The sequence below is a fragment of the Xenopus laevis genome, chromosome 1L (assembly GCF_017654675.1).
Source record: "Xenopus laevis strain J_2021 chromosome 1L, Xenopus_laevis_v10.1, whole genome shotgun sequence".
In the NCBI taxonomy this organism is placed as follows: Eukaryota; Metazoa; Chordata; class Amphibia; order Anura; family Pipidae; genus Xenopus; species Xenopus laevis.
This window is the reverse complement of record NC_054371.1, coordinates 67,854,698-68,143,055: the sequence shown is the minus strand read 5'-3', so window position 1 is coordinate 68,143,055 and position 288,358 is coordinate 67,854,698. Positions and strand designations below refer to the sequence as shown.

The following is a 288,358-nucleotide window of genomic DNA, read 5'->3' as shown; positions in this document are numbered from 1 at the left end:
TAGACTATACAGAGTAACAACTGTTATAGTAATTGTAAAGTTAAGGGGCATATTTATCAAGGGTCGAATTTCAAATTGAAATAAAAAATTCAAAAAGACCAACCGAAATGAAGTCAAAGTTTTTTTTTTTGGTCGAATAGGTCAGTTTTCGATCAAATAGTTCCATATTCGGCCGAATTAGAATCCCATGAATCGAAGGAATAGCGAATTCGATCAACTTTGATTCAAAGTTTTTCTCCCAAAAAACTTTTTTCAAAGTCCACCAATTGACCCAAATAAGTTCTAGGAGGTCCCCCATAGGCTAAAACAGCAATTCAGCAGGTTTTAGATGGCGAATGGTCGAAGATGAATTTTTAGAGAGACAATACATGATACATTTCGATATTCAAATTTTTTTCAAAATCGAATCGAATTTGGAATATTCCCTAGTTGAAGTACACAAAAAATAGCTTGAAATTCTAATTTGATAAATCTGCCCCTAAGTGTTCTGCCATTAATATAACTAGCAGAATTGTATAGGAGGTGCAGGTATTTTCATATCTTTTATTGTAATAGTATTCCTATAAACCACAGGGTTTCAGAATGCGTAAGTGAAGGGAGCCTCTGACCAAGCTGGGAATTTAAGGAGGGAAATGATTGGGTGCCCAGAATACTGCGATGTGGGTGCACGATGAGGCAGGAGTTCAAGGGAAATAGGCCTACTACTACTACTACTAATTTCCAGTTGGGCAATGTGGGACTTCTACTTTATTATTATGCATAGGGAGGTGGTAAGGGTACTGCTTCGGCAATCCCCCATATAGTTATAGATTTGCCACCCGGTCGGTATTTTACTGGCCTAGCCGGTAAAACACCTGCCAAGGCCAGAACTGGTATTACAAATTTACCGGCAATGTAGTGGCCCCCACCACTGGCCGGTAAAACCTTTCTAAAAATGTGGCAACCCTAGTCAGTTATAATATATCTCATTACTAATAACAGCTCTGTGAGTGGAAGGGGGAATTCATGCTGTAGTTGTAAGGGACAGGTAATCTCTTGCTCAGTAGTGTGAAGTGATATTCTCAGGAGGTCAAGTTCCAGAGTAGGTGTTAGACCATGGGAGGCGGGCCTACCAGGAAACTTCAGCTAAGGCTGAGGGCTCACTAGAGTTCTCTCCATCTAATGAATATTAATGAGGCGGAGAGAAGAAATCTGTGCTGCATTTAAGGGTGGTGGCACACTTGGCAATTCCGGGGAGATTAGTCAGCCAGCCACAAATCTCCTCTTCTTCGGGTGACTAATCTCTCCCGAAGTTGCCTTGCGAGGAAACTTTGGGCGTCTTTGGAAAACCGAAGCGATCCTGCCGGCGATTCACATTCTCGTCGACGGGAAGGCATATTGGGGAGATTAGTCGCCCGCAGAGGAGATTTGTTTCAAAAGGAGATGGCTGGGCGACTGGTCTCCCTGGAATCGCCACCACCATAAAGGAACATTTTCTGCATATGTTTGGCTACACAAATGTAAGTGGAGAGGAGATCAGCTTGAAAAACAAGAAAGCAAGCAATCTGAATCAATCTCTGCTCTATGTAGCTGCACACAGGCTGAAACTGTACATTTAAATGCAGAGGTGACTCATGAGGTGGAGAGAAGAGAAGGGAATGCTAGTGTACTCTCAGCCTATAGGCCCACTGCATCCAATCGTCATCACTGTCACACTCGCAGTTAATTACCCCAGCAGATTATCACCAATACATTCTGTCCCCTAGCGCTCCAGCACTGCACCACACAGCACTACTGGGTCAGTGGGACCCAACAAGACTGAGACCCCGTCCCGTCCGACCGTGCCAGAGTCAACCTTTAGTTTACAAACTATCTTTAGATCTGTGTATTCTTTGGGGTTTATTACTCGGGTAATTGGGCTTATGATTTCATGATTTTAATTGATATTGCGATGCTCATGATGGGAGAATTCAACTGCGCTTGGGCTGCCCTACAGTCCGGCACAATGTAGCTGAAGCAGAAAAAGACAGCAGAGCAGAGTGAGTGAGACAAGAAGACAAATGATGGTGTGCATTTATAGGCACCCGCTGGAAGGAGCAATGAGAAGAAAACGATTTCTAGTGGAGAAAATACAAGCACTGGGGATTCCAGAGCAGAATCAATCTTCTAACTTAGTATAGTATACCATCAAACTTGCCAAACACTTGTGTAATAAAGCGCACAATTTTCTCTTGTTATGGTCATCTCGTAAAAAAAAAAATGTAGTTCTATGTGGAAAGCTGATTTCTCTGCAGGATTAATTCAGCTACTAGAGGTTTTCCCATTACCTCCACAATATTTCTGCTTTTCCCCTCTCATCAATACAATGATTTCTCTTTTTTTTTCCCCACTGCAATTGTCGGTGGCTGACACAGTTAGGAACTGTTATTGGCGCATGTCTAGATAAATAGCGACACAGGTGCAGAAATTTGACAAATAGAATATTTTAGAAGCATGCCCTAATTCTGTCATTAATGCCAGTATGGGATTGGTATTTAATCGCTATTAAGGTTGATTTTTATGGTGTGACTAATGTGAACATTCTTAACTGGAACATGGAGTGTGAAGTACAATATTTCTGGATTGTGCCTGTTATTATTTCATCCCCTTAAGCATGGAAAAGCTCAGTGGCAGAAAGCTAGCTACATCAAATTCCCATTTTCTTCTGGACAACAGAACATAAACATAAAAAAAAGCATATAAATTGCTTTTCAGTTGTCTTCCGATAATTTCTTTACACTGTCTCCTGTTATTATATTGCTGCTGAGTGTAAAATGGAATGGGCACTAATACGGTGCAATGAAATGTAAGATATTGCGCTACACTTCTTATCGCATTTGATAAAATACTAGAAAATACAACCCATTGGCGTTTATATAGGCTTGTGGTGGCAGGAGGGAGTTGTGAATGTTATTTCTAGTGCAAACAATATCTGTCTGTCCGTTGTTATGCGCTCCACTGCTGGTTCTGACTTTAAACAGAAGTTTGCCCGAGCCAGCTGGTTAGCAGACATGCAAAAGTACTAACATCAGCTACATTGTTTCAAGAGTCAGTCCCAGAAAACAGAAATCTGCGGTGAGCACCTCAATTAAGCACAGTACTGCCATAGACCTTTTTAAATTCATTGTGAGGTGTATTTATTTTAAGGCTCTTGAAAGGTTCTGCAGATATTTTCAATTGCAATTCGATTAATATCAGACTGAACTGTATAATCTGTGAATTTTTGAAACCTAGACCCATTTCAATGGGCTGATCAAGCAATTGTGTTATGGCAACAAATATAATTGGCCAAAATAGCAAACCTGGCAAATAAAAAAAGAGATTGTGGCTGTACATCAGCTCATTATATGACCTGAAAATGAACTGAAATAAACGTTTAAAATGGAGAAAGGGAGAAGGGTAAATCTGGGTTGTATGAGCAGTGCACTGACATGCCAGTTTATCTTATTCAGTACATGAAAACCAGTTTCCAGAGTTTTATTTTGACATTCTTGTTTATTCATATGCAAACGAAGACTTGTTTACTGACTTGTTTACTGTACTGTGCTCACTAACCAGCAGTTACTTTTCAGTCTCTCTTCTCAATGGAAACTTTAGCTTAATAACAGCAACCTACCAGTCCCTACAATTAGGGGGTTGTTTATTAAAGGTCGAGTTATGTTTTGTTTAAAAGTTTTTCGGGGGTAGTTTCACTAAGAAACGGGAATTTTTCTAGATTTATTATGCCCCAAAGCTGCTAAAAGCCTGAATCCGAAAATACATCTAAAACCTGCCGAGGTGTTTTTTACCTTCATTATTTTTGTTTATAATACACTGGAAAAATCAACACATTCTAGATAGTCTATGTTTTTTTAGCATATAAACTAGATAAATTTGAGGTTTTCAAGTTTTTTTCCCAATTGCATTCAAGTTTTTTACATTCAGGTTTTTTCAAAAATAAGCAAACATTCAAGTTTATTCGAGGTAGAAAAAAACTTCACAAACACACAAACTTGACCGTTGATAACCCCCTTAAAGTGGTGTAGCAAATATTGTTTTGTGTATATATAGATAGTTATAGATGATGATAATGATAGATAAATAGATAGATAGATCATAGATAGATAGATAGATAGATAGATAGATAGATAGATAGATAGATCATAGATAGATAGATAGATAGATAGATAGATAGATAGATAGATAGATAGATAGATGAATAGACAGATGATAGATAGATAGATAGATAGATAGATAGATCATAGATAGATAGATAGATAGATAGATAGATAGATAGATAGATAGATAGATGAATAGACAGATGATAGATAGATAGATAGATAGATCATAGATAGATAGATAGATAGATAGATAGATAGACAGATAGTAGAATAGGCAGATGATAGATAGATAGATGATAGATAGTAGAATAGACAGATAATAGATAGATAGTAGAATAGATAGATAGATGATAGATGTATAGATAGTAGGATAGATAGATAGATAGATAGATAGATAGATAGATAGATAGATAGAATAAATATATAGAATAAATATATAGATGATAGATAGTGGAATAGACAGATGATAGACAGTGGAATAGACAGATGATAGACAGAAGATAGATAGAATAGATAGATAGATAGATAGATAGATAGATAGATAGATAGATAGATAGATAGATAGACAGATAGAATAAATAGATAGATGATAGACAGAGGATAGATAGACAGATAGATAGCTAGATAGATAGAATAAATATATAGATGATAGATAGATAGTAGAATAGACAGATGATAGACAGAGGATAGATAGAATCGATAGATAGATAGACAGACAGACAAAAAGACAGACAGACAGATAGAATAAATGGATAGATGATAGATAGATAGATAGATAGATAGATAGATAGATAGATAGATAGATAGATGGTAGAATAGACAGATGATAAACAGAGGATAGATAGAATCGATAGATAGATAGACAGACAGACAAAAAGACAGACAGACAGATAGAATAGATAGATAGATAGATAGATAGATAGATAGATAGATAGATAGATAGATAGATAGTAGAATAGACAGATAATAGATATATAGTAGAATAGATAGATAGTAGATCGACAGACAGAATAGATAGATAGATAGATAGATAGTAGAATAGACAGATAATAGATATATAGTAGAATAGATAGATAGTAGATCGACAGACAGAATAGATAGATAGAATAGATAGATAGATAGATAGATAGATAGATAGATAGATAGATAGATAGTAGAATAGACAGATAATAGATAGATAGTAGAATAGATAGATGATAGATAGATGTATAGATAGTAGAATAGATAGATAGATAGATAGATAGAATAAATATATAGATGATAGATAGATAGTAGAATAGACAGATGATAGACAGAGGATAGATAGAATAAATAGATAGATAGATAGATAGATAGATAGATAGATAGATAGATAGATAGATAGATAGATAGAATAAATAGATAGATAGACAGACAGAGGATAGATAGAATCGATAGATAGATAGACAGACAGACAAAAAAACAGACAGACAGACAGACAGACAGACAGATAGATAGATAGATAGATAGATAGATAGATAGATAGATAGATAGATAGTAGAATAGACAGATGACAGATCTATAGAACAGATAGAATAGACAGATGATAGATAGACAGAGGATAGATAGAATAGATAGATAGATAATAGAATAGACAGATAGTAGATGGATAGTAGAATAGATAGATAGATGTATAGATAGTAGAATAGATAGATAGATAGATGATAGATAGATAGATAGATAGATAGATAGATAGACAAAAAGACAGACAGATAGAATAGATAGAATAGATAGAATAGATAGATAGATAGATAGATAGATAGATAGATAGATAGATAGATAGATAGTAGAATAGACAGATGATAGACAGAGGATAGATAGAATAGATAGATAACTTTTTTTTAAATAGGTTTCTATTTTGCATTTTTACAAAAAACAAAAAAAAACAAAAGCATACAAACAAAAAAGGATAGAGAAACAAAAAACAATGAAGGAAAACAAATTAAATTAACTTTTAGTATGACGTAGAGAGTGATATTCTGACACAATTTGCAATTGGTTTTCATTTTTGTACTGCTTTTGGATTTTGAATTATTTAGCTTTTTATTCAGCAGTTTTCCGGTTTGCCATTTCAGTTATCTGGTTGCTAGGGTCCAAATTACCCTAGCAACCATGCACTGATTTGCATGAGCGACAGGAATATGAATAGGAGACACCTGAATAGAAAGATGCGTGATAAAAAGTAGCAATAACAATAAATTAATAGCCTTACAGAGAATTTATTTTTTAGAAAGCTGGAAAGAGCCAGAAGATGTATAAAAGCACTTGGCCTTCTGCCTCGTGTTTTTATATGGTAGTGGAACTCCTCAGTTACTTTTAATATTCTTCTATTTTACAATAGGAGGTACTTTATTCACTATATATATTTCATTGCAAGTTTATGGTCTCTTACTGTGAAATAGATAGATAGAATAAGCTGCTCAGCAGACACCATGACCTGTGTTTTTTTTTTTTTTACATCTTGCAATCTTTATAGAAGTCAAATATTTACAAAAAACCTTTGGGCATTTCATGCATATGAAGGGAGGGGGGAATATTTATCCCAGTTCTGCCCTGGATTCCCAGACATGCGTAGGTAATTATATCCCAGTTATGGGGAACCGTGAACACTGCCCTTTAACCAGACATTTATAGAGCAAATCTACTCAGTGACTATGTGCATAGAATATAATAGCAGTAAGCAGCTGATTTCCAGCTCCAGACACCAGCAGCACATCTGTTTAGAGGAGATTTTTACTTATTCCTTTCTGATTCTGTAACAATGTTTAGTTAATGCTTATTTTTTTTAGTAAAAAAGGCTATAAACGTGTGCACTGTTTAATCCTTGAAGCAATTGTTGCTTAACTCAGTGGCGTAACATTGTGTTTTCTCGCCAAGAAAAGAATATTGATGATAATAATAATAAAGGAGCCTGATGCATTTCGCTGTTACTATGATTTATTAGTAAGTTGCATTGACTGCTTTCCCAGCAGGGGGCAAGGTGTATTGACTTCCCTTCTCTTGCTATTAGAAATGTTTGCTTTCTTGTCTGGCAGCTGTCCAGGCATCTCCTTGCTCCTGTAGTGATATGGCAGCGTTCACCTGACAGAACATCACTCATGGCAACACAAATGAAGCTGAGTGTCAGAGTAAGCGCCGCTCCAAATCTCCTGTGGTTGTGAACTGTGTCAAAACAGTGTTTCGAGCCAGAGGGTAAATTGCTGTTCTACCTCACGGCTCCATGCTGGAACCTTCCCTGCCAATCACCCACTTCCACTTAGTCACTGTCAGAGATCAGGCGGCTGATAAATTAAATGCGTCAGCCAGAAGTAACAAAGATTTTCCTATTCCCTTTATTTCAGGTTACATCATGTCAAAATGTAATGAATGAGACAAAAGCAAAATATTAACAAGGGGGGAAAAGAATGCCCCGAACTGCAGTCATTTACCATTCTTTGTGAACTCGGGAGTAAATTCTGTAATGACTATAATTATTACAGTAACAGGAGAAGTCTAAATATTATTTAGCAAGTTCCCTCCTGCCATCTATCATTTGTACTGTATGTTGCACAGAGGACCCTAGGAAACTGGCAGGGAATAAACAAAGTTTGTTTTTAGGAACACTAAATCATGCTTAGACTGGCCTGTCACTCTTTAGTTTTACAGAGCTCAAGGTTGTACTTATTTAAGGAACTCCTGGATTCTGATGTGTGAAAAATAAAAAAATACAGTATATATGCAGTTGAAATGCAAAGGGGAGAAGTATTTGCATTTGTGGAGAATGTTGCAGAGGCATGGATGCACAGTTCCACTTGCTAACGGTGCCCTGGGGATTGAATTATTATCAATTTTTATTTATATAGTACCAACATATTCTGCACCAGTTGGGCTTACAATCTAAGGTTTCTATCACATCCACTTATGGCTAATTAACTTTCATTGAAAGAATTTACAAATCCCTTGCAGATAGTGCCCAGGATGGAACTCTGCCATCTGTCAGAATGATGTCCACCTAATCTGTTAATAAGTTTGCCTGGGCTGCAGCAACAGCAAAACGACTCCAACTTTCAACAGTTGTCCGCCATTCCTGTGGTTGAAGAAATTTTCCCTGACATAACTGAATAGATTCAAATGAGTAAGGCTCATTTATTATAGGAGGCATGACAAGCAATGCATCTGCATAGTTGTGTTCTGAAACATTTGCAGGGAAATGACTAATGCATTCAGTCATGCCCAGTTTTGTAACTTGTCTGCAAAGTACATAGATAGCCATTGTGAGTCCTTTAATTTCAGACCGCCTGAAGCCTGCAGTTAATTATGGGGTTTCTGTTGCACTGTGTTGTAGTTCCCATTGACTTTGTCCAAGGAGAAGACATTATGCAAGTGCTTCTAACTTTCCCTCTAATGCAACTTTTCCTGGTAGAGCCCAATATGGAGCATCATACTTCATGACACACCAGTTGTGCAAGCCAGGCATGTGGGTAATATTCGTGGAGCTCTTTAACTATAGAGCCCCTAGCACTTCTATTTTTGCAATAAGGAAAGATGAGAAAATTGCCCCAGGCTGCACTTTGGCAGTGTCAACAAAAAATCTGCCCTGGTAATTGTAAAGGCCAAATTAAAGGGTTGGTCCACCGTTAAGTTAACTTTTAGTATTTTTTATTATTTTAGTATACTCTTATTTAGTATGTTTTAAAATTCCAATTCGGTGCAACTTTTAAATTGGTCTTCATGGTTTTTTTTTTTTTTTTTTTTTATTTGCCTTTTTTCTTCTGACTCTTTCCAGCTTTCAAAAGGGGTCACTGAACATATCTAAAAAACAAATGCTCTGTAAAGCTACAAATTGTTACTTTTAATTACTCATCTTACTATTCAGGCCTTCTCTTATTCAAATCAATGCATGGTTGCTAGAGTAATTTGGACCATACTACTATCTTCTCCCAGGCATCCTGTTCAGTGATTCTTTAGAGCACATGCGCTGCACAGAATCCAGGAAAAGTGCTGACTGCACTTGCTCCTGCTCTAAATAAGGAGGATGTCCAAAGAAATGACTATTGCAATCTCCTATTAACTGGTCTTCCTGACTCCCATCTCTCTTCAACTCTGCTACCAGGATCCTTCTGTTCTCTCTTAAAAGGGAACCTGCTCAACCCCAACTAAAATCCTTAGCGTTGCTGCCTCTTAAGCAAAGGATAGCATAGAAAACCCTTCTACCAACATTCATAGCTCTTCACTCCTCTTCTTCTCACTACATTTCTTCTCTTGTCTCTATACATTCCTGGTCGTCTTCTCCCCTCCTCTCAGAGTCACCTTCTCTTCACACCATCCACATACACTGCCACCTCTCGTCTCAAACCCTTCTTGCTGCTCCTTACCTCTGGAATTCCATCCCTGAATTCCTCTGTAAAGAACCCCTCTCAATCTCTCCAAGAAAAAACTAAGAGTCTACCTTTTGGACCAATAGAACATTAGCCTAGTCCTGTACCTACTGTCTGACTTTTTTATCTCCAATTTGTGCCTGTATGTTAGTCTCCCATCCACTTAGACTGTAAACTCTACAGGGCAGGGACCTCCTTCCCACTGTCTCTTACCACATAGCAATTAAGATTGTTGTCCTCTGTGTATATTTATCATGTGATTTGTCTTCCCTTTGTGTATATATATATATATTCTACTTTTATGCACTGTACAGCAGTGCGGCTCCTTAACAGCACTTTACAAATGAAGTTAGACATACATACATACAAATGAAAAAGATTACAGCTCTGAGCAACAGTCCGGGGTAACAAAGGAATGAATGGAATCACTGTAGGGGGGTGATTGTAGCTTTCCTGCTCCTTTAATTGAAAGCCTCTGTTACTGTAGAGAATGCGTCCTTTGCCTAGACAACGTTTTGGAACTAGCTGTCAGTTAGCTGCCAATCAAATTTTGACTCCTGCATGAAGAGAAAATAAAAAGAGACAGATTGCTTTGAGAAGATAGTAAAGATTAACTTGATTATTTCATAAATAGTACAGAATATTTTATTGAAGTTTCTCATTTCCTTGATATGAAGCTAATATTAGTAAGCTTATGTAGTTCCCTTTTTAAGGACAGCCCAGAATTGCACAGAAAGGCTAATCAATTCTGAGGAACTGCTGAAGCAATGCCAGCTTTTCATCACCCTTATGTTTTTGGCAAGTACAACCATTCAGAAATACTGTATGTAATGTAACAACCCTTTCAGTTCCTTTCATTCATTATATGTGGAACCATAGAGTTTTTACAGAGAACACAAATCCCCCTACAAATGATTTCAGAATAAACTGTTCTTCGTAGGAAGTCTGGCCAAAGATTAAAATCATGTGCAGTTTGGAGGCATAAATATATATACATAAAGATGTAACAATAAAGTGACTTTGCTTATTAGAGACAGGTTTTGGATTTAAATCATCTTGCTGAGTGCAGGCCTTATCTAGGGACATATTCAATCAGGGCCGTCATCAGGGGGGCACAGGGGGTACAAGTGTACCGGACCCAGGCCTGAAGGGGGGCCCGGCAATGCTGCACTTTTTGAAAGAGCCAGGCCCCTCTTGACAGCGCTGAAGCCGTGCCGCCCTTCCAAAGTCACGAAAATAGCCGAAGCCGAAGTCACAAAAACAGCCACAATTGAAGTCCTGAAGCGGAGAAAACACCTGAAGTCCTGAAAACAGCTGAAACGGAAGTCCTGACGCGGCGAAAATACCCAAAGTCACGAAATGGAAGTCACAAAATGGAAGTCACAAAATCGAAGTCCTAGAGGAGGCTAACTTGAAGTCCTGAAGCCATAAGTTCAATCTTATTTAACACCAATATGTGTTTTTTTTTATTTTTTTTAATCCCCTGGCCACCAATGTATAATTTTAATCCTCTATAAACCCCTGCCACCAATGTTTTTTAAAAAATATTCTCTGGGCCCCAATTTTTTTTAACTTGTAAGCGGAGCCCTGGCGCCAATGTTTTTTTTTTAAATATTCTCTGGGTCCCATATTTTTTATTACTTGTGAGGGGAGCCCTGGCACCAAAGTTTTTTTTAAAAAAAATACTTTTATGGGAGGCCCTGGCGCTAATGTTTTTTTTTTTTAATTCATAGGAGGCCCTGGTCACCAATTATTTTTTTTAACTTGCAGGGGGCTCTGACCACCAATGGGTGGCCCTGGCGCTTTTTTTTTTACTTAAAAAACTGTGAAAGGGAACTGCTTTCTTGGAGCTAGGTGTGTGAAAGCTTGTAGAATAAAGCAAAGTATTCCTGTCTGTGGATTTTCTATATAATTTATATCCCAACCCATTGGCTTTTTTTTTGTAAATTTCCAGATCCAAAAATTGTATTTGTTGATGGACAAATTACACTAATCGGATGTTTTGGTATTTGTCATGAGCGAAAGGCAGGTGTACAAAGGTGCAGCATGTTGCACTTCCAGATCAGTTGATGGCACCCTACATACGCAGATGGAAAGCATTTTGCTGGCTGGATATTAAGTACTCCAGTCATAAAGTGACCTGATTTTTACACAACCAGCTTTTAGCGAAACTTAAAAAAAAAAAACATGGTTTGCCCTTTTGTCTTTGTTTTTAAAATGCAGAATGAAATGCATATTCAGCTTGCTCAGAATTATTTATCATTCGCTCCTAATGCATGCTAACAAGAGAGAACAGCATGTACTCAGATAATTGTGACTTGCCTTCGTAATTACAGTAGAGGTCACTGGTCATAAGTTTTATATTATGGGTGCAGTCTGCTTCTGTAGAACATTGATCTGCGTGGGTATTAGACAGGAGAGGAATGGTCAAGATAAATGACCACAAACAGTACTAATGAGCAGAAAATTAAAAGCAGTCAAAACAATAAGCACCGCTATTAGCCACGGAGATTCATAAGCAAGTGTCCATAATAACTCCCCTGACTGCCTTAACATGGTTTTGAACTGTTGAGTGTTTTCTTCCGAGTAACTCTTTTGCTGATTTTATTTGCTAACACAGGCAAACGTTTCTAACCATATGGAGTTGTTCTGCTTGTCAAAGCATTCGGTTAACACTCCAATTTTAGTAAGATGTAAGTCGGCAAGTTGTTAGCATATTTTGTACAAAACAGCTTTCCTACCTGGAAAAAAGAGCTCCGGTTTCTGGCTCCCTAAGCTTGGTTGGAAATAATATTTTATTTACACGGGGACTATCGTGAAAATAAAAATGTAATATGACATTCATCTGGTGAAAGTAAGAAATGTTCTAAAAATAATCATTTAAAAATTCTAACCCGCTTCTGAAATAATCAAGATATTCTTTACTATCCACCTCTCAGCAATCTGTCTCTATTCATTCCCTCTTCATGCAGGAGTTGGGTCAGACTTTGATTGACAGTTAACTGAAAGACAGAGCTTATATATTGTTAGGCTAACAGAGCACACACCAATCATGTATGAGATTGCTGTCAATCTAAGTCTGACTCCGACTCCTGCATGAAGAGAAAATGAAGAGAGACATATGCTGAAAGTGGGTGAAGAGTAGCTTGATAATGTCAGAAGCAGATAAGAGCCATCATAATTATAGAATGTAACATAGCATCCTCAAATTAGGTCTTAAAGCAGAACTAACCCCTAAAAATAAATATGCCATATTTTATATACTGAACTTATTGCACCAGCCTAAAGTTTCAGCTTCTCAATAACAGCAATGATCCAGGACTTCAAACTTGTTACAGATGGTCACCATCTTGGAAAGTGTCTGCGACACTCACATGCTCAGTGGGCTCTGAGCAGCTGTTGAGAAGCTAAACTTAGGGGTAGTAGCAAATTATCCTGCAGAAAATGAGGTTGGTCTGTAATATAAGCTGATGCTACAGGGCTGATTATTAAAATCTGATGCTAATTGTACTGGTTTCTGTGCTACCAAGTAGCAATTATCTGTATTATTTACTAATCAGCCTTATATTGTGACATTTAAAGGCATATTTATCAAAGGTCGAAGTTAAAAAAACCTTCGAACTTCGAATTCAAAAAGACCAATCGAGGTCGAAGGTAGAAGGTTTTTTGGGGTTGAAGTGGGCCGAATTCGGCCTATTTCAAATCGTACGATCGTACTTCGATTCAAAGTTTTTTTAACTTCGACTTTTGATCTCCCAAACTCCCCCCAATTGCCTCCATACAGGTTGTAGGAGGTCCCCCATAGGCTAAAACAGCACCGCGGCAGCTTTTAGGTGGCAAATGGTTGAAGTTTTAAAGAGACAGTACTTCAAAAAAATTCGACCTTCGAATTTCAAAGTTTTTTTTTTCAAATTCGAATCGAATTATGACTATTCCCTAGTCGAAGTACACAAAAAAATAGCTCACTTCGAAACTTCATCTCGACCTTTGATAAATCTGCTCCTTATATTCTATATGTAACTTATATTGTGAGTTGGTCCCTAAGTTCTGTAAGTGGGCGTGTGCAGTGAATCAGCAGAAAAGAAGATGGGGAGTTACTGGAGACACAGATCTTTACCGCTAAATGGCTGTGGTTGCCTTGGGTTGGTACAGAAGCCCAAAACATAATGTACAACATTTCTAGCCTATTTTTTAGTCAGGCTTTAGTTCTCCTTTAAGGGTCTAATGAAAACATATCATCAGATTCCATATCCTTGTAAATATAGACATGTTTTTGCTTATTGTATTCAATCTGTCTTAGTATTATAGTGAATGAATTGTATGGTTCATTCTAAATTCTTCATCTCTAGGACAGGGCTTTCATGAGCTGTCTACTCATCCCAGCAAATACGTTCAAGTAAAGCACTAGAAGAATTTAGACCTCAAGCTGACAGGTACTCAATAGGTGCTGGTGATGCCGTTCTGGAGCCCCAAGCTTTCTGTGGCGACACCTACAAAGAGGTAACTCCACTTAGGCAACCACTATAAATGGAAATGTAAGAAATTAAGTTTCAATATTTTTTATTGAAATTTTTGAAAAATAGAACATACAGTCATAAATATGACATATCTTCTTAATAACAGTAAAATGTTTACATCACAAGATAAAAACAGATAATTTTTTAGGTTTCAATATTTTTTATTGAAATTTTTTAAAAATAGAACATACAGTCATAAATATGACATATCTTATTAATAACAGTAAAATGTTTATTATTAACATTATTAACATGTATTTATATAGCGCCAACATATTGCGTAGCACTGACTACATCACAAGATAAAAACAGATAAAAAATGTAAGAAATTAAAGAGGTGGTCCAGCTTTAAGTTAGCTCTTACTATGTTATAGAATGTCCAAATCTAAGCAACTCTTCATTATTTATGTTTTATACATATTTTTTTTAATTATTTGCCTTCTTTATTATGACTCTTTCCAACTTCCAAATAGAAGTCCCGGACCCCATTTAAATAACAAATACCCTGTAAAGCTACAAATGTATTGTTACTGCTACTTTTTATTTCTCACCTTTCTTTTCCTATTCATATTCCAGTCTCTTATTCAAATGAAGGCATGGTTGCTAGGGTAGTGTGGACCCTACCAACCAGATTGCCAAAACTGGAGAGCTGCCTAAATAAAAAGTTAAATAACTCAAAATCCCTTTAATGAAACAAAGGTGATGATAACATTGATAAATGCAGTTTACTTTGTGGCATCTAACAGTTAAAAAATGTCTATTATTTCTATTATTATTGTGATTTCTTGCACTGTATAGGGCAATGGCTGAATCTGGAATCAGTTTCACTTCTAGCTTCCTGTGGTTCTTCTGAGCAGCTTCTTCTGGGCAGCTGTGTCAGGAGGCAAAAGCAGTTCATAAAAATAACCACAGAGCCATCTCTTTAATGAGTTCCTCCTTGTCTGAAATGTGATACAAGCTATGGCTTGGGGAAGGGAGGGAGTTTGTTTATATAGAGCTCATTACATGGGGAGAGAGGTGTAGGAACTACATGTCAAAATTATACATTTTTAATTTGTGCTTTATAATAGGAAATAATAGACAAACAAGTCCTATCATCCTGTCATGCACACGTTGAACAAATGTGGATACAGATATAGGGACAGATTTAGTAAAGGGCGAAATCCAATCCGCAGGGACATCGCCAATTCCACCAACAGGCGCAGACGTCAATTTGCTAGCGAAAGAGACTGTCGCTAGCATTCGTTCGCACTCTATCGCCGGTCGTTGCTCCACAAATTCACTAAAGTTCGGATTTTACTGAACGTAACCTCTTTCGCCTGTTGTTGACTTCGCCACCTCAGACCAGGCGAACTGCTAAAATTAAGCTAGATCTTCCTTCAATTTTATGTCACTTACATCATATCCTGTCTGCCAAAAATGCATTAACGTTGAAAAAACGCTGATGACTTTTCCTTTTTTTAAGCGGGATTGCCTGCAAAAGTCCTAACAAACTTTTTTGGTTAACATTTTTCCCCAGACATGTGAGGGTCATGGAACATTCATTTTTACAGTGGGATCATGTCTAGGGCATTATATGATCTCTTTTGTCTTTATTAAGGTTCCTTGGACATTTGTAATAAAAAGTGGCCACTTCAAGCATTTGCACCAACATCTCTAATAAAGACCTCCATACAACTTAAATGAACCTGCCCTATTCAAATAGACCTAAGCTTAAGATCACTAGAGACTTTTCGACCGGCATAAACAAAGCGAATCTTCACTATGAAATGCTCGCACAGAATTAGCATCGCTAGGGAAAAGTCGTCAGCGTTCGGCGGTCAGGACGCAACTTCGCATTTTAGTGAATTAGCGTAGTGGTAACGAATTTGCGCCTGCCAAAGCGGTGTGAAGTGGTTGATGATGAAAATTCGCCCTTTAGTAAATCTGCCCCATAGTGTGCATCTTTAAATACAGCCTGTAACAAATACACCACATTACAGATGCCTTTTCAAGCAATGTAGCACTAGAAGTTATAAAACAAAGTCATATAAAAATTCATTTAATTACCACCATGTCCTGTACATTCACGCCAAAAACCTCCTCATCGCTTTCAAATGGCAAACTCACTCACAAGAGCTAAAACCCAAGCACTCAATACATTTATGCATCCGGTTATAGCTCAGAATTAAATTAATTGCTTCAACTTTAACCTTATATCAAAATTTCCTTGATAATTCATCATGTTTCCAGGGCAAAATAGCAACGACTGTGCATACGAAAGAAGTTTAAGGTTATTTAAGACTTTAGGTTAATTCACATAATCACACAATTCTGTGTTCTGTCCTTTAAAGCAAAAGGGAATAACTCCAAGGCTTATTTAAAATGTTCCTGGCCACAGTCCCAAATTATGTCGAGGAGACGTTTCTTTTTTTTCTTCTCATTTTCCAAAGACCTTTTCTGCAGAAACACATTTATTGTAATCATGGAAATTAATTTCAGTTATGAAAGTGTATACCTTAAAGGATCACTTTGCTTTCTGCCAAGAATTAATTAGATATAATTTACACAATGTTGCAGTACTCCATGAGACAATATTTTTGTGCTGCCCTTGTTATTAACAGAAAGGAGTTTCTTAATTTCATTACATTGGCACAGCATGGAACTGGTTTGATATATCAATGGAGGACAATGAAGAGGTGGTAAAGTTCCAGTACTCACACAAGTAAGCAGTGCAACCTCTATAATTTGTTTTACCACTATTCATCCTGTGCCCTATGTATCCTACTGCATTTCTGCCTGGAATATTTGCCTTATGTTACAATCATAATGTTTAATGTTCTAGCTCATTGTTTATTATTGGGGACTGGGAGGTCATTTAACTCTGCATGACTCTCTCCAAATCTGTATTGAAGACATATTCTTTTTTTCATAAAGCTTCTTTTCATTTTCATTGAACAATACCCTCAAATGGCTCCACATTTCTGTTCCTTTCAACATAAAACAGTTTTCAATGCATCAGTTATTACAAAATAAAAAATATATGTTTCTTGGTGTTAGGCATCTTGATTTGATGTAAATGCCTGTTGTACCTGTTGTAATTGTTTTTCTTTGTTTGTGCTTCTGTAAGCTTTAAGTGGGCTGGGCAAAAAACTGTCTGAAGCCTAACAAAATTAAAATCACTAAAACTTTATCTATGCCATTCACTTTACATGCAATTACCGTTTGCATAAAACAAAGACAAATGAGTCCCTTGATAGGATGTAAAACTTAAACCTCTCCTGCCAGTCTAACAGTTGGGCTGGATGTAGAGAGTCTGAATTTGAGAAAAGGACTGAAAATAATTATACATTTCTAACTAATATTAATGGTATTTAACACTATGGGGTGATTTACTAACAATCGAATTTCTATTTTTTTCACAAATTTTTTTTTTCCCTAGAAATGCATGTTTTTTATTTCTCTAAAAATCTAAAATAGAATAGAAATCAATGGGAGCTGAGCTGATCCATTTCAATCTCTTTTTTAGCCATTCCGACTTTTAGGGTTTCTTTGGGGGGTTTTTGCTAGTAATTGTCTGAAAAAGCTAAATTTCTTTATTTCGAATGTTCAGTTTTTTTTTTGTTTTGTGCTTTTTATTTTTGGATCTTTTAATAAGTTACATGGCTTTCATGGTTTCAGAAAAAAATTGCGGTTTCAAAAAGCTCTAAACCCACTGAATCACTAATAATGATAATATTAGTATATGGGCCTCTGCTTAGAAATGTGTTTTGAAATCAATACTCTCCATAGAAGAAGGAAGGCAGAAAAAAGAAAAAAAAACTCAAAATGTGCGATTTTTTAAAGCATAAATATATATTTCTATGTACATACTAAAAGAATATAAGCCAAAAAACCATCATAGTGATGGAACACTGCTCCATACTCTTATACCTTCCTACAAACCTGTTTGTAAAACTAGCTAATAGTGATGGGCGAATTTGTCCCGTTTCGCTTTGCCGAAAAATTTGCGAATTTCCTGTGAAAAATTAGAGAAAAACGAATATTGACGCCTGCGTAAATTTTGACGCTGGATCTAAAGTCAATGGCCGTTTGAATAATGTTGACGTGCAATGGTTTTGAAGTGAGTGACTTTTCCGACTAGCGTCCAAAATATTTTGGCGCTGGCAAATTTTCTCTACAGTTTTGCGAAGAAAAACACAGCCAAACGCGGAAATTCACCGCAAATTAGCGTCTGGTGAATTTATTTGCCCATCACTACTAGGTAATATCTATGTTGTTATAGTTTTATGCCAATGGGAGATAGTAAGAGAAAGTTAAGATCTCTAACCCAAAGTTCCGGAACACAAGCAGATTTGAAGATCTGGCAGGACAACACATCCTGATCACCAAACAAAGAGGTGACCTAGGCAAGGCCAGTATTTCATGGAGGGTGACAGGTACACACAAATATCAGGATACAAGCAGATCAAACAAATATAAAGCACAGGAACTCTAGAAAGACTAAGTAAATACGGCAGTGTTTGACATCGAAATCTTAGCACCAAAGAAACCCAAGTGGTAAGGTAGCATGGCCTCGAGAAGAGTGATCCCAGGGCAAGTAACTTATCCACTGCCTGGATAATTTAACATTTTCACATTATACATTCATTCAAGACATATTTTTTTCTGAAGAGATTCTTTCGTGATAAGCTATCTCATGTAAAGTTACTACTCTGCAAGAACAATAATTGTTGAAGCATACAGCAAAGCAAATCAGCATATAAAATCTGCCTCCCAGCAAATCTAGTGAAAAGCAATACCTCAAGAAATTGCAAGAGACATAGCTATTAATACTAATCTTGCAACTGTAGTAACAGTGTAAGAAATAACAGTATGCTCATTTTAATCAGATGGAATACATCTATACCATATTTATTGTATGAGGTAATATCTTCATTGTCAAGTCAAAAATATATTTGTTATATGTGGTGTACTGTGACTTATAAAGGTCCCTGATGCAGAGCTGTCAACACCACAGTATTATTAAGGAGTTGTAAGAACAAAGCATGGTCTGGGCCTAACACAAGCCAGTCAGTGGCGTAACTAGATGTTACTAGGCCCCACAGCAAATTAATTTTATGGCCCCAATATATCCAGAGATGGTCCTGTTTTTACCAATATATTCTGAAATTGCTCATTAATTAGGGCCTCATGGGGCCCCTATACCTCATTGGGCCCCCCTGCAGCCGCTGGGTCTGCTTCCTCTGTAGCGACGCCCCTGAAGTCAGGTGATTAAAAGACCTAGAGATTAATTGACTCCCAATTATCTTGTTTTCAAGGGGATGTTCACCTTTTGCCCTAAAATATTAGGAGTTTGCTAAAGAACTACTTTTCCAGATACATTCATAGGTACGCAGTAGCGCATAGAGCCTTGGAGTCCAGTATGGAAGATTGTAATCCCCTGTCGATCTCTGTATTTACATAGTGGAGAGGGGATATGCCAAGTGGCAACTTTCATAATATTGTGCAACCATTCTTTTTTTTTCTACAGGAATATATTAGGGAAAGCACTTCTTTTGTGAAGTCCTACCACTTTGGTTGCATGGAAGTGCAGCTTACTCCAACTCTTTTCACTTGGGGGCACATTTACTAAGGGTCAAAGGGAATTCAAAGTGAATTTTCAAAAACTTCGAAGTAATTTTTGGGTACTTCGACCATCTAATAGGCCAAATGCGACTTCGATTCAAATTGGAAAAACTTTGAATATGCGATCATTTTGAAAATCGAAGTACTGTCTCTTTAAAAAACTTCGACACTTTGCCGACTTAAACCTGCCGAATTGCTATGTTAGCCTATGGGGACCTCCTAGAACCCATAGCTAACATTTGGCTACGTTTTTAGAAGTCGAAGTTTTTTTTTGAAAATCGTGCAATCTATTGTTCGATCGATCAAAGGATTTAATCAAACAATTTTACTTCGATCGCATATGGCCATATTCGATTAAAAAAAACCTTTGACTTAGAATATCGTACTACTGCAATCCGATGGTCAAATTTTGAAGTTTTTTCACTTCGAAATTCGACCCTTAGTAAATGTGCCCCCTAATGTAGCAGATGAGCAGTGGGTATAAGTAAACATGGATTAGTAAGAAAGTAAGTGAAAATACTCACCTATAATGCAGCCAGTGCAGTGGTACAAGGGTCCAGAAGAGTTTGGAGGCCCACTTGGCATGAAGGTGTGAGAGCTAATCCTGAGGAAGAAAAGTGGCTTACACAAGTTCCATCGTGTCCCACCACTAAAAAAAACTGTGAAGCAATAGGGAGGGAAAAGTAAAATATATTGATAATCAGGATCTGTGTGTGACAATTACATTTCTAATGTATGAGTATTTGCGTGGATGTTTGTAATCATTTTTAGGTGTGTGATCAAAAACCCTCGTTTCCCCCAAAACTCCTTTTCTGTAGACAGCTGACTGATGCAGATTGAAACAGCTTTTGATTCCAAGAAGAAAAACATTTGGTAATGTATTTTAATTACGTTACACAACCAAGTCCATCGTTTCACTGTACGGCTACATGAATATGTGAAGACAGCTGAGCAGTACTGAGCCGCTCAGAGCACCGGATCAGATGGTCGTTGCATGAATGCACTATGTTCATTCTGTCGTTGATATAATTATCTACTGAGTCAGAAGCTGACATTAGAATTACAAAAATGTTGCTTGGCTTGTTGGTTCGCTACCCTGCCAGGTTTATATCCCTATAAATCCTTCATCCTTCATATAAATATCATTGTTGAATAAGCACTCCTTCCCTGTAATCCTGCCAGTGGAGAGATGAATGGAAATAAAATTTAACACTTTAGTAACAGCCATGAAGCATCCTTGTTAAACTGCAACATGCAGATTTCCGAATGATACTTTGAAAGAATAAGGTTTACGGTCCTAGAGCATTAAAAACATGAGCCCCTGTGATGCGTTTATCAGAAATTTCCCAGTGTCAAGTTTCATTGTGTATTATGGAATCGTATTTTGCATGTGTTTCTTTTGGAGTTTGTATCTAAACATATGCCGATCTCTAGGGATGATCTTATTCCAAAAAAAGATGTTCGCCTTGTTATATAATTAAGATGAAGAACAAATGCCCATGCAATTGATATATCACTTTCTGATAATAAACGCTCTGTTTTGCAAATAGGTCCGTAAAGTTAAAGCCATTCAGCTGATGAAAAAAACATTTGCAGTTTGCACAATACAGAGTTTTAGGTAATGAGGCTTTAGGAGGCTTAGTTGAAGCAATGCACACAGCTACATCGCATGTATAATCAATATAAATATATGAACTCAACTCTCTCTAACATAATGTAAAGTAACACTTTTGTTGTCTACAAATATAATTGTTATTACTGGCATTGGATCTGTTATTTGGAAACCCATTATCCAAAAAGCTCTGAATTATGGGAAGGCCATCTCCCACAGACTCCATTGTAATCAATAATCAATTTTTTTAAAAAAAAAAAAACTGATTTCCTTTTTCTATGTTATAATAAAACAATACCTTGTACTCGATGCTAACAAAGCTGCATGGATCCACACTATTGGCAAAACATTCCTATTGGGTTTATTTAATGGTTAAATGATTTTTTTAGTAGATTTAAAGGAGAAAGAAAAGCTAATATTAAGTTAGCTTTCTTAGAAAAGTCTATATAAATACAACAGTAACCCTCAAAGTACACTGCATTTATTTCCTTCTATTATGTACACATATGCTTCTGTTTCAGACTTCCTGTTTTCAGCAGACACCTCCAGGGCTAGGGCTTGAGCATGCTCAGTTTGTTCCTCTCTCCCACTCCCTGCTGTAATCTGAGCCCAGAGCAGAGCAGCTGCTATCCTAAACAAACAAAGAGAGTTTCTAGAGCTGTTTACTCAGGTACGGTAAAGCATTCTGCACAGTAAATATAGTGTTATAGCTTGCACTATTGTGGCTAATTTATTGGCAGTTAACTGCTTTGGTAGCTTTCCTTCTCCTTTAAGGTATGGTGATCCAAATTACAGAAAACACCAGGTCCCAAGCATTTTGGATAACAAGTCCCATACCTGCAGTATATATCTGATGACATTATGCATTTTATAGATTACTATATTGTCCTTGAAGTTGGTTAAACATCAAAGTGACAGATGCCAACAATTTTAAATATTTTATCCATAATCCCTGCTCTATTTTAGTGTGAAGCATGTATGCCTCCTTACCCCTTGAAAGTGAAACATTTAACATTGAATGGCTAATTAAATACTAATTTGATACATTCTACGAGGCTAGACTTAATCCAGTGAAGTCTGTGTTGCCCATTTTAAGGCAGAAGGAAAGTAAATTCACTGGCGGGGTGCCTAGCAACTTAGCTGACCCCAGTGATTTTACCTTTCCTTTTCTTTAAAATGGGTTTTGCACACTTCATTGGCAATGTGCTCAGCAAACAATAACCCCTGTGTGGTGTATTCTCTGAAGAAGAGGAGCACCAGCCTGATGTAGCAGGTAAGTGTCTAGATTTTACCTTTCCTTCTCCTAATGAGTGCTTCAATATGTAAATTGAAGATCTGACTGAAGAAGGAATGTGACCACCTTAGACAAATTAGTTTTTTCCTATAGACTTTAATCATGTTTTCATGTGATAAACTGTGAGATGTTTTTTTTTAATTGAATTGCATCTCAAATTAAATCTTGTCCATGAGATTTCACGTGATAAACCTTTTTCTCGCTGAACTGAATCTGACCCAATGTATGTTAAATAGGGGCCTTGCCAGTATTCAGAGGAATATGAGGCATGGGCCTTACAGAGGAAAATGCTGGTTCTTAAGAGGGCTGCAGATGTCTTTTAAGCCCTACAAAGAAGAAATGGGTCAAACACATTAGCACTTCTAAAGTGACTTATTATTTTATCATCTGTTATTTATAAAGTGCAGACATTTTAATCATTACTTTAGATTCCATGCCCCAGTGGAGGTTACAGTCTAAGGGCTATGACACATAGTAAATTATGTCGCCCATGCTTAATCCCCTTCAGCAAAAGTGACATCAGAAAATACCTTTGCATTGGTGTCAGTGTAAATTATTGGTAAAATAATGAATAGCGTCAGAAAATGCAGGAGAATGCAGTTTTTGCTGATGATTTAAATGTTTTACCACCAGTGAATCTCACTGATATCAATGCTAATGTATTTTCTGATATTTTGTTACCTATACTGAAGGATGTTAAAGGAGAATTAAACGCCCTCCTAAAGAGACTCTCCATCTACTAGCCCCCATTGGTCCCTCTCCCCACTTTCTCCCTGCCTAGCCCACTACTTAAGAAAGTCACACAGACCTCTCCATGCAGAGTAGTGCAGCAGGCAGCATCTTCGGTATATTCGGATAAGTTCACTAAAGGACTGCCAACACTAAGATGTACCGGAAAGCTCCTTAGATAGTCGAAGGGATGAAGAGGATCAGAAGATAATGAGGATGATGCTCGTGAGCTCTGCTGCACTACTCTGCATAGAAAGGCCTGTGCGACTTTCTATAACACTTTTTTAAGTAGTGGTCTATGCAGGGAGGAGTCAGGGATGGGGCCTAATGGGCCCCAGTTCTGCTTTAAGCATGGGCGACAAAACTTGTCGAAGAATGACCTGGATCATCCCTGAGTTAACGTAGACAGGCCAACAGTTAGAGTTATAAAAGTTAAAGACTGGACGGGTTGAAAGAGCTATATAATTATGCTCCAGAAGGCTTAACATAATTGTGGAGTCAATCTACAATACAGTAAAGTAATAGCTACATTGAGTGAGTCAAATAACAGTGCAAGAGAGTAATGATTACACTAATAATGAACTGTTTTCCTTAAGTCTTAAATGCAGCTTAATTTAATTTAAGGTACTTTTTATGTCAATTTATTGAGGATGCACAAAGCTATTGCTATTTACCGGGCACCATGAACGTTTTGTTCCTTTGTAAAGCACTGGAATGAGATTCCTAGGGGCCGATTTATCATGGATTTCAGAAGGATTCCTAGCACTACAGTCTATTTTATGATTTATCAAAACTGACAGGAAAGCTTTTAACAAATTGACACATTTATCAAAGCTGGCACCTCTGTCAATCTATCACAATAGAAGGTCATTTATGATCTCTGAGGCTTGTGTTTGCTCTTTGCACATGCTTTTGCCTCTTGTAGAATTGGCGCCGTTGATGAGCAAAGGACCTATGGCTGCCCTGCAGAATACAGTGCTAACTATCTGGCTTAATGTTCCCCTTAGTGCTCCCATTAGTACTCAAACACTTGCACTCCAAAGCAAAGCAAATAAGTCCTAATAGGTTGGACCTATTTGACTTGTTGCCTATGGTTACCAAACATCCATCCTACCTCCTTAATGAATGGTGCACACCTATGCATACTGATGGTGGGGAACCATGGGGCTACCTCTACCCTTGACTTAGTGGTAGATACAGGGTTCCCACAGGGGGTTGTATCAATAGGTGCACCAGACACATATGATGTGTTGTGATGCATCAGGTTCAATTACATTGGATGCAACTAAAGGTGACCATACACATGAGATCTGCTCATTTGGCAAGGTCGCAAAGTATTGGATCTTTCCCCGATATGCCCACCATTGACCCTAGGGCCAAACAATCAGATTATAACTATGGCAATGGACGCAGATGAGACAAGGACCACATCAACTAGTCGATGCGGTTCTCAATAGCAGAAAAATTCAAACCTGCCCGATCGATATCTGGTAAATTTTTGGCCAGATATAGATCGGGGAGACCCTTCAGAAGCCCCCATACACAGGTCAGATAAGCTGCTGAATCGGTCTAAAGGACTGATATTGGCAGATTTAATACTTAAGAGTCACCTTAAAGGTCCACCGGTAATTTCCTGGAAATATGTGTAAAATGCTACATTACGGGTAAAAATATGGTGGTCTGTGTCCAAAATTGCACTTCACAATACACTTGTGTTTGTAAATTATCCCTCAATATTTTGCATTGTGAATAGTTAATACTGTAGTATAAAAAAAGGGTAAAAATGAAAGGTTAGTTTGTCCTTTAGTGTTAACTCCTCCTTCCGATTCTTCCACAGTCTCCCCACTGTACATAGAAAGTCACAATCAAAAATGTGGATCAGCGCCTGAGGCAACGGAGAAATCAGAACCAATATATGGTGTAGTATGTTACAGTGACTAATACTGTAGTTTGTTGTCACAAAACTGATTTTATAAATGCTATACAGATATAAAAGATGACCCAAATATTTGTAATTGCATTGCGATATAAAAGTTTTGCAGAATAGTTTGCAGGAAAAATATGTTCTAAGGATTTTGATTTAGGATTTCAACATTTCAACAGGATACATGCAGAAAATAACATTTACATAACATACATTTAACATAACTTAAAATATGTTTTTTTTTACTGAATTCATACAGGAAAGTTGCTTAGAACTGCCAAAATCAAAATTCTTATTAATGGGTGGAGTTCCCCTTTAAGCAGAACAAGCAATCCATATTCAAATAACAGATGATGCATCATCCTTAGTGGTTTTACTTTACAGATCTACAGAGATTCTTTACGAACCTTTGATTCGTTTTTAATGAGTTCACTGTTAACAGATAATACCACTAAAGTTTACTGTCTTTTAGATAAAGCAAGCTGTCCATCCCTTCTTCCAAAAAGCCGTGAATGTGCAGTGCAGCCCTGGCATTGCACTAACACGTCAATGAATCCCGAGACTGTAAAACACTGAACTATGTTTAACAAATGACTCACTGTTTAAAAGCGCAGGAAGAAAAACATATATGGCAGCCACCGGAATGTCTGTTTAGTTTCGCAAGTCTTCATAATAACATCTGAATATTATGACTTTATTGCAAGGCTCTGTAATTAAGAAGAGGGTAAATACAGCATATTTTGTTTATTATCTCTATGGATGTATAATTTTATTTATAAAGCGCTGAAGGATACACAGCACTATGCTCACACATTTACAATACTGATAATTTGCCTTTATAGTTTGTTTGTACTAAGTAAGCTCAACGTGTGTCATCACTTCCCATTTGTTATTTACTTACTGATAGACTGGCCCAGATAACAAATAATTAAGAATAAATTGCATCAAATATTGAGGAAAATCAAGGGTTTTTTCTTTAGGGCATATGGAAAATCCCTCCTGTGGAACTACAGACAGCACTGTTGCTGTACAAACCTATTTTTCTGCTTTTCCCAAAGCACCATGGTTTTTGCAATTTGTACCTTGTTTCCTGAACTTTGTGCTGTCCTCCCACTGTCACAAATTATTTGTGCTTGCAAAATAGAATGCAAATAGTTATGTCTGTGTATGTATGAAGACTGGAAGCATTGTAAATTATAGTGACAGCACATTAACAGGATGTTGGCATCTCTTGGCATGACCATACGAACATGAGTAGTAAAGTGGTGGGGAGAGGGGGGATAGGGAGCAACAGCGGGGGAAGGGAGGGGTGGAATGGTTGTGCACTGACCTTTGGCACCAGTAGAATTTGGCCTGGCTGCTTATTGCACAAAATTATTGCTTAGACAATAGAATTGTGTATTCTATCTAGAATCTTAACCATAACCACTTACTAATTTTCTATATTTTCTATTGTTTTTTGGCTTCTCATCTACTAGTTCTTTAATTCCCATTGTTTGGTTGGTGGTTTGCGACACAGTAGCTTGGGGCTGAGGAACTGCACTTCTAGCACGTGGGCCTTATGTTTTTTTAAGTGGTAGTTGTGACTTTTACCTTATTTAAATTAAAAAGCAAAAACTGTTAACTGGGGTCGCCAATGCTTGCAGAGGGAATGTTGCAAGCATTTGTGTACTAGTCCAAAGTATCTAGTCTAGAGTCGCTGCCGAAATCACTAAAACTCACAAGCTCTTTAGTATATAAAAATAATTCTTGTGGGGGTCTAGAATAAATCTTCTACATGTACATGGTAAAATAAATGATCACTTTCCTTTGAATGAGGCATTAGACTGCAATAATTATGTCATAGTGATAAAAATTTCTCATCAGCGTGATTTCTATGACTTGCTTAGCTTATAATAAGCTTTAACCTCATGTTTTAGTATCTGTTTAGGAAATATAAACATTTGAAAAGGGTATATTTCCTCTTTAATTAGTCTGTTAGGAATCTCACAGTATCACTTAGAAGATAAATAGTCAAAAAACTGAGCTAATAAATCTTTGGTATTGACCCATTTCATATGCCCAAAATGGAAAAGGATATCCGTGTGACCTAAAAAGCGAAGACTTTTACATTAACCTTGTCAAGAAGCAATAATATTCTCAGCAGTCAGTAATTTTCTAGCTGCACAGCAAGATTGCCATACATAAGGTGCAATTAGAAAAGATTTGCATTAGTCTTTTGGGAGTTTGTACTGAATGATTTCCATTCTTATTCAGATCAGATATTTTATATTCTTCACGAGTTCCATTTCCTAAATCTGAAGGCCACTGAAGCTTCAAGAGCAGAAAACACTATTAGAATAATGAACTTCAGTCTAAAAATAACTGTGTATAAGAGCTGCTGAGTGGAATGTCCTACCATATATAATGTAGCCACTAGCAAGAATAAAAGCAGGGCAGAGAGATATGATATAAATATATAATATAAGTGATTGTGAACACATTTCTGCCGTACAAACCATCAAAACACTTAGGAATGAGATGATGTACAGTTAGGTGTTGTGCTATTATTCAGATAACAATATGTTTGGAATCTACAGGATCTAAATAAGCAGAATAAACTATATTTATATACAGTAATAACATACCACTGTGGGTCCTTAATGCAACACTTATAATAAACAGATAAACAGTTAATTCAGTTTGCATAACACAATCCAAGTAGTGGCAACAGAGTTACCTAGAGTATCTTTTACCTTAACACAGGAACTCACTAGCACATGTACCACTTAGGTAAACCCATGTTCCTTCAATACATTAGGGAAATAGCTAGGGACCTACTGTTAAGTGTTTGGATCCTCACCAGAGTCCTCTATCTCAGCAGAGCTCTAATTGCTGAATTAGCTTCCTTCTCTGTATTTGTACTAGAGTACATCATGGGTATCTAGCCATCATACCGTTTCTTATATTTCTCTCCACACATAGGCTTCACTGCTTCCATCATGTATTTGAGAATAGAGCAAAGCCTTCCATCATGTATGTTGAGAATAGAGCAGAGTGATAACCCCCAACACCAGCTATACATGGCACCAAATCTGTCCACCATTTGTAATAAATTGGTAACAAGAAAAAGACAAAAGACACAACAGAAAGCAATACTTAATCTTAGTTAACCCTCAGAGACCTAATTTAACTATGAATGACCAGGTCACAATGCACACAGGTCCTCTGGTCAACAGTGGCCTTGAATTGGCACCAATGTTAGCAAGCTTTTGGGTATCAACTCCATCTTGTATATACCAGCAGGGATTTCCAAGGACAGCTCTCAGTCTGCTGCCAGTTTGCAGGCACTATCCACTTATTTAATCTATATTCCCAGGAAACCTAAAGAGTAGCACTCACTCCCTGAAACCTGGCTGGGCCCAGTGAGCTTTTTTAAACCAGTAGCTTACAAAAGGGAACCAGACAACATAGGGAAACAGCACAACCAGTAAAGCAAAGTTTTAAACATAACCTCCAAAACAAAATAACACTGATTTTCATAGGAGCTGACAACACCCACTATAGCATAATAAAAAGAACTTGGTGGAAGAAACTATTCTTTAATCAAAATCAATATATTAAGGTACTTCAAAGGCCTCAGAGGAAATGCAGTTTCCTGGGTCAGTATTGAAGTCTAGTAATCCAAAAAAGACCTTGCACAACTCCTCCTGGTGTCTTTCTTTGCAAGAACTCATCTAAAGGTGTATTAAGGTATTAAGGACTGCATGAGCTCAGAGGGGGGGCTAAGCTAAATGAATATACAGTTTGGCCCAAGAGTTTATTACCTTCTGTCAGGAGATTAGACCAACCTTGGTGAAGCACATGGCCCTTAAAAGCAAACAGTACATGTTGGCTACCTCTTGGCTGGGAACTGGTAGGGACATTAAAAAACAAACAGGTAATCTAAGGTTTTACTGGGGCTGGGGGAAAGGAGACACAGTGGGGCTCATTTATCAACACTGGGCAAATTACCCCATGGGCAGTTATCTATAACAACCAATCAGTGATAAGCTTTTTAAAGCCAGCTGCAAGTAGAACAATGAATGCAGCAATTTGATTGGATGCCATGGGTTACTGCCCATGGGCAAATTTGTTGATGTTGATGAATGACCCCCACTGTGTAGCAAAAAACAGATACAACACATATATAGCTTTCAGATACCCTCAACAGGTTACTGTAATGCTACATTCTTAGGGAAGTATTTATCAAACTGTGTAAAACAAACTAATAAAATACGCAGCACATTGCTTTCTGGTTGCCAGGCATTGTGTAAAACATAACATATTTATCAGGCTGAGCATTCTTTTCATAACAAATAGTTTCATCTTAAAATACCAGCTTAAAAAGCAGTTTCAATTTGGGCACTTGATAATGCTGCTTAAAAAGAGGGACCATCCATCGCTGCTTTTTTCCCCCAATGTTTTTTACAGCAAGAATTCAGTTGAAAGGCTGACGTTTTCCAATTCGCTTTTATGGGTTGTAAAAATATATAAATATAGTGCCATAAAATATCACTATTGAATATGAAAAGACTGTAGGTGCTGTAAAACAATATAAAAACCTTTGTACATTTTACATTTATTTTATGCCGCTTTTTACACCTTTTTTTTTTTTGGACATAAAATGTAAACAGCATGATTAATAGGCCTGTTAATATGTTTGGCCACAGGTATATAGAATCACACCTTACCCCAGTCTCTTTCATTTGGCAGTTTTCATCAGCTGCAAGGTGACATAACAAGTCAGTGTCTCTGAAGGAAAACTTTTATTTCCTCTTCTCTACAAAGAAACTAGACAAAACAAAAAATACTCTTAATACATTCTGAAGTTGCCATAATGTATTTTCTGTTGTACTTTTATTTTATAACACTGTATTAGCCTTCTTATAAGAGAAGGTATACACATGCCCTGAAATATACAGGCAGCATCTCTTCAAAAACAGTTAAAGATGAACCCTTATTTAAGGGATTATGGCCAATCACATACAGATTGATCCTTGTATATCCCTTGGCTAACCAGACTTGCAGAACAGCTGCTTAAACAGCACAAATACATCCATAAATTCCTAGCCATTTAATTAAACATCCAGACAGTCTGTTCCATTCTTGTTAGATCTCATATGGGCAATGTATTTGGAACATTGCTTCTGAGATGTTGGCCTTGGAAAGCAACTAAACAGAGCAACCAGTAAGGTTATGGCAAGGAAGGCTAAAAGGAACAACACAAAAACTCTTTATATTACATTAAATACAATAAAAGCCACCTTAAAACGTAAGGAATTTGCATGCCTACACAGCAAGACTTTACATTAACAAAGAGAGAGATGCGCACATCATTTTTACATATCTTTTACACCAACTATATGTAGGACCACTGTTCAGTGATACAGATGCAGCTGTAATATTAGACCCCTATATCCAAAGTTATAGACTTGCACCCTAACCTTACCAGTAAGCCACTGCAAAATCTCTCCTCCAGCTTTTATTTATTTAAGTTTTTTTTTTTTTTTTAAATTTCAGGTTCAAGAAAGCAGTTCCGAAAGCAATGCAGAGGCTACAGAAGTCAGAAATCACTGCCCCAAATGGAGCAGGGGGGTATGTTTTGGTGTGGTGTGCAAATGTGGGTAAAAATTCTGGGAGGGTCATGGTACCAACACCTTTAAAAATGTGGAGAGATTATGCAAATAAGCATTACTATTTATAGAAAATTGCTTCTGCCAGTTGAAACTCTCTCAAGAAAAAAACAAAGCATAAAAGTTTACAGACTGACTAATCCACAATTATAAAAGAGATTATTGACAAGAAGTGCGTGTGTCATACTGTGCAGTTTTTTCTATTGATAAGAATGGAGTGAATCACCCTGTTGATGCGGTCACATTCTATTCAGAGAAAACTCTTATTGAGAATACTAAATATCAACAAAGAACAGTTTTATGTCTTAGGAGCAGGGGTAAAGCAGCATAGCATTGAGGGGAAATATATAGGTAAAACTCTTTCTTTATATTTAAAACGAATTAGAAAATTAACTCATATACACACACATATAAATATCTACTGTGTTATGTCCCCAATATGTTCCAAATATACAATCTACTCCTGTCATGTCTGATGGCTTCCCAGTGGCTTCTGTGCGCCTGGTGCCTATCAGGGCTGCTATCAATAAAAAACATCCAGAACAAACCAGCATGAAAATGCAACAGGTCCTAGCATCATTATGCCACAGAAAAGCTGTTGGATACAGCATAATCACACTTATTATTTTTATTAGGATTATTAGGATAATACAGGCACTGAAATCTTTTAGTTGCCTCAGCACTTCCTTTTTATAAACTTCATAGTCTTGAATAACTACCATAACCCGCTTACCCATGGTTTTAATAACCACAGATTTCTGTTTTACTAGTTCTGATAAAGTCCTCAGTTCTTCAAGGGATAATTGAAGAATTTGTTGTTTTATGGAGTAACCAAAAGGCCTCCTCAATCCATCTTGAGCTTCTTTCTACTAGTGGTTGCCTAAAATGCATTGGCTAAAAGCTGCCTTTAGTTTTTAAAACTGCTAGTAACAATGATCCAACCTTTATCTATATAATCCATCTATCATCTATCTGGGTTATTATTATTCTGATTCCAAAAAATATTTATCTAATCCAATTTCCCTCCCTCTCAAAGATATTACATTCTTAGCTTGGTGCAAAATTATAGCCTTTATTTAGGCCTGTAAAAGTACTTTAGAAGAGCAGTTTAATACTTTTCCTGTGGTCTCCTTCACAGGACATATTGGTCCTAGGCCTCTACCATGACAAACGTTTCCTCCGGTTTGCCTCTTGTTCTATAGAGTGCACGGTTTGCTTTCTTGCTCTACATCTTGGACATCTCAGTTAACCTTTGAAGAGAAAGAAGAAGAGGCAGAAAAAAATCATAAAAAATCATATGTACTATAAAAACTGACTTTTTTTTTAGTATTTGTTTGTATTAAATAAGACCTATACAAATACTCTTGTGTCTTTCTACTTTCTCTTCTCATCTGTGTCCACTTCTCCCCTAACTATAATCTATGCTATCACAGTTGTACTTTTCTGTTATATTTTATCATTTTCAAGTTAATGTACTTCTGAAATGCCTCAGGGAAATGCATAAATGAGCCACTTGCAGTATAAGACATAAAAGAAACAAGCCTGATATTATGTCCAATAGTATGTCTTTACTACTATCCAAAAATACAGTAGAACTACCTTCAATTTGGGTGCCTTTTTGTGTAATGTAAAACTTTTCATCTCTTAAAGTACTTTTAGATAAGGATTCTGTAAATTTAAATTAATGTAGTTATACAATATCCATATGCCAGCAGTACTTAGTAGAATGAAACCTTCTTCCAAAAACAAAAAAGAAAAATTGTCACACAGAAAAAAAATTTGACGCCCATCGACTTTATTGTGTTTCACAAATTTTTCACCATTTAGCAATTTTTTTTGCAGTTTCGCAAAACAGGACAGATTCGCTCATCACTACTCACTACATATCTTCTCTGGTGTCTGTAGATTTCTGATAAACTGCCCCTAGTTCTCGCAGAGTCATAACCAGGTCACACTACCAATTTTAACTGCTGTATCCTATGTTAAACCCTTTCTCTAATTTCTTCTGCTCCTTAACTATGAAATTCCATCCCTGAACTCCTCTGGAGAGAATCCACCTTTAGTCTTTTTGGAACTAAACTAAAAGACTACCCCCTGGAGCGCTGCCAACACTGACTCAGTCTTGGAACTTATGCTGCCTCCTTCGGAGAAAAAACTCTGCTCAGGTTTTCTATGATTCGAATCAAATTCGATTTGAGTTTTCGGATCTTTGAAATTTGTCTGAGTATTAAAAATTAGATTTTTATAATAAATCTCTCCCAGTCGAATTTCGAATTCAATTGAATTTAAGAGCGTTTAAAAAAACTCTCATGAATTCGAAATTCGACTCTTGATAAATGTGCCTCTAAATATATTATGGTAAATGTGACCTACATAGGAAATCAAATTAAAATGATTCTGACTTGCAGTATTTCTGTTGTTTTTTTATAGTGATATAGTTCTTGGGTTATGTAAGTTATGTAATATGTGAATTACTTGTTGGTATTTTTATTTTAGCAATATAGTTTATGTTTATTCTATAAATTATAAATGTAATATTAAATTCACTTAATTTCTAGAGCAGTATATTACTTATAACTATAGCCCCTGCTGGTATTCGATGGGAAGCTTGTTTATTGTAGGTGTGTGTACAAATAAGTGATTTGTATTGAATTATAATAACGTTTTCAGACTGTATGTAAGTGGGAGAAACTGTACATGCATAGAAGATGAAATAGAGTTTTGACATGAAAAAAGCAGATCTATTATTTAAAAACAAACTACAGGGATTTTGGTGGGGCAATGCTTCCATCAATAAATATTATGTGGTGGAACAACTAATGAGCATTCAGTACACTTTAGCACAGAGGGAAGCAAAATATAAATGATTTATGAATGAGCAACTCTTAACAACACCAACTCATCTGAAATGAAAAGGTGTTATTAAAACAAACATATAGTCAATCCCACAACCCTGCCGTGATACTAAACAAAAACACGATTGACTCATTCTGCAATGGCCATGAAGAATCCATTGGGGTTCTTTTCTCTAAGCAAATCAGGCTTGAAATGTCGAATTCTTTTAAGCAATAATTGAAAAGAACAAAAAAACTAATTGCTCATATTTGAACAGAAATATATTTTCTAAATTAAATAAATTCCAGTGTGAAGCCATTTGACTGTTGGCAACATAAACTGGAAAAAATCCCTGCTTATTTTCCATGTGTATATGTATACAGACACACAAATATATAATTCGATCAAGATTCACTACTTGCCATAGGTAATCAAATTTGACTTATCCATAAAGAGCGTTGTAAATCTGCCTCAGTGTTAACTAGATACAATTTTCTAGCTATACTATCAGAATTGCCTTGATTAAAAATGAATGAAAGTCCAATTTGATTGGATTTGATATTTGTCATAATAAATCCCAGAATAATAATAAATCAATTGAAATTATCGTTTCACAACAATTCTTTGTAAATCCTCCTCTAAGGGAGTTATCTATGAAAGTCAGAATGCCAGTGTTTTTTTTACTATAAAATCTGAATTTTTAGGGGCACATTTACTTAGCTCGAGTGAAGGATTAGAAGGAAAAATACTTTGAATTTCGAAGTATTTTTTTGGCTACTTCGACCATCGACTTCGAATCGAACGATTCGAACTAAAAATCATTTGACCATTCGATAGTCGAAGTACTGTCTCTTTGATAAAACTTTGACCCCCTACTTCGCCACCTAAAACCTACTGAGCACCAATGTTAGCCTATGGGGAAGGTCCCCATAGGCTTTCTAGGCAATTTGTGACTGAAGGAAAATCGTTCGATCGGTGGATTAACGATTTTTCCTTTGATCGTTAGAACGAACGAATTGCGGTAAATCCTTTGACTTCGATGTCGAAGGATTTTACTTCGACCCATAGTAAATGGCCCCTTAGTGATTTTTTTATACCCCGAGGATGGAAAAAGTCAGAATCTGAAAATCTGGCATCTCAGACCTGCCCAAGTTGTATTTAAGTCAATGGGAGAAGTCCCAAAAGATATCCTGATCTTTGCTGGGTTTTGTGCAATTATCTGAAGATTTCGGGATTTTCAGGTAGAAATCTGAAAAAAAAATAAAAAAAAATTTTGGGCAAGAAATCCGAAAAATTCATATAATTCAAATTTTTCATATGATTTTTACGATTTGTCGAGTTTTTTACCGAACTGGAATTTTTCGGGAAAAATGTTTCAATAAATAAAGGGAAATAACCCATGCAGATTTGGTCAGAGTATATTTCAGAAAATAATAACATAAATTCGGATATTGATAAATAACCCCCTAAGAGTCCCTGAAAAAACAAACACAGACAGGAGTACTTAGTTCTGATATGAATTGCCAAAAGACTTTGCACGAACAGCTGATCCTCCTTTCCACCACTGGAGCCAAGATGTGTCTTCCAACTTCCGACTCAAGAGCTCATCTTGAAGGTATTTTCAGATTATTCCAAACTGTGTTGCAACCTTGCTTTTTATGCATTATGCTTAGAAGGATATGTGCATAACTCTGATGTTTCATACTCTTCAAAATGTATTTCTAAATAGAGATTTTAGAATCTAACCAGCCATCTGTTTCTGTATTTTATTTCCAGTAATTACTGCCTAAAATGATCCTGATTGTTAAAAGAGAAGCAAGAGCATTTACTTTTTCATAGAAGAAAGCACGAATGTTAAGATGCTTTTTCAAATAAAAACGCCTTCGTTTTTGTTGAATTGCATTTTTAGAAAGATGACCAGACAGACATTAATTTAATTTAAATTAAATAGCCTGTAATAACTGTCATTTACTGTTCATTTACTATTGGCAGCAAAGTAGCTTTTTATCAACTGAAAGTATTGTGCCTTAAACGATTTTTACATTTTCAAGCATGAAAACATGTCTTTTTTTGGTGCTCCTGCGTGCATGTTTTTTTCTGAATTCCCTCAACTTTAATAGCAAGTAATATTACTCAATATAACCAGCCAGGCACAAATTCAATTCAGGTAATGGATACACCTTTATAAATGACTGTCCCTGTTCATTCACAAAATGTTGAATTTTTTAGAGGTGTTTATGTTAATTAATATGTATGTTGAATTAATGTAAAGAGAATTTAGTACTCTGCATGACTGGCTCAGAAACCCTTTAATTATAGTGGGGTAGAATTTACTGGTCACCTGTATAAAATGAAACATCTTATTTGTTGCTATGGTTTACTGTTCCGGACTTTGTCCCTTTTATTACATATGGGGGATTGTCTTTTTATTGCTTTTACTAGATCCAGAGGAAATTGGAATATCTACACCAAAGAAGACTTAAGTTTGCTTCATGAAAAGAAAAGCTAAAGGTTAGTTGCTGGATCAGTCTTCTATCATAAAAATGTATACACATTCTTCTATATCATTTAGCTTTACTGTTCACTGTTAAAAAAAAAAAATAGCCAGAACTTTCTAGAATTTATATGCCAATATTACATATTCATGATGTAGATACTACAACTGGTCCCACTATAAATAATCTGACCAGAGCTGCAGATGAAAACTTCTGCATTCAGTGGATGTCCTTATGCCCCATGAAAATACAGGTATGGGACCTGTTATCCAGAATGCTCGAGACCTGGGGCTTTCCGGATAAGGGATATTTCTCCATAAGTCTGACAAAAATCATTTAAAATCCAATTGGATTATTTCCCCACTAAAAAAAAATAATTATATCTTAGTTGGGACCAAGTACAAAGTACTGTTTTGTTATTATAGAGAAAAATGGAATATATCAAAAAAAAATTATTATTTAATTAAAATGGAGTCTATGGGAGATGACCTTCCCTTAAATGGGAGATTTCTGGATAATGGAAACAAATCCAAACTGGTAAAATTAGCCTTCAGGTGTTTTGATCACGGCTATTTAGCAGTGCCAAAAAAAAAATGATGTCAGGAAGCGCCACATTAAAATGTGTCTAAAATTAGGGTCGATAATATCATTTAATGATCACAGATACCCCATTTAGGTCAACACCAGTAATAACTGTTGGTTCCTTTCCACTGGCATGGTGAATAGCATCTCCTAGAAATGGCAGATAACTATTTCAACAGGATATGCTCTAAAACATATTAGGCCTCGTTTACAATGCCCCTGGGTTCAATTGCACAGGAGTGTGTCCCTTCTGCTCATCTAAGTAGCACATGCACCTAGGGATCAGCTGCTCTCTGCAGAGAGTGCCGAATTAAAAAAAAATCCTTGCCACCCCCTTCTGCCCCAGGGTTCTTCTAGCGAGCGATCCTCTTCCTGCTTCTTCTCGTCTCCTCGCGGCTGCACATGCACAGTAGAGTGAAAAGCCGAACAAAAAAGTAGTTTCGCTCTACTGCACATGCGTCTGCCCCAGGAAATTTGAAACCCGAAGAAGCAGGAAGAGGATCGCTCCGTGGTGCGTAGAAGCAGCTGTGTCAATTTTTTTCAGTCCCTGTAAATGTGGCGATATTAATATAATAATATTTTTTCATTTTACTGGCACACAATGTAAAAAGTCTCAACAGAACCCACAGTGACTGAATGCGTGGGTTGGTGTTGGTGTTGTTCTCTCAGAACAACTTTCACATGAAAATTTATTGACAGTGGATGATGAAATAAAATAGAGACAGGCAGAGAGGTCAAGCCTGTTCTATTTATTTTTCTTAAGAAAAGGAAATAACTTCGTATATATGGCAAAGGACAACCAAAATGCTAAACAAGAAAATAAATGGAAGGGCTTATATGTCATACATCGATGCTCTCCAAGGGTGTTTTTTTTTCATACCTGGGTGAACTGAACCAACCTGTAACAGATTTTGGAAGACTGTGCAATTTTGTTGGGCTTTTGGGGGCAAAAACAAAATTTTTTGTGGAAAAAAAACCCCTTTTTTCAAGATTTATTATACCTAGTGATGGGTGAATCTGATCTATTTTGCTTTGCCAATAATTATCAAAATGGCGAAAATTCAATTAAATGCATTAAAGTCTATAGGCGTCAATTTTTTTTGAAGCGCAATGCGGAACGTCAACATTTTTTCACCCACTGAAGTCTATGGCCGGCATTTTTTTTTCTGTGAAACTCGCAAACGATTTTGCTCATCACTAATTATACCCCAATGCTGGAAAAATACGGAATCCGAAAATCTGCCATCTCAGACCTGTAGAGGTCATGTATAAGTCAATGGGAGATGTCCCTATCCCTGTTGGAAGTTCTTGTGGTTTGCATTGGGTTTAGCCCGATAATCCGATATTTCTTTGGTTTTTGGAGAAAAACCCAAAAAATTTAGCGATTTGGGGAAAAAGTCAAAAACCCAAAAAATTTTGCGATTTGGGGAAAAAGTCAGAAAAATTGTACAATTATGGTTTTTGCTCGATTTTATCAGGTGTTTTCCTGATCCGATTTTTTCAATTTATTTTATTAATATAAATTAAATCAAATTATGAGATAAATTTGTATTTTAGTAAATAACCCCCTAAGCCAATTAGAAAACTATAATGTTTAGAGCATAATCTTGAATGGGCTGCACTGCTCATGGGGTCGGCTAGAATTTTCATTTCTGAATTTTAACATGTCCCTGTAGTCCCTAAAAAATGCAGAATTAATGAATATAACCACCCACAGAAGTCTCCTAGCCTATGAGTAAGTGTCTCTGATAGACACGAAACGCATCAGGCCTGTTTTCTTAATTATGGAAAATAAAATGTAAGCTTTTTTAACTCTTTTACAACTTGACTCCGGCTTTACTACTTCGTGGGTCCAGGCTCGTGCCAGCCTCTTTTGAAGTTTTTCTGGTGTTTGACTCTCACTAAAAAAAGAAGCCATAAAACCAATTTAAACGATAACGGCCAAATAGCTTGCTCCCCAGTTTGTAATCAAATTCTGATATCTTTTATCAGGGATCAGTACCCAGAGTGAACCCATGCAAGCAGCAAAAGTAGACTAGAAAATGTACCCAGTTGAGTGGTATTGGCATATTTGGAATCTATGTGATATTTATAATTATTAACGTTGTATATTAACCTGTAAATTAACCCTCGATATTCGACCCTCAAAGTAAAATCCTTCGACTTCGAATATCGAAGTTGAAGGATTTACCGCAAATACTCAGATCAAACGATAAAAGCAAAAATCGTTCGATCGAACGATTAAATCCTTCACATCGTTAGATTCGAAGGATTTTCCTTTGATCAAAAAAAGCTTAGAAACCTTATGGGGAAGGTCCCATTAGGCTAACATTGATGCTCGGTAGGTTTAAAGTGGCGAAGTAGGTAGTCAAAGTTTTTTTTAAAGAGACAGTACTTCGACTATCGAATGGTCGAATAGTCGAACGATTTTTAGTTTGAATCGTTCGAATCAAAGTCGTACCCAAAGAAAACTTCGAAATTTTAAGTTTTTTAACTTCGAATCCTTCACTCGAGCTAAGTAAATGTGCCCCAAAATGTATGTATTATAATTTAAATTATAGTCAGTTTATTAATCATGAATACAGTAACAGTTTTTGGAATATTTTTAGCCGCGTCTTCTGACAAGTTTGTGATAACAGATGTTAATTTGCAATTGTTAAATTACACCATTTGTTACGAAAATATGGCAGATCATATGGATGCACACAATCAATCATCCAGTATCAGATATACTGCGTATCTCAAGTCACTAAAAAAGAAATTTAGAAAGATGTATAAAAATGCATTTTTTTACATTTAGTGATAAATACAATTAACTAGGCCCAACATATTTTATATAATTGTATATCATTTTTATGCACAGTACATCCTGAGTAAATATGTATATTGAGTGCACCTCTAGTGACCTGCATCATAATCTTGAGGTTTCTCATGGTGGAAAAGGTCCTACAGTAAAGTATAGATTCCCATACCTGTAACAGAAACAAACTCTGCTTTTGGAAAATGTATTAAAAATATATTAATGATAACCATATAGGCACAAAAATACTGAATGTTTCCTAATGAGTTATTTCCACTTATTTAAGGTCTGCAGCAACATATTTAGATTTGGGACCATGTGGTCCTCCAAGGAATTTGTATATCCCCAGTCTGCTTAAAGGCTCCATAGACTTTTTTTCTTGGACATCATCATTCAATATAATCTAGCCTTCAAACATGTGTTATAAGGAATTATTAGCTCACTACTTGTAAAAGTTGAACAGCACTGATTTATATGATCCCTCTGGATTTTGTTATCATTTTTATGGTGTTGTTTTTATTTCTAAATGACACTGTTTACATTACAAATAATTTACTCTACCATATGGAATATTATTCCTGAACCAAGTGTATTTTTCTTTTGCTGTAATATTGATGTGTAGGCAGCCATCTCAGGTCATTGTGCCTGATCCTGTTCTTTCAGAAAGAGCCAGAAATTCACAATGGAACTGTTTTCAGATAAGCTATTGTTTCTCCTACTCAATATAACTGGAGGAGTCTGGGACTTGAATTTTTACTATTGAGCACTATTATAATATCTACCAGGGAGCAGTTATCTTGTGTCAGGAAGCTATTTGTTTACATTCCTATTTGTTCTGTTGATAAGTTGCTGGGGAGAAAGCAAGGTGGGTGATATCACTTCAAATTGCAGTAAAGCAGTAAAGAGTGACTGAAGTTTAATAGAGCATAAGTCACATGACTGAGGATACCTGGGGGAACTAACAACATGTCTAGCCCCATGTCAGATCTCAAGATTAAATATATAAAATCTGTTTGTTCTTTTGAAAAATGCAGCAGCATTATTAATGGATGGGTTTTTAAAAAGATTTGTTTTCCTGTGACTGCCCTTCAATTCAAAAGGCAAGTGCAGGAGGAAGATAGAAATGTGTTTGTTAAATGTAGGAATACAAGAAAAATATTTATGTGTGTAATTTCCTTAGGACACGCATACTAAGATGCTTATATTATTATTGACTGCAGTCCAGTTTAGGTAGTCAGTAATCTGCTGCAGTTTGGAAAAAAAATACTTGTGAATGGTTAATGAAAGTGTTTTAAAGTAATAAAAATATAATGCAGTGTTGCCCTGCACTGGTAAAACTGCTGTGTTTGCTTCAGAAACACTACTATTGTTTATTATAAATATGCTGCTTTGTAGCTATGGGGGCAGCCATTCAAATGAGAAAAGGCTCAGGTTACACATCAGATAGAAGATAAGCTCTGTAGAACATAAGGGTGTTATCTATAATCCACTATTTAACCTTTGCCATATACTGTAGACTTTTTTCAATTTCCTCCATTGCTACACAGCAACTTGTTTATATTAGGGATGCTCCGAATCCACTATTTTGGATTCGGCCGAACCCCCGAATCCTTTGTGATAGATTCGACCGAATACCGAACCAAATCCGAACCCTAATTTGCATATGAAAATTAGGGGTTGGAAGGGGAAAACTGTTTTTACTCCCTTGTTTTGTGAAAAAATCACGTGGCTTTCCTCCCCGACCCTAATTTGTATATGCAAATTAGGATTCAGATTAGGTTCGGCCGGCCAGAAGGATTCTGCCGAATCTGCCTTCTGCTGAAAAAGGGTGAATCCTGGCTGAATCCCGAACTGAATCCTGGATTCAGTGCATCCCTAGTTTATATGAACTATAGTAGTGTTTCTGAAGCAAACAGATCAGTTTTACCAGTGCAGGGCAACAGTATATGATATTTTCATCTCTTTAAAACACTTTCATTTTCTGCTGTTAATGATCCTTTAATATACAAGTATTCTGGAATGGCATAACCTTAACACAAAATACTTCATGTTTGGGGCAGCTTGTGTGTAGCATCACACATGAGGATCTCTCTGGGGGCCAGAGAGATAATGGTATCATATTTTCTTAACATATAATCTCAATGGAGCTGACACACCTGCGTTGGCAAGGCAATATCCTACCACAAAATACCCCTGGGGCTGACACTTGCTAAATTAGCATGGCGTTATCTTAACATAGAATCTACATGTGGTCCAAAAAAGCTTTTTTAAAAATACATTATTCACCAATGAGTTAGACTTAAAAACTACTTAATTTTATAATTAAGTCACAGATATGTTTTTGCATTACTATAACCTTATAAAACCAGCAAAATTGACCCAATCCTCTTCAGACCAATATCTATTTTCTTTATGTATGGAAAAATGAGAAAATTCTATGTTAGTTTAAAGATATATAGGGACATATTTATTAAGGTTCAAGTTGTGTTTTCCACAAAAATTAAAATTTCCGAGTAGATTTTTTTGTCAAAAATAAAGGTTTTTTTGGGTTTAAAAAAACTAATTTTTCAAGGTTTTTTTTTTAACTAATTTATTTTCGAGATTTATTATACCCTAACCCTGAAAATGGCTTGAACCTGAAAAGAATCTAAAACCTGTCCATGACATGTAGGAGTCAACGGCAGAGGTCCCTTAAACCATTTGAAGATGTTAATAGCCTTCATGATGTTTGAGTTTTTTTGGAGGGAATTGCCCAAAAACTTGATCAATTCGAGCAATTAGAGTTTTTTCCAGCTAAAAACTTGATCAATTTGAGTTTTTGGGTTGTTAACCTTAAATTAGCTGATTCGAGTTTTTCCCATTCAAATTGTTTTTTAAATTGGAATCCATTTTAGTTCATTCAAGGTATATAAAACTCTAAAATTCTAAAATACCCTCTTATTTATCAAAATCTAAATTTTTCTGAGTATATTAAATTGAAAATTCTGACCAAACTAGAATCCATGATTGGACGTTATTTATTATTAAAAAAGCAAGATTTAATCGGATCTGGTACAAACTAGTTAAAATCAAACGAAAAAACAGAATCGCTCAATTTTTTTCAGGCTTGTTCCCAAAAAAGTCCAAAATAGTTGGTTTTTTGGCTAATTCCAGCACAGACCACAGAAACGTCCAAACAGGATAGGGACCTCTCCCATTGACTTTACAACCTCGGTGGGTCTGAGTTGCCGGATTTTTGAAATCTGACTTTTTGCAGCATCTGGCTGTAATAAATCTGAAAAATTTTGGATTTTAAAGTAAAAAAAACCCTTAGGGGCAGATGTATGAAGGGTCGAATATCGAGGGTTAATTAACCCTCGATATTCGACTAGGAACTAAAATCGTTCGACTTCGAATATCGAAGTCGAACGATTTAGCGCAAATCCTGCGATCGAACGATCAAAGGATTATTCCTTCGATCGAACGATTAAATCCTTCGAATCGAACGATTCGAAGGATTTTAATCCAACGATCGAAGGAATATCCTTCGATCAAAAAATCTCAGGCAAGCCTATGGGGACATTCCCCATAGGCTAACATTGACTTCAGTAGCTTTTAGCTGCCGAAGTAGGGGGTCGAAGTTTTTCTTAAAGAGACAGTACTTCGACTATCGAATGGTCGAATAGTCGAACAATTTTTAGTTCGAATCGTTCGATTCGAAGTCGGAGTAGTAGTCGAAGGTCGAAGTAGCCCATTCGATGGTCGAAGTAGCCCAAAAAACACTTCGAAATTCGAAGTTTTTTTAATTCGAATCCTTCACTCGAGCTTCACGAATCGGCCCCTTAATGTCTGCACAGGCAGTTCCTAATTTATACTTCAGGAAGCCTAGTAAAAACCTGCCAGTTGTGATGTCACTTCTGGAAGGCAAGAATTCACAATAATGTTAAATGTATTTCTAGTTCCGAACAGCCAAATGAAAATATAGGCTGCATATACGGAGTCGTAGAACCCGTGAAAAGTTTGCATTTTTTAAGAAGTTATTTTTTGAGAATTTTTAAAAGAAGTTATTTTTTATTTTTATTTTAGATACAATGAGGAACAATAAATAGTCTATGCAACAACTGCATTGGCAGTATAAAACATAGTGCATAACTATAAATTTAACTATAAATGTAATCACTTAGATACATGAAAGTTAGCAGAGATTGTACAACTATATATGTATATATGTATATGAAGAAATAAAAAAAGTAAAGCAGAGTTAAATAAAAAGGAAAACAGATAAGTAGAAAAAGGAAGGGAAATTGAAAAGACCTGGATCATGAAATTAATCTGATATAGGGAAGGGTAGCCTCTGCATATAATGTTAGACATCATTTTTGTATAAGTTGCCACTTTAAGTAGGTCAGCACATTCTGATTTGTTTTCAAAATGTTTGATATCAATAAATTAGGAAGTGTATTTGGGTTTGTGACAAATTGGTTAAGTGTTTTAATATAAGGTATCCCTTAAGTATCTGATCTTTACTCCAGCTTATTCTAACAATGCTATATGAACAACATTAATATTTTTACATTTTGGAAGCTTCTTGGTTGTTTGGAATTACTTACACATACAAATGACTGTTGTTTGGTACAGTGAAGACCACTGGAATTCTTATAAGATATTTGATATATGAATCATCCAGAATGCAAGGAACCAATTATAATAAAGCCTGGATGTCACTTAGTTACATTTGGCATGCCTGAGGCTTTCTATTGCACCTCCACCTGGATGACACAGTGATATCAATTGTATCTCTCATTGCCTCTTATAATGTCACACATAGTTGTACAGCATGGTATTGAAGCAATATATACATCTACCACTAGTCCCCTTTCTCAATATTACAATATTACTACTGCCATGTTCCTGTAAAAGCCCTTGTGAGATGTTCTGGTTTCTGTGCATGATTAATTTATTATCATTAACTAACTCAAGTAAAATACCCCTATTCAATGAATTTCCCCATTACAGTGCGAAGTAAAGCTTTCCTTAACTTTTGCAGCTAGGAGGATCCTGTCAAACACTGTTCTCATACATTACATAAAATCAAACTTGGCAAAAGGAGGGATAGGGTACAATTTGCTAATGAAGCTGAAGCAAAGCCAAATGTTAACAAGAAGTCACGCAATAATCTCCAAGGGAATAGACAAATCAGCTAATAGAATAAGGATGAGGATTTGTTAAACATTGTCATTTCCCCTTTCTCTTTCTCACTTCCTCTTAAATCTCCTTTATATTGGACTGTACAATAAAGTGTAATAAGATTAGAATGCAGAACAGAAATATTTTACATTAAAAAATAGATCAGAACATTTAGGGGGTTATTTATCAAAGGTCGAATGTTAGCGTTGTTTACACCTCAAATGAACTCGAATGAATTCACAACTCGAATGATATCTTATTTAAGGAAAAACTGGAATGGAAAAAAACTTGATTCTGCAAGTTCGAGTTGTGAAACCCAAAAACTCTATTTAATTGAGTTTTTCCACAGCTTCAAATGGTTCAAGGGAGCTCTGCCATTGACTTCTACATGACCGCAACAGGCTTTAGATGGTGTATTTTCAAATTGGAAAATTAGAATTTTAATTAAAAAAAATTTGAGTGTTGTTTTTTAACCCGAAAATGAGTTTTGACCAAAGAAATCATCTCGAAAACTTGAATTTTCGTGTAAAACACAAATCAAACCTTAATAATAACCCCCTTAACTGCCATAAATTAGCATTTACACTGATTTGTTTTCTGGTACATGCATCAATATGGTTATAACCTATTTTCCCCCTAATACCAGCCTTCAGGTCAGGGGGCGAGCTGTGATATCACTGGAGGGCGGGTTTATTCTGTATAAGGGTGAGGAAATGAGTGTGGGGAAAGGGCGGATGGGTCTGGAAAGTGGGAGGGCATATGGGCAGATTGGGGAAGGGAAGTGGGCGTGGCAGAGGCACATCTGAGGTTAGAAGAGAGATCAGCAAAAGTGGTAAGAGAGGGGAGGAATTTATAGGGTGTTACAGATTTATCGGCAACTACATTGCCAGTATATTTGTAATACCGGTGCCAGGTCTACCAGTTGGGCTGATAAAATACCAGCCAGTTGGCAACAGTATGCATCAATGTCTGCACTAGCACGGGCTCTCTGCTCTGCTCTATGTTAGTGAATACTACACACCACATAAGAATCATAGGACATCAGTCAAATAATCCATGTGAATGTTATGCAGGTGCTATTTGCGCCAAAGCAAAAAGAATGCTAAATCTAAATGTTTTCAAGAGCAAACCACCATAAAAACCTGAAAACCATGAAGGCAAAAAACATCTTCAAACGGTTCAAGGGCCATCTGCCATTGACTTCTACATGACCTCAACAGGTTTTAACTGAAGTGTTTTCGGACTTGAGCTTTTAGCAGCTTCGGGGCATAATAAATCTCGAAAAGTTTTTTTAGTGAAAAAATTTAGTCACAGATTTTTAAAAAATAAATAAAAAAAAGTAAGCTGAGCACTTTTCCCCTGCTTTGCCAGTAAGTTTTACATTAACAATAAATCCATACATTTGTAATTAAATGAAGGAAAATATCTGCTCCCTACAATGGTATATACAGAGCATTATTTATTTCTGTAGGATCTAAATCCTACATGATATGATACCTACACATTGAACAAACCCAGGTATTTCTAAGTACACAGTTATAGTCACCAGAAAGCTCCAAGGGCTCCACTTGTTCAGCTGTAAAGAACTTACACTACTATCAATAGTAGTGGAAAGATCACATGCCACTATAGTACTCTGCTGTACAATGACTGGTTTATTGACAACACATTTAGGGGCACATTTACTAAGTTCGAGTGAAGGAACAGAATAAAAAAAAACTTCGAATTTTGAATGATTTTTTTGGCTACTTCGACCTTCGACTACGACTTCGAAATCGAACGTTTCGAACTAAAAATCGTTCGACTATTCGACCATTCCATAGTCGAAGTACTGTCTCTTTAAAAAAAACTTCGACCCCCTACTTCGCCACCTAAAACCTACCGAGGTGCAATGTTAGCCTATGGGGAAGGTCCCCATAGGCTTCCTAACAATTTTCTGATCGAAGGAAAATCCTTCGATCGATCGATTAAAATCCTTCGAATCGTTCGATTTGAAGGATTTGGGGGCACATTTACAAAGCTCGCGTGACGGATTCGAATTAAAAAAACTTCGAATTTCGAAGTGTTTTTTTGGCTACTTAGACCATCGAATGGGCTACTTCGACCTTCGACTACTACTTCGAATCGAACGATTCGAACTAAAAATCGTTCGACTATTCGACCATTCGATAATCGAAGTACTGTCTCTTTAAGAAAAACTTCGACCCCCTACTTCGGCAGCTAAAAGATACCGAAGTCAATGTTAGCCTATGGGGAAGGTCCCCATAGGCTTGCCTGCGTTTTTTTGATCGAACGATATTCCTTCAATCGTTGTATTAAAATCCTTCGAATCGTTCGATTCGAAGGATTTAATCGTTCGAACGAACGAATAATCCTTTGATTGTTCGATCGTAGGATTAGCGCTAAATCGTTCGACTTCGATATTCGAAGTCGAACGATTTTAGTTCCTAGTCGAATATCGAGGGTTAATTAACCCTCGATATTCGACCCTTAGTAAATCTGCCCCTTAATGTTCGATTGAACGATTTTTCCTTCGATCGTACAATCGTAGGAAATGCATTAAATCCTTCGACTTCGATATTTGAAGTCGAAGGATTTTACTTTGACGGTCGAATATCGAGGGTTAATTAACCCTCGATATTCGACCCTAAGTAAATGTGCCACACAAAGGACCCATTCTTAAGTCTTACTACCTACATATATTTAGATTACTGTTACTATGAGCCTGTGGTTTCTATGATTGGTCCATCTAAATTGTGTGGCTGTGCTCACCCATAATGTTACAACAACAGTGTAAACTAGAGAGGTACATTTCCTGAAGAAAATGTGAGTGGTGCTTGCCGTGGCAAAACTCAGGCCCCCCATATATGTTGGGTGTCTTGCCCAGTCGCCCCTGGTGCCTAGAGAGTACACAAAGTCGGTAGAATCCGGATTAAACCGGTGAAATTTAAAGCCAACCAAATTTTACCATTGAAATCAATCCAAACAAACTGGCTATTTTTGGCTCCGCCCACTTTTAAAAATTTGCAACCCAGTCACCAAATGGACCAAGTTTGAGCACTCTTACATTAACAGTGTAAGAATGACAGGAATTTAAATATTCCCATTGAATAGCGTTAGGTAAAATTTGATTGGCTGTCTTAAGCTCCGCCCATTTTTCTGAATTTTAACCCCAGTTACCTAGTCATGGTCAGTGCCAAGTTTGGGGCCTCCGGTTTTAAAACTGTGAGAACGGCGGTAATCAAAAATTTTACATTGAAGTCAATAGGTGAAAACGGATTGGCTGTTTATGGCTCCACCCACTTTTCCTAAATTTTGACCGCAGTCACCCAGTGAGTAATTGAGCCAAGTTTGGTACACCTAGCATTTAAACCGTGATAATAGCAGCAGTTTATCATTTTTCATTAAGGTCAAAGGCTGAAATCTGATTGGCTGTTGTTGCCCCGCCCCTTTTTTCCTAATTGTGAACCACAGTCACTCAGTGACTAACATACCAAAGTTTGGGAATGCTGTCATTTAATGTGTAAAAATGGCAGCATTTCTATTTTTTTCTATTGAAAATCAATGAATGAAATTTGATTGGTTGTTGGTGGCTCCGCCCACTTTTTCTAAACTTGAAGTGGAAACCCCCCAGCGACCACATTTGTGATATTCAAGGTCCCTGACATCAATACTGAGAGAATGGCAGCCTTCTTAATTTTTCCCATTAAAACCAATCAAAGAAATCTGATTGGTTGGTTTTGGCTCCACCCACTTTTCTTAATTTTAATCCCAGTCCTCCAGTGACCAACTGTGCCAAGTTTGAGGACCCTGCCATTAACCGTCTAAGAGCGGCAGCAGTTTAAAATTTTCCTATTTAATTGAATGGCTGAAATTTGATTGGCTGTTGTAGACTCCGCCCACTTTTTGTAAATTTTGGCCGCAGTCACCCAGTGACCCACGGTGCCAAGTTTGGGAGCTCTGGCTTTATTACTGTGAGAATTACAGCTGTTTACATTTTCTCATTGAAGTCAATAGGGAAAATCTGATTGGTTGTTTGCGGCTCCGCTCACTTTTTTGGGTCCCCAAAATAGGACAGAAAAGTCACAACACCCCATTCCCGAATAAGCTGAACGGTTTGACACCTCATTCATGGGTCTGCGACAAACTAATTATTCGATAAATTCCCCATTATAAGTCAATGGGGCAAATTTGGGGACCTCTCCTGCCCCGGGGGTAAAACTTATACCCTCGTGTGGGGTATCATCTGACACAGGTCGCAAACCTCTTCAAATGTGGTAAATTTAACGTTTCTACAAGATTCCCTCTCTGCGCTAGAATCCGTCAAAAGTTGGCCTCAATGTTAATCTATGGGACTTTTCGGGGTGGTTAATTGCCCCCGCAAGGGGCAATTAACCACCCACCCCTTAGAAAAGTCATACCACCCCATTCCCGATTAAGCCGCAGGATTTGACACCTCATTCATGGGTCTAGGACAAACGGTGCGGGACTAGTTACGCGCCAAACTTTCATACGGAAGAAGAATAAAAATAAGTTTGCAAGATAACAGTAGTGATGCTTTGCTTCGCAAGCACCACTAACAAGATAACAGTAGTGATGCTTTGCTTCGCAAGCACCACTAATAAGTTTGCAAGATAACAGTAGTGATGCTTTGCTTCGCAAGCACCACTAATTACAAATGTTGATGCACAGTAATACTTGCACAGAGCCATTCACCATAGGTAGCATGGTTGCTCATTGGGTAGAACTTCTGCCTTGCAATACTGGGGTGCTAAGTTTGCTTACAGTTTGGGCACTATCTACAAGGAGTTTTAAAATGTTTCCAGAACCTGCTGGGTTTTCTCCAGGTACTCCAATTTTCTTCCACACTCCAAAAACATACAGTCAACTAGCTTCTGATAAAATTGGTGTGACAGGGACCTAATGTGAATGATGTAAATATGTGAAAGTGTTGGTGCTATGTAAATAATAATTGAATCAGTGGTTACTCTTTACTAATATGCAATTTTAAGGGAGGTCATGGTATACCCCATTTTAAAATAGTTCATAATCTATCAAACATACATTATTTGTATTAAGCTGGAACTCTTTTGAAAGTTATATAGCAAATGAGAGCTTTATTCATTTTGCCTTAGTTCTCACTCAAGCCTCAAGACAGGTTTTGTTGTTGAGAGTATTGTATAAGGGTGGCTCCCTGTATATACAAGGAAGGTATTTGCTATGCACATTGAATTGTTGTTTCAGGACACCTGATGAGGCAGTATATGTTTAAAGGAAGATTTGCTTCTCAGTGATTTCCCCTCGAGGAGATCACAGATTCAGCTGTTAGTGCTCATTATTGCATGGCCAATGCAACAAACTGATACAGTGCATGGTTTTATTGTGATGTACTGGGATGTAATGGTTAATCAATAATGCAGTAAGACTTTTTCATATCATCAAAGGAGCACATTTAATGGGATGATCAAGCTGGTGTTTGTTTTTAGGTTAATTTACTGTTGCATTGACATTGAATAAACATATTAGTGACAGGATGCTAAAGTCTTTGTTGATGAGTAAATATAAAAGCTAATGGGACCCAGTAGAAGCAAGAGGCTCCTAATATAAACCAGGGAGTATAAAGGCATTGGTGTAGAAAATAACTATCCAAAAGACAATACAAACTTTAGTGAATACTAAAGGATATTGTCCTGTAAAGCTCTTTTCTCACAATGTTCAATGGTACTGATGCATCAGATCAGCAAAATACTGTATAATCAATAGCCTGTTTTTTAGGAATCAAAATGAATAGCTATATTAATATATATACTGAAATATAAATTGATTTTCCTGTCAAATAGGAGTCCAAAAAAATATTCTTGTGCTGGGGTCCTCCAATGTATTAAGTAGCTCATGTATAAGACTAGGGTTATCTCATCATGAAATAGACATGGAAATAGACATTAATAGCAGTGGCATCTTTTATTACCCAAATTACATAATATTTCATGCTTAAAGGAATAAATATTCTGAAAAGGAGAGATTATCTTCATAATGGCAACATATAAAAAAATTACTGCATATATTTGCAATGGTATAGAATTCGTTTTTTAGCACTTCTGTGGTATTAAGGGCTCGATAACACCATCAATTGACTTTTTTTTCTACAGTTAAAGAAAAATACGCTATTTAATGGCAACATACTGTATATCCCCAATTATATAGATTTGTAGAATGTCATTGGTCCCAATTTATCTTCATGTTTAAATACAAAACCATTGAACTTGAATGGCTTCCCCAGCACTACTATTTATATACACTATATTTGAGTCTCTGAAGAAAATGTTTTACCATTAGAAGATAACAGTACAGTTCTGCATCACTGCTCTCCAAGTCCTACCCACTCAGAAGCAATTGTAACCCTTTCTTGGCACACTCCCATAGAATCCTGTCGGATCTCCTGGACAGTATCTCTCACACTGGTTTTGGCTGGATGCTAAAGCAGGGGCTCCTTTATAGCCTCTGCTGGTCCACCTTGTGGATTTGGCTCCAACCCCTGGGTCTCTCTGGGTCCTTCTCTTTTCCCAGATGTCCTCTGGGGCTCCCAGGCAATAGGATTACTCCCTTTTCTGTAATTGGGCTTGATGATGTAATAGGCAGAACAGAGGGAAGGACTGTCTGATCCCCTACAGCGATGTTCCAATATCTTGCACTGATGAGACCTAACAAGATCAAAACAGGCTGTCTGCAAGTTTAGATTTATGGCTCTGAATTATTAGGCTGTATCTGTTCTAAACCACTAGTTCTGATAGCATAGTTGACCGCAGGGACATTAAGGAGTGATTTGCACACATCCAACCATAATTCCTTATGTAAAAGGTAATTTTTGGTGTAAGGCAGTGCTATGTGTGTGTGAGGCATGTAAATACCTTGGGGCTCATTTACAAACACTGGGCAAATTTGCTCCTGGCCAGTAACATGTGGCAACCAATCAGATGATTGCTTTCAGAGTTCAACCTGCAGCTGGCTGAAAAAACGAATCACTGATTGGTTGTTATGGGTTATTGCCCAGAAGCAAATTTGCCCAGGGTATATAAAGTCCCTTTCTGTTTTCAGAAGGCTTTATTCTGCACGTCTTACATTGTCAATGGCTCTTTCACTTTTTTTAGCTCTGGTCAGGTTTCAGTATCTTGCACTGATAAAATCTGAAAAGATTAAAACAGGCTGTCTGAAAGTTTGCATTTATGGCTCTAAATTGTTAGGCTGTAACTGTGATAGTAGTTCTGGAAGTGTAGTTGGCTAGAGGCACATTAACAAGTGATTTGCTTGTCTCTGCCAAAATATGCAAATATTTTCCATAATATTTGTATCCTTTCTTCACCAGCTTTATGTGAAACCCTAAAAAAAGTTTCCTACTTGCATTGTCTTATCCCTAAACTCAACTCAATGTATTGACATCATAATTCTCCTAAACCTAACTCACATTGACATAGGCAAGGAATACAAGGGGACTTGGGGTTGTTTTGCTAAAAGCTTGGGTCTAGCACTCGTCCAAAACCCTTTGTTAATGGTTTAAGGTTGTTGCACTTAATGTACATTTGTCATGACAGTATGAGGGAATGTCCAAAGATCATAGGGACCATAACCAGAAGTAAATGTTCATACTTAGAAGAGACAACAAATTCAATAAGACACATCAGAGATATTACGCATTCATAGAGGATCCTTTGGTCCTGCTTAAATAATGTCTTGTTACAATGCAAACTCCTGCCCTGATTTCAGTATGTCGTTTCCTGGCATAAGAAGAGTACTGGTAGTACTAGTAGGAATATCTATTTGCCAATAATAACATTACTGTAAACATTACACTAAAGAGCTAGAACTCTCCCTGCCATACCGGCTACCATATCAGAAGGGCTCCTTTACCAAGTGGAAGACAGAATGCAAAGGTGCAATGCATCCAGATACACAACTTAGAAAGCAGTGGATAACCCAGGCTGCAATGGGGCACTATACTTACCATCTACCCGATGGCAGAAGGTAAGTACAGGGCTGGCCTGCGCCAACTGATAATTCCCTCTTTGCCTCGGTACATAGCACCAGTAGACCCTGTGCTCTGTCTATAAGCATTAAAGGGGTGTCTCATTTTTAAGTTAACTTTTAGTATGTCATAGAATGTCTGATTTTAAGCACTTTTTCAATTGGTCTTCCTTATTATTTTGTATAGTTTTTTAATTATTTGCCTTCTTCTTCTGACTTTCCAGCTTTCAAATGGGAGTCACTGACCCCATCTAAATACAAATGCTCTAGGAAAGGTCCTGAATGTGTAGCCTTAAGACAAGGCCAGATGTGGCGTTTTCGCTACGTTTTTACGTTGCGTTTTTAAAAAGAACCGCCATGCGTAAATGCGCCACTGAAACCACATGCGACCATCAACATGTGTTTTCATGCGTTTTTCAGCACGTAGGATTCTTTTCCCAACATGCACTTCTCATTGTTCTCATTGAGAATTTGAACGCCATATTTAATATACGTTGCGTATTTACGCAAGGTGTGGTTTCAAATGTGCAGATCCTATAGAGTCTATTGATTTGGTAGTTTCTTGATGTATTGGCGTTTCTGCTAAAAAACGCCAATACTGACATCCTGTGGCGGATTTCAACTTGCTAGCGCCCTGTGTGAATAGCCATAGTGCGTTTTCCATTAGTTTCAGTGGTAGTGCAGTTTATGCGTATTTACGTCTGGCTGTTCTTTTTTAAAAACGCTGCAAAAATGCCACGTCTGGACTTGCCCTAAGGCTACACATTCAGGACCTTTCCTATCCATATTCCAGTCTCTCATTCAAATCAATGAATGGTTGCTAGGGTAATTTGGACCCTAGCAACCACGATTGCTGAAATTGCAAGCTGGAGAGCTGCTGAATAAAAAGTTAAATAAATCAAAAACCACAAATAATAAAAAAAATGAAAATCAGTTGCAAATTGTTTCAGAATATCTCTCGACATCATACTAAGAGTTAATATAAAGGAAACAACACCTTTAAGGTGTGCACCTCGGTGCTATTCAATCTGCTCTAGAGGAGGACACTTTGGTCAGATAAATATGGTGAAAACAGCAATAATACTTCTGAAAGACAACATTTAAAATATAATGAATCACTTATGAGTACAGACTATTCAATATTGCTCAGCTGACTTTTTCATAAGACTGTTATTATTTTGGCTTTGTAAAAGTTTGTTTGAACAACATTCTGTAACACAACTAAATCCTGCAATTGACTTTCTTGATCATATATAATCATGTTTAAAGCAAACATCTGTTTGCTTGCTGATGGAAAATGAAGAGATTTTCTTTTCATTTGGTTGAATGAATAGAGTTATGCCTCATCGAAATTTAGTCCAGCGTGGGTTAGTTAATTAGCAGAGAAACAATTATATGGCATACAAAATGAATGTAAGAGTCCTCCTGAAAATGAGAGGTAGTCAAACAATCCCTGAATTAAAGAGGCACTATACCACTTCTTGCTGTGCAAATAATCCTTTATTTTGGCCAGTTTTAACACTCCAAGTACAGAATAACGTTTCGGGGGGTTTGCACCTTCTTTCGTCCCAGACGAAGGGAGGTGCAAACCCCCGAAACATTGTGGTAAAACTGGCTAAAATAAAGGATTATTTGCACAGCAAGAAATGGTAAGTGCTTGCCTTTCCTGTGAAATTTTGCTGAATGTTGACATGGCAATACGTCTAAGGAATAGCACCATCATATGCAACAACACCTGAGTGTAAGTAGTACTCCCCATATCTCTTATTTCTTAAAGAGGAACTAACCACAGTTACAACAACAACAGCATGCTGTAATTTTAATGTGAAAAAGAACATTTTTAGCTACTATAATTCAATCAATTGCATGATTCTGAGAAAAGGCACCAATGAAACTAGTAGCCTTTCACTTTATTTAAAGGACCTGTAACACCATTAATGGAAACGGCTATTTTGACCCGATGTAGAATTAAATTTTAGTCTGTGCTTATAAAAATCTTCATATACAAATAAAGTTTTTATTGCAACATGTTACAGCCATGTCCGGACTGAGAATTAAAATAGGCCCTGGCATTTCAGGTACACAGAGGCCCAAACAGCCCCCACCCGCCCACTAAATACTGACTTTCTATGGCACCTTATAGCAGCCCCTCTGGCATTTGCCAGAACCCACAGATTGCCAGTCCGGGCCTGGTTACAGCACCTTTTATTTGTTGTCATCACCTCCTTTCTTTAGTTCAAGGCAACTTGTGATAAAACATATTAATGAACTGCCACTAAAGCCCTACCAGAAAACCTATGGATATTTAAAACATTTTAAATTTAAAAGAAATTTTTTTTCCAGAAATTATGCCAAAATGGCAATTTGCAAACTAAGGGGGGGGGGAGATTTACCAATGTTCAAATTGGAATTTCTGCCTCAAATCAAATGTTTTTGAGCTAAAACTCCTGAAATCGAATGATGCTTTCAAAAACTCACATACAAGTATAGGATCCTTTATCCGGAAACTCGTTTTCCAGAAAGCTCCGAATTATGGAAAGGCTGGCACCCACAGACTCCATTTTATCCAAATAATCCAAATTTTTAAAAATGATTTCCTTTTTCTCTGTAATAATGAAACAGTACCTTGTACTTGATCCAAACTAAGATATAATTAATCCTTATTGGAAGCAAAACCTGCCTGTTGGGTGTATTTAATGTTTTAATGATTTTCTAGTAGACTTTAGGTATGAAGTTCCAAATTAAGGAAAGACCCCTTATCCAAAAAGCCCCAAGTCCTGAGCATTCTGGATAACAGGTCCCATACCTGTATACAATATTAAGCAGAAAATATACATGAAATTGAATGTAAAACATTATTTTTAAATAAATAAGGAAACATTCAAGTTTAATAAAAATGCAAGTTTATTTGAAGTAGAAAAACTCAATAACATTACACAATTATGAATTTTAAAAAATTGTCCTTTAAGTGAATATTATGGGGCAGATTTATCACTAAGATTGTCTAAAGCATCAAACTTTGTTGTGCTTTTTCGCCAGTGTTGAGCAATACTTGAAGATTGTGAATGTACTAGCATCTTTATAGTTCTTGAATAAAGGTTTTACCAGCTAAACAGCTAAAGATGCAGAGAGCCACTCAAACTAATAAGTATAGTAATATAACAAATTAAAAAAAAGACATCTATCAGCAAGAATTAAGAAACTTCAAGAAACTGTACTCAAATTTTATTTAATTTCAATAAATTTGCCCTATTATTAAGGATAAGGGCACACCTGGAGATTCGGGGAGATTTAGTCGCCCGGCGACTAATCGCCTCTTCTTTGGGGCGATTAATCTCCCCGAACTGCTTCCCTGTGCCTTCTGCCTGCTTCGATGAAAAACCCTGCATCAATGCACTCGCGACGCTTCGATTTCCGAAGTCGCCCAAGTTCGAATCGCTGTGAGTGCATTGCCGCAGACGTTTTTTCATTGAAGCAGGCGGAAGACACAGTGAAGCAGTTTGGGGAGATTAGTCGCCCCCAAGAAGAGGCGATTAGTCGCCTAGTGTGCCCTTAAATCTCCTCGAATCTCCAGGTGTGCTCTTAGCCTTAAGGTGGCCATAGACGTGCAGATTTACCTTCATATAGGACGAACAATTGTTCGATGCCATCTCCCGACCTGACACTCCACACACGGCCCGAAAATTGTATGAAACGGAGATTCGCACAATCAAAATTTTTGCGTCTACGGCCAGCTTTAACCTTGTAAAAGTCTGCCTGTCACTATCCTAAAAATATAAAATGATGATACTTACAGCTTGTTACTGCTATCATAAATAGGGACAGTATACACTCCATTTTAACATTAGCTCAATGATTAGGGCTTGTTCTAAATGTACGTTTTGCCAAATGTTTTTTTTAAAGTTTTTATTTAACACTTGGCTATACATCAAATCAGTGCAACATTACAAGTACACAAATAGTCATATATCGTATCATACAGAACCATTCACAGACAGTGGAACCATGTCAGTACACAGAACAAAATCCTGGAAAACCTTACTCAACTGTTGCTATGGGAAACACATCCACCCACTGACCCCAAATCTTAGCAAACTTGTCGGGAAGCCCTCTTGCTTCGTAGGTCAGTTTTATTAATGGAAGCATACAATTCTCCAAATGTTTTAATTAAGATATATCTATGGTTTCTGTTATTTCTGGCACTAAAGACGACAATTAAACCAGTTTTACTTTATCACTTCCTGGTTCTGACGAGCAGAGGAGTAGCTGATACAAACTCAGTCCACTGAGAAGCCCTCTGATAACAAGCAGCTCAGAGGCTGTAAGGAAGGGTGGGGTTGGTTTGTTTGAAGGCAAATAAGGACCTCTGAACAAATGATCTTGTATACTTAAAAGAAGGGGAGAAGATTTGGTGAAAAAAACAATGTATATTTAACTAGCGCTTTATAATAGCAAAAAAGTCAAAAATCAAATATTTTTTTAATTAAAAAAAAAAGGCAGCATGCATTTACATAGTAACATAGTAACATAGTAAGTAAGGTTGAAAAAAGACACAGGTCCATCGAGTTCAACCTTTTTTTTTTTTTTTATTAACTACCTATCTGCTAGTTGATCCAGAGGAAGGCAAAAAACCCATCTGAAGCCTCTCTAATTTGCCTTAGAGGGGGAAAAATTCCTTCCTGACTCCAAAATGGCAATCGGACTAGTCCCTGGATCAACTTGGACTATGAGCTATTTCCCATAACCCTGTATTCCCCTACTTGCTAAAAAGCTATCCAACCCCTTCTTAAAGCTATCTAATGTATCAGCCTGTACAACTGGTTCAGGGAGAGAATTCCACATCTTCACAACTCTCACTGTAAAAAACCCCTTCCGAATATTTAGGCGGAAACTCTTTTCTTCTAATCGGAATGGGTGACCTTGTGTCAGCTGGAAAGACCTACTGGTAAATAAAGCATTAGAGAGATTATTATATGATCCCCTTATATATTTATACAGTACATAGTCATCATATCACCCCTTAAGCGCCTCTTCTCCAGCGTGAACATCCCCAATTTGGCCAGTCTTTCCTCATAGCCAAGATCTTCAATACCATTTACCAGCTTAGTTGCCCTTCTCTGTACCCTCTCTAATACAATAATGTCCTGTTTGAGTGACGGGGACCAAAACTGTATGGCATATTCTAGATGGGGCCTTACAAGTGCTCTATACAGTGGAAGAATGACCCCCTCCTCCCGTGACTCTATGCCCCTTTTAATACAGCTCAAGACCTTATTTGCCCTTGATGCTGCCAACTGGCATTGCTTGCTACAGCCAAGTTTATCATCTACAAGGACTCCAAGGTCCTTTTCCATAATGGATTTGCCTAGTGCAGTCCCATTAAGGGTATAAGTGGCTTGGATATTTTTACATCCCAGGTGCATGACTTTACATTTATCAACATTGAATCTCATTTGCCACTTAGCTGCCCAGATTGCCAGTTTGTCAAGATCATGTTGCAAGGATGCCACATCCTGGATGGAATTAATTGGGCTGGATAATTTTGTGTCATCTGCAAACACTGATACATTACTTACAATGTTGGAACCCAAGTTCTATTTATTGTGCTCCTTTTTAACAATGGTGTGTTTAGGTGTATACTGTTCCTTTTACCCCTTGATAACTACCTTCTGAGTATAAATAAAGTCAGAAAAGATCCCTGCTGCTATTAGAGAGCATGGAGACAATGAGAAGTAACAAGATGTTTTGACATATTTAGTTTTTTATTATAGTACTAAAATGGTCTAATTAAATTCAGTGAGATGAATTAGAAGAATAAGTTTTACTTTAATACATGATCAGCCAAACATTTGTAGCTCGTTCACTGTGTAAAGGCAGCAAACATCTGTTTTTACTTACTTGTTGATGAGCTGGCATTTTTTATTTTGTGTAAACATAGATCAAGATATTATGGAGCTACAGACCAATCTCCTTTAAGATTCAATACAAATTCTCCATGATTCACAAAGAAGTATATGGATTTGCAAAAAGACGGCAGCTTAACATTTCTTACATTAACACAGTAAAGGGAAAATGAACATCCACTTACAAACTACTTTGTGCCTAACATGTTTATGTTAATGATAGGTTTTGAACTAAAACCATTTTAACCTGGCTAATATTTAGAGTGTTCTATTTAACTCTACAGAGCACTTTAAGCAGATCCACAATGGAAATTTTAGGAGCAATGATAGTAGGATTCTTTCCTATTATTATTTTATATGTTTCACATACCAAAAATCACTTGACAAATAATATATATATATATATATATATATATATATATATATATATATATATATATATATATATATATATATATATATAACTGTAAAATGTCAAAAGGATGATGAAATAAAATGAGTTCAACTTTATTAGAATCATTTCTTTAAAATAAGTTATGGCTGAAAGAATATGAGAGCAAAAAGTGGCATTAGCCTTCATTGGTCAACACATATTAGTAATTCACAATAATATTGAAAAAACAAGTGAGGATAAAGAGCAGAATTAGCTGCTGGCAACATATATTTATTTACACACTACGGGGCAGATTTATCAAGGGTCGAATTTCGAAGTACAAAAAACTTCGAAATTCGAATTCGAAGTTTTTTCACCGAATTTGTCAATCCTACGGTCGAATAAAAATCGTTCGATCGAACAATTAAATCATTCGAATCGAACGATTCGAACGATTTTAGCGTACGATCGAAGGATTTTTATTCGATGTGTAAAGACTTCGAAAAAGTTTGTAGAAGGTCCCCATAGGCTAACATAGCAATTCGGCAGGTTTAATTTAGCCAAGTATTGAAGTCGAAGTTTTTTTAAAGAGACAGTACTTCGATTATCGAATGGTCGAATAGTCGAACGATTTTTACTTTGAATCATTCGAATCTAAGTTCCAAGTCGTAGTAGCCTATTCGATGGTCGAAGTATCCAAAAAATTATTTCGAAATTCGATCTTTTTGTACTTCGAAAATTCACCCTTAGTAAATCTGCCCACACATGTTTTGAGCCAAACATGGCTTTTTGTCAAGTCAAAAACGTCCTGTTTGTGTATTTAAAGGCCATGCACTTTTACCTTGATGTTTGTGTGTGAATAAACAGTACTTAATAAATGAGAAAAGCCAAGGGAATATAAAAGGCAATAAAACACAATTCTGAGCCACAAAACCATATCTTATGTTGGAGTGGACATTTGGGAAAAAACATAACATATAGAGATATTTTTTCTTGTACAACACAAGTATTCTTTTTTTTCAAAAACCAGTTATCCAGAGATCTCCTAATTACATGAAGGCCATCTACCATAGAGTCCGTTTTAAGCTAATAAAAAAAAATTACAATTTTTTTAAAAATGATTTCCTTTTCGTCTGTAAAAATAAAACAGTACTTTGTACAAAAATCTTATTTTTATTGTGATCCAAATTATGTAAAGATCCCTTATCTGGAAAATCCTAAATCCCAAGCATTCCGCATAATAAATCCTATACCCAACAAAATGGTTGTGCTTTCTATACAATTTACCTACTGCAGACAGTGTTGTATAGCCCACTAGGAAATCCAGGTGTCTCTGGTCTCTCTTGCTCATTAGGGTTGCCAAATGTCTCGTTGTGAACCAGACCAATTTTCAGAAGGGCTGTCTGGGTCAAAACTGCCTGCCTGGCTTTCCAAATTTTGAATTTCCTAGATTGACATGGCCATCTGCCAATTGCTGATCACCATGTCAAAGCCCTGGCCCATGTCTTCACACACCCCCACCCTGTAAGATCACCAGCCCACCCCCCTGCCTGGACCGTGAGGCAGGAAAGGTGGCAGTCGTACTACTCACCCAACCATGTGTATATTTGTGTATGAGAAATGAGGGGGAGATACAGAGGGAAGGACAGATGAGTGTAAGTAATGTGAGTATAGAAAATAGACGAGAGGAGAAAAATAGTTTGGCAAGTGGGCCTGTGGTCCAAAGCTTCTGGGGGGTGAGGTTGGGAGGCCGGCACTCCAATTCAACACTGACCACAGAATCAAAATAATGCCTGTTGTCTCATTTTCTTTATATATTTATTTTCTTGTATTTAGCTGACTAAGTCATTCCCAGTATTCTGTCTCTCTTTTCCAATCCATTTTCTCTCATCATACATGTTCAACAACCACACCCTTCTAACAAACATTGACACTGCTGACTCCTTGGTTTTACCATTTCTAGGTGTTTACAGAAACATGACAGCTGACCGAGCAATTGCAAAAATTAAAGGAAGTAATAAGACCTGCACATTAAAACAAGGATGTATAGACTGTGGCCCTTCAAATAGAAAGCTCATCTTTTTATTTCCCCCATGGTGTGAACATACTTTTATGTAGGGTTTACTTAGACACGCCTATAAATAGAGGGGACGGATCGGGCTGGGCTGAGGTTGGGAGGGGGCAGGTTAGGGTCAGGTGCGGGTCGAGGGAAACTCGACCAGCACATAACTACTGGAGATCTTACTTTTTCATCTTTACCAGGTTTGGTTGGGTCAAATGTGTGTTTCACATATAACTGTGTACTGAGTTAGGTTGGATGCTAGTGGTCTAAGCGGTTTTTAAACACCAAATTTAAGGCATTAAGGCTGTGGGATTATCACAATTTTGCCAACCACGTGCAACCGTATTGTACAATATACGACAAATAAACCTGCCACCCAGTTGAACGTGCCAAAAGTCATTCCATGTATGGCCTGAAATACACCAATGTACATGTTTTACTTCTTATGTGCCAGAATAGGGAGGACAACTTGTGTTATAGGCCAGCATTTCTTTAGAATTTCTACCAGCAACAGGGCAAATAATACTATCCATTGGCAGATTCCTATAGAACAGTGTGCTCAAAAGGTAAATCAGGATCTACCAGTAGACCTTTAGTTGGCGATCAGTAGACTAGTAATCTGCAGGCTGGCCCAATACCAGTGGGTCAGGCGGTTCGGGACGACCTTGCACACCCTTTTGCAGGTCCAGGTTGAGTTTTTCTTCCTGCTCTCCCCACTCGCCACCTTGCACTGCGGGCTTCCTTTTTTTTATAGACGTGCGCTTGATCGCCCGCCCCTTTTTGTGACATCATCGGCGGTTGCCACGGGTCTATGAATGGAAACCGGAAGTTGGGCTCGGGTGGAGGGAGGGCAGGTTAGGGTTGGGTTTTAACTGACCCGCACATCACTACAGTAGATCTCAAGACAGTGTCAACAAACAGCTTGCCTATATCACCCTCCTTTTCATTCAGATATTTATTATGTTAAGGCTACATAAGAAATAGTTGTTTGTTAAATATAGCAATATAAATTCTCTCACACATAATTATAATGTTTAAGTATTAATTTCCATGGAATAGAACGCTAACGATGCTTTTATGGATGTAGACCATAAAGGGACAACATCACTAAAAGTAGACCCCGCATTAGTAAAGTATGGCCAGTCCTGCTATAGAATGTGTTTTGACATAAAGTTTGACATCAAAATAAGTGAGGGTTGTACAGTGCCTCCATGTATTCGCTGAGGAATATGTGACAGGTTCTAGAACACTTAGGAAACATCTCTTCCCTCCACTGCTCTGTATTTTTTCTTTCTGTTTTGGCAGGAGATCAAAGTGCTCCCCCCTGTGGCAGCAGTGACCCAGAAATGAGTTTGATTCACAGAGTCCTTCCTCCATAACAAGTAAATAACGTCAGTCACAGAGTGCATGTGTGTGAGAGGAGACACAATCTGTCCCCCCCCCTCTTGCCCTCAGTACCACAGCCGCTGGGCTGAACCTTACGAGCACAGGATCACCCATCTGGTTGCGGGGGGGGACACGTTATACGAGCCGGGCGGAGGTGGCCAGGAAAACCCGAGCAGGTAAGAGTCAGGGTGCGGGGAGGGCGGACTCCACGTTAGCAGGCTTGTTGCACGCCTGTATGGGCTTTTCAGCGAGTTGGGGGCGAGCCCGGGCGGTTTGAACACTGCCAAGGTCGCTGCTGCTTAGTGGAAAATAATCGAGTACGTCATTAATATGGCGCCAAAAGATTCGCTTGTTGCTAATGTTAGCGGAGCGCTCGGGGCTTGTTGGGTAGCGACTTGTGTAAGGTTGCTGGGTGGGTGTGCCCGGGGATGGTGGTATAGTTTGTATGGGGAGATAGTGGTAACTTTTGCCAGCTGTATACACATGCCATGCGCACGTACACCATTTGTGTGCCTGAGCGGCCCGATACATTCATTTGAATGCGCGCTGCTGTGTCAGCATCATGATCCGCCTGAGAGGGCGCGTTCCTCCTCTCTTGCGCGCGTGCGTGTGTGTCGCAAGGTGTCCCTGCTCCGAGCAATACTTCTAGGAAACGTGGCCGCCGCGTTGTGGTAGGTCCTGGTTAATGGACTCGGGGTCGGTATTCTGACACCTCGCATTAGGTAGCATCCCCTGTATGTAATCCTTGCGGTTCATTAGCGGATAATAGGAACGCCTGAACGCAGCAAGAAACTTCTGTAACCTCCCTATGCAATACCATGTGTGTGTGCAGGTGTCAGTTCAGTCTTATTGGGGAGACACTTTGTGCAACTGGACTTGCAAGAGAAATGACTTCACAATCACTCGTCTCATGGGCAGGGTTGCCGGGTCTAATTTTCAAAATCAGCTACAAAACTAGCCAAGAGGCTAAAAAAAAGGAGTGCAAAATATGTGCAGTGAAAAAATACATGAATATTTCCCTCTTTCAAATTTTTCCATGAAGCAAAATGGGACAGATTCGGCCGTCACCAGGGGCATCACTACAGAGGGGGGTATAGGGGCCCTAATTCATAGACAATGTCAATCAATATTGGTAAAACTTTTTGGTGGCCAGCAGATTTTTGCCCCCAAAATTGTCTGAAATTGAGGAAAGTCACCGGAAAATGCGAGCATGCTTAAAGGAAAACTATACCCCCAAACAATGTAGGTCTCTATAAAAAGATACTGAGTAAAACAGCTCATCTGTAAAACCCTGCTTCATGTAAATGAACCATTATCATAATAATATACTTTTTTTAGTAGTATGTGCCATTGGGTAATCATAAATAGAAAATTGCCATTTTAAAAAATAAGGGCCGCCCCCTGAGATCGTAAGATTCACTGTGCACACATACAAACCACATGTAAGGTCACATGAGCCAATTAACAGACAGAGTTCTGCCTTTTGCTTCCTCACTTCTTCCTGTTACAGTTAGTGTTGTAGTATTTCTGGTCAGGTGATCTCTGAGGCAGCACAGATAGAGTCACGAAATGGTGGTTCAAGGCAAGAGATGTAAAAGGGCAATATTTATGTAAATATATATTCCAGTTTGGTAAGATTCTTTAATATGTCATTCAATTTGATATAAACTATCTGTTGCTTAAGTATTCATTTTGGGGGTATGGTGACTAGAGACTGGGGTACAGAGCCCAAAATCTGGTAATGACCATCTTCTACACAAGGCAGTCCCATTGCATGCTGGGTATTTTAGTCTTAACATTAAACTCTGCAGTCTGATAATTATTAAACAAAAACTACATTACCCAACATGCATTGGGAGACACAGGCGTAGCACAGAAGTACAGACTAGCCAAAGGCCCGAAAAGTAGCCCAAATCAATACCTTGGCTAGTTTGTACTTTAAAAACCCGTCGGGCCTTTAAATTAGTAGCCCGATTTGGCTGGAAACCTGGCAACTCTGCCCATGAGTCTGTGGGGGGCTGAGGTTGAATGGTCTGACGTTTGTGCACACTCCAGCCTACACTTTCATCATAATTATTGTTTTAATAAACGTGCAACGTTCTGATTAGCTTTAGCCTGGCTTGTGGGTAAATTCATTGGTCCTGGGGTAGAACTTGAATCTGTTTTTGCCCTCAGCGTGTAACAATATCATGATTTTTGAATTAGTGGCCATGTTCGAAGCAATTGTACAGCCAAAAAACTTTGCCCTGGGGCGAGAGGAAATGTATTATACGTTAGGGCAAAGATATTCAACTTGTCGTTATCCATTTATTTGTGAACTACATCTGGCAACTTCCACGATAATGTGACGGAAGCCTGTATGGTTTCTTTTAAAACTGAATCCCGGTTCAGTGTGTGGGATATGGAACCTGGCTGGATTGACAGGGTATGTGGCTTTCACAAGGTATTAGCAAGTATAAGGGTAAGTACATAAAATGCTTATTAGAGGGACAGTAACTCTGTATGGCATCCACTTGCAGGGAAATGAATGAGATTTATTTTGGCACTTACGTGATGCCCTGTAAGTGCAAGTATTACTAATGTATGTGTGCTTGCACAGAAAGGATTAAAGCCTTACCACCAAATAAAACAGGTTCTATCATGCACACTTTTGTATGACTTCAGAGATTTTCTAACTTGCAGAAACGCTAGACAACACAGTTAAAACGACGGGATTTAATGAGTCCTTCCAAATGAAAATGCTAACCCAAGTTGCAGCTTAAAATGCTGACGCAACCCTTGCACAAGTACTTTTCACACGTGTTGGTTTCTCTTCAGTTCTGTGACATGGTTTTGTGCTGTGTAACGGTTTTCACAGAGACCCACCCCCCACGGGTGAGCACTGGGATCTTTTGCAGATCTGGCATCAGTGCGCTAAAAACAGCTGGGGCCTAGACAGGACGATTGCTTAATTGACTAGATTGTGGTTGAAATGATATGGCCCGAGGATATAGCAGCTTATATATGGCCCAGAAAATTGTGGCTTGTCTAACCTGTAATGGGTGCCTGCACATGTGCTACTGTGCAAATTCATAGGCTGAGTTTTGTTATTGTGCTACAATACCAACAAAGCAAAAATACACACCACTTACATGAGGTTGCAAAACTTTCTATAAGTAGGAAGTTCATTCAGGGGAGGAAAAGTTAAATACTAAAAAAAGAACTTAAGAAAATTTCAGCTTTTTTTCTGATACATCGCTGCTGCTGCTGTCTGCATACGTCATGGCTACGACACCATGTCATGCCCAGCTGTCACTTTATATATCCTTTCACAAATAAACGTCACCCATTTTGGACTTCATCCATAAAAAGAAAGCACCTGGTTAGAATGTATGTTACGCACCCTCCTACTGACTCTCTTGCAAAGGATGGACTATGTCATCTGATCCCTTGTACACACAGTTTATGAATGTGTGGTGTGCTTAACTCATTCAATGCCGCTGTTCTGTGGAATCCTTAGGGATGTGGTTTGAACATTCTGGGTGAAATATTTTGGATTCACTGACAAAAATGTTAGTTTGCGAAAGCCCTAACAGGAATTTGTATAGTGCAAACCTTTCATTTCTTTTGTAGTTTATAACTAAAAACTAAAATAAGCAAAAGCAGAAATAAAATCTTTAAAAAAAAAAAAAAAAAACTAAAATAAGCTCATTGTTTTGTAAACTCTGTGTAACATCTTAAAGTTTAATACCCCAAGTTTAGTTATATTAGACTTTGAAACACTGGGACTTCATGCCTTAAGTCTACTAGAAATTCATTTAAACATTAAATAAACCCAATAGGCTGATTTTGCTTCCAATAAGGATTAATTATATCTTAGTTGGGATCAAGTACAAGTTACTGTTTTATTATTACAGAGAAAAAAGGAAATCATTTAAAAATTTGTATTATTTGGATAAAATGGAGTCTATGGGAGACAGCCATTATTAATAATTCTGAGCTTTCTGGATATCGGGTTTCTGGATAAGGGATCCTATACCTGTACTACCCTATATCCAACAACTGCTCTGTTTGTAGTGACAGGCGGATGCCATTTCTGTCATGGCATAGTAGTGGACCATAATGACTTGTGACAAAATACTTTTTTTCTCCATGGACATTATTGTTATTAAATATATTACAATGCCATTTTCAGCAGTGTGTTAGATTATACATCATTCACATAGTCTGCCCTAGTGGAGTTTACAGTTTAAGGTCAGTTTTATCAGGAACCAATTAATCTGTCTGTATATTTATGGATAATGGCAGGAAACTGGGGTACCCAGAGGAAACCCAAACAAGCATGTTGAGAACATACAAATAAATATTTGCCGATAGTGCCCTGGCTGGAATTGAACCCAATACCCCAGCACTGCAAGGCAGCAATGCTAGCCAATGTACTGCCTCATTAGCTTTAGAAACTACACGCATCCCCTTTAAGACATGTTTTCATTGTTGATCACAGTGTTCTTACTAATGATGATGATCTGAATTAAAGTATATAACATAGGTATGGGATCCCTTATCCGGAAGCCTATTGCCTGTAAAACTCCAAATTATGGGAAGGCCATGTACATAGAATCCATTTTAAACAAATATTTTTTTAAAAAATGATTTCCTTTTTCTCTTTAATAAGAAACAGGACCTTGTACTTGATGGTAACTAAGCTACATAAATCCATATTAATGGAAAAATATTCTTGTTAGGTTTATTGTTTACATTTTTTTTTTAGTAGACTTGAGGTATGGTGATCCAAATTACAGAATGATCGCTTATCCGGAAAACCCTAGGTCCCAAGTATTTTTTATTATGGGAAATATTTTATCGATTTAGATACTCTGTCCTGTCTTTCATCACAGAATTCTTTTCAGCAGCCTGTGTTTTTTTTTGTGAATTTCCTCAAAATTGGAGGAAAACCTGCTCACAGTTAGATTTATCACCAAAATCCCCATGTGTATGGGTGCTTATTAGGGATGCACCGAATCCACTATTTTGGATTCGGCGGAACCCCTGAATCCTTTGCAAAAGATTCGGCCGAATACCGAACCGAATCCACCCCTAATTTACATATGCAAATTAGTATTCGGTTCGGCTGGGCAGAAGGATTCGGCTAAATCCTGCTGAAAAAGGCCGAATCCTGGATTCGGTGCATCCCTAGTGCTTATACAGTTGCAGTCACCAAACACCCATAAAGAGGACAATGCTTAAGTAAGAAAATTTATTTCTACCTTCTTTTCACTTCTAAGAGCATTGTATACTTGATACATGAAAAAAGGCTGGTTTGGCAAATGTACAACGTTGTTCTAAACAAAATGCATCATGCGCAATTTCTCTGTGTCTTGGGCAGGTATAGGCAACAGGGTTTTTTGCCACAACAGTGGGGAGCATTAAAACACCTGTTGGGTTTTAGCCTTACTATTGCCTCATTAAAGGAACAGTTCAGCTTGCAAATAAAAACTAGATAAATAGATAGGCTGTGCAAAATAAAAATGTTTCTCATATAGTTAGTAATGTATAAAGGCTGGAGTTACTGGATGTTTAACATAATAGCCAGAGCACTACTTCCTACTTTTCAGCTCGCAAACTCCGAGCTAGTCAGCGACTTGAAGGGGGGCCACATGGGACATAACTGTTCATTGAGTTTGCAATTTATCCATAGCATGAAGCTCAGATTCAAAAGCAACAGATATGACCCATGTGCCCCCCCTCAAGTCTTAGATTGGTTACTGCCTGGTAGCCAGGGTAACCAGTCAGTGGAAACCAAAGGTGGCCATAGATGCAAAGATCCTATCGTACGAATCGAGTATTCGTACGATTTTCAGACCGTGTGTGGAGAGTCCTGACATTTTTCGTCCGGCGGAGATCGGTCGTTTGGTCGATCGGACAGGTTTGATTTTGTCCCGACTGATCCCTCCGGAGCCCATTGTGCTGTCATCATAATCTGATCGTTCGGCCATAGGGCCAAACGTTCAGATTACCCCCAATATAGCCTGTTAGTGGCATATCGGGGATCTTTGCCAAACAATCTTTTTGTCTATGGCCACCTCGAGAGCTGAAAAGCAGGAAGTAGTGTTCTGGCTATTATGTTAGACATCCAGTCACTCCAGCCTTTATACATTACATTTTTGCATAACTAACTATATGAGAAACATTTTTATTTTGCACAGCCTATTTACCCAGTTTTTATTTTTACACTGACAATTCCTTTAAAGAATGCATATAGTTAGACAATAGTAAAGGATTGACAAAAGACATGCAATGTCATTTATGAACATCACCTGGGCAGTAACCTATAGCAACCAAATATTGATGAGCATTTTTCAGCCAGCAGCAGGTAGAAAATTGAAAGCAAACATTTGATTGGTTACCATGGGTTACTACCCTATTGTAAATTTACCTAGTGTTCATAAATGAGCCCCGCAGAGTACATCAGATATAACCTTTTGCCTATCTGAATCCTACATTACATCTAACTGGACCAGTGAATGTGAAAAACCGAAGCTGTCTTCAGTTTGTTTCAGAAGGGGGATCCTGGCTCAAAAAGGGCAATTAACCAATACCTGGGTCAAAATTGTGCTAAGGGTATTAATACACTATATGGCTGAAGTATACACTTACATACTGTCTGTTTGAACACTCTCTTTTGAGTTCCAAACTGTCTCTGGAGGAAACATCATCACAGGGACTATTTTTGGGAGCATGGACTTTTTGGGGTGTCTGCTAGAGTGAAATTTCGCCACTCCATTCATTTCTATGGGATTTTGAAAGGCATATTTATCAAAGGGTGAATTTCACCCATTGATAAATACTCTTGAAAATTCCATATAAATGAATTGAGAGTAGTGGAATTTCACTCTAGCGTAGTGTGACCATCTCTAACTTAACTTTGATAAATATACCCCTTTGTGTGCAAGCAGTGACCTTTGCTTTAGCCTTTGACTTGACCTTTGACTTGGCTTGAGCTAAAACGCATACTACAAACCAGGCCTAATTGTCCAACAACAGTGCCCTACCTCATTAGTACTCTTGTGACTGATTGGAAGCTTTTCAAGCAGCAAAAGAAGAGGCAACCTAATAATAATACAGTACTTTTAGATTTGAACAAGATCTTTCAACAGGCAGCTGTAATAGCATGATTATATTGTATTTTCAATCTTTTAGTTTCTTCTTTGTTTAAAAGGCAACCAATTGTTTCTTGAAATTATCTAATGTATCTAACAGTGAAAACAATTTGGGCAGAAAAATCCATAACTTTAAAACGCTTTGTAAAAGACTTAATTTTATTTTAATCTCAAAGGATACCATTGTTTCCCCTGTAAAGTTCTACTGTGAATGCTAGGCCTCATTTACTTACACATGCAAATGCAGTTTGGAGTATCTGTGAACACATTTATTTAAAAACTCTATACAAAAAAAATGCATTAGAATCATCACATGTATTGTGTAATCTTATGGTTAATAAAATAAAACCTTTTTTAGTCCATCTTTAAAAATCCTTGTCAAATTTAAAATATCCCAGCATTGTGGATCATACTCTTGATGCGTTTCGAGGCTTCTGAGGAAGTGGCGAGAAGCCACGAAACGCGTCGAGTGTATGATCCACAATGTTGGGATATTTTAAATTTGACAAGTATTTTTAAAGATGGGCTAAAAAAGGTGTTATTTTAATAACCATTTTTCTCCCTTGTTTGCTCTGTATTTGGTTGTAAATTACACATACAATATACACCTTTGGGGGTCAGAATAACACGTGAAGCACTGGGAGTAGTTGGGGTATTGGACTCTCATTGTGTAATTTTATACATGCTTTTCTTAATGCAAATGTCAAGCTTGCAACTGCATGGATATGTGTACATAGCCTAAAAAAGCAGGTGTTCAGAATGTGCTCATTCTAAAGCAGACTATGTTCTGTTTTGTCTTGAGTTCTTGATGATTGGAGTTTTTAAAACGTGGATAAGTTCAAGTATGCAAGTAAACTTATACACAAGCAGGAAGACATCTACAATTAGGGAAATGAGTTGTACCCATAGAAAGTAAAATGAGCAGAGTGGTTAAAAAAATTTAACTACAGGTATGGGACCTGTTATCCACAATGCTTCGGACCTGGGTTTTCCGGATAAGGGGTCTTTCTGTAATTTGGATCAGGTTTTGCTTCCAATAAGGATTAATTATATTTTCGATTGAATCAAGTACAAGGTACTGTTTTATTAGATAACAGGTTTCTATATAACGGACCCCATACCTGTACTTGTTAAATTGGGCTGAGCCTTTGAAGTAGGCTCAATCCTAATGCTTTTCATTTTATTGTAGTTATGTCCTACACATTTCTGATCAGCAGTTGGTTTAGCTGAGATCTAAGATTTAAACCATTGGACTACATATAATTAATTACTGAAAGTATTTAGGAGCCACAAATGCCTTTTAGGAAAAACTAGTTGTCTTCCTATGTCTGTTGTATCTTTGTGTTAGGCTGCTTCCTTAACTTGTGTATTGAGTTTAAGCACAAAAGGTATTCAGTGCATTACTGATGTATTGAAAGTAGAAAGTGTGCATGCAATATTATTTTTATTAGCTAATCTGATAGAATATGATCCAAATTTCCAACGAAGTGCAAGCCACAAGTTCACAGATGGGGCGTAAGAGCATGTAGAAGGCACAGTTTAGCACAATAAGATGTTGGTATAGATCTGGGAGCAAAAGATTTTATGATTATTTTATTTGGCAATTCAGGGTCCCACCAAAGATCTGTTGGCAGGGTTGCTGCCTTTGTGTTGAGCATATTATTGTAGCTTTGTGGATTAAAGATGACGAGTCATTAGGAGTTCAACTAAGACAAGCTTTTGAGAGAAATGGAAACTTTGGGGATACTTTTATTAATGCTTACTGTTAAAGATTAGTTTGTTGAGCATATTCACAGTTGGCCTTTATTCAAGAACGATTTGCTGGTCCTGGAAATGGCAAGAGGAAAATATAACAACATTTTCATATTCATATATATTTCATATTTTTCTGGTTTACTATTTAAATCGATAACAGATCTGGGTCATCATAGTTATGATATTGAATTGCAGATAATTCAACGAGAAAAGAGGAAAAAATATTGGCTTTTTAAGTAATCTGAAATAGTTCTATACTAAATGTCGTATAAATGGTCTCCTGTGTAAAGTTAGCCTTACAAGCTTACTAGGCTGCTTCCACTGCTACAAAGGAGCTTTTTTGTATAGTATTATTTTTACAACATTAGTATCCAATATTCTCATCCGAAAAGGTCTGTTCCTAACTTTCAACTTCCCCCTCTGCCTTTCCTGACGTTCCTCCTCTTTCACTGCCCAAGATCTCACCAAGAGAAATTAGGCACTGTTAGGAATCAGATGACAGCACCTTACATCACCTCTGTCACATAAACACTCCCAACAATCCAGATACAATCCACCTGCGTTATACTCTTACATACATCTGCACGAGTACAGGCCCATAAAAAAGAATTTGTTTCATGCTGGGCTCCCCCACAGGTTGATTTCTCCTTTAAGGGGACAAATACTGTTTGTTAGCTCTATGTTGGCCTCTATTGCAATTCTACAATATCCCATCCCTACCCAATAATAAAATTCCGTTACCAATTTCAGAATAGCTCAGATCAGAGCAGATTATGTGAGATCTAGTTGGCTGAAGAGTGAAAGCTGGACCAAGTGGTATCAAAGCTGGCCTGTGCACAAGGTACAATAGGCTCCTGCTGAGCAATCGACCACAGCATTAATATAATGGGGGATATGTTTTTGGTTCCCTGCTCTCAATAAAGAAGGGTGCAAAAGCAATACAAATATATGTCTCTGAGACAGACCAGCAGGAGAAGTTTGCTACCCCCCAAAAACTACCCATATTTTATCCTAATCCTCTTGTGACCATTGTTTTGCAGATGTTATAGTACATTAAAGGAGACATATTATGTAAAAAAAACAAGAATGTTCCAGTGCATTAAACTCTTTTAGATATAGAAGGAAAAGTTGTGTTTCTGGTTACTTTATTGAAAATTTCTGTGAAAAAAACCCTACTAGTCCCGCCCATCTGTTCCACTTTCTTCCCGCTGAATTGTCTGGCTGTGCAGGGGAACCAGCAGCACTCGGCACACTGCATTGTAGGATAGGAACCAATCAGCAGCTAGGCTTACCTGATAGGGAACTGAAGCCTGTCTTTGCTTGAGTGACTGCAGGGCTGTCCACCTCCTACTGTGCTTCTGGCAGGGACCGTTAGGGCATGCTCACCCTTCATTTGAAAAAGGGACCAGAGAACATCTATGGGGAGTTCCAATAAAGGGGCTATTTTTGAAGACAATGTTAATTTACAGCCAAAAGTAAAACCAGCATCATATAGTATACATTATTACCTACACAATCAGGTTTTTTTAGTTTATCCCATATAACTCCTTTAAATAATTTATTTTTACATTTTTTATTTGTAATATGTGAGCTATAAAGCCAAGCTCTTAACTAACTTTCTGATATAAATTTGTATGCAGCATTTGCATGCTCATGCACTACACTAATAATGTAATAGGTTTTTTTTTTTATCTTTTTGGATTTTTTTTCAATTTTAATACACATTTATTTACACATATTGGCTTCCCTTGCAGACTGGCAGCCCTATCCCTAAATAAGCCATGAAACGCACACGCCTCCCGAGCAGCAGTGAAGATTCTGATGACAATGGCAGTAAGTGCTTTTACAAGTTTATTTTCATTTGTAGCTGAAGGAACAGAGTGGGACGGTGTGGATGTGTACGTTGAATTTTTGTAATGAGTAACAGAAGTGAGAGGAATACAGTATAGCTTCTTCTTTATGTAACTCTCAAACAAGTTTCTGCTCACAACCTGGTAATAGTACCTGGTAATATTAAGTGCTTTTTTATTGGAAAATGAAAAAATCTATAAATATTATCCATTTTGTGATGAAAGTATTTTCTCTATCATTAAGCTATACACTTTTCCACAGTTGTTTCAGTCATGTCGTATTGGGGGGCGGCTCAATCCTTTTATAGGCTGAAGTACTGTTTCCATTTGATATAAGCCTATGGAAAGATTGCCCTGCCCCCAGCTCCGCGTGAAAGAAGCACCTGCCATGTTTGAGTATTGCCTTTGGTAAGTATTTCTAGGATGGGGGAGGCTTTGAGGAGGTTTTGGCTGCAAAGATTTTTGCTGAATCTCTTCACTAATATTGGCATGTTACTATGGATATTCAAGATCTCTTTAAAGGTGAAGGAAAGCTACCAAAGCAGTTTATTACCAATAGATTAGACACAATAATGCAAGCTATAAAACGATATTTATTTTGTAGAATGTTTTAATATACCTGAGTAAACCGCTCTAGAAACTGTTTAGCATAGCAGCTGCCATATTAGCTTGGTGTGACATCACTTCATTCCTGAGTCTCTCCCTGCTCACTCATAGCTCTGGGCTCAGATTACATTCGGAGGAGAGGAAGGGGTGAGGAGCAAACTGAGCATGCTCAAGCCCAAGCCTTGGAGGTTTATGCTGAAAACAGGAAGTCTGATACAGAAGCCCATGTGTACACAATAGAAGTAAATAGATGCAGTGTTTCTTTTGATAGAGGACTCAGAGCAGCATTACTTTGAGGGTTTATTGGTGTATTTATATAGACCTTTCTGATAAAGCTCACTTAGTTTTAGCCTTTCCTTCTCCTTTAAAAGTTGTGTCAGTTCCAGAGAAGGACTGGAACTATGTCACTAAGATTTGGTGATGCATTTGAGCACAGAAGATCTAGGCTTAAAATACTTTTTCAGCAACTTTCCCAACTTGGCCTCATCCCCTTGAATTACTAGCCTTCTGTTGGTCACTAAAGTTACCAGTCACATTATGGGCATGATTGAGTGAAATCACACTCAAAGGCAGATGGGACAATGTTTCCCCAATTGGAAATTGCTCCCGGTGAGTTACAAAGAATCCAAAAATCCTTTTGGACTGCACCCTAATTGAATCACCCCTGTTAAAACTGACTTCTCAAATAAATGTGTAAAATTGCTCCCTTTCACATTTTTGCATTATTTGAGGGGTTAAAGGGAGCCAGCAGGGGCAGTTTTGTTTGTTTTCTACTTAATTAAATATGCAATGGTTTTACCAGCATGTGCTATTTGCCTGAAGTAGAGCAGTGGTAGCCACTTAGGGTAGGGACACACTGGGCGATTTGGGGAGATTTAGTCGCCTGGCGACTAATCGCCGCGACTTTCCACGACCAATCTTCCCCGAATGCCTCCCCTCGCTCTGCGCCTGGCTAAAATGAAAAATCGCCTGCGCTAATCACACGCGGCGATTCGTTTTCCGAAGTCGCCCGAAGTTTCCTCGTGAGGCAACTTCGGGCGATTTCGGAAAACGAATCGCCGTGTGTGATTAGCGCCGGCGACTTTTCATTTTATCCAGGCGCAGAGTGAGGGGAGACATTCGGGAAGAAAAGTCGCTGCGATTAGTCGCCAGGCGACTAAATCTCCCCAAATCGCCCAGTGTGTCCCTACCCTTAAAAACATGGAGCTATCAATTCTGGCAGCTGAATCATTTGGAGTGGTGATAAGGAGGGCCATCTTGTAACCTGCATGCTTTTCTGTTGATAGGCTGAGCGGCTTTCCTCTGTTTTCATGGTTTGAGCTGTTGAGTGGGAAGAGGGGTGTTTAGCATCAGTTTGCAACACAGCAATAAAGAGAGACTAAAGCTTATCCGATCACAATTATCAAGGTCGATGGGGCTTTGTAAGTTAAGGAAATGGCTTGCCTCATTTATTTTCCAAACGTAAATATATAAACATATATTTTTATATAAATGCATTAAAAATGCATTTCAATATGGGATTCTGGTTGAGATGCACTAAGATTATGGTGATGGCATTCTTTAATTTCTAAACAAGGAGCTGCTGATTTTAGCGCTATAAGTCTGGAAAAATGTAGTAATAGTTGTTGGAAACCTGTGCAAGCCCTGTAAAGCTGGCCATACATGATTTTATTTGTTGTACGACGAACGATCAGCTATCGATCTCTCATTGTAATGCAACGATCTAAAACGAATATTTAAACTGTAGGATTAAAGTAGAGAGCACTTCATTAAGGAGAAAAATGCTTGGGAACACTAAATTAACCCCGTTTTGCTGTTTCTGGTTCTTGTATAGAACATATTCTCCTTTAATAAATAAAGTGGTTTTATGTACTGTTAATTTGTAAAAGAGCATTTGTAGAAAAGTGATTGGCTACATTTATTGAAACCTGCCAAAAAATACAAAAATAAATAATTGCAACTGCACATCCTGATTCTACTTGAATGAATTTCTGGCTCTGGGCTTTAATAATCTTAGGGGGATATGGTGATATGGTCTGTATTTTTATCTTGAATGTTCTGCCTTAGAAATTAAAGACAAAAAACTATTATTGTATCACTTGCTGCTCCCACAGGATCTGTGTTAACAAAAATCATTATTTCAGCACCATTTTCTATTCCCACTTGAGTTTTCTGGATATCTTGGGGTTTTTATTCTGTCAGTCATAGATGTCATTTCTGGGGATTACAAAAAATAGTTTACAATCAGGTTTTTGTTGCCATTTACAGTGAGTGTTAAAAAAACAGACTGTTAATGTAAAATGCACTTATATTTAATCATTTCAAGGCTAATGTTGAAGTAATATTATAAAAAAAAAGACATTAAAGTGAAAAGTGATAAGGGTGTGACAACTAGATGGCATGTTTGCTATTTTTCTGGCCCAGGACTCTGCTTCAACTATTGTAAGACTTAAAAATTCTTGTAGTCAGTGTAGAATATAATAGTTTATGCTTACGTGCAGATGCAGATCAATTTGGTCATTGAAACTGTTGAATTATAATTTTGTTCTGCTTTGTAAAGTGTTTATAAAAACAATTTTTTTATTATTTACGATTGGCAGAAGATATTTCATTAGCACCATTCTTTGTTTCCCCTTAATCTGTAAACCACCATTCCTTTTTTCTTTTTTTTCTTTTAAAGGTCTCTCTACATCTTGGTCTCAACACTCAAGATCACATTCAAGTTTGAGACATGAAGATAGGAAGCCATCTGAGGTATTGTCATTGATACAATTCAGCATAAAAACTGTTAAAACTAGTATCCATGCTTTTTTAAAGGGGAACTGCGTTTATTACTAAAGCCTTCCAATTTATGTATATTTAATTTTACGTTGCAAACAAGGTCCTCACTCAAAGAGCTTATAAGATTTTAAATGTGCATTATTTGGGAGATTTCACAGTAGTTATATTTGTTACCTTGGCTGCTCCAGTCACCATAAACAAGAATTGATATCCTTGAATACTGGTACTCATGTGTAGAAGAACAAGCAGAGCTTTGGGGCAACCTATTGGTATATGTATTCTATTGTTGCACATAAGGTCTACACTCATAGGGCATATGTGCATTTATTTTTAAATTCATAAGCTTGACAATGTTTGGCTGCAACCAAAACACTTAGCTTGTAAGTCATTAACAGATATCACTTGCTGGATTCCAACATGAGCCAGCAATTTGCAGTGCACTACTGACAAGTAGCAAACTTGAGTTGTTCGTAGTAGGAAAAAATGTTAGGTTGATGCAACCTCACTAAAGAAACATTTATATGTTATGGGGTTGTTCACCTTGGAATTTACTTATAGTATGATTTAGATAATGCTAATCTGCGACAATTTGTAATTGGTTTTCAATTTGTATTATTTGTGGTTTTTGAGTTATTATTTTTGAGTTATTTATTCAGCAGCTCTCCAGTTTGCAAGTTCAGCATTCTCGTTGCTAGGGTCCAAATTACCCTAGCAATCATGCATTGATTTGAATAAGAGACTTCAATATGAATAGGACAGGGGCTGAATAGAAAGATGAGTAATAAAAAGTAGCAATAACACTACATTTGTAGTCTTACAGAGCATTTGGAGTCAGTGATCCCGTTTGGAAGCTGAAAAGATTTAGAAAAGAAGGCAAACAAAAAAAAAACTAAAGAGAAAAATAATGAAGACCAGTTGAAAAGTTGCTTACAACTGGCCATTCTGTAACATACTAAAAAATAACTTAAAGGTGAACTACACCTTTAAAAACCAATAGCAAATGAAAAACATAAACCTATTCTGCAAACAAATTATTAATCACCCACTGCAGTTTGGGTGCATGCTTATATCAATGACCATTCCCCTTTAAATGTTTGTGATCGGAAGCAGGGATCTTTAAGCTGTAGAAGCTAGTTTATCCACTCTACTTATACAGGCTCTGAAGGTTAATTCATTCAGTAACAGATTTGTGCTTCTATTTACTTTTCAGTTGTAATTGATACATTTTCTTTCTCATTTACCCATTTTCTTAGTGTGTATATATATATATATATATATATATATATATATATATATATATATATATATATATATATATATATATATATATATATATATAATTTATAATTGATATAAAAGTATACAAGTAATTATTTGTGTATATCTGTCACTTGGTTACCTTGCTACATTTTTGACCTACACAGAGGTCAAATGAGGTGCGGTTTAGGGGTAGAAATATATTATGCCCCTAATAGGTCAGAATCAAAAAGACCATTTAAAAGTGATGACGTAAGTTGACTTTTTTAATGACGCAGGAATTCATTTTTGTATCAAATATGTGGTAATATTGGATATGAATTTATATTTATGATGATTGTTGCATTTAATAAATATTCTGATACAATAAAACTATTTGGTATTATCATTCTAATGAATTATGCACAAGGCTTGAGTGCTCATTTACAGGCTGTGTCTCTGGGTTTTTCCCTAGAAGATTTTAAAAATATTTTTTTAGCAGGAGCACCACTGGAATGTGCCAGCATTAAGGTGGCTATAGATGTAACAATTGCGACCTTTCCTTGAAAAATTGTTTGTTTCAATATATACCGGTACATGTAGAGATGAATCATACGATATACAGGTAGAAACAATAGAATTTCTACCTGTATCCGACAATTCAGCACTAACAATGGCTGATGTTCGGGTGCCCTCAAAGGTACCCGATCAAAATCAAAACGAGCCAATCGAGTTTCAAGTCTTCTGTTCACCATACACACATTGAATATCGTACGAAAATTAGTTTCATATGATATTATCTTTGCGTCTATGGCCACCTTTAGCCACAAGTTGTAAAAGAGGACAGCCTCAGTGCAAACTCAAGTTATTATTTTCCTGCTGTATCCATATGTTTCTGTTTTGGCTTAGTTGATCCTTTTGATCTTTTTCCAGGTGTTCAGAACAGATCTGATCACTGCAATGAAGGTGCATGATTCATACCAGCTGAACCCCGAGGACTATTATGTGCTGGCTGACCCATGGCGCCAGGAGTGGGAAAAGGGGGTACAAGTACCTGTGAACCCAGAGTTTATTCCTGAGACAGTTGCCAGGTAAGGAAATTTCAAAATTTCGATTCAATTCATTAGTGTTGTTTTTAACCAGCAAGCTCAAATCTTGAAAAGCGCAAATAAAGAATGCCTGCATTAAGTCAACTAGAGAAACATTTAAATACAATGTTTGTACAGACAAGTCCTAGCTAAGTACCATTTTCGACAAGGATAAAAAAACAACTGCGACTCTCTTTATTTGCTATTTTTCTTCTTTTACATTTAGGGCATTGCTACAGGTGTTTGGGAAAGCTAAGATTTTACTGGAGGGAATTCACTTCTCTAATATAACTAAGCAGAATGGCGGACATTCATAAGTATATGGGTGCAAGGTAGATTCCAATCAGGCTTAATAACATTTATGTGAAGTAGCATATTTAATTAAAATATTTAATATTTCATTTAGCACTTATTAAACCGGTGAACTAGCCCATTAAATAATTACATCCATCTATAAGGCTTGCTTTCTGTATTTAATGCCTTTTTACAAATGTTACAAACAGAATCACTTAACTTACTACCCCTTCTTCTTTCCTTCATTATTATTTCAATTCTATAACTGGAACTGAAGTCTCCTTGCTTCTTTTGCTATTTCCATTCACTAACATCAAATTTTGCTTATACCACAAGCCTGTAAAATGTTGGGTGTATTGTGTTCTCCCAGGGCTTTTGCCATGCACTCTGTACTGTAACAACCTTGAGTCATGATCTCCATGTTGCCAGATTGCTTTTCTGTTTTAATCCTCGTAGACCTATCATCTTTTCGCCCTTATAATTTAAATTTTCTGTTCCCTTGGAAACCTTGATCATGCTGATTCTCTACTTACATTACTGACTGATGCTTTTCTGACCCTTAAACTAAGAAAGCTGCATCACCATTTTCCCTTAAATGTGTATTTGCCACAAGGTTCTGTATTTGTTCTCTTGTTGTTTTTATTGTGTACTCTGCTTTCGGAACCTCATCCATTCATTTGCATTAAATATTATCTGTGTCCTGCTTATATCTGAATCAAATATATCCACCCGTCCTCCTGGATGAATCCGTGGTATCTTATATTAAACCTAACAAAAACTGAACTGAGGAACCTGGTCCTATTTCCCTTTTTATTGTTCCTGCTGATGGTATGCTCATTAACCCTGTTGACTCACTTTTTCTAACGACATTAATACCATGAACAGAATCTGTCACTTTCTTTCCAAGCACCTGGCAAAACACTTACTCAAGCCCTACCTGAATTTGACTACTGCATTGTGCTGCTAACTGACCTCCTTATCTCTTGCCTCTTCCCACTTTCATCTCTGCTGATCCACTTCTTACCTGAAGACGGCCATACTGAACATATAAAGAGCTGCGTGTATGGCCAGGTCACCAAATGAGCAGATCTTGCCCCAGTTCGGTCACCCAAGGGTAGCCATATGTGGGGGAGAGAAAGGACAGATGTTAATAAACTTTTATAGAAACATGTTCCCTAGGTAACGGATGGGGCTTTTAATTAATAATGAGAAACAGGACAGTTTATTGTATCTTTGTTTGAAATCTTAGTGTGTAATGTCCAGATGTTATGCACTTTTTAAAGTTCTTAATTCTGCCTAACAGCATAATATCCAAGCATAATTTTATCTGCACAGTTAACCACCTTTCCCCTATACAGACAGATAAAAATTGCTTTCCAGGGGTTTTTACACCTCCTGGGTCTGTTAGGCGGAAATTAATTGTTTATTCCATGTCTTAAAGCATTGGGTTTGCTTTGAGTGCTTTCACACTGTGAAGTGATAATTTGAACCAGCAGTTTGGGGAATTAGTAGGAAAAAAATTTAGTTTGGTTTCTTGTGAATTATTTCTCTGTTATATCTGTCGGGGGAACCCCTGTAGAGATGCAGCAGTTGTTTACCTGTATGTAATTACTTGCTTTGTTTCCTTTCACTGTAACCAACGTAGAGGTAAAAAGTAATATTTTTCCATACATTACTTACAGATTTACAGAACAGCCTTGGTGGGAAAAACATGCAAGGGATTAAAATATATATTCATGCTGTTATTTTGCAAAAATACATAGGTTAATCAATATTTTCTTGGCTCCTGTTCTAGAATTCTTCCCTTTTACAAAATACTTGTGTCACTCTAGTATTCAATAAAATAACTGTGATACATATTTGGGTTAGAGGAATCTTGCACTGTAGCCCTGCAGTCACCTCAGAAAGTATGTGATGCTCCTCTTAGAAGTAGTCTACTGTTTAATCTAGTATGCTCTAAAAGGTAAAATTACCATAATTATTTCATTAGGGTATTTTCTTTAGATAAAAAACTTAAAAACAGAACAGACCATTTCATTTTGGACATTTGTTTCAGATGTATTTTGCTCTCTGTAATAGGGTAATAGCTGAAAAAGATAAAGTAGTCACCTTCAGTAGACCCCGTAAATACATCCGTTCATCTGGATCAGAGCCTCCAGAGCTTGGATACGTTGACATCCAGACTCTTGCAGATGCTGTATGCCGCTATGACTTGAATGAGATGGATGTAGCCTGGTTGGAGTTAATTAATGAAGAATTCAAAGAAATGGGTATGTTGGGTCCCAAAACTACTTTTTATCATGTTGTTTGCTGTAATGTAGAAAATCTGATTTCTTTTGTAATTCTCTTTCTTCAACTCAGTATTCATAGATATTAAAGTTAAAAAAAGGTGTTTTAATTAAGATTCTTATGATAATTCAGCTTTGTAAACAGTTATGATGAGCCACTTGCAAGCTATAGCTCAAAAAATGTTGGTCTCACACAGTTTAGCCATCACTGAGATTAGATATTCCAGGGATGCACAATGCTTGGGACCTGGGGTTTTCCAGATAAGGGATCTTTCCGTAATTTGGATCTCCATACCTTAGGTCTACTAAAAAAAATATTTAAAAGTTAATTAAACCCAATAGGATTGTTTGACTCTAAAAAGGGTTAATTATATCGTAGTTGTGATCAAGTACAAGATGCTGTTTAATTATTACAGTGGAAAGGGAAATCATTTTTTAAAAATTGATTTATTCGATTAAAATGGAGTCTATGGAAGATGGCCCTCCTGTAATTTGGAGCTTTCTGGATCCCATACCTGCATTTGTATTTTTCAGCATTCTCTTTGCTTATGTGGTCTCCTGTACGTCTAGGCATGCAGCAACTGGACGAGTACACTATGGAACGAGTCTTGGAGGAGTTTGAGAAGAAGTGTTATGACAAAATGAACCATGCAATTGAGACTGAAGAAGGTCTGGGCATAGAGTATGATGAGGATGTTGTTTGTGACGTGTGCCAGTCTCCGGATGGAGAAGATGGCAATGAAATGGTTTTCTGTGACAAATGTAACATTTGTGTTCACCAGGTTAGTATTCTATGTGTCTTAGATAACGTCCAAATGCACTAGTATATCAAAATAAAAATCTATCAAAACAACTGAACCAAAAAAACAAAACAAATCATCATCATGTTCTAGTTTTAATTAAAATACCCATGCTATGTTACTGAATTAGATGATGTCTCTTTTTATTAAAGGGAAAATCATAAAAAAAGTCTCATGTTTTTCCATTATAAAAGAAAATGGTTGCAGTTACTTGTATATTAATTTGTCTTAGAGTTATTTGTAAATGTGCTTGTTATTGATAGAAGTATATGTATTTTTCTGCGCCCTGGATAAGTTCTATTACTAGTTTTCATAGGTTCAGCTCCAAGACCGCCACTAGAGGAAAGGGTGTGAGGGGGCCAAATCACATGGAAGCTTGACTTTCCTTCCTGCAGAATAACAATGCCAAACTTTATAAATACAAATGGGTTTGTGTAAACACTCCAAGTTATTTGGGGTCATTTACTTCCCCCGCAGGCACGAGTGCAGGATCGCTAAGGGTTGCCCCCATTAGTAACCTGCCAGTATAAATATATATATATATATATATATATATATATATATATATATATATATAGATATATATATAGATATATATATAGTATATTATATTCTATATTATTCTGTAGAATAATGGGGTGCCTATAAAATAAGCACTCATTACATCTAAAACAAAACTAGTAAAGCTAGGCTGATTTACTAACAAACGACTTCTGTTACCCATAGAAAAGTCTACTATACATTAGGAAAGGAAAGCTAACCTCTGATTGCTTGCTGTGTATAAACATAACTGGTTAGTGCTAGCACAAGTTGAAGAGGATGGAGCTCTCCAGCCTAGGCTCAACAGATTCGAATCGCTAACATTCCAACCTCAAAAGAGACAGGACCCAACAGAAGTTTTGACTCAGGAATGTTTTGCCAACCAGACTTTATCAAATTCAAGTTATCAAGTCCATTAAATGTATTTTATACCTTCTCCAGTCAGTAAATTACTTTCAGAGGTGTGTGTAAAACATAACCAATCTTGGAAAATTCTTACTTTACACAAATGTATTTTCAATAGGCATGCTATGGCATATTGAAGGTACCTGAAGGAAGCTGGCTTTGTCGCACATGTGCCTTGGGGGTACAGCCAAAGTGTTTGTTGTGTCCAAAGAAAGGCGGAGCAATGAAGCCAACTCGTAGTGGCACAAAATGGGTCCACGTCAGTTGTGCTCTATGGATTCCAGAGGTAGGAATGATCACTATTTTCACATTTTGAACACTTTTAGTTAATAGTTCTGTAAACACAGTAACAATAGCAGCAGCTGTTCATTTTCTCTTTTTTACTTTGCTACAAAAATGGGACCTGTCACTCCTATCATGTTAGTTAAACAAAATAAAATTTACTTATACTGCATTTATTATTTACATTTTGTTTCCTTCAGCCTTGGAATTACACAATCACAATATGCAGGCAGGATACTGTTATTAAGACAAGTTGTGTATCACCTCAAAATCTTGTGTATACACCAGAATGGGGGGCCTAATGCCCATACACAGTGCCCTACACAATTAAAAAGTGTTAGGAGGGAGGGGGAATGTGTGGAGTGCTATGACATCTAGGAAGTGCTGAATGGAAAGTAAAAGTAATTGACTGTCCTGCCTCTATGCCTCAAGCATAGAGGTGGGGCAGGTTATATTTGATTGACAGCTAAGATATTTAAACACCTTTATAACAGGTATGGATGCTTTAATTTAAAATAGAATTTGGGTTCCATGTTTAATTTGCAAACAGCTTTTATCACACAGCTTTGTAGCTGACAGGTCCCTTTAAGAAGTCCTCAGTACCTTTTCATTAAGTAGACCAAATAATATTATGCCCACTCTACTTCATATTTAATGATTTATCCGAAACATTCTTTAAAGGTGCAATATACAACTTGTTTTCAACATGAACTCAATGAACAGAGCTTGTATTGGTCATATTTTCTATCTATTGTGATTTATTTATGTGCATATTCATTTTGTCTGTAGGTGAGCATTGGCAGTCCAGAAAAGATGGAACCAATTACTAAAGTGTCTCACATACCAGGCAGCCGTTGGGCATTACTTTGTAGCTTGTGCAATGAGAAAGTTGGGGCCTGCATACAGGTTGGTATTACATAATTTATTTATCTGAGGGTTTTTTAATATACCATAAAGTGTATGAATACAATAACTTTACCAGCAACATTAATCGCATAGAAATAAACAAGATGGAAATGTTGTACACAGTACATCCAGGCCATCTAAGAAATAAACAGATAATGTTCCGTACAAAACAAAGTATAACTCTATAGGGCATATATGGTTGAATAGGCAGATCGCCACAGTTCATGTACAAACAAAAAAAAGAGCTATGAAGTCTTATGTGGTGCGAACACAGCTATGGAATTGTGCTCTGGTGAATTTTTGGGACAATCTTCTCTTCATCCTTTGATCAAAACAGAGTCCGTAGGTCTTCTTTCATAGATGTTCAACTGTGTGTTGACTTTGCTTTGTTAAGGAGTGAGATTTACCTGTAGGTGACACTTGTGATTATGTCTCCTGAACTTGGATGTACCTGTTTTAGGATTATTGCTTCTGTTTTCCATGCTCACAGAATATTCCTGTGATCTTTATGGTAAGAATCCTCCTCAAGATAAGTTGCATTAAACATGTGTGCCATGTATCATATTAAGCTACAGTATACAGTATGTTTTAGGTTCAGGTTCAGCAGAAGAACTGCAATGTTTCATGTGATAACATATAAAAATAGCGGTGATTAGGTATATTACTGTAACAAATGCTGGAATTTGTCATATTTATAAACCTGTATCTGATGATATTGTGAAGAAGTCATATTATGTTACTATACTGAGGGGCCCATTTACTTAGCTCGAGTGAAGGAATAGAATAAAAAAAAACGTTGAATTATTTTTTTGGCTACTTCGACCATCGAATTGGCTACTTCGACCTTCAACTTCGACTTCGAATTGAACGATTCGAACTAAAAATCATTCGACCATTCGATAGTCGAAGTACTGTCTCTTTAAAAAAAACTTCGACCCCCTACTTCGCCACCTAAAACCTACCGTGGTGCCATGTTAGCCTATGGTGAAGGTCCCCATTCAGCAGTCGAATATCGAGGTTTAATTAACCCTCGATATTCGACCCTATGTAAATTTGCCCCTAACCGTGTTCTAGACTAGTCCTGAAAAGGTAGACCATTAGATTCCGAGTGCACAGATAATCTCCCTGCATCAAGGATGTAACTATAGAGGAAGCAGACCCTGCAGCTCCAAGGGGGCCCAGGAAGTATAGGGGCCACATGAGGCCCTAATTCATATACAATTTTAATAAATATTGGTAGACATTTTGGGGGCATAAAAAAAAAAAAAAAAAATTTGCTGTGGGGCCCAGTAATTTTTAATTACTCCACTGCCCTGCCATTCATGCCAACAAAACACTCACAACAAAGAGACCTTGCAACAATCAAACATGGAGTAGTTTCAGTTGTCCTGTTTAGATCAAGAAATAACAAAAACATAGATTTTAAATAATTTAATTTGGACCCTAGCAACCAGGTGGCTGAAATTGCAAACTGGAGAGCTGCTGAATAAAAAGCTAAACAACTCAAAAACTACAAACAATAAAAAATGAAAAATAAAGGCAAATTGTCTTAGAATATCCCTCTATACATCATACTAAAAGTTAAAGTGGACCTGTCACCTAAACATAAAAAGCTGTATTACAAAAGTCATTTGCAAATTAAACATGGAACCCAATTTTTTTTTTCATTAAGGCATCCATACCTGTTATATAGGCGTTTAAATATCTGAGCTGTCAAATCAAATATTACCTGCCCCACCTCTATGCCTGAGTCAATTACTTTCACTTTCCATTCAGCCCTTCCTAGATGTCACTGCTCTCAACCCATTCCCGATCACTCTTTACAGTCTATTGTTGTGTAGGGCAATGTGTATGGGCATTAGGTCCCCCATTCGGGCACATACACAAGATTTTGGGGTGATGCACAACTTGTCTTAATAAGTGTCCACAAAATGGCTCCTGCCTGCTTGCTGTGATTGTGTGATTCCATGACTGAAGGAAACAAAATGTAAATAAATATAGTGTAAGTAAGTTTTATTTTGCTCAACTAACATGATAAAAAATAATTTGGAATTATTTCTTAGGTTGACGGGTCCCCTTTAAATCAAAGGTGAACAACCCCTTTAAGGAAAATGATTAATAATATGATAAATGGAATGCTGCATGTAAACATGAAAGAAAATGGATCTACTCTTTATGCCCGATGAGCGAGTAGACATCACCTCTGCATGGTACAGGGAAGATTAATACAGAACACATTTTGTTGATATTATCTACCCATTTTACCACACTTAAGAAATAAAACATATCCATGTTTAAATTAGTCCTTGCACAGATTGATATAGTCAGCTTTGGCATGTATTATAGATCTTTGCCCAGGACCCTGCAGGTATTTTTGTTCATATTCTGGTTATCTTTTTTTGTAGAGCAGTATGCTGTCCCCTGCTTCACTTTGTCTTCTGCGTTTATCTTTTCAGTTTATTGATTTCTGACTACCCAAGAGTAGATTGTTCAACAAAGTAAACTCAGTTAATAAGTGTCTTGTGTGGGTTTTATTTGCGCCTTCTGTTTGCTGTGTGGTAAAGCCTTAGTGGAGAAACCTGTTTGGATTCCTTTCAAATAAACATGCAGATATTTTGTTACTGCTGCCCTGAAGTCTGAAAGTTGTCCTTTAGCAAATGTTATACAGTAGTATACACTTTTTTCATTCTAATTCCATATTGACTTTAAAAAAGAGCCAAGATTCTATGCCAGCAAGTCAATCATGTGATGTTGTTTTGTACAAATATGCTAGAAATATTGCCTTTTCACTAAACTGCCAACTTTGTGATATTACTCAGAAAACTTTTTTAAAAGTATTCATGTATTTTTTAAAACCACTCCACCATGGGGAGAACATAAAGCTCCTTGCTGATAATCCCGTGGCTTGAATTAAATGTAGAACCCCAGCAGTGCAAAACTATATTTGTAAACTCAGTTGCTGAGTTCTCTTAAAGGAGAAGGAAATCTACAGAGGAAGTTTATTACCAGTAGATTAAATAGTGCAAGGTAGAATGCTATATTTATTCTGTAGAATGCTTTAACATATCTGAGTAAACAGCTCTAGGAAACTCTCACTGTTTGTTTAGTATAGCAGCTGCCATATTGGCTTGGTGTGTCGTCACTTCCTGCCTGAGTCTCTCCCTGCTCACTGATAGCTCTGAGCTCAGATTACAGCAGGGAGGGGAGGAGAGAGGAGGGTAAGAAGCAAACTGAGCATGCTCAAGCCCAAGCCCTGGAGGTTTAAGCAGGAAGTCTGATACAGAAGCCCATGTGTACACAATAGAAGGAAAGAAATTTTTTGACAGAGGACTCAGAGCTGCATTACTTTGAGGATTTACTGGTGTATTTATATAGGCCTTTCTGATAAAGCTTACTTAGTTTTAACCTTTCCTTCTCCTTTAAATGCTTTGGCACAGCATCGTCATGGGGCTGGGCACATGACCAGTTTACAATAGATCTAGTAGATCATCATCCATGCAAGTGATGCATTTTTACGGGTTATGTTCAGTGTTTTTTCTACAAAGGGAAGTCTTACTTTTCATTGTCTTCCTATTTTGTTCCCTCCCCATTTTTTCCTTCTCTAGGTTGATCCTTGTTGCTGCCAGGGCTTGATAAGGCTAAATGGTGTTTCTGTTATTCACCGATAAATGTACAGCTTTGACTATCTGTTTTTTTTTTTTTTTGTGCCCTTTGCTGTAGGGAAGTGAATAGAGATATTTCGACTTTCATGCTGAAGCTTAACCCCTTCAGTACTTTTCTGCTGTTATGATTTTATAAAAGTATAGCAAAAGCAAAAAAAGAGCTCTCCCTCTACATATGTGTACAGCTTTATCATTTGTGGATATTTAGTTGCCTTTACATTTTTATATAGCGTAATAGAAGAGATGACCTTAAATCTATTCTAAACTCAGCAGCATGTCATTAGGGCACAGTGGTTGACACATATCAAGTACTTGCCTCCATTGAAATGTCATTCCTTACAAACTATGAGTTAGCATAATTACTGACATGAATGAGATGTACTTTACATTGTTCTCCTGAACTATACATCATCTTCCTGCTTTGCTTGGATATCGATTTTTCACCTTTTCCATAATCCCAAGGTCTCATTCATATATATGTGGCATGATTTACTAATATAACTACACAGTTATGTTTTGTGCAAAAATGTTTTCTTTCTAGAATCATGTTAATTTTGCTTTGTAAACTACTTTTTGGGGATTTATTTGATAAAACTGCCTAAAAATGTCCACTGCCTCCTATCATAATTATTTTATGTTCTGTTTAGTGTTCCATTAAGAACTGCCGTATAGCATTTCATGTGACTTGTGCCTTCAATCATGGCTTGGAGATGAAAACGATCCTAACTCAAGAAGATGAAGTAAAGTTCAAGTCATACTGCCCAAAACACAGCTCTACCAAGAAGCCAGAAGATAGCCATTTCTACAAAAGTAAAAGCGATGGTAACAGCACATGTGAAGCCGCTCCAACTTGTCTGGGTGGTCTACGAGTACTGGATGCCTCACAGCAGGATGCCAAACATGGGAGCCAGCGGAAATTGAAGCTCCAGCAACTTGAAGATGAATTTTATACATTTGTTGATGTACAAGATGTAAGTCAAGCCATGAAAATTCCTATTGATGTTACTGAATATATTTACCAGTACTGGAAGCTGAGGAGGAAAGCCAACTTTAACGAACCACTCATCACTCCAAAGAAGGATGAGGAAGATAACTTAGCCAAGAAAGAACAAGATGTTCTGATTCGTAGACTACAGCTCTTCACACATCTGCGTCAGGATTTAGAAAGGGTGAGAAATATGTTTATCTGTGTTTGCTCTTGGGATATTTGCACATTAACTTGTTTTATTCTCTTACATCCAGTTCCTATTTTGCTTTCTCAACTATCTCATAGTTATACATCTAAAACACTATGCCTGAAGCAGGGATCTAAGTAGTTTTAAAAAGTTGTGGCATTTTATAATCTACCGAGTTAGACAATAAAAGTATCGCATACATGTTATTTTCTGCTCTTGATCTATGGCTAACACAGTCCGAGACTCAACTACTAAGAATCACAGTATGGTACTAACAGTGTTCACTTTTGGTCAAGTAAAAGAATGACCATGTAAATAGGCCCAATGATATATATGCTAAAATTGTCTTATGTTTGGTTTTTATTTTGTATTTATAATTTTAAGCTTAACTTCACACGGAATGTTTTAGGATAGTGAGCTCCTTCTACCATAAGACATTATATGAGGTATTGTCGTAAGCACCGACATTTCTATCCACAGTCACAATAGTTACATAGTTACATACTTAAATTGGGTTGAAAAAAGACAAAGTCCATCAAGTTCAACCCCTCCAAATGAAAACCCAGCATCCAAACATACACCCCTCCGTACTTTTAATTAAATTCTATATACCCATACCTATACTAACTATAGAGCTTAGTATCACAATAGCCTTTGATATTATGTCTGTCCAAAAAATCATCCAAGCCATTCTTAAAGGCATTAACTGAATCAAGGAATTTGATAATGAACAAGGATTTGATAATGGGATTAGGCAATTGTCATAACCACTGAGCCAATCATTTTTTATAATTCATTGGCTCCATGTGATACTCCATAAGTGAAGGGAACTTTCCAAATTTCATCACTAGGTTTAATTAGTTGCAAGTTTAGCAGACAAATGCGCTCACTGACCCTGGTTGCCAAAACAGTTTTCAAGGGTTCAGTTCTATTTGTACTATCATTGTATGTTTATCTTTATTTCTTGCTGTCCCCTATTGGTCTTTTATTCTGACTTCCAACCCACTGAAGCCCTTGCACCAGATAGCAGTTATAGTTCCGAGCCTGAGAATTGCAGAACAAAAAAGTAAAAGTAGTTAAACAAAAGAAATTGAAGACAATATGCAGATTGTCTTTTAGGAACAGTTCAGCATAGAAATAAAAACTGGGTAAATAGATAGGATGTGCAAAATAAAAATGTCTCTGATATAGTTTATACATTACAAAAATGTAATGTATAAAGGCTGGAGTGACTGGATGTTTAACATAATAGCCAGAAAACTAACTCTGAGTCAGCGACTTGAAGGAGGGCCACATGGGACATAGCTGTTCAGTGAGTTTGCAATTTATCCTCGGCATTCAGCTAAGGCTAAGGCCACACTAGGCGATAGCGCCGCGATTTGACTCGCGGCGACTTTTCGCCACGACTTTTAAGCCGCAATCGCTGGGGAAACTTTTGCGCTGGCGTCTATGGGGAATCGCGACAAATCGCCAGCGTAAAAACACACGCGGCGATCTTTTCTCTACTGTCGCTCGAAATTGCCTCGCTAGGCGATTTCGAGCGACAATAGAAAAAAGATCGCCGTGTGTGTTTTTACGCTGGCGATTTGTCGCGATTCCCCATAGACGCCAGCGCAAAAGTTTCCCCAGCGATTGCGGCTTAAAAGTCGCGGCGAAAAGTCGCCGCGAGTCAAATCGCGCCGCTATCGCCTAGTGTGGCCTTAGCCTTAGGAAGCTTTTAGCTTTTATCTAGTTACCTTCCCATTGTTCTTTTGTTTGGCTGCTGGGGGGGGGGGGGAGAGGGGTGATATCACTCCAACTTGCAGTACAGCAGTACAAAGTGACTGAAGTTTATCAGAGTACATGTCCCATGACTGGGGGCAGCTGGGAAACTTACAATATGTCTAGCCCCATGTCAGATTTCAAAATTGAATTTAAAAAAAATCTGTTTGCTCTTTTGAAAAGATAAAAATCAAGCTTTATTAATAAAACAATAAACGCCTACAGTGTTTGTGCCAAAAGGAACACTTAATCATAGGCTAAAGTTTACATTTTAAAGGGTGGTTCACTTGTAATTTAGTATGTTGTAGAATGTCTAATTCTAAACAACTTTTCAACTTGCCTTAATTTTTTTTTTTATATAGTTTTTAAATTATTCTCTTCCTTCTGACTGTTTTCCAGCTGTCCAAATGGGGGGCAATGTCCCCATCTAAAAAAACAAATGCTCTCCAAAGACTACAAATATTGTTAATGCTACTTTTTATTACTCATCTTTTTATTCAGGCCCTCTCCTATTCATATTCTAGTCTCTTATTGGTGAATGGTTGCTAATGTAATTTGAACCCTAGCAACCAGATTGCTGAAATTACAGACTGGAGAGTTTTTCTTTAGTGTTTTGGCCTGCTGCACATCTGTCTCTGATGCATCTTTGTATACAAAATAGGGATATTGTATTGTAATAGTATATTACATATACATAAATTACACATTGTTTATTGTTAGTTTTGCTGCAACAAGTACAAATAAGCCACAAAAGAAATAAAAATCGTTACTGCCCTAAAATATAGAATTAGAAATACAGAATAAAACTAGTAAAAAAAAAAGAAAAGAAAAGATTTTTTTGATACAAATAGAAATGCAAGGGCTTCAGTTGAGCTTATTTTAAATGGACTCATAGTTTTTGTTTTTCTTTTTACATAGAGAACAGTAGCAGCGATCTGTTCTGAAGTTCAGATACTAGTAGTACGCAGTAGGTTTCAAAAATGTATTAAGCTTTCTGCTGTAAAGTAAAAGTTGATATGTGCTAAAGAACCTTGAAGAGAGATGTTTGTGGTCACATATTGACACTTTATTTCTGTTAGTTAAAAGGTGTCTTGCTGTGAACTTCACAGCACTTCACCTTCTTTACAGCAATCCTTTTGCCACACAGCAGGTACTAAAACATCAACACACCATTTATTTATTGTCGCTGTAATTTCATTTAGATGAAACTGTTGTGTGGAGCATGAAAAAAAAAAAAAGCAAAATATCTCTTAGCTGCCAAAACCAGCAGGCTGCATTGTACTTGATTTACCCTTGTTGTTAAGCGTGAGCCTTCCCTCTATACCCCTCTATCTGTACTGTATATACACTGGAGAGTACCAAGGCTTTAACGTTTAATGTACACATCCTCTTCCCATACGTATGACAGATGGAAAATGAGTGAATGTTCTTTTTCTTGCTCTTTAGGTACGCAATCTTACATACATGGTGACAAGACGGGAAAAGATGAAGCGCTCAGTTTGTAGAGTTCAAGAGCAAATATTTAACCTTTATACAAAGGTTTCTGAGCAGGAGAAAAATCTGGGTAGGTATTGTTTTACACTGCTGATGATTTTCAGCCACCATCAGTTGGTTTGTAGTATGTGAAATTCCATTTCCCTGGAGTGAGATCTTGAAAATGAAGTATCTGTTCATTTTATAGGTGATATAATAGAAGCAGTCAGTGAGGCCACCAATTTGCACTTTGTATGTCCCAATGAGACCTTCTGCATTGTTGGAAATCATGGAGAAAATAGTAGTTATGCCCTATTATTAGTGATGCACCAAATCCACTTTTTTTGATTCGGCCGAACCCCCAAATACTTTGTGAAAGATTCGGCCGAATACTGAACCGAACCCTAATTTACATATGCAAATTAGGGATGGGAAGGGGAAACCATTTTTTACTTCCTTGTTTTGTGAAAAAAAGTCATGCAATTTCCCTCCCGCCCTAATTTGCATATGCAAATTAGGATTCGGTTCGGCCGGCATAAGGATTCGGCGCATCCCTACCTATTATTCCTTAAAATCAACAGCACTCTCTGTAGAGGCAGTCTCCGATAACTCAGTTTCATTAAACTACAGTATTTTGGTGTGATGAGATATTTTCTCCTATGGCATTACTACCCCAGGGAGAAAACGCAGATCCACTTCCTTTAGTCTTGACATCACTGTCAGGCACAGTGTAAGCCTGTTAGTGCAAAGAATGGGTGAAGTCCGGCATCATAACTAATATTTATTCACGGAAATCCACCACATCTGTGCAAAGCAGTTTCCTTGCCTGTTATAGACTGACTTCCTGTTTTCAGCATAAACCTCCAGGGCTAGGGCTTGAGCAGGCTGTTTGCTTCCACCCCCATCCCTGGTGTAATCTGAGCCCAGTGCTATGAGTGAGCAGGGAGAGACTCAGGCAGGAAGCGATGTCACACCAAGCTAATATGGTAGCTGCTATACAAAACAAACAGGGAGAGCTTCTAGAGCTGTTTACTCAGGTATGGTAAAGCATTCTGTAGAATACTTTGTTTTATAGCTTGCACTATTGTGGTTAATTAATTAGCACTAAACTGCTTCCATAGCCTCAAAATCTCTTTTGATTTCTTATATTAAAGGGGTTGTTCACCTTTGTGTTAACTTTTATTAAGATGTAGAGAGTGGTATTCTGAGACAATGTGCAGTTGGTTTTCATTTTTTATTATGTCTTTTTGAGTGATTTGGCTTTTTATTCAGCAGCTCTCCAGTTTGCAGTTTCAGAAATCTGGTTACTAGGGACAATATTACCCTAGCAACCATGCATTTATTTGAATAAGGGACTGGAATATAAACAGGAGAGGGCCTGAATAGAAAGGCGAGTAATAAAAAGTAGCAATAACAATAAATCTGTAGCCTTACAGAGCATTTATTTTTAGATGGGGTCAGTGACCCCCATTTGAAAGCTGGAAAAAGTCAGTAGAAGATGGCTAATAATTCAAAAACTAAAATAAATGATGAAGACCAATTTAAAAGCTTAGGATTAGCCATTCTATAACATACTAAAAGTTAAATAAAAGGTGAACCAACCCTTTAAAATTAAAATAGCTTTGTGTTCCGGGTTATACTTACAGCAAGGTCTATATAAAGCAATATAGTACTCCATATTGCATTGATCATATATTGTACACTTTTCTTTATTTAGGGTTTCCGATGGAGGATGTGTTGCTTTTTAACACCCAGCCGTCAAATCCAGATGCTCCAAAGATAGAAGACTTGAAGTGGCACTCGGCATTCTTTAGAAAGCAGCTTGGCTCCTCGCTGGGCTGCTCTAGAAAAGATTCTCACAAAAAGAGCAGAGCACGAATAATAGGAAAATCACTGGACACAGAGATCCTCTTGCCACATAGAAAGAAGGAAGGCCAGACTTCGGATGTTTCCTTTTCTTTTGAAAAGACGGTTGCAAAGGTTAGACCTGTGCAGCAGAAAAATGGAGCGAGCATGCCGGAGCACAGGAAAAGGCGTGACAGCCGTACTCAGGGTGACACTGCTAAATTTGATTTAAAAGAAAAGCCTCTCAGACAGCAGCATAGACCTGCAAGGCCTGCAGAACCTCCAGAGAGACCTGCTGAAACTAAAAGGGTCCTAAGTCAGTGCGGTGGTAAAAGTGCAACAACATCGGCCAATAAAAAACAGTGTAGCAGCAGCTTGCCTAGGTACAGTGGCTCGCTGATCAAAATTCACTGTGACCAGTCTTCAGTTAAAGTGCCTACAAGTCCTGTTAAAAACTGGGGGGGATTCAGAATTCCAAAGAAGGGGGAGAGACCGCAGCAGCCCGGAAATATGGAGACCTGTCAGCCAAGCTTAAACTGCCAGTTCTTGGGACAGGTCTCCAAAAAGGAAAGGACAAAGCAGAAACTAAAGTTGGACAATGAGAACGATGGATATACTCCAGATGCAGAGATGAGTGACTCTGAATCAGAGCCAACAGATAAGTGCCGACTTCAAAGACTAGCATCGAGCAGCACCCGAAGTAGAGGATACGAAACTGACTTTATTAGGAGAAGCATCCTAGCATCTTGACTGGACAGACAAGTGCTGATTGCTCAGCACTATAGCCAGGAATGGGAGTGACTGCCTATAAATCCACTCCTTTGTTATTTTTTGTACACAAAACAATGGGAGAGTCGACCTATAAACTGATAGCTCTAAAGCCAGCTTCTCCCTTGCTGTTCCAGCTTGTTTAATTGCACTTGAAAGAGTTTTTTTTTTTTTACCCTCGATAATTCTTCATCATTTCATTGAACAATTTTTGTTCATGTAGTGGTCTTAATGAGGCACTCTGAAAGTGTCCGTTCTAGGTTTACAAGAGGGAATAATCTGCACTGACAGTGCTTTCATTGGTTCCTTGAAAGCACAAGATAATCTTTTTGAAATGATAAACAAAAGTTGGTTTTGGGTACACCATCTTGCACACCTGTTCCAGCACATTTCCTTGCACTGTGAATTGGCCTTCATTCAGCTTCTTGAACTCCTGATGTGCTGATAACTCACCCCAAGTAACAAAAAAAAAAAGTTTTTTTTTTTCGTCTGCCCTTTTAGTAAAAAAAATAAACACTCCCTACATTTGTGGTTGTTGAAAGATACTTGGCCAAATATTTCATGTTTGGAGCATTGTACATATAGATTGATTTGATCTGTGTACTGCAGCACTTTTTCTACTTTGTCTCGAGTTTTAAAGTGAGACGTTTTCCATGCAGATGATCATAAAACACAAATTACTGTCGTGTTAGAACACTGCCAAGTTCAATTGGTTAGCAGCCTGATACGGATGAAGCATATTTAGCTAATGGATAAACACTGCATGACTCATTTGTACGGGACCTGTTTCTGTCCAAATGCTTAAACGCCATAATACATTAATAACAGGCACTACAGTTCTTGTATATAATATACATAGAAACATACAGGTGGTATTTTCTCAGTATGGATCAGTACTGAACTCCTTTGCAAAATGTGCATTCCAGTTTCAGCTTTCCACACAGTTGCATCGCGTTTCCATAGTTCTGATGACAAAAGTTAATAGCCGACAGCAAGAATAGTTTCATAGTGGCATCCCTGATTAATGAGACTGCAGATCCCATAGTCTGATCATACAGGGTGTCTGTTAAATTCACTGTTAATGCCAACAGCTGATCAAGCCAGCTGAAATATAAGCTATTGCTTAATTGAAAACAAAGACTGACTTTTATTTGTGGTCTTTTCAGGCAACAATTTTTTCCCAAATAGTCGCCATATGCTATATAAATACGTTCAGATCAGGAACCCTGCAAATAAAGGGCTTTCACTTCCAGCCATGAAATAAGCTTGGGAACAGAAAATAAAATCTAATGACACCACTGTGTTTCTAGTACAATTCTGTACAGTGATTGAGCCCCAGCAATATCAAGTAGGCAAAAAATACCTGGAAATGTTTATAAATAAGAGTACTTAAGAATGAAGTAACTTGCCTCATCTTAGACATGAAATATTAACTTCATCACATTGTTCTTTTTTTTTTTTTTTCATTTTACGTTTTTTTCCAAACAGCAGGAGAACTCTACCCATGTAATATTAACTCCTTAAACAATGGAGCTGCCCTTATAGATTTGCACAATTTGCTCTAATACAGTGATCCCCAACCAGTAGCTTGTGAGCAACATTTCCTTGTTGCTCCCAGTGCTCTCCAGATGTACTGCCAAACAGAGCCTCTATGTAGGTTGACAATCCACATAAGGGCTACTAAATGACCAATCACAGCCCTTATTTGGCACTCCAGGAACATTTTTCAAGCTAGTGTTGTTTTCCAGCTCCTTTTACTTCTGAATGTTGCTGATAGGTTCTAAAGGTTGGGGATCCCTGCTCTAATATGCCAACCTAGAGAATCTGTGTTTGTTGCAGATGCTAAAGGGAAATAATGTATATTTGCTCAGCGTAAGCCAAACCAGGCTGGAGTTGGTCATACTTTCTGCCTGTTGTTTTAATGGGAAAAAAACCCAAGGATTCTGTGAGTTCCATTAAACTGTGTAGAACAGGGGAATTGAAAGCATTTTCATTATACCCTGATTCTTACAGTGGCAGCAAAAACACCCAAAATTGCCTTTGCATGTAAATATTTGTTGAATCTGTTGTCGGCAGTTTGTTGCTTGGGAATGTTTATTATTGTGCTTTCAGAAGCAATAACCGGAAATTATTGTGATCTGCAGAGGGCAATGGCAAGCTATATTCGGCATTTTATCCCCATTTCCTGGTCTTCTTAACGCGGCAATACAGTCCCAATGTACCATTGCCTTAAACTCTTTGTATAATCAATCCCTTTTTACCTTTACACATGAGGCACAGTCAGTAGCCGGGGAAGGCAATATCTTGTCTCAACAGAGCTCCATTATCAATTGGAGAGGGAAGAAGTAAGAGTTATATAACATTCAGCCTTTAAAATGAAAAAATATGGAATGACTTAAAATGAAATTCATGGGCAGAAAATTTGCAATAGAATTGCTATTTATATATCTATATAATAGATGTGTATATTGCCCCCCCCCCCCATTAAGTGGTTGCATGAGCAAAGTTCTGATATTCAGTCTGGCAGTTTATTATTTGGATCCTGTTTCCCCAGAAAATACTTTCCCTAACAAGTTTGATTGGTCATCTATCCATATTCTTTGCTTTCATTATAACGGGGCAAAAATCTTCAATAATTCTTGCTGGTGGTTGTCAGGATGTTTCCTGAGCAGAATCAGACAAATAACCCTTTTCCTTAGCTCAGCAGACAACTTGGCAATCAAGCTTTAATAGTTGGGCTTGGATCACACTAAGCTGTGGACACATTGTGCTTCAGCCACCCAGTTCTCACCTACAGAAATACAGTATAAGCTGCAGCAATGGCCACATTGAGCCTCTCTTCTTGTATCAGCTGATACATTATACAGATTGTGAGTTCACCTGGGGTGCATCTTTGCTTCGACTCACTGCTAAGCACAAGTCCTTTATTCTGTTGCTTGCCTACTTGTTTTACTTCACACTTAGAATATGAGTTTAAAAGCCTCACCTGGCTCACGTCTTTCAGTTCTTAACAAATTAGAGTCTAACCATAAAATACATTTTTATGACATGGAATATTCTATTTGGGTATGTTACTGTTTTCTATGGTTTAACAATAAACAATATTTCAACTATTCCTCTCTCTCTCTCTGCACCCTGAGCTCACAGGGTTTGCTCCACTGCTTCATTCTGTTTCTACATCGAAACCCACACACAGGATATATGCACCCCATCCATTACTGTAGGACGTGGGTAAATACTGAATCCAAAGCATCATTTACATATTTTAATTTGATTTTGAAGGTTTACCTGAACGCTTAACATGTGGGGAAACGTATCTCTGCATAATTCTGTTTCTCTGTTCTGAGTTTTAATGACTTTATTTATGGACAGGCGAGTACCTCATACAGTTAGGGTCAGGCCCATGTGAAATTCCTAGGGATGCACCGAATCCTGGATTTGGCCTTTTTCAGCAGTATTCAGCCAAATCCATGTGCCTGGAAGAACAGAATCCTAATTTGTATTTGTAAATTAGGGGCGGGTAGGGAAATCACGTGACTTTTTATAACAAAAGAAGAATTGTTTCCACTTTTTCCTTTCCTGCCCCTGATTTGCATATGCAAATTAGGATTCTTTTTGGTATTCGCCCAAATCTTTCACGAAGGATTCGGTGCATCTTTAGAAATAGCACTAAGGGGTGCAAAAATGAGCCCATGCACTTACCTGCTGCACCTGGGGCAATTGCTCCTGCACTCGTAGCAGTGCATTTCAGCAGAAAGCATCTCTGTATTTAATGTCTGCTGTAGGCTACGTAGCACCTTGCACCCCTTGACGCTCCCTAACTTGCTCTTCATTCCCAGTGATAAACAAGCTAGAGAGCATCCAAGGGGACGGAAACAAATTGCAGTCCTCTATACACCTGCCTACTGTATATTGCACTCAAAAACACATTGTAAGCTCCACTTGTCTGTTCATGACATAACGATTAAGTGCCACCCCCATCCCAAAGTTAGTTTTTTTTGCTTTTCTTATGTGTAAATAAATAAAGAAGAATGTTTCATGGCTTTACGCATTGAATATGCTGTTCATTCACACAAGATAAAAAGGTAGATTTATCAAAGAGTGGAGTTAGAGATCTCCACAGTTCGCCTGAAATACCGCCTCTCTCCATTCATTTCTATGGGATTTGTAAAGACGTATTCATCAAACGGTGATAGTGAAAGTTCACCATTTGATAAATACGCCAGAGAGAGAGAGGCGGTATTTTGCTCTGGGGACTGTGGAGATCTCTAACTTCACTCTTTGATAAATCTACCAGTAAGGCTCTTGTATGACCAGTAGCATTGTGTCTCTGTGCTTGCCCAGGCTACAGCTGGTTTGAGGGATACACTCCATTCTGCTTTAAAATACGGCCAACAAAAGTGTCATTGTTTTTCTTTTTATTTGGGCAAACTTCCATGATTGGTCAATATATTTCTATTGATTTATGTTGGGGGCCATTGATCCATGTAAACCAAACACAATGAAGTCACCAGCCCTTGGTTGTTGTGTTTGTCAGGATCAGTTCCCGTATAGGAAAATGTTCCTGATTCTTCTGCTCCACTGCATTTATTTTCCTTTCAATAATAATCTGTAGCCTCCCAAGTCCCAGGACGTTCCTGCTCTTCATATTAACAGCTGTACATGAGAATGGCAGTATCACTTGTGGAGAGAAGGAACATGACAGATTCAAATGGGCTTCCCACGGAATCATCTGGATCCTCACATGGTCCTGCCTGTGTTTAAAGGAGAATAAATACAAGACAGTGGAGAGGGCTAATCAGGTACGCCAGTATTAGTGACTTCGCTAAGATCTTAATTGCAATGTTAAAATATTACTTGTGAAAAAATGGAACCAATACATGGAATATGCCCAGTGGTCCTGTCGCTTTTGTACAACTCCTGTTGACATTGGCACTAACACACATAGGAGCCAGTTTCCTATAAACAATAATAATGGCCATTTGCGGTATTTATTTATGATGCTTGTCTTGCCTTCACACTTCTGTTTCCTTTTATTTAAGTATTTATAAGCGAATTGAAGCCAGCTTTGTTTTTCTGCTCAGATAATGCGTAGAATTGTGCCTTTTTGTCTCTCTGTAAATAAATGCTGTACATTTTGCTATACATTTGGTGTCTTGTTATTTGCTTTGCCGTCTCCAAGAAAAGCCACAATGATTTTGTACTTGGTCTTTATAATATCTTTTTAAATCGTGTCCCTGTAGAATTTGATCCTAAATGTCACATATATATATTTATCAGACTCTTTGAGGTCTTGACCATTTAGCAAAATAATCTATAAACTGTATATTCATGATAATGTTTATTTCCTGTAAACTCTATTGGAAAATCAGCCTAAATATAAATCAGAAATTAATCATATACAGGTATGGGACCTGTTATGCAGAATGCTCGGGGCCTGGGGTTTTCCGGATAATGGATATTTCTGTATTTTGGATCTTCATACCTTAATTCTACTAGGAAATCATTTAAACATTAAATTAACCCAATAGGCTGATTTTGCTTCCAATAAGGATTAAAGGGGTTGTTCACCTTTGAGATAACTTTTAGTATGATGTAGAGAGTGATATTCTGAGATAATTTGCAATTTGTTTTAATTTTTTATTATTGAAAGGAGAAGGAAAGCTACGGAGGCATTTTATTGCCAATAGATTAGCTGCATTAGTGCAAGCTAGAATGCTATATTTATTCTGTAGAATGTTTTACCATACCTGAGTAAAAAGCTCTAGAAACTCTGTTTGTTTAGGATAGGAGCTGCAGTATTAACGTGGTGTGACATCACTTCCTGCCTGAGTCTCTCCCTGCTCTGGGCTCATTACAGTAGAGAAGGGAGGGGAGGAAGAGGAGCAAACTGAGCATGCTCTTGCCCAGGGCAATGAGGTTTAAGCTGAAGGCAGGAAGTCTGATAGAGAAGCCCATGTGTACACAAAAGAAGGAAAGAAATGGAGTGTTTCTTTTGACTGGGGACTCAGAGCAGCACTGAATAAAGAGACTGGAATATGAATAGGAGAGGGTCTGAATAGAAGGATCAGTAATAAAAAGTAGCAATAATAATACATTTGAAGTATTACAGAGCATTTTTTTTGAGAAGGGGACAACAACACCCATTTGAAAGCTGCAAAGAATCAGAAGAAAAAGACAAATAACTATAAAACTATAAAAAATAAATAATGAAAAACAAATGAAAAGATGCTTAGAATTGGTCGGTCTATATACCATAATAAAAGTTACCTCAAAGTTGAACCACCCCCAATTATATCTTAGTGTAGATCAAGTACAAGCCACATATTTGTTATTTCAGAGAAAAGGAAATAATATTTTTTAAAAATGGAGACTATGGGAGACGGTCATGCTGTAATTCAGAACTTTCTGGATAACGGGTTTCCGGATAATGGATATCATATATGTACTGTATGCAGTTTTTCTTTGTTGTGCCACTGCCCAAAACAACAAAAAACCCACACCTTCCCCATTTATACAAACTATAATTTATACACAGTCCTCACTAGTAATGCCAAAAATAATGTCACAGTTCATAAGATCATCCCCAACTGATGTTTGTCCCGTTAAGTACTCGAGTAAAAACACAGCTGCAACAACAAGGGGCCATTTGATTGGCTCTTATTTGAATGCCTACTCAGAGATTTGTGATTCTGATTTCAGATTCAAGATAAATGAAAAACAATAAGAAATTTCATCAAATCTGCTCAGATCTACAGAGATGCCATAAAAATCATGGGAAGTAGATACTCTGATTTTTGAAAAACAAGTAATTTCTGTCAACCCCTATAAAGATGCATCAAAAATCCTATGGTTCTCAAAACAAGCCTGCAAATAATCCTCAAGTCCCATGCACATTACCAGAATGGTTTTTTTTTCTATAGACCAGGGGTGTGTTAGTCAAGTTTCTATTAACGTACTCCTAGGAGAAAGCCAATTGTTTTTTGTGTTTGTAAAAATATATACACATTGCAGCAAATGGAAAATGAATAAAAAGCTAGAGTCACATGATACATTACAACATACCTTGACTCCATATACAAACATTCAGCAACTGCCAAACTGCTGCACAATACACTTGTGCTTTTTGGGTGCAGCATACAAAACATGTCGGCAAGCCTGGGGTTGCCAAACACTGTGGGTTGGCCCCTATTTTAAAATTTGGGGAGTATGCCTATTGGGGCTGTCCCACTTACGCAGGGGGTCCTACGCAAATTGTGACCTTGGAGAGTTCAGGCAGAAAAGCTCAAACACTTCTACAGAAAGTTGGTCTTCCCCTTCCATACAGAACATGTAGGCGTGTAACATGGCACCCAGGAACTTTTTGGAATGCACCACCACTTTAGAAGCAAATAATCTGGAGGTTCACATGATGTTGCTGATAAATCCAGGAATACTTTTTTCACTGTCACCAGTACAGCCTCTTTAATGGCAGTCCCTCTTCCACTGGATCCCGATCTGTATGCGGCACTGGTCCTTCTCGATCTCGTTGGAGCCTCAGCTGCTCAACTAACTGGTCCATCCTTAACTCCCATCACCTACAGTGAGCTCCACTCAACTAACTTTCCACTATCTACTAAACTAACTTTCCACTATGTAACCTAACCAATTAAGCTGGCCATAGATGCAAAGATCCGAATGATCGGACTTCCCCATCTCCCGACCTGCCACTAACCATTCCGATCAAATAAAGTAGAAAAGAACAGATCAGCCGATGTTCTGCCCCTGACAGCAATCGTACGAAAGTTATGTCCAACAAAGCTGGTGAAAGTCTCCCTCTGAAAATCGTACAATCGGCAATACATGCAGAGATATCGGCAGCCGACAGAAATCTGTCCGATCGACTAAACAACCGATCTCCGCCAGACGAAAAATGTCTGGAATCTCCACACGGCCTGAAAATCGTATGAATCCTCGATGCCTACAATCAGATCTTTCGTCTATGGCCAGCTTTACTCTCCTTTCTACCTCTCTATGGTGGCAATCCTTAGGCTCCCTGACTTTTATTAACTGAAAAGTGTGCGTAAGTGGCACGCTGTTCTCTCCCTTATATAGGAACTCTCTAGGGACATCCCCTACCCTCCAGACTGAAAATACCACAATCTAAAATAAACTATTTTCAATATATCCCTTACACTTGGTCTCAGTTAACATAGCAACGTTCTCATTGCTTACTAAATAAAACACGCTCATATCTAACCCCTCTTACAAGTGTTACACATACTGCAGATACCACAACAAACTTGTGTAGATGCCACTATGGACTTGTGGGAAGGGTATGGGTAAGTGTATACGGAAGCTCACCAGTTCAGATGGAGAAAGTGTTTTATATACTGGCTCATAATTCCACCCCATTATTGGTTTCTAGCTGATATAAAAGAACATGAAGTGGTACCAACAATGTGTGTAAGTTTTATTTGAAACTGTGCGACAAGAATATTCTTCAGCACTGTGGTAAGTTTGTATTTCCTGTTGTCGGTGTCTTAGGCACCGTTCTATCCAAGAATGGTGGGCTGGGGTATGTAGGTGTCACCACCCTTGCCCCATAGCTTGCACTTCACACAGACACAAGTTAGAGCTGCAGGGCGCAATAGGGTCCTGTCCTTACCATTTGTTCTATGGCAAGCTATAAGGACAGTACTAGCCTGCACTTCCTGCTGCGTTCTGCTTCAAATTTGATTCCAGCATTCTCCAGGGTGCCAGGGCTTGTTAGATAAATATTAAGAGACACACTCTTGCACCCCTTGGTGACGTCACTTGTGCCCTGGGGAAAGGTAAATGACCCCCTTAAAGAAGAACTAAACCCTAAAAATGAATGTGACTAACATGCCATATTTTATATACTAAACTTATTGCACCAGCCTAAAGTTTCAGCTTGTCAATAGCAGCAATGATCCAGGACTTCAAACTTGTCACAGGGGGTCACCAAAAGTATCTCAGTGGGCTCTGAGCATCTGTTGAGAAGCTAATCTTAGGGGTTGTCACAAATTATCAAGCAGAAACTTGGCTTGTCATATAAGATGATGCTTCAAGGCTGATTATTAAATTCTGACGCTAATTGCGCTGGTTTCTGAGCTGCCATGTAGTAATTTACTGTATTAATTACTAATCAGCCTTATATTGTGACTTTTATATTCTATGCGTACTGTATAGTGTGAGTGGGTCCCATAAGCTCAGTAAATGACAGCAACATAAAGTATGTGCAGTGAATCAGCAGAAAATAAGTTGGGGAGATACAGGGGCATCTTTGGAGACACAGATCTTCACTGCTAAAGGGCTGTGGTTGCCTTGGGCTGGTACAGAAGCCAAAAACATAAAGTACAACATTTCTACCTACTTCTTTAGTTAACTTTTAATGTAGTAATTTTCCCAATAGATGATAAAAATAAATGCGAAAATGAGTGGGCCGTGCATGGACCCCATCTGGCTGGTGAAATTATGGCCCATTTCCCACCCCTCCTGTAATATATGGATCTATAAAAAAAGGAGAAAGTTCAAGGTACATTAGCTGCGGGTTAGGAGGGGGCGGGTAAGGAAATTCCTGGCCCCGCCTTACTAGTCTGGAGCCTTTGGAACAATGCTAGCCTCCAAGGATTTTCTTTCATTGATTGTGCCACCTATTGGAAGAATACAGAATCTCTGAGTATCTATTAGAATAAAAGCAAATACTGAGTAATGAATGAAAACAACAGCAAATAGTTTCCCTAGTATATAGTTTAATGTTTCTTTCATTTTTTTTTTCTACCTGGAGTAAAAGATCTCACAAAGCAAAGCAACTCATCCACCTCGTTCCCTCTGCATCTCGTTAGCATAATCATTTTATAAGCAGATATTTATAACCATATTTAAGATTTAGGAAGCAGTTTGTAGTTAATATGCAGATTTGTGGTGAGGGGTGTCATTTTAATGAAACAAATTATTCCTCTCGTTTACATTTTCTTTGAAGTGCAAATTTCCTCTACCAACGAAGCCTGGTGACTAATGGGAGATTTTATATTTTTCCAAACAAAATTGCTGCGGAGACACTTTAGCCTGCAGAAATCCTAAGGGCCATAAATTCCGAAAAGTTTTATTCACAGTATTTCTGCTGATATTAAACATTGATAATTCTTCTGTCCCGGAAAAACAAACCCTTGCGGTTTATTACAAGACCTGCTCTTTATTTATCGTGCCATGAAGGGTTAATTGTAGTCAGTCTACTCCGGTGCCAAGCTTCCTACATAATAACAATTATGTCTGTAATGATGTCCCACTAATTAATGGTGAAATATTTCTGAGAATCCTGCTGAGAAACAAGGAAGGGATGTATTACATGGCGCCATGCTGAGTACTGAGGGGGGCACTGCTGGACACACATCACATGACAAGTTTATCAGTCGTGGTGGGAAAAACAACTGCAAATATATTCAGATTAGTTTTTCAAATCATGTACCATAAAAGGCAGTGGACAGCAGTGCAAATAGGCTTTTTATTCAGCCCATATTCATGTGTGCAAATGTTGTCCTTTGTATATATTAGGGATGCACCGAATCCACTTTTTTGGATTCGGCCGAACCCCCGTATCCTTTGTGAAAGATTCGGGGCCGAATACCGAACCAAATCCTTATTTGCATATGCAAATTAGCAAGACCAAAAGCCACATGATTGTATGGATTCGGTTCGGCCAGGCACAAGGATTCGGACGAATACGAATCCTGCTGAAAATGGCTGAATACCGAACCAAATCCTGGATTCGGTGAATCCCAAGTATATATGTATATAGGCTAAATAAAGCACCTTTTGCACCAAACAAAGAAAAAGCGAAAGACCCAAAAGCCACGAAAATAGCCGCAATTGAAGTCCTGGTGAGGCAAAAAAGGAGGCAAAGTTGAAGTCCTGAAGCCACGAGTTCAATTCTCCTGAACACCAATGTGTGGGTTTTTTTTTTTAATCCCCTGGCCACCAAAGTATTATTTTAATACTCTATAGTCCCCTGCCACCAATGTTTTTTTTAAAAATATTCTCTGGGGCCCCAATTGTTTTTTAACTCATAGGTGGGCCCTGGTCATGGTCACCAATTCTTTTAACTTGTAGGGGGGGCCCTGGCACCCGTTTTATACTTTTTAAATTATAAGGGGGCCCTGACCATCAATAGCTTTTTATAATTTGTGTGTGTGTGTGGGGGGGGTTACCTTTTTTAGCGCTGATGTCTGTGTGATCTTTAAACTGAGATGTAGAGTGGGCGGGGCTCAGGGGTCCCTGAAAATATTGTACGGGGCCCTGTGATTTCTAACGGTGGCCCTGTAATCAGATAACAGCTCCCTGGTAGATATAATAACAGCACTCAATAGTAAAAACTCATGTCCCACTGTGACTTCATAGAGTAAGGGCTTCCTTGCACCCACAGCTCTGGGCTCTGCACCTTGAGCCAGATTGAGCCCTAAGGGGTACAGTTTTGTCACCAGCAATCTTTGGTATTTATAATTGTGTTTAAGTTGTAATGTTACACAAGCAGCACACATAGAGCTTTACACAATCAACACATTCTTGATTCTATAAAATCATGGCTACCCAAACCAGATCCACAGGAAGTTGTTTTCATTTATACAGGAAGTTCCTATGGTGCATGGACCTTGCTCTTGCATACCTGAGTTGCATTGTACACCCTATAATGGACCAGATTCAATCCAGTATCACGTGAAAAATAATGGATGAGATTCAATTTGAGATGCAATTCAATTCAGAAAAACTTATCTCACGGTTTATCAGGTGAAAACTCGATCAAAGTCTATGGGAATAAACTGAATTCAGAGAAGACTTTATTTGCCTCAAATTGAATTTTGCCCATGAGATAATGTTTTCTCTCTGAATTCGTTTCCCTTATCACGCTTTTATGATTACGCTAATTTTTTGTGTGTTCGCCCCCTTTTGGGAATATTTTTTATTTTAGCAGACCCTTCACAACAGGGACATGTCAATATTATTAGCCACAGTTCAACTGAAGAAAAAGCCACAAATCAATAACATTCTAATCTTCTCTGGATTTTATATCACACACAAGAAATTAGTAAAAAAAAAAAAAAAGTGACATTACAAATATGCAAAAAAACCAGTAGTAATTGAAGTAGGAAATGATTGGTGATGATCTGGTCTCTGAACTTCATGGTTCTGTACTGTGCCAGCTCTTACATATTTTCTAGATCCACTTTGTGAGCTGCTGTTCTTCTCTGGGATGCGATGAGACTGAGCTTCAGAAATGAAAAAGAAAATCATTTCATGAACAATTTGTACTTAGAGAAAAAAGAATCACCTTTCTATTCCCTTTATGGAACCAATTTCATTCAACCGCTTTGATCCTTTGACGAGAATCTAAGAGAAGTGGCACATATTGATAGAAAGCCACGCCTATTTCTCCGGAGACATTTCATATATATTTATATAAAGCACAAGCTCATCATCTGTAAAAACACTATTATGTAACATACACAGGAGTAAGAAAAAAAGTCTTATCTCTGTCCCAAACAATCAAATCTCTTATTGAAGAGAAATGTATGACTTTTCTAAACAAAGACAAATAATGGAGTAAAAAAAGAAGGAAAGGCTAAAATTAAGTAAGCTTTATCAGAAAGGCCTATATAAATACACCAGTAAACCCTCAAAGTAATGCTGCTCTGAGTCCTCTGTCAAAAGAAACACTGCATTTCTTTCCTTCTATTGTGTACACATGGGCTTCTGTATCAGACTTCCTGTTTTCAGCATAAACCTCCAGGGCTATGGCTTGAGCATGCTCAGTTTGCTCCTCTCCCCCTCCCTTCTGTAATCTGAGCTCAGAGCTATGAGTGAGCAGGGAGAGATTTAAGCAGGAAGTGACTTCACAACAAGCTAATATGGCAGCTGCTATCCTAAAGAACTTCTGGAGCGGTTTACTCAGGTATGGTAAAACATTCTACAGAATAAATTTAGTGCTATAGCTTGCACTATTGTGGCACTATTATTGGCAATAAACTGCCTCTGTAGCTTTCCTTCACCTTTAATCAGTGTAGAATAGGAGGAACAATTTTCTTAAAGGGGCTGTTCACCTTTAAACTAACATTCAGTATGTTGTAGAGAGTGATATCATTGTTTATTATTTATTGTTTTTGTTCAGGAGTTCTCAAGTTTGAACTATTAACAGCTATTTGGTTGCTAGAAGTGATGTGCGGGTCAACTAAAATTTGAACCTAACAAGATCTGGAAGTAACTGCACCCTATCCTAATCCAGCACGCTCCCTTCTATATATATACCCACGCCCGCCCCGCTGTGACATCATGGGAGGAGGCTGAGCCTGAGCGAGAGCATAAAATGGCACCCACAGAGGTGGAAGTGGGGCAGTAGAAGGTCGCGGACATTGTGCGGAAGTCGGCCTGAACCCTCCGACTTGTGGATTTACCCGCAGGCTTCAGGCTGGCCCGCACATCACTAGTTGCTATATATATTACTGAGATGTGAACTTATAAGTGCCTACCATTGAGTGTGTGTATTCAAATTATGTTCTAGTTTATATTTGATGGCCACAAGGATAATAGTGAATTGTTTATAACCCATTATAACCCAATTAAGCTTTAAGGCAGTTTTACAAACGGACTCTTTGGACCTTTGCTATTGCAAGCTGGGCAACAACTTTTGTTATGTTTTATTAAGCTCATGGGGTCTCTCATTAAAAGGGCCAATGGATTTCTCTTAATAGACGTGTGAAGGAAGGGCTCCTGACCCAAGAACAAAGTTGGGTTATTGACCCCCAACCACACACACAGTGCCTGTCACAGCTGGAAACACATCTAATTTGGGGGATATGTTGATACAGAGGCAGCTAGTAACTTCCTTATACAGGCAGGACTCCATTTATAACCCCCAGTTACCCCCACAAATGGGGTAGTGCATGTATAAGTAACAGGCACAGCGTAACAAGCAAAAGCAACCAGAAAGCAAATATGCTCCACTAATGTGGCGGCAGCACCGTGACCCTCATTAACCATATCACAGAGAATGTGAAGTTGGTAGGCGAGGTGTCAGAAAAAGGGCAATTATTGATTTCCCTTAATTTCAACAGAAACCTATTTAAATAGAAAAATCAGCATGGAAGGCCCTACACCTTACATTTATTTTAGAACTTTTCCCACCACCATCTTATCTGCCATCCCTCAGTAATGAGCAGTGGGGGGAAGCAACCATCTATGTAACTTTTTCATATCAGCCAGGGATAAATGAATCCAACATAAATTAGTTTTGCATACCTATCTAACCACTAAACTGTTTAAAATGGGTAAATTGGTTGAACCCCTACTGTCAGACTTTCTGGCTCTTGGTATTGGCCTTTCCGTTGATAATAGAATATTGGACAGTCCTCTGTACGTATATATCTCAGATACTTGACTTACCAAATCTATACACTCCCGGAATCCACTTTCTAGGGATCATGGACGACGCTTTCCCTGCAAACCATACCAGACTGACTGGGAGATCCCTTATGTTTTACCACAAACAGATGTTAATAATACACTGGATTTCCCCGGTACCCTCCCCCAATACAACTGAATGGCTGAACTACATAAACAAAATGCTTCCATTGATTAAACTCATGTATGAAGAGAGGGGTTACTCAATTCAATTCAAGAAAGTTTGGGACATTTAGGTAATGATTTATGATGTTGTAACCTGATAATATTGCTTTTGGAATTGTTATTATGATGCTGCTGCTCCCCCTTCCCCCTTTTTCCCTCCTGTACCCCACTTTGTTTTGAAACTCAATAAAAATGAAGCCTGTTCAAGAAAAAAAAAAGGACACACACTCTCTGTACCTGTTTGGAAGTTGCTAGCGCCCGCTCTTCTGCTTGGTTTAGCCGCTTTTGTAGTCTGTTTGTTTTCTCCTGATATTCTAATATTAAACTTTCAAGCTGTTGGAAAACACAGCAAAGGTAATCAAGGAAACAACAGAAGGATTTACTAGTACAGTATTTTGCTAGATAAAACTCATTTCAGCTACTTTAATAGTATTAAATGGCACTATGGCAAGTGTATTTATTTTGTACTTGCAGCTGTATGTAAAAATCCAACTATTGATACAATGTAAGACACGGCCGCTGATTAACAGACCTGTCTTTGTTGGGGAACTAAGACGTTTGCATCATTGTTTAAAAAGTAACAACCAGGTTTTAGGCAAATGCTGCTTTCAATAAAGATTGTTTTTACAAATAACTTTAAAAAGCACTGAAAAAATTTTCATGAATGTATATTGGAAAGTTCCTTAGAATTACGTTTTCTTATATTAGCCACATTTTTATTTTGGGTTTGACTTGGCCTTTAAACACAAAATACTGTGAGTATCATGCCCTGCAACGATGCCTTTCTCCCCCCACTAGTAAAAATGAGCATCATCTACAGGGAACAAAAACACGTCATATTTAATATTAGTGGTCAGCACCAATTGTTTCAGCTGCCTCCAGAACTTCTCTCTGCAAAAGTTGTTGATCCGTGAAGTGTAATATCATGTGTAGGTTAAATGCACAGTTATGTGATGACACTCACAGAAACTGCACAAGGACAGAGTCTTAGCAGTGTAAAGTAATGAGACAGTGGCCATGAATGTTTGCCATGAATTCCAATGCCAGTCAAAATTTTTTGATCTATCTTTTTTTTTTTTTTTAAAGTAAATATTCAAATTTTTGCTCTTATAATGTTCGGGACCTGGGGTTTTCCGGATAATGGATCTTTATGTAATTTGGATCTTCAATAAGTCTTACTAGAAAATCATGTAAACATTAAGGGGGTTATTTACTAAACCTCACATTTTTCTGATTAAGCTTTTTTTGGCAAAAACTCAAATTTTTAGTGAAAAAAAAAACCTTTAACTTTTTGAGATTTATTATACCCCGATGCTGCAAAAAGCCAGAATCCAAAAAGCTGCCATCTCAGAACTGACAAGGTCCTGTACAAGTAAGTCAACGGGAGAGCCACCTATCTCAATTTGAAGTTATTGTGGTCTGTGCTGGGTTTAGCCCGAAAATCCGAATTAATTAGGGTCTTCCGGCAGAAAAAAAGGCCAAAAAATTTGTATGATTCGGGTTTTCACTCGCTTTTCTCAAGTTTTTTCAATATTTGATTAAATTAAGTTTTCTTATCAATAAATAAGCTAAATTTGGGCCTGGGAGTTTGGTTGAGCTTATTTTTATTAATATTATGAGCTAATATGTCTCATAATATTATGTGAGATGTTATGATATAAATTCAGATATTGGTAAATAACCCCCTAAGTGTTACTCTACTACATTTTTTGCTAAATGTTGTTTCACCATTAATTCATGTGAGTGACAATCCTATAAAATAACTAATATGAAGCCTTCAAACTATTACTGTTGGCCCAGCTATTAGGTCAGTACTGTATCTATACACACAATACCTCTGTCTTTTTCTCTTGTGCTGTTTGTAATCGGGACAGCAGTTCTTCGCTGTGCCGTTTTTGTCTCTTTAGTTCAGTTCTGTGGACAAAAACATAAGAGCTGTTTCTAATAATGACAAGTTCTCTATGCTGCATTCACATCAATATGATCAACTGGATGACATGGACAATAGTCTAAGGCAGTGATCTCCAACCAGTGGCTCGTAAGCAACATATTGCTCTCCAACCTCTTGAATGTTGCTCTCAATAGCCTCAAAAGAGGTGTTATTTTTTAATTACAGGCCTCGAAATCAGTTTTTGGTTGATTATAGATAGATATAACCAAGCCCAAAAGGAAACCAAAAGAAACAACCGCCCGGAGACACATAGTAGGTGAAACATAGTCATCCCATATGTAGATGGGTGATTTTCAACAAACACCACGTCCCTGTGTTTTTCAAACCTAGCAACACACTGACAAAAACTGGTACACCCAAAGGATCCAACGCCTACAGAAAAACAAAGCAATGTGGTATACGGAGTCCAGTGTATCGAGGAGTGCACAGATCTATACATTGGGGAGACAAAACAACTGCTCTCCAAGTGAATAGCTCAGCATAGGAGGGCAAACTCTACAGGGCAAGACTCAGCTGTCTTTGTACGCCTAAAAGACAAGGGACACTCCTTTGAAGACAGCAAGGTCCAAATATTGGATAAAGAAGACCGCTGGTTTGAACGAGGCGATTTATGACACCAACTGTCTGCTACACAATGCGGTTCTAACATCTGTACCCTGGCGGATTCACACATCCATTCATGCAACTCTCACAATTAACACCTGTATCTAGGAGTTGCATGACACATTGGATAATCCTATCACAACTACACAGAATCAACACCTCTGTGAGTTTCTTCAAATGTCACCTCTTTGAAGAGTTACAATGTGCCATTGTGATTGGATTAGTGGAAGAGTTTATATGCCAAGAATTGAAGAAGCTGCTCTCATGAGCAGTGAAACTTCTTCAATTATTACTCCGCAAGTCCAGTTGTTTTATTTTTGAATCACTTGTATTAGATATACCATGACCTGGATGAATGAAAATCTTCATAGTCATATTATAGATAGTGTTTTAAATGTATGTATGTATGTATGTATATTTTTATTTGTAAAGCGCTCCTTGAGGGCAAAGCACTGTACAACAAAACAATAAATTAGTAGTAACAAACAATGGGTCATTGGAATAAAAAGTAACAATAAGTACATTATTAGAATACAATTCACATAAATATAAAATATAATTACAATGCAGATTAAGTGCTCAGTGTCAAGGAAATAAAAGGCTAGAGGACCCTACCCCTAGAGCTTACAGTCTAAATGGGAGGGTAACATACAGACACAATTCAGAGGGGTATTAAGGTGCTGTGGGTTACAGTTTGTTACACTGTTATATAAGTGCAGGTTCAGGTGTTATCCAGGTGCTCCCAGAGGTAGTCTTTGAGTTTTGTTTTAAAAACATTGAAGGGGGATTCTCTCCTGAGAGATTCAGGAATGGCATTCCAAATATAAGGAGTCGCAAGAGAGAAGGGTTTGATACGGGAAACAGCAGTAGTAGTGGGGGGTACAACCAAGCGGTTGCTCTGAGAGGAGCGGAGGTTTCAGGCAGGAACATATAGAGAGACAAGAGTTGAGATGTAATTAGGTGCAGAGGAATGAAGGGCTTTGAAGGTTATGAGGAGGAGTTTATAAGTTATTCTTTGTTTTATAGGAAGCCATGATAAGGACTTCAGCAGCGGAGGGGCCTGTAACCTTTTGGATGAGAGGAGGATAATTCTTGCAGCAGTGTTTAATACAGACTGTAGAGGGGAGAGATGGGAGTTAGGGAGGCCAGTTAGTAGAAGGTTACAGTAATCTAGTCTGGATAGGATGAGAGCATGCATGAGCGTCTTGGATGTATCAGGTGAAAGGAAGGGACGGATTTTGGCAATATTGCTTAAGAAAAAGTGACAGGTGCACCTCCTGTAAAAAAGGTTCACCAAATCTTTCCGAATCTCTCCCACTCCCCACCAAGTCTCTTTTAGATCACACTGTGTCCCAGGAAAACACAGCACAGTGTGATCTAAAAGAGACTTTAAGCTGGTGGGGAGCAGGAGAGATTCAGAAAGATTTGGTGGACCTTTTTGGAGGCGCACGCGTATTGAAAACACTATCTATTGATTTGGGGGATTGGAGGCCTTTATTGTGTTGCGTATCCAGCTATAATTATGCATGTTGTAAGCCTGATTTTTGATTGAATATAAACTGGATGCCAAACAGAGGCTCCTATATACTGTCATTTCACATAGGGCCTACCAATATCCAATAACGGCTATTATTGACACCGTCAGGTACTTTTTTCATGTTGGTGTTGCTCCCAAACTTTTTTTTTTACAATTATATGTGGCTCATCGGCTAAAATGTTGAGGTCCCTTGGTCTAAGGTATTAGACTATTAGCCAATGTACTCCAAGTTGCCTCTAATCAGTAAATCAGATGACTGAATACAATTGGAATGAGTTAGAACAATTTCCTTACACACACCTGTGACATTATATATATATATTCATACATTCACTTGTGAAATGAGTCAAACTACTCAGTCTCATCTGCTATAAAAATGTCTTCAGAGATCCCAAAGACAAAGAGAGTTTGATTACTGGCTTAGTCTATGATCAGTTTCAGCCATATAATCTTGAATGAATCTTGGAGAATACAACGTTCCAAAATCATCCCTTCAAAAGGCTGATATCACGTAACCCTGTAGAACCATTGCACTGATAACTAATGGGCTGAAAGTTTGGGAATTGGATTAGTGACAAAGTGATCACAGTTATGATTAGCAATAAAAGTTGCCCCTTCTGTAAGTCTCTAGGCAAATAGTTCTCGAATAGAAAGCGGACGTTTCATTTTCAAATGCCATTTTGCTTAAATGAGTCATAAAACAAGTAATAGTTTAATTTGCTTTACAGAGGGAAGGAGTGACTGTCATTTACATATCCATAAAAACAGAACTCATTTTCATTTAGTGAATGTCCTGAAATGCACAAAATATTACAGAAACAATTCACAGGGTAGGCAGTTTTACGTTTAATGACGTACTTTGTAATGAGCTCTTTTACTTTAGGGTCATTTGTGACTTGTATAGAGTAAGAGCCCACAGCAGCAGCACACCATGGAGTTCTTAAAGTAACACGCAGGAAGAAAACATTCCTTATACTACAGGTGCCAAAACTCTGATCAGAGGAAAAAACATATATTTGTAGAACATGATGACAAATCTGAAATGGTTAATTCATTATTTTTACTCCAAAATGACAAACTGTAAAGATTTGCTAAAGTACTGGTCAAAGCTTGTATTTTACAGAATCTCATTCCTTACATTTCACTAGTTACAAAGAAAAAATATAATGTATATAAACAGTTTGATTCTCAATACGAAGGTTTGTGGCTACGAATAGCTCGTCTTGCCGCTGATGGGTTTTTTCCCCCGACAAAAAAAAATAAAAAGCTTGCCAGGCTTTCGTGCAGAATAAATCAGATCCTAAGTTGACCCAAGAAAACCATATGGTTTTTGAAAGTAAATATTCTAATGTTTGCTCATATAATGGGGCTTTTCAGATAAAGGATCTTTCTGTAATTTGGATTTTCATACTAGAAAATCATGTAAACATTAAGGGGGTTATTTACTAAACCTCAAATTTTTCTGATCAAGTTTTTTTTGGCAAAAACTTAGATTTCTTGTTGGAAAAAAAAAACTTGAATTATTATACCCCGATACTGCAAAAAGCCTAAATGCTAAAATCCGCCATCTCAGACCTGTTGAGGTCCTGTATAAGTCAATGGGAGAGGAACCAATCAATTTGAAGTTATCATGGTCTGCACTGGGCTTAGCCCGAAAATCCAAATTTTTCGGGCAAAAATTAATTATAGGAGATAATTAATTGGGAGATAAGATCCTGCAAATTGCAAGCAATAGGCGAAATTACACAAAAAAATCCAGAACATTTTGAAAGCTTTCCTGGTTAAAGTAAAAGTACCCCCTCCCCCTCCCTGGAATTGCCTCTAAAGTGAGAAAGAAAAAAAATTCAAAAATGGTCTGGCTACAAATGCAAATGAAGTAGACAATTCTGGCAGGGTTAGAGAGCAACATAGAACTATCTTATATAATGTCAGGGTCAATGTAATTTTACACCATCTTTGTAATGGGACATAGCCGTAATCTCAGGTTTGTACCTGGTTATTATAATACTTGATTATTACAGTACACTCTTCAACATCATTAAAAAAAGATACGTAAACAAATTGTGTGTGTGTAACCATCATTACTGTGTGATGAAGAGTACAGACAACTCCATAGACTCCTTTTTGCAATCTCTATAACTTATATTAATTACATTTTAAGGCATGAATCATGGAATGTCTTCCCTTGGGTAAGATGATGCATATTTCAATTCAAAAATAAATACCAATTGTTCTCATACAGGCAACAGATCACTCCCTACACAGTGGGGCTCATTTATCAACACTGGGCAAATTTGCCCATGGGCAGTAACCTATAACAACCAATCAGTGAGTGGCTTTCTTCAGCCAGCTGCAGGCAGAACAATGAATGCAACAATTTGATTGGTTGCCATGAGTTGCTGCCCATGGGCAAATTTGCCCAGTGTTGATAAATGACCCTCAGTGAATTCATCGGTCACTTAACCCATTAACCACTTATCTATAAAATATAACAAAGTACATACAAAGTAACAAAGTACATGCAAGTACAGGTATGGGATCCGTTACCCAGAAAGCTATGAATTACGGAAAGGCCATCTCCCATAGACTCAATTTTTTCCAAATAATCCAATTTTTACAAAATGATTTCCTTGTTCTTTGTAATAATAAAACAGTACCTTGTAATTGATCCAAACAAAAATATAATTAATTTCTTATTGGAAGCAAACCCAGTCTATTACTACTTAAAAATAATTTAAATATGAAATAAACCCAATAGGATTTGTTTTGCCTCCAATGAGGGTGAATTGTATCTTAGTTGGGATCAAGTACCAGGTGCTGTTTTATTTACACAGAGAAAAAGAAAATTATTTTTGAAAAAAATTTGAGTTATTTGATTATATTGGAGTATATGGGAGATGGCCGCCCCATTTGAAGCTTTCTGGATAATGGATCCCCTCCCTGTACAGTGTGAGTTATATGATATCTGCATGTCAGGGAAGTGAGGGGATTGCTCTGTTATACTGTGTGTTAAGCTGGCCATAGATGTAAAGATCTTTAAAAGATCTTTTCGTTATCGTGAGACCACGATTATCTCGAAACGATAGTTTCAATGTACGATTTGTCCATCAACTAAAAAGACCATTTCAGACGATATTGCCAGGAAAACTGAGGGTAGCTGTCTGCTTGGCCCTGCAAACATAGATAGATTGCACTAGGACCGATAAATGTACGATCGTTTGATTCCCACTAACTTCACGATAATTTGATGGATCAGTCGGATTTCGCGAAAATCGGTCGTTCACCAAAGAAAAATCTTTGCGTCTATGGGGACCTTAATTGTGATGCCCATATCTTCCAGGTGCATTTTGCTCTATTATTCCTCGAGATTATTAATATTTCTATTGACTCAGCACCTGCATCGGTGTCACCCATGACGTGATCCATAACTGAAAAAACGACTTACCATATTGTAAGATAGCAATCAAATTGTGATGATAAATACACAGGAAACAGTATTTGAACAGAGACAAAACTAGCAGCCAACAAATAGCAGTATGAACTGCAAAACTAACCAGTGTGTCTGTCTGAACTATAATGCTGTCTGCTCTCAAGTGGCAAACTAGAATTCTTTTACATTTCCCCATTGATTTTATGTCACTGTGAACTCCTTGGGTGAACGAGAGCTACTTGATTTTGTTTTGTACACAGGAGCATGGAAATGTATTCACTTGTCAGAATGAAGTAATAACAGCTGGCTGACACACACTGGAAAGAAAAATTCTTCAACTTTTTTTCATAATTTATGATGGCCTTAAGACTTTATGGACAGGAATCATATGGCTTAATGAATTCTTGTATTTTAAAATGTAGGCGAGCAAGTGTGAACTTTGTTGTGGCTACAGTTGACTTCTTAAAAATGTGTGCAATTCAAACTTTGTTTAAAAAAAACACAAAAATGAAGGAAGCTATGGCGCACACCTTCTCAAAAAATTAAAACAACTTTTTATTAATTATAATTTTTATTTCAGTTCATTAAAAACTCAGATGGCTACTGTGGAATAAAGCAAGACACGTTTCAGTTCATTAAAAGCCAACATGGCTACTGTGGAATAAAGCCTGACGCGTTTCATATTCAAACTTTGTGCCAAGCTGTAAGTTAAAAAAAAACTAACAAAAAACCCCAATACAAAATAAGAAATAGATGCCACCTATATACCAGGGCAAATCCCAGTAATAGAACTGTAGAACAGCCAATGATGTAGACTGTGGTGTGGTTTATCAAGGCATCTTTCGTTACTTCTTACATACAGTAGGCCATCATTGTTTGAACTGATTGATCTGATTGTTGGCAGGGGACCAAACATTTAGATCTTCCAGGTTTGGCCCACTATATTGGTGGCCAAAACAAATAAAGATCTGCTTTTTTGGCAACTTCACCAAACACGCTGATCTTACCAGCTTTACATTGTTCCCAGAGGTGAAACACCATTTTATAAGCTGAGCTTTTTTTTTACCACTGCAAAGCTAAACTCTAGAACATGATTAGGAATTCCCAACCTAGGACATAATCAGGAATTCCCAATCAAGAACATGATCAGGAATTCCCAACCAAGAACACAATCAGGAATTCCCAACCAAGAACACGATCAGGAATTCCCAACCAAGAACACGATCAGGAATTCCCAACCAAGAACACGATCAGGAATTCCCAACCAAGAACACGATCAGGAATTCCCAACCAAGAACACGATCAGGAATTCCCAACCAAAAACACAATCAGGAATTCCCAACCAAGAACACAATCAGGAATTCCGAACCAAGAACACAATCAGAAATTCCCAATCAAGAACACGATCAGGAATTCCCAACCAAGAACACGATCAGGAATTCCCAACCAAGAACACTCTCAGGAATTCTCAACCGAAAACATGATCAGGAATTCCCAACCAAGAACACGATCAGGAATTCCCAACCAAGAACTCGATCAGGAATTCTCAACCAAGAACATTATCAGGAATTCCCAACCAAGAACACGATCAGGAATTCCCAACCAAGAACACGATCAGGAATTCCCAACCAAGAACACAATCAGGAATTCTCAACCAAAATCACGATCAGGAATTCTCAACCAAGAACACGATCAGGAATTCCGAACCAAGAACACGATCAGGAATTCCCAACCAAGAACACAATCAGGAATTCTCAACCAAGAACACGATCAGGAATTCTCAACCAAGAACACGATCAGGAATTCCCAACCAAGAGCACGATCAGGAATTCCCAACCAAGAACACGATCAGGAATTCCCAATCAAGAGCACGATCAGGAATTCCCAACCAAGAATACGATCCCCAACCAAAAACATGATCAGGAATTCCCAACAGATAATGAAGCAACACAGGATTCTTCCGTCTAACAAGATATTTAGAATTATTATTCTAATGGTTATTGTCATGATATATACAGCACAAAGGAAAAACACATGTGCCTTTAAAAAAAATAAATAATTTCATTCACATAATGATCACTTTGCTCTGGAAAGAGGTGCTGCAATTTGCAAAATGCCAAGAAAAACAGATGCCTCAAAAACCACCCAATGACAATAGATTACACTGTCTGTCTCGATGTATTGCAGAGATACAAGTTCTATTAAGCTGCTGAGAGACTCCGATGCCAATTTAAAAATCCGGGCAATGTTCCAGCTCAGTCACTGAAAGGTTTACAGATCTTTTGTCAGCACACAAACGGCAAAAGGAAAAAAAAATCCAAAGACCCTTTCCAAACGGAAAGGAAAAACGTCAGGCGCGGCTTCATCTCTGGTGAGAATAAACAGCGTGGAATTCGCTGCCCAACACCTGTTAAATAGACTTCTCTTTCCCTTTCTGTAGCGACAGGTATTTGCAGAACCTATTTTAAAATCAGTCTAAATAAGAGAAACATTCAATTCTGCTGAGCAAGGCTTTCATTAGCATACCTTGCACCAGCAAAGCACTTGGATGAGCTTCAAACCTCAGCAAAAATGTCATCTAAAGGGCATTTAGTGTGAAGGAAATGTATACAGAATGTTATACGTATTTGTAGAAAGCAGTTAAATCGTGGCAACGTTTCGTTTCCTCTTTTTCTTGCATTTTTCTATGCAGGTTAAATAGACATTGGAAAACATTTTTCAGCTGCATTAAAGAGAGGCAGCTCTGTCACCATGAGACAGTCCATAGCAATAACAGCTTTTATACAACCAATACTGATTAGGATCTAGTTTTGCGGACGTGGTAAAAGGCTGCAATTTGTCAAGGGATTTGGAGCTCAATTAAAAAGACATCACTGATAAAAAAGTGTTTTGCTGGAGTAGACCTAATTTAGGTAGGATAATTTATTTAATGTCTCATATCAAAAGTCAGCCTTCTATTTAAAGGCAAAATAATATTTAGTTTTTTTTAATTCTATTCTTATTTTCCCATTAATCTTTTCAAACAGGTTAGATAACGCTAAGCATAACATTACGTTTCTTCCAGATATCATTTTTAATTAAAGGAGAAGGAAAGCTTAAAACCAAGTAAGCATTATCAGAAAGGTCTATATAAATACACCAGTAAACCCTCAAAGTAATGCTGCTCTGAATCCTCTGTCAAAAGAAACACAGAATTTCTTTCCTTCTATTGTGTACACATGGGCTTCTGTATAAGACTTCCTGTTTTCAGCATAAACCTCCAGGGCTTGGGCTTGAGCATGCTTAGTTTGCTCCTCTCTCGCTGCTGTAATATGAGCTCAGAACGAGCAGGGAGAGACTCGGGTAGGAAGTGATGTCACAGCAAGATAATATGGCAGCTGCTATCCTAAACAAACTGAGACATTGTCTAGAGCAGTTTACTCAGGTATGGAAAATGCATTCTAAAGAATTAAAATGGCATTTTTAACTTGCTCTGTTGTGGCTAATCTATTAGCAATAAACTGCCTTTGTAGCTTTCCTTCTCCTTTAAAGTAAGGATTTGTAACCCTTTCTAAATGGTCTAGGCATCTTTAGACTGCCCTTTACTTATCCAGTTATAGCCATTTTCACCTGAAAACACAAGAACTATTGAAAGGGAGCACAGGTTCTATATGATCATCGCCATGTGTAGTGCCAAACAATGGCTGCAGAAAGCAGTGAAATGTGTATTTTGGGGTGATAAATGGCAACTATTTGGGGAAGGCTCCTTCCTTAAAGAGCAATAATGCCTCCATGAACAAAGCGAGGTCCATACAGAATGGGTTTTCTGAGATGGAAATGGAAGAACTTGATTGAGCCCTGACCTCATTCCAACTGAATACCTGTTGAATCAATTTGAATGCCAACCGCAAGCCAGACCTGATTCCCTAGTAAGGGTGCCCCTGGATGCCAATCTCACAGAAAAAGTGAATACAGGCATACTCTTCCATCTATCTCTGCTTCCTGGGTTTTGGGGTGGAGTAAAAAAAGACTTTGAGGAATTTCTGTAATTTTAGCACTTGGCATCAGTGAAGAATAATGTTTATGCCTAAAACAGAAGTAAGTCAAATGCACTTCAATGTTTGTTAAAGTTTACAAGGCTTATTATAAACCCTTCTGTATTTAAAGCCAAAACTTTTTGTAATCAAAAATGACTTTCAACAGAAAAACAACTTTATGCCTCAATGTATTTTTAAAGAATAACAAGATTTAAGTTTTCACTTTTTCTATTTAACAGTACATACCGCATATTCCCCAGCCTGGCCTCTGTACTGTCTGTTATTTTTCTCGCTTCCTCCTTCCACTGGATGGTTGCTTTTTGCTGAGCCAACAGAAGCCTCCTCAGCTCATTTATAGAATTTCTCTTACTGTCTTCCATCTCTTGCAGTTGCACTTCGAAGCCTTGCTCCTTCACGGAAAACTCATGCTCCAATGTGCTGATCTATTGGGGGGGGGGGGCGTTATACAGTCATGTATTAAAAATTTACATATAATTTATTTCCACAATGACTAATAATTATCCCATCTCCAAAACTGCACATAAAGGCTTCACTCTTTATAGAGAAGGTTGTTTTCTTCTTGTACTAGATAGAGCCATGTTGGCCTGTTTTGTTATTTTGGGTTTCTTTTTTTGTTAAGATAACCAACAGTGGGCCAGTTGTAAAACAGCAAAAAGTTGTGAATTTTCTCTCGAAAGTAAAGACCAAAAATTATATTTTAAAAGTTCAAAACATTTATCAGGACATACAGGTAACCGCCTAAGGTGTTTTGTACCTAGTACCTGAGTAAGTGCCACTTTTTAAAATATCATTTTTGGTCTTTACTTTCGGAGAAAACTCACAACTTTTTGCTGTTTTGGATTCTTGCACCCATGGACTGGGGTGAACTGTGACTATCTTTCTCCCTTTATTATTTGTTTATTATTCTATTTGATTAACAATGGTACAGTTATTGGCATTGCGCACCATATTTCTAATGTTTGATGTGGACCAGTTGTACCATATTTTGGAACTCCCATGTGTAATTTTGTCGGTGTCTAAGCAACAGTGAGCCCGGTCTGCGCCAGGAGAACAACATCCCGCTACCTGTAGTCCTACAATTATATATATATATATATATATATTTTTTTTTTTTCATTTTGTTTCATACCTGAAATTTGACCTTTTGTTGCACTTCTGTAGCAGTTTTCCGCCATTCTTCCACTTCTTTTCGCAACTGTTCATTCTCCTGCACAAGTTTCAGTCTTTCTTCACTTACAGCATTGCTGCTCTCTCTTTCAGATTCCAAAGTCTTGTTCAGCTTCTCTATTGTTTCATGGCATCGGGAGAGATCCTCAATAAAGCTGGAAAAGAAATCACAAAGTACTGAATTGAAAGCACATAATCTCTCTCTTTCTTTGTTGAATTTTCCTGCCTAACTCTCTATAATAAATGAGTTGGATCCTCAAGACTTGGTGGATTGTGGTTCATGCTTACAAACCTGTGTGTGTATACTTCATCATTTGCAGCAGACAATGATTACATCAGCAGGTAAGTACAAAGGAGGAGATATCACATTGTGATCCTTGGTTACAAAATACATTGCAGACTTCTCTCTGATGTCATAAGTATGGGTCAAGTAGTGTCAATTATTAAAACAGCAGTTAACTTGGTAACCTTGTGTAGTGATTCTTACAAGAAGCATTAGGGTGTTTAAACAGCTACAAAAGGAGGAAGAGGGATTTCCACCTAAAGATATCACTGCAATATTAATGCACAATATAGGCAACACTGCAAGATCTGTATTATAAGGCAATAAGATCTGTAGCTGTCAGAATCATTTCATCCCCAATGAATATATTTCAAATAAAAGGGAATCAATGTTTTTAATGTGTTATTTACACCACTGACAGTAGTGATTTGAGTGTGTAAATCACAATTTGGCTTTAATCACTACCCCATTGAAAATTAATGATTTCCATCTGTCCCAGGGACTGAAATCCAAATGACTACATCACACTCACAGTCAGCAGCAAACATTGTAAAATAGTTACGATTTACCATTAATTTTGCATATATAAATGAGGAGCGTTAACAACGAAGCCCATACAGCAGTCTTTATTTCATTCTGCACTGCACATTTTCTCCCAAAATAAAGTGCTCTTCAAAAGTGATAATGGGTAAGAGTTGAAAAATATATATTATTTATGATGCCTTCCCAAGTTTTGAGGTTACCGGTCCTTTTAATTTGAAACAGAGTGAATGGAGACACAAAAAAACACATGCCTTTTGGAGGATTGCAGCATTTGGTCTAATCATAAGCTTTCAGAAACAATATATGTATGATTTACAGATCTATGCTGCTGCTGAAAGGAAGGAAGTGCTCATAAACCAACCTAGAATGATAAAATAATGGAAACTAACAGTCACATAAAAAGGGATGAGAGTAATAAAGAAGCACGTTGGAAGTCTAATAAAAAGAATTTTCCTTCAGGGCATCTTAATTCTTCAATGACTTGGCACTTTATTTTTGGTCAATAGAACGTTACATTGCTGAGAGGCCAGAAGACATAAAATTCTACCGAAAGTTAAGAATATATAGATATATTATATCATATATGAGTTGTTTGTTTAAAACAATTATTTGTTAATACTAATATAGGAAGCAGAGACTTTTCAGTTGTGAGGGAGTTGCCTACACCCAATCTCAAGATGTGAATGCTTGCTGCAAAGTTAGAAATAAATCACCCTTAAATAAAAATAAAAGAGGGTGGACAAAACCATGGAAAAGGGCATTAGAATTAAAGTAACTTAGGTTGAAAAAAGACACACGTCCATCAAGTTTAACCATTTAATTCTATTTTAACCTGTCTAACTGCTAATTGATCCAGAGGAAGGCAAAAAAAAAAAAAAAAATTGAAGCCTCTCCAATTTCCCTCAGGAGGGGGAAAATTCTATCCTGACTCCAAAATGGCAATTGGAGTAGTCCCTGGAAGTAACTAAAGAATTACAAATGCAGCCGCAGTATGAAGTAATATTGGGTTGTTAGCAGTATGTGCCAGCTATAACTGATGTTTGACTATCTGTAATTTGATGTGCTAACAACTAGCAAAGTCCCACATTGGTCAAAAGGATATTGTCCAAACTGCACCTACATCAGACACAAACACTACAAAAATAACAAAGGGACAAACTGTATTGGTAAGGAGAAACAGTTGTCACAACTCAAAGCTCACGGAGACATTTTACAGCATAGTTACTGTCACCTCTGTCACCCAGTCTCAGCAAAATCTGTATGTCACAAGCTTTCCAAAACTGGAGTTTAAAACAGGACTGCTGTTCTGAAACCTTTGAAATCCAAGGCCACTGCACAAAGATGCATAACCTACATTACATGATCCCCCACCGTAGTGATCCCTAACCAGTGGCTCGTGAGGAACATGATGTTCACCCCTCCCATTGAGGTTGCTCCCTGTGCCTAATAATAAGTGCCTATTTTGAATTTCCTGGCTTAAATCCAAGTTTTGGAGGAATGAAGGCACAGGTTTACTCAAACAGAGCCTCTTGTGGGCTAGCAGTCCAGATTGGGCTATCAATTAGCCTATCACAGACTTTATTTGGCATCCCCAATGATTTGTTTCTTGCTTGTTCTTGCATTCAAGTGTGGCTCATGGGTAAGAAAGGATGGAGAACCCTGACCTAGTGTATGACACACAGACCACGCACTTGTGAGTAATGGAAATAAATATGGTCTAAAAAGTTGTCTTTCACCTTTCTTCTTTTTTTTTTTTTTTGTAATCTTTATTTATAGTTTTTAGTATGGGGGGGGATACAGAAGGGAAGAGGGGGGGTACATTGTCATGCAAGCAATAATAATACAATCATATATTTGACTGAGGCAAACACAAACAACAAGTTCTTGCTCCGATTAGTTCGCTATGGAGCCAAAAGATAGTACAATCTGCTAAAGTAATCCGGATATGTCACCAAATATTACCCTGTGCCTATCTTCCTTGTGTAGGCTAACCAAGGGGACCAAATTTTCCAATATTTGGGGCTGTCAGAATGCAAGATAAAAGTAAGTTCTTCTAATTTTCTTATCTCCTCCACCCTAGCTACCCACTCTCTCAGCGTGGGGGGATGGGGATCCTTCCATTTTCCCGGTATCAAGGCTTTTGCCGCTTGGAGTAAATGAGAGGTAAGTGAGTCCAAAACAGGTACGGAAGTATTATCGGGTACGTTTAATAATATTAGAGTGTGGTGTTCTATCAGTATTTTCCGCCCTGTGATTCTATGTATTGCTAATAGAATATCTTTCCAGAAAGTGTTTAGTTTAGAGCAGGTCAACCATACATGTAGATGGGTGCCCTCTGCTGTGTTACATCTCCAGCATGTATTTGAGGAAGAAGGGTACATCTTACTTAGTCTCGATGGTGTGTAGTGCCACCTTGTAGTCAATTTGTACATGGCCTCTGCGGATCTGGAGGCTCTAGAGGCCTTGTGTGCTGAATTAAAAATTTTGCTCCATATCTGTTCAGTTAGGGTAACCCCCAACTCTCTTAGGTAAGCCGTTTAACAACATCTTATAAAGTCTAGATAATAGTTTTGGGTAATTTGTAGACGTAGCCAGAAGATGTTCCCATGGAGTTGGAGATCTATGCCAATCACAAGATCTAATAGACCCTAAATATCCATGTAATTGGTTGTAATTCCAGATATCTCTAGGGTGGGGGGTCCAACGTTGTTGTATAGTTGCTAGTGGAATTATCTTATTGTTTTTTATAAAATCAACCATCCTCGTATCCCTCCCCTTCCAAATGCCCCATCTATCAAAGGTACCCTTCTCCATCCCTGGTGCGAAATCTGGGTTTTTTAGCAAAGTTGAGAGGATATATGGGGGTCTAGTAAGTCCGTAAATCTCTTTATTTTTATGCCACACCTTCAGAGTCGCTTTTATCAGAGGGTGGGTTAATGCTTCAGTAGGTAAGTTATTAACTTTCGTCCAGCTAATATTTTCTAATGGGAGAGGCAAAAAGGTCTGTTCTAAGACGCTCCAGTCCTTGTCATTTTTCCATTTGAACCAGGCATACATGCGGGCTAAATGAGCAGATATATAATAAAGATGGGGGTCTGGCAAATTTAGTCCTCCTCTTTCTTTTGGGAGAATGAGGTGGTTAAATTTTAATCTAGGACTTTTCCCCCTCCAAACAAATCTTATCACCATAGATTTAATAGTAGAGAAAAAAACAGCAGGTATAAGGATCGGTAGTACTTGGAATAAATATAACATTTTCGGGAGAAAAATCATTTTGATGGCTTGAACCCTACCCAGCCAAGACAGCTGCAACTTCCCCCATTTCTCTAAGAGTTTTTGAAGAGAGCTTAGAAGTGGGAGATAATTGTCCTCATATGCTTTATCAAGCCGAGCTTGCAATTTAACCCCCAAATATTTAATATGAGGATTTGCCCACTTAAACGGGAAGCTCTGTTTCAATACAATGGCTGGGGCTTCTGCAATGTTGATGTTTAAAATTTCTGACTTAGAGAGGTTTACTTTGAAATTAGATAAATTGCCAAAGGTCTGCATGAGATGTAGTATATTAGGTAAGGAGATAGTGGGTTTAGTAATACATATTAACAAATCATCTGCAAAGGCAGCGCATTTATACTCTTTCCCAGCCACCGTTAATCCAGAAATATTGGTATTAGTTCTTATATGAGCTAGCAGGGTTTCCATAACCAAAACAAAGAGAATTGGGGAAAGAGGGCAACCCTGTCTGGTCCCATTGAAGATATGAACGCTCGGAGATAACGTACCGTTTATTTTGATTCTGGCTGAAAGTTTATTGTATAATGCTAATATTCGTTGGCTAATTTTCTGTCCTAGGCCAAAACCATGAAGGGTCCTCTCTAGAAAAGTCCAGGAAACCCTGTCAAAAGCCTTTTCGGCATCAGTAGTAAGTATCAAGGTAGGTGTTCCTTTATTTTGTGCATATTTTATAAGGGAGATAACTTTAGCCGTATTATCTTTCCCTTCCCTTCCAGGGACAAAGCCGGCCTGGTCGGGATGGACCAGAAATGGTAAGTATCGTTTGATCCTATTGCCCAATATTTTCGCATAAATTTTCAAATCGATATTAATCAAGGATATAGGCCTATAACTGGAACAGAGCTGAGGATCTTTGTCTGGTTTGGGTATTATAGAGATATGGGCTTCTTGAGCTTGCGGATGAAAGTTATCATGATCTGAGATGGAATTAAAATAATCTAAAAGAAATGGCGTTAACTCCCCTTTAAACATCTTATAAAAAGAGGCTGTGTACCCATCTGGTCCCGGGCTTTTCCCGCTTACCAAGGAGTCAATACACTCTTCTATTTCCCGGGAAGTAAAGGGGGCATCTAACAGCTGAGCTTGTTCTGCGGATACCTTCGGGAGACCTGCTTCTGTCACAAATTTATCAATTCTATCGACAAGGTCAGCCAGCGGGGGGAAGAATCCAATTTATACAGTGTCTGATAATAATCATGGAAAGCAGCAGCTATACCTTTAGTGCTATGTATTAGTGTATTAGATTTATCTTTAATCGACAGGATGTGTGTCGCTGGCCGTAGCTTTTTGAGAATACCCGCGAAATGCTTAGAGCATTTGTCATTGAATACATAGAACCTTTGTTTACTGCTAAGATAAGCTTTCTGAATTTTAACATCCAATAAGGATTTTAATTGTATTCTCTTACTCTCCAATACATTCAGAGTGGTCTCAGAAAGGGAGAGTTTATGATCTTTCTCCAAGTGTGCAATATCTTTAAGCAGAATGTCAACCTCTTTTTTCCTTTCTTTTTTCAGAGTACTGCCCATTGCTATGAGGTTCCCCCTCAGGACACATTTCACAGTTTCCCATAGCGTAGCTGGTGAGATGTCAGAAGAACTATTTGTGCTAACTATGAAATCAATCCAACCTTTTATCTTACCCCTCCTGTCCTCGGAATGGAGAAGAAAATCATTAAGGCGCCAATTATACTCTGATTTTGCAGTTTGGGGGATTTGGAACTTTGTTACTACTGGAGAGTGATCTGATATAAACGAGGACCTAATCTCAGCTTGTTGGAATAAATGGAGCCAATGTTGTGATACATAAATAAAATCAATTCTGGAGTAAACATTGTGTGTCTTGGAGTAGTGAGTAAAGTCCCTTTTCATGGGATTCATTACCCTCCAAATATCTATAAGGTGTTGGTCTCGCAGAAGTTGTTTCACCTCCTTGAGACCTTTGAGGGAAACATTACTCTTGCCAGAGGAGGAATCAGTCTTAGGGTTAATAGTGAGGTTAAAATCACCTCCTAGTAATATCAGACCCTCACTAAATTTTTCCAGCACCATCAGGAAAGTTTTAAAAAAATGAGATTTGGCCTGAATTAGGGGCATAAACATTTGCTATAGTGCAAGTTTGGCTGGCCAACTTACATTTAATAAGCACATATCTCCCTTCTTCATCTGCTAAAGTCTCGATACAGCGGAAAGGTAAATCTTTGTGTATTAAAGTAAGTACACCAAGGGATTTTCTCAAAGGGTTATTGCTCATATAGAGGTGTGGGAAAGTTTTAAGGTTCAGTTTTGGTAGACAATTTGCCTTAAAATGGGTCTCTTGGAGCATAATAATTTTAGCAGTGCTTCTTCTACATTCCCCAAATATCTGGGCTCTCTTCACTGGCTCATTCATACCATTAACATTAAAGGAAAATATTGTACAGTCCATAGTCGAGAGATTAGCCATTATAACGTAAAATCACAGGATGTACAAGACAATCAAAATAGAATGCTGACACTTGTTGTTGGCTTGCAAAAGGGAGGAAGGGGAACTGGGGGGTGGGTTCAGGAAAGTGCAAGGATAGAGTAAGGGGGGGGGAAAAAAAGCCGCAGTAGACTTACTGGGGGAAAGTCCCCAAGGCTGGTGATCAATTGCAGCGGCGAGGGTGCTTGGCACCTCTAAAGTGGGGGTACGTGGTTGCGAGGGGAGAGAAAGTCCCATAGTGCCTGACCATTAATCCAGACAGCCCACTGCCCCAATCCAGCATAATATACGAACCTCAAGAGGAACAGCAGTAAACTATTATCTTTTTTTTTTTTTTTTTTTTTTTTTCTCCTCCCTCCACCCCCTTTCCTTTTTTTTTTTTTTTTTATTAATTTTTTATATGTATAATTTATATATTATTTTTTTTTTTTTTTTTTGTCCCGTTTAACTTTCATTTGGAGAAATTTGTCTTCAGTACTAATAAACATATGTGGGTGGAGGGGGAATAGAGAGATAAATCTAGAATAGACCAAGCATATACGCAGGGAGATGGAGGGAGTACCTTGGCTCTCCGTGTACGCGGTAAACCATAAAACAAAAGACATCAGATCACCTGACCATAAACAAATAGGTCTAGATACATCCAAACTAACATTGAACTCATGTCAGCTAACTCAACAGTACTTGCCAGTCCCAAAGTGCTCCAGTCCAGACCACAGTCCGTCCACCTCCAAATGAGTAGTTACTCGATACATCAAGTTCCTGTAAAAGAAACCCTAAAAGGGAAGAAGAAAGAAAAAAAAAAAAAAATGCTGTTCCTCGGTAATGTCGGAGAGAATACTTCAAATCCTACGAAGATCCACATCATTTCCTAGGGGTCCTCTGGGGCCGGGGTGTTCTCTTGGGGGTGTTGACCTGCGACCAGTCTCCTTGCAAGTCGAAGTTTAAATCAGGGATTTTAGTTCCATCTGGGAGCCATCCTGGAAGTTCCATATTTGGGAGATGTAGCCGTTTAACGAAATGTTCAGTATCAGCCGGATATCGAATAACTGCTGTAGTGCCATCCTTAGTTGCCGTCAGGGAGAAGGGGTAACCCCACCTGTAGAGAATATTCCTTTCTCGTAAGATATCAGTAAGAGGCTTAAGCATTTTCCGCTTATAAAGCGTTGTCCTGGATACATCCTGAAACAACTTGATATGAGTTTCCTCATATTTGAGATTGTTCATCTCTTTTGCTTTTGCCAGGATTTCTTCTTTGGTGGAAAAGCTATGAAGGCAGCAGAGGATATCTCGGGGCGCATTTAAAGGTGCAGCTTTCGGTTTCTGCACCCTGTGCGCTCTCTAAATTTTTACATCAAGTGCATCATCTCTAGCCAAAATGCTATTGAAGATTCGAAGCAATGCTGAATGTATATCCTCTCTCTGTACCTCTTCTGGAATCCCTCTTATTCTAATATTATTCCTCCTGCTCCTATTCTCCTGGTCTTCCAATTGCCGTTGCAGGTCAGTAATAATGATATCCTGATTTTGTATATGGGTATATATGGCTTTCTGGTTGGAGGAGTGCTTGTTTACATTAGTCTCAATATCATCTGTGCGAGAAGCTAATGAAGTTAGGTCTCTCTTAATATCTCTAAGTTCCTCCTTAATAGTAGAGGTCACCTCCAATAACATCTCCTTGATGTCTGACTTAGTTGGGAGCTGAGCTATGTAGGCATGCAAATCTGGCTCACCTTCCATATCGCTATCCAGATCCGAGGGCTCTCTGTTAGAGTCTGCATCCTCATCATGCGCTGCAGCTGCGGGCGCCATCTTGGATAGTGCGCGGTCGGTATTTTTCTTTAAGAAAAGCGGTGCAATATCTTTCGTACCGGCAAGGGACTTTCTAGTCGAAGCCCTGTCTTGATCCGGTTTGGTTTTGTGCGATTTCCCCATCTCTCCGTTCAGTATGTCGCCTGGATCGGGTAGTTAGCTGCGGAGCTGCGGAATCAAGCGGCCATGCAGCACCTCGGCAAGCCACGCCCCCCCTTCACCTTTCTTCTTACATGTGTGCGTGTTTATGTTCAAAGTTTTATATAAAACCAAAGAATGCCTTCAACTCACATTGTCTGTTGCCAACTGTTATGCATGGTAGAGCCTACATGATAGCATGGTAAGCCATGTAGGTCATAAGGTGCAATGTTGTCAGTTTAATGGCCAAGGCATATGAGGCCATTTGACTGAATGGTGCAAACTCTTCTTATAATAATGTTCCCATATTTCAAGATGTTCATTCCTCAATAAACACTGCTAAACAAATTCATATATTCATAGACAACAGTATGAATTCAGACAGGCCCAGATCTGCTTGTTAGGCAACCTTGCCATATCTAGTGTATGGGCAGCTTTGAACTTCTGTAGTGTCAATTAGCCTGTTTTTGTTTGTTTTTTGGATATTAATCCACTATTCAACTACACACAGTTTAGGGTTGGTGAAGTTATTCTGAATGTAAACAATGGTCCTACACCTTACTGGGTAGTAATACATATAATAATGTGTTTCTTTTATTTTGTCAACCCTGTGAATATTTTCCATCCTAACACACCAGGGGAACCTGCTTTCTGTGAAAGGAAGATTCTGGTGGTGAGACTGGGAGAATCTTTAGAGCAGTGCAATGCTAACAAAGCTTCTTTGTCCTTTTTTGGAGAAAGCAAAAAATTATATTGGGGAGTGGGGCAATAAGTAAAAGCTAGCCAACTCTAAGTCACAGTGAGCCTACAAATGCAAAGAGAGAGAAAATTAAAAAAAAAATGTAAGTATGAAATATGCAAGGTATTCATGTAAACTGTAGAAGAGTTGTTTTGCATCTTATGAAAAGATGAATTCATATTTACCCCATCCCTCTATTATAAAAAGGCTGTAGAGATGTTGGGGAGTGGAATGGACTGGCATTTCTGGGAGATTCTATATTCAAAAGTGGCTGCTACTTCTGAAGAATAGATACCGTATGGACACGTAGCAGCTGCAATTACAATAACCAATTTTGGCCACAAGTATTTCTTCCCCTTGAAACTGAACATCCTAAATCACTTGGGAACTCCTGACTCCTTTTTGTGATAACCAGCAACATTCCTATTCAAGTGAAAGGGAGATTTATTGTGCCAAAAATAACTCCCCCCCCCCATTCACTTGAATGGGTAATTGATCATATACACCTGTGTGTTGCTGGTCCTAGGGGAGCATTTTTCTTGGAGCAAACTTTGAAATTGTCTTTTGTACAGTTAGGGTTTATTGTAATGTTATTTTTTCTAACTTGTGCACCTGCAGTGTGGAAGTGGGCTAGAATCAGAGCATTGGGAAAAAAATAATATTAGTATTCGGAAATTTTCATTTTTAACTACATAGAAAGTGGAAACAAATACATGAAAGTGCATCTACGTAAACCTCATTGCATACATCCAACATGCTTGAGTTTACATTCTATAACAAAACTAGTTTCCAAATGGAGAACTAACTTTGCTTTGCCTGTCTGTTATTTAATTCCTGTATTTTCTTTCTCCAGGGTTGAAATTCAGGGAATCCAGTGCTGATGAGTAAACTGCACTTGAGAGTAATGCAGTGGGCTACAAAATGGCAACAAAAGCGGTGGTGGGTAGATAATGTTTTCACATACACAAAAAATATCTATGGTTTACTATTCAAGGGCATAGGCATATGGGAATTTGACATAAGTGCTGATATAAAGCTGAGCTATAATATATATTTATATATATACATACAGTATATATATATATACACACACACACAATAGTATATATCCAACGATGCATATCCAACGTTTCGGTCCACACTGGGACCTTTTTCAAAAAGGTCCCAGTGTGGACCGAAACGTTGGATATGCATCTGTGAATAAAGCACATTACTTTTCTTCACGAAAATATTGGAGTGCGGGTCCATTTACTATTGTGTATGCAAAAACTTCACCAACGCACCCACTACTTAAGAAATCCGGTAAGAGTGCGCTCACCAAATTGATATATATATTCTCTTTTTCAGGGCCGGCCTTAGGCCTATTGGACCAATTGGGCCCAATAGGGCCCCGCACCTCTGGGGGCCCCGCACCACAGATAATATTTCCCTCAGCACATGATGCTGCCTGGCCTGCCCCCAACTTTGAGAGTTCAGCCCATCCCCAAATCCATAGGTCCAGCCCACCCCACCCTCAACTCTGATAAGCCAGCCTATCCCCCAACTCCATAGGTCTAGCCTGCCCCCAACTCTCATAGGCCCAGCTTTCCTCCAACCTTGATAGGCCCTGCCTGCCCCCAATCCAACCAAGCCTGCTCACAAGCTGAATCGGCCCAGCCTGCCCCAAACTAATTGGCCCAGTCCACTCTCCTATTTCCTCCCTCTCTCTCTTACCCTGTGTGCCCCTATTATGTGTCCCTATTTCATCACTCTCACTCTCTTACCTTGTCTGCCCCTTTCCTTTCTATTTTGTGCCTGTATGCCCTTATTTTCCTAAATACTTGGGGTGTCAGTAGCCAGCAACACTTTGGCTAGGGGCCCCGCCAACATGGTCCCAATTGGGCCCCACATTTGATAGGATCAGCCCTGCTCTTTTTGTATAATGTATATTAGAGAAAAGAATTTAGATTTTATAGTGAAAAATGCTCTGCTGCATGTAAATATCCCAAGCCTATTTAGTCAACTGTTCAGGTGAAATGTGTAGGTGGATACAGGTGACCAGAAAACTAAAATGACTTCTACATAATAAAAACTAGATACACCATACAACTCATACCGATTATAAAAACTTGAACTTAAAAAAGCCTAAACAAAGGAGTCTTGCTTGTAAGTGCTATAAAACTAGAAGCAAAGCATATTTGATTTAAAGAATAAATAAAGTTTGAAGCCATTCCATTTTGAAAGAATAAAAGGGAAACATGTTCTCCGCATGATGAATGTACTTAATACAATGATAAAAAACATACATTAAGTGTACTTAAAGAAATGACTCTATAACAAAGGCTAACAGTCACACATCATAAAAAGTAGCTTTGTGCCCATTCAGAGGTTAACGTAATTTCCAGTTATGCTCAACACATACTTTTACATCTCTCCGAATGCTTTTACGGAATTATGAAAGTGTAATTTAAATGTTATGGTTGCTTACTTGAGATCCATTTGCTTAATTTTATTTTGTGCAGCGTGCAGCTTTATCTGGAGGTCATCTTTCATGCGCTCAGCAGTCAGAAATCGCTGGTGGAGCTCCTCCTGCTTTCTATAATCTTTTTCATTAACTTGACCGTCACGATACACCTAACACAAAACATGTTTTGACTTTATGACCACGGCAGACTTGAGCCCTCAAATCACAGGGAAAGGGAGCATTGATCTTTCAACAAAATCAGCTTGAAAATAGTTTAGATGACTGGAAAATCTATTGAGAACAGTTATAAACAGATATGGCATATAATATATGGAAACTCATTATTTAGAAAGCTCACAAAACAGGGAAGCCAATGTCCATAGAGCCCATTTTAAGTAAACAACTATAGGTTTTTTGCCCGATTTCCATTTTCTCTGTAAAATAGTACCTTGCTTGACAGTAACTATATCCATTTTGGTGGTTCAACAATTCTATTTTCTATTATAACAAATGCTTTTTTGTAAATGTTTTTAGTAGCCTCAAAGAACGGTGCTTAAAAGTACCTAGAAAGCCCCAGGTTCCATTTATTCCAGTCAATAAATCTCATATCTGTATAACAAGCTAATATCAGTAATCAAGAGGACGTTTATTGTACTTTGTTTAATGCTGTTTATTCTTTTATTTTTTGCAAAACACACAAAGTTGTCAGGTTACGGGTGGAAAGTCTCTAATTCCCTGACCAAGAGGCAGTCCCTCCCACCTCCCTAAGTGAAAAAGTATTCACTTGACCTGGTTGGTACACCCCAGGAATGATCCACTTCCAGTCAATGTTGACGGCTTGAGTTAAAGGTGGTAGGAGTACGGGTAGGGTTGGTTAGTGGGAATGGGTGTTCGTGTAGTGGAACCAGCGCAGGACTCTAACCTGCTGTGGGAACCCTGGTCTTCCTATAATTTGTGTAACTATGCAGAAGTGCAAGAAGTGTGTTTAAAGGAAAACTATACCCCAGAATGAATACTTAAACAACAGATTATTATTATATATAATAATTATTATATTTTATATTAATTGGCTGATTATAGTTACTTGGCTGATGTGACCTAATATGTATGTGCGTCCCTGGTTTGTTTGTGTGCACTGTGAATCATATGATCCCCAACATTTATATACTGAACTCATTGACGCAAATATCCGATCGTACGAACCAATGTAAGATCGGACTTTCCCATCTCCTGACCCGCCACTAACCATTCAGATCAAAGTCTTACCATTCAGATCAAATAAAGTACAAAAGAACAGATCAGCCGATGTTCTGCCCCTGACAGCAATCGTACGAAAGTTATGTCCGACCAAAGCTAGTGACAGTCTCCCACTGAAAATCGTACGATCAGCAATACATGCAGAGATATTATCGGCAGCCGACAGAAATTTTCTAATCTGTCCGATCGACCAAACGACCGATCTCCGCCTGACGAAAAATGTCGGGACTCTCCACACACGGTCCGAAAATCCACGATTTGTACGATTGGATCGTTGCGTCTATGGGCACTTTTAGGCTTTGGTTCTCCTTTAAGCCAATTTTCAATTTAGGCCAATTAGGCTTAAATTTCTATTTAGAATTACCTAATTGAACATACAGTTATGGGACCTGTTATCCAGAATGCTCGGGACTTGGGGTTTTCGGGATAATGGATCTTTCCATAATTTGCGTCTTCGTGCCTTATGTCTACTAGAAATTAATTTAAATATGAAATAAACCCAATAGGCTGATTTTGCTTCCAATAAGGATTAATTATATCTTAGTTGGGATCAAGTACAAGCTACTGTTTTATTATCACAGAGAAAAAGGAAATCGTTTTTAAAAATTTGGATAAAATGGAGTCTATGGGAGACATTCTGTAATTCGGAGCTTTCTGGATATCGGGTTTCCGGATAAGGGGTCATATACCTGTACTACTAAAAAGGTATCTTTTTTATGAAATTGTCCCAATAGATGAAGGAGGGTTTCACAGACATACATTGTTCAGGGGTTTAGTTTTCCATTTAATAGCCTAAAAACCTATACAACTTAGCATCAATTTTAGAGCACTGCACTTTGTTCTAATGTTTCCAGTGTGATTTCATATACTAATCTGGTGATCAGACACTCTCTTTGTGAGGATATACCAAAGGAAGCGGGATTCAGCTCCAGACACAAGCAGTATGCAGCATATTTTTGGAAACCGTACGACACACACTAGTGTATGGGGTTTCGCTTAGGATATCTGATACTTGCCAGATAGTGCTAACGTCTGGGAAAGTTTTTGCTGGCAGAGCTAGTGTTTTGGCTGCCAAAGTTCTTCCTGAGATGAAGTGATCGCAAACACCCTTGTACCCTTTACTATGCTTACTGTAATGTATTTGCTTAGGCCAATAATGCCACAGATTTTATTTTTCATTTTTGTAGTTTAACTTTGCTAGATATTGTATGAGAATTACATCTGCAATAACCTTTTAGGCCCTAAACGTCATTTTTCAGGAAAAATTTCAGTTTAAAAATTAAATGATGTCATCCACTTCTCAAGTATCTCCAGACTTTCTAACACCGAACCTGCTAGAAAAACAGATAATCACAGGCTGCCCAGATCAGACTCACAAAGGTGATTTAAATGGCAGAACAAAAATTACAGTAATTTGTTTTAGCAAACATGAAGCAAAAAAAAATTGCTAACCTTAATAAAAATAATTTCTGTAAGTGTTACAACACATTGGTACTGATCAATAGTTAATATTTAATTAACAGAATTAGGAAATCTCATTGACGATAAATAAGAATATGAGAAGAAAAAACAAAAAAAAAAACCAGTTGCCTATAATCAGAATAAAGTTGATACTGGTATGGGATCCGTTATCCAGAAACCGATTATCTAGCATGCTCCAAATAATGTATAGGCTGTCTCCCATAGACACCATTTTATCCAAATAATCAAAAATTTTCAAAATTATTTCCCTTTTCTCTATAATAATAAAACAGTACCTTGTTCTTGATCCCCAACTAAGATAATATAAATAATAATATAATAATTAATGCGTATTGGAAGCAAAATTAGCCCGTTTGATTAATTTAATGTATACATGATTTTCAAGTAGACTTAAGGTATGACGTTCCAAATTACGGAAAAATCCATTATCTGGAAAACTCCAGGTCCCAAGCATTCTGGATAATAGGTCCCATACCTGTAGTAAAATGTTTTAGCTTAGCGAGTTTGTTCTGATACAGAAAGAGGAGTGGGCTTATTATAGAACACTGCATTAACAAAGGTATGAATAATATTTTTTTTACTATAATAATATTTTAAGAACAGATGATATTTATTAAGCAAATGAAAAGACAAGATGGTAATCAAGGTAAACCTGCATTAAAAAAAGACAAGAGCCTTTAATAACTGCATGGTTAACAACAGACCATCCTATGAATTTGTCTGCAGAAACAGTGAGAAATACATTTATAATGACAATCTTCTTGAAGGGATTTGCTAGCCTGTTTAAAGGGGCAGCATGACCTCTTTTCAAGAGCATGCTGTGGAGCTCTTAACAAAGAATATGTTCCTTTTGCAAGAAATACGTTTATTGAAAAAGTATTCCATTTTAAACACCATATAGGCAAAACTGGAATTTGTCACAGACCTATTGGATTAGAGAGTTTCCATCAACAATAATTGGTGTGAAGTGTTAAAGGGATACTCAAATAATTTGATGGTGTAGTTTAAGTAGTATTGCCTACAGCTAATCTACTTTTACAAAGGATAATGGTGGATCTGGGGTGTCAGGACCCATTACCTCTCACTATATAAGCAGGATATCCAGAGGCTATTTTGATTTTAAAATCTACTATATAGAGAGAGAGAGAGAGAGACAGAGAGAGAGAGACAGAGAGAGAGAGAGAGAGAGAGAGAGAGAGAGAGAGAGAGAGAGAGAGAGAGAGATATTTAGTCTATGTATATGACTTGATCAATGCATCTCTATAGGTGTGTGTGTGTGTGTGTGTGCACACGTGCGGGGTCTTTTGGAAGAGTTGGAATGGACTTTTCTTTTTTAAACCCTAAATGAATTATGTAGCTATGTATTTGTTGCTAAATTTCCCCCCCCCCCCTCACTGCATTAAATGTATTTGGGGTGCCAATAGTCTCTGTCTCTCATTGTATAATTGTACATTACTTAGAATGTAAGGATATTGTTCTTAGAACAAACAAAAGACAGTGAACACTCCCTGTGTCACCCATGTATTATGTTTTATGTTGTCCTATGTTTTAATGGATGTTTTAACTGTTGAAATAAAGTTGGTTCTTATCTACACGGGTGGCAGAAAGAGTAATTGTATTTCACCCCTAGCTACAGGTTCGGGACAATACACCTAAGCCACCAAAGAGTAATGGTTGATTAATAACTGAAGTTAATTCATAGCAGTAGACCCATAAGCACAGGACCCAGGGTTTAAATATACATCCGGGTCAACCACCCTGCTGGGTAAACCTTTAAAGGAGAAGGAAAGGTTAAAACTAAGTAAGCCTTATCAGAAAGGTCCACTTAATATACCAGTAAACCCTCAAAGTAATGCTGCTCTGAGTACTCTGTCAAAAAAAACCACTGCATTTCTTTCCCTCTATTGTGTACACATGGGCTTCTGTATCAGACTTCCTGCCTTCAGCTTAAACCTCCTTGCCCCGGGCGTGAGCATGCTCAGTTTGCTCCTCCCCCCCTTCTCTACTGTAATCTGAGCCCAGAGCTATAAGTGAGCAGGAAGAGACTCTGTCAGGAAGTGATGTCACACCAAGCAAATACTGCATCTGCTATCCTATACAAACAGAGAGCTTCTAGAGCTTTTTACTCCGGTATGGTAAAACATGCTACAGAATAAATATATCATTCTAGCTTGCACTATTGCAGCTAATATATTGGCAATAAAATGCCTCCGTAGCTTTCCTTCTCCTTTAAGGATGCTGATATCATGTGTTGAGCCCAGGGTTTTACAAACCCGGGCTATAGAATTTCTTCGGCCAGCATCTTTAATTGAATTCATTAAGTTATTGAATGAACTGAGCTGCACTTAATTGGTATATTGTTCTTATAAATGACAACATCATTATTTACAAGTGTATATATGGTCTTTACTGTACAAACAAATACAGAGAGTCTAAAGCTAATGGCATAATGGTGGTCCTTTGACAGTGTATTATAGCTGGCACAGAAATCTGCTGCATCATATTAATGTCCTGTAAATTGAAACTACCTAACACAGAGCATTTTAATAAACACCTGTACTAGCAGTGTTTTATTATGGCTATGGCCCTTGAGTGATGACCATGAAGCAATGAAATGTTGATCTCTGCGGCGTTACATGGTCACACAAGCATTTTGCTGTGTGTGTATATGTGTTTTTTATTACAGACATCAAGAAGTTGCATCAAAATACACATTTTGATCCTTGCCTAATCTCGATTTAAAAATTAAATATATAAAAACCTATTGCTCTTTAAAAAAAAATGACTACATAGTTATCTGACAAGAACACTATCAATTGATGTGTTTTGTTTGTCCATGATAATCTTCCTTTAATGCAACTAATGCTTTAATGTCTCACACAAAACCCTCATAATTATCTGCAAAAGCTCTACAATATACCTATTTTGAGAAATATTTACATGAGGCGATAACCATTTTTGTGATTCTCCTTACAAGTTTGTCACTTTCACCTACTTCCATCATTCCTATTTACTTCGAACAGTAGTTGAAGTCACAGATGATAAATGTTTAAGATGATCATCAGAGATATTTAATACATGAAATAAACCTACTTAAACTTTACTGTACATTTAGGGTTTTTTCATGGTTAAGTTCAAGTAAAGTTTGGTATGGTACCATCACTTTGAGGAAGGGATATTTTTGAAACTGAATCCCATCTTTCATGAGGTGCAAACGACAGTTTAAAAGCAGAGAAGAATGTTTTCAGAATGTGTAAGGAAGTGTTTCCTTTCCCATTCTGGGTCTTATTTACTAACAAAAGGCAAATGTGACTATACAAGGTCAAATTTGGATCCAGGTTTGTACACAAATTGTTTTAGACCAGGAAATTATCAGCAACCAATATCTGTATTTATTTATTGGTGCCTACTATATTTTTACCTTTGCAAGCTCCTCCTCTGCGGCACGCTTTTCTCTCAGTGCACGTTCAAGTTGGCTCTGCTTATCTCCACATTCCTTGAAACACAAAAAAAATTATATAAACAATAAGGCTATTCAAATATAAATAAAGCTTGGCTATAAAATAAGACAATGTATGAAAATTAAGTAATTTAAAAACCCCCACTAAATTTCTTAATCTCCGGGGCATCTTTGTGCTGCCCAAATGGATACAGGAACTGTGTAAGTGTATGCAGGAGTCTAGTGCCTACATCACTCAGATGATCTACTTGGTTTTCCTCAATCCCCTTACTAAGTAAAGAGGTAATGGAGAGAGTGTAATCATTTTTTTCCATTACCTCTTTGCTTATTTTTGTAGTTTTTCTCTATACCTTGCTTTTCTAGCACACCCTTCCTATAAGTACGTCATCTTTCTCTTTATCGCTGTCCACTCTTCTCATCCATAATGCACATAAACATCCATGTCTTTCCAACACAGTGATAAATATGATCAAAATATATGAATCTTTTAATAAACACGTTGAATTAACTGATATTGCTGTGCCTAATCAATGGTACTTTCAATGAATCCATTATGGAACAACTACAAACCATCTGAGCAGCCGAAAGTTCTTCAGTAAGCCGGGCAATCTGCACATTAAACAGTTTTCTTGTATTTTCCACCTGAGAAAAAAAATTTGCAACAATTAACCAAATATGAATAAACCAATTATATGAAAGATAAATGCCAAACATGGAGGCTTATATTGTAAAGGAAAATATCACAGTATACAGTGGTGTGAAAAACTATTTGCCCCCTTCCTGATTTCTTATTCTTTTGCATGTTTGTCACACAAAATGTTTCTGATCATCAAACACATTTAACTATTAATCAAAGATAACACAAGTAAACACAAAATGCAGTTTTTAAAAAAATGAGGGTTTTTATTATTTATTATTTAGGGAGAAAAGAAATCCAAACCTGTGTGAAAAAGTAATTGCCCCTTGAACCTAATAACTGGTTGGGCCACCCTTAGCAGCAATAACTGCAATCAAGCGTTTGCGATAACTTGCAACGAGTCTTTTACAGCGCTCTGGAGGAATTTTGGCCCACTCATCTTTGCAGAATTGTTGTAATTCAGCTTTATTTGAGGGTTTTCTAGCATGAACCGCCTTTTTAAGGTTATGCCACAACATCTCAATAGGATTCAGGTCAGGACTTTGACTAGGCCACTCCAAAGTCTTCATTTTGTTTTTCTTCAGCCATTCAGAGGTGGATTTGCTGGTGTGTTTTGGGTCATTGTCCTGCTGCAGCACCCAAGATCGCTTCAGCTTGAGTTGACGAACAGATGGCCGGACATTCTCCTTCAGGATTTTTTGGTAGACAGTAGAATTCATGGTTCCATCTATCACAGCAAGTCTTCCAGGTCCTGAAGCAGCAAAACAACCCCAGACCATCACACTACCACCACCATATTTTACTGTTGGTATGATCTTTTTCTGAAATGCTGTGTTACTTTTACGCCAGATGTAACGGGACACGCACCTTCCAAAAAGTTCAACTTTTGTCTCGTCGGTCCACAAGGTATTTTCCCAAAAGTCTTGGCAATCATTGAGATGTTTTTTTAGCAAAATTGAGACGAGCCTTAATGTTCTTTTTGCTTAAAAGTGGTTTGCGCCTTGGAAATGTGCCATGCAGGCCGTTTTTGCCCAGTCTCTTTCTTATGGTGGAGTCGTGAACACTGACCTTAATTGAGGCAAGTGAGGCCTGCTGTTCTTTAGATGTTGTCCTGGGGTCTTTTGTGGCCTCTCGGATGAGTTGTCTCTGCGCTCTTGGGGTCATTTTGGTCGGCCGGCCACTCCTGGGAAGGTTCACCACTGTTCCATGTTTTTGCCATTTGTGGATAATGGCTCTCACTGTGGTTCGCTGGAGTCCCAAAGCTTTAGAAATGGCTTTATAACCTTTGAAATTGAACTCAGGTGTGATAAACCACAGTTAAGTTATTTTTTAACAAGGGGGGGCAATCACTTTTTCACACAGGCCCATGTAGATTTGGAGTTTTTTTTCTCCCTTAATAACGTAAACCTTCATTTAAAAACTGCATTTTGTGTTCAATTATGTTATCTTTGACTAAAAGTTAACGGTTTTTTATGAGCAGAAACATTTAAGTGTGACAAACATGCAAAAGAATAAGAAATCAGGAAGGGGGCAAATAGTTTTTCACACCACTGTATATATATATATATATATATATATATATATATATATATATATATATATATGTACCATTTAAATAAAAATATTATTACTGACTAAGGTGAAATGAACAAGCAGAAGCATACAGACTTTTTTCCGAATGTAAGGAGATGTAGGCATAATGTGCCATTTTTTTCAGTTCTGGCTGGCTTCAGTTTGGACTGAATTTCATGTTCATGTTAATAATCGTGGTGCAAAGTTTGATACTTTCCACACTGTGGCTGCCAACGAAATTCAACTCATGACCTGGATATCAAGTGTGTACATTGGTCCTAATGTGTTGTACTTAAAATGTGGTTAGGGTGAGAAGGGCCATAAGGAGCCAAATAGTCCTTTACAATGTAAGACATGTAGTGTAAAGCCTTCTTAATACAGAAGGTATTTACTTTCCTCATGCTACACACATAGCAATCAGAAATAACAGCCTTCACCCTTCATTATGGGCAGACAGGCAAATTACTCCAACTATGTGTCCTGAACAACTGATTTAATAGCTCCGATACAGCCTCAAAGCCATAGGTATAAACTTGCAGACAGCCTATTACAATCTTTTTTGAGCTCATCAGTGCAAGATATTATTATATCTTAGTTTGGATCAAGTACAAGGTACTGTTTTATTATTTATAAAAAGAAATCATTTGGAAAATTTTGGATTATTTGGATAAAATGGAGTCCATGAGAGACAGCCTTTCTGTAATCTGGAGCTTTCTGGATAATGGGTTTCCGAATAACAGATCCTATACATGTATCTCAAACAGTCATTATGGCTACATACACACTAGTACATTTGTGGGTGCATGGTAAAAGCTGGATCATGGCTGAAGCCTATGATTAAGGGAAGGTGTTCCCGAAACGCGTAAGGCCTATGTATTTCCACAGTGCCCAGCAATAAAAAGCCTGTTTTTTTATCGAAGTGCCGTTCATCTGTTGGTGTATACAAAAGCTGGAAAATACTGCATTGTACCTAATGCAACGTAGCCTAGTGCAGTTAGTAGCCTTTTTTTTCACGAATTGTATTTATCTCAAAAAATTCAAGTTTTTTAGTATTTCTCTAAAACTAAAAATGTGAGATTAATTTAGGTGGTTTTTTTATCAAAGGATGAATTTTAGACTTTTTTTTATACCTCGAATGAAGTCACAACTCGATTGGTTTCTAATTTAAGAAAAAACTTGAATGGAAATAACCTGATTCAGCGAGTTTGGGGTTAACAACCCGAAAACTCAATTTGATCAAATTTTCTGCAAAAAAAACAAAAAACTTGGATCGCTTACATTGTTCGAGTTTTCAGGCAAAACCCTCCGAAAAAACTTGAACATCATGAAAGCTATTAACATCTTCAAACGGTTCAAAAGACCTCTGCCATTGACTTCTACATGACCAACTTAATATCCATAATAAATAACCCCCTAAGTATAAAACCCACGAAAATCTCTAATACATAACTTTGCCAAGTAAAAGCAGTCAAGGACCCATAGAAGTCAATGGGAACTGCGCAGGTCCTACTGGACATTCTTTTATTAACCATTCAGACTTTTAGAGGTTTTTGGATTTTTTTCCCACTAGTAAATATCCAAAAAACTTGAACTTTTGGAGGTTTTAGAGATATTCGTATTTTTTAGTGAATCAATCAGCTTTTTTTTCCAATTTATACTTTTTCCATTTGGATCTTTTAATAAATTTCCATTTTGTGGAGAAATTGAATTTATTCATGGCTCCAAAGAGTTATAAAACCACTAAAATTCGATCTTTAATAAATGGGCCTCCGCAAATACAGACCTTTTCGTATGGTAGCAGCCTGAGTTATCCTGGCAGGCTAGGGTTTTTATTTCCCCAGTGGCGTAACTACCGGGGGAGCAGGGGGTGTGATTTGGTCAGGGCCGCACCCCTCAGGGCCCCCCGGCAGCTTGCGCGCCACGAATTCTGGGTGGTTCACTGCTGAATCCGGGCGTACGGAGGGCTGCATGTCCTGTGCCAGGGCCCGCCCCCCCTCTAGTTACGTTACTGTATTTCCCTGTGTTATGTAGTTAATTATTAATTAATCCCAAGGGAAATTCACTCAAGTGCATGTTTTTCTTCTCCCTAGAGACACAGTTCACTATTATTGTAGCTAACGCAGGTAATCAATGCAACCATTTTTATAGTGCACTTACATTACTATGTTGAAACACTGTAGGGCTGTATTCATTCTCGTTCTTCTATGGTCAAAGACATTTTTTTGATTACTGAAAGTATCTGTAAGGCTTGATTTTTTTTTAACAAATCTGATGATAATGAACATCAATGAGAATCATGATATAGCTCATATGAGTTGCCTGTATGCTGTGTTGTTTGTTGCCCTGCAGTGATGAAAATAACGCCCAGTGTGTGTCCAACTCAGCACCACAGATGAAACTAATTACATTTGATCCAAACTCCAGTGGCCTGTAATGCACATCAGAAGATAAGAAAGCAGGGCTGACCGGCACTCAAACAGATCCACAAGACCAGAGATATTCAATTAAAAAATACATTTATTAGTAGAAAAGTTAAAAATGTAGCTTCATCTCCATCCACCCATCACATCCCACTATGAACACAAGACTGCCTTAGGGCATGGTATCCTAAACATATAGTTACTAGCAGTGTATATTTTTATTTACACGTGTTTTTTAATTTCAACATCAGCCATTGCATATTTGACACCATTTACAGTGATGCTTTGCTCCAACATTGTTCTAGATCATTATATTGTTTTGCTTTAAAATTCTAAATAAACATGGCCCAGCTGGTCTAACCACTCGGAGTTTATGTGAGTAAATATGGAGCAAAACTTATCTTACTATACTTTTCTATACTTTGCTCCACTTTCAAGTTTGCAGACTGCTCCATCCTACAATATCCTACCTGTGTCCTAGAAAAAGATAAAGACATGGAATTCATGCCTTAGGCAAAGAAACAATAAAACTGCACTTAATAGGTAAGGCATATCTGCAAGCAGATTCAGAACTACATTAACGGCAGAAAAAATCCCTTTGAGAATATTTGATTTATGTTTCTCTTGAGGGACATTGATGTAAAAAACAGAAGAGGGAGATGCATTTCTTCTGGACTGATGACAAATTAAAAAAATCTGGCTAAAATAATAGGGAAACCATGTGCTTAACATAAGGCTTTTTTTTATTTGATGAACCAAGGTTAGAGTGGCCATTAAAAAAAAAAATACATATTCTGTAAGTATATTGAATACTAGTATTTTGTGAAAAGCCACACAAGTATTATATATTGTCAAACAAAAGCTTTGTCTATATCTGCAAGAAGGGACTGCCATGTTTTTTGTCCTTTAGTGAAATACCAATAAATTCCGATAAACCACGGCCCTTCTTTAGCCAATATGTTAAAAATAGTAGAATATTTTGTTGGTCGGCTTTGGCCAAAGGAACAGTTTATGAACAAAGCTATTGAACACATTTAGGGGCCAATTCACTAACTTCAAGTGAAGGATTTGAAGGTAAAAAACGTCGAACTTCAAAGGTTTTTTTGGGCTACTTCGACCTTCGACTACAACTACGAATCGAAGGATTCGTAGTAAAAATCATTCTACCATTCGAGAAGTACTGTCTCTTTAAAAAAAACTTCGACCCCCTAGTTCGCCATCTAAAAGCTACCGAAGTCAATGTTAGCCTATGGGGAAGGTCCCCATTGGCTTGGCTAACTTTTTTTTCGTTGGATTTAAATCCTTTGAATCGTTCTATTCGAAGGATTTTATCGTTCGATCGAAGGAATTATCCTTCGATCTAACTATCTGCGCTAAATCCTTGACTTCGATATTCGAAGTCGAAGGATTTTAATTCCTAGTCGAATATCGAGGGTTAATTAACCCTCGATATTAGACCCTTAGTGAATCGGCCCCTTAATTTAGCTAGTTAGACCATAAAATATATATATTCTTTTTTTTTTAAATCCATACATATCCTTATTTATAAAGGCAATACAATTAAATTAGAATCAGAAATCAATGCAATATACACATCAGGAGAAGCCAAATATTTAAGATACTGTGGCACCTGTAGTACAAAATTGAAGGCCTGCAAAAGTGTGAAGGTTGCTCTAAATTTGTTTGATTGTAGTCATCAGCACAATATCTCAAACAAAGATTACAGGACTACTTAGAACGGAGATATAAAGGCATTACCTATATGGGGTCTACTTACTCTATCCAAATATACCAATGCAACTGGGTTGTCAAAATAAATAAAATGCCGTGGAATGCCATTTTGTAGGCAAAACTGTACTGTTATGGTCAGCTGGTTAGAAGCTGAATATCTACTGATAAAGGATAGTGATCAACATTTCAGACAGTAATTGATGCACTTATTTATACTGACTGTATCATGGCCCCTAGGCCACTGACAAAATGTCATGGGGGGCACTGTATATTCAGTAGGAGAGAATCATATCCATAGACTGATGTGTCATCTGTTGGAGCCTATTAGCCAATGAAACTAATGCCTAATATTTCTTGAAAACTATGTTAAATAAAACATGTACTTTTGCCTTTTCATTGAAGGCATTGTCTTTGCAGACTGCACAAATTGTAGACATTCACGTTTAGAATGTTAAGCCTATGCTAGCACAGAATGTAACTCCTTAGATGGACTTGGGTAACAAATCACATTCTTTGAACACTCTGGCGAGAAAAAATGAAATATTCTCTGCTTAGTCAAGTTCCATTTTTGCAGAGATGAATTAAATGCAGGATTCTGCCCCCTATGCCAGCACTTTTTATGACATGTTACAGAATTCTAACTATAATCATGTGACTTTGTATATGTAGATCTAAATGTGATATTTTTCTTTACAGATGATGTATTTTTAAATTTTCTTTTACTGTGCAAAACAGGGATCGATCCCCATGTCAGTTCAGTATTTGTCCAACTCTTTTGTGGAGAATTCAATATTCAGCTAATCAGTGGTTTCAGTGCTGCCTAATATGTATAATGTGATGAAGCCTAAGGCCTCTATCCTATTTTGAATATGCACACACACAGATAAAAAAAAAAGAAGAAGAAAAAGGATAGCTGTGAAAATGTCTTACCTCTTTTCGTGTTCGTGCCGCAGCTTCTTGAATTATTTTTTTCATGCCTTCTTTCATATTTTCAATCTCCTCTTCCTTTTGCTTTTCTCTTAGCAGTGCCTTCAAATATCATATACAAATGTCACACACATGTGCACAGTACTTTATTGTGTATTATATATCCTATGCTTTATGTGTTTTATAAATATATATATATTGGCCAGCTTAAATATATTGCAATATATGGACAAACAATCCCTGTTTTGTTTAAAGGGTAAGGCATTTTTCAGTAGCAGTATGCACAAAATGTCTCTGTCTTAAATATATTGATAATGGGTTGAGTGCAGAGGAATCTTGTATTTGTCTATATGTATTTTGTGGTCACACCCTCATTGCACCCCCCCCTAATGATTTTAAAAACTAGTGGTGAGCACAACTTTCCCTTATATATATATATATATATATATATATATATATATATATATATATATAATATAATATTGGATGCAACACTACTACTATACCTGATCCTTTTGTAGGTTAGCTTCTTCTAATATCTGCATACTGTCACGGACTCTGGAAACGGCATCATATTTCTCTTCTTCAACTTCTGCACACTTTGCTTGTAATTCCCCAATGTGCTTTTCGAGTGCTATTCGTTCCTCTTTTAATTTTTCTACATCCTGGACTGCTGCTTTTAGCCTTAAATAAAATGCCTACATGTTTTATTGTGTATTGTAAATTCAGGTTTCAGCAAAAACTATACAAAACATGCATCCTTTCTTACTATAATGAAACAAATCTCTAATATATACAGTTGTATTAATAGAGGTTACTAACATTTTGATCTATATTCTACTGATCCAACAATGGAAGCTGCATAGTCAGAAATGTACAGATATGTTGCTCTTTCTATAAAAAAAAAACAGTGCTATCTTACAGCAGTTATCTGTTGTTTCCACTTATATTTGTGTTTTCATATGTTTTCAGAAAATTGCCAGTTAAAGTATTTGGGATATAAAACTTGGAGGAATCTTTGAAACTATGAAAGTAGTAATTTTTGTCACCTTTAGAAATTGATGTGCATATGACAAGAATTACTCTTTTCTTATGATTCTGTGCAATAAGCACCAAACAAAAGTCTTTGGAAGCATACACAGCACAGTATAATTTGCATGTACGCATTCCCAGGTATACTAACAAAAGTATGGCAATATTACATTGCGATGTGTCATGTACAAACATTGTATCTGAGTAGTATAGGTAAGAAAGTCAGTTGAAGTTTATATATTTAATTTCTTACCTGGTTTCTAACTGTGTAAAAGCAGCCTGAAGCTGCTGAACTCGTTTGTCAGAAGCTTCCTCCTTTGCATTAGCAGCCAACTCGTCATCTTCCTAATGGAAACAGGGGAAAGCCTCCATTTTCAGAACACTGACATTCTACAGCTATGTAATATATAACATAGATCACTTCTATTATCCATTTATATTAGATCTATTATAATGCAATTTAATGAACGATAAATGATCTCATAACTAAATAAGAGGTAAACAACGGTAAGCCGATACCTAGATAAGCTTCTAATTAAATATCAAATTGGAATCAAAATGTTATACAGTTAATAATGACATGTGCATCTATTTATTCTATTTATTTATTCTAAAATGTGCAAGGCTGTTAGAAGTCACTTCAGAGTTGTGTGACCTACAAAAATGGAATGTCAGAGGTGATTTTATCTTACGGTACCTTTCTTTGCAGCTGCTCCTGTAGACTTTCTATTAGTTTAGTCGTTTCTTCTAGCTTCACAGTTGCTATTCGTGACTCTTGTTTTGCCTGCCTGTTAAAACAAATGGTAATAAAAATTCAAATTCTGGCTAGCCCTGTTTTCATATTAAATCTGTAGCTATTGATGAAGCAAATCCTGCAACTGCTGGTGATGGTAGTGGGGGAAGTGTGGACCTGCAGATTCAATTTATGAACAATGTCTAATTCCAAAAGTTTAGATACCTAAATGATTTTTCTATGGGACTCAATACTTATACCAGGACTGAAAAGTACCAAGCAGATGAGGCAGACAGAAAAACAGGATTACTGACCTTGCCAAGCCTACTTGATCGTTCTATTATACAGGTAAGAACTGAACCAATAAAAGCCAAATTAAGTCTGGACAAATAAATGGAGTAGAAACAATATACATTGATAGAAACGTGGTTAGATCATGTCAGTGTTATCAGGCATAGTAAAGTTACATCTTTTAAAGAAATTCAATATCCATAATAATAATAATTAAATGATATGACTCAATTTCTGATCCTTCATTAATTAGTATTTTAAAAGTAGATGAAACAGGAAAAACCTTTGGGGTTTTAGACACCTGGAAAAGGTACATTGAGCATAGCAATTAGTTTAGCTTTATGTCACTTTACCCTTTATCTGACCTGATTACTAATTAGCAACTCAGCATGCAAATTCAATAGAGAGTTGACATTTAACAAAAAAGCATCTTGTATCTGAATCAAAATTTACGCTTCTTTGGCTAAAAAAGGCTGACTGTCAGTTTATTGATGGATATCAAGTTTTAAAAAGATGATCGTGCTTGGAAATCTTAAAGAGATACTGACACCAGAAATTCAACTCTTTTTTACATCTATCATAATATAGCCTTTGAAAGCTACTTATAACGTTGCCATAAAGTATTTGCACAATGCTGTTACATTACTTGTTTGGTGTCCCATGTTCCTGTATGAAAGGCCTGCCATATTTGTGCAGCAGGAGTCTGTTAGCATTAGAAACTCTAACTGACAGGTTGAGATGGGACAGTCAGGTTGGCAAAACAGTCAGGTTTAGGAACTTCAACTAACAATTACTTACAAAAACAAAACATCAGCAAAAAACGATCAATATGATCTAAAAAGTAGTTTTTTAGTGCCAGTATCACTTTAAACTAGCCATATATGTAAAGATCTCCTCATCTGGTGAAGTTGCCTAAAAAGTGGATTTTTTACCAATATGCACAATATTGTCCAAATATCGGTCAGGGAGGCCCCTCAGAGGGCCCCATATAAAGGCCAATAAGCTGACGGCCCTGCATCTAAGGGGCGCACCTTACCCCTTAACAGTCAAGTTCTATATAATAAACTATTCAGATTATATTTATAATCAGGAACATTTAGGAATAAGTTACAGTCATACTGTATGTTTTGAGTAGTATTGCAGTAATCTATTCACATTATCGCTTTCCAGAAGATTCAATTTTTGTGTATGCTAGTTATTTTATTTAAATTCAACTTTTTTCTTAAAATTAGAAACCATTTGAGTTGTAAGTTCATTCGAGGTCTAAAAAAGCTCACGTAACTCTAAAATTACACCTTTGATAAATAACCCCTAAAGTGTTTAAACCTATTTCAGAACTATTTACATATATAATTAATAAATATATATATATATATATATACCTTGCTTGTTTTCCAAGTTGCTCTCTTTCCAACTGTTGCTTATTTACAGTGAGCAGAAACTGCTGGTTTGTCTTAAAATATTAAAGAAAAACATTGTTAGTTGTTAAAGTCTAAGTTCTTCCCACAATAACCATGGTACATGTTGAAAGAATATTTTATGGAATTAATTAAAGAGTTTGTATTCACTTAGTCTGTTTGATAAGATATTTACTAAATAGTTGGCACAAACCAAATCCCATGTGCAGTTTACATGCATCGATCACTTCATCACTTATCTTTAACAGTTTCCGCTATAGTTTTTTTCTAACCTGTAACTAATGCTACTTTTGGACTAAATAAAACAAAAAATGTCAGGGACATGGCAATATCTGCTGAACCTTACAGGGTACTAAGTCATAAAGCTCCAGCATTAAGTTGTAAGTTGCTTGAGGGCCGATTAATCAAATGCAAAGTTACAACATGGGAATTCAGGATAGGAAGCACAGAAACGGCCAATATGAAACCTCAAACATTCCACTTGTGATAAGAGAGTAGGAACCTTAATATAAGAACTATTAAAGGGGAAGGAAAGGTTAAAACGAAGTAAGCTTTATCAGAAAGGTCTATATAAATACACTAGTAAACCCTCAAAGTAATGCTGCGCTGAATCCTCTGTCAAAAGAAATACCACATTTCTTTCCTTCTATTGTGTACACATGGACTTCTGTACCAGACTTCCTGTTTTTAACATAAACCTCCAGGGCTAGGGCTTGAGCATGCTCAGTTTGCTCCTCTCCCCCTCCCTCCCTGCTGTAATCTGAGCTCAGACCTCAGAGACAGCAGGGAGAGACTCAGGCAAGTTATGTCACAGCTAATATGGCAGCTGCTGTGATAAACAAACAGAAACTGTCTAAAGCTGCTTACTCAAGTCTGGTAAAGCATTCTAAAGAATAAAAATGGTGTTCTAGCTTGCACTGTTGCGGCTAATCTATTGGCAATAAACTGCCTTGGTAGCTTTCCTTCCTGTTAGACGGTTAAGCAAGTATAATTCTTGTATATTGTATATAGAGCAGTATATATTTAGGGAATAATGTGTAACAGTGTTTTATGCTATAAAAACGACACTACATATTTAGTAAATATGCCTTTTAGTGTCTAATACGAAAACTTTTAGGCTTTTGGCACAAAATGCATTCCACCAGCTTCTTCCTAAGTGCAGTTAGACGTATGGCATCAGTCAGTGTGAAGACACACAGAATGTGTCATGGCTCTTTATCAAGCTAACATTCAAGTGTGCAACACCTCCTTTTATAGTATTTGATTGTGTTGTAATTATATTATACAATAATTATATTGAATTGTGTATTACTGTTAAAGGAACACTAGGTGGTGTTATATCAAAGGACTATAAAAGTAGGTGTTGCTCACTTGAATGTTAGCTTGATAAAAATCTGTAACAGGCTCGAAACGTTTCTGTTACTGTTGTCCTGCTAATGAGAGTAAAGGCTTTTTAATGAAAGTGTGGAGTGCTTTCCATCTCAGATCTCTACAAATCCAACAATCAGGAAAAGTTTCCCATGAAAATATACAGATGTTATGCTTACCAGTTCTGCTTTTTCTTTTGCTTCTAGAAGTTGCTTATTAAGTTGTTCAAGATGAGCTAGTTGCTCCTAATTGAAACAACAAGAAAAAAATTAAAACAGCTGTCAGTGTTTTCACTGCAGTGAACTAAGCCAATTCAAATAAAAACAGTGGTTTCCACTAACTTTACAGGTTTATGAAGCAAGGCAATCTCAGAATTTTTACCTTGGAAAAACACAGCTCTGCTCCCAGTGCTTGAACAGGTATGTCTATTTTCCTCTTAATGAATTAAATGTCATAATCTTTGGCTGAGTCATGCAATATAGTGCATTGTGTTAGATGTAGTTTATTCAAATTATATAAAAAGCAATGTTCAATATATTTTTCTGTTACAGTTATAATAAAATCATTTACTGTACAGAACATCCCTTCAACTCATAATTCTATTCAAGCATGTAAGGAGGAGATGATACATGGACTACGGCAATAGAGACCGTTTCAGTTTAAGTAATGCGATTGCAACTCTGCTACTCATAAGTATATTAGTGTTTAAATAATGCTCTTGCCAATTGCCACTGCTCAGGCCAACAAAATTAAGGGGTAGATTTATTAAGGATCAAAGTGAATAATAGAATTTTCACTTTTTTTTGGGTCAAAACTCTCACATTTGAATTGTGAATTATTCAAACTCGATTCGATTTTTAATGTGAGATTTATCATACTCTTGCCCTTTAAGGACTAGAATTCGACTATTCGCCACCTAAATCCGCCAAATTGCTGTATAAGTCAATGGGAGAGGTCCATGGATCAATTTGGTGATGTTTGCATCCTTCCTGACATTCAAATTTTTGTAAATTCCATTGGAGTTTTTCGAATTCGAATTTGACTTGAGTTTTCGGGTAGATTCAACCCATTTAATTTTAATACGTTTCGAATTTATGGGAGTGTAGGGGAGTTTAGAAAACTCACATGATTTCGAAATTTGACCTGTGATAAATGTGCCTCTAAATGCTGTATATTGTCTATTTAAAGGATAAATAGCTTGGAGGAGTAGTTAGTAGGGCAAAACTTGCTTTTAGGTTAACCTGCACAACACTTGCACAGGCTACACTGAACTTGCGTCCAGCCCAAGCCGAAGCAAGTGAGATGAAATAAAATTGCAGCAGTGTTTCCCGGTCAAGTACCCCATGATAGTTGTTAAGAGAAAAGATGCAACAACTTATAACATAAAATGTGTGTTTTTTCCTAATTTGGGAAAATTAGCACCCTGCAGTGATTTTTGGTTTAATTAAAAACAAGCATAAAACAAAAATATTTGTTCTAAATTAGTTATTTTAGTATTTAAAAGTGGGTGCAAGGCATGTATCATATGCAATTGTTGTATTTATTCTGCACAAAATCTTACTTATTTGGTGCTCTAAAGCAGATAACAGCAGAGAGGATGTTGCCTATAATATATGAGGTGTGAAAGTACAGGCTATCAGAACTGAGAGACACAGAGAATAAATGGCACAGAGCACTGAAGCAAGACAAAACCATTGCAGCTCAGTTTATCTCAGAAGATTTCACTATATATCAGTTCACTATATCCACAAATTGTGTTTCTGCATCCACCATCCTTTAATATTCACTGTGCAGCAAAGATAAACGGTTTATGTATTATACATAGAGCTGTTATGGTTACCAGTCTATTATACTAAGGGAGGTAGTAAGGCGACTGCTTAATTTATATTCCACAGCAGCAGAGATGAGTGGTTTATGGATAAATCATTGCAGCAGGTAACAACTGGTAAACCTCAAAGAATGCTTAATCTACTGAAACAGTGATGTAAATTTTAACTTACAAAAAAGTTAGGCGTCCACAAAGGATCTGAACCAAAAACGAATTGTTAAGCCCCAAGAAATCAGTGAGCATTGTTGTTAAAATGACTAAAATGAGGCCTTAACGATTTGGTAAAAATACTTTTCTTCATAACTACTAATCCCTGTAGCAATGCAGAAAATGATTTTTACTAAATTAGGAACATGAATAGTAAATCAGCCCTGCTTGATATTTTTTTCATGAACTGTAACTATTTTTGATGCTCAAAAAAAAATCATAATGGGGCACAGTAAATCTGCTGTGAACTAAAAATGCTGATAAAAAAGAATAACACAAGGCCTGATCGGCTGTGCTGAGGACATGACATGCCATATCAATAAGAAACCAGCAGTAATACCATTAAATATTTCCCAGGAAGCCCCACAGTTCTAATATTCATATGAGAGGTAAGTATAGAAGTACATTGAGTTCCTCCTCTTTCAGTTGTCCTGGGAATGCTATATACATGTAACAATCCATTTTGGATGAAACCACTGTAAAGAAAAGAATACCTGTTGCTTTTGTCTCTCTGCTACATGTAGATGAGCCTGGGTCATGTGACCCTGATAGTGCTGCTGCAAACGATCCATTTCCTGCGAAACATTTTGCCAAAGCTCCAAGGCATCTTCTTTTTCCTAGTGAAATTCATGAAACAAATTTAAACAAAAAGTACTACAAATGTTTTCTTTCAATTAGTCGCTTACCAACAACGAAACAGTGGAAGCCACCAGTTTGATAAAAAAAAAAATAGTCATTCCAAGTCTTCAGTTAAAACATAGAATTAAAAATTGCTTCCTGAAAAAAAAGTATATTATATTCAAGCAGGGGGCACTGTTGGTTAAACAATTCATATTCAATGTATTTTTAGTGGCTAGAGAACTGAACAGAATACTGCTGTACCTTGCGTACTCCAGATATCATTTCCATTCTAACACCATATATGAAGAGTTAATTTAATAGGTCACAGATGTTTCATGAGATAGTGTACATCTGTGGAGTTTAAGAAAGCTGTGCCAGCAAAGCTAAAAGAGCTCTTACCAAAGCCATAAAAAGGCCTGTTTGTTATCATTTTCTTTCCTTTTAATGATCACAGTGACATTGGCTATGTTGGAAATGCAGTATATACATGCATCAATGGAAATGAAAATATGTATTTGCTTGATTGGAAAAGATTTAACAACAGCAGAGAAATGAGGCCTTCCTTCAAGCTTACTTGATTTGCAAGTTGCAATTGTTCTTGTAGGTTTTTAATCAGTTCTTGCTCGGTAAATGCATCAGCCGAGAAACCAGGAATAGATTCCAGTTGCTTTTCTAAAGATTCCTTAAGTTGCTCATGAAGCCTATAAAATAAATACAATTATTTGGGATATTTATTCTACGCCACCCCTCATTTTGTCACATTATGGGGGTTATTTATCAAAGGTCAGGTTTGTGAGGTTTTCTCTAGCTCGAAGACGCTCACAACTCAAATGTTTGCTTATTTATGAGAAAACCCAAATGTAAAAAACTCAACTGAATGCAATCGGGGGGGGGGGGGGGCGAATACTCAAAAAAAACCTTAAATACCTCGAGTGAAAACCACCGTAAAAAAAACAAAATCGTGAAGGCAAAAAACATCTCCAAGTGGTTCATCTGCCACTGACTTCTACATGACCTCGACAGGTTTTAACTGGAGTATCTTCGGATTTGGGCTTTTTTCAGCTTTGGGGCATAATTCATATGATCCCAGGGAACGGCCCTTTTATTTTAAAATGGCAATTTGAAAAAAAAAAAATTGATTCTTTTTTTTATCCCAAAAATTTTTAGTTTTTAGTGAAACTACCCTTGAAAAACTCGAATTATTCTGGAAAAATACAACTCAACCTTTAATACATAACCCGCCCTATATGTGGCATTTGGAAAGGACTGTGCGGCTCTAATTAATATTTATGCAGTTATAACTATATTTTAAGTAAGAAAAAGATAAACAGTTTGCCTAAGGAAAAGCTTAAAGGTTTGATAAGATTCTTTAATATGCCACTTCATATGATATAAACTATCTGTTGCTTAAATAATCATTTTGGGGGTAAAGTTTTTCTTTAAAGGAAAACTATACCCCCAAAATGAACACTTAAGCAACAGATAGTTCATATCATATTAAGTGGCATATTAAAGAATCTTACCAAACTGGAATATATATTTAAGTAAATATTGCCCTTTTACATCTCATGCCTTGAGCCACCATTTCGTGATGGTCTCTGTGCTGTCTCAGAGATCACCTGACCAGAAATACTGCAACTCTAACTGTAACAGGAAGAAGTGTGGAAGCAAAAGACACAACTCTGTCTGTTAATTGGCTCATGTGACCTAACATGTATGGTTTGTTGGTATGTTTGTGAGTACAGTGAATCCTACGATCCCAGGAGGCGGCCCTTATTTTTTAAAATGGCAATTTTCTATTTATGATTACCCAATGGCACATACTACTAGAAAAGTATATTATTATGAAAAGGGTTTATTTACATGAAGCAGGGTTTTACATATGAGCTGTTTTATGCAATATCTTTTTATAGAGACCTACATTGTTTGGGGGGTATAGTTTTCCTTTAAGAGAAACACAACAAACAGCATTAAGAACAATAAAGCTTAGCTGACCCTTACATATAGATAAGCAACTACCTGCCATGGTGTACAAGAAATGAGGGTACACCAAATCGAACACCCTAATTTTAAGAAGTATGATTGAGAACAGAAATGGTCAAGTTAAATTGTCCTGAATTTTAAAGTCATGTGACATAAGGCTTAGCTTTCAGTTCAGCTAAACATTAGATTTAACTTAATCCAGAGATGCCATAGGAAATAATGATAAGGGAATATTTTTAAAAGAGAACTAAACCCTAAAAAATAATTTGCCTAGCGCTCCAGAGCACTATCTTCCACCGTTTCGTATTCTTTCGGGACACAACGCCAACACAAAGCCTGTGTTTGCACAATTGGGCCAAGCCAGGAATCCGCTTCAACCGTGCATGCTCAAATCGGCATTGAGTCCTGAAAGAATTCTAAACAGTGGAAGATGGTGCCCTGTAGCTCCGCTGCTCTGCATTTTAGGATCAGATTTTTTTTCCCCCTACTAATGCACAGTGCGGGGGGGGGGGCAATGCCAGGCAGTTAAGGGGGGCTTTTTTTGGTATGGTGGGTTTAGTTCTCCTTTATAAACAAGATGGCACATCTCTTGGTTTTAAAAAGGCAGTTAAAATATAAATTGGGAGACGTAACTGGGTGAGGGGCTGCTGTTGATCCTGAATTTTGCTTGGTCATGATCATATCGTTTTGTGCTATTTCTATAACAGAACACTAAAGCAAGGTTGGAAAGGATGAATGAATTAACTAGTTTCAAAACTATATTTCTTTTCTTTATATTATCCATAAAACAATGTCTCCTTTATGGAAGCCAAAAATATTGTAAACTGTGAGACATTCGGCTGCAAGTGAAGTAGCTATCCACACTCTAGTGTTGCTCATATATAATGATCTGCATGAGAAAGTTGTCAGAAGCAAATGCCCCACATTCACAGAAGAAATTCATTCTGAAAAGAGTTTGGTGATTTCAAGAAGGCATTGACCCAAGACAAACCTCAGAATCAAGCATTTATAGAAAGGATGGATGGAGGTTTTGGAATCGCCTTCACAGTCCACAGACTTTAATAGTATTTAGAATCTGTGGGGAGATCTCAAACCAGCAGCATATGCAAGGAGACAGAAGAATATTCAATATATACTTTTCATTATGATATAAGTGCAAATAAACAGCACTTCTAGATACAATAGAACTATAGGTATGCTAAATGTACATTTTAGTGTCTCATTTAAAATTGTTTAAAGGGATACTGGATACATGAAACCCCCTATTTTTGTAGGCAATAAATATACTATACGGTACTTTTGGCTGTAAATTAACATTATCATCAAAAATAGCCCCTTTATTGGAACTCCCCATAGATGTTCTCTGGTCCCTGTCGTATTTTAAATGAGAGGTGGGTGTGTCCTAACGGTCCCTGCCAGAAGCACAGTAGGAGGGGGACAGCCAATCACAGACCTGCAGTCACACAAGCAAAGACAGGTCAGTCTAGCTACTGATACTGGGTCCTATCCTACAATGCAGTGTGCTGAGTGCCACCGGCTTTCCTGCACAGCCAGACAATTCAGCGGGCAGGAAGTGGAACAGAAGATGGAGTTTTAGTTTTTACGAATATGCTTGAATATACTCAAGAATATTCTTTGTAACCTTGAATAGTCGCCAGTTATTAAAGAATAAAACCACGAAAAGGCGCCAGGAAAAACTCAGCAAGTGAAAGCTGGCTAGGTTGTATAGAAGTCAACGGGAGTGTTCTCTGACAACTTTATTTATTTTCCCAGTTTATTAAAACATTTGAGATTTTCAACCTGAATGGGACAATGAGATTCGCACCGGCATGTGACTTTTTTTTCCGGAAAACTCGTGCAGGAATATTTTGTCGCGTTTTTTTCTTAAATAAGCTAGCATATGAGACTATGAGACAAAGTTTTGTCTGCATTTTGTTTTGTTTTTTTATGAACTCGGATTTTGATAAATCTGCCCCTAAATGTAACTAGATGGGCTTTGGGGTTACCTAACTTTAATTTTGAAAATAGTACCCTCTACAGTGTGGTGCTGGTGTCAAGTAAAACAGTCAGAGAAGGGATATTTTAATGTTTTTATAAGAAAAACATCACATTAAAAAAATAGGGACAACATCTACATTATAAAATCACAATTACCAGTTTACAGCTTACGTCATCCATCTGGTTGCATGCAGCAAACCATGGGGCATTTTTATCAAAGAGTGAAGTTAAAGATCCCCACAGTCTTCCACAGATCTCCACTAGTGTGAAATTCCACCACTCTCCATTAATTACTATGGGATTTTCAAAAGAGTATTTATCAATGGATGATAGTGAAAGTTCACCCTTTGATAAATATGCCTTAAAAAAATGCTATAGAAGGAGAGTGGCAGAATTTCACACTAGTGGACTGTGGTGATCTCTAACTTCACTCTTTGATAAATATGCCTCCAAGTGAGAAAGGGTATTAGAGTGTCAAAGCCACCAGAGCCAATTACTGCAATAAGTCTTCTACATAACAGCTGACCTCATGTTTTAACCAAGATTAAAAAAATGTAGTTGTTAACCCCTAAAGAATATAATTAATAAACGTTAGAAACAATATATGAATCAGCAGTTTAACTTGTTAACTTGATGAACGTGTAAGTATGAAGAGGTTCATTTAAAGTCATAAAAGCATAAGATGACAAATGCGTATAAATAAACTCTTACTAGTTGAGCTGTACCATGGGCATACTGAGCAGTCACTTTGGCTATGATTAAATTGGAGCATATCACAGTGTAGGTTGGAAATGCAAATGAAAATTAACTCTCTCTAAAGACAGTGTTTATCTGATTTCTAGACAACCAGTGACACTAATTTAACATGTTTTTATTTGCTACATCTATTATTTGAAGCAGACAACATTTTGAAAAGTGTGGCAATTATTAAAATGTAAGATACTTTGCTACGTTATCCAGATATAAGATATGCTTCAGTGTGCATTTAGAATTCAGCTGCAATTAGTCAATATTTGATAAGCCACACAGTTGCATTAACATAACAAAATTTAAATAAGCTGATGAGCACCTAGTGCACTTTCTTGACATATCACAAACGTATTCTGGATCGAACTAGTTCAGGTTTGTGAAGCTGCAGCAGAAGTGCTAAGATTATTAAATTGGATTCATTTACACAATTCAGGCATCGGCTATTGTGTGACTATTAGAAACAAAAAAAACAGCAAACTTTGGAGCAGATTTATGAAAGGTTGAATTTCGAATGTACCGTATGTGAAAAACGAATAAATTCGAATATACGCATAACCTGAATGGGAGGTTATTTATGAAAAAACTTGAACGTCTAAAATTCAATCGAATGCGAACGCGAAAATTTTAAATCAAATTTTTTTCCTCCGAAAAATAACTTGAATGTCAGGAAGGCAATTAACATTTAAATTGGTTCAACTGAACGCTGCCATCGACTTGAAAATGAACTCGGCAGGTTTTAGGTGGCGAATATTCGAATTAGAACAGGGTCGAGGTGTGATACATCACACATTTAGATTCTAGTTGGTGCTTTTAAATTTGCATTTGTAAGTTTTGACCAAAAAAAAAATTTGAAATTTCGTATTTACCATTGGAACCTTAATAAATCTGCCCCTTTGTGTGCAGAGATAGCCAATTGAGACTATAGGTAAATAAAATTTCTACAGTTTAAAATCATTAAACTCAATCACTGACACATGTTTTGCATTCTAGTGAACGGAATGCGGAAGTAGAGGTAATGGCGCTTGTCCAGCTACTGAGAACTGAAATTGAAGAATATGCCCCATTTGCCATATCTTCTAGCAAGTGAGAAAATAATAATATTCATTATACAGTGGATCCTGGAAGAACTCCAGCTACTAAATAACTATGTAAAACTGCTACATAGAACTACATTGAATCAGAAAAGTGTTCCCTGGGCCATTTGACTTACCTTTCATTTTCCTTAGTAACATTTTCAATCTTTAGTCGTATGTTACCCATTTCAGCCTATTCACAGCACAAAAAGAACAAAGAAATACAAATATGACAAAACATTATTGACTAAATAAAAACATTATTGTTCATATGCAATGTCTTAATTGTTCTGCATTAAAGTTAAAGTTAAACAGTGAAAGATTGGAGATATACATATAGAATGTATAACTTGTAAATGTTTTTTCCCCTGTCCTGCACAAGAGGCAACTGCCACATGAGATCCTAGCCTGAATTTCTAGAAATAGGAACTTGGATTTCACAACTGTGTGTAGGAATTTACTCATTCACTAAGACTAAATATTAATCTCTTGCTCTTTGAACACTTCTGAACAATACCCATTAGCATGATTCATTGCTGCATTTGCTTTTGCATAGGCTAAAGCATTGTTTTTAGTTATAAAGATTACTTCTTCTGTCTATTTTTATTTCCTGTTCAGCTCAGCACAAAGGTACATTTGGGTTCTAACCCGGAAAAGATTTAAAAAAAACTGCAGAGCTATAGTAGGGTTAGTTAGGGCAAGGACTTTAAATTTGTAACCTTGTTAATAGTTTTAAAAAAGCTTGATTTGTATATGTCAAAACACACACACATATATATATAGCAATTAATAACCCTCCAAATTGTGTCTGTAAATTACCCTCCCATTTAGACCTTAAGCCCCAGGGGGTAGGATCCTCCATCCTTTTGTCTCCTTGACGATAAGCACCTAATCTGTAGTGTAATTATATTTTATATTTATGTGAATTGTATTTCTAATAATGCACTTATTGTTATTTATTATTGCAATGACCCCTTGCTTGTTACTACTAATTTATTGTTTTGCTGTACAGTGCTTTGCCCTCAAGGGGTGCTATACAAATAAAAATATACATACATACATATATATATGTATATAGTTTCCCAGTAGCATACACTAAAATTCTGTATGATTTTTAAAATACCTGATAAGAATGAAGTTGTTCAATCAACTCCTCTGTGTATTTATCCAATTCTTCATTCCGCAGACCTAAATTTCTAGAGGGAAAAAATATTTAAATTAGGCTAAAATGAATTAATTACATTAGTGTTCAAATGTTTCTAGAACTATTCATGTTTTTTTAACAAAAATGTATTTGTCAAAAGTTAGGCTTTTCTGATGCAGGCCAGGCGTATGAGCTGCATCAAACAAAAATGTGCCTCTACATAATCAACCAACTGGAAAGATCCCATATCGGTTATATCCTGAGACACCAGGGGATACTGGATTTCAAACACAGAACCAAAGGTACTGTAGAACTACTTATAGGTGCCAAGTGGTTAGGCACCTTCAGGAATAATAGTTGCTTCCTACCTCAACCTGATGTAGAAAGTAAGGGCTGAACTCAATGGTGCGCCAAGGAGCAATCCGTCGCCATGCGATGACACACATGCGAAGTGTCTGGACACCCGACACTTCGCATGCGATGACACACATGCGAAGTGTCGGGTGTCCAGAAGTGAATGAAAAATCACAGGTAAAACCTACATATATCCCACTGTCGGATGAAAATGTGCCTTCAGATATATGTAGTTTTTAGCTAGGATTTCCCATTCGCTTCCTTTATCTTCTGGACCTCCGACACGTCGTATGCGTGTCATTGGTGCACCGTGGCGTTCAGCCCTAAGTGACTTGAATCACTGCAGAATGCCTAACAACTTGGCACCTAACAGTAATTATACCTGTAGTGCTCTTTTTAATGCACAGAGACACAGCTGAGCAATTTCAAAAGGTGCCTGAAAATTATCCTAGAAAACCTAATACAATTCTACATAATGCTTTAAAGAAAAATCTTTGCTACTGGGTAAAATGTTATACAGTGAACTGAAATGTCACACATTACCGTCTTTCATTCATTCGAGATGTTGCATTATCATCCTCTCTCAAAAAATCATCATCCTAGAAAATAAAAAATATTACAAGTTTTGAAATAAAAGGCTGAAATTCCTTGGGTTTTTCACTGAATGAAAAAGCATCTCTATAACTATGAATACATACATACATATATATATATATATATATATATATATATATATATATATATATATATATATATATATATATATATATATATATATATATATATATATATATATATATACATATACACACACACACACACACACATACTAAAAACATTACTCTAGCACTCCATTATAAAGCCTTAAGAGAAAACCAGAACCTAATTTTGTACACATTAAAGGCAAAATGTCTACAAAGACACCTATGTACAAAGTATGTTTTAGCTGATGCGCCTCGTCAAGGCAGTGTCTATGCGTCAGTCCTAACTGTGAAAAAAAAATAGTATTTTCTTTGGGGGGGAGAAAGACCATACCCGCTTTTCTCTTTTTATTTGGCATGACCTCTTCCAAAAAAAAAAAAAAAACTCAGCTTTTTGGGCTTTTAAACACCTTCTTAATTGCAGGATTATCCTTAAAGGGACGGGGGCTGGGAGAGCAAGCATTCAGGAGAGAGCCACCACCCCATATATAATATACAAAAACAAAAAAATGCAGCTCATCCCCAATTTTCAATTAAAATCAGTTGGGTACACGAAGGTGTGGCTTGTATCACAAACGTCGCATGTAGGTGCTACAAGCCACACCTACGTGCACCCAACTGGTTTTGAAATTTAGGGATGAGCTGCATTCTTTTGTTTTTGTATATTATATACTGTATATGGGGAGGTGGTTCTCTCCTGAATGCTTACTTCAACATTAATGAATATCTACCTAACTTTTCCTAAAAGCAAAACACAGAAGATTTAATATACACATAATAAACAAACTGTGCATCACAATTTAATATTCCTGATATGAAACACAAGAAGTTGAAATACCTGTTCAACAGTGTGTCCACCATAACTTCTATCTTCATATTGTTTAAGTGCAGATCTCAGCTTTTGGACTGAAAGTGTCGAAATAATGTACATATAAAATATCAGCATATGATGGCATTCAAAATGGTTATTACAGGCAATAAACACATTGTACCCAAAACTTAAAAAGGTAAAAAGTAAGGTATCGTGCAGAGGGCACCAACCACTCTTAATAGGCTACCCCACTGTAGCTGCAACCTGTCACTTTCATTAGCAGCATTACCTGGTGAACCTTGCCAATAATTGGACCATAAAATGTATCCAGAACCCAAAAAATTGGATAATTTGACTTACATTGTTATAAAAGCAATCAATGTTACCCAATTACAATAATGGCATTGCCTATGATCCAAAAATTAATTTAACAGATGAGAACATCTATCTTCAGTATATTAACACTGGTCATTCTGGACCTCATTTTTATTAGAATCCAACATTTCACGGTGTACATGTATGCAACATACTAATTATTATCTCAACAGGGAATTGCTTGAAGTGGATTTTCAACCAATTAGTAAAGAGAAAACAATTCTCTAAAGAATAAATCAAGATAAAAACACTTTAGGGAGAGCAGCAGATGTACACAGTGTTCCTCAGAAGCTCATCAAGCTATGTACTTAGATCCTCAGACTTGCACTTTGAAATGTCAAATATTTTTTATTCTGACTGTTATTGGTAATGTGGGAATCATTTGAATAATATTTTTTAACACTTATTGCTCAAATGATAGACAGTTACATTTAACAGACGTTAAGATTTATTTAATGATGCAGAAAAGGGAGCGAAGATGTCTTTTTTTCTCTAAACTATATTGTTCCATAAAAATCATTGTCCATATTGCTCACTGATAGGTCAGAGGCAAATAGATAAAAATTACAAGTATAAAATTACTCACTTACTAAAATCAATTTATCATTGCAGTTGCTAAGCCTGAGCCAAGCACTGAAACATTTTAAACAAATTCCAAAGTTGGATTGCTGTATCCCTCAGACACTTGGGTTGTTTGAGAGGAAAACAAAACAGAAAAATGGAACAATATATAGTGCAGTATTTCGGATTATTAATTGTTGCACCTTAAGGGGCAGATTTATCAAGGGTCGAAGTGAATTCGAGGGAATTTTCGAAGTAAAAATCTTTTTTGGATAATACGACCATCGAATAGGATACTACGACTTCGAATTTACTTTGAATTCGTTTCGAAGTAAAATAGTTCGAATATTCGATAATCGAGGTACTGTCTCTTTAAAAAAAACTTCGACTTGAATAGTTCGCCAAATTAAACCTGCCGAAGTGCTATGTTAGAATATGGGGACCTTCCAATGCATTTTTCTAAGTCTTCACACATCGATAACGCGTTTCGCCAGATGGCTTCTTCCTTGAGCGATGACGTTCACCTTTACTACAAGATTTTAAAGATTGCGGAAGCCTAATGTGGACATGCGCAGTGGACAGTAAAAGACGCTGAAAAGTCGAAACAAGTAGAGACTTTTTATATCTGATCGTACATGCAGTTTTTAACGAGAACGTTTGTGAGTGTGATTTTTATTTATTAATTAAACTTATAAAGGCGCTTCTGCACATGTCACTTTATTCTTGCCCAGAAAGGACAAAAGAAGTTTAAGAGAGGAGCAATCGTCGACTACATTCAAAGCTTGAAATTGCTCACGTCTTGTGAGTATAATATACCACTGGGAACAGTGGAGGTGCATCATATTGCGAATAATTTCCTATACTAAGTTGTAAAACCTTCTGCAGCACTTTTTGAGGATAATTCATATCAGCTGTTAGTTATAAACACAGTTTTATAGTGTGGGCTAGATCATAGCACTAAGCTCAATTCCCATCCCCCCCCTTCCTCCACTTTCTAACCTTCTCCCTTTTTTTAGTTTTTTTCTTTTACCTTTTACTTTTTATTTTTAATTTTTCTTTTTTGTACACGGTTTTTACTTATTCTTTTATTTTTATTTTTGTTTCTTTATTTTTATTTTTCATTTTTTAGTTTTCACTGGTTCAAACACTGTATTTGTAGAAATAATCACAAATTTTGCTTGGAATAATTTTATTCACGGAAATAATCACAAATTTGTTTGGAAATATTTTTTCACCAATAGTAAAAGTTTGTAGTTGAACTACACAAATAAGCCTTTGATAAGAACACTTAGGGGCCGATTCACTAAATTCGAGTGAAGGATTCGAAGTAAAAAAACTTCGAATTTCGAAGTATTTTTTGGGCTACTTCGACCTTCGACTACGACTTCGAATCGAAGGATTCGAAGTAAAAATCCTTTGACTATTCGACCATTCGATAGTCGAAGTACTGTCTCTTTTAAAAAAAACTTCGACCCCCTAGTTCAGCAACTAAAAGCTACCGAAGTCAATGTTAGCCTATGGGGACCTTCCCCATAGGCTTGGCTAACTTTTTTTGATCGAAGGATATTCCTTCGATCGTTGGATTAAAATCCTTCGAATCGTTCGATTCGAAGGATTTTATCGTTCGATTCGAAGGATTTTATCGTTCGATCGAAGGAATAATCCTTCGATCGAAGGAATAATCCTTCGATCGTATGATCGCAGAATTTGCGCTAAATCCTTCGACTTCGATATTCGAAGTCGAAGGATTTCAATTCCTAGTCGAATATCGAGGGTTAATTAACCCTCGATATTCGACCCTTAATGAATCAGCCCCTTAAGGTGCAACAATTAATAATCTGAAATACTGCACTATATATTATTCCATTTTTCTGTTTTGTTTCCCGGTCAAACAACCCACGGGTCTGAGGGATACAGCAATCCAACTTTGGAATTTGTTTTTTATGCACGGGCAGAGGAGAGCCTGAGAGGTTGCTGGACTTGGAACATACCAGTCAGGGGATTCAAAGCTACAAATTTGACACTGGCAACATCCCCTGTCTTATGTATGGCCAATGTTATTAAACCAACCCTTAAATTCCTGATGTTTAGAATAATACAGCAGTTCTGTTCTTTGACCAGAAAGCCCAACATTTCAAAAAATGAAGGTCAGTAACAGTTATATTAATAAGATCCAAAAATATATACGTTAGTTTCTGGTTTTGTGTATAGATTTTATAGAAGCCCACATGTGCATATTTTTATCTTTCTTATTGATAAAATTAAACAAAAAATGTGTAATATTTGTAAAGTGCTGTCGATAGTTACTGAGGCTGAAATGTAATTCACAATAAATAATTTTCCATAACAAAAAAATTAGATTTGAATTTTGTTAAATTAATAGAAAAGACAGACAATGGTTTCAGCTCAAGTCTTATTTATTCAACTCGTGTCAATACAAGATTTTCTATTTGTGCATTTTTTTTAAATAAATGTCACAATTGCCATACTTTTTCCCCTTGTATCATGATCAACATTATTCTACTGCTCGGTTATATGTTTTTCTTTTTATCTACTGCTGTTTTTGTATTTTTCCCTGGGGAGTTTTTCTTTGGAGAAGAGCGAAGATGATTAGTAAGGGTGTTAATACAGATGTTACAGACAAAATACACTTTATTTATAAAATAAAATACTGTATTACATTAACTGCATCAACAAAAATGTGCAAGAAAAAAAAATACAAATGATTTTGTTTGTTAATACTAACTTCATTTAATATTAAGGGCACAGGTATGGATCATTATCCGGAACCCATTATCCAGAAAGCTCTGAATTACGGAAAGTGTCTCCCATAGACTCCATAGACATAGACTTCCATATTTTTAAAAATGATTTCCTTTTTCTCTGTAATAATAAAACAATACCTTGTACTTGAACCACACTAAGATATAATTAATCATTATTGGTAGAAACCCAGTCTATTGGGTTTATTTAATCTTTAAATGATTTTCTAGTGGATTTAAGATATAAATATCCAATCACAGAAATATCCTGAAAACCCCAGGGCCCGAGTATTCTGGATAATAGGTCCCATACCTGTATTTGAGGACCATTAGTTTCTTGAAAAGATCTGAGAAGGTGACAGAGCCTCACAATATTAGTGTATTCGGGCATATCATTTTTCTATGGTGATTTTCATGGGGTTATTGGGGTTAGCATTGGGGTGTATATATATATATATATATATATATATATATATTCCACCAGGATGTCGGCACTCACGATAAATGGTGTTAATCTGCCTGGGTGCAGAAACAATAACTTCAACCATGACACTCCAAAGGAATCCGCACTCACAGGTCTTAAGATAAAAAAATATTTATTTAGAACAAATGACTAACGTTTCGGCCTCTCCGAGGCCTTTCTCAAAGTGATCATTTTACAATAAAACATGCCTTATATACACACAATCTGGCGGGAAACAATAGTAGCTCTGACGTCTCCTGTTCGTCAGAAACAGAGCGACTCCCTTCAAGATAGAAATCACAGATATATTTGTATTTCATTATAAGGAATGCATTGCACTTACATCTAGTAATATATTATTAAATAAAAACAAGTTTAAAACCAATGTATCAAGACACTGTTCATTTGTAACTATTTTGTAGCACTATAATAACTACTTCTGCTCAAGTTTATAACTCTATTGCTAGTGTCATTGATTAAACATTCTTTGAGGATGTCAAAAAGGTCCTGACTTAAACGCTACCTGATACTTCACTTCTTCCCTATCTATCATACGTAACCCTCAATAATTTTATCTAAATTAATAAATTTTTATCGAATGAGTGGGCCTGGTGATGATATCGGACATCGGCAACCACTTTGATATATGCTGTGGAAGCCTCAATACATCTAATGTGCACATTACTGTTCCGCTGATGGTGTACACTGAATGGGCGTATATACCGAAAACAAGTTTGGATACACGCTGATTAACTTTATCACATGGATTTGAACACTGGGTGGGATTTTTTCTTTTTTCGGGAAGTGTACTTTTCTTTTTGATTAATATGTTTTATTTCTCGTACTTTTTATTATTTTTACCATTCACACCGCAGAGTTGTGCTGTTTATTAATTAAGGTACTAGCACTCGATTGTTAATAAGGGATGATATATAGAGCCACGAGATGGGAGCTGGTTGACTTAAGACATCATGCAATTAATGTGGGATGATGATAGATCACACAGAGTTTTTTACTCAATATGAGGGTTTATACAGGGGTACACTGGAACAGGGTCACATTAGGGGATGTATATATGACATAAGAAGTATGATCGATATGAGGAGTGCACCGCAGTGGATAGCTTGTTTGAGCAGCATATAGGCGGTTAATATTAGTACAACCGGAATGATTGAGTTGAATTAAAACACATTAGAGCTAGTGGGAGGAATAATTATTGAGGGTTACGTATGATAGATAGGGAAGAAGTGAAGTATCAGGTAGCGTTTAAGTCAGGACCTTTTTGACATCCTCAAAGAATGTTTAATCAATGACACTAGCAATAGAGTTATAAACTTGAGCAGAAGTAGTTATTATAGTGCTACAAAATAGTTACAAATGAACAGTGTCTTGATACATTGGTTTTAAACTTGTTTTTATTTAATAATATATTACTAGATGTAAGTGCAATGCATTCCTTATAATGAAATACAAATATATCTGTGATTTCTATCTTGAAGGGAGTCGCTCTGTTTCTGACGAACAGGAGACGTCAGAGCTACTATTGTTTCCCGCCAGATTGTGTGTATATAAGGCATGTTTTATTGTAAAATGATCACTTTGAGAAAGGCCTCGGAGAGGCCGAAACGTTAGTCATTTGTTCTAAATAAATATTTTTTTATCTTAAGACCTGTGAGTGCGGATTCCTTTGGAGTGTCATGGATGAAGTTATTGTTTCTGCACCCAGGCAGATTAACACCATTTATCGTGAGTGCCGACATCCTGGTGGAATGTATTGGATAAAGTTTGTGCCTGGCACCCGTGTTTTATATTTTGTGTTTGAATATTTAAGGACATTTAACTTCAATGCTTTTTTACCACGACTAGCGATGGAAGCAACAGCTCATACTGACGCATGCCTGCTTATTTATATGCATTGAATGCATTGAAGACTTACCCTCGCTCAACCACTATTTGGCTCTACACTAACTGACCTCTTGCACGACCTGAAGCCAAGTAACCGTGGGCGCCACAAAGACGTCTGTGATACTGTGCTCGGTGAGTGAGGTGCCATGGGGAGGTCCGTGAGGCCGTATTCGGCGGGTGAAGGTTGATGGTGTTTTACGGGCTATTTGAATTTGAGACGCTGTGATGTCCCCGTGGAGAGGAATTTCCTGGCCACTTGACATTTGGAATCGGGGTTGTTATCAATCTCTCCGCCGAGCACCTCTCCGCTGAACACCACAACGGCAGCGTGAGTGCCAGACCTGACCCGGCTATCTGAGGAGAGAGTGATGCCTGCCATGGTGAGTGCCGAAAAGGGGCCACCTGTAACTAATTGGAAGAGGGATCTCCACCGGGTGGGCTGGCTCTGTAGCGATATCTCATGATCGCTAATTACCCTAACTGACGAGTGCCGAATATTTGGGACTATTGACTTACTGTCAGCTAAATTTTTATCAGTTATAAACGGTGAGTAGTGATGTAATTTCTGTCACATGTCACATTTCTGTCACATGACTCACTAAAATTTGTGTATTATAATAAATAAAGTACCCCCAGTTGTAAAATATGAGGATATTAGAAGTTACCTCGGAGTTCCATGACCTGTATAAAAACACTCGGCCTTCGGCCTCGTGTTTTTATATGGTCATGAAACTCCTCGGTAACTTATAATATCCATATATTTTACAAGAGGGGGTACTTTATTCACTATATATATATATATATTACAGCCATGTTCATCTTACAGTATGAACTGTATCATGTACTAAAAGCCACAGGAAAAAATATACAGTAACTATAGAATTATTACCTTCCTCTCTGAGAAACTCATTTTCCAAGCTTGTCATATTGTGGATAATTCAACAGCCAAGTTGTCAGTGGAACAGTGGAATCTCTAGACTACTGAGAATGGATCTGAAACTAAATAAACAAAATATCAGTGGCAGTTTCACAGTTCTTTTACAGTGATTAACAGTACAGTAACTAAATACGAAAAACAACTTATAAATATACTAGTGACAGTTTCACAGTTGTGACTATTAGCAATTCAGTAATTACAGAAGAAAGCTACCACCATAAATACAGTACCAGTGACAGTTTCACAGTTGTTATAAAAGTATTTGAAGTGCAATAATTAAAGGGCAAAGATAGTATCTATTATTTTGTGAATATGAATTTCTGTATTGCTCTTGCTCACATATTTACTTATAGCGACATATCCCTATAGTAGATTGGATTGAATCTCTACAAAGGGTATTTTTGTGATGTTTATGATATTATTTTATTTAAATTCCCACATAAAACCACCCTGCAGCCCAGAATTATTTACAGGACCAACACTCTGGCATGGTTTAGCTGAGCATTGCATGGAAAACAAGTGACATCACCAAGCATTTATTAATACTGATGACATCAAGGAACACTGCTAAAGGTATGCATTGGTCTTGTACAATAGATATATTGTGTATATGTTAAACGTTTTCATATGCTATATATTTGGAAAGTATGTCCATGGGACTTGTATTTTGGTAAGTAATCCAGCCTATAAATGGGCAGGTGCAACTCCCTGAAAGGATTACACCAGAATGAAGAGAAAACTGCATTGCTGGTAAAAAACATAGCACTTTGCCCTGTACAATTGTTCAAGAACATGAGCCCTGAAGCACAATGGGCAGAAACAATATGGTTTTATGCACTTTGGGGGGTGTTCAAGAGGCCACTCATGCTCCCCACTGCTCACCTCTCACTAATACGTCTCAGTTTGCTGGTTTTAAAAATAAAAACTGGGTAAATAGATAGATAAAAAAAGTTTCTAATATAGTTAGTAATGTAATAATGTATAAAGGCTGGAGTGACTTGATGTCTAACATAACAAAACCCAAACAGCTTTTCAGCTCTCTAACTCTGAGTTAAGGTGGCCATACATGATAAGATCCACTCGTTTGGCGACGTTGCCTAAAGAGCTGATCCTTCCCCGATATGCCCACCAACGACAGGGCAATACCGGGTTAGGCCAAACGATCAGATTATACAAAGGAAATTGGCGACAACGGATCATATGGACCGCATCAATTATCCGATGAGGTGTTCAAGAAGGCACCCATGTGCTCCCCACTGCTGACCTCTCCCTAATATGTCTCAGCTTGCTGGTACAGGTATGGGTCCTGTTATCCAGAATGCTCGGGACCTGGGGTTTTCCATATAATGGACATTTTTGTAATTTTATAGGCTATAGGTTGAAGTAATGTTTACACCTACAGAAATATCATGCTACCCCCTGCTCAGACTGATATTGGTTCTCTGTGCTCTGCATGTTGGAATATTGGAACTGTATGTGATTGTGTACTGTAGGGTAGGTTGGAGAGATTATTTTAAAATAACATGAGCCTTCTTTATAGAGATGCTAGCAGAATTATATTGCACATTTATCCATTGGCTGCAACAAAAAAAAAAAAAAACTCACTTGGAAGTAACTATTTTTATCAAGAATAAGAGTCCCAAATGTCTAAGGCTCAGATGCTTTTGACTCTTATTATTGAAAAGATCTTGAATTACTTCTAAGTCAGTTTGAAAAGCTTTAAGACATTTGTTGAGTTCTGTTTGGGGTGCTCGTGCAGCTTTTATTTTTATTGAAATAACATTCCATAGCAAAAACGTAAAATACATCAGCTAATGCAATAAAGATTGGACATCTAAACATTTTTAAAAGGACAATATACCCCCTTATTCAGCATGAATTCAATGAATAGGGCTTGTGCAGAAATTACATTTTGCCTGCTGTTTTAACCATGAAAAATTCATGTTTTTTCTTAGTTCTTGAACTAAACAAACAACTGAAACAAATCCATGTTTTGTTAAATGATTCACAGAGTTTAAATAATGCCCCTGCATAAAGGAGTCCTTCTAACAAAACAGTGAAAACAAGGAGTGAATGGAAAGGTATATAATTACTGGTAATCTAATTAGCTACCTCAGAAACATAAAAAATGGAGTAACTTCTGTTTGCCACGTTGAGGTGAAAAAAATAACAATAACCATAGTTGTTTTTTTTTTTGTGCTTAAAATAACCAAAAGGTATTAATTTTACTCACGTTAAACAAGAGGGTATACTACATACTGGGTAGTATGTTCAAAGGCAATTTCATCAACAAAGAGCCCATGACATCAAATTTTATAAAACATATATACCTAATCTGCTAAGAACATAGTCAAGCTATATGATCAACATCATACAAATGGTATGTCAAATAGCGGCTGTCATATTCCAAAAATGTAAATTTGATTTTTATTATAATTTAAATTTACAGATGAACCAAATCCAGTTTTTAGATTTGCCTGAAAATCAACCCAATCAGCAGTTTGTTGACAGCTAGCCTTAATAATTACAGTTTGATCAAATCATGTGTTATCAGCGACCCTAAACACTTTGGGGGGTGTTCAAGAGGCCACTCATGCTCCCCACTGCTCACCTCTCACTAATACTCAGCTTGCTGGTTTTAAAAATAAAAACTGGGTAAATAGATAGACTGTGCAAAATAAAAAATGTTTCTAATATAGTTATGCAATAATGTAATGTAATGTTACTGAATGGAGTAACTGAATCTCTAACATATCAAAACCCAACTTCCTGTTTTTCTGTTCTCTAACTCCGAGTTAAGGTGGCCAAACATGATAAGATCCGCTCGTTTAGCAAGGTCGCCAAAAGAGCAGATCTTTCCCCGATATGCCCACCAACGGCAGGGCAATATCGGGTTAACCCAAACGTTCGGCATGCAGATCAGATTCAAAAGCAAACAGTTATGACCCATGAGGCCCCCCTCAAGTCTCTGATTTGTCTGCCTGGTAACCAATCAGTGGAAACCAAGAGAGCTGCAAAGCAGGAAGTAGTGTTCTAGCTATTATGTTAGACATCCAGTCACTCCAGCCTTTATACATAACATTTTTGGCTAACGAAACATTTTACATTTTGCACAGTCTATCTATTTACCTGAAAGTTAGGTATTGGGGAGCATCGACCATCAGTCACAAAAAAATGGTGTGCAGAGTCAGATAACCATAAATCACAAGAAAAAAGAGAGAGAGAACTGACCCATATATCCGCACCTTTCCATGCACAGCGTCCGAAACTCATGTGTATAAGTTAAATAAAACTTAGCTTTTAATGAAACATTAAAAATTTATGTCCAGTATGTACTGTTAAAAAATTGGTTAGCAGCAGGAAAACTGATTGACCCGGGCAGGATCAGTGGGTTCTATAGGTTGTGAGCTATTGTGGCTATAAATAGGCTAGTGCTACCAGCCAAGCTTAGCGTTTAGCATATTCTATATGCCCTAGTGATAGTCGCCCGTCACATCAACTGAAGGATTCCACTCCCCGGTGCCAACCCCTTCACCCACTTAGAGATCTCTCCCCTGGAGTGGTAATCTAGGCGCACTCGATTAGTTGATGCCGGTAACTCAAAACCATGACTATACCACAACGATTAGAAAAGTATGTAGTGTGCCCCAGGCACATCAAAACCACAATTGTGCTGCTGATACTGGCCCTCGGATCACAAAGAGCCTCCAACCCCTTCACCCACAGTGAGTTCCCTCCCGATCCATACAGCTTGCCCTACGTATCGGTAGTCCTGCCTAACCAGTCGCTAAAAGGCGTTCTCGCTCTTTTTTCTTGTTATCTATTTACCCAGTTTTTATTTATATACTGAACAATTCCTTTAAGCAAAACCCCAAGGATATTCTGGTTGTGTGCATCTCTAGTACAGTCTATAAAATGGATTATATCAATCGGTTTAGTTGTGTTATATGCTTTTACAGTTTTTACTCCATTTCACACTGAAAACTGTGTTAGGAAAAAATATAAAACAATCAAAAAAATATATATAAAACGGCCTATATGTTTGCAATGCACTGTGAACAAAACTAGAAATACAACATGCTTATTCTGTGGTCATAAGTCTGACATATAAACCCTTCACAGTTAACAGAAAAGCAGCTCAAAACACAAACAGTATATATATATATATATATATATATATATATATACACACACACACACACACACGATCACTTAAAGGGGTTGTTCACCTTTAAATTAACTTTTAATATGATGTAGAGACTGATATTCAGACACGGTTTGCAATTGTTTTTCATTTCACACCGCAAGCTCTCTGGTACCTAGGGTCCAAATTACCCTAGCAACCATGCATTGATTAGAATAAGAGACTGGAGTACAAATTGAAAGAGGAGTAATGAAAAGTAGCAACAACAATACAATAGTAGCCTCACACAGCATTTGTTTTTTTTGGATTTTTTTTTTATTTTTAGATTTAAGATCATAATGATACAAAAAGGGAATCATGTGTTATTGGGATCTGGGGGTTTTCCACACAAAAGATCTGTCCAACTCCATATAATGTGAAAAGCATGCTTGAAGTATACTAAAATATTTAAATATTAAAAACATCAATAGAATTATGTTGCCATGGATGGCCCATGGATATATGCTAGCAAATAGAAAAGATACCAAACAACAAAAGCCAGTGTAGCGGGGAGAACCCCTGCACGTTTATTCGGTTACTTAGATGTAACGTTTCGGGGGGGTGTCCCTTCGTCCGACATGCAGATTCTCTCTCAGCTGCGTGTTTTAAACCATAAATGAATTTACATAATTAATCCATCAATCAAAAGTAAATACGGGATTACTTACTTACTTAGTGAAAAAATGCTAATAGTGTAACAAAATCAAATGTCCAAACGATATACAAAATGTTACACTATTAGCATTTTTTCACTAAGTATGGGTTAATCCCGTATTCACTTTTGATTGATGGATTAATTATGTAAATTCACGTATGGTTTAAAACACGCAGCTGAGAGAGAATCTGCATGTCTGACGAAGGGGCACCCCCCCCGAAACGTTACATCTAAGTGACCGAATAAACGTGCAGGGGTTCTCCCCGCTACACTGGCATTTGTTGTTTGGTATCTTTTCTATTTGAGGCATATTGGGAGAGGTGCCGACCCCTCCAACCAAACACAGGTCATTCCTATATTGGAGAAGACTGGGGAAAGAGGATACATTGTACTTTACTATATGCTAGCAAGGACATGATCAAGTACAAGTTACCATCGTATTATTACAGAGAAATAGCAAATAAATCATAAATGAAGAATAGTTTGTTTAAACAGGGCCTTGTGGGAAATGCAATTGCCATATTTTGAAACTTCCTGGATTGGCCCCTTGCTGAGTTTATAAGGAGTGAAGTGCGTGTTATTGTGAGTCATACTCCCAATGCTAGGAAGATACACACACAGCTATTTAGGTGACAAATACTGATAAACCTACGAACCCCTTTCAATTACTGAACAGCAGCAACTCCCAGAGAACATCAGTCTGTGCTGCCAGTGAGTATTTGGAAGGCTACAAGCTGAGGATCCCTGATCTAAGTAATGGAATCCACAAGAGAGAAATATCTTCACTGCACGTCAGCGACAGAATCGCGTTCTAAGCTTACGGGTACCTCACGCTGCTGACTTGTCACTGCCTCCCGGTCCCATTCAAATCCTCGCCTCCCGCTGTAATGCGTCACTTCCCGCTAGCGCTCTACAGAACGACTGGGTAGAACGAGTCAGGCTTAGGCGTAACCAGGGCAACGAGGACGCTTAATTGTGGCAACGCCCAGGAGCTGACGGGAAATGGTTGCGTTCCAAGGAATGCAGGTCTGGAACGCACGGAAATCCGGAAGAACCCTTGTGCAGACAAACGAGTGCAGAGTAAATAGAGTGCTAACTGCGTGTGAGCGGTGAGTCCCCTGAGAACTGGGACCTGAGCATTTTTGGAGACATTAATAAACTAGTGTTTTATCATTTCCGGCATTATATTATTGCACGTTTGCACTGCATTGCTGACTACCTTTTGTAACTTTGAATCAGCTTTGTATATCTTATATTATATTAATAATTCCTTGTGCAAGCATCGAGGTTCGTCATTATCGCTGGTCAAAGTGCTTTGCGCACGACCGCGCACACGCGTCCTCGGTTGCGCACGTTTACGCACGTGCGTCCTCGGTTGCGCACGTTTACGCACATGCGTCCTCGGTTGCGCACTGCGGCGGGGGCCGAAGTGGCGCTCCGGGGTGCCAGTCTGGTTCAGCACTGTTATCAAATATTTATTTAAAACCCTGTAGCACTAGCTGTTTTAACTTCGTAAGTTTATTGGTGGAGGGTTATTAAGTGGCCTAGCACAGGGTCAGCAACCTTTACTATTAAAAGAGCCATTTTGCGCCCTCTTCCACTAAAGAAAAATAGTCTGGAGCCGCAAAATATAACACAGTTTATAAACTAGGGATGCACCGAATCCATGATTTGGTTCGGGATTCAGCCAGGATTTGGCATTTTTTAACAGGATTTGGATTCGGCTGAATCCTTCTGCCCGTCCAGTCTGAATCCTAATTTGCATATGCAAATTAGCGGCGTGTGACTTTTTGTCACAAAACAATGGTTAAAAAATGGTTTCCCCTTCCCACCCTTAATTTGCATATGCAAATTTGGGTTCGGTATTGGGCCAAATCTTTCACAAAGGATTCAGGGTTTCGCCGAATCCAAAATAGTGGATTTGGAGCATCCCTATTATAAACTTTTAAAAGTTTTAAACTTTTTTTTAATTTTAAAGGAAAACTATACCCCCCAAAAAATGTAGGTCTCTATAAAAAGATATTGCATAAAACAGCTCATATGTAAAATCCTGATTCATGTAAATAAACCATTTTCATAATAATATACTTTTCTAGTAGTATGTGCCATTGGGTAATCATAAATAGAAAATTGCCATTTTAAAAAATAAGGGCCGCCCCCTGGGATCGCAGGATTCACTGTACTGTATGTTAGGTCACATGAGCCAATTAACAGACAGAGTTGTGTCTTTTGCTTCCACACTTCTTCCTGTTACAGTTAAAGTTGTAGTATTTCTGGTCAGGTGATCTCTGAGGCCGCACACAGACCATCACAAAATGGTGGCTCAAGGCAAGAGATGTAAAAGGGTAATATTTACTTAAATATACATTCCAGTTTGGTAAGATTCTTTAATATGTCACTTAATATGATATGAACTATATGTTGCTTAAGTGTTCATTTTGGGGGTATAGTTTTCCTTTAACTGTTACAACAACAGAATACAATAAACAGAAGTGCAGTGTGTATGTGCAGGGCTACTTTGAAATAAATTAAACACTGAATAGCCCTATCAAATGCTAGTGTTCTCATCTGCTTAATGTGACTTCAGTTTCTGAAGCTCCATGTTGATCTTCCCTCTCTCGTCTTGAGTGTGTGACCGCAGTAAGGACCATGATGAATCATCTTGCTGCGGCTCGGTCTTGCCTGTCACTTCTGGGACGTCTATACAGCCCTGCTGGATGCTTCCTGATAGTGCTACCATGGTAAGCTAACAGTTTACCGCAGTTGCACATTCAAGAAGCCGCCAGCAGGTGCGAGGGCTGTATAGACGACGTGACAATAAGTAGTTATTTTTAATAGGTATGTACAATATTGGTAATTGACTCAATCCTGAATCTTTCATAAAGGACTTGGACGAATCCCAAACTGAATCCAAACCTTAATTGTAAGGGTAAAAAAGAAAAAAAATGGTATTTCCTTGTTCTGTGACCAAAAGTCACATGATTATAAAGGTTCAGATTAAGTTCAGATAGAAACTTGGATTTGTTTGAATAAGAATCCTGCTGAAAGAGGCTCAGATTTCGTCCAAATCCAAAACTGAATCTAGGATTCGGTGCATCCCTACTATATTATTACAAATATGCACACATACATATTGTTCAGTACAGCGTGTCATCTAATTGAACAGTGTAACAATGTATATAACAGGAACACCAAAAAAAGGTAAAAGTATTTTAAAGTGATTATTATATCATGTACTGTTACCCTGCACTGGTAAAACTGGTGTGTTTGCTTTGGAAACACTATAGTTTATATAAATACGCTGCTAGGTCTAGCCATTTAAAGGAAAACTATACCCCCCAAACAATGTAGGTCTCTATAAAAAGATATTGCATAAAGCAGCTCATATGTAAAATCCTGCTTCATGTAAATAAACCATTTTCATAATAATATACTTTTCTAGTAGTATGTGTCATTGGCTAATCATAAATAGAAAATTGCCATTTTAAAAAATAAGGGCCGCCCCCTGGGATTGTACGATTCACTGTACTCACAAACATACAAACAAAGCATACATGTTAGGTCACATGAGCCAATTAACAGACAGAGTTGTGTCTTTTGCTTCCACACTTCTTCCAGTTACAGTTAGAGTTGAAGTATTTCTGGTCAGGTGATCTCTGAGACAGCACAGAGACCATCACAAAATGGTGGCTCAAGGCAAGAGATGTAAAAGGGCGATATTTACTTAAATATATATTCCAGTTTGGTAAGATTCTTTAATATGCCACTTAATATGATATGAACTATCTGTTGCGTAAGTGTTCATTTTGGGGGTATAGTTTTCCTTTAATGTAGAAAAGTCTCAGGTTACACAGCAGATATCTCTGTAAAATATAATGGTGTTCTACAGAGTTTATCTGTTATCTACTATTAAACCTATGCCATTTAGCCATATTTTGGTTGCGGCCATTGCTTCACAGCAGTGTTTGTATATACACAATAGTATCCTTTCTGAAGAAAAAAGATCATTTTTACCAGTGCAGGGCAACAGTCCATTATATTTTAGTTACTTTACTTAAACATTCTTATTTTTTTTTTTTTAAGGTTACTGTTCCTTTAATTTTATGAAGGCACTTAACGGCAAAAAGACTAATACCACAGATACTGGCAAGGTCTATTACAGTTATACTTATTTTGGATGTCTCAATTATACGTAAGACAACATGTTATTAGCTTCAAATATAAACTTCCTGAAGCATGTTCAGAGTAAAAAAATATTTTTGCATAAATACAGTTACATTTTTTAATGAAGAAACATACCTGTTTCTAACCCTGTAATGAAAAAGTGTGACATTCCACTCCCTAGAGTCAATAGGGTGATGACACAGCCCTCTCATGTTGATAAGGAATATTGAAATCCAAAAGATACTGGTGCCCTGTGCCAGGCTAAGTTGGTGGCTGCTTCTCCTTAACCATTAAAATAGGTTAGTGTAATGCTCTTAATAACACTAAAATTCCACCTTAGGTAGATTGTGCTCTGCACCCTAGGCCCCTTACACTTAGGTTCAAATGTCGTTTGCTAGAATGAGGTACATCAATGTATGTGTGTGTTATAAACGATTCTCTTCAGAATTGGTTGCAGGGAACTGGTGGTTTTTAAACAAATTGTGCATATATACATTGGCAGACTATCATAAAGAAACCAGCCTCTGTATCAGTGCCACTTTTTCAAGGGTGGTCTTTATTTTTAACCATTTCTCTTGGACTTGGGGAATTCTTACACGTTCCCTTTATAAATATCCACTTATTCTCTCATTACTGGTGTACTACTACGTCGCTGATCCCACTACCATTTGTTCTTGGAACCTTGGCTGTCCTCTTTGCAAATTCTCAGTGTCTTGTGTTGCTGTGACCTACAACTAACATCTCTCTGCAAAGTCTTCATTCACTGGGTCTGCAACTCAGATTTACTATTTACAGGAGGGACCTTCATCCTCCCTGCTCCTTCAAGAAAATTCAAGAGGCTTTATATGAATTCTCCCCTACCTATATACTGTATTATTATATATAATTCCACAGGGTCACTTGATCCTGTCTATCACTTGAGGCTAACTTGAACATTTGCATACAACATCCTTCACAAGAAGGCTTCTCCCTGTTTTTTGTTTTTTTTTAGTTCCCCCCCACTGAAATTTAGTTTAAGTGTGTAAATCCTGTGACTTTTTGTGCAGGATTTACATTATTCATCAATGTTTGATAGGTTTCCTTAAAACTTTATGAAGTTCTCAACTCCAAAGGATTAAATAGCAATACAATTGTGAGATTATATTTTCTATTTATGGTATGTATCTACCTACAACTAAACTATTTCCTGCCAATAAATGTCCTAGGTTTTAATTTTATCGTCCCGTTAAGAATCTTCCTATGTAAGAACTCAACCCCCATGTAAGACAGAAAGAAAAATGATATAGTGCTGGTGATAAGCATTGTCACTGGTGAATACTTGCATCTATATTTAAGATTTTGGTCAATAAAATTCTCATTGGTGAAGTAGTCAGCTTCTATAGAGAAACAGCAGGCATGTTGAGACAGATTTATAACTGGGTTTAGACTGCATTGAATTATCGTTATAACTGTTAGTAATAAATATTTATAAAGCACCAACATGTTTAGCAGGGCTGTACAATAGAATGTTTATACCTCAAACATACAAATACTGACTGATACTAATAAATAGTATTTAAAATGTAATAGTATTTAATATCTAAAATATATTTCCTTGTTTTGGGATGGGAGTACATTTTACTTTTTTGTTTCTGAAAGACCGCATCGCTTTGCTTTTGAAATGTTTTTTTAATTTAAAGTAGTCCAGATATTAGGAAAATCTTTTTTTCTAAAAAAAAAAAAAAAAATGTTGTGATATTGCCTATTTAAAGCACTTTAATCCAGCCCATGTCATTCATTGAGATCCCATGCAGTTAGAACACTTTATCTTCTGGTGCAGTTTTTTCTGCAACTGCAACTGCACCAGAAGAAGGACCCTAGTGGTCCGAAACATGTAGTGCTAATGCATCTTGAATAAACGTATTAACTACTTCAACACATCAGCTCTCCAGTGAAATCTTGTTGTATACATGATACTCCCTTTCCGGACTTGACAAAACCAGACCACTGTTTGATTGAGCTACCAACAAGACACACGGTTTGTGGCATCAAATTATTTTTATTTTTAGAACACTTTATCTCTCTGCTGCTGATTGTATGGGGGGTATAAAGTACAACAAAGAAAACAGCAGTTGAAGATGGGGTTGTGTGCTATAGGTTCTAGCTTGCATTCTGCATTTCTGCATTCATGTAGAAAAGAAGATACTGTATATAGAAGGGAACTCATTAAATTCATTGTCAGCGGTTGTAAATGTGAAGCATTTATTTGTGTTTTCTCATCAGAACTCCCATGTACATACAGAGGGTTGTTTACTAAAACAAAATTTCTATTTTTTTTTACCACAAACGACCTAACTCCCATCCACAAATTTAACTAATTTACTAATAATTAAATTTGAAAAAAATCAGATCGAAAAAAGTCAGCTAGGCTTAAAACTTGAAGACCCCACAGTGTATACAATGACAAAATCTCCAGTGCTTCAGGGTATTCCTGTAGTTTTTATCTGGAACAAAACAAGCCCATATAGACCATTTAATTCCAAATGATTCCAAGCTTATTTACATATGGATGTATAGATCTTTCCCTGTTCTGTTTTGATTGCAGCCTCAGAATTTACCATGTTAAGCTGACAGGCCCGAGTTGGTACTTTGGACTAGTAATTAAATGGTACTTGAAAAGTACCTTAAAGGAGAATTCAATCTTAAACTTAAAAAAAACCCTACACTATATAGACCCCCCCAGCCTAAGTGTTACCCTGAGCAAATGTCCCTAACGTTTTACTAACCCCTTGGTGCAGATTCAGGCATTGGAGTTCACGGGCGCCATCTTGAGCCGCTTCGGTAATCTTCACAATGAGACCAGCAGGTTGGCGAATGCGTAGTCGGAGCAATTTTCTGTTTTGCAACTGCACATGCGCCGAAACTCACAAAAATTGTGCGCTGGTCTCATTGCAAAGATTACCGAAGTGGCTCAAGATGGCACCCATGAGTTCCAATGCCTGAAACTGCACCGAGGGGTAAGTAAAACGTTAGGGGCAGCAGTAACAGCAGTGACAAATGCTGTCTCAATAAAATGGATGCAGTTGGTGCTTGTATTGACACCTTGTACATCTGTGTAGTTGCTTCAAGTGCCTGTACATGCTGTACAGTGGTGGCATAATCGGTGGGTTGGGGGTGGGTTTTTAAAGGATTGAGGAACAGAAGAGGGGAGATTGGATGGATTGGGGCTTACATAATTGAGCAAGGGTCAAAGGAAAGGGTCTTATAAATTTACTGACAATGTATTAGTCTGTACATTTGTAATACTGGCCCTAGCCTTGGCAGGTGCTTCACCAGCTAGTGTTGTAAAATGTTGGGCGAGAGGCAACGGTAGTCAATAGGCTCAACAGACTTGCACCTAAAGAATCATGTGCAAACATCATTTTTAACACTGAGCTCTAGAAATAATGAAATCCCCACTCTGACAATATCAACGATAGAATTGTGACGGAAAATACTTAGCACTTTGGATAAAAAAATTGTGAATTGGGTCTAAAATTGAGATTTCCACCCAATCTATATATATATATATATATATATATATGTATGTATATATATATATATATATATATATATGTATATATATATATATATATAATATATATGTATATATATATATATATATATATATATATATATATATATATATATATATATATATATATATATATATATATATATATATATTGTGTGTAAATTTATTTCTGTTTCTTACTTAATAAAAGCGCACCAAATCCAATTGATAACAAGCAAGGGTTATGCAGACCTGATATCAATAATTCTTAACTTGCCAACTTTTGCTCCTAGCCACTGGGTTCTGTTATGCTTGAAATTTCCAACTGTATTATAATAGTGGACAATGAATATATGTCATATCTCCTTACTTCCAGACACCTATATGGACAATGACAGTGCTTTCCCCACCATGTTCTCACACTGAGAATCACAGCTGTCAGAACATCCTTCACTGCCTGAAGCTGCTTCCAATTCATATTGCAAACAATAGTACTGTCAGACACAGGCCACTCAGGAGCATTAAGTTCTCCTGTATTCTAAAACTGTAATTATCACATTAGAAGCATGAAAATGACTATATTATCAATTTCATCACATAGCTGCTCTATAAATAGTTAATATGTCAAAGCAGACTCCTGAGCTATAACATATCTTTCCTCACACTAACTTCTCCTACTGAGACCTACTTCTACCTCAAGGTCTCCAGTACCCACGACCCACTCCAGCAAGTGGTGAGAGGCTAAGAAAATGGTGACTTTTAAAGACTAGGGAAATGTGATATCCCTGACCACAACTATAAAGCATCCAGGGAACAATTAGGCTAATGACAGACTAGGTTGAAACTCGGCCTGCTGAAATACGCAGGCTGAGAATCCACCCCTACTCTGGCCTCCTGTCCTACCTACACCTGGAACAATTGTGTTGGCCTTGGTACAGGCACACGTGGCGGATTTCAGCAAAGAAACACAAGTGTCTGCATTAATTTTTTTTTTATTGCAGTTGGAAAATGCAGTTTAGAATTGAACATCAGTGGAACAGTGAACCTGTAGCGCATGAACCAGTGACAATCTCTCTTAAACCTGGGGACAATGGTCTGCAGATGGATATAAATGCACCCTTTTTTAATGACCCTCTTGCACCTCCTGGACCTACTGGGCAACCTTTTCCAGGTCTTTGGGATTATGAAGGTTGGTGTAATCTTAATTAACTATTATTCTGGACAGTAATTCATATAGTGGCTTTTAAAATAGTAGATTTATGTATTTGCTAGGTAATATTTAAATATGAAAATATGTGGAAATTATGGAAAACAGAAGCATTCACAGAAGTTTGAATGATTGCATTTATTAGAATTATTACAGTTAATAACATTCTCCCGACTGTACCAAGACAGATCAGATTGAGATCTTAAAATAGGTTAGATATAAATAGATAGTCTTAAGTGTTTATATTTTAACAGTGTTAATTATATAAGGCAATATATTCAAGCTGGCCAACTACATCAAAGTCATCCCTGGTCTGACTAGTCTTACACTTTCATTCACTTCATTTGATGCATTTAAGGGGTTTTTCATCTTCCAATATTTTTTTCAGTTCAGTTAATTTAGACAGTTCACCAGAAATAAAGACTTTTATATCAATCGCTCTCTATTTTTCACCTTCTTATGTCTTTCTTAAAAGACATGTAACCCCCCCCCACACACAAAAAATTTAATCTGTGAACAGTCTCTTTGAAATCTTTAGATAGCTGCCACTCTGGTTGTTAAAAAGTAAGGCTGCAGCATCCCCAAAATCACTAAGAAATCCTTCTATTCCTCTAACCCATTCTGTCCCTCCCTCAGGAATTTACTTTGGCTGTTGGCTCATGAGCATGCTCAGTTCTTCTCAGATTACTAAACACATCCTCCTATCTAACATCCAATGAATGTATAGCTTTGCTGGTTCCCATAGAAACTCTAGCTGTCTGATCCTATTTCTTTCTCCTAACCACCTCTCATGAGCTGTCCTGTATGCAGATGTCAATGTTACTGATGATGTGTCAGAGGGAAAATGGCCGATGGGTGAAAGCTGCTATTTATTTTAGGAAAATGTGATGGCGCTGGCAAATGGAGGAGGAATATGCAGTACAAATGATATGGCTTGTGTGGGGAAGATGTGCCTAAATTATATACATGGTAGGAAAATGTAGGCTTTTCATGTCCTTTAAGCAGCACTGGGAGGGATAAACTGATCTAAACTGAAACACTGATAGTTCATACATATCTTATGTTTGGCCCTGGTAAGCAGGATCCCTAAATTGCATTAAAGGCAGCTGTTAGAATTGATACAACAGAATTGATCCAATACAATACTGTAGTTGCTAAAACTTCAGATATATTAGTTGATAATGTATCAATTAATGTTGCAAATTGTTACAGTTTGCTTCTGGATTATTGATCTGTCTGTAATGGAGTCCGAAATTAGTTTACAAGATGGCGTCCAAGATGGCGGCTCCCTGGTTCCTCACGGACGCAGCCGGATGATGACGACCTCTTCCCGCACTCTGATTGGTCGCCGGCGACGGAATGGACGTCGGCGTCAATAATTGGCGCCGGCGTCAGTCACACACGTCAGCGCGTCGGTCGCTGACGCCAGCGCGTCCGCGCGCACGTTATGACGCCGATGCGTCCAAATTGGCGCCAAATCTGGGACTATATTAAGGAGCTCTGGGAATTCACCTATGCCCAATTATAGGTTTTAGCTTGCTATTCCTGGGTGTGTTCTTGTGATATTCTTGCCTATTTTGTGTACCGACCTCTTGCCTGATTCTTCGACTTCGAACCTCTTCTGCCTGGACTGATATTATTGCCTGTTTGACCATTCTCTCGTCTCATCCCTATTTGTACCGCGAACTTGGACTTTTGCTACCTCCTCCCTTGGTCCTCACTACCTCTGAGGCCTTTGGCCTTACATTATAATTGGGCCATGGACCCTTCGGAGGAAAATCCAGCGCCGCCTGATGTCGGTGGAGCGCTTCGTGGTCTGGCTTCCCGGATGCAGTCCTATGAGGTACAGCAGTCCCATTTTGGTCAGGCTCTGGAAACAATACTGGCAAAGCTGTTGGCTCTAACACCCGCTGATCCTGAACCTGTACCTGTATCTGTGGCTCCACTCCACGTCTCCGAGCCCCGCATTCCGGCTCCCCCACTCTACAGTGGTGATCCTGCAGCCTGCCGTGGGTTTATCAATCAGTGCGAGGTCCACTTTGCACTCTCACCCAGCCAATTCGTTTCCGAATGTGCCAAGGTGGGCTTCATATTCTCCCGCCTGCAAGGGAAGGCATTGGAGTGGGCTTCACCTCTATGGGAAAAGGAGGATCCTATTATCGACAATGCCAGGTCCTTCGTTCACGAACTTTGTGTGGTCTTTGATGCTCCAGGTCGGGCCACAGCTTCTTCTGCATGCCTGTTCCATCTTCAACAGGGAACTCGCCCTGTCTCGGAGTACGCTATTGAATTCCGCACCCTGGTTGCAGAGACTTCGTGGAATAATGACGGGTATCACGCTGCCTTTTACAACGGCCTGGCGATACGCATAAAGAGTGATCTGGTGTCCAGGGAAATTCCATCCCGTTGGGAAGATCTAGTCGCCTTGGCCATAAAGGTAGATACTCGGCAGAGGGAGTTTCAAGCTGAACTCGACAGAGAGCGCTCCCCAACCAAGAGATTCCACAGGTTCCAACCTACTCTGGCTCCTCGATTTCAAAGACCCTTCCTTCCCAATCCGGCTTCCACCTTGCCTTCTCCTACTCCTGCGGCTTCCTCTTCTTCTTCCCTGCCTTCGGAAGAGCCTATGCAAATCGGACGGGCCCGTCTGACCGAACAGGAGAAGCTTCGGAGAAGGGCGGCTGGACTTTGCCTCTATTGTGGTGGAAAATCCCACTTCGCCTATGAGTGCCCAGTGAAGCCGGGAAACGCCAACACCTAGGTAAGACTGGGGAGACTTACCTGGGTGGAATTGCTCCTTCTCCCCATTCTTCTGCTCAACGCTTCCTCCTTCCTGTGCAGATTCGTTTTGGAACCCAGACGATTTCTTCTGAAGCTTTCCCTGACTCCGGCGCAGCTGGGAATTTCATGGATAAAGTCTTCGCTGAAAGCCACTCCATTCCCCTGCGATCTCTGGCTGTTCCCCTTCGTGCATTGGCGATTGATGATCGTCCATTGTCTTCTGCTACAATTTCCCACTCCACCGATGAACTTTCTGTTATTGTGGGAAACATGCATCTTGAAAGACTGTCCTTCCATTTAATTGATTGTCCTTCTACTCCCGTTGTGCTTGGCTTACCCTGGTTGAATATTCATAACCCAGTAATAGACTGGGCTTTGTCTCAGATTTCCCGATGGAGTTCTTTCTGCCGACAAAATTGTTTACCCACCAAATCCATCATTAAAGTCTCATCTGTGTCTTCAAATTCTTCTTTGCCCTTTGTTTATCAAGCCTTTTCTGACGTCTTCAATAAAAAGTCTGCCGAAGTCCTGCCTCCCCATCGTCCCTATGATTGCCCCATCGAACTCCTTCCTGGAACCATGCCTCCCAGGGGTCGCACCTACCCGCTTTCTCCTTCCGAGACCCATGCCATGAAGGAGTACATTCAAGAGAATCTGCAAAGAGGCTTTATTCGTCCTTCCTCTTCCCCGGCTGGAGCCGGCTTCTTCTTTGTAGAGAAAAAAGATGGAGGTTTGCGGCCCTGCATTGATTATAGAGGTTTAAACAAAATTACTATTAAAAACCGTTATCCCCTTCCTCTCATCTCTGAACTGTTCGATCAACTCAAAGGGGCTTGTCTTTTCACCAAGTTGGATCTTCGTGGGGCGTATAATTTAATCCGGGTCAGAGAGGGAGATGAATGGAAGACCGCATTCAACACCCGCGACGGGCATTATGAATACCTTGTAATGCCATTCGGCCTCTGTAACGCCCCCGCGGTCTTCCAAGAATTCGTAAATGACATTTTCAGGGATTTACTGGGCCAATACGTAGTGGTGTACTTGGACGATATCCTTATTTTTTCCAGGAACCTTGCTGAGCACCGTCTTCAAGTCCAAGAAGTCCTTTCCCGTCTGCGGAGAAATAACTTATTTGCCAAGTTGGAGAAGTGTTCTTTTGAAGTATCGTCCATCTCTTTCCTTGGTTACATTATTTCTCAACAGGGTTTCAGAATGGATCCTGCCAAGATCTCCGCTATCCAGGACTGGCCTCTCCCCACCAGTATCAAAGCTATCCAAAGATTTATTGGCTTCGCTAACTATTATAGACAATTTATCAAGGGGTTCTCATCCAAAATTGCTCCCATTCTTTCTCTTATCCGAAAAGGGGGTAAGCCTCAGCATTGGCCATCTTCAGCTTTGGAAGCATTCAAGAATCTTAAAGCTTCTTTTTCTTCTGCTCCCATTCTCAGACACCCTGAACCTTGCCAGCCATTCTTCATTGAAGTTGATGCCTCAGATGTCGGCGCTGGAGCAATTTTGTCCCAAAGAGCGTCTACTGATGGAAAACTACATCCTTGCGCTTTCTTCTCGAAAAAATTCACCTCTTCTGAACAGAATTATGATGTTGGAAATCGTGAGTTACTGGCCGTTAAACTTGCCCTAGAGGAGTGGAGACATTTGCTGGAAGGCTCTTCCGTCCCTGTGACCATCTTTACGGACCATAAAAATCTAGAGTATATCCAGACACTCAAACGCCTCAACCCTCGTCAGGCCAGGTGGGCACTATTCTTCTCTCGTTTTAATTTCATTCTAACTTTTCGTCCTGGTGCTAGAAACAAGAAGACGGACGCTCTTTCCAGAAGCTTTCTTCTCGAAGATATCTCTTCTGTCGAACCAGAATCCATTGTACCTCCTACAAAGATCATCGCGGCTCTATTTCCTGCCTTGGCCTCCCAGTTATTGTCAGTTCAATCCTCTGCTCCTGTAGGAACCCCTGCTGGTGTTGCTTTTGTCCCTCCTGAACTCCGTCATTCCATTCTGGTTCAGTCCCACAGCTCCAAACAGGCCGGGCATCCTGGAATCAGAAAAACCACTGAACTTCTGTCTCGCCTTGTATGGTGGCCTTCCCTAAGAAAGGATGTCAAAGACTTTGTTTCTTCTTGCTCTGTGTGTGCTGTATCCAAGTCTGGACGTTCCCCTCCTAAAGGGCTACTCCAACCGTTACCCATCCCTTCTCGCCCATGGACTCATCTATCTATGGACTTCATTGTGGATCTCCCTAACTCCTCTGGTTATACAGTTATTTGGGTGGTAACTGATAGATTCAGTAAAGTCGCACATTTTACTCCTCTTCGGAAACTCCCCTCTGCTCCTGAACTTTCTTCATTGTTTATTAAACACATTTTTCGCCTCCACGGTTTCCCTGCTGAAATTGTCTCTGACCGTGGTTCTCAATTTGTTTCCAAGTTTTGGAGGTCCCTGTGTAAAGCCCTTGGTGTTTCTCTTCAATTTTCTTCTTCTTACCATCCACAGTCTAATGGAGCAGCCGAGAGGGTTAACCAGGCCCTGGAACAATTTCTTCGATGCCATGTATCGTTGTGCCAAGACGATTGGGCGGATCTACTTCCGTGGGCTGAATTCGCACATAACAATGCTCTACACGTTTCTTCTGAAAAATCCCTTTTTTTTGTATGTATGGTCTTAACCCTTTGGCTTTTCCTCAGGACTTATTACTCACCAATGTCCCTGCCGCCAATGACCAAGCTGCCCACATGTCAACCATCTGGCACGCCACTGTCGTCAATCTGGAGAAAAGTTCCTTGGTCCAGAAGAAATTCGCCGATCAGAGAAGAATTCCTTCCCCTCCGTATGCACCCGGTGACAAGGTTTGGCTGTCTACACGGAACATTCGTCTTAAAGTCCCCTCTCCTAAACTTGGTCCCAAGTTTATTGGCCCCTTCTCCATCGCTGAGATCATCAATCCGGTGGCGGTCCGATTACAACTTCCCCCGGAAATGCGGATTCCGAACGCCTTCCATGTCTCCTTGCTCAAACCTGCAGGTACTTCTTCTTCTTCTTCCTCCTCAGCTCCTGTCATGGTGGACGGTCATCAGGAATTTGAGGTGAAAAGAATCCTGGATTCCCGGGTTTCGAGGGGTACCCTACAATACCTCATTGAGTGGAAGGGGTTCGGCCCTGAGGAGTGCTCCTGGATAAGAAGTTCGGATGTCCATGCTCCTCTCCTGGTCCGAAAATTTCATCAGAAGTTTCCTTCTAACCCAGGTGGTCCTGAGGCCCCCCCTAGGGAGGGGGGTACTGTAATGGAGTCCGAAATTAGTTTACAAGATGGCGTCCAAGATGGCGGCTCCCTGGTTCCTCACGGACGCAGCCGGATGATGACGACCTCTTCCCGCACTCTGATTGGTCGCCGGCGACGGAATGGACATCGGCGTCAATAATTGGCGCCGGCGTCAGTCGCACACGTCAGCGCGTCGGTCGCTGACGCCAGCACGTCCGCGCGCACGTTATGACGCCGATGCGTCCAAATTGGCGCCAAATCTGGGACTATATTAAGGAGCTCTGGGAATTCACCTATGCCCAATTATAGGTTTTAGCTTGCTATTCCTGGGTGTGTTCTTGTGATATTCTTGCCTATTTTGTGTACCGACCTCTTGCCTGATTCTTTGACTTCGAACCTCTTCTGCCTGGACTGATATTATTGCCTGTTTGACCATTCTCTCGTCTCATCCCTATTTGTACCCCGAACTTGGACTTTTGCTACCTCCTCCCTTGGTCCTCACTACCTCTGAGGCCTTTGGCCTTACACTGTCAGATTGAAACACCAGAGACAGGAACCTTAAACTCTCTCTTCCCCGCTCCTCTCCCTCTCTCTCTTCCCCCCCTCTCCCCCCCTCTATCTTACAGATATTTCTTTTTTATTTTATATTTCAGTGGTGGAAGCATTTTTCTTAAGCAGTGAAAAAGAACAATACTTGGAAGTAGAGATTTGCCCGTAAATTGGAAATATTTTAAATGATTTATAATTTATGTGTCCTGCTTTCTCTGTTCCTTAACTGATGTACTGAGTGTGAATTCCCTCTATTGGCTTTACATTTGCTTCTTAGAAACTATGTGCTGCACTGATATTCTCATGAAAAAGCAATCTGTACCTGGGATATCTGTAGGTGGGATCTGTTATTCAAGCTCTGCTTTTTTTAATCTCTGTGAACTACTAGCCTATAGGGGTTTTTATTAAAATTCAAACATGGAGATCAAAATGTGTCCTCACTGCTAACAAAGTTGTTTTGCAAATGCTTTTAAAACCAGCTGTACTGCTTATAAAGAAACCTTTGGTTCTGTGCTTGGACTGCCAAAATGAATGGAAACTGCACCTATATTTGTTTTGCCATATAAATTCCTATATGCTGTACAGCTGCCATAAAATGACGTGAACACCAGTCATTGCACATCACATATAACAGCCAGAACCCAACTTTCTGTTTTACAGCTCTCTAACTCTGAGTTAGTCAGCAACTTTAAGGGGGAGCACACAGGAGATAATTGTTCAGTGAGTTTGCAATTGATCCTCAGGATGCATCTCAGATTCATAAGCAAACAGTTATGACCCATGTGCCACCCCCTCAAGTCTCTGATTGGTTACTGACTGGTTACCAATTAGTGGAAACAAGGGGTATATTTATCAAAGAGTGAACTTAAAGATCCAAGTGAAATTCCGACACTCCATTAATTTCTATGGAATTTTGAAAAGCATATTTATCAAAGGGTGAACTTTCACTTTTACCCATTGATAAATACTCTTTTAAAAATCCCACAGTTTGATTAATACTAGGCAGCTTCATCAGCAAACATTATGCCTATGTATAGCAAAGCTTCTGGAACTAGAAATATCTATACTAGTATTTGCTATGAAATTATGGGTATTTTATTTCTGCTGTTTGATACAGATTCTGACAGGATGTTTAATTTGTCCTACATATGCTAATCCACAAGGGCATTTCAGCATGTAAATGACAAACCGAGGATTGCATGTAGCAGGGCATATCCATGAAAAGTGTGAGTTTTTGTTAGATGAGTTATAGTGTCACCTTTAATGATAGTTGCATAGGAATGACATGAATTAAAAAAAAATATATATATATATAGAGAAGGTGACCAGATAAACCTTTTTGGCAGGCATACCAAAAAGGTCATATTTACATTTCTTTGAAAGTGTTTTGTATTTTTATGATAAATTGTTGTTTGTTAAAACAACTAAATTTGATATCATTTGTGACAAACCTTACCTCAGAAGGCACTTTACCGTTGATCAGCAAAGGTATTGTGAGGAACAAGTCTTGAACATAGAAGAGCTGACTATTACAGTTCTGTTTCAATGGCACAGGTAGTCAGACCAGTAGTGCAGATAGCAGAATGAAACAGAAAAACAATTTTGAACAAACAATTTAACTTATAAATATATTTAAGTATTATTTAAATTTATATTTAACAATGTAGGTCTCTATAAAATATATTGAATAAAACCACTCATGTAAAACCCTGCATCATGTATATAAACCATTTTAATAATAATATACTTTTTCAGTAGTATGTACCAATGGGTAATCATTAATAGACAATTGCCATTTGGCCACCCATTGGGATCCTAGGATTCACAGTGCTGTCCAACCTCTTACATGTATCGGGCCAGTTATATGTTATACAGCATTTTAAAGGGCCAGACTGAATTAAAATCATGATGTCATAAAATGAAGTCTCTGGGTCCTCTGAGCAGACTTTGGAGGTTATAGAAATCATCTGGAGGGCCACATCTGGCATATGTGCCTCCAGTTGGACCGCCCTCAAAAATAAGATTGTTTAAACAATAAACAGGTCCTCAACTGAAATATGGCCTTGTACCCAGTATTTTATCCAATCCCAATCCACAAATAGTACAAATATTCCAATATCTACACAATGCATCTCTTCAGCACACACACAAAATGCATAGATAATACTGCATGTACTTTGCACAACATTCTACTTTTAGTTGACCAAAAAAAACACTCTGCTTGCTGTAAGCACTGTTTTGTACTTTTGAATCGCCTGCTGATTGCTTCTAAGCACCCCAGCAATATTTCTGCTCTTCTCAAATATCATTTCTTCTTTATAAATAGCCCAACTAATTTTTCTGCCAGTGTGTCTTATTTAATCTTTGTAACTTGCTTTATTATAACTGCAGTATCAAAACAAGTCATAGCAACATGCAGCCCCTTATATCCAGCTGCAGTTCTCCACATATACCACACAACAACCAAGGTAAGGCCTCCAGGTGGCATTCAAGTGTATTCTACTTTTTTAAATAAAAATGAATTATTCCCTTTCTTTAATAAAAATTAAATTAATGATTACTTCACTTAAGGAAAGATGTGGAGTGCCCCCGAAGGAATACATCTAATGATTGGTGCTCATTCTCACATAAACATAGTGTTATAATAACCAGTGCCTACATTATTACTCTGGCTTCTTTTCTACTACATGTCCTTTGTAAGCTTCCTTCCTCGTTCATCCCAAAAGATCCATTTGTTGCATATACCAACCATAAAAATCACCCCATCTGCAATCACACCATGATACAGCCTTACAGGCTCTGTGCCACTCTTCCACCCCTTCTGTAACTGATTCAATGCTCTCTCTCTCTATCCCAGTGTTACTTTAAAAAAATCAATCCTCAGAAAAAAACCTTCTCTCCACTAAGGCTTTGCCCTCTATTTTACATACAGTCAGAGCAGTTTTCTAGCACACTTCAAGGCCTGTTTTTTAAGTTTTCCTTATAATCTTTCTTTGTCTCCATCTTCTTTAATTTCATATGACACTGCAATTATAATTTCCCTTCATAAGCAATCATAGAAAAAATGGACTGATATTGGCTTATGTTTCATGAGTTATTACTATAGCTATTAAATTGGCTGTAATTGCTAGTAAATATGTACCAGTATGAGCTTTGGGAGGTTGGGCACAATGCAAATATGATGCTGAAGCTAGGGGAATAAGAAAATATTGTTGTGTGCTGAGTATGTAAAGGTATTGGAGTTGGAAGAAATTAAAGCACCCTTGAGTGTTGGCAGTTTGCAAGACTTTAATCACCGCAACAGTAATTGCTTTTGTCATGCTTCAGAGATCATGTGCTGCTGGCATCCCTACAGAACAGTTGGATATTCTGTAGCATAGACACATAGAATGGAATTAGAGTTAAAAGGAAGGTGATCGTTAAAGGACGTTCTTTATGATTCAGAAATGTTATGTGTATTTCAATATATTCGAACAAAGAACGCTGCAGCACACATCCTTAATCTCATTAACTGTTTCATGTTATCTTCTTTTGCAAAGCAGCTTTCTCCTATTGCTTGAAATTAGCTTTTTGTTAAATAACATGTCTTTGATACCCATGCCTGCCAACCAAGGTTATCTCAGTATAACAATTTATTAGCTGCTTACAGTCTTGAGACTGCCAGGTTTATGGAATCTATCACCTCTGCAAGACCAAGACCCTAAGGCAAGCAAAAAGTGGAAAAACTGGTACACATCATCATGTTTTGCACTTATATTTTGCACTTATAATGCAACATTTTTCACTAGGGTGAAAAACACCACTTGGGAACAATTTACCAATGTGAATGCAAATTGTGCTTTACAATAATGTCATTGTGGATATGAATTCTGTAGTTTCCAGCAAGGTGATGTTTGTGGCACCAAAATGGTGTTAGCATGCAGTTTATTTGATGCAAATCAGTTGTTTGTTTAGGCAAACCATACAAAGGGAGAACTGAAGCAAACACCCCCTTATATGCAGGAGGGGTCCTAGCTTTTGTGCTGAGATCCCAAGTATCTTACTTTACAGAAGACCTACTGTATGTTCTGTTTGCATTGCGCCAATATGTTATTCAATTGTCTAACATTGGTACTAAATTGTACTTACCATAACAATCACTACAAACTTTGCTTCAGTTACTGTTGGTAGAAAAGAATAGTTCTACTTTAACATTACATTTCAAAATACAATTTAGGAAAATGTATAAGTCAATTGAGAAATGTTAGTGAATTTTACTTTACACAAGCCAATCTAAATCTTATTAGAAATTGACGTTTTATTGTGGCGTACACTATCAAACAGCATCAAGAAACAGGGATGCATATGAATGCATAAGGTTTTCTTGCCTATGCAACGGAAGACTGACGGTATCAAATCCCAAGGCACAGCTGAATGAGTGCAAACATGAAAATATACAGAGAAGACTTTAGTATTCAATGCTAAAAGGGAATGTAGCAGTTCGGAACCTTTATACAGGCAACAGAACAGGATTAAGAGGCTTGCTTAGGCTAAGAAACACAAGAACTGGAGTATAGCAGATGGGAAAAAGTATTGTGGACTGATGAATCCAAGTTTTTCTATGTCAAGGTGAAGGAATACATTGTTATTTTCAAAAGAAACAGTTAATCATAGAGAAAGTAGTAGTATAGCTTGTTTTGGTGACATTCATGGAGTGATTAAATCAAGGTGTCCAATAACCTTTAAAGGTAAACATTCAAAGCATATTCCGAGACCTGTGTATATTTGCACAATGTACCACGCACTGGGCATACTGCAAAAAAAGGCAGATGGTTAATGTATGTATCAGTCGCTGACCTAGAGTCATGGGTATCAGGTCTGGAATATAATTGAAGAGTGAACAATGTGTTGAAACCCGTTGTCCCCATTAGATTTAAAACATTCAATAGAAATGCCATTGCAATTGGCAGTGTAATTTCTTGTACAGCTCTTATTGGCTGTTTTAGTTGTTTCTGCTCTCTGACTGTGCAAACTTTGAGATTTCCAATACAGTCCTCCAGCTCCCTTTTGGTTTTATGGATGAGCTGGCCAGCTTTCTTAGCAACGATATTTCAACCTTAACTCCATTTTAAAGGTAAGGGCTTCTGTGATAGCAAACTGAAAATAAGTAATGGCTGCCATGATGTCTTACACTGTTGTAGGCAAAAGTTAAATGTAAGTGTTAGAGAAATGAATGCTAGTGGAGTGAAGGTGACACTGGCAATTTTTCTTCTGTGTATTTTTTTACATTTGAAGAATAGAAGCCTAGATGAGAGGTCAATTGCACCTTCAGCAGACAAATAAAGCAGTGCGGGTGGGCAGATCAGGATACTTGTTTCAAAGAACACTGAAGCTATGGTGCTGTGCTGCTTACCAGGATACCCTCTTGTCTACATTCCCACTACCACCACCACTTTATTTCCACTATTTGTAATTAAATGATTATGCAGGCATACATACAAATATATACATTACCCCCCCCCCTGCATAAAAGCTTAATGTTTAAAGGAATGTGATGTCTTGTTATCTCGTTTTTTTTCTGTTTTTGCTGTGTTAGTAATGTACATTTCTATATTATAAAGTGAAGTGCAATGTTTCCTGTGGACTATATAGATATGCAGGTGCAGTGTGCGCTGTATGAAAACAATCTTGCCTGCAGTATGCAATGCTTTTCTTAGCAACCCATTTTAGTTACTTGCACTACAAATGACTGATCTGTATACTGCTGTGCTTTTTTTATCTTTCCAGACACGGGCAGCATTTGGTCCTGCTTCTTTCAAAACGTAGACATATTTGGAAAGTAAGTGAGTATAAGGTTTGAGAAGAAAACACAATTCCTACTGAGCAGACAAATGAAGATCATAAACAGTAAAATCAACAGAAAATCAGATCTTCAGCCCAGCATGGCTGAACAGAGAATGAGCTAACTGGCGAATCCGCCTCCCTCTCTTTTCTTATCCTTTCATTTTTAGGTCTTCCCTTGGCAAGTAACCATTTAATAAAATGGAATCTCTAATGAGTCTTGGCATGTTCTGCACAACCCAGTTGTCAGCTATAAAACAGAAGGGCGGGAGAAGATTAGGGATAATAAAGTCTAGAAACCTTTAGCTTCATCCTTTTTCTACCCTATGAATAATTAGATGTGATTTGCCAAATTTAGAACTCATTTTAAGAGCGTGCACTGTGCAGCTTTTGGCTTCATCACAGGATGATTATATTGAATTGATAATTTGAGCACAATGTTAAGTGCATCTGTATCACCTTTAAGTAATGAGAGTCGCACAGATTTTCAGCCAGATTTTTTTCTCCTGGAATCCCAACTACAGGCAGCTGGAAACACAGGTTGGTTGAAGAAAAATAACCTAAAAGGAAGGAGGAATTATAGGAAATAGAAGGTTTTCTGACAGTTTGTACTCCCATTTTGATTGGTATGCCATTGGTATAACAGCAGATAGCTCTCTATGTTTTCACATAGCCTGAGAGAAAAATCATAAATCTTTACTATTTCTCTATGTTAAACTCAATTCCAAAGATATAAAATGCGTATACTGTTTCTAAGATTAAGTATACACATTTAGATACTGCACATCTTTATTGACAACTGTAAAAATATTTACTTGTGTAAAATAGTAAAGTTTTATTGGCTTTATCATTGGATCTGTTCAAGTGTTATGTTACATCCTGTGAGATTCAAGAAAGCGGGTAGTCCCCTTGACTAAAGATTGGAATAAAAATCTTTCTTCTAAAAAATGGTGTCCCTCGTCCAAGTTGAAATAGCAGTAGATGCTTCCAAAAAGAATTCACTCACTAAAAATGTAAAGATTGCATAAAAACCACAAATACTGTTAGTATATATGAACTATATAAAAAAAAATATATATATTCTTAACAAATGCATTTGGTCTTTATCAGGGTTTTTATATTGATATATTTTTTTTAATAATCTGTAATAATTACATCTAAATATACTAAACCCCTACAACTTCTTGTTTTAATTTCAACAGGAGTCTCTTCCTTTGTCTGTAGAAGTGCTTAAGACAGATATAAAATGGGAAGGTAGTTTGCTTCTTCCATGGGATTATTTTCCTCCTTCAGTAGACAGATTTAATGCATATGCCATACATGGATCAGATAGTAAGAGAACATATGAAGCACTTTATCCTATACCTCAAGATGCACTGAAAGAAGGGCAACAGCCTGATTTGTAAGTATTAACTACTGAGCTGAAGTAGAAATTATATATATAATATAATGATATATTTAATATATTGTAGGCCATGTAAAGAAATGATTTATTTCTCATTAGCACTATGTTCCTTGAGGCAAACTTTGTACATGAATAGTATTACTGTTGAGAATGATAACTTCCATTACACCTCTTTTTTGCATTTGGTAACGACCTCTAGCAAATCAGGCCCCCATAATATAAAAATAAGTATGGTAAGCAAAACATATTCAAGATGGCAGATAAAACCTAAATTTAAAAGAAAAAAAACTTTATTTGTTTAATCACATATAGTTATAGGATCTGTTATTCTGAATTCTTGGGTCCTGGGGTTTTCCATATAAAGTATCTCATGTAGAAACAAGAACTAGGCTAATTTGTATACACATATACACACAAAATGCAACCTAAATTTGAGTCAGTTGATGCTGTTTTAGTTTGGGGGCTGTAGGCTGGACAAATGTGGACTAGAAGACTTAGATGTCAGTAGCAGTACTTACAGTATTATTACTGGTTATTTTGCTAGGAAAAATTGTGTGGGCAATTATACTACTTTATCATGCAGGATTTTCTACATTATCTATCTTTTAACACATGTACAATTTTACATTTTTATTTGAAGAATGTAGTAATTAGAACTCTAGCAATGCTCTTCTTTTTCCATTCTAGTGGAAAATTTGTGTAGGGGAGCTCAGTGTCAGGAACTGCCAGATATCACATTTCAGCTACATTGAGTATGAAAGCTAAATTATAGTCCTATGGAAATGGGTATTTCACTTATCAGTGTTCTTTCTTTTCTTTGTTTTTAGTCACCGCTTGGAGTACTTCAGACCTTTTAGTTTCTGCACACTGATGGGTAAAAAAAGGAAACAGCCTCCATCTTTCCTCTGGAAAATGTAACATGATTTGAAGATATATCTTTATGCTTTAAATACCTTCTAATTATTTTAATCAGTTTCATTTCAGACTTGTACAAATCACTAACCGGCAAATAAAAATGTCTTGTGTTAATGCTGTAGAAGTATAATAATATGGACTTAGCACATTGTTTTAAATGAGATTTGTTTATGAATAAAGCACTCAAAACCTTGATACGGATATATTATATATATTATAACCATCTCTACTACTACATAATATTCTATATTAGAAAATATTACTGTAACATTAGAACATATCTAAAAAGGCAGAATAAAGACGAATATGCGAATTTGCATTAGGAATCTACTATATTAAAAGTTATACAGCAAATAAAATACTAGAAAAAACTGGTGGAATTATTTGTGAACACAAATAAATTCATTTGTGTATTAAACAAGGAATTTAGTTGTACATTAGTGTCATTAATTGATGAACTGTTTACCAGTTTACAAGGAAATGTGATAAGATAAATAGTGTAAAAAGAAGCACAAAGCCTATGTTTGCCTTCTGTGCCTTGCCTTACATGTTATGCCCTGAGAAAGACTAAAGTGGAAATAGGGTTGGTTCACCTTTGATTAACTTTAATTAAATTATAGAATGGCCAATTCTAAGGAACTTTTTAATTGGTCTTCATTGTTTATTTGTTATAGTTTTTTAATTATTTGCCTTTTTCTTCTTACTTCTTTCCAGCTTCCAAATTGGAGTCAGTGACCCCCATCTAAAAGCAAATCTGCTATAGGGCTACACATTTATTGTTATTGCTGCCTTTTATTACGCATCTTTCTATTCAGGTACTCTCCTGTTCATATTCTACTTGCCAAAAAGTACGTTCTCATGCAGAGGAGCGGTTCTCTCAGCATCTGTGGCTTCAGCCGCCTCTGCAGAGAGAGGGCAGAAGTGACAGCCCCCTGGGCAATGAGGCTGGGGGGTTGTCATGTTGGTGCTTTGAAACAATTGTCATAGGGCCGACCTCAAAGCAGCAGACACGATCGGATTGCGCATCTGCTACATTGGCGACCTCCTTGTTTCCCAAGCACCGCCTACGTACTGCCTGCTGTGCAAGACTCTGCAGCCACCGACCTCCAGGACCCCTGCAGCAATAACATCAGCCCTCCTGCTCTGTTTTCAGCAGGTGAGTTGGCAGTTGTGAAAATTAGAGATGGCTGAATTTATTCGCCAGGCATGGTTTTTCTGTGAACTTCCGCACTTTGCCGCCCGGGAACTTAACACACGTATAAATTTTACATTTTTATTTGGAGAATGTAGTAATTAGAACTCTAGCAATCCTCTTCTTTTTCCATTCTAGTGGAAAATTTGTGTAGTGGAGCTCAATGTCAGGAACTGCCAGATATCATGGGGCAGATTTATCAAAGGTCGAGGTGAATTTTCAAATGAAAAAAATTCAAATTTCGAACAATTTTTTGTTTGCTTCGACTAGGGAATAGTCCAAATTCTATTTGAATTTGAAAAAAATTAGAATATCGAAATTTATCATGTACTGTATCTTTAAAAAAATTGTTTGGGAAAAACTTCGAATCGAATTTGATCGAATGCGATATTCCTTCTATCCATACGATTCGAATCGATCGAAAACGGACCTATTCGACCAAAATAAAACTTCGACTTCATTTTGGTTGGTCTTTTTGAATTCGAATTTTGAAGTTTTTTCAATCCGAAATTCGACCCTTGATACATATGCCACCACATGTTACTACTACTGTCCATAAACTTCCATATGAATACAACCAATGTCCTATGATTTTTGCACTGATGTAAGGAGGTTGGTCCAGTTATCCAGCCAATCCATTTCCACTCCCCAGTCACATCACTATTTGTTTTTAATATTTAGAGGCAGATTTATCAAGGGTCGAATTAATGTGATTGTTTTTTTAACTCCCATTAATTACATTAAACTCAAAATTCAATTGGGGGGTAATTTATTAAAAAAATCGAATATGTCAAACTTTGGATGAATTTTACCGACCTGAAAACACGAATTGAATATGATTCGACCAAACTCTGAAATTCTCCAATAAAAACTTGAATGTCAGGAAGGCTAAAGACATTTCCAAATTGGTCACTGGACCTCTTCCATTGATTTGTACAGGAATTTGGCAGGTTTTAGGTGGTGAATAGTCGAATTTGAATTCTTAAAGGGCCAGAGTATGATAAATCGAGTTTGGATAATTCCCTAGTCGGAAAAAAAAACTGAAAATTTAATTTTCAATTCAACCCTTAATAAATCTGCCCCTTAAAATATAGCTGCTTATTAAATCTTGGATTACTTTTATTTTTATACCTATAAAGAGGCAGTTGCTGTTTAATTTGGATTCCCAGTGTTCACAAATCTAGCAAGATGATTTTATGATACTGAGTCCCTGATCTGGGCTTTTGACATTTTTTATGCACACATATGACTTTTTTTATTACGGGTTTTTCAACATCCTTTTATTTGAAAAAAAATCATCAATATACAACTTCAGGTACTGTAAATGTATTCATAACAATCACAATTTTGTCAACTTTTTTTTCTAATTTTCTGTTTCCATGCATTTCTGTTCATTATGCATTATTTCAGAGAAATTCTTGTAGCAAAAATGCATATTGATGACTGTTTAATTTTTAATGTTGCACAGATGCAATTGCACATTAAATTCAAATTATATTTATGATATATTGAAAAATAATTTGCTTGTGGAATAAAACATTTTCATTTTCTGCAGTTTCTTTATTTTCATTTAAATTAATAAATGAGTCATGTCATTCAAATTTAATAACATGAAGTCCAAATTGTCTGTGATATTTATTGTTGTGTTAACATTGAATAATAAAGTGTCCAAAATAGGGTGGGGAATCCAGATCCCTAATTAGCTCAGAAGTAAATTCTGCTACTAAAGCTTGCAAATCAGGGATGCCCGACCTTCATTCCTTCAGCTACTGTGAACCTTTAGCTTTTTGTAATCCTTGATGATCTGTCCAGGTGTTCCAACATCTGAAGCACTGTATCCCTGATTTGAATCATTTTGCAGAATGACATTTATCAGATATTTTTTCTTGACAGTAAGGACACACTTTGACAAAATAATAACTGTACATCATTTGTGCAGTTTGTCCTTTAGATTTCTATCCCCACACCATATGGTTTTGGTATGTTTATTTTTGACATACTGTCATAAAGAATTGTTTGGTGTATTTTATCGAACATCAGCAATATGTTAATAGTAGTATAAACACTTGTATCAGCTCGTAGGACTGGTATTTTAAGCTTGTTTTAATGTAGCTCTGGGAAATGGCAAATTGTAGAAGAAATTAATTTTTTTTCTCTCTAGGGAGACTGCTTAATATGTCATGGACTATATGCAAGTCACCGAAAATTCGAATTTTTACATTTGAATTATGAGTTTATTTTAGTGTGATTTGACTAGGAAATGTACTGTCCCTTTAAGAATTCAAAGTTGTATATTCACCATCTAAAACCTGCCGAATTGGTGTATTAAATAGGGGGAACCCCATACAATCAATTTGGAGTCATTTGGTGGACTTTTTAAAACCTCGAATCGAATTTGTTTCGAGTTTGCAGGTCGATCCTATTCACCGGAATTTAAAAAATTTGAATATTTTAATACATTTTGATTGGTCATTTGTTTTTTTTAGTTTTGAGTATAAACTTGAAATTTGACTCTTGATAAATCTGCCCCTAAGGGGCAGATTTATAAAAGGTCGAGGTGAATTTTCGAATTAAAAAATTAGAATTTCGAGCTATTTTTGTGTACTTCGGGGCAGATTTATCAAAGGTCGAGGTGGATTTTTGAGTGAAACTCCTATAAACTCAAAATTCGACCCTTGATAAATCTTCCCCTAAAAAAAAAAAATTCGAATTTCGAGCTATTTTTGTGTACTTTGGAGCAGATTTATCTAAGGTCGAGATGAATTTTTGAATGAAAAAAAAAAAAATCGAATTTCAGGCTATTTTTTGTGTACTTCGACTAGGGAATAGTCCAAATTCGATTTGAATTTGAAAAAAAATCGAAAATTCGAATATCTAAATTTATCATGTACTGTCTGTTTAAAAATTCAACTTCGACCATTCACCATCTAAAACCTGCCGAATTGCTGTTTTAGCCTATGGGGGGCCTCCTAGAAGCCATTTGGAGTCCATTAGTAGACTTTGAAAAAACAATGTTTTTTTGGGAAAAACTTTGAATCGAATTTGATTGAATGCGCTATTCCTTCAAATCGTACAATTCGAATTCGGCCAAATACGGACCTATTCGATCAAAACAGACCTATTTAATGAAAAAAAACTTCAACAGCATGAGAATTGTAGGAGCCTATGAAATCTGATCCCTCTATATGTAGTATGTAAAGTTGGATCAGATAAAGTCAGATGGTGTAATTTGTTTATGCATCTGACATTCAGTTTATTTCAATGGAACAAGAAAGTTGGTCAGACAGCATCGGCTTTTATCTCGTTGGATGAAGATGGAGCATGCAGCGTTCTGGTCTGACACTTGTGTTGTTTTGGATGGAAAATTTTACATGCAGCTTACACATCAAATTTTTGTATCAGTCCCATTATATTATGACCTATGCGACTACATCCAACTTTTAGAATGCGATCTGTTGATCTGACACCTACAAAATCTCCTGTGGAGTGTAGCCCAAACAGTGAAATGGAGCAGTTTAGTTCAGTTGATGGCTTCTTCAATGGATTCTACTATATAAAATGTCAGTAGCATGATGGATAGATATGCTAAGGTCCAAAGACCTGTGTTGATATTCCTATAGGTACAAAATATCTGTTTTTAGGCCAGTATCTACACCCCCCTTTCTATACATTATTATGTCCTACTCAGTTTGCATTCTGTTGTTAGAGTGAGTTCTCTTTTCAGAAACTGGCTCATCTGTAAATGTTACAACTCAAAAATAATAGGAAACAAGATAAATCTAAGTCCAAACATACCTGTATATTCTAGAATGTTTGCAGAACTTTAAATAGAGATCATTAATGTGGAACCGTCGGCTTTTAAAATTCCATTCCTAAGAGTACATTTAACAGAATTGAATAGATAATGGATTGCTAAAGCTGAACTGTTCTGTTCCCTTGTAATTTACATTTGTAATACAGTGGATATGTCCCAGTTCCTATTTTATAATACCTGGACCACACCAACAACATAATTCTAGTTCTTTTGATGATGTTGTTGACTCTACTTTGCAAGACTGAGCAAAAGGTCAAAATGTATGAACAAGAGCACAGATAATTCCCTTCCATAATGAACTTCTATTTATCTATGCACTGGTCATGTAATTCTCTACCTCACAAGGACCAAACATGCATTAACTTCAGTTTCCCTGTTTACATCAAGAAATGAGAAAAAGGCATAGATTTTTTTTTTTATAAAACCATAGGCAAAAAGCCTGTTCAGCACAAGATCTATTCATTGCACTCATGTTGAACAATGGGGCATACTACTCTTGTAAAGCTGTTTTAATTGAATTGGCATAGTCTGTTCAGCCAGAATGTTAAAAGGACCTACAAGATTGTGCAGTTCTAAGGCCTTTTCTTCAAAAATGGAATTCACTGAAATGCACTGAAGTCTATGCGCGACTACATTTTTTTTGAAAAGTGACAATTTATTTCACCTATTGAAGTCTATGGGTGTCATTTTCGTTGTGAAAAATTAAAAAAAATATTTATATAAAGAGGCAATTTTCCACCTTTACAAACAAATTCTTTTACAGGCCGAATCAGCTTCTTAACTAATAACTGGATAGAAACCAATTTGTTACGACTAAGCTCTGTGTGATTTTTTTTGACAAATGTCCTAAATTGAGCTTACCTCCAGCAACTAAGAGCATTCTGAAGTTGTGTGGAGTCTTAGCTATCAGTCAAATGGATGATTAAGCTGCTGATTTACAACTTTTTAAAAAAAATATATCTCTAACATTTGCAGTGCTCCAACCATTTTGACCGGTGCACCATAAAGGGGCCTAGGAGATCATCAATGATCCAATATGGTCCTCGCCCAGTGGGAATCTCAAAGCTGCCTGATAAGGCTGATAAAAGTGGTAAACTCTTATCAACCCATGTATGGCCACCATAACACCCACCTGAAATTCAACCCTGTAAAAAAAGCTCTGATAAGATGTGCCAGTTCATAAAAACATTCCCTATCAATGTCACAAGCATTCCTTGTGCAGTTGTAACAGTTTGCACCCTAAAGTCAGAACAGATGGCAAGCACCATGGTCTTGGCTCGTACTTCTGCGTGTAGCAGGAACCTTTGGCCTCGGGAGGGGCCCTCAGCTACTCAGATGCCGCCAGGTCTTATATACTGAGAGGTGTAAGGCGAAAGGTTCTGATCAGGCAAAAGGGGCACAACGCTATGCAAAGTCTTTGGGCAGAAGGAGTAGTCAGATCAGGCCGGGTCGGGGCAGGCAGAGAATAAACGTAGTCAGGCAGGCATGGGTCAAACCAAATCAGAGGGGTTAAGCAGAATCAAAGTCGGTAATCAGGCAAGGTCAGGATTCAGAAGTCAGGATCGTCAAATAGCCAGGCAGGGGACACAACAGGAACCAAACAGGTTCAAACAGACCAGCACAAAGCTCAAATAGCACCAGGAACAAACTCCTATAACGGGCAGTGTGAAAATACAAAATACACCTTTAAATACATTTGAATTTTGCGCCATTGCGTGCCGGCGTCATCGTGCCAGCGCACATGCGCCTATATAAAGAGAAAATTCGTTAGTTTACCGGATGGAAGCAGAGGAAGTGGCTCGCGCCGGGTGTCCCCGCTGTCCTCCCACCAAGGTATGTTTTTACTACAGCAGTACAGTATACCATACTGTGCATAATAGTGAACTGCCTGGGCATTTGTCATGGAAGGTAAATAAAGATGTAGTGGGACTTTAACTACCCATGGGAAACATACATTCACCAATTATATAATATACCAGGAACTGTCAGGATTTATATAATTTGAATCTTTTAACTGGGTTTTTTAATTACTAAACTATTTGTTGCAATTGTCTATTTTTCTTCACTGTGTATTATCTAAAAACACTTTAAGGGGGTTATTCATCAAGGTCTGAATTTATCTCAGTATTTTATGCTACAAACTCAGATCAAATCTGCTTGGGTTTTTAATACTTTTTTATGATAACATTTTCCCGAAAATGTGCTTTGCAGGAAAAATACGATTTCCACGATATTTTTTTATTTTTTCATCTGATTTTCAAAAATTTTTCGGAATTGTCACCCGAAAACTCAGAAAACTTCTGGGTATTGCACGAAACCCATCGCACATCAAAAAATCATTGGGTCTTCTCCCATTGACTTATATGCAACCTCAACAGGTCTGAGATGCTGGATTTTCAGATTCAGACTTTTTCATCCTCAGGGTTTAATAAATTCCAAAAAAATTCGTGATTTTTTAAAAGTCTGATTTTATAAAAATCAAAAATCAAATTGTTTTTGTGATTTTTGCATTCGGAGTTTAGTAAATAATCCCCTTAGACATCATTTTCCTTATGTACAGCACAATCAATATCATTCACCTCAAATTGTTTCAAGATCAGAAGCAGGTTTAATCTTCTCATTACCTTGGTGATTTAGTAAGGTGTGTTAATGGTCGGCTAACTATGTTTGTACAGCTGCAACACTTCCTCACTTTGATTTGAGTATACAATGAAAATTATGTTTATTTTATTGCATTGTTAAACTATTTTTTATATTAGCAATCTGTTGTTATTTCAAAGTAATCCCAAGGTTTTTTGCAGCATATTTCTGCTACCTTTTACATCCTGTAAATAAAGGTAGAAATGATAAATTGAATTGGTAAAACATATTTCCAAGCAAAATTAGTTTGATTGATTGAAATTCTTAGGCATAATATTCAGTCTTCCGTTAATATCAGGGGGAATAATAGGTTTTAGCTGGAGTATTTTCTGATTCAAGCTATTTCAAGCTTCGGGGTATAAAAAATTAGAGCTTTTAAATAAAAACTCCAAAAATTTCAGGTTTTTATTTTAACCCGAAAATCCTTTAATAAATCTGCCCCAAAATGTCATCTAAATGCTTTATTCTTTCAACATATAGCCCAGACACAAGCAACTGCTTTAAGAAAAGGTTTGTATGGCAAGTGTCAGTTTTCTTTCTAATCATGCTATAAAATATATTCTGTCTTCAATGGCAAAAATCCCAAAATAGGATTTTTTCGTATGTGTTTTATCTTGGGATAATGATACACTAGTATCTTTTTTTTAATACTAAACAGAATACATTTTGGGGCAGATTTATTATGTGTTGAATTCAATTGCAATCTTTTTGATGGTCAAAACTGTCAAATTCGACTAGGGAATTATCCAAACTTGATTCACGTTTTATTAAAAATTTGAATTAGATTTTCAAGATTTATCATACTCTGCTCTTTAAAAATTCAAATTTGACTATTTGCCACCTAAAACCTGCTGAATTCCTTTTAATGGAAGAGGTCCAGTGACCAATTTTGAGATGTTTGCAGCCTGACATTTAAGGTTTTTTTGGAGAAAAAAATCGTATCGAGTTTGCTCAATTCGATTTGAGTTTTCAGGTCGATAAAATTTGTCCCAGTTTTACATATTCGATTTTTTAAATAAATTACCCCCAAATCCAATTTCAAGTAAAATCTAATTCATGTGAGTTAAAATTCGAATTCGAAAATTCGACCCTTGATAAATGTGCCTAAATGTCCATTGCAACTAGAAAAGAGGTGATCATGAGCAGATATAATAACTGAATATAAATACATTCAAGGTCAATACATAGAACTCTTAACTCAAAGGAAGAGGTCATCCCTTATGAACATGGGAAAGAAGAATTCACCTTCTCTGTAGGTTCTTCACAGTGAGAACAGCAATTCATCATACTCACACTGTGATCTGTGAACAGTAGTTATTCATCATACTCACACTATGATTTGTTAAGTGCAAGATATATTTTCCGTCTTTTTTTTTCTCCTTCCCGGTACACTATTTTACTAAGAGTATCTTTTCCATAACAATTAATGCAAATTATTTCATTTAAAGATCTGAATCTAAAAAGCACAAGCAAAAAAACCTCAACAATCTGAATAGACAAAAAAAAATTCTAAATTTTCTAGTCAAATTACTAGTGAAAAAAACCCTAAACTTCTAAATGCTTGGATAAAAATAAGATTTTAAAATGGCCTCTATATGAACTCTATATGGTTTTAACACTTAATTACAATTAGAATAATCAGTAAAATCCAGGACTGTTAAGCTGGCCATAGACGCAAAGATCAGTTCGTACGAAAACTCGATTCGTATGATTTTCGACCATGTGTGGAGAGTCCCGACATTTTTCGTCCCACGGAGATTGGTTGTTTGGTCGATCGGCCAGGTTAAAAGATTTCTGTTGGCTGCCGATAATATCTCTGCGTATATTGCCGATCGTACGATTGCTGTCAGGGGCAGAACATTGTCTGATCTGTTCTTCTGCTGCTGCATTTGATTTGAAATGTTAGTGGCAGGTCGGGAGATGAAGACGTCCAATCATTTGAGGATTCGAGGAATGGGATCTTTGAGTCTATGGCCAGCTTTCTGCTACAAACTCCGATCAAATCCGTTCGAGTTTTTTACGCTTATTTATTATTACATTTTCCCTGAAAATTTGCTTTGTGTGAAAAAAAAATCAGATTTCCACGATTTTTTCAGATTTTTCATCCAATTTTCACTATTTTTTTGGATCTTTAGAAAACTCAGTGTATTGCATGAAACCCAGCGTGCATCAAAAAATCATTGGGACTTCTCCCATTGATTTATATGCAACCTCAAGGTTTAATATATTCTGATTTTATAAAAAAGTAAATAACATCCTAAAAGTTTACTTAAAGGTGAACCACCCCTTTAACAAAAACAATTTATTTTAAATAAAATTTTTAAGGTATTTATATCTTGTTACCAAAGTGAAACTGAATGGAAATTAAGGTTTTAGAAAGATTAGTTTGTCTTGAAAAAATTTGATTTACAGTTTTTCTACGTAACTTAAAGGGATACTGTCATGGGAAAACATGTTTTTTTCAAAACGCATCAGTTAATAGTGCTGCTCCAGCAGAATTCTGAACTGAAATCTATTTTCAAATAGCAAACAGATTTTTTGGGGCTAGACATATTGCCAGTTTCCCAGCTGCCCCAGTCATGTGACTTGTGCTCTGATAAACTTCAGTCATTGTTTACTGCTGTCCTGCAAGTTGGAGTGATATAACCCCCCCAGCAGCCTAACAAAAGAACAATGGGAAGGTAACCAGATAGCAGATCCCTGACACAAGATAACAGCTGCCTGGTACATCTAGGAACAGCACTCAATAGTAAAAGCCAAGTCCCATGAGACAGATTCAGCTACATTAAAGGGATACTGTCAAGGGAAAAATTTTTTTTTTCAAAATGAACCAGTTAATAGTGCTGCTCCAGCTGAATTCTGCACTGAACACAACATGTTTCGAGCCTACTGGCTCTTTGTCACTTGACAAAGACCCGACTACTGCATGCACCAGGGTCAAAATGACTACTGCATGCACCCGGGTCAAGGTCAACAGTCACCTGTGTTTATAGTAGCGCTAGAGTAGGTCCACTTCACTAGCGAATTTATGCCAGCACCCGGCAAAGTGGCAAAATGACGTCAGACTGGTGAATTTTTGCTATCGTTAGCCACTTCGCCATTTATTAAATTTGCCCCAATATGTCTAGCCCCATGTCAGATTTCAAAATTGAATATAAAAAAATCTGTTTGCTCTTTTGAGAACTGGATTTCAGTGCAGAAGTCTGCTGGAGTAGCACTATGAACTGATGCATTTTGAAAAAAACTAGTGCAAATGAAATGAGAAATTCTACTGGCGCTTAAAGGATTAAGAAGGGCTATTTATGAACAGGGCTACCAAAATACCCAGGACTAAATAATGTGACAGGTTGAACTTCATATACAGTTGTCATTTTCCACCAAACGAAGTATGTAACTATTAGTGATGTGTGGGCTGCCTCAATACCCTGTCAGGCAGGTTCAGGCCGACCTCGCACCCCCCCTTTCAGGTCGCAGCCCTACAAATGCCGACTTCCGGGTTGAACTTATATAGACACGTGCCTGCTCGGCCCGCGAGCAGGCACGGGTCTATCAAAGGAACCCGGAAGTCCGGCTTGGGCGGGTGCTGGGAAAAACCCGACCCGCACATAACTAGTAACTATACCTCATGTAATTATTACATATGGGTGCCTGCATGGCCATTGCAAGCACCTATGTAAAAATATTTTGACACAACATGGAGGGATTCCATTACAGTGGATTTTACTGTTTAGTATGTACAGTATAACCAGAAGGCATTTAACATAAAATATAAAAAAGATAACCTCTTTCTACCACTTTGAGCTGACCATTGCCCTTCTTAATGCTTGTGGCTCTTTTAGCAAAATGATTGAATTGCAGTCATAGCCTAGTGTTCTAAAGAAGGTCAGGTTTAAATTCAATGCAGCAGCTGAATTTATACAGTATTTTTATTTTTCTGATAGGCATAACATTGTTTAAAATATATATGTTGCTAGATCGATGAAAACTGAATAATGATTTTTTTTGTTCAATAAAAGAATGTTGTTAATTTTGAATTAGTTTCTGTTTTTCTCATTTTCTCAGCATAGGTATTAGTATCGATACAGAAATGAACAAGGTCATTGGAAACTGTAATATGCATTGCTGTTTAAACCATCTATAGATACTACGCAGGAAACCTCAATACTACTGTAAGGTTTTGCAGCCAAAAGGCTTTAATAATGATTAACCTGCACAAATCACTATGTCCATTATTTATCAGTTCTAAAACCACAAGGTTATTTGGATTATTAATCACTAGGTCTTGGAAGGAGCTTAATATTTAAACAGTCACTTGGCTTTAGGAAAGAAACTTTGGGTATAAATATGTTTTCATGTTAGTTACATGTACCTCCACATAACATTCAAAATGAAGGCTGTACTGATTTTAAGTGCAATTGTCGGATGTGTAGCTGGTGGCTTTCCAAAGTTGTCTACCAGGTAAGAGCTATAAAAAAAATAAGAAAAGTCAGAACTATTTAAGCAATCTTAAACTGAAGTTAATCTCACAATAAAGGGTCTAATCCAAAGGAACTTTTTAAATTAGTAGCTCCACAATGAGTAAAACACATTATTTATTGTGACCAAACAGGCAACCATTAGGCTGTAGGCTATTGCAGATTTCCATTTCCAATTCTATCCTTACCAACTGACGGATGCTAAGATGTTTTGTTTGCAACTGCCAGAGTGCCAAAGCTTGTCTGCCTCTGGCTATGCCCTTTTCTCTTGTAGAGCTTTTTCTCTTTTAAATCTTTATTTTAAAGGCCAAAAATAGACCCCCTCCGCACTTACTCATAATTATATAATAAAGGACATTAGGTCATTTTAGTGTCATACCCTTACTTCACCTCTGCTTTTTTAATTGAATTTACCTTTTATCTTAATATAAGTGGATATTCAACATTGGGAACTAAATTTGAATTGATACATTTAATTCATAATCATTTTGGTTTTGAGATATTTTATGATAACCTTTTGGAAAGAAGTAAACCACTTTATAAAGTAGGATTTAGGGTAATTGTTCTTATCTATGATTTCTGACATATCTAAAGAGGTACAGTACTTAGTCAGGTGCATCTTTTTGCAACTAGGGCACAACTTTGTCACTTTGTGGAATGCAGGGAGGTGTGTCTGACACGGAGTATAGAAACAATTCTGCACATTTCTCTTTATTGTCCACTAAGGAGGAAGGAATATCGGAACCTGGCTGCTAACATTTTTAACTCATGATGTGCAATTGTTTTTTCTGATGTTGGTGAGTATAATGTACAGTACCACCAGAGTTTTACATGAAATGTGGCTATTAAGTGTGGCTATTAACAGTAATATTACTATCCCTTTTTGGTCAACCACTGGCAACTTGATGCTTATTAAGAGCACTATTCACTGTTTATGAAAGGTGTAAGTATCTATTTCAACACTGATTCTCAGCACATTTATCAAGGGTCGAATTTCAAATTATTTTTTAATTAGATTTTACTCGAAATTCTAATATGCGATTATTTATTAACAAAATCGAATATGTAAAACTCGGACGAATTTTACTGACTCGAAAACTTGAATCAAATTCAAATCTAATTCGACAAAACTCGATTCCGAATGTCAGGAAGGCTACAAACAACTCCAAATTGGTCACTGCACCTCTCCCATTGACATATACAGTAATTCACAGGTTTTAGGTGGGGAATAGTCTTTTCGAATTCGAATTCTTAAAGGGCCAGAGTATGATAAATCAGAAAATTAAATTGTTCTTTTTTTTAAAAAAAATAAAACTTAAATCGAGTTTGGATAATTCCCTAGTAGAAGACCTTTTTGACCATAAAAAAATTTTAAAATGTAAGTTTCAATACAACCCTTAATAAATCTGTCCTTTGGTATAAGGTATCAGGTGTAGGGCTCCTTTGTGCCAAGTGATACAATCTCACATTTTTAATTGAGCATTATCAAGATTCAAACTTGTATAATTTTAGATTTTTTTTTCAACTACGACTACATTTTTAAAAAAGCATGAATTTCTACTTATTTATGAAAAGATCCGAATATAAAATAAGCACAGAGGAGTAAAAACATGGAACGAATCTAAATATGGATGCCAAAACATTGAAATCCTTGTTTACTCCAATTTTTGTGTGGGTTTAAAAGCAGAAAAAAAGTAAAAAAATTCTAAAACCTCGGGGGCACATTTACTATTACCCTCTAAGTAAAATCCTTCGAAGTGGAAGGATTTACCACATTTCGTTCATTGGAACGATTCGAAGGATCTTAATTCATCGATCAAACGATTTTCCTTCGATAAAAAAAATACTTAGAAAGCTTATGGGGACCTTCCTCATAGGCTAACATTGGTGATCGGTAGGTTTTAGGTGGCGAAGTAGGTGGTCGAAGGTTTTTTTAAAGAGACAGTACTTCGACTATGGAATGGTCGAATAATCGAACGATTTTTAGTTTGAATCGTTCGATTCGAAGTCGTAGTCAAAGGTCGAAGTAGCCAATTCGATGGTCGAAGTAGCCAATTCGATGGTCGAAGTAGCCAAAAAAAAAACTTCCAAATTCGAAGTTTTTTTCCTTCTAATCCTTCACTCGAGCTAAGTAAATGTACCCCTTGGAGTAACTAAATATTTTAAAAATCTGCTATCAACAGCTCCGATTGATTTCTACATGACCTCTGCAGCTTTATGATGGCATAGTTTAACATTGGTGTTTAATGGTTTTTACTCCTAATAAATAGTGGAAATTTTTCAAAATGCTTCAGCACTTGAAGCTACCTACCCATACAAAACAGGCCTTTATGTGTAAAAAAAACGATATAAACAATTGATAAACCCCTTTGTAATATAACCTTGCAGTCAATGATGAGGAAAGTCTTAAATGCAATAACACACTATTATTACACAGTAGTAGTAATGACTTTTTTAAAGACTTGATTAAAAGTTTTTTTTTCCCTTTCTTGCACAAGTTGTTCAGTTAAACGTTTTATTACATACACTGCACAGTTATGCAAACTCTATAACTGCTTCTTTTTTTCCCTCTGTCCAATCCTTATGTTGCTAAATACCTTTGCAGATATGCACATATAAACATAAGCAATGTGAAGTATTCAACATTTAATTTCACTGTTTGCATTATATTTCAGTCCCTCACTTCCATCGCATTAAACAGGTCAACACCAGTCATGCAAGAAGAAATAGAAGCCTTTGCTGTTATTACGTGTGTCAAAGATGTTAGTTAACAGACTTTTGTTTGATGCAGAGGACGCGAATGGGTAATGAGAGAAAATCAAACTGCTTCTAAGAGATTCAGGATGACAAATAGCTGACAATCTGAGCATTTAAGCATCAAAACTGAATCTACGCAGTGGGCTTTTCCAACAAGCTTACACTGCTCAGAATGAGACGGAAAATATGTCTTTCCTTGTACAAATAAGCCTTGCTGAGCCTGGTGTAAACAACTCTGGTATTACTTGAAACTAAACATGTTTTCTTTTTTAAAATTGACAAACAGGGTAGGATGCCCTCTCTGTCAGTTCTTAGAACAGCTTACTTTATCCCCAGTTCCCCACCTGGAGAATTGAATTGTTTATTTTATTTCCTTTTCCTTTAAAGGAGAATTCAACCCTAAACTTAGAAAAAACCCTACCCCCTACCCTACATAGACCCCCCTCCCTCCAGGCAAAGTGTTTCCTGGGCAAATGCCCCTAAAGTTTTACTTAGCCTTCGGTGCAGATTCATGCATCGGCGCCATCTTCAGCCGATTCGGTAGTCTTCAGAATGAGTTCGGCATGTCGACGCATGTGCAGTTGGAGCAGTTATCACTAAAATTGCAGAAGCGTCGGTCTCATTCAGAAGACTATCTGAAGATGGCCCCCGTGAACTCCAATGCATGAATCTGAACCGAGGGGTAAGTAGAAAGTTAGGGTAATTTGCCCAGGGTAACACTTAGGCTGGGGGGACGAGGGAGGGGGGTCTATGTAGGGTAGGGGGATAGGGGTTTTTTAAGTTTAGGGTTGAATTCTCCTTTAAAGACTTAAAGCACAAAAGCATTTGCCTATTTCCATCAACAGTAACACTGCACCACACCATTTAGGCCTTTTCCCAACCACTTCAGCTTCCTTGTCCTCTTGTCCTGAATGGTCTGACACCCTCCATCTCCCATAATCCTTTGTACTGGGAACAAATCAACTATGACACAGTTAGGTACTGAGAATAAATTAAACTGTACCTGGCTACTTTTAAAGTGGTTAATCGCCTTAAGATTTACATTTAATATGATGTAGAAGGTTGAAATGAGTCTTCATGTTCTGCACCTCTCAGACTTGGGATTTCCACTGCTATTCGACTTTATAACCCTAGGAGCCAGGCAGCAGTTTTGAAGTCAGAATGGAAGATATAAAAAATCTGAAAATACAGACCTTTGCCCACATTACATTCATTTAAACCTGACCTTTTGCTTCAATACAGGGAAATGTTCTATTTGAGCTTTAGACCCAATTTAAATTGTAATGTATGAAACATAACTTATGATATGCATAAACCAACCATTCTTTTCGTATTTGCATTTATACATATGTAAATATACTATATTAAAACATACTTTAGAGGAGACGTGCTGTAGACAGCCATATACAGTAACAACAGAATATGCTACTGGCCCTTAAATGTCTATGGAAAATATCTTATGTAAGGTATGCAATGTTTATTCTACCTCTATTTGCGGATTAATATCTTTAAAATTGGTGTGCGGTTTTTAAATGTTTTTTTAATGAATAATGAAGTTTTTCTCTTGCCTTTGTAACATGGCAGTATTATGCAGACTATGTTATATTGCTACGTTGGAAGAGGATACTTTACTTGCCACTGTATTATGAAGGTACAGTGTGGGTCAGGGACGGGTTTATACAGCTTCAATATAGTTTGTCAGATTGTAATTCCCCTGTTCTGACACCAAGGGGCTGATTTATCAAAGGTCCAGTGTTAGAGGTTTTTTTTTACCAAGAATGAACTCATAAACTCGAATGGTATCTTACTTAAGAAAAAACTGAAATGTCAAAAACCCGATTCTGCAAGATCGAGTCCCGCAACCTGAAAACTCAAACTGATTGAGGTTTTTCGGCGAAAAAAAAAACTTGAATCGCTCAAATCATTTGAGTTTTTAGGCAAAACCCTCTGAAAAAAATTGAACATCAAGCAGGCTGTTAACCTCTTCAAATAGTTCAAGGGACGTCTGCCATTAACTTCTACAACAGGTTTTAGGGGGTGTATTTTCGGATTCGAGTTATTTCCAGGGTTGGGGTATAATAAGAAAAAAACTTGATTGATTAGAGGTTTTTTAACCCAGAAATGTGAGTTTGACCAAAAAAACTACAACTTGAAAACTCAAATTTTTGTGCAAAAAAACAACTCCAACTTACCCCTTACACCTTTCTACCTGTGGGTCATTTTAAAGGAACCACTGTAGGAAGCAGACTGTATAAATCTGGGGAGTTGTACAAGGTCAATGCTTTAAAATATGCCTAATGTGAAACTGCATTTATATTGTAGTAATGCATAGTACAATGCATTTTTCATTTAATAATAAATGTTAAAAGGGTATTTAAAAACATTCACTTTTAAAAGAACAGTAACATCTAAAAATTAAAGTGTTTCAAAGTAATGATAAACTGGTGTGTTTGCTTCAGAAACTCTACTATAGTTTATAAAAACAAGCTTCTGTGTAGCCATTCAAAGCTGAAAAAAAGACAAAAGGCACAGGGTAGACAGCAGATAACAGATAAGCTCTGTAGTAGACAATGGCATTCTATTGTGCTTATCTGTTATATACTCTATATTCTGTGCTTGAATGGCTATCCCTATGGTTACACAGCAGCTGGTTTATATATACTATAGTAGTCTTTCTGAAGCAAGCATCAGTAAGGCTACAACTTTATTGATATTGCTACTTTTTATTACTCATCTTTTTATTCAGACCTCTGCTATTTATCTTCCAGTGTCTAATTCAAATCAATGCACGGTTGCTAGGATATCTGGATGCATCGTTGCTAGGATATTTGGACCCTAGCAACCAGATTGCTGAAACGTCAAACTCGAGAGCTGCTGATTAAAAAGCTAAATAACTCAAAAGCCACAAATAATCAAATACGCAAACCAATTGAAAATTGTCTTAGAATATCATTCTCTACATCATACTAAAGGTTAATTTAAAGGTGAACAACCCCTTTAATAAAGTACGCTGGACTTCACTGTTAACCTGAAATAGTGAGTGGAAATGGTTGTCACTCTACTATTTGTCTTATTACTATACATATTTTATCACTATGTGCTTTATAGTACGCTATAAAATGCTTATTGTAGCCATAGGGATTTCTAACTAAGGCTCTCATTTCAAGAGGTGTTATTGTGATTTCTGTGATGTTTCTTGAACAAGACAAACTGGCCTCACACCATCTAAGAATAGCACAGAAAACCCATCTAACTATTCTCTGAAACTAACATCTGGATAGACAGTTTGCCATTCTTGTGCAACAAACGAAGCAAACAACAGATCACATGGACCATGAAACCCTGCCCAATATTGTTAAATCTGGGATAATACCAGTGATACTGCTTTTCAACTTGTTTATTAATGACCTGGAAATGGGCATTGAAAGTACTGTTTCTATTTTTGCAGATGATACTAAATTGTGCAGAACTATAGGTTCCATGCAGGATGCTGCCACTTTGCAGAGTGATTTGTCTAAATTGGAAAACTGGGCAGTAAACTGGAAAATGAGGTTCAATGTTGATAAATGCAAGGTTATGCACTTTGGCAAAAATAATATAAATGCAAGTTATACACTAAATGGCAGTGTGTTGGGAGTTTCCTCAAATGAGAAGGATCTAGGGGTCTTTGTAGATAACATGTTGTCTAATTCTGGGCAGTGTCATTCTGTGGCTACTAAAGCAAATAAAGTTCTGTCTTGCATAAAAAATGGCATTAACTCAAGGGATGAAAACATAATTATGCCTCTTTATAGGTCCCTGTTAAGGCCTCATCTGGAGTATGCAGTGCAGTTTTGGACTCCAGTCCTTAAGAGGGATATAAATGAGCTGGAGAGAGTGCAGAGACGTGCAACTAAATTGGTTAGAGGGAATGAAGACTTAAATTATGAGGGTAGACTTTCAAGGTTGGGGTTGTTTTCTCTGGAAAAAAGGCGCTTGCGAGGGGACATGATTACACTTTACAAGTACATTAGAGGACATTATAGACAAATAGCAGGGGACCTTTTTACCCATAAAGTGGATCACCATACCAGAGGCCACCCCTTTAGACTAGAAGAAAAGAACTTTCATTTGAAGCAACGTAGGTGGTTCTTCACAGTCAGGACAGTGAGGTTGTGGAATGCACTGCCGGTTGATGTTGTGATGGCTGATTCAGTTAATGCCTTTAAGAATGGCTTGGATGATTTTTTGGACAGACATAATATCAAAGGCTATAGTGATATTAAGCTCTATAGTTAGTATAGGTATGGGTATATCGAATTTAATTAAAAGTAGGGAGGGTGTGTTTGGATGCTGGGTTTTCATTTGGAGGGGTTGAACTTGATGGACTTTGTCTTTTTTCAACCCAATTTAACTATGTAACTATGGAACTATAAAGCTGCAGCTCCCCTCCAGCTCAGCAGAACTTTCGCTGATTTCACTGGAACTAGACATTTACATACAGGGGTCTTAGAAGACTGTGTTGAGCTAGACAGAAGATCTCTCCTGCTGTCATAACAACATTACTGTTCATACTGAAGATGGTTTCATGGTCCATATTTATTGTTGTTTGCTGAAGGGCAATGCCTAACTTTCATTTTTTATTAAGGCTGAGGTCCTTTTTTTAGAAAAAAAGTCAAGCCACATACCAAATATTCATGTTTTCATTTAATGGAGGACTCAATCAATAAGATGGTTAAAGTGCAAATTATGATGATGTTTTATTAACAACTCACTATTGTTTCCCAGAATTGCACTTGATGCGAGTGATCCTAAGATACAAGGTTCGCCTGCCATCAGTGTAACTAGATGTTTCTGGGCCCCACAACAAAATAATTTTAGAGCCCCCAAAATATCCAGAGGTTGTCCTATTTTACCAATATATATTGAAATTACTCATTAATTAGTTCATCATGGGCCCCTATACCTCCTGGCCCCTCTGTAGCTGCAGGGTCTGCTTTCTCTGTAGTTACGCGCCTGGCTGCCATGTTAAAGGCAGCACCTGGCTGGGTTTTGCTTACCTCCTATTAAGTAGGCACAAAATATAGTGCCTATAGGTACAATGCCCAGTGGAATCATCTTAAAGAATGCCTGCTTAAAAAATTAAAGTACAATAATCTCTTAAAGGCCAAAAACAGATTAAGGATCATATGTGGCTAATAGGGATGGGCGAATTTGACCCATTTAGTTTCGCCAAAAATTTGCCGCCGACAAAATGTCGCTGACGCCCATTAAAGTCTATGGGTGTCAAAAAACGTGCAACGCCATACAAGTCTATGGGCATCATTTCCGCGGCGAAACAAGGTGAAAAAATTCGTCCATCCCTAGTGGCTAATAATAAGGTCTAAGGTCTTACTTTGTAAAGACTAGAATTAATTTATTAACCATCTACTACAGTTTAGTGGATTTTTTTGTGAGCATGACAGTAACCCTTTAGGGGAAAGTACATTTGCATGTTGTAGCCCCCCACGTAAACTCCAATATCCAGTGCTTAGAACAATTCTGATGTATGCTAGTTACAACTGAAAACAGTCCCCTTATAATACTATAGAGTAGCAACTGCGACAACAATAAGAACGTTAGGTCGTGAACAGAAAACCATTTCCAATTCCCTAAAGGGTAAAATCAGGACACCATTTCCTTTTAGAAACTAACTTTTATTTTTTTTCAGTCACGAGTATCAGCTGCAGACAATAAAATGAACAGACAGCTTTGCTGCACCTGCAAAACAACTATTTTTTAGAGCAGAAAAAGAAACAATCAGCATTTGCAGTGATATCCAGAAGTCAAATGCACAGTTAGACTCACACACAACTCTTTGTGTCTTCCACTGTACCTCCGTCTCAGTAACAAGCTGCCAGGTGGGTTTAAAAAGCCTATTGATTTGTCAGATGAGCCTTCTAAGCAGTCGCAGCTGGTAAGCTTCTAACCCATTGCTGGGCTTTCTTGTCGCTGGGACCCTGCATCGGCCGTATGTACAGGTCTGGAAATTTCCACTGCCCTACTAGTCAGTGATGAGTAGAAAAATACAGATGACAGATAATAAAACTTGAGACCATTTCCATACTTATTCATATCCATTTTTCTTAATCACTGGAAAATCCTGAGTTGTCCACTCGTGAATGTAAATGAGTCAGGTATGACTATCAGTCAAGTATAATTAGACGTGCTTTCCATTTTTCATAAGGATATTAATGAACAGATTAAAATTGTCAGTTTGTGGTTTGCTTTACGCAGTTATACCTACAGTACTATACAGTACAGCAATTTCAGGCTCAGTGATGTAAGTGGTAGGCACTTTCTTTATGTAGATTATATTGTACTTTATGTAGATATATGTTTGTCAGCATTGTGAGCTTCATGGTCCATCTGCCAGATTTTAGTTAAGATTGAGAGGCACGTCTCTTCATGTGCTTGGTTTGCGTCTTTTGAAAATGACAATTGCCAAAGCTCTTCTTTTGATGGCTTAATAGATCACTTCCTGTAAAACAATGGGGGAGTCAAAGGGACATATCTATCAAAAGGTGAAACCAAAGCTCTAAATTTCCCAGCTCTTAATACAGGGTTTTTGGGGGCTTATTTATCAAAATGTATAGTTATCTCTTTTGAGGAAATGTAATAAAAGGTGCAAAGTTTGCTACAGGTCTCATCACCTATATCAACTATTCAGCAGGAAGAATTTACTTGTCCCCTGTTTAAAGCAAACCCAAAAGTTAAAAAACCCCTACCCCCCTACCCTATATAGACCCCCTCCCTTCTCGCCCCAGCCTAAGTGTTACACCGTGCAAATGCCCCTAAGTCTTTACTTACCCCTGCCGATTTTGTCCAGCAGAGTTCAAGGGTGACATCTTTTTCTCTTCGGTAATTATCGGAATGTGACCGGCGGAGCGGTGCATGCTCAGTTGGAGCAATTTTTTGTTTTCGCCGGTCTCATTCCAAAGATTACTGAAGCGGCTGAAGATGGCGCCTGTGAACTCCAATGCATCGAGGGGTAAGTAAAAAGTTATGGACATTTGCCCAGGATAACACTTTGACTGGGGGAGGTGGGAGGGGGTCTATATAGGGTAGGGGGGTTGGGGTTTTTTAACTTTTCAGTTTACTTATCCTTTAAAAGCAAATTATGTTCTACTGCAGTGATCCCCAACCAGTAGCTTGTGAGCAACATGTTGCTCTCCAACCCCTTGGATGTTGCTCCCAGTGGCCTCAAAGCAGATGCTTATTTTTGAATTCCAGGCTTGGAGGCAAATTTTGTTTGCATAAAAAAACAGATGTACTGCCAAACAGAGCCTCAATGTAGATTGACAATCCACATAGGGACTACCACATGACCAACTCACATGCATGTGTTGCTCCCCAACTCCTTTTATTTCTGAATGTTGCTCACGAGTTCAAAAGCTTGGGGATCCCTGTTCTACTGCATCAGGGCAAATTTGCCTTTTTTTACATAATGGGGCAAATTCACTAACCTGCAGAAATTCGCCAGCGCCGGCTTTGCTCACATCGCAACACTTCGCAAGGCGTTGATTCGCCAGGACAACGCTAATTCATTAAAATCCGAAGTTGCGTCCAGGGCACCAAACTCTGGGAAGTTGCACCAGTGTTACTGCGCCAAGCAAAGCGAAGTTGCGCTAGCGTTGGCTAATTTGCATACGGCGGGAAGTTACAGTTGAATGGACGTATATGTTGCAGCAAATACATTACACTACACAAGCCCAGGAAGCCTTAATAAATTAAAATAAAGTGGTTATATTGCCCTACACATGTGCCCAGTGTATAGTTTATGTGCCATATGTTAGGAAATGTATGGGGGAGCCCGGGTACCCAAAAATATTTTTATGGACTTTAACAGCCTATCACCTTGAAAAAGTAAAAGACGCCAGAGCTTTTTGCGACTTAGAGAATTTTTCAACTGAGAATTGAAGAAGCCCTATACATTCCATTGCACTTCGCCTGGTCTGAGCTGACGAAAGCAAGTCTGGCGGAACAGGTAACATGAATTTGCGAAGTAACGCTCTTTTGCCAGATCGAAACTTCGCCTGGCGTAAGAGTGCGAAGTAGCGCTAGAGTCTATTTCCTTCTCTAGCTAAGTTACACCTCCATCTGTTAGTAAATCAGTGAAGTCCCGAAATGACACCACGCTGGCGAATTTTCACTAACGTTAGTCACTTCGCTCTTTAGTGAATTTCCCCCAATGTATGGATATATTTTCAAACTTAATTTATATCTTAAATATATCCCTAATATAGCATAAATGTGAACAGACAGCTTAGATAAAATGTGGTGAACTATTTTCATTCTATGAGAAATACTCTTAAAAGCGTGAGCGTGAGAGAAGTGATGTGGATAGACAAGGAGAGACACAGCGATGGGGAGAGGACAGGGAGGGCAAAACAAAATTAGAATCTTTAGAGATACAGGTGGTAGAGAATAGTAAGACACTTGCACAGAAAGGGAAAAGAGGAATAAAAAAGCCAGTCAAACAGGATGACATGCTACTTTTTTGGTTCATTATATTGTAGAGGCCAGTCTAGTACCTCCATTGATATACAACTATCATATGACCTCCCGATGCATATAGCTAATGGTAACAATGTTTTAATTGAGTTATCTATGTCACCCTTAGATCTTATAAATTGCTATCCCCTAGAGCCAAAACACCCATCATATGTCATTAGATGACCACAACTCCATATGACCCTTTATTAAAGCCCATGTAAATAAGCTCAAAATAAAGTGTTAGCATTAACGTGGTTTGTACATCACATCTTTAAAAACTAATATAAATGTAAGCTGTTCTGTGCACTTTTTTTTTGGTAAAATAGATTCATCTTTTTCAAACGTGTAGTTTACATATTAGACAACACACTTAATGCCACAATATTTATTTTAATAAAAGAGGACTTCTCTGAAGGACCTTCTGTCTTCTGCTTACATCCTAAATCAAAAGTATCTGACTGCAGATTGTTCATGAACATCTTCTTAGCATAGTATTAATCAGCTGCTATAAATTTCTTCATTAGGATTGTCAAAAGAGCTAGTGGCATCTTTAATCAGATGCCAAGCAATTAGTTGAATTTAGTATCCATACCTGCATCTCATTGAATTCATTGTTGTTTTGTCAAGATAAATAGCATTTTGAAAGTCATCTAGGCTTGTTGGCTAATTCATCATTGTTATATCATGGAATAGACTCAAGTATAAACAGATTAATTTTTTTAGGCAGTGAAAAATTGAAGTGCCAAAAAGACAGCCAAAGAGCCATAAAAATTCCAGCTTCCTCCCAGCGTTGCGTGAAATGCATAATGCAAAATCTGGGCATGAGTGTGTTGTTCTGTCTTGTAGAATGTAACCTGTAACCTTTTAATCCATCACATAACAGTTTAACATCCTTCACATTCATGCTTTTCTTCTGTGATCAGCAACACAAACTACGAGTAGCATTTTTTTTCATTAGCAGCTACTTTTGGAAATTGGATAAACTGTGTCTGACTTTATTTTCCTACATTTTTATTCAAATGGAACACAATGCAGAGGAGTTGAATACTTCTGCATAATTAGATCACAGAGTGCAAATGAAGGTAATGTACAACTCCTGCATTTGCATTCCCAGTTCTGATTAATTCCATTTAGAATCACCTGGAAACAATATATATCCTAAATTTCACATTGTGGAGCAGTTGAAATTGTGTTTTCCTTGGCATATGAATGGGCTAAGACATAAACCGGATAGAGAAAAATGGTGTATCAGGTTGTAGTTTTACAACAGCTCATTTAAAGTTTTAAATATTAATTATTTATTATTAGACCAAGGCATGAAAAATGCATTCTGCAAGGATGAAGTTGCTATTATATGACCCAGAAAACAGACTTTTAGCTAGGATTCTTGCAATTAGAACTTATGGTAAATTTTGTTTGAACTTTGCATAAAAAATAATAAAATAAAATTGTTCATGTTTTTATCACAACTAATAAATGCACAAACGCCATGTGTTGTTTATTGACAGTATTCTTTATTAGGCATCATGGTACACAACCCTTATGTTGCATCACATATGTAGGGAAAAGATCTACAAATTACAATAGCTAAGGGGGTTATTTATAAAACATTGAATTTTTCAAATTCTCTAATAAATTCAAATCACAACTCAAATGGGAGGTTATTTATGAAAAAAACTTGAACATCGAATATGCGATCGAATAGTCCCAACCCGAAAATTCGAATCAAATAAGAATTTCCTCCGAAAAAAAACCGGGAATGTCAGGAAGGCAATTAACATCTTCAAATGGTTCAACGGCCCTCTGCCATTGACTTGTAAATCCACTCGGCAGGTTTTAGGTCGAATTAGAACTGTTTCCAAGGTCGAGGTGTGATACATCCCACATTCAAATTCGAATTGGTGATTTAAAATTAGAATTTGTGAGTTTTGACCCAAAAAAAATTTGAAAGTTTTAATTCGAATTTCCCATTTGAAACTTAATAAATCTGCCCCTAAATTGTGTGTTTGTCCTATTTAAAGTGGACCTGTCACCCAGACACAAAAATCTGTATAATAAAAGTCCTTTTCAAATTAAACATGAAATCCAATTTCTATTTTTTATTAAAGCATTCATAGCTGTTGTAAGCTCATTTAGAAATCTCAGCTGTCAATCAAATATTGTCTGCCCCTCCTCTATGCCAGTGGCATAGAGGCGGGGCAGACAATTACTTTCACTTTCCATTCAGCACTTCCTAGATGTCACTGCTCTCCACACATTCCCCTGTTCTCTTTACCGTTTAATTGTGTAGCCAGGGCAAGGAAATGGACATCAGGTCCCCTATTCTGCTGCACGAACAAGATTCTGAGATGAAGCAAGGCTTGCCTTAATAAAACTGTCCACAAAATGGCTGCTTCCTGCTTGCTATAATTATGAATTCCCAGACTGAAGGAAACTAGATTCAAATAATTTATATAGGGTAATTAAAGATCATTTTTCTTGACTAATGAGATAAAATAGGATTTGGAATGGTTTTTTTTGGGTAACAGGTCCCCTTTAAGAAGGACAATACTCTATACTGAATATGCCGATCAGAGTAAGGTATAAATTATGAGGTTCATTGGTGTGAGTATTATTATGCATTCATACTGACTTCTGCCTTCCAGTTCTGGGGACATATGGCAGGTTTGATTCAAACCAAGGGGCTATTTGCAAATAGTTTTATGTTGTTTCCATATTTATGTGGGTTTCCTACTTCAGTTCTAGTTCCCTGCCACCATGCCAAAAAAACATTCAGACATAGGAATATATTAGCTGTATAGAGATAGAGAAGACAAATAAATCATGGTATAGCTTTGTACATACTGACTTACAGTGGTATGAAATAGACAGGATGTGCTGCTTGCAATAATTATTGGTTACCGTATATACTCGAGTATAAGCCGAGTTTTTCAGCACCAAAAATGTGCTTATACTCGAGTCATATATCTGCAAAAAGAAAAAAATGTGCTATCATATAATACCGTTGGTATCAGTCGGATGGCTGATACAATTGGATCTACTCACATTCAATTAGAAAGGTAGCGTTCATATATGTATGTATACAGGTGGATCTCCTCCATAGTTATGCAGAGTGCAACTATCAGGTCCTGAAGTTTCTGTGCATTTAGCATGTGGAGGCTTCTGGGGATCTCCTCCGTGGTTGTTCCTAATGGAAAAAACTGTGCATAGTGAAGTACAGACAAGGTATTCAGCCAGCCCGCAATGGGCTTGTACTTACAGGATATGCAGCTTTATGATCGCTCTATACAGATAAATCTCGGGTGTGCAGATTTATGATCGCTTTGTACAGCTGAATCCCGGGTTCCGCAAAGTTCAAAATGCAGCGTATGGAAATGAAATAATCAGAGACTGAAAGTGCGGGGAAAGAAACTCCACGAGGCAGACAACCCCCTCCCTGTAAAGAAGGAGCAGCAGCTTTCACACGCTGAACATACTGAGCCACAGAAACTGCAGGACCCAGGATTCAGCTGTACAAAGCGATAATAAATCTGCACACCCGAGATTTATCTGTACAAGTACAAGCCCAGTGCGGGCTGGCTGATGACCTTGTCTGTACTTTACTATGCACAGTTTTTTCCATTAGGAACAACCATGGAGGAGATCCCTCCACACGCTAAATCCACAGAAACTTCAGGACCCGATAGTTGCACAGAGCGAACATACAGCTGCATACTCTGCATAACTATGGAGGAGATCCACCTGTATACATACATATACGAACGCTACCTTTCTAATTGAATGTGAGTAGATGCAATTGTATCAACCATCCGACTGATACCAACGGTATTACATGATAGCACATTTATTCTTTTTGCAGATATAAAGAAGCGCAAGAGTGCACCGCCATTCTATATCCTATATGTATCCCAAGGGACTAGTGGGTCCCACGATTTAAGTGGGTGCTGCCATACCAATTCCAACAACACAAAGAGCGGAGTCTATCTATACACCAATACTTGAAGAAAGCATTTTAGATCTTCAGCAGAACACATGCTCCTGCGTAAAGATGAACCACCCCTTTAACCTATCCCTCTAACCCAGCTAAACAGACCGTGGAGGTGAGTGTGTGCGGAGTGAACTTGCTGTAACTTTCTCACCATAGGCTTATACTCGAGTCAATAAGTTTTCCCAGTTTTGTAGGTAAAATTAGGTACCTCGGGTTATACTCGGGTCGGCTTATACTCGAGTATATACAGTAAATGTCTTTGAACTGAACTCCTGGGTGTACTAGATACAAAATAATGGATGATTTAATTAATCTGAGTGGTGTAGTAGTCTACCCAATCAAGATATACTTTTTGGGCACAACAGACCGAGAACCCACGAGCAACTGAGCAGATCAACAACAATTGCATCAGGTTGTGTAACCCGTAATACTGTAAAGCATCAGCAGGTTACATTTATTGAGACATTAGAAATTTAAAATATTAAAAAAACATGTCAACAGATTTATTCAACGCCCACTACAGTTTGGTGATTTTTTGTGAATCACACTAAAGGATTTAACACAGACTGTAGGGGGCAGATTTATCAAAGGTCGAGGTGAATTTCGAATGAAAAAAATTTAATTTCGAGCTATTTTTGTGCACTTTGACTAGGAATTTTTGAATTTTAAAAAGATTAAAAAATTTGAATATTGAAATTTATCATGTACTGTCTCTTTAAAAATTAGACTTCGACCATTCGCCATCTAAAACCTGATAACTTGCTGTTTAAGCCTATGGGGGACCTCCTAGAACCAATTTGGAGTCATTGATGGACTTTGAAAAATTTAAGTTTTTTTGGGGAAAAACTTCAAATCGAATTTGATCAATTGCGATTGCGCTATTAATTTGATTCAAACCTATTCAATTGAAAATGGACCTATTCGACCCAAAAAAAAACTTCGACTTAATTACGGTTGGTCTTTTTGAATTTGAATTTCGATGTTTTTTCAATTCAAAATTCGACCCTTGATAAATATGCCCCCTAGTGTGGCTGGTAACACCGGTACCTGCTTAGCAGTGTGTGTATCTCATGGAGTAAACCGTTAATCCCTTAAAGGGTTAATGATTAATTAACACCTCACTTTTATTTCATCTTGAATTAGCTCTCTAGCAATCTGATAACTTGATGTTTTAGTTTTGGAATATGAGTGCAGCTAAATAGTGTACTACAATAATATATGCCAGGGAAAGGTATATAAATATAAATTTATTGTTAATAACATACCAGGGGCTGAATAAAATGAATTATGATAAAAGCACAAAACAAATATAGATTTGTGTGATTACTAGTGATGGGCGAATTTGTCCCGTTTCGATTCGGTGAAAAATTAGTGAATTTCCTGCGAAATTCACGAAATGGCGAGAAATTTGCCGAATCGCATTGAAGTCAATGGACGTCAAAATTGTTTTGATGTGCGTCAATCTCGACACCCACGTTAATTTTTATACGCACGCATATTTTGTCCTAATGCCCGTGACTATTCTGAAGGCGCCCAAATTTTTTTAATGCGGGTGATTTTTCGGTGAATTTTCTCTACAGTTTTGCGAAACTGTATTTTGTCCTAATGCCCGTGACTATTCTGAAGGCGCCCAAATTTTTTTAACGCGGGTGATTTTTCGGTGAATTTTCTCTACAGTTTTGCGAAACTCTGAAATTCATTGTGAATTCGCGCCTGGCGAATTTATTTGCCCATGACTGGTGATTACATTTTCATTTTGTGATTGCTAATGCTATTGATCAAAGCCATAAATTAATATGTGGTATAACTTAAATGTTAGAAGCTTCAATAAAATTTAACAACTACTGTTTAAGGTGCAGATTTAATAAGCTCGAGTGATGGTTCGAATTTCAAAAAGTTCGAATTTCGAAGAAGATTTTTGGGTACTTCGACCATCAAATAGGCTATATTCGACTTCAATTCAAAGTAAAAATTGTTCGACTATTCGACCATTCGATAATCTAAGTACTGTCTCTTTAAAAAAAACCTTTGACTTCATACTACGCCAAATTAAAGCTACTGAAGTTAGCCTATGGGGACCTTTCAGAGCACTATTCTAAGTTTTTTTGGTCAAATAAAAATCCTTCGATCGATCGCTAAAAATCGTTCGAATCGTTCGATGCAAACGTTGTAATTGTTCGATCAAAAATTTTTTATTCGACCGCAGGATTGCCAAATTTGTTGAAAAAACATCAAATTCGATATTCGAATTCGAAGTTTTTTAATTCGATGGTCAAATTTAGAAGTTTTTTGTACTTCGAAATTCGACCCTTAGTAAATCTGCCCCCAAGTGTCAAAAATGACTAAACTAATGATTCTGCAGTTATGAAAGAAATACCATTTATATGTTTATACTCTCTGCTGGAGAGCATGTCCTATGCTCTTTTGTTTTTTGAAAGCTTTAAAAATCTTTTTCCTTCAATATGTAATACTATAAAAAAAATCAACTGGTATAAAATTGTCAGCTTCTCAAGTTAAAATGAATTTAAATTACTCAAAAAAGCTGATTTAGCGTTGTTTTGCCATAGCTGTTGTCCTGATGGAAATTGGACTAGTCCCTAAATCTATTCTTTATTAAAAGCACTTTGCCCAAACAACCACAACCCCTTTTGCAGGAAAGATTGGTGCCTCTGAATATGCCCCCAGCAGCTGCTCAATTTTTTTCTGTTCCCTGCACATGCTCTGGGCTGCTATGAGTTATCGGAACTCATAGCAGGAACTTTTTTTTTTAAACTCGAATCGTATTTTAACTATCCCCTAGTTGAATAACAATAAAATAAACTCAAAAATGAGAATTTTTAAAATCAAAATTCTAATTTGAAATTCTAATTTTCACTTCGACCCTTGATAAATCTGCCCCTTAATGATGATTCAAAATATAGGGGGAGTCACAATGACTGATCTTCTTGCAGAAAGAATACATTTTCCCTACAATTGCATTCAGTTTGGTTCACATACGTTTCTATACAAATAAAGTGTAAAATCATTTTAAAATTGATAAAGTAGAACTGTGTAGGAAAGATTGCAGAAGATCAGAGATAAGGACTCACTTGCCAAAGTGTAAAATATTGGCACAAATTGTAATGGTTTTTACCCACAAAACGGCACTGAAAGCAAAAGTAAAAAATTGCATTTGGAGGTACAGTTTCTAATTGTGCTTTATTAGATAAAACTGTATATCATGAGCTGGTATTTTATTTCTGCCTTTCCCCCCCATTTTTAACAGTGTCATTAACAACTTAAAAAAACATGAAATCTTTTAAACAGTAAGTTGTCCTAAACAATTAAATCAAATTGCATTAAACTTCCTATATTTTTACATGCTAAATTGCTGATAATTTGTATGCAAAAAAGCATTAATTAGACATATGAAGGACACACGTGTGATATCACCTATTCCTTGTTTGAATTGAATAGTAAAAGTAGAGATACAAAAAAAAAAAATCATCTCTTACCTTGCTGGGCAAGCATGTAAAGGATTTTAGCAATCTATGAAACAACAACAACTTGAAACTGAGGGATAGTATAAAGTATCTCAAATGGAACACCGAAAAGATTGAAATTGTGCACATTTCTCTATTATCTCATTGGAATTGCTAGAAAAAATCTGCATGGTACTAGAGATTCACAGCAGTTCAATATCTCCCCATTTATCAAAGCTTATTTACAAAGTTTTTTGTAAGAAATTGACACATATCAGACCTGATACCTGTATCTGTTCATCAGAATATGTTGAACTGCCTCGAGCTGTCAAGTAGTTTCTGATCTAAGGAGTTATAGTGCTCAACCCTGCTCTTCTCTATAACTCTGGTGAATCCTTGCTCCTAGAAGTTTATTACATCTGGGGAGATTTGCTGGAATGGAAAATAATTGTTACATTTTATTGAGCTATTCAGAGTTGTTTAGCTTTACCATGCAATAATAAATCACCCCTAAAACGCAGTATTCCCTTTATTTAAATATAGTTTAGCTAAAACATTATAGATAGAAAAATACAAAAAACATGTAAATGGTTTGGAACACGTATTTTGCCTGTAGGCTAGGATAATACCTCACAGAGCTCAGCTAATGGACAATGGAAGCCAAACTTTCAGTTTTAAACAATCATCTCACTGAGAGAGAAAAAGTGTCTGGGCATTCTCCATAATGGGACTTTGCCAACTAAAGGAAGATTCAATGAAATGGCAAAAGGGGAGCAAAGCTTAAATGCTTGAGGCTGCAGAATGCTCTTACTCAAGGCCGATCCGTGGGCTGCTGCCCCCTGAGGCAGCAACCCCGATGCCGCCCCCCTCTCCCACTCCACTCTCAAAAGTTTAGCGTCGGAGCGGGTCAAAAGGGGTGCAATGAGCGCGTACTGCGCTTTCTGCACTAGCAGAGCCAAATTCGGCTCTTAAAGTTACAGGAGGCGGCTTTTTGCCACCCCTTGTAACTGGCCGTTCACTGCCACTTGAGGCAAGGTGCTCACCTTGCCTCATGGCAGGAACGGCCCTGCTCTTACTGATCATGTCCCCTGCTATTCCTTGGTCTGCAGATGATACAACTGACCAGAAATCATGTTATTAGAAGGTTGTACTGGCTAGTGAGTGACAAGAATGACCAGGGAGCTGGCATGCAGCCTATGTGATTCTGGGAAGAAGAAATGAATATTTAGATACTGCTTGACCTTGATGTTGAAGATGGATACTACTGAATGCAGCATTAACCTATAAAGAACTCCAGCTGCTATCTGGAGCAAAAGACCAGCGCTTGACACAGAGGTGTGATCTGGAGCACAAAAACAGACTGGAGATACTTAGCAGCCTTCAGTAAAGATAAAGGCCAGGAAATGACAGCAACTGCTGCTACGAGTACAGAGGAGCTGATTGTGATTAGTGATGGGCGAATCTGTACCGATTCGCCAAAAAATTCACCAATTTACCGCAAAATTCGTGAAAAGGTGAAAACGCATTGGTCAATGGGCATAAAAACTATTTTGATAAGCGTCAATTTTCGTGAGCGTCAATTTTTATACTCACGACTATTTTGTCCAAATGCATTATAGTTAATCGGTGTCCGATTAATTTATGCACATGTAAATTTTGACCTGTGGCAATTTTTTTTTGACACATCAGATTTTCTGTCTGGCAAATTTTCGTCACAGTTTCACAAATTAATTCGCTGGTGGTGAAACGTTGAAATCTCAGTGAATTTGTGCCTGCCAAATTTATTCGCCCATCGCTAATTGTGATCACAATTAGAGGATATCTGTGAGCAGACTGAGAGGGTAGAAGAATATATGCTTCTCACCTTTCACTTCACTCTTCCAAATGCTGCAACCCAAACTAGCTGTGTACTGCTTACCTTACCTTCTTCTTGCAGCCTGGGATGCCTGCAGTTCTTTCTGGGCTGAGTGTGCCTTGGTCAGTGGCGGCAGAAGGGCCCACCAGGTTTTTTCCTCTTGTCCTGGTGGCCCAGTCCAAAACCATACTCAGGTTCCTTGAAGAAGTAATGCAACATATTGCTTCACAGATAGAGTGTATGCTCTGTTGCCCAGATTTTGTTCACTTATTTATTAAGAGTGCCATTATAGCTTATTCTTTTGTATTAAGAAATCATTGAGAAATTGTGTATTATGTATTATAGTTGCTCATTCAAAAATTGCAGAATATTCCCGCCACTAGCTCTCTAAGTACCTTGGAGTATAATAAAACCCGGGGAGAGATATTTGCTCATTGCTAGAAAAGCACTTTTAGTTAATATACGTGCATGTGTACATCAAAAGAGATTGGCCATATCGAGATTGGCCATATTGAGTGTTTGCTGTTGTGAAATATAAAGATTTATTTCTAGGAGTGCTGTGGTTAATATAAATTGTCCCTTAAACTGTCATTGATACTTGAAATTTAGCATTTCAAAAATAGTCTCTATTATTTTATTTGTCTTACAGCTGTTTGTATACATAATGACTTGTTTGTCTGTTTCTCAGCCTACCCAGCTGCACATAACACACTCATGCTGTGAGTCAGTGACAGATTACACCTGCTCTAATTGGTTGATTCCAGCACAAGTCAGCAGTCTGCAATGCACTACTGACGAACATCATGGGTGGGCTGTTTGCACTGGGAAGAAATGTTAGATTGAAGAAGCACACTAATAAACTATTTATATATCAAAATATATATCACAAATATCAATAAAGCTCTTATGAAGTATATATTAATTATCCACTACAGTATGGGTGCTTTTATATCAGAAATAGTTTTGTTTTCATTGAGAGCAATCTGCTTCAGTTAGTATTGAATGTGTCATGTCACATCATGGAACTACATTTGAATCTGCTGCAAACATTGGGATAGTGTATAGCTTGATGTAACTTTGGTCTAACTGGAGCTGTCAGACCAACAATTCAAATATACTTCTATGAAGTCAACTGGAAGGATGATATTTCCACAGAAAGCTTTATTTATTTTGTCCCTTTGAAAACTGGATCTGGCTAACTTGCATTGAAATCCCAAACAACTGTATGATGTGATTGTCAGTCACATCCAAATTCTGTTGGATCCAATTGTCATGCTGCTGGGAGCTGCCAAATGCAATCATATCATAACCTGCTGTGTGAAACAGTTCATGCTGGACCCTTTCCTTTGTACCTAGAAGGTGTTTTTTGCAAACTATCAATATATATGGTAAAATAATTGGAGTATTGTTAATTACAACATTAAATGGGCAAAACAGGGCAGCTTGTACATGAATATTTTTTTTGAATTCAAAGCATCCATTCTGAGTGGACAATATTTGATATGTCACATATCGATAGAACCAGAGTTCGCTTAAGTGCTGTTTAATACATATCCTGACCACTAGGTGGAAGAAGCAGATCAACGAAAATCATTTCTCTTATATTTATTTTATTCTGGTTTTAAAATGTACTTTCTATAACAGCTGCATATTAATGCAATTTCAGGAGTAGCACAGAAATCACTTGTATATGTCAAAAATCTGTCAACTAAACCAGGCTATTGGCTTTTTTTTTTAAATAAATAAAAAAACAGAAATATTTCATCTTTTATCAACTATCCCCCCCCCGCCCCCCCCCCCTCACTCAGGTTTCAAGCTGATCCATTGCATAGAAAAACAAACACAGCCTGCATTAGCTTGATATAAAATCTTGGCTCATAATCTGTAGCGGTCAATAGCTTCAGAATCAGGAATAACCTGTTTTTACTCTGCTCTTGTTTCATTAATAATAATACAGGAAATGTATATTTCATCACAGATGCGGAAGCTACCAAGCAATTTATAAAATGTTGAGTATTTATGTTTATGCTTTGTGGTCCTGAATCCTCTACCTGAACTTTGTGGAAAATAAATTGTCGAAACAGTTCTTCTGCTGCTTCTACTGAGCAGAATGGTAGAACAGTGGTACCTTAGCCTATTGGGATCTTGTATTTAACCCTTTCAGTGCCACCAGTTATAGAATCTACAATGCCAGCATGAAAGTTCCATAGTGCGAACAGTGGGTTTTTATTTGATCTATGCCATGTTGCTTGTTTACCTGGACTTAAAGGCTTAATACTTATAGCGCTGGTCAAGAATGGGCTCAAGTGTTGCCTAGCAATGTGTAGAGAACACACAAATCTGGAAACTGCAGAATCTGTAGCACTAACACTCTGATCTACAGCACTTGAAGGGTTAACAGTTGGCACTATCTTCTGTGCGGAGCGTTTGTGTAATCTTCTCATTGTAGCGTGGGTTTCATCTGGGCTATACGGACACTTTCCAAAAACATACCTTTAGGTTTATTGGCTTCCTAGATATGAATGATTAAAACATTTAATAGCATGTAAAATTTCCTATACTATATATGTGTATATGTATATAGTATAGGACATTTTACATGTTATTAAATGTTTTAATATATATATATATATATTTATATTATAACCTCCCACCACCAATCAAATGTTTGCTTTCAAACAGCAGATCATAAAATCGTATCTGATTGGATACTTTGGTGTACTAAGCCTGGAGTATAACACATTTTTATTATGTTCCCTCTGCTCTTGGAGTACATCTGTGCTATAGAAATAAAATATGATCGTAAAACAGTGCAAATGTAGGTGTTTTATATCCGCACACTTCTGTATTGATATACTGCAAGACCTCACTGCTAACAAGATAGATTCTTATGCAGGCTGTACACCTTGTGAGGTTGGAGAGGAGTAACCTTCCAATGCCAACACAGCCTATAGATAGGATTTAAACTAAAGTATTAAAACATTATCAGGACTCCCTTGTGTCATTTGCATGTGTTAAGCCTTATTTTCTGCATGCCAAATACGTATGGAGTATGAGTCAATAAATCAGGTGCTTGTTAAGGGCACAAAGGAACTTGCAAATTCAAGAATAAACATTTAATATTTTCAGGGTTAAACTTTATTCCCTCAATGTATAAACAGTGCCAACCACCAGATAAATAAATGGGCCAATATAGCTCCATTTGATCTGCTTTACTAAATAGTGTGGTTGTTTTCTTTACTGTATTACTGCAATGACTTGAAATTGCTTAGCACCAGAGATAATTAGCAGTAGTAGAATATGCAGATGGGTTATCATTACAGCGGGAATCGTATATAGTGTTACTAATTATATGTAGTGTTGTACACAGCTATTCCTTCCCTGCCTCATTTAGCTCATGATTTAAGTTTAGTATTTGATGCACAGGCAGATTAATGGCCATATTTTTAAGATGAATAAAACTTTTGAAGGGCATGTAAAAGCAAACTGGATTTCCATATTTTTTTTCTGTTCGCTATTTCATAAATAAATATGGCCTTTTGTCCATGGCTACAAAAGGTTATATCACATGCCTTAATTGCTGCTTTCATTTATAATTAAAAAAGCAATAATAATATATTTCAATACTGTTGGCCAAATCTTATAATTGCCTAGGTAAAAATATACAATTGTTTATTATTTTCTTGGTCAGTGGTTACTTTAAAAACAATAAAAAGCAATTTAAATTACAGTGTTATAGACATTTGTTGTAGGCATATCAGTGCTGGTCAGGCTCACTTGGATTTCTTGTGACTTCTCACTGGCTAGAACTGTGGGGTGAACAGTTGGTCACATCTCCCAAATTATTTCATGTATCTCTTCATAAGGAGTAACTTGATGACACTTCCCTTTAATGCTTACCCATCCAGCCATTGATAAACTACAAAGATTATAAATGTAGCATAAAAGGACTAACAGAAAGTGAGCCTTAGAAAATACTGTAGGATATGACAATCATTCGTTAAAATATGAAACTGTTATACTTGCTCATCTTATAGGCTGACAATGATAATTAGCTTAATAAATTATTATGCTATGCCTTTAACCTCTGCAATATTCATCTCCCACCTGTGCTTTAATGTTATGAAAACTCTATGTACATCATTACTGGAATCATTCATTCAGCGACCATCCTTCAGAACAAATGATACAATAGACTAGACTACAATAGACGTATTTACCCGTGAGCTACATTCAAATATAAAAAGAGTTTGGGCACAACACAAGCATGAAAAAGTCCCTTGGGGTGCCAAATAAGGGCTGTGATTAGCTATTCGGTAGCCCCTATTTGGACTGACAGCCTACAGGAGCTTCTACTTGGCACTATACTTAGTTTTTATGCAACTAAAACTTGCTTCCAAGGCTAGAATTAAAAAAAAAGCACCTGCCTTGAGCACACTGAGAGCAGCATCCAAGCGGTTGGAGAGCAACATGTTGCCCACGAGCTAATGGTTGGGGATCACTGCAATAGACTAATACTTTTATTTACTCTATACTTTTGATTACAGAAACATTAATGGAAATGAATTTGAGAATCACCAGTCAGATGAGGTAAATAATCTTTTTAATATCAATATACTTTATGGTCTTTTACAATATTTTACAAAGATCCTGAATGTAGGGCTCATTGTATGTGGGATAGCTTTATAGGGTCCTATAGACTTTCTGCCCGTAAATATTGGTAGGCTGAGGCTCTATGACACCTGCCAAAAAACTCTTACAAAAATATGAAGAATCTAACTCATGAATCATGACAGGATTGCTTTTTAAGAGAAAGAAAGATGACATTGCCACTTTAGGAACAGGAAATGCAGTCTTCAATGCAGTCTTCAATGCCGTCTTCAATGCCAACACAAAAATGTCAAATTTGTTTCAGACTTTTAAATTAATTATTTTCCAACTAGATATTAATATTTAATATATATGTGTGTGTGTATGTACAAAAGAGATCATATTTCACAAAATGTGAGATGTTAGTAAGGCATTTGTTTTCTGCACTTCTGTACTATTAATACCCATATTATATTTGAGGAGAATTTATTTTTAAACACCCAGTTTGAAGTTGCAATGAACAGCAAAACACAAATCTTATCACTCATCAGTTTCATCTGACCTTGCACTCTGGGCATTTTAAGAGTTGTTCTTAGAATGAAAAATGGCTATAACATTGATTACTGAACATTCTGGATGGTTTGTTTGTTTTTTTAACATGGTAATGTCCTGTAGTCTACACTAAATAAATTGATGAAAAACATAGTAATCTTGATTGCACGAAATACAATGTATGAAATAAGTGTTGGGATAAATGCTTAGAAAAGAAAAAACTGCTGAGCATAATAATTATGTGTGTGTTTCTTACACAGTTGGTTTATAAAATAAGGAAGACATGGAACAGCATACCAGTCTTGCACTCTCCTGTCACAATCTCATTCAAACCACATGTGGAAGGACTGATAATGGAAGTTAATGTGCCATTCTTTGATGATCCAAAGTCACTTCCTGGTGAGCCAGGGGGAACTCTTTAATGGTCTTTGGGAGTTTGAAGGTAAGAGGTCCTATTTGTTTGTTTTTTTTGCCATCCTTGTTTACATGTTTTGCTAATGATGCTGGATTTATTTATAAAATTCTGCAGTAGCTTTCAGATGGCTTTTAACAAAATATATGTTGGCGTTGAAAGAGAAACTGGGAACTTGTCTTTAGGTTATATAATCTAGAGAAGGTGAACATAGAATAGTGAGAATTTGCTGAGCATTGGCTATTTTTCCAACACTGTCAGAAAATACCAAGTTCTAAGCAGGAATACATTTAGTGGAAGTCTTTGAAGTTGTAGCTGGGCAGGATGATTGGCAGCAGTGGAGCAAGTAGTAGTAGAAATGGACTCCAAAGTAAAGGATAGTAGGACTGTAGAAGAAATTGGGGCATTGATGCTGGAAAAAATGTTTTTGTTTTATGGAATGAGCAAAGAAAGTAGAGATATGATAACAACATGGGAAAGTCTAATAGCTTGTTAACAACCTCTTTAAAGAACACTTATCACTAATAATTGCTGCACCACAGAAGGAGGAAATACTAGTATTTGTCCAAGAAAACCTCCAATTCAGTGCTCTGGCCCCCCACAGTGGACTCCTGCTGCAGATGGCCATGTTTGAGCACATACATAAACATAATGAGCTAGTGTCCCAGTACTTGTTCACTATGCACATGTGTGTACCCCAAAATGGCTGCCTACACTGGGAGCTCAATCCTGGTGGGGGCCAGAGTTCTCCACATTGGACAATTGATCGGTGCCCTTTAAAGTAGACAAGAATAGTGTAAAAGTGCCATAATTTTCAGAGTGTTTGAATGTAAAAGCAAAAAAGTAATCTATAAATGAGAGAAATCTTGTTGTGGGCTTTGGAACTATTAAACATAACAGTGATTTTAGAGAAAAGTGGGACAAAGAGGAAAGGCAGTGAGGTTAGTTGTAAAGATATTAATTTCTGAAAATGAAGGACATCCAGGAAAGAACAATACAAAATCACTTAGCATGGCGAACATGTTGAAATCAAGAATAACAATTTACACAATGAAGCAGCGCATGCCTTTGATGTGGTCATGGTTTGGCTTTTAACACAAATCGTTTCTTTTTCTTTTCTGCTTTATTGTGTCATATGTTTTGCTGTGACCTCTAATATACTTGTTTTTGTACCTGTGGGCTTAGAGTTTAAATGGAGTTTAAACTTAAAAAGTAAGAAGTTTGTTCTGAGACAGAAAACTGATATTTAATCAGAAATAGACACACAGGCAAAATGAGAGTTGAAATTTACATAGGATTCCAGGTTTTATAGTATAAGCAAAGTGTTAATAAATTATAATACTCATACTTTGCATTCCATTTTATTGTATAGACTAAAAAAAAGCAACAGTCACAGAAACAAAAATAAAATTCTGTTCAATTACTAATTGCAGAAAAAAGAATCATAATTTATAATGACATTGGCCAAAAATGTTTAATTTGTGTGTGTAGCAGTTATATGAGGTGTTAATAGCCACTGCATTTTTTATTTTTTTATCTTAGATAAGACAATCTGTAAATTATCTTCTTTTACACTGAATAAAATATCTAACTATACCACCAGTTAAAGGTTTTTGAACACTTGGGTGGTATTTACTAAAATTCTAATTTATACAATGTTTTTATTAAAACAAAGTCGACCTAACTCCCATCTACAAATTATTATTAATTATTTATCAAAAAATCAGCTTGAAAAATTCGGTGCGGCAAAAGTCTCAACAAAATCGTGCGACAGTTCCAATCATACAACTTTTTTGAATTCTTTTTCCTGAATCAGATGATTTTTTTCAGTTGTCGTCCAAACCCCCTGACTTTTTCAGTTAATCATATGAAAACAATAGCAGATCATGATGTCAAGAATCATCTTCAAATTGTAAAAGGAAAATCTGCCTTTGATGTCTACTTGAGCTTGACAGGTTTTAGCTGGAGTATTTTTGGATTCGCATTTTTAGCATCTTTGAAGAATAATAAAAATTAAAGTTTTTCTATCCTTTAAAAATTTGAGTTTTTCCCCTAAAAAACTCGACCAGAAAAAAATGGAGGCTTCATAAATAGGCACCTTGGAGTCATGTTTTCATACAATTTAATCACTTATCAGTGCCTTATAATGTATAAAGAAGAAAGTTACAGAATGGTAATTCATTTCTGAGAAACAGAAAACAAATTATAAACATTACAAATAAACAAAAATAGGCTAAGGCTAGTGCAGGACCAGAACTTGGGGTAGGCAGAAGAGGCACGTGTCTAGTGCTCAAAAATTGGGGGGTTCCCAGGTACAGCAGGTGTTGCCTACCCCTAGTCTGGTCCTCTGTATCCACTCCCCTCACTCATACTGGTCTGTTAGAGATAGAGAGCGAGACCATTCACATTCATTTGTGCATGCACACCCATGTTTGTTAGTGTGCACTTCAGAGAGGCGATGCATCCCTGATGCACCCTAGGAAACCCAGCTGGCCTGGCCCGGCACTGGGCTTGTGCCACACATTGTGGATCCATTCTGGATGTTTATCTGCATGACAAAAATACCCACCCTATATGCCTAACAGCTTTTTGATGTGCCTGCATACAGAGCTTTTGCGTCGACCTGGGTGCAGGCACATGGAATGGATTTTGATGAGGAACTACTTGAGTCAGGCCAGGCCAATGGCTCCAGGTTCAGGTACATCAAAAAGCTGTTAGGAGAGCAGGGGTAGATTCCACAACATGTGGCACTAGAAAAGCATATTCTGAACTCTCTATTATGTTCAGACTCAAGGAATATGTCTAAAAGTTCAATTAGATGCTGCTGCTGCAGAATGGTCCACAAATGATCCACACCAGTTGTTTAGTTGCGGAGACCTCTTTACTAATTTTTGAGTTGGGGAAAAATACCACGAACCAAAAAAAAAAAGCCTCTGCAAAAGTCTAATACAAAACCTAGTTGGGATCAAGGTACTGTTTTATTATTACAGAGAAAAGGAAATATGTTGTAAATTGTTGAATTATTTAAATAAAATGGAGTCTATGGGAGAGAACTTCCCACAATTTGGAGCTTTTTGGATAACGGGTTTCCTAATAATGGATACTATACCTGTAATTAGTTAAATACAAGATTATTAGAGCTATAAAGTTCAGGGAAATGAAAAAAATACAAACTGTGGTAAATTGGCCTCTTAGTTTTATGGATCTATATGTTGCAGTAAAGCAATTTTTTGGATACATAGCTGTCTACAGAGATTTAAAAAAATAACCATGTGTCAGTCCATAATATCCTGAACTCAAAAAGAAAATTGATTTAAATCTTGCCTGGAATGCTTTTGAAAAGACTACTGTAAAAAAGGTGTTTAGTTTTAGAGGTTTCTGATTCTAAAACTACAGGCATGGAATCCCTTATCTGGAAAACCATTATCTAGAAAGCTCTAAATTATAGAAAGGCCATCTGCCATAGACTCCATTTAATCCAAATAATGCAAATTATAAAAAATGATTTCCTTTTTCTCTGTAATAATAAAACAGTACCAAACTAAGATATAATTAATCCTTATTGGAAGAAAAACCAGCCTATTGGGTTTATTTAATGTTTACATGATTTTATAGTAGACTTACGGTATGGAGACCCAAATTATGGAAAGCCCCAGGTCCTAAACATTCTGGATAACAGGGCCCATAACTGTACTAATAACAGAGGGGTAAAGGATTCATTGCTCCTCCACGGGTCCAGTAGCCGCCACTCTGCACAATTCTCTCCCCGCAGTAGCAAAATATTGGATCTTGTCAGTTATCTGGCATGGATACAATGTTCTGGGTCTCTTCTGCTAACCACAAATAAATTGAACTTTATCCTCGTACTAAAGTCGGTGGAAAATTTTAAGCAAGCAATATGGAAGCTTCTGCTAATGTATCAACTCCATAGGAGGGTACACAAGGATAATATCATATCCTTGCACATTTAAGCAAATAAAAGAGAAAAAGTGCCTATAAATAAGATACGCTTACCTTTTTAAATGATCAGAGGATCAGAAGTAAAACCCACTGTTGCGAAAAAAAAAAAATTGGTTATCCCCTTCCAAATAATTAGGATCTGTCTAGTAGCAAACTGCCGCTGTACTTATGCCACACACAGTTCCAGTAATATCCTATTTTCTCCTTCTTTTAACACCATTTATTTTTTGACTTGCAGTGGTTGAATCATTTTTTCTGAACAACAGGACCACTCAATATCTGGAAGTAGAACTGTGCCCGTAAGTACATTTATGTCTGTGTATGAAATCGTTTCGAGGTGATGAAAACAATGGCTTAGACGCGACAGCACTGAACTGTGAATGCTATAGACATTTAAACAAGGGAACAGGTACAACGCTGACTGTAAATGTACAGAGTTTCTATAAACTGTTAAGCTTTGACAGCCCTGACCCTTTGTCAGTGTAAGTCAGGGAAAAAATGGCTCTATTTTACTCTGTCAGTGAAACTCAGCCAAGAGGGAAGCATTTTGGATTAAGACATGTTTTAGTTGGCTGACGTACAAGCGAGCATGAAGTCTTTAAATCTTGCTACTGAGAAAGGCTCTGAATGACATATACACAGTACTTTATCCAAGCACTGCAATGTCTTTGGCAGCCAACCGTTGTAAATGTTAATGTTTAAGGCAACTAGATAGTGGTTATGAGTAGGATATAGATTCCCTGGGTAGTTCTTTCTACTCTGTAATTTCCCCTTAAGTAACCCCTCTATCACTTGCCCTATTCCCTGTTGTTTTTCCTTTATTTTAGCCTTACCTCTGTCTCTCTCTTTGCTGTCATTTATCTCTTTACTTGACACTCTATTTCCCCTCTTTCAATGCTCACTGCAAACAGTAGAACAAATACACACTGAAGCAATATTTCTTCCACTCAGTCTGATGTTTCTGTTAAGGCCGATTTTCATCCTGTAAAGCTGATATAGTGCACAAAGTAATAGATTGGAATGAAGTTCATTCCCAGCATATTGCTTATGTGTCAGTCTAAAACACATGCAATTTACATACACATACATGTGCTAACAGAAATGTACAGTTATGCAAAACACTTGCATTTAAAGCATCTGAATTTCTGCAGGCTAAAAGGCTTGTTGTTTGCGTTAATGAATCAAAATATCCATGGAGTACCCTTTAAGTACCCTTCACACAAAGGGACTGAATGGTAGGTTTGAGTTGGCACCTTTTCTATAATGCAAATTTATTTTTAAAACTGTTTCTGCTAAGCTGTATGTAATAATTTTAAGATGGGGTATACTTTAGAGCTAATTATGGACATGGCCCCTTTAAGAGTAGGGTATATAAAGTAAGGTAAGATACCACTTCCTGTTTGCAACTGCTTAATAAAGCCTTATATAGGCGAAACGCTTTGCAGTATCTAGGTGGTGTGTCACTCCTAAGGTTGATATTTAATTTTGGTGAATTTAGCTCAAAATACTCAATATAGCTCAATTTAATCTGTAAATTGCTGAGATTTGGTGTGAGCTAGTTTTGGGCTCCACAGTGGAACGCACACAATGAGACACATCAGGCGCCATCTTGGATCTTTGGAAAGAGTCATTTATAAAGTGGAGACATCACGAAAAGGCTATTGGATCTAGCGATAAGTGACCTGTCACTAAGGTGAATATTTATCATGGGTCCAATTTCCAATTGAAAAAACATCGAAATTCTAATTTAAAAAGACCAACCAAAATGAAGTCACAGGTTTTTTTTGGTCGAATAGGTCCCTTTTCGATCAAATAGGTCCATATTTTGCCGAATTCGAATCATACGAATTGAAGGAATATCGCATTTGATCGAATTCGATTAGAAGTTTTTCCCCAAATTGACTCCAAATAGGTTCTAGGAGGTCCCCCATATGCTAAAACAGCAATTTGGCATGTTTTAGATGGTGATTGGTCAAAGTTGAATTTTTTAAGAGACAGTACATGTTAAATTTCGATATCCAAATTTTTGAATTTTTTTCAAATACAAATGGAATTTGGACTATTCCCTAGCTGAAGAACACAAAAAATAGCTCGAAATTTGAATTTTTTTCATTCGAAAATTCACCTCGACCTTTGATAAATCTGCCCCTTAGTGACCGTGCCCAACTGTAACCTTGAGGAAAGAACGGAACACAGGATCTGGTGAAATCAGTCCATTATTCGGGGGCATGTGTAGCTGGAAAGAGAGGGGTGTGGGGGACACCCCAATTAACCCCTTCTCTCCATATATCTCCACATAATAAGCCTGGCAACCCATTTGGAAAAATTACCTCTTACTTGATTACCAAATTGGAGAACTATAACTAACACCGTAATACTCCCAAGTTGGAGAACTGTAACTCACACCAATTTTGCTCTACATAATTGTTGTTGTAAGACTGGGGGAATAATTCAATACAACCTACGAGATTTGGAAAATTCCTATTACTGTGATTTTAAGTGACCACCTACCTGAAGCATTTTGAAAAATCTTTTTATATATTTATATTACTATAAGTTGGGTTCCTGGTTGGCCAGGTTTTAAACAAAAATATTTTAAAGGAAAATAAAAGTCTTATACATCCAGATTAATTTGGTCTCCAAATACACCTTTAATTAATGTATTACTGTTTTGTTATCCTCAAAAGGACGTTGGGGATTTAAGGTGTGTTCCAGACCAATTAAAGAGATTTCTCCTTAATGCCACATTAACTTTATTGCCTCCCTTGATTCTGTTACTTATCTTTGGCAATAAATCTGACCCATCATAGACTCCTTAACTAACTCTTACCTGTCTTATTCACTGCCAGGAATAAATGAAACACAGTCAGAACCTGGAAAAGGTAAAGAGTAAATGCTCTGCGTCCCACAAAGGGCAACGTGCCCACTAAGGCCAGGGCCCACCATGAAAAGGCCCAGTAACCCAGCTGGCCAGTCAGACACTGTACATATGTTAATACAGGTAAAGGATCCGATATCCGGAAACCTGTTATCTAGCTCTGAATTACAAGAAGGCCATCTCCCACAGACTCCATTTTAATGAAATAATTCAATTTTTTTTAAATGAGTTCCCTTTTCTTTGTAATATTAAATCAGGACCTTGTACATGATCCCAACCAATATATAACTAATCCTCAGACTATGCATAAAAAATTCTATTGATTTTAATGTTTAAATGATTTTTTAATAGACTTAGGGGGTTATTTATTAAAGTTGGAATGCAAAAACCCGAAAAATTTAAGTTTTTTTTTACTATAAAATCCAAATTTATAGTAAAAAAAAAACTTTTACATTTTTTTGGGATTTATTATATTTATATCCCGAAGATATCCTGATCTGCGCTGGGTTTCATGCAAAAATCCAAAGATTTCGTGGTTTTGGGCAAAAATCCGAAAAATTTGTACGATTCAAATTTTTGGAACGATTTTTTTGCGTTTTTTTCCTGAACAGGAAAATTTATTGATTTGGTTGGAGAATATTTCATAAAACAATGAGATAAATTCGGACTTCGATAAATAACCCACTAATAGTATGTAGATCCAAATTATGGAAAGACCTGTAATCTGGATAACAGGTCCCACACCTGTAATGTGTTTTTGAAATCAGGCACATTTTTAAAATAAAATTAACATTTTCCCCCCCAATAAGTTATTTTAGATATTTCCATTCAAAGCAAGCTTGTCTGGCTCAGAATGCTGTTCTGCTTAATACCTTATTCCTTTTCACTTGTGGGGATTTACCTTGACTAAGCAGGTGTAATATGTTTATGCTGCTGTTTCATTATGTAAGTAAAGTGAACATTTTGATACAGTAAATAAAGTGGCAATAGTAACTTTGCTTATTAACCAGAAAGTTTATACTCAGGTGCTGAAGCAGAGCAGGAAAATACTGGTCTTTTGACAAAATAAATTGCTTAAGCAGTGTAGTTGATATGATTTGGAACATAAGGAAGATGAAAATTGATGCAATTTGGAACCGCTTCTTACAATCCTCTCGTGCCATAGTATCATATAGTCAGTTCTCTCTAAGATTACTAAATATAGATCTTCTTCCAGTGAGCTGCCATTTTTTAAATGCCCTGATTCACATTTTCCCTGTCTTATATCTAAAGCCTTTAAGGTGGAGAAAATGATGCAGATTCCTGCCTAAGAGAAATAGACTATAACACTGTAAGACTTATAAATAAGATAGAGAAACTGACCGCAGACTAATGAACACTCAGGGAAATGCTAAAACATTTGATACAGGTTTGGATTTTGTGACTGGACACCAAAACACCTGTGAACACCATCTTGGAACCCCTAGAGTATTGTTTTAAAGGGGGCCCATCACCCAAAAAAAATATTCAAAATCCTATTTCATCACATTAGTCAAGCAAAATGAACTTTATTGCACTATATAAATTATTATTATTATTATCTGGGAACTCAAAATTATAGCAAGCAGGCAGGAGCCATTTTGTGGACACGGTTATTAAGGCAAGCCTTGAATCATCTCAGAATCCTGTTTGTGCACCAGAATGGGGGACCCGATGTCCATCCCCATGTCCTAGTTACACAATTAAACGCAGTGGCGTAACTACCGGGGGAGCAGGGGGTGTGATTGGGCCAGGGCCCGCACCCCCCCAGGGCCCCCCTGGCAGCTCGCGCCACTGTTCTAATGCGGCCGTTTCTGGCCGTACGGAGGGGGGCAGGGCCCGGCTGTACGTTCTGTGCCATGGCTTGCCCCCCTCTAGTTACGGGGCTCTGATTAAATGGTGAAGAGAAATGGGGGAATATGTGTAGAGCAGTGACATCTAGTAAGTGCTGAATGGAAAGTGAAAGTAATTGCCTGCCCGCCTCTATGCCTAAGGCATAGAGGCGGGGCAGACAATATTTGATTGACAGCTGAGATTTTTAAATAAGCTTACAACAGTTATGAATGCTTTAATAAAAAAATAGAAATTAGATTTCATGTTTAGTTTGAAAAGGACTTTTGTTATACAGATTTTTGTGTCTGGGTGACAGGTCGACTTTAATGAACATATGTAATTCTTGCCTGATTCTTTTGCTCTGTAATAACATGACAAGACATTGCATTGTATATGCTGACGACTAAACAACTAGATTCTAATTCCAGATATTTTTTAAATGTTTATGTGTTTTACTAGATTTTGGGCATGGTAGAAAGATTGATTACCTTGATGATTACAGGAAACTGCCCCTGAGAAAAGGGACCACTTGAAGGAGCACTAGATGGTGTGAGACAAGACCCCCATTATTCATGACAAAACAGCATTAGGCAGGCACCAATCCGGAACTCCAACAAAAGAGCCAAAAATTTAATATAAAAATGTAATACTTTATTTTACACTACATCTAAAAGGATAATGCCTGACACGTTTCATGTCACGCAGGGACACTGAATCATAGACACCCATTATAGCAAACTCTTGGACTGTGTGACAAGATTTTGGTAGCTAAAATGAAGAGTCTATGCTCCACCAATAAAGAGTAGTATGTTGTTAGCTGCCCAGGTGTTTACCCAGCAAAGTAAAAATTCTAATGAATACTGCAGGTCCAGCATAGTTAATACACTCTTTGAGGAAACATTGTGTTACCTGGACAGAGACCTGAAGAGTCATTTACAATGCAATGGGCATGGTGCAAAGTGAAAAACTAGGTAACTATGTAAACTTACAGTTCTGCGCTTGTGTCCAGGGCTCATTTGCACTGCAAAGTGCAAACTGCATGCAAAGCTGCATTTATCCAGATGCTTTTAGAGTCTCTTCCATATTTGAACCTCCATCAAACTGCTTTGCTGAGATACATGGTTTAAATGCATCCAACTGACTGCCAGCTATTAAATTATACACTGTCATTGCCAACACTGCTGCATTACAGATTTTGGGAACTGTTTAATATGCACCCAATTGGTACAAGCTAAACAAAAATGCAACATCTACAATTTATTAGTATGATCACCAAATAGTGTTTGGTGACAATTACAGTTGTCCACAATTATGCTAAAAATAGTGATTCGTAATGGTAAAAAAAAAACATGGACATGAACTCAAAGCAATGGCTTTGTAATAGTATAGTTTCTTGTAAAGGAACAAAACATTTTGGTAAGACTTTCCTGTTATTGTCAGAATGGTTTGTTAAACTGGTTGTGAAAAGCAGATGTGCTGGTTAAGGCTAGTGCCAGATATATCTCCGCAGGCCGAGAATTTGCTTCTCTGCTGCTTGATGTTCCTGTACCTGGTTACATTACCTCAGTTCAGATGCAGGTGGATTTCAATGCGAAATGTGAGAGTTTGCACATTGGCACTGAAATCTGCCGCTCCTGAATGCGTCCGAGCAGGGTCGGACTGAGGGGGGGCAGCCACATCAGGACCCCCACACCCCCCCAAGGGCCCCCCTCCTCAGTCCTAGCAAACCTCCCTCCCAACTAACATCCCTCTGCCCCCTTCGCGGAGTGTATCTACTTCACACTCATCTGTTTCTGAGTGAGTGAGCAGACGGAGTGGGCAAGGAAAGTGGGCGGAACGGGCGCTGCAAGTGGGCGGAGGTCAGACTGTGTAGAGCGGGTCTGGCCGGCGGGGACCACGAGTGCTGGGGCCCAACAGGTTTTTTTCTCATCGTCCAGCCGGCCCAGTCCGACACTGTACCTGAGCCAAGGCAAAGTATCCGGGTGCAGGCACATCAAGCAGTGGAGAAGCAGATTCTCAGCCTGCATTTTTCACTACATCTGGCTAGCAATACTAGCAAACATTTCTGAAGTTTTACATGAAAAGGTAAATACAGACAGGAGAGAAGATATTTAGATGACCTGGTAGGTCACAACCATAGTGTCTTCTATGACTCAACCCGGAGGAGCATCAGGCAAGTATTCAACAGGTCCTTGGTTCTAAACTAGGGAGTTCTTGACAGTTACGATATATACATATTCTGTATAATATTGATGACTTGCAAAGACCAGACCCATAGTGGTGTAAAAAATCATTTTTGTTTATATCATCTTTAAAATGTCAGTATATTTCATCTTTAAAAACCTCAGCGCTGAACTTGCTGAACATTGTATGGTACCACTTGTGCAAGGTGCTTACAGTATATTTCCAGAACTCGCTGGATCTTGGGCAAAAATTATTATTTTCTGTTTTCAGTTTTAATCTTACTTGAACTGAAAATAATTTTTTCTCTGCAATTTATCACGGAAAACCTAAACTGACTTCCCTTTTTTATTCTTGAGAGATATTTGCATTATGAAGTCTACAAAACCTGGAGGCATAGAAATTAGATTAGAGTATGGGGCCAAAAACTTACATACATTAATCACTTGAAAGAAAACAGTTGAAAACCCCTGTTATTGGTTAATTGCTGTCACAGTGACGTGAGAGCCGTGTAAAAGAAAAAAAGGTTCCTAAAGTTCATCAAACCGCAGACGTGTCTTTGGTTGGCTTGTGTAAGAACAAAGGCCCATAAAGCTCATCCAATTGCCGACATGACTTTCACTCACATTATTTGAGCTTTGTTTCATGACATATGTTATAGTAATGTATCTCAGTTTAGAAACACAACAAACCACTTATTAGCTCAAAAAACAAGCAAGCAGATAAAAAGTGCCTTTGATAAACAGACCATTTAGATTTTCAGTAGAAAAGGATGTTATGGGTTATGGACAGTGACTTATCTTAATACAATTCCTTTTTTATTTCTTCTTGTCCTTCTCTTGCTTCAGAACATGGCCTATGTTGTACTGTTCTTTCTATGAATTACACCTTTTGTTTTGTAATCTGCCATACCTTTAACTATAGCTAGTGATGGGCGAATGAATTTGACAGACACAAATTTGCAGCGAATTTCCGCGTTTCGCCGCAAGCGAATTAATTCACAAAACTGCGACGACAATAAAATGTGACATCACAATTTCAGCGCACATAAAAATTGTTGTGTGTCAAAATTATTTGGACGCCCATTGACCAAATAGTCGTGTGTATAAAAATTGTCGCTTGTGTCAAAATTGACGCATGTCAACATTATTTTGATGCCTATTGACTTCAATGCATTTTGTAAATTTTTCGACATTTCTGGAATTTAGCTGTTAATTCGCAATGTTTCGCAAATTTCGCTGTAAATGCGCAAATATTTTGCCGAAGGGAAAAGGGAACAGATTTGTCCATCACTAACTATAGTTGATTGTTACCATCATATTCTTTCACTGATGAAATATAGACAAGGTTCTACAGACTTTACTGATTGAATGCTTCATTTAAAAAAGTAAACAACAGGCTCCAATTTGAACGTTTTGCTACTGAGAGGAGGAAAATGTGATTTATAAATGTCAGCTCTCTTTATTTCCATTTCAACAACAACAAAACACCAACAAAAAAAGTAATGTGTTGCTTTATGTGTAATATCAGATTTTTAGTTTATATGGGGCACAGAATGTACAGTGTATAGAAAAAAATCTCACTTATGTTCATTTATTTAGAAACAGCCCCTGGCAAATCTTCAATCTGATATGCATGACAAAAATGAAAGCATAAAAAATACATTGCAGCCCCTTGAGCATTAGCTAAACATGTTTGGTTATGTGTCACTGGACAGTTAACACTCTTACTTGCTATAAACCACAAATGTATTTTTATATTTCTCCCTCCCCCCTTTTTTTAAAATTTTTTTTTTATAAAATTGTATTTTTCTTTTAACAGACAACACATAATACAGTACAATAAGAAACAGCAAAGATAAAAAAGATAAAAGAGAGAATAACTCAGAAATGGGCTATGAGAGCTGGCGGTGAATTGCCTGTCTGGTTTAGTTAATGACCTTGTGTCCCTACCTTATTCTTGCCAATCATTTGCTTTATATGGTATCAAGGTTTTTGGCCAGTTTCTGGCCACGTAGGTTGCTGAGCATTTCATTAGACAGCAAGTTATTTATTAGTTTCTTCCAGAAGCTCAGAGTTTAAGGTTTAATACATTTCCAGTGTTGTAGCATAGCTTTTTTTTTTAATAACAGATCCATAAAACACATTCGGATTCTAGAGAATGAGTTTATCATCAGTGATACAAAGTAATAAGATACTAGGGGAATGGATATTAGGTAGGCCTACTTTTCATTTATCTAGCCTGAATGCGATAAGGCAAACCCTGTTAAGTAAGTTAACCTTCTATAGAACTACGGTATCTCTGACAAAGATTGTTCACTCTGGAACCAGCCTACAAGCATCTTTCTCCATTTCATTGTTCAATCCTGGTATATACATTTTCTATCCCTGTTTTGCTCTTTCAAGAGGAGAATGACTACCTGTATCTGTATTAGTATACTATAATACCATGACAGAGGCTTACAAAGTAAACATTCTTCTAGGGTTGTCTCAACCAGTTCAATAGGACTTTTAGGAAACCATGTCTGAAATATATGGTCAAGTTGTAGGTACAGAAACAACCAGGTCCGGACTGAGAATTAAAATAGGCCCTGGCATTATAAGTACACAGAGGCCCAATCAGCCCCCACCAGCCCACTAAATACTGACTTTCTATTGCACCTTATAGCAGCCCCTCAGAACCCACAGATTGCCAGTCCAGGCCTGGAAACAACATCATAAAAGGGAGACAGAACTCTTACATTATGATATTAAGTTGTTTTCATTCATCATTGCCCACAATTTAATGAATTCTTATTAGTGATGGGCGAATTTGCGCCGTTTCGCTTCGCCGAAAAATTCGCGAATTTCGCGAAACGGCGAAAAATTCGCGAAACGGCGCCAGCGTCTCGTTTTTGATGCCGGCGCCCGTTTTTGGCGCCGGCGTCCGTTTTTTCGCAAAAAAATTTTTTGACGCCGGCGAATTTTTGCCGCGAATTTTCGCGGGCGTTTCGCGAATTTATTCGCTGGCGGCGAAACGCGCAAATTACCCGCGAATTCGCGCCTGGCGAATTTACTAATTCTTATTACAAGTTCCAGCCCACGGCAGCTTCCAAAATCAATGCATGGTGGTCTACTCAGGGAATGTTGGAACCACTGCTTTATAATCACTATCTACTTCAAAGGATAATGGCCATAGGGGTCCCATATATGTATATTTTTTAATTAACATACATTCTTATGGAACCTATACTATACTTATTGTATGTCTTGCAAACAAAAAGTATGTAACTATATTACAATTAATTCTAAATTCTCCAATTACTATGGCTTTTTTACAGTTCAGCCCTAGTTGGCAACTCCAACAGTACAAACCAAAATTATATTGGTGCAAATGAAAATGCACTTGCATTGTTAAAAATGTGTTTATTGGCCCTTGATGGTGTATTGCTTATAGACTTACAAATTCTATCAGCGTCTCTTTAAAGATGGATATTCATAAGTTATTGCTAGTGATGGGCTAATAAATTTGGCTGGCGCGAATTTGCTGTGAATTTCCACGTTTCGCTGAGGGCGAATGAATTTTTGACACTTGTCGGAAAAGTCGTTCACATCAAAACCGCCACATGTCAACATTATTGTTCAGCGAAGCGAAACAAATTCGCCCATCACTAGTTATTGCTTCAAGATGTGAGCAGTAAATAGATGTCACATAGACGCATTAGTTCAATTCATACAGATATTTATATATATATATATATATATATATATATATATATATATATATATATATATATATATATCTACAGATATATATCTACAGATATATATTATACTTTTCTGAATCTTAGGACCTCATGCAATGTCTAGTGCCTCCAGTGTTTGTGTTAATTGAGCATCTAACTATCATGAGGTCATGTCAATGAGCTGGGATATCATTACTTATTTGCTATCCCTCTCACTTCGAATCTGTCCCACTAAAATAAAGTATTAGCTAAATCCAGCATCTTATCAGAATGTAGTGCCATACCAGTAAATAGTCACTCTATACTGCATCATGCCAAATGCATAATTTCAGGCAAAGGCCTTTCCATCCTTAGATTAGAAGAATACAAGAAATACTGGGGCTCATTTATCAACACTGGGCAAATTTGCCCATGGGCAGTTACCTATAGCAACCAATCAGTGATTTGCTTTTTAAAGCCAGCTGTAAGTAGAACAATGAATGCAGCATTTTGATTGGTTGCCATAGGTTACTGCCCATGGGCAAATTTGCCCAGCATTGATAAATGACCCACACTGTGTGCACTTTAAAGGAAAACTATTCCCCCCAAACAATGTAGGTCTCTATAAAAACATATTGCATAAAACAGCTCATATGTAAAACCCTGTAAAACCCTGCTTTCATAATAATATACTTTTCTAGTAGTATGTGCCATTTGGTAATCATAAATAGAAAATTGCCATTTTAAAAATTAAGGGCTGCCCCCTGGGATCGTACGATTCACTGTGCACACGAACATACCAACAAACTATACTTGTTAGGTCACATGAGCCTATTAACAGACAGAGTTCTGTCTTTTATTGGTTGCTATTGGAAAGCAATTTGCCTAATCAGAAAATCTTCTTCATATTAGATTGTTTGAACATGGTGTTAACAAAGAACTATTTTGCATTTGAGAACGAATTCTTTTGGCAGACTCAGGGTACGTCAATGATGGCCACAGTTGCCCCATCATATGCAAATCTGTTTGTACACCATTTGGCGAAACAATTTTTTCTTAATAAGGAGCCGTATTGTCATTCTATACATGCTTATTACAGATATGTGGATGATATTCTCATCCTTTGGACTGGGAGTATTGAACAACTAGACAGTATGCTGAGCGAAGCAAATACAAGCCATGATACCATAAAATTCACTTACGAATGGTCGAAATCAGAAATTAATTTTCTGGATGTGAAGATCAGTTTGGCCGATGGTAAACTACACACTGATTTATATCGGAAACCTGTAGACAAGAATAACCTACTTCACGCGAAGAGCTTCCATAATCATAAAGTTACTAAAGCAATTCCAAAAGGCCAATTTATTAGGGCTAAGAGAATTACCTCAGGGCCATATAAATATGAGGAAGCAAAAATTGCCCTTACGAGTAAATTTTTGGAAAGGGGGTATAGGCCTGAACTTATAGAAAAAGCCGTAGAAGAGGTGGAATTAGTCCCTCGTATCGATCTATTGTCAAAAAAACAAAAAATAATCAGCATAGTGGAAAAATTGAACAAGCTGTTAAGAAATATTGGCCACTATTACAAGCTGATAAACAATTTGGGTACCTCTTTAAGCAATCACCCCTGTTTTGCTATAAAAAAGGCCAGTCGATTAAGGATATACTCTGTCCCTCGGACACGAGGTTACAGAAGCCTAGGTTTCTTGGAAAATCCAAAACTGGAACTTTTCCTTGTATGAGCTGCAACTGTTGCTCATCAATTATGAAAGACAATGTTGTTAACCATCCCACTAGAGGTTATGAAATAAAAATCAAAACTTATGCCACCTGTAATACGACCCATGTAGTGTACCTACTGAAATGTCCCTGCGGCATGGGCTATGTAGGGCAAACAAAAAGGGAAATCAAAATCCGTATTCAAGAGCATAGAGGGAATATTGGGAACTTTAAGATGAACACACAAACAGATACGTCTGTATCCAGACATTTTGTGGAGCATAAACATAACCCTATGCAATTGAAATGGTGTGTCCTAGATGAAGCTGTGTTAGATAAGAGAGGAGGGAACAGGTTAAACAAACTTCTGCAACTCGAAGGCAGATGGATCAGAAAGTTGAATACTCTTATTCCGGATGGAATGAATGATAGTTGGAGCCTAAAACCGTATCTTTAACTTTAACTTTGTGTCTTCACTATTACAGGTTCTGATAATAGGATATACTAGCAACTTAGTCGCAATAAGGGTAAGACAATTCAACTATATACTGGCACTTGGCCATTTAATTAATATATAGTAATGAATATTACCATGTAAGTTGCCAGAATGAATATTATGGAAGCTACTCTAGTTTCTGCCTTATGAACGTTTTTTTGCATGCTTCGTGAAACCTAGGTAGGCACTGTGATGTCCAGTACCCAGGCCCTATATCAGTGAATTTTATTTTATTTATATGTGGAAATTGGCGATATGGCAATGGATTGAATATGCCATGGATTAAGGTTGAAAAAAACTCTTTTTGTATAATGCTGGACTATTCTTTGATATACACTTTTTTGATATATGCCTTAATCTGTAAATGTCTGAAAGATTATATGCACACTTTCACAAACGCACTTTAATAATTTTTAAAAAATCTTTTTATGATTAAGATCGACAATTTTATTCCACATTTTATTGTATTTATTTTATTAACACTGCTAATTGGCACTTTCACATGAAACATGGAGGGGATGAACTTTGACCCTGTAATTAAGGGGTGAGATTCCAATAGGATATGTTTTAAAAGGTCACTTTATTTCCATTTTTGTTACACTTGATAAAGGGCGTTTGAGGCCTGAAACATGTTGTGTGTTTTGTAGCTGCTAATAAACTACATTGTTGCAGATCTTCTGCCCTGGATTGCTCTCCTCACTTTTCTAATTATATGTATGCTGAAGACTTGCGGTGAAGTCTAACGAGGAAAGAAGCACCACTGCATAAAAAAACTGGGCAGATTCTATTGAATGAAGAGTTCTGTCTTTTGCTTCCTCACTTTTTCCTGTTACAGTTAGAGCTGTAGTGTTTCTGGTCAGGTGTTCTCTGAGGCAGCACACAGACCATCACGACATGGTGGTTCAAGGCAAGAGATGTAAAAGGGCAAGATTTACTTAAATATATATTCCAGTTTGATAAGATTCTTTAATATGCCACTTAATATGATGTAAACTATCTGTTGCTTAAGTGTTCATTTTTGGGGGTATAGATTTCCTTTAATACACACAACAAACTATACTATTGATTTTGACATACTATTAGCAAAGGACCACTTCTTAGTTTTCTCTTCTTAATGTCCTGCCTTATACTTATTCATTGGGATCAGCTATCCAGCTTTAAAAAGTCCATGCCACTGAATATATGCTGCATAACAAAATATTGAGTTTGTACCAATAATGAATTATGACTTTGTTTTTATTGTAATTTTACCCATTTAGGATTAATTGTGCATATATTAGGTTTTATAGAATATTACAGATGCAATGTGCAATGGCATCTGTAAACTTTGCTTTTATTATAAGCAAGATTTTTTTGCATTTCATTTAGCCAATCCCTTAATTGCAATTGCACTATTTATATTTTTTTCTAGGCACGGGCAACATCTGGTCCTTTTACTCTCTGGAGTTGGAAATGCTTTTAAAGTAAGTAATTCAACACAAAACTATTAACAGATTGTAGAAAAACAAAACCTCAAAATGAATCTTGTTTAGCAAACAACAGATTATATTGGAACTGACACCCCCAACACGGTATTAACTTTCCGTGGATGTCATGAAGAAAAATGTATCTTATTGCTCTTGAATGATCCCTGGAACTGGCATCTGCTTTGTGTGAAAAAGTGTTGCCTTGAGGGAGGTAATTGAGAGGGGCATTAGCCTTGCATATTGCTTCTTCAGGGGGTACAATTATAATCAGCCACATTGTATTCTAATACCTCAATCCCTCAAGCGATAAACAGCAATAAGACGTATTCAGGTCACAGGTATTTATACAATGCAGTACTTATGTGCAATTCAAAATAAAAGAAAAAATATATTTAGTCCTTTGAAATTGCTAATAAAATATTAACAGGAGATCAGAAGCTCAGTCTTTTTTTCCAGTATTGCAAGAAGTCCAAGCAGATAATTGCTACTTTTTAAGATAACTCTATTTTACGATGACTAACATGCTCATTATATAGTTTCTTCATTCTCAGTGATGTAACAATCTTGTAATATATTTTCTAACACACCAAGAAGGAAAAAGATGAAATAGTATTCATTTGTGAACATTGACCTGACGTGGAGCTGGTTCAAACTCCTTCTTTTAGTAGATTTACATTCTGATATCATAAATATGAGAAGAGTTAGTAAAGAAGAGTGCTCATATTCCATTGTGTGTCTAAATGCTTTTTAATAAAGCTGTGTATCCTGGGAAGTATTAACATGGGACTGATCAAATCTTTGAACAGGTTCCCTCTTGAGATTCCTGTTCCCCAACCACCACATATAACTCACTCACAATTAATATATGCAGCTTAAAATAACCCAACCTCCCTATGCTTCCTCATCTTGTGGATCATTCCTGCATCGAAATTAGCCTAGCTGCAGATGCTTGTTCTTGACCTCTGCCCCAAGATGTAAACCTAGTTGAGCGATGGCCTGGTTACAATTTTGGAAACCACCTTCTGGAATCCAGCTGGCAGTACAATGAACGATATAATGGAGCTATGCTTTCAATTACTTTAACTTTTTGTCTGTGATAGATTCTTAAATTTACGGAGCTAGCTCTCAAACACCTATTTTGCCAATATTGTAGATTCTTATGTTTCCAGTTTATGGCTGATTTAATGGGATCTTGGTGTAGTTGGCAATAAATAAGGGAATGAATGAACAAATAAATAAATATAAGGATATAAATAAAAAGAAATATTAGTATGCTTAAATGGATTCTCTCATGATTTTTAAGGTATAGTTATTATTACTAAATAACACTGTCTAAATTGCACGTAATTCACTAAACCATTTAAAATTTTATTGTTGGACCAATAAATGTATCTTTTTGTATATTTGGTGTGTAGGCAGCTATCTCAGGTCATTGTGCCTGGTCATGTGCTTTCAGAAAGAGCCAGCTCTTCACAATGGAACTACTTCAGATAGATTATTGTTTCTCCTACTAATAACAGCCTGAAACTGCCCTCAGAGCACAAGTCACATCACTGGGGGTACTTGCGGAACTTACAACATGTCTAACGCCATTTCAGATTTCAGAATTAAATATAAAAAACTAGAGAGGTACATTTCCTGAAGAAAATGTGAGTGGTGCTTGCCGTGGCAAAACTCAGGCCCAAATCTGATTGGCTGTTGTTGCCCCGCCCTTTTTTTTCCTAATTGTGAACCACAGTCACTCAGTGACTAACATACCAAAGTTTGGGAATGCTGTCATTTAATGTGTAAAAATGGCAGCATTTCTATTTTTTTCTATTGAAAATCAATGAATGAAATTTGATTGGTTGTTGGTGGCTCCGCCCACTTTTTCTAAACTTGAAGTGGAAACCCCCAGCGACCACATTTGTGATATTCAAGGTCCCTGACATCAATACTGAGAGAATGGCAGCCTTCTTAATTTTTCCCATTAAAACCAATCAAAGAAATCTGATTGGTTGGTTTTGGCTCCACCCACTTTTCTTAATTTTAATCCCAGTCCCCCAGTGACCAACTGTGCCAAGTTTGAGGACCCTGCCATTAACCGTCTAGCGGCAGCAGTTTAAAATTTTCCTATTTAATTGAATGGCTGAAATTTGATTGGCTGTTGTAGACTCCGCCCACTTTTTGTAAATTTTGGCTGCAGTCACCCAGTGACCCACGGTGCCAAGTTTGGGAGCTCTGGCTTTATTACTGTGAGAATTACAGCTGTTTACATTTTCTCATTGAAGTCAATAGGGAAAATCTGATTGGTTGTTTGCGGCTCCGCTCACTTTTTTGGGTCCCCAAAATAGGACAGAAAAGTCACAACACCCCATTCCCGAATAAGCTGAACGGTTTGACACCTCATTCATGGGTCTGCGACAAACTAATTATTCGATAAATTCCCCATTATAAGTCAATGGGGCAAATTTGGGGACCTCTCCTGCCCCGGGGGTAAAACTTATACCCTCGTGTGGGGTATCATCTGACACAGGTCGCAAACCTCTTCAAATGTGGTAAATTTAACGTTTCTACAAGATTCCCTCTCTGCGCTAGAATCCGTCAAAAGTTGGCCTCAATGTTAATCTATGGGACTTTTCGGGGTGGTTAATTGCCCCCGCAAGGGGCAATTAACCACCCACCCCTTAGAAAAGTCATACCACCCCATTCCCGATTAAGCTGCACGATTTGACACCTCATTCATGGGTCTAGGACAAACGGTGCGGGACTAGTTACGCGCCAAACTTTCATACGGAAGAAGAATAAAAATAAGTTTGCAAGATAACAGTAGTGATGCTTTGCTTCGCAAGCACCACTAATTAGAATACAGAATCCCTTTAAACACAATCAGAATATATTTATTGTAACTACACACATACCTGAAATAGCACTCCAATGGACTTTGCAACATAGATTCATGTTCAGATAAAGGTCAGTATTTCTTCTAGCCTGCATCACAGCAAAATTCAATTGAGTGAATGTCTACATGCCTAGATTGCTCTGGTATACACCATGAAGCGCTGATCTTATTGACTTAAAATAACTGGCTATATATATATATATATATATATATATATATATATATATATATATATATATATATATATATATATATATATATATATATAAGAGTCCAGACTGGTGCACTCCACAATAAATAGTTTAAAGCCTTGGTGCTGGTAGAACTTACGTGTATTCAATGAAACAAAAAAGACCGCACTCACAGGACTTATCATGAAAAAAAAGCCACAAGGGCTGTGCTTTTATTCCTCAGAGGAATAAAAGCACAGCCCTTGTGGCTTTTTTTCATGATAAGTCCTGTGAGTGCGGTCTTTTTTGTTTCATTATATATATATATATATATATATTCCAGCAAACGTTGGGTATCCCTAAAAACGAATTGCTTCTACTTGTTATTGCACATTGTTATACAACTATATGTGCAATACGTTGTGAGGAAGTATGTTCTACTACACTAATGTTGTTTCTGCGATAAGCCAAAATGGGAAGATACTTGTGGCTGAAGTTCAGCAATTCTAGGAGATATTTTACACTCTTTGTAGATTAACACCTTTTCTAGATTAACAGAGAAATTCCAATATTCTGCTGCTTGTCAGTAAATATATGTATATTTTTTCAGTCAGAAAACATTTCTGTTGTTTTTCCTGTACCAATTAAATGGTGCATGGACGTCTTTCGAATGAAATGCCTTGCAGCAAAAAGAAACAGACTAAAATAGATATTAGCAAAATTATACTGAGCGTGGGCCGCAAGACGCTGGATATCTACAATGAAGTGTTGTCAGCTAAGGAAAAGAAAAAGAAACATTTTGTAAAGTTAATGGGGAAGGTGATATCTTTGATATGTTAGGTAATTTTTTTAAGGTCACAATTTTAATTGCATTGATAACATTATTCAGAGTGATTTTCATTATCACATTCTGTCATTTTTTTTACTCTACTGGCAGTTGGCTTATTGCAAATCAGTGCTTTTATTCTCATTTTTGAAGCAGTAATTGAAGATGGTAAATTTGTTAGATCATTTATGTTAACACAAGCAACATATTTCTTGTTAATAGTCACCCATTTGTTTGAATCATGCCAGAATATCTTGAAATCCCTTGTAAATTGGTTTTTACAGATTTTCTTCAATCAAATTAATCAAAAAGTCAGCTGAATATGGGACAGTCAAAGCATATACATTTTTCTCACATAGTCCAAAGGACCTATTTTAAATACCTGAAGTATCTCTCCCCCTCGGGCCCCATCATCTTTTGAATAATGGAGTAATTTATTCTGCATAAAATATTATAGGTTATGTAATCGTGCCTTTCCAAAACTAAAGTATTAGTTTAAAGGCGACAAATATTTGACAGAAAAATATTGCAGTATTGACTTATAGTAGGGTAGTGCAGAATAAAAGGATTTATACCTAGAGCAGATTGGAGCTTTAATGTCCAATAGAAAAACGGGCTGAGGGAGTCTCCTTTGACACACTATGTGATCCATACCCCCATCTGATTGACAGCTCAGCACCTGCCAATTTGTGTTTCTTTTTGCTTGTTACTGAGCGTAGATCATACTTTCCCAGGCTTATAATCACTTTGCATAGTTTACTATTTATAGAGCCCCCTTTTATCGCTACCTCTCCCACTTGACTGTGTAAATGTTACAGGAAAATATCTTGTATTGCTTACAAGCTGACACAACTCCTGTGCCTTAAGGTTCACCTTTAATTTACCTCTTAGTATGTTATAGAATGTCTTATTCCTAGCAACTTTGCAATCAGTCTTCATTATACGACCCTGAGACTGGGGTGGAGTTTCAGTTTTTAATATTACAATGATCCTAAACACACAGCAAAAATACACTAAAGTGGTTTGAACCAAGAACATGAATGTTTTCAGGGTTGGAATGGGCCGATCGGAGCACTGGGAAAAAAACCCACAGGTTCTTCCGCCTAACACTGCGTCCCCCCTCCAGAAGTGAAGTTTTGTGTGGTGGGTGTGTGTGTGGAGCTGAATGTTTTAGAAAGGTCCACTCAAAGGCCAGACCTCAATCCCACATAGAGTCTTTGCCAATATTTAAACCAACCTAACCTGATAGAGCCTGAGCAACTCACAGGAACTGCAGGATCCAGATGTGCAAAGCCGGTAGAGATATACTACTAAAGACTTGCAGCTATACTTGCCACTCAAAGTAGCTGTAAATATACTTTGTTTTATTAACTTTTGTGTCACAACAATAATATTTTGCACCTCCAAAGTGTTAAAAGGGTTGTTCACCTTAGTATAATACTAATATTCTTAGAAGATTTGCAATTTTATTTTAAATGTTTTTGTGGTTTTTCAGTTTGTGGCTTTTGGTTCAGAAGCTCTCCAGGTTGGAATTGTAGCAGCTATCCAGTTGCTAGGGCCTTGTTTACCTTATTGCCCAGGCAGTGGTTTGAATGAAAGATTGCAATATTAGTAAGAGAGGGACTAAATAGGAAGAAAAGGAATAAAACAAGAAACAATAACAAAAAAGAGTTTTTTGGTTGCTGGAGTCAGTGACCTCTTTTTGAAAGCTGGAATCATATACAGTAGAAAAGGAAGGCAAATCATTCAAAAACTCTAAAAAATAAATAATGAAGACTGGTTGCAAAGTTGTTAGGAACAGGACATTCTATAACAGACTACGAGGTAAATTAAAGTTGAATTAAGAGCCCAATCAAATCCATGTTAATTCAGAATTTAACACCACTAAATGCGGAAAACCCAGGCAGGTAAATACTTATACAAAGCACTTGAAACTGTCAATATATTTTCTTGGATCTGTAAATCCATGTTTTATTGCAAGGTATTTGAGTGTCTGTTCATTCATTGCAGATAATTCTTGTTTGTATAAACAAACACCCACCTAGTAAAATGATGCTGGGGACGACAAAAGGATCTGAAAAGGTCCCCTATGTGATCCAGTCACTAAATGATAATAAAGAATATCAGAAAAAAATGCAAATGTAGGAACGAAGAGCTTAATTCACACACTCAACCCCCTTCACTTGCAGTGGTCTCCTGTAGTGGAGAATGCACCAAACTAACCACATGAATTAGACTGGGGGAGTATTGAGAGGCAAGGGGGCTGGCTGCGGTCCCAGAGAGCTAGAATTCCCCAACAGAAATTATCCTTTGGAGTAGACTTATACAGTGGAGTGGACAGTTGGTACTGTCCTATGTATGGAGAGACCCTCATCTGGCTTGCTTAGGAAAACATTACTGAGTGTTTCAGATTTAACAATTCAACAGTGAAGACTTAATACTTTCATATTAGTAAATAATTTCGAAGACATATTTAGATATTTTTCAACTTTGACATGAAAATGGAATCATTTGTGTAGATGTGACTTAAAATTCCAATTAAATCTATTTTCATTCCAGGTTTTAGCACAACAAAATGTTAAAGCAAGGTACTATATTATAAATAAAGAACTAACAGGCCAGGTAAAGGTAACTTGTTCTCTAAAGTAAAGAAAAACACAATGGCTTTCTGTGTCCAGATGCCGTTAAATAAGATAAGTGCATAAACTGCAGTTTCTACTGATATTGGGAGTTAAATGCCATGCTTTCTCACTCCTACTTTATTTGTGTTTTACTGGAAATCATTAACCAATTTATAGGTCCTCCTCCTACCAACACGGATTTTTATTTGGGAATATGAACATGAGTTATTTTAACCTTAAAAAGCAAATTACAAAATGAACAGGCAAGCCTTCTCAAATTACCGTTCAGAGGCAGCTTGTCCCCTTCACATCTATATTTTATGTCAAAGATTTTATGCAATGATGAGGTTTATATTGAAAGTTTAGTGACATATTGCAGCCGTCACGGGAGTTTTCTTTGATATTAAAATATGAATAAACTTTCATTTGAAGCTGTCTTCATCCTTCAAGACATAAGGGCCACCATGCAGCACGATTGATTGCAGTGTTAAAGGATTAGATCTCTGGAATTAGATTTCCCTATCAGAGGTTCAGAATTCATCCCAAGTGTCTCGTTGACGTTATATTTTGAAGAAGGGAAGCTGACGACCCATTCCAAATAGCTTCAAGTAATCAATGTCAGGAATATTTATATAATATTTTGCAGCTGTGTTTTCTATTTTTGCAATGAAATAAGTGGAACAAAACATAGATGGATTGTGACTTTTGAAGCATATTTGGCTTATTATATATTGAAATAGTAGTGTTTAAAAAAAAAACCCACTGAGCCCATGAAGCAAAATCTGTCTTTTGACGCAGAGCTGGACCAAGTAGTATCAGTACTCAAGGCAATACAACTTGGCCTGATACCCTTCCTGTTGTTCACCACCCACTTGTTCCGTTACTTATAGACCACCCAACTCACCTATTGCTTGTTCTGCTTCACATCATCTTTCTTCTTCCATGGAACAACTCCAAAATGCACCCCTCCAGTTGCACACAAAGCATGTTTGCCTACCTCTAATTCCTTCACTGCTCTAGTAAAAGAGTTATTAATTTTAAATTGGACCCCTTCAAGAGCTTAGCAAGGTCAGAATGTGACTGTTGTAAACTGTCTCCCATTTTTTCTACAATTCAAAATTTGTTGCACAAAAATTCCCCAGCTCAAAATTAATGTTTACAGAACTCAAATGTTCAATAATTATTAAGTGGCACAAATATGAAAAAATTCAGCATCTATAAGCTTGGCAGTTCAAGTAGAAGTCAACATTAGTTGTCCTAGGCAAAATGTACATATGCATTTTATGGGTTTTCTAATTTTTTTTTGACTGTTCATGGGTAGAGTCTGCATTTGACACATTCATGCTTTTTTAATAAATTAACAAACATTCAAGTTTGGTAACATTTGGAGTTTATTCTATTAAAAAGAATCTCTGAAATTCACAATTTTAATATTTGATAAATAAGACTTTATGTGTAGTTGTTTTGGCCCTGCACTTTAACCTAAACTTTTAAACCTAAATTTAATCTGCTCAAAAGAAAAGTTAATCATACAAAATAATAATTTTTTGCATTGCCCATATATTTTGTGTTAATTACTTTCATTTACTACATTCTTCCATATGATGGCAATGCAATAAATGCATTATGTGGTTTCTACTTCTTGGTTTCATCCTAATGGATTTATACAAGGCTTTCCTCTGGAGAGGGAAACTAAAGGTGCTACAAAGCAAAATAGAAAGCTGGTCTGGAGTCTTACTAGTTCCCTTAACATATTCTTAATGGAGAAGGGGTCTAACATCTTTTCAGTAATGGTCTTAATTGAAGCTAGAATGCCAGTCTATGCCACCTAGGACCAGCACCATATGACTCTGTACAAAAAGATGTATGGGCTCAAAATGAATAAATATGAATATGTAGTGTGTAATTAATAAAAGTGACCCTGTTCTGTCTTAGAATAGCTAAGACAATATAATAACAGATAGTAGATATCAAATCTTGAACATCCAATACATACAAATACTTTGAATTAATTTGCACTGTGAGAATATACATGTGGAAAAATATATCGCCACTTTACCAGTTATGTTTTATGAATGAACTACCATAAGTGATTAGGACAACTTTATTTTAATATACTTTAATATAAGCAAACATTTCCCTCAAATCATCCAATAAAATGTTTGCTTTTATTAGGTGACCATTAAATGCTACCTCCTGTAGCAAACATGTAGCCCCTTTTATTAGAAAAGCTTAATAAAATTAGGGACATGGCCCAGCAACAACCCAGTTATAAACGTACTGCTAGACCAGCCCTTGTGGAGTCAGATTTCTTTTAGTAATGTAAGGCATTACAATGCACAATGGGTAATTTATTAAAGGGCACCTGTTACTCTCAAAAGGGGTTGTTCACCTTCAAATTAACTTTTAGTATGATGTATAGAGTGACATTTTAAGACAATGTCCAATTGGTTTTCATTTTTTATTTGTGATTTTTGAGTTATTTAGCAGCTTTCCAATTTGCAATTTCATCCATCTGGTTGCCAGGGTCCAAATTACCCTAACAACCATGCATTGATTTGAATAAGAGACTGGAATATGAATAGTAGAGGCCTAAATATAAAGACAAGAAATAAAAAGTAGCAATAACAATAAATGTGTAGCCTTACAGAACGATTGTTTTCAGATTGGGTCAGTGACCCCCATTTAAAAGATGGAAAAAATTAGAAGAAGAAGAACTCAAAAACTATAAAGAAGCAAAAGTGAAGTCCAGCTGAAAAGTTGTGCAGAACTGGCCATTCTATAACATACTAAGTAAACTTAAAGGTGAACCACCCCTTTAAATAGTTTCCTAACAAAGGTGCAGGCTAATAGAGCCCATAGTCCAGTTGGGGAAACAGTAGTTCTTTTTCTAAAAAAATTGTCCCCGCCAGGGCTAGCAGGACACCCACACCAAGAGCAATTCCCAATGCTGGTGGCAATTTTGTGCAGTGAGCATTCGCATAATAACGGCTGATGTAGGTGGTGCCTTATAATCTGACGTCACATGCATGTGCATAATGAGCGAGTTGCGGCATTAACTCATTGTGCCCCAGCATGGCTGCTCACACCTGGAGATCCCTTCACCGTGGCAGAAGGAGCGAGGAAACGTACATGTCTGATTGGTGCTCAAGTTAGGGGATGGGTAGAGGGGGTGCCTGCACATCTCCTCCTGCTCCCCCTGTTTGATGCTTTTTTTTCACTTTTCACCCTGACCAGCTGTCAGTTAATAATTCCTATGAAATGCTATCTACATCTCTTTAGTTGTGAAGGACAAGTACTGCACACTAACCTCAATAAACATCCTGCAATGAATGCCCATTTTATTTCAATACAATAGCTGCAAGTATCTACAGAGATTGTTTCTACAGCAAAAACAATCCAGTGTTAGCCATATGCATCTTCGTTGAATGGGGACTGACCACTACCTTCAGTATCCCCAAACAAACCTATAGCAAACCTGTACCTATAGCTGAATGTACCATTAATACTTCTTCTTTCTGTATGTAACATTTTGCCTGTCTCTGATTCTGCTAAATCTATTGCCTGATGCCAACATGCCTTGCTTTTATTCAACGTAAATGATTCATTCCACCTAGGTGTAAAAAAATGTTATATGTCTTCTTTTTTTCTTTTCTATTTCTGTCTTCACCTTATTATCACATTCATTTAAAATGAGTTTGGCTCTGAAGCATCCTTTTCCCTCTCCAGCTACAGATGCTGTGTGAAAAACTCCTTAACATTAGATGGGTTCCTATAATTCCCACTTCCATGCTGAATTTCAATTGATAATATTTTTGTAAAACCACAGGTTCCTTGATGTATTGTTAAAAATAGTTGGGTTCATTTGTAAACACTGGTAAAATTTGTACCTGGGTAGTAACCCATGGCAACCAATCAGATGTTTGCCTTCTTTGAATCATTCTGCAACTGGCTGAAAAAAAAGATAATCACTGATTGGCTGCTGTGGTTTTCTCTCCAGGTACTAATGTTCCCTGTATTTATAAACAATCCCCAATACTTAATTTTATTACATTTATATTACAGGTATGGGACTTTATTCAGAATGCTCGGGACCTGGGGTTTTCCAGATAAGGCATATTTCTGTAATTTGGATCTTCATATCTTAAGTCCACTAGAAAATGATGTAAACATTAAATAAACCCAATAGGCTGGTTTTACTTCCAATAAAGATGAATTATATCTTAGTTGAGATCAAGCTACTGTTTTATTATTACAGAGAAAAAAAGGAAATAATTTTTAAAAATCTGGATAATTTGTATAAAATGGATTCTATATGGGAGACCATTCCGTAATTCAGATCTTAACGGATCCTATACCTGTAAAATGGTTTAGGCTCAGCACTGGTCATCAGATAGCTGTAAAGCAGTCTGATAATCTGGTGCTAAAGTACCATATCATATTTTTACTAGATCTTAAAAATTCTGGAGAGATTGTCATTAAATATATAAATTAATAAATTATTTGATGTCTCTGGGTATCTATGCAACCGTATAGCCAATTCAGAGTCGTTTATCAGCTAATGGCACTGCAGGAGATGTTGCCCTCACCCAAGGGTAATATGGGAGAAACTAGAGTTTACATTAAATCAATATTTAATGCAATAACCAAGGAATATAAATGTCAATAGAGATAACCCATCTCCAGGAAAACATACAGCATAATCAAACACATCAAAGTAAGAAGCAAGGGTATTAGTTCTAAAGAAATATTATGCAGAGATAACAGGGCACGTACATTCCAGTCACTAGCTAAGCAAAAACAACATAGTTATCGTAATAAAAAGAACATTGTAATTCTCAGCATAAGCCCTCAGGGTGCATTGATTGCAGATTTTATAAAGAATGGAGTTCTTGTTCTTGGGTATGGTGGTAAAATATGCCCTTTGATTCGCCTTTACTTGCAAAACTGTTTAGTCTATCCTACAGTCTAGAGTATTGAACATGGGGCCTATAAGACTTTGACACAGTACTGCCTGCAGATAAAAAGCTGCATGAAGGTTGCCATCTATATTATTTGAAGAGCCTTTTAAGCCTGTATAAAACAAAAAGTCTGCCATGATTTTCCTAAATTTAATTTTACTGATGCTTTATATCCTGCCGTGCCATATGACTTTATTCACTTTCTTTATGGCATCCAGTCACTTTTATTATAAAAATTCCATATATGGAGCAACAAAAAGATTTTAAAGTCCAAAAACATCAATATATTGGGGTAAAATGTATTTACATTCGTATTTATACAGTCCAATATTTATTGAAAAAAAAACATCTGGGACATTTCATTTGTGTTTAGCAATGGACCAAAAAAGGAAAAGTTTGCAAATCTAGTATTCTGGTACTTTCATATGATTGGGTTGAAGAAGTGTGATCAAATCAAACGGCCAGCATTTTTAAATAATGGGATTTGGTGCTCCTTGATCTAAGTGTGAGAGTTCTTTGCATCTCAGCCTGATAAAATAAATTCCAGCTCTTATGTTACAGTAAAACACTCACTTTTTACATTCACTTTGGATGTGGTCAAATCCATTTTTAATGCAGAATAAAGACCTTTGTATTATATATAAATATATATATATATATATATATATATATATATATATATATATATATATATATATATACAGGTATATGGAACCTATTATGCAGAATGCTCGGGGTTTTCTGATCTTTCCATAATTTGGATCTTTATACCTTAAGGCTACTAAAAAATCATGTAAACATTACAACAGGCTTGTTTTTCCTCCAATAAGGATTACTTAAATCTTAGACAGGGTCAAATACATGCTACTGTTTTATTATCACACAGAAAAAGGACATTTTTTTAAAAAAAAATGCAATTATTTGAATAGAATGGAGTTTATGGGAAATGGTGTTCCCATAATTCGGAGCTTTCTGGATAACTGGTTTCTGGTTAATTGATCCCATACCTGCACCATATTATGCAAACTGGATCAGCTTTCAACCTTACATTAGACAGCACTAATTTTATCTGTCTGAAGCGTTAACAAGATTTTAATGAAATAAGGCTTTAGGTATGTTATTTTGTCCAACTTAGAAAAAAATATTGATTATTTAAATAAGAGTTCTGATTTGTAATGTCTAAACAATGCCTCTCTATTTATGTGTAGATTAGCCAAAGGTTCTCCTTTTGACAAGGTGAGAAAAGGTGTTTTTTTAAAGGGGAACTCCAAAAAAACATAACTTAAGCTTTTTAAAAAGTAAACATAATTTCAAGCAACTTTGCAATACACATCAATTTAAAAATATGCAGACTTTTCAGTTCCCTAAGCCTAGCCCCCTGCTCTCCTGCTGATCTTTCTGACTACTTTGCTGAGCTGGCTGACTACTATTACATTGTATCAGCAGTCATCTGTCCTCAGCCTGCATCCTCCAAACCCCACAATTCCCTGTACACGTGATTTCATTAAGGAACAGAACATCACATTGCAATGCATTCTGGGTTATGTAGTTCCTGCATGCTGTCTGTTAGCTGTGGAGAAATTGTAACAATTTGTAACATCAGTGTTTAGTCCCTCCTCCCTTGCCAGGATTTCAAATGATGCAGAACACGAATTGTTAACCAGCTGGATTGCAGCATAGAAAATGGCATTTATTCATACTTTTTGAAGAAACAGTTAACTGTGATGGGTTTATTAGGGGTTTCTGTGTTATCAAATTTTGATTTGGAAGCCAGAGTTCCTATATTCATAGGCTTATAATTTCTTAAATAAACATGATGATATTAAACCTTAAAATAACATTCCTTTGCATTAGAAAGAGCTGGAATTTAAAGGGATACTGTCATGGGAAAAAAAATTTTTTTCAAAATGAATCAGTTAATAGTGCTGCTCCAGCAGAATTCTGCACTGAAATCCATTTCTCAAAAGAACAAACAGATTTTTTTATATTCAATTTTGAAATCTGACATGGGGCTAGACACATTGTCAATTTCCCAGCTGCCCCAAGTCATGTGACGTGTGCTCTGATAAACTTCAATCACTCTTTACTGCTGTACTGCAAGTTGGAGTGATATCACCCCCCTCCCGTTTTCCCCCCAGCAGCCAAACAAAAGAACAATGGGAAGATAACCAGATAGCAGCTCCCTAACACAAGATAACAGCTGCCTGGTAGATCTAGGAACAGCACTTAATAGTAAAAACCCATGTCCCACTGAGACACATTCAGTTGAGAAGAAAAAAGCATTTCTCTCCTAAAGTGCAGGTACAAGTCACATGACCAGGGGCAGCTGGGAAATTGACAAAATTTGTAGCCCCATGTCAGATTTCAAAATTGAATATAAAAAAATCTGTTGCTCTTTTGAGAAATGGATTTCAGTGCAGAATTATACTGGAGCAGCACTATTAACTGATTCATTTTGAAAAAAAAATTTTCCCATGACAGTATCCTTTTAAGTTCAATGTGGATACTACATCTGACTGGGGTAAATGGCATGGCAGTGCCGTTATTCCTTGGAGCTATTTTTCACCTGATGTTAACATGATGAATTCCTATGCTATTCAATGGCTCTGGTATTGGAAGAATATATGAAGCCTTGTATCCAGTACCTCCAGAGGAAATAGCTGATGGGATTGTAAGTACTGTGTGTTAAGTTTGAACAAAGGGTAAAAATATAACTATCCATTTTTTCCCCCCAAATATCTAGAGTATTTTTGGAAAGTTGATCAATAGTTAATCAAGTTAGGATTTCACTTGAAGTTACTTCTCTAAAGTTTTGTGTGTTGTATTTTTAAACTTGCTGCATCTTGCCCTCCAACATTATCCTTCTGTGGTATAAAATATCTTATTTCTATTCTTTTCCTTGCCTGTCTGAAAACAAGATGGTAGCACTGCAATTTTCAAGGAACAGCTTAACAAAGCTGTCTGGCACGATGCGAATCTCTTCAGTTTAAAATGAAATTCCCCTTAACATTAATACTACATGAATTTGTTTAAAATGCTAATCAAAAACAGTTTCGGCATTACCGGTAACTCCAATTCTTGCGACTTCTGTAAACTTTTATGCCAGCTCAAGTGCATTTTTGTGCACAGAATGTTCTTTAATTCAGCATGCTACAATTCCTTTTTTTTTTGTTATAAGCTATATTAATGCTGAAAGAGTTTATATTACTATTCCAAATTGTTTTGCAGTCATCGTCTGGAATATTTTCGAGAATTCAGTCTTAAATGGATTATGGGAGAAGGCTGGGAACAACCTGCTTCTGACCTCTGGGAATCATCTCCTTGAAACTCTCCTTATATACAATATATATATATGTATTTTTTATCATCTGTGTTAAAAAAGATTATCCCTGATGGCATTTAATACTTAACAAGCCTCTTATTCTTCCTCATGACTGAAACTTATATGATTATGCAAATTAATAAAATGAGCTTTTCACAGTGACTCAGTTTGATCCATCTATTTTCAGTGCTCAGTTAATGTAATTGTTTTCTATACTAGTTCTTTTACTTGTTATTATTATTTTCATTTCATAGATTGCTTGTAAAATATATTCTGTGGATTACACCAAGATAAAGGTCCTCTAAGCATGGAACAAAAATGCTGGAATAATCTTACACTGCTTGAAATGTCTTAATTCCCCTTTGTCATTATTGAATGCATGCACTTAGAAATTCTGCTTGCTGTTTTAGAAATAAACCGTAATGTCCTTGCTTTTGCTATTTGCCCTTGGTGGACCAGACTGTTCCCGTTACAAAAAAAAACATAAAATCAACAGATATATTTTTATTAAAGCATTTCAAATTAATTTTATAAAGGCATTATATTTTATCCAATTCATGAAAAAAAGAGTACGTTCGGACAGTGGGAGGACATACTGTATAACTAACCGTTTGATAAAAAAGGTCAATTCTGGGAGTTCCTAAGGCTTAGTCTCTGGCTGAAATTGGGTGACGATGTTAGTGAATGCCCCAAGGATAAAGCTGTGATTTTATCCCAGCAATAGGGAAATATTTCTTACCTATGATGCTTGGGGGCACATTTACAAAGCTCGAGTGAAGGATTCGAATTAAAAAAACTTCGAATTTCGAAGTGTTTTTTGGGCTACTTCGACCATCGAATGGGCTACTTCGACCTTCGACTACGACTACGAATCGAACGATTCAAACTAAAAATCGTTCGACTATTCGACCATTCGATAATCGAAGTACTGTCTCTTTAAGAAAAACTTCGACCCCCTACTTCGGCAGCTAAAAGCTACCGAAGTCAATGTTAGCCTATGGGGAAGGTCCCCATAGGCTTGCCTGAATTTTTTTGATCGAAGGATATTCCTTCAATCGTTGTATTAAAATCTTTCGAATCGTTCGATTCGAAGGATTTAATCGTTCGATCGAACGAATAATCATTCGATCGTTCGATCGTAGGATTAGCGCTAAATCGTTCGACTTCGATATTCGAAGTCGAACGATTTTAGTTCCTAGTCCAATATCGAGGGTTAATTAACCCTCGATATTCGACCCTTAGTAAATCTGCCCTACTTAAAGGAGAAGGAAAGCTACGGAGGCATTTTATTGCCAATAGATTAGCTGCAATAGTGCAAGCTAGAATGCTATATTTATTCTGTAGAATGTTTTACCATACCTGAGTAAAAAGCTCTAGAAACTCTCTGTTTGTTTAGGATAGGAGCTGCAGTATTAACATGGTGTGACATCACTTCCTGCCTGAGTCTCTCCCTGCTCTGGGCTCAGATTACAGTAGAGAAGGGAGGGGGTGGGGAAGAGGAGCAAACTGAGCATGCTCTTGCCCAGGGCAATGAGGTTTAAGCTGAAGGCAGAAAGTCTGATACAGAAGCCCATGTGTACACAATAGAAGGAAAGAAATGCTGTGTTTCTTTTGACAGAGGACTCAGAGCAGCATTACTTTGGGGGTTTAATGGTATATTTAGATGGACCTTTCTGATAAGGCTTACTTAGTCTTAACCTTTCCTTCTCCTTTAAAGTTTCTCAAATACAGGAAAATACAGATCACTACTAACCAGGTTGCACGCTCAGTGACCTGTGTATAGAGACAAAAAACATGTCCTCATTGATAAGGGGCATAAAGCAGAAAATGTTAAAGCACACCCCATAGACAGGGCCGGATTTACATAGTGGGCGCCCCTAGGCCCACTACTGTTCGTCACCCCTGTCGCCTCCAGGGTGACAGGAGCAATGGGGATTGGCGCCAGAAAATTAAAAAAATTATTGTCTCTCCAGCGCATCCCCAGTGTTTTTGAACAAATGTGGGTGTGGTTGGGCAGCATGCCGCCCCCTAAAATCCTGCCGCCCTAGGCCCGGGCCTAGGTGGCCTTTCCACAAATCCGGGCCTGCCCATAGATTACTAATGCCCAGCTTTAACTGTTTTGGTGGTGCTCCCACTTCCAACAGCGTATGGCCTCCTGCATGTACTGTATGTTCATATTCTAGTAAAAAGGAACATAGGGCAACACATAGAGGAAAGGTGCAAGGCATAAGGGGTTATGTAATAAAAAGCCCTATGTTTGCCCAGGAGCAGTAACCCATAAAAAAAAAAAATCAGCAGAGAGCATTTACTGGTCAGCTGTTTAAAAGCAAGCATCTTATTGGTTGCTATGTGTGCTTCTGGGCAAACTTAGTCATTTTTATTACATATGGGGGATAGAGTCTTATTCATTTACAAAAGGCTGTGCACAATGTTTCAGGGTAAGTTAAAAAGTTCTCACTGTGCCTTTCAAATTCGCTCTTTTTTTTCTTTTGGTATGCTTCTTTCTACTAGCTTGATACCTAGTTAGGGTACATCAATTGGGAAGGCTATAAAATCCCAGTGGTGAGGATTGTGTTGGGCCACCTATGTTGCCAATGAATGTGCACCTGTACAAAGAAAGGAACCACATGTAGCTGAACATCTCTCTCTCTCTCTCTCTCTCTCTCTCTCTCTCTCTCTCTCTCTCTCTCTCTCTCTCTCTCTCTCTCTCTCTCTCTCTCTCTCTCTCTATACTAGTGATGGTTGAAAGTTGACGTAGTAAACTGAGCTCTCTGTTACCTGACTGAGGGCATTCCAGATCCCTATTGTGACTCCCTATTACTCTCAAACTATAGACTAGACTATGGATACTGAGGGGAAACCAAACACTGAATATGATGTTCTGATGTTTTAGATAAAGATAATTATGTAATTATTCCATTACTGAAACAGAGATAAGTAAAATGATCTTTGCTTCAACAACAAACAGGGCCTTAAACTTCAGTTTTCTTGTTGATTACTGTGTTTTCTAAGAGGTTTACAAGTGTTACAATTAGCTCTGTGGAACAGAATCAATTTACATTGGATGATTTTTTTTTAAAATTTCCTAGAAATGTTTCGGGGCTGATGGTAAGGGAGGAATCATAGCGTGCCTTGAAAAATAACTCAGATCCTTTACCAATTATCTCATTGTACTGAGTGACAAACTGTTTGTTATATTTTAAATAACTTTATATTTGCATGAATGTCTATTTTGAGCAATTTTGCAATTTATATTGATTTTTTATTTTTAGTAGCTTCTGAGATATTAGCAGATAGACAGTATTTTACAGCGAGGCAGGCTTTAGCTCAGCAGCTCTCTTTGAAAACGAAGAATGTCACTAGTGACTCTATCTGTCTATGCAATTTATGTATCTAGTTTAATCATAGGGTTGCTGAGTTGAAAACCACGAATGCCAAGTAATTTATTGAAACAGCCTAATATAAAAAGTATAAACAAATAAAAATGTGGAATACTAATTCGAAAACCTCGAAATCCTCATGGAACTACAAATGAAAATCCCCCAAAAACCTCTAAAAGCTCAAATTAAAGAAATATTTAACAGTTGAAAAAGGACGACTCCCGATGACTTTTACATGACCTTGACAGCTTTTAGATGGGGAAGTTTTGTATCAGTGTTTTTTGTTGTTTTATTGCTTATTAAATTATATTTTTTTGTGAGTATTTAGTACAATCCATGATTAGTCTTGAGAGCCTTGAAATTATGTAATTGCTGGTGGTGTGTGACCATTGTGTTTTTTTTAATGTTATGTTTCTGTACAAAAATTTAAAATGGGACTTTTTCATGATGAACAGTAAGGGGCAGATTTATCAAGGGTCGAATTTAGAGTTCATGGGATTTTGTAAAAACTCCCATAAACTTCGAAAAATTCTAGTTAAAATTTTAATTTTTAAAAAAAATATAATGGGGAAAACTTGGGTGAATGGGATCGCCCTGCAAACTCGAATTGAATTCAGATCAAATTTGATTCATGTTTTTTCAACTATTCCCTAGTCGAATTTCACCAAAATAAACTCAAACATTCGAATTTCAAAATTCAAATTTTCATTTCGATCCTTGATAAATCTGCCCATAAAAGTCAAGGACACTTTCTAAGTTGAAGAGATAACTGCAAGCCAAAATGTTTAGTGTTTACCAATGTGTTGTGGTCCATTTGGGAACTGAGAACATTTGAAATATGTGCAAACCCTCCATTTTACTGTAATCTGATGAACAGAACTTTGCAGGCTGCTGCACAGAAATGCAAGTATGGTTAAATCTTTCACAAACCATGAAGAAAAATGTTCTTTCAGGGTACAAAATTAAAAAAACTATGCTGAGCTACAATAAAGTACAGCAAATTAACTGCAATATGTTGCTATGTGCCATTTAGCAGCAAACTATTCCTGTTGTCTCCGGTATATGTGTTATTGGCAAATTATGACCTTGGATGACTTTGAGACGGTGGAATAATACTTGTTTCAGAGAACAAGGGGTATGTGTGGGATAAGTCTATTTACTCTGGTGCTTTGTTCTATTTCAGGCCAGAAACACAGTAATAGAATTTGTATTTATTTATTTGTAGACTGAAATTCTTAATGCACAGCATTTTGATAGTGGGGATTAAAATGCCCTGGATTGCTGTTGGCTGACAACTTCAGGAGTATCCCTGCAACCACAATTGTCTCATTACTGTCCAAACTTCTGAGTGTGTCATAGCTTTTTGAGTTTACAAATACCAATTGGCTGATCGCTTTATGGCTTTGTGTTTTTGATACCAAGTACAAACATAACATGGATAGTGTCACTGCAGGTGGTTAAAATGTGAATATATATATATGTAATTGCTATATATGCTCCAGTATACAGGAGCAGTGACCAGCTCCATGTTGTAGCTCCCACCCTTCCCAGCTATAGTCAGGTGATCCCACTGGTGTCTAATAAAAGGGCAGCCAAGTATGGAGGTCGAATTTTTAAAGAGACAGTACATGATAAATGTCAATAATCAAATTTTTTTCAAGTTCGAAAATTCACCTCGACCTTTGATAAATCTGCCCCTTACTGTCTCTTTAAAAATTAGACTTCGACCATTCGCCGAATTGTTGTTTTAGCCTATGGGGAACCTCCTAGAACCTATTTGGAGTCAATTGGTGAACTTTGAAAAATCTTTTTCGATTGAAAACTGACCTATTCGAGGAATGTGGGGAGAGCAATGATAGTGAGGAAGTGCTGAATGGAAAGTAAAAGTAACTGCCTGCCATGCCTCTATGCCTAAGGCATAGAGGCGGGGCAGACAATATTTGATTGACAGCTGAGATTTTTAAATGAGTTTAAATGGCTATGAATGCTTTAATAGAAAATACAAATTGGATTTCATGTTTAATTTGAAAAGGACTTTTATTATACATTTTTTATGTCTGTGTGACAGGTTCACTTTAATGGGAACACACTTTCAGTTCTATAAACACAATTACATACCACATATATGACTTTGGGGCTGAGAACCCCAATTCTTCAAATTAAGACTTGATTTTCTTTCATTTTTTTTTTAAAGCAAGACAAAGGCAATCAGGCCACTACATTAGGGGAATTCTAAAACATTGACCATCCAGCTCCCTAAGTTTTTGCTGAAGAGTCACAGGCTGAAGGTGAATGTTCTAGTTCATGTGTATAAAGCCGACATCTGTCGTCCCAGCGCTCACAAGAACTGGCAAGCCTCAGTCCGATTACTTTGTTATAATGCTTCAATTAACTTACAGTAATTCTTATTCTATTCTGCCACAGAGAAATACTCTCGGTATAACATTTCAACACACCCACAGTTTAAAAAGCAAAGCTCCAATAATATGCAATTATATATCACAATTTGAAAAAAAAAGAGAAAGAAATTGATTAACTGTCACTTGAGAAGGGATATTAGGAAGCAAAATTGCAAAGATTTTTTTCTGCACACTGTAAGCTAAAGGGATTCTGGACTCATTTAACAACTATTCCTGTTCTTTCAGAGATGAGCAACACTGTCAGATAATCTTAATTACACTTTAAGTGGGATGCAAATGAGTTGTGACACTACATCATTTCACATGAAAGGTTCATTACTTACATTAACTTCCACAATGATGTTTCTAGCATGGAAGTTTTAAAATGTGGGCACTGTTAACCCCTGCAGGGCTTGTGTGCAGTGCCGCCTGCTAATGTGACATTGTCACCTCTCTGTATATTCCTTAGAGGAATGAGTGGCTGCACTATGAAACATGGTTTTCTGAGGTTTATGCCAGTCTAGCTGAATTAGCATAGATGATTCGCTTGCCCATGTGTTGAGGTCAAGTAAGGCAGATTCAAGCTTTTACCCTTTGAGTTACAACCCAATTACATGGCCTGTGGTTTTCTTTACACAGGCTTATGCCAATCAGTTTTTTCGAGCCTGCCCCCTTAACCAGTAACTTTTTTTTAAAAAAAAAATCGTTAGTATACTACGAAAAAAACCCACCAACACATATTAAACTTTAAAATCATTAATTAAAAGTCTTTATTAAGAAATAACTTACCAAAACTCCGATTGCACTCCTCTTTAGAAAAGGCGACTGGTGGAATCATCGTGCAGCACTCAATTTCTCCTCCCTGCCTTCCTTATAGGAGATAGCTAGGGAGGAGAAATCAAGCGCCGCACAATGGATCATCGCCCTGTCACCTTTTCTGAAGAGGAGTGTCGGAAAGTTAATTCTTAATAAAGACTTTGTGATATATATATATCTATATCTATAAATCTATCTATCTATCTATCTATCTATCTATCTATCTATCTATCTATCTATCTATCTATCTATCTATCTATATATATATATATATATATATAGATATATATATATATATACACACACAAATATCTTGATAGAGCCTTATGCACACACTTGATCATGTAATTAAGATTTTTACCCTGTTCAAAGTCTTCATGTGCAACAGCATTTTTCTAATTTTATTCATATACAGTATGTATCTTCTAATTATATATATATATATATATATATATATATATATATATATATATATATATATATATATATATATATATATATATACAGTATATATAAATATATATATACATATATATCAATATCCTGACAAAGGTCCTGGTTTAGGGCAGAAATGTTGCAAAAAAAACAAAATCTTGATAAAGTGAGGCCTCAGTGAGGAATGAAAAGTTGATCATTAAATAACACACACACAAAACTGCAGTCATAGGTCTTGCAAAGATAAATAAATACATACATATAAGATAAATATATACTGTATGTATGGTGCCATAAATTAACCTCACACACACAATTATTATCATGGTTTTTCAGAAGGGAGACTTTGAATTGAATTCATTACACTTTGATAGAACTGCCTTTAGAAATCTTCCCTGACAGCAAATTAGTAACTACACTTTGACAAAATTAAAACATAATCAGGCTTTTTAGAAGGAAAGGCTTGTGATTACAGACTAGAGAGAGTTCTGAGATGATATAAACAGTATAAGGCAAGGCTCATTACAGTACAGTAAGGTAGGGCTCTGGCTTGAGAAAACCTTTTGCTTTATACCTCTTCTCCTTCCCTGTTTTATTCAATGAAGGGATATTATCACCAAATTAAAATTTAAATAAAAATAGACTAAATAAATGTTTAGCATAGTAGTTTTTTTCTGAAAAAGCTACAGGTAGTTTGTGTCACTTATGTGACCAAACAATTCTTCCTTCTAACCTCTTCCCACTTAAGGGTGAAATTCTCTCTATGTTATGCCAGAGTAGAATCTATACAAGACCAATTGTGAGATACGTTAGAATTCATGGCAAAGGGAAATCAGAAAATCAGGCAAACTTTTTAAAAAAAAAAACCCACATTGCTCTTACAAAGCCGTATCTTGTTTTACACAAATGACACTGTTGAATATTAGACAATATGAAGCATAAAAAACATTGTGATGTCTTGAAGATGCCCTAGGTGGTTGTCACGTTTAAATGAATGTGCTAATTATTTTGAGCTCATTAATGGCATTTGCATTGATTTACTATGGTTTGTACCATTCAGGGGCTGCTCTCTTGGATCCACTTTTAAAAAAATCAATTTTCATTTCGAACCTAATGTGATTCGCTCCTCAGCACTTTCAGCTAATTGTAATGTCTTTCTGGAGGGCAGAATCTTCTGTATAGAATGATAGTGATTCTGTTTCAATATATTGTTCACAATAAAATTCTCTCTTTTATATATACATATATATTTATTTATTTCTCATTTATATATATACATATATATATATATATATATATATATATATATATATATATATATATATATATGTATAAAAATTAAGGGCACTTATTCAGTGGTATAGTGTTCTGGTCCATTTACCAGCACATTTATTATTTCTGCATATCACACTTGGTAATATACTGTTAAATTGAATTGTTTTGTGAGGTGCTACTGTGTGTACAAGGATGGCACTTCAACAATAAAGATACATACACAATATCATTTAACTAAGCTATTCTTGCATGAAATACAGCTAGAATATATTGTTTAGAACATTTACCGAGATTGTATAATAGTGCTTAAAACTGATCCATTAGGCGCAGTACATTTCTAAAGCTTGTTATAGCTCTCCGATAACACAAAGCACAAATCAACACAAATGAAACAATAAGATAACAGAATAATGGCTTGTTAGGCTCCCAAAGCATCTTACTTACCTTCTCTACTAGTTTTACTTTTGACTGATGGTGATACATTTCAATTCAGAAAATAATGGGAAATAAAGGTTTCTCTCTGCTTTGTGGCAGCTAATTATTGTTTCGAGCAGCAGCCCGTGAACAGTGGCAATGATAGTGTATTGTCACATGATTACACAATTATTTTAAGGTGATTTATCAGTAAATAGGGTCTAATCAAAGAGATTACACATAGAAAGGATATAATCACTAGAAATGAATACAAATACTGTTAAGTAGTACAATAACAAAGTTGATGTATGATATTGCAAATCATTTATAATATCTCACTCATAGAGGGGCATATTAGAGACAACTATTACCCCATATATGACAGCCATTACCCTACATATCTGTGTAAACATTGGGTAACCTCATGGCAGTGAAGACTCTTGTGTACATCATGAGCAAAGCATTCTCACCCAAGAATTCATTTGTAGTGGTCATTTCTACCATTCTTCAATGACTTACTGACTTACTGACATTGCGGTAGAACCAAGAGATGACTGTCTCCTCAAGCTGCCAATATTGCTGTCACATTAGTGAAGGCAATACAGAATATAATATAATTTGTAGTCTTCTCACACAGACCATTTATAAACTGTTTAAGGCAAGATCTAACTGCTGACTGTATGCAATTTTCAGTGAAAAAATTCATTGGAGGACAAACATTGCATTGAAGCTGTAAGAGCCGACACTGATATTAGTAGACAATGCGAGTTTGGATAGGTTTAATAATTTATTCTAAATTTCCAAATGAGTAGCTTCTCTTTTGTATTGTCTGTTTTGTCTGTATTGTGTTGAAGTTCCTTCAACTGTACAAAAACAATTGGAATGCAACATCCAAGTGTAGAGGTACGTTGTACATCATTATAATATGTTTATTGAATATTCAGTTTAACAAATATAGTGGTAACATATGTTAAATAAAGACTTTGGTAAAGTTTAAGAGCCTAACAATACAACAGAGAACAGAGATAACAACAGAATAGGAAATAGAACCTACAACTGTTGGTTGCCAGAAATGTACAGGGCCTTGACCAAGCAATAGAAAAACTGTTGCCTTTCTCTAAAGATTTTGGGGTGTATCAAAATGATGTTGCATGTAACAACTATCCACACAACTCTTGTTGACAAGATTATTATATGCTGTGCCCTCTTGAATAGCCTCTTGAAAATAATCAGGTGTGCATCCTTTCTATTGCATATCCAAAAATTCATTATACAGGTATGGGATCTGTTATCCAGAATGCTCGGGACCTGGGGTTTTCTGGATAATGAATCTTTCTATAATTTGGATCTTTATACATTTAGGGGGTTATTTACTAAACCGTGAATGCAGAAAATCCGAAAAATGTGTGTTTTTTAGTATAAAATTGGAATTTTTTAAAAAAAAAACAAATTTTTTGGAATGTATTAAATACTGAGGATCTAAAAAGTTCTGAATCCAAAAATCCGGCATCTCAGACCTGTTGAGGTTGCATATACAATAACTCAATGGGAGAAGTCCCAAAGATTTTTTGATCTGTGCTGGGTTTCGTGCAATAATCAGAAGTTATTGGGCAAAAATCTGAAAAGATCTGAGTTTTCGGGTGGAAATTATGAAAAATTTTTAAAATTCAGATTTTTCCTGCAAACAAAATTTTCGGGAAAGTGTATTAATAAATATGGTGTAAAAAACCCATACGGATTTGGTCAATGTTTTTTTTTAGATAATATTGAGATAAATTCTGACTTTGATAACTGGGCCTCTAAGTCTGCTAGAAAATCATGTAAACATTACGGGGCAGATTTTTCAAGGGTCGAATTTTGAATTTGAAAAACTTCGAAATTCAAATTCAAAAAGACCAACGTTTTTTTGCCCGATTTTCACTCAAATTTGAATCATACGAATTGAAGTAATAGCACATTCGATGGATTCAATTCAAAGTTTTTCCAAAAAAAAAACTTTGATTTTTTAAATTCCACCAATTGACTCCAAACAGGTTCTAGGAGGTCCCCCATAGGCTAAAACAGCAATTCAGCAGGTTTTAGATGGCAAATGGTCGAGGGTGAATTTTTAAAGAGACAGTACATGATACATTTACATATTTGAATTTTTTAATTCAAATTTGAATCGAATTTGGACTATTCCCTAGTTGAAGTACATAAAAATTGTGAAATAAATAAACTAAATCTGCCCCTTAGTAAACCAAATAAGATTGAATTATAGCTTTGTTTGGATCAAGTAGAAGGTAAAATTTTGTTATTATTATTATTATTATAGAGAAAAAGGAAATATTTAAAATAAAATGTGGATTATTTCGTTAAAATGGAGTCTATGGGAGACAGCCTTTCCGTAATTTAGAGCTTTCTGGATAACTGGTTCCCGGATAATGGATCCTATACCTGTATTGACAGATCTATACCTTAAGGACATTTTAATCATTGCTGGAACAAGCTCCAAAGGCTCATATGCCCATCATCAGACTGCAGGAAAACAATCAGGGCGAGGATAGGGTAAAGTGCTTCCAATGGAGGTTTGGGAAGAGTGCAAATCTTTCTATACAAAAACTATGTTGTAAAAGTCCTCTCCTTGGGTAAATATGCAAATTGGATTTGATGCACTACAGAATTCTGCAGCCATGATATAACTTTTCTTGAAAAATATTTACACACCATGCGTACTGTAGGTTGGGGGAAAAGGCCTTTATATTTCAACGGAAATAATGGTTTAAAGCAGTTTGCTGGAAAAGGAACTATCCCAATAAATCATCTGTCAGTGTGGATAATAGAATACTACATCATCCTCTATCAGCGAGAATAAAGGTTAAACACTATACCTTACTCACACACTGTGCCATCTCTCCAGCAAATTCAGCACTTGCTTCACTATCCCTCTTGTCTCATACTTAATATAACACCTTTTCAACTTTCTAGAACTTTGTAATAATTTCTGAGAACTTCTGCAATCTTGAGGTAATAAGAAGAAAATGCTAATCAGGCTGATGCCCCCGTTTTAGTGACAGAATGAGCTGATTGCGGAGTCACGGATAAACATTGCGTACAGGCTTTAACATACCACCTGGGAAGTATAACAGTTTAGATACCATTAGAATTAATCATCTAGCTTATGTGAAAGTGTTATTAAAACTAACACATACAGTAAAGACATATTTATTTAGATTTAAAAGGCCCCTAATAATATGGAATATCTTGTACTGCACGTAAGTTCCTTTCTAAAACTGTTTGACACAGAGCTGATTCTATACAAATGGTGTGTGTGTATATATATATATATATATATATATATATATATATATATATATATATATATATATATATATATATATATATATATATATATATATATATATATATATATATATATATATTATAACAAACAAGGGAAAGTTGTGCTCACCACTAATTTTTAAACCATTAAGCAGGGGGTGCAATGAGGCTGTGACCACAGTTATATAGTCAAATACAAGAGTTCCTCTACACTCAACCCTTTATCAATATAATAAGAACATCGAGACATTTTGTGCATTAAGCTACTAAAAAATGCCTTACCCTTTAAACAGGGATTGATTGTCCATATATTGCAATATATTTAGGCTGGCCAAGTATGTCAAAGTCATACCTGGTATGGCCAGTCCTACACTCAACTTTCATCTGATTTATTAAGATGACTTTGACCTAGTTGGCCAGCTTAAATATATTGCAATGGACAAACAATCCCTGTTTTGTTTAAAGGGTAAGGCATTTTAGTATCTTAAGGCACAAAATGTCTCAATGTCCTTAATATATTGATAATGGGTTGAGTGCAGAGGACTCTTGTATTTGTCTATACTGTATGTATTTTGTAGTCATTGCACTCCTGCTTACTGGTTTAAAAATGAGTGGTGAGCACAACTTTATGAATACATATATTATATAAAATTGCTTATACCTGTTCCATATTCATTGGAATTTGTCTATGTGGTTTGTGGCCAACAGTATATGCTGATTTAAGTAAATCTACCATAAATGTTGACTACTATTGTACATGAAGACCCTGCAGAAAAGGAGTGCCCCATATACATAATAATATGCTTCATATAAATATACAGTACAAATCATTGGTTCTGCCATACCATTCCTTCTTAGTGTAGGTCTAGAGAAATCTATGGACTCTAGCGACAGAGCAGCCTGATCAAGAAAAAAGGATCAAGAGATTACGTCTGAACAAAGAAGAAGCAATTTGCATGGCTGCCATATAAAAACATCCCACTGTCACCTGAAGGGCAGATTTAGTAACAAGTCAAGGGGAACAGAATGCCTGAACAGAGCCCTGTGATTATGGCAGTAGAGCCCTGTAATTATGGCAGCTAGTAATTCTAGGGTTTCCTGTATAAGTAGAAGGGGGAACTCCTATATGATGCTCTATCATGCTGCACAGTCGTAGGATGAGGCACTAGTAGAATGAAATTACCACTCTCCATCTATCTGCCACTCAACCACTAATGTGGCATGGTAGGAGAGAGGGAAATAATTACTGGTTAAATGAGCCATCAGGCATAGAGGTACACTGGCTTAAAGAGACACTTTTTTTTATATCTATCATAACATTGTCTTTGCTTGCTATATATAATTTTAATAGTATTTGCCCAATGCTTTTACATTACCTCTCCGGTCCCTCATGTTCCTCTGTAAGGTTGCTGCCATTTTTGTGCAGCAGGAGCCTGTTTTCATTAGAAAATCTAAGGGGCCCATTTACTAAGGTTCGAAGTGAAGTCATTTTTGTGTACTTCAACCAACAAATAGGCCTGAATTCGATTCGAATTGAAAAAACTATTCGACCATTTGAAAATCGAAGTACTGTCTCTTTAAAAAACTTTGACTTCAACACTTTGCCACCTTAAACCTGCCGAATTGCTATGTTAGCCTATGGGGACCTCCTAGAACCTATAGGCAGTATTTGGCTAAGTTTTTAGAAGTCTAAGTTTTTTTTTTTGAAAATCGTTCGATGGATCAATTAAATCGTACGATTGAACGATTTGAATTCAATCGAAAACGCCTAAATTCACTCAAAAAAACCCTTTGAATTTCTACAATTCGATGGTCGAATTCGACCCTTAGTAAATGTGCCCCTAACTGACAGGTTGAGAAGGGACAGTCAGATTCTCAAAACAGTCAGGTTTAGGAACTTCAAGTAACAATTACTTATAAAAGCAAACCTCTCAATGAAAAACGATCAACATGACCTATAGGTAACTTTTAATGCACATTCATATTTTGAAGAGTATTTTTTTTAGTGTCAGTATTACTTGAATTAGAATTATTTCTTCCAATAGCAATTTACAGGGAAAAGAAATAAGCAGTGCCAGCTTTTCCTTTAACAGGCGCAAGACCAGCTTTAAAGAAGAATCATTTCAAAGAGCTAGAGTCGAGGTGCTTGTTACTGTGTTGGTGAGAGCAATTTTAATAAAGGTTATTAGCTGAAAGGACATAGATGAGAGTGACTTGCTTTGAGACAAAAGGCTCACTAGGGACAACACCCTGGCAGAGAGAGGGACAAGAATAACGGGGATTTACTATGAAGCCCATAAGGGTTTTTTTTTGTTATCCTCCACTGCACTTTTACATGTGAAAAATAAGTGGTGAGATGCACTCAGCCCCCATGTTGAAATCGTCTTTGCAGCATGTAAACTTATTGATCATTTCAGATAAATAAACACAAGCTGTATGCATTATATAAAGCAGCATATTTGACACTGCATATTAAATTGCTTTTCTAGTGAAATCACTGGGTAACCTTTACACAAAAACACAGGAGCAGATGATGCTATATATATATTTTTTTTACCAACTTCAGTATGTCAATTCTTGGATCCTGCTTAGAGAGAAATGTTCCGACTTTGTGCTTGACGGCTGTAAAAATAACACATTTTAGAAATTAGAGTTACAGCCTTCCATCCAATAAAACTGCAAAAGGTCTGTATTTTTTTGTAATCTGTGCCATCTGGTTGCCAAACTTTCTTCAAACTGATTGTAACCCTGGCAGTGCCTGCGTGCTGACCTTGCACAGTCTATTCTTGCTATGAAATGGAGCCAAAATCCTTGCTTTATATTGTTCTTCAGCCTTGCTCCAATTATACTGTGAAAGGACATTTCGTGCACCTTTTTCATAGAACAGAACAGGTGCACATTTACTTTTATGCTATGCTAATATAGTTTGTAATTCAAAGGTTTTATACTTATTACGATCCCAAGCAAAATAGCCTCTCTGGAATTAAAAGGGACAGAGACAGGTTTTATAACTGCAAATAGAGAATGTTTCTTTAGCTTGATGGAAATCACACTGTATATAATGAATAAAGTACCCCCTCTTGTAAAATATAAGGATATTATAAGTTACCGAGGAGTTTCATGACCATGTAAAAAAAACGAGGCCGCAGGCGGAGTGTTTTTATACAGATCATGGAACTCCAAGGTAACTTCTAATATCCTCATATTTTGCAACTGGGGTACTTTAATTATTATAATACACATGTTTCAGTGAGTCATGTGACAGGAATGACATCAGCACTCACCGTTTATAACTGATGATATCAGAACTCACCGTTTATAAGGATATAATTTACAAGATATTCATGGCTTTTGTGTATTATATAAAAATAAGTGCTATTTTTAGGCAACCTGCAGGTTTGTTCCCATAGGGATCCCTTGAGGGGGAAATGTTGATAAAGGCACAAGGGATATGTAATATAAGAAAAGTTTTAATATTTTTATGTGTATGACCTGCAAGTTGAGTGTTGCAGCTTCAGGATCCTTTACATATAAGGGCTCATAAATGAGTGCAAGTGCATTATGCAAAGTGCAATTTTCAGGAGAAGTCAAAATGTTTGTTACCCACAATGCTATATTTTTCTCATAGTTCCACTGTGGTTGTGGCACGTTCAGCTGAAGAGTTAAAACATGACTAATTGTTTGTTCGTTCTCAAGACATCCATTTTGTAACTAAGGAGCCATATTGGATACACTTGATCACACTCACATTCATACACAGCCTGCCATGTCACATTTGTATCAAAAAGGTGAATTTTTGAATAAAAAAAAATTAAATTTCGAGGTATTGTTTGTGTGCTTCGACTAGGGAATAGACCAAATTCGATTTGAATTTGAAAAAATTCGAAAATTCAAAAATCTAAATTTATCATGTACTGTTGCTTTAAAAATTAGACTTCGACCATTCGCCATCTAGAACCTGCCGAATTGCTGTTTTAGCCTATGGGGGACCTCTTAGAACCTATCTGGAGTCAATTGGTGGACTTGAAAAATCCAAGTTTTTTTGGGAAAAACTTTGATTCGAATTCGATCGAATGTGCTATTACTTAGATTCGTATGATACGAATTCGGCCAAATACGGACATATTCTATGGAAAACTGACCTATTCGGGCAAAAAAAACCTTGGTCTTTTTGAATTCGAATTTCGAAGGTTTTCAAATTCGAAATGCGACCCTTGATAAATATGCCCCTATGTATACTGCTTTTCTGCAGCTATTTCTGTATTTCTTCTTTCTAACATGGTCATAGATCTCATCTACAGTACTTCTCCATACCTCCCAACATTTTGGAAATAAAAAGAGGGACAACATTTTATGACCACAGCCATTTTTGTGACCACTCCCCCTAATTACCATGTTCATTTTACAAAATTTGGCAGGTTATGAAAGTTTGAACACATCATTTTGCTAATGAAGGTGAATTGCCCTTTAAGCTGTGAGTATAACTTCTCCCAAGGGACCTATTATCTAAATTGTTACAATTTGCTTATCTCAAAATTGTTACAAAAATATCTGAACCTCGTGGCTGTTCTGGGCTCTCTGTCAAAAGCCAATTAAGTTAGAAACATTGTTTCTTATTTTGAAAATTGGGACTTTCCAGTACAAACACCGGTTGGCAGGTTGAGTTGTCAAAAGCAGGACAACTTAGGAGGTAAGTTAGGAGGTATGCTTCTCATATTTATACACTGTCCTATTTTGCTACTATCTTTAAGGCCTGTCTTCATCCCCTTCCATTCTCCTTGCTGTACTTTGAGGTCTGTTTTCCACCTCCTCACATGTGAGTAAATCCTCCCAAAAATATCTGCATAGGATTGCATATCCAGCTTCTAATGCCACAGACAACATTACAATTTTGTTTACTAGAAGCCAATGTGATGGTAAAGAGGATTCCAGCAGTAGAAGGCTCCCCAGTGTGATCCATGGGAAAGGTCCCTTTGTCCTACCTAGATAGGATGGCTCAGTAGAGGTGCCCAGGTGAGAGCTGAAGTCCATTTTCATTTCTGAGTAGTCAGGCCAGCTAGTTTTAGGGCATTTTGTGTGGAGCTCACCTTAAAATATGAGAGGTTGGAATAAACCAGAGAGTTGACGAGCATAGGCTTCACAGAGGAGAATAGTGAACTCATGACCCCTAGAGGCATCCCATCAGTACACGAACCAAAGAGACAGGACCAGAGTGAAAACCTTATTAACTGCTTTTGACAGAGATCCCAAAAGTGTGCTTGGAAGGCCAGACACATTTGTAGGCCAGGAGGATTTCTGAGGGAAGATCTGTGAGGTAGATCAGGGGACACCCCCCAGAGTTGGAATGTGCAAAAAGTAAGCACCCTGGACCTGTGAGTAAATGTACTGCTTTGCAGCTTGAATAATGAATGAATTGAATAATTTGTAGAATTATCTTCCAGAGGTAAATTTTGCTGGAAAATGCAATACTGTTAAGGGTTGGCTATAATTTTAACGAGTGAAAAAAAAGAAAGGCTACTAACAATAGGGAAAAAAATACAGGACAGGCCATTGTGTTATGTACAAAGCAAGGGC

The 288,358-nt window shown here is 37.2% G+C and overlaps 3 protein-coding genes and 1 long non-coding RNA gene across 5 annotated transcripts; 3 read left to right on the top strand and 1 right to left on the bottom strand.

The window, feature by feature from the left end:
- The first annotated feature begins 62,404 nt into the window (after positions 1 to 62,404).
- jade1.L (jade family PHD finger 1 L homeolog) lies at positions 62,405 to 96,743 on the top strand. Its single transcript, XM_018231856.2, has 11 exons — positions 62,405 to 62,627; positions 73,100 to 73,178; positions 76,482 to 76,555; positions 78,752 to 78,909; positions 81,280 to 81,470; positions 82,059 to 82,270; positions 83,352 to 83,519; positions 84,305 to 84,421; positions 88,731 to 89,252; positions 92,466 to 92,583; positions 94,210 to 96,743. The coding sequence occupies exons 2-11, from the start codon at positions 73,127 to 73,129 to the stop codon at positions 95,085 to 95,087; spliced, it is 2,490 nt and encodes an 829-aa protein (XP_018087345.1). The 5' UTR covers positions 62,405 to 62,627; positions 73,100 to 73,126; the 3' UTR covers positions 95,088 to 96,743.
- Positions 96,744 to 107,144: 10,401 nt separating this feature from the next.
- On the bottom strand, positions 107,145 to 176,770 carry sclt1.L (sodium channel and clathrin linker 1 L homeolog). Of its 2 annotated transcripts, none has more exons than XM_018231842.2 (22): positions 176,631 to 176,770; positions 170,918 to 171,027; positions 163,990 to 164,057; positions 162,994 to 163,049; positions 162,076 to 162,148; positions 161,090 to 161,145; positions 155,723 to 155,849; positions 155,022 to 155,144; positions 152,672 to 152,737; positions 151,089 to 151,159; positions 149,380 to 149,470; positions 148,936 to 149,027; positions 148,157 to 148,334; positions 147,654 to 147,752; positions 140,934 to 141,005; positions 140,325 to 140,399; positions 134,189 to 134,334; positions 122,412 to 122,604; positions 121,508 to 121,704; positions 111,560 to 111,638; positions 109,962 to 110,057; positions 107,145 to 107,371 (listed from the first exon to the last, which is right to left on the bottom strand). In XM_018231842.2, the coding sequence occupies exons 2-22, from the start codon at positions 170,952 to 170,954 to the stop codon at positions 107,309 to 107,311; spliced, it is 2,058 nt and encodes a 685-aa protein (XP_018087331.1). In that variant the 5' UTR covers positions 170,955 to 171,027; positions 176,631 to 176,770; the 3' UTR covers positions 107,145 to 107,308. The 2 variants fall into 2 exon arrangements, with proteins under 2 accessions (XP_018087331.1, XP_041445850.1); XM_041589916.1 differs by lacking the exon at positions 176,631 to 176,770 and adding an exon at positions 176,460 to 176,594.
- A 17-nt stretch (positions 176,771 to 176,787) lies between these two features.
- LOC108699678 (UPF0462 protein C4orf33 homolog) lies at positions 176,788 to 200,092 on the top strand. The gene is made up of 6 exons (XM_018231852.2): positions 176,788 to 176,912; positions 184,501 to 184,688; positions 191,421 to 191,481; positions 197,083 to 197,134; positions 198,339 to 198,538; positions 199,369 to 200,092. Exons 1-6 carry the CDS (start codon positions 176,806 to 176,808, stop codon positions 199,457 to 199,459), a joined length of 699 nt encoding a protein of 232 aa, XP_018087341.1. The 5' UTR covers positions 176,788 to 176,805; the 3' UTR covers positions 199,460 to 200,092.
- Positions 200,093 to 226,085: 25,993 nt separating this feature from the next.
- Positions 226,086 to 270,906, top strand: LOC108699676. The gene is made up of 8 exons (XR_001932850.2): positions 226,086 to 226,630; positions 226,708 to 226,948; positions 236,700 to 236,742; positions 237,555 to 237,736; positions 241,905 to 241,965; positions 254,487 to 254,528; positions 255,909 to 255,960; positions 270,651 to 270,906. It is a non-coding gene; the product is annotated as an uncharacterized LOC108699676 (long non-coding RNA).
- The last annotated feature ends 17,452 nt before the right edge of the window (positions 270,907 to 288,358 follow it).

Excerpts from the sequence above, each read along its gene's own strand:
- jade1.L (XM_018231856.2), top strand. The coding sequence starts at position 73,127 with ATGAAACGCACACGCCTCCCGAGCAGCAGTGAAGATTCTGATGACAAT. Across the intron at positions 73,179-76,481 it reads AGATTCTGATGACAATGGCA|GTCTCTCTACATCTTGGTCT; the intron begins GTAAGTGCTTTT and ends TTTCTTTTAAAG. Across the intron at positions 82,271-83,351 it reads GTAACATTTGTGTTCACCAG|GCATGCTATGGCATATTGAA; the intron begins GTTAGTATTCTA and ends TATTTTCAATAG.
- sclt1.L (XM_018231842.2), bottom strand. The coding sequence starts at position 170,954 with ATGACAAGCTTGGAAAATGAGTTTCTCAGAGAGGAAG. Across the intron at positions 164,058-170,917 it reads TGAGTTTCTCAGAGAGGAAG|TCCAAAAGCTGAGATCTGCA; the intron begins GTAATAATTCTA and ends CGACACTTTCAG. Across the intron at positions 149,471-151,088 it reads CAACTTGGAAAACAAGCAAG|GCAGGCAAAACAAGAGTCAC; the intron begins GTATATATATAT and ends TTGTTTTAACAG.
- LOC108699678 (XM_018231852.2), top strand. The coding sequence starts at position 176,806 with ATGGTTGCGTTCCAAGGAATGCAGGTCTGGAACGCACGGAAATCCGGA. Across the intron at positions 176,913-184,500 it reads GTGCTAACTGCGTGTGAGCG|TTGGAAAATGCAGTTTAGAA; the intron begins GTGAGTCCCCTG and ends TTTTTATTGCAG. Across the intron at positions 191,482-197,082 it reads TTGGAAGTAGAGATTTGCCC|ACACGGGCAGCATTTGGTCC; the intron begins GTAAATTGGAAA and ends TTATCTTTCCAG.